This window comes from Rhineura floridana, chromosome 2 (genome assembly GCF_030035675.1).
Source record: "Rhineura floridana isolate rRhiFlo1 chromosome 2, rRhiFlo1.hap2, whole genome shotgun sequence".
In the NCBI taxonomy this organism is placed as follows: domain Eukaryota; kingdom Metazoa; phylum Chordata; class Lepidosauria; order Squamata; family Rhineuridae; genus Rhineura; species Rhineura floridana.
In genome coordinates, this window is record NC_084481.1 from 224,197,131 (window position 1) to 224,485,488 (window position 288,358).

Sequence of the window (288,358 nt, forward strand, 5' to 3'; positions counted from 1 at the left end):
TGGTTCCAGGCCCAGTTTAAAGAGGTCTTAATTTTTAAAGCCCTAAACTGCTTCGGGACAGAATGATCACACGAAAGACCCCCTTCTCTTCATTCATAGCTCCCCAAACTTTTAAGATTCTCTTCAGAGGCCCTTCTCTGGATGCCCCCGCCAAATGAAGTGAAGGATGTTATCACCAAGGAGAAGGCACCCCAGTTATGGAATAGTCTTCCAAGGCCGGTTTGCTTGGTACCATCTTTGTGGCCTGTTCAATACCAGTGAAGAGCCCCGCTGGATCAGCCAAAAGGCCCATCTAGTCCAGCATCCTGTTTACAGTGACCACCCAAATGCCTATGGAAGCCTCCAAGTGTATGAGGAATACATTTGCTGTATGGAGATCCAATAATGCCAATCCTGCTGGAGAGCAAGAGCACTCTCCCCCTCCTGCGGTTTCCAGCAACTGGTATTCAGAAGCACACTGTCTCCAACCATGGAGGCAGAGTGCAGCCATCATGGCTCGTAGCTAGTAGACCTTTTAAACAATGTATGTAGTCTGAGTCTCTTTTAATCTATGTTTTTGCTTTTAGGATGCAGTAAGGCTTGTTTTTGTTATATTTATGTAGCTTTTGTTTTATGGTATTAATTTTTCATTTAGATTGCTTTTTAAAATGTGTTTTTAAATTTGTATATTTCTTTTTAATGTTTTTAATTGTTGTAAACCGCCCAGACAGCTTCGGCTATGGGGCGGTATATAAATGCAATTTATACAACAACAACAACAATAATAAAATTTGGGCAGCCTTCAAATTCAGCAAATTAATTCTAAATATCTTATTGTTTTATTGGCTTTTCTGGGCAGAAAAATACTATTGTCAGTGCAGTCCTATTCATGTACCTACAGTAGTAAGCCCCACCGAGTTCAACAGGATTCATTTCCACATAAGTGTGTAGAGAATTGTAGCCTGACTTGGCTATACTCTTCCTTGGGGCTGAGTGAACAGCAGGTAAAATCCAAACGCTACTCAGCTGAAGTTTCAAAGACATTTATTAAACAAACAGAAGAACACTTAACCTTAATGCTAGCGTATTATGCTACTGGAGATTCTCCACATAGTCTCCTTCAGTGGTAGCCCTCGAAGGTGCCACAGAAGGGTAGCTTGCACTGCCCAGAGCACCCCTCAGGGAGCCAGTCAGTTCCCGGGAAAGAACTGAAGAGGCGCTCGTCCTTGATCTTACGCTTTCATCTTCTTCTTTCTCACCGTCCTGGGTCCCGACAGGCTGAAGCGTATGGGGAATAAATTTGCTGCGTGGACATCCAATAATGCCAATCCTGCTGGAGAAGAAGAGACCTTGGTGTAAGCTGGGGCCGAACAATATGGCCAGGTTGAGTGGAACACCTGGACGGGCACATATCACACCCAGATGCTATTGGAGGTCACTGATTCATGAGATGGAAATGGACTGCCTTCAAGTCGATCCTGACTCAAGGCGACCCTATGAATAGGGCTTTCATGGTAAGCGGTATTCAGAGGGGGTTTACCATTGCATTCCTCTGAGGCTGAGAGACAGTGACTGGCCCAAGCATGTAATTTCCCCAAAAGGATCATGGGAACTGTAGTTTCTGAAGGGTGCTGGAAATTTGTAGCTCTGTGAGGGGAAAACCACAGTTCCCAGGATTCCTTGGGGAACAGTGTCCTTTAAATGCATGGTGTGTACACAGCCTAGGACTGCAGAGACCCAAGTTCAAATACCCACTCAGGCCATGAAGCTCAAAGGATCAGTCACAGCCTCTAGTTTACCTCACAGAGTTGTTGTGAGGGTAAAATGGAGGAGGAAGAACCAAGTATACCACCTTGAACTCCTTGGAGGAAAGGTGAGTTATAACATGTAATTAAATAAAGACAGAAATGCCTGCTAAGGCTGCAGGCAATCATTTTTGAGGTTGGAGGTGGTACAACAGAGGCATCGTTTGCCTCTGGAATGTGCAGCCACCCCACTTTTGGCCTGTAGTGACATGGAAAGGGCCGCCCGTAGCTCAGTGGCAGAGCAGTCCCTAGGATCTCCAGGTAAGGCTGGGAAAAGGCTCCCTGTCTGAAAGCCTGGAGAGCCACTGCCAGTCAGTGTGGACAATACTGAGCTAGATGGACCATTCCATCTTCCTCTGTTCCTATGACTTGCAAACTGACAAAAACCTGTAGAATCTGTTGGACCACAGATGACAATGGGGCAGGGAGGGAGGGAGGGAGGGTGAGAGAGAGAGAGAGAGAGAGAGAGAGAGAACATATGGCTTACGCTCTGCCACTTGACACTGTGGTGAAGTGGTCAGAGCGCTGGACTAAGACTGGGGAGACCCAGGTGCAAATCCTTCGCTCAGTCACAAAGCTCACCAGACAGGATAACAAAGAAATAAAAAAATGAGAGCTAAATATCTGGAGTCCCCTTTCCCTGCTTTTTTGGGTAAAGCTGACAGAACTCCTTTACAGGTGGAAGAAATGGGCCAACGGGAGGTGTGTGTCACCTAGTCAATTGGCCCCGAAGAACATTTCTCACTGAAACTCAACAGTGAGGCCCTCAGTGGGTTCTGTTCTGTTCTGTTCTGATCCTCACCCACCCCAATTAGGCACTAGACTGAAGCTTGCCTCTCTTTTGCTGATCCAGCAGGCTCTCCTTACGTTCTTCCGCTTTCCCCACGGGCATCACGGGTTCATGCAGACGTGAAAATACGGGGAAAGTTTCTGGGCATTCCAGAAAAACATGAAGAAGGGTAAGAGCCAGTCTCCAGAAACTAAGGGCCTCTTCGCACGTTACGCTCTTAAGATGCATGCCTACAAGCATAATGTGTGAACGGGACAAACGTGCTTGAAAACAGCACATCGTACAGATATATTTGCTAGAGAAGCCACCACTGCCTCTTAAGTCTTGTTGCCCTGTAATGTGTGGAGTGTCCTGTACTCCTTACTTGGATTCCAACACAACAGAAGAAAAGTCTGGCAGCTCTTCAGGACTGTAGCCTGGGTCAGTTTTTCCGGGATGGAGGTAGTGGTCCTGGAAAAGGTACTGAGCGCTGTCTTTAGGCATAGGCAGCAAAGTGCTAAGCACCGGGGATCGCTGGTCCATGACGCTTCTGATAGCTGGCTGCCTCACATCTGTACTCCTTGAAGAAAAATTGGTGGGTTTTATTTTTAATTCACTAAGGAGCAGTAAAGGAGAGATGTCCAAGTAAGGGTGAAGACATATAAGGTACTTCCAGACTGCCAGCATTTTGCAGGGTGGGGATTCAAGCACACACTGGAAATTTAGGTGTGCACAATTAAAGCAGATGAAAGTGCTCTGTTGCCCTAGTGGAAATAATCTCTTTTTAAAAAAAAATGGACTTTTTGCATTCAGGAAAGTGACAGGGGGGTGCAATGAAAAGTAAGGGATGAATGAATGGCTAACAGGAAAATGTATAAATACCCCACAAGCAAATGAGGATGCAGAATGAGGATGCAGAATGCGTGAGAACGAGAGACAGAGAGCGTGCGTGTGAGAGAGTATGCGCATGAGAGAGCGTGCGTGAGACCATGCGCGTGAGAGCGAGAGCGTGCAGGTGAGAGAGCATGCGTGAGAGAGAGAGAGCGTGTGCGTGAGAGAGAGAGCGTGTGCGTGAGAGAGAGAGCGCAAGAGAGAGAGAGAGCGCAAAAGAGAGAGAGAGAGAGAATTCGGCCATACTTGCGATAGGAGAAAGTGACTTTCTTCACCTCCTTGGTCACGTCTGTTTTCAGTCCCTCAGTGGGTGTGGTTCTCTCTCTCAGAGCAGGGTTGAATATGTCTGAGCGGAGCAGCCGGCCAACCTCCCGCTGGATTTCCTTGAGATTCTTCTGTCGGAATGTCACAAACGCCACATAGGAGGAGAAGTTGTACAAGCACTAAAATGCAATCCAAAAGAGGAGGCATCACCTGTTTGCCCAGTTGGTCACTTTTACCAACAGAGCCAAGGTCTGTACTTGTATTTCCTGCATTTGTAAAATGGAAGGAAAAAGAGCCCCAGACAGAGCCTTGAGTTTTGAAATATTCTACAGGCTACAGGAAAGGCAATTTACTTATTCATTTTTTAAAAAAAACACCCTTCTAAAATCACTAAATGCGAACTGGTGTGAAGAGGTTCTTCTCGATGTCAAAATATGTCAATAAACAAATGGGAAAGGTTCATAACTCAGTGGCAGAGTATGTGCTTTACATGCAAAAGGTCTCTGCTTCAATCCTTAGTGTCTCCAGGAACGGCTGAGAAAGTCTCCTATCTGAAACCCCAGACAGCTGCTGCCATTCAGTGCCAACAGTACTGAGCCAGATGGACCAATGGTCGGACTTGGCATAAAGCAGCTTCCTATGTCACTGTGCAATCCCATACACCTCTAGTTGGAAGCAAGCCCTACCCCCGACCCCCATTGTGTTTTTCTGACCTTGCTGGGCAGACTGTTGTTTTTACGTGCTGGTTAATTTTAAGGGTTTTTGTTGTTTTAAAGTTCAGCATGAGGTTATCATACTTTGGACACATCATGAGAAGACAGGATTCACTAGAAAAGCCAATAATGCTGGGGAAAACAGAAGGGAGTAGAAAAAGAGGAAGGCCAAACAAGAGATGGATTGATTCCATAAAGGAAGCCACAGACCTGAACTTACAAGATCTGAACAGGGTGGTTCATGACAGATGCTCTTGGAGGTCACTGATTCATAGGGTCGCCATAAGTCGTAGTCGACTTGTAGGCACATAACAACAACAACAAAGTTCAACATTTCAAACTGTGCTTTCCATTGCTGCCATATATGCTATGTTTGTTGCTTTGTCAAGAGATTCTTCTAAAATGCAGGATTAAAAATTATTAAATAAATAAGAGGGACTTGCTCCCAGGAAGGTGTGCACTGCAGCCTTCACCAACCTGGTGCCCTCCATACATTTCAGACTGCAACTCAGCTGGCTGGGGCTGATGAGAATTGCAGTCCAAAACATTTGGAGTGCACCAGCTTGGCAAAGGCTGGTGTATATCTGAACTGCATTTCCGATGCAGTACTTTGGCCATCCTGTTCCCTGGAGACTGTTAATAATATGGGTGACCCCAATAACACCATCAGTGCAGTGGACTGCAAACATTTGAGCTGCCTTAAAAGTACTTTCTGAAGAAAGCAGTCAATGATGCAAGGAAGAAGCGGAGCCAGAAACTGACCCCAAAGCTCTATATTAGGGTGGACCAGATGGCTCCCCCAATGAATGAAGCTGGGTAATACTGAGTCAGTGACACCATTTGGGACACCTACCAGAAGTGATCAAGCATCTCTAAGGCCTGGGCTACAGCAGCATACCCGGTCCCCAACTACAACTCACATCAGCCCCAGCCAGCATGGCCAATGACTGGACATCTTGAGGGCACCAGGTTGGGAAAGGATGATAGACTCCAGCACCACAATTTCAGCTTATCTTAAGATGGAGGCAAACCTTAGCTGCTCTGTTCCTCCAGGCACCCTCTCTTACCTCAAAGAATTCCCTGTCTTTCTGTGTCATTGAGATTTTCTTCCTAAAATGAGGAAGAAGAGAATAAATGGACGGAGGGCAACAGAGAAAGCACTCCAAGCATCTTTCTGAATGAAAGGCAGTTGGCTCAACATACTGCCATCCTCTTGCATGAAACAGAACTTGGATTCTCAACGGCAGGTGTACGGCTGGGGGCGACAGTCAGGCATCATCAGGGTAAGGCTGAAGTTGCATCTCTGTTCTCTACTGTGTGGCTGGAGCTGGTGACATCATGAACCACTATTACCCCACCCCTGTTCCGGAGCAGTTTTAATCTGTTTTAAAAATGTATTTGGGTTTAAAATAAACAAATAAACAAAAAATATAAGGGGTTGAATGTACATTTAATTGAATAAATATACATGTGGAAAGTTACCATTTTTAAAAGAAGACACCCTGGGCATTTCTGCACAGTCACTATTTTGCCAATAGTCATTCAATCACATACCAGCAAATTTAAATTTTGCTATTATTATTATTATTATTATTATTATTGTAGTGGTAGTAGCAGCAGCAGCAGCAGCAGCAGCAGCAGCAGCAGTATTACCCGCCCTTTAACATGAGGTCCAAGGGCATCCTGAATCCTGCAAGGCAACTACCAGAGTGCCACATCTGATCATCTGCTGCCTCCCCACCTCCTGCTGTTGTCCAGTCGATTTGATCCTCTTGCGCAACAAACCCACCTGCTTCCCCACCTCCACCAGACTTTTGCAATAAGTAAGGGAGAAATGCACTAGGAAGTATGGGATAACAATGGCTTCAAGCAACATCATATATCCTACCTGCAAACAAACTGAAATGAGTGCTCAGTAAATAGGTCAGCTGGAACTGACCCCTGTCTGAAACACGTTGGGGATAGAAGGGTATAGGACAGACTACTGAATCAGCATTCAATTTGCTGGCCAGTATGTTTGTCATGTGCATTGCAAGGGCAGAAAGAAGCTGGATCCACCCTGCAGAAGGGAGAAGTGCACCAAATCCTGTTTTGCTTGTACATTTGTACAGGAATACCCCGCATTAACGTACACAATGGGTCCAGAGTGAGTATGTAAACCGAAAATGTATTTAAAGTGAATCACTACCTTTTTTCACTTATCGATGCATATACACTACTGCACTGCAATCGTCATAACTGATGTAAATAACACATTTATAACTAAAATAAACACAGTAGGCCTTATTTTAAGAAAAGGTTTGTAGTTGGAAACTGATTGGGCGGTGGCGTCATGCCGTTAAGTGTCCGTTCTTGCAAAGCGAGCATACGTAAACAGGGGAATGGTGCTACTGTAAATATGTCCATACTCACGAGTGTCTGTAAAGTGAAAGTCCGTAAAGCGGGGTATTCCTGTATGTACTTTTGAGTATTTTGGGATGCTGCCCCTAGGCTCCTTCTGGGAGGAAGGGCGGGATGTAACATAAAGTTTCAACATGAACAGATTTCTGAGTAATCAGTGACCTGTCCACAAACCACACATTCAGAAGGTCAGTCTCCTTTCCAGTGCTTAGTTGGGCCATTGAAAGGTGACCTCCAATGTTAATAATAGAACAGGGCCATTAAAGTCAATGGATTTAAGGAAATCCATTGATTTCAATAGGTCTATTGTGAGTATGACTTAGGCTGGTTATTGTCTGTTGGCTACAATACTGCCAGGGTTAAGTATTTAAAGGAAACATGCAGTACAATCCTATGCTTAGCCAGTAATCCTGCACCCACGTACCAGGCAGCAAGCCCCAAGCATTTGAACAGGATTGTACTGTTCAAAGTGTTTTAACTACAGCCAGATTGTACTTAGTTCTGTTTTTCACCCAGTGCAGTGGGGGCAATGTGGCTGGTAACACTTTCAGCCAAAGCTCTCTGCAAAACTCTCTGTGGAACGGGAAGTTATTCTCTCTCCAAGCCCAAAAGATTTTTAAAGAGGCTTTGCACAATACCTATTGTGCAAATAGTTCCTGGATTATGGATCTATCTGTGGGCTCGTTGTTCCATCTCCCCAAATTCCTTAATGATTTTGTAATCAAGATATAGTGCTGGAAGGTAAAAATCTTCCCAGTGCCCAAATTAAACTACAAAGTTTCTGGTTTTGGAAGTGGTGGCTCCCAGTGTGTATTTTCCCCTTGGTAACAAAACAGATGGCACACAAATGGCTTTCAGACAACCTGTTGATTGAGTATGCATCCTGATTTGTTTGCAGGGAGGTTAGATGACATTGCATCAAAGCAAGTGTTATTATCCCCCACTTTGCAGTGCATTTTCCTCGTCACTTTCCTTACAGCAAGAAGTCTGATCGTTTGGAGGAACATGACATTGTTGCACAAGACCTCTCAACCAACTATAATTGTGCAGCCTGCATTTGCCAGTATGTGACTGAATTTCACCCCAAAATAGCGATGATTTGGAAGCACCCAGAGACAAGCCAATCCAGAAAATGCCAGAGGGGAACTGAAGGGTAATGATGACTTCACATGAGAGTTTACAGAACTGCCAAGCTACCAAGAAGAATAAAATGTTCAGACTTGAATCATTGTGGCCTTACTTGCACTTAAGGAGAAGATAGTTTATTTCAAAAAGGTTGCATGACTAGTAAAAAACTCACAAAAACTTAATGAATGCATTAATGGATTACATCTGCATATATTTACATATGAGGGGAGTGGAATAGTTTTGACACATTTTTTAAAAAAATTAAAGAGCATTCTGTGGTGCAGCTTGGAAGTTGAAACAAGGCTGTAGCTACAGGAGAAGGGACTGTAAATTTACAAATTTTGCACTTTCATTTTAATATCTCTAGCTCATTGACGTGGAAATAAAAGGAAAAGCACTGAGGCAGTATTCTACTTCACTGCTCACTTATACATATTTCATTTCAAATGTTTCTATATTGTCCTTCAATTAAAATTTTGAGAGCTATTTACAATAACTGCTAAAATCACAGCAAAATCCTAAGCAGTGACACAACTACATTTAAAGCAGTCACTTTAAATTGTCATGACTTCTCCCAAAGAATCCCGGGAACTGTAGTTTGTTAAGGGTGCTGTTAGGTGACTCCTGTTACTCACAGAGCTACAATTCTCACGAGTTCCAAGGGGATTGATTGTTAAACCACTCTGAGAACTGTAGGAACAGGGGTCTCCTAGTACAGTACTAACAACACCCTTAAGCTACAGTTCCCAGGATTCCATGGGGGAAGCCATGGGTATAAGTGTACTTTAAATGTATAGTGCAAATGATTGGCATTTTATTATACTTACCTGAGAGAGTAAGTCCTATTGAACTCAGAGAGACTTGCTTCTGAGTAGACAGGTATAGGCTTGAACTGCACATAATTTTAACCTATTAGGTTTATTTCTGTTTCTGTCCTGGTCATTTGGCAATGATGCCCTTTCTCTATTAAGACCCTCACCACAACATTTCTGTTTACAGGCCTATACTAAATGCAAGCCCAAATCTAAAAAGTTTGAAAATGATGGCTTTACAGCAATGACAGAAAAAAATTCTAGTTTTTAACAGCAGCTTAGCCTTGTAGTAGGTGACTGTGCTTTAGCTCCATGTGAGGAAAAGTTTCAGCTGTAGATCAAACAGCGGTCAAAGGCCTAGGAGCAGGCCGAAGTGTTTTTTTTCTGGTCAATTGGCATTCCTAAATCCCTTCCCCTATTTTAGCCGCTCTCCCAATCTCAAATGAGAACGTCCTGGCCTAAACGCAGTAGTGAGAACATGATGCAGATTTTCCTCCTTATGCAAAAATGCTCAAAAGGAAACTGGCAACAATAAACATTATACAATCCTGTCCCTAAACCAGATACGCCAGGTTATTTCTTTGGTGTGTGAGGCACAAACAAACCAAAAGGGAAAATCTACCAAAAAAAACTTTTGAAAATTGCAAGATCCTTCTGCAAATATTGTCTAAGGGCCCCTCCACAAGATCACCCCCCCTTTGTTCTAGATTTTCTTACCAAACTTTGGCTCTACACCCCACCACCGAAGATTGGAATTCACATAAATTTGCAGTGGAATAAAGGGAAACTCCAAAGAAGTAGAGCGTGTTTGTACACATTTTTCTCTCTGGGGCTGCTGGAGCTGTTTCTCTCCCAGCCTGGGTCTGAGAGTCCTAGGAGAGAAAATTTGCCTTCTTGAAATGGCTGTTTTTGGGCCACGCCTACTGTGGCAGCCATTTTGTGACAGCCCCTATGGATCACTCTGAAGATTCCAAATGTGTGTGATGGACCCCACTGGCTTAGCAATTGTCCAAGGTCTCAGGGAGAGGTCCTGCCCAGCCTTACTAATCGGAAATCCTTTAACACAGCTTTCCCATCCTGCTGCCCACCAGCTGTTTTGGACTACAACTCCCATCAGCCCCAATCAGCACACTGGCTGGAGCCAGTGGGAGTTGCAGTCCTAAACACCCGGAGGGCACCAGGTTGCAGCAGGCTTAAATTATTTATCATGCAAGTACTTCCAAGACGGTACCTCCTTTGATGTATACATGCAACGTCTAAAAGCAAAGAAAGGTAGGCTTTTTAAAAATGCAAAGCTATAGTAATATGTAAATGTGTGTAGGAGTAATAGATTCACTAATAGGCAAAAAAGCTCGCAGCTTAAGAACGTACCTATAGCCAACAGATATTTCTATCAAACTTTAAAAAGCAGGGAAATTGGGCAGCTATAGTGAATGCACCAGGGGAGCAGGAGACCTGATCTCTCTGAGATATTGTACTGCCCTACAAATTTGTCAAAATGCAAACACCATTTGGGTTGGTCTTTCACAGTCCAATACTGTGTAGCCTGGAAGAATTTGGTAACGTGCCTCCCAGCATATGGTGAGATGGGAAGGAATGGGGGAGGAAGAGGGAGGGGCAAAGGAAGGGGGAGGGAAGGGGCAAGAGGGAGGGGATAGGAAGGAGGAGGAGGGGAGGGCAGGTTTGATAATTTCAATGGGATTTACTCCTGTGCAATCATGCTTAGGATAGGTGAAACTGACTTGGGGGAGGGGCAGGGAGGGAGGAAGGGGGAGGGGGAAAGGGGAGGAGGAGGAGAGGAGCAGATTGGGTGGGCACTGGGCAGAGGGGAAGCCCCTTTCCTTTCCAAAAGGAAAACATTGTGAACAATATAATTGTTCTTCAGAGTTTCCCCCAACTTTTTATTCTACAGCTGGCACATGTAACCTCCCACCCAAATTTAAACCACATCTGGCACTGGCCACATCCACTCAGACCTTCATTTCACTTGGACAGTCATGGCTTCTCTCAAAGAATCCTGGGAGGTAGTTAGTGAAGGGTGCTGAGAGTTGCTAGGAGATGCCCTGTTCCCCTCACAGAGGTTCAATCAGAGTGGCTGACTGTTAAACCACTCTGGCCACTGGAGCTCTCTCAGGAAAATAGGCATCTCCTAGCAACTCTCAGCACCCTTCACAAACTACACTTCCCAGGATTCTTTGGGGGAAGCCATGACTGTTTCAAGTGAAATAAATGTCTGAGGTGGGTGTGGCCCCATTATTAGTCGAGCCAAGCAGCTGTGAGACTGGCTTTTAAAACACTGACAGCTGGTTCTTACTGAGCATGCCCGGGCTTATCTTTGACTCCAATGCTAAATTTCTTAAATTAATTAAAAACCAGCCAGGCATTTTTTTTTACTTTTAAGCTGCAGAAGATGAAGGTCAGAGTATGGGGCAAGGCCAGTAATAGGATTACAGGTACTCTGTGAACATGGCTGATTTTTAATTAATTTCAACACATTAAGAGAACACTGACAGAAAAAAGTCCAAAGGGGGTCTGTTTCCCCCCCCCTCTTTTTACACTTTGAATTCTTGATTCTCTCTGACTGTTTTGTGTATCACCATGAAAATTCAGAGGGTTGTTAAGCAAGTATTTCTGAGTTCGGGACTGTAAGTTTTTTAAGATTTTGTTTCACAATGAGCTTATGGGAAACATCAAAATGGCATGGGGGAATGTTTTCAATTTAACATTGCAGAATGCGAAAAATCCATGCTGGCTATAGTATACAGCCACTCTCGTGCTAAGATTTCTTGACTAAGATTTCTTTCATCAGATGACAACCTTAGTAAAAACTGAAAAACCTAAGAATATGTACTTGCGAGCCCTGTGCTCCAACAAGAAGCAGGTATGGCCCTTCTCCTGGCGCAGAGGTGGGGAACCTGTAGTCCTACAGATGTTGCTAGACTATAGCTCCCATAATCCCTAACCATTGCTTATGCTCACCAGAGCTGATAGGACTTGAAGTCCGCAATGTCTGGAGGGCTAGAAGTTCCCCACCCCTGTCCTAGCAATGCTAGGCTAGCATATAGAGTTCCTGATATTTCACATTTCCATGTGTGCGCTGAAACTCTACACCACAGATTCCAAAACTGATCTGCAAGCTCCTTTCAGATGGGCAGCAGAATGCTTGTGGAATAGTCTATCTATACTTGGCTCTGCACTCAATTTATTATTATTATTATTATTGTGACAATAGAAACCAAGGCTGTTTTGACCAGGATAGATTATCTAACAGATGAACAAGGCCCTGGCCTAGGGAGCCATGATTTTCATAATATGGTACTGATGCCATCTACTAACTTCCTCTACAAATTTACCAAGTAAGTGGCCCTTCTTAGCAGTCTGGCCACCCTCAAATATAAATACGGAAGCAGGAAAAATGCCAAACCTCACCTGAGGCTTGCAAGATGGCAAACATTTATACTCAACTTCACAGAACTTTTTTTTAAAGGCACATCCATTACTTTAGAAAGGCAAGACTAAGGTTATGCATATGTTTGATTTGTAGAACAAAAGAGAGGCTTATTAAGAGGTCCGTTCTGTTCACCTTTGGAAATTTAAGTGGTCAATGAGAGAAAATGTTTGAGAATTGTAGCTCAGTGACAGAGCGTCTCCTTTGCATGCAAAAGGTGCCAGGCTTAATCCCCAGGTTCTCTAGGGAGGACCGGGCGAGATCCCTGTCTGAAATCCTGGAGGTGCTGCCAGTCAGTGTAGACAATACTGAACTAGATCATCTAATATAAGGCAGCTTCCCATGTTCCTGACTGTTGTTCTAAACCAAAGACTGTTCCCTTGATGTACGGTGCTGGGAGAGCACTACTTTCCTCTTAACCGTTCTGAGAACGTGACTTTCGTCAGATCTCACTGCAGATACTGTATTTTATTTCCTTCGATACTCTTTGCTTTTCAGCTGGGCTTTCTGCAAAAGCACCAACCCCTTTCTTTTCGCACACCATAAGAAGCATCAAACACGCTTTCATCACAAGAGGGCTGCCAGCTCAGCTTCCCTGCCTCTGGTTGCTATAAAACAGGCAGAGGTCCAAGCACTTTGGCTTTTCCTGGCATGGAAAATGCAATGCTGGAGAAAGCTGAAGCGCTGAATTTCTGCCCAACATGCAGCTGTCCAGGCACAAAACCCAAAGGTGGCAACCTGTATTTATTTTGACTCTATTGCTGAGAGGTGTGCGTGTGAGAGGGTGTGTGTGTAATACTTCGAAATTGCACCATCAAAAGCTGGCTTCCTGGTTGGATCACTGAACAATCTTGTCATGCTGACTCTTGCATGCACAGCAGTTTGGGCTGGGCTATAGGGACTGCGCTCAACCTAGAATTAACCACTGAGTTGGCACGTCTCTCCCTGACTAATGAACAAGAAAAGGAAAATAACTCCCCATCCACAAGTTATGACAATGGATGACAAGAAGCTGCTGAACCTGCAGCTGCACAGCACCTGCGGCTGCCAATAATAATAATAATAATAATAATAAAATTTTATTTCTAGGCCGCCTATCTGGCCGAATTAACGGCCACTCTAGGCGGCGTACATAGACTAAAATATAACAGAGTAAAATATAACATAATACAAAACAAAACCCCAGTAGTCTATAGACATCCCGAGCAGCAGGTTCACACACACACGGTCTCTGGCTCCTTCAGCAGTTGCTGCTTTTGTAGCTGGAGAGAGAGACAGGGCCCCGCCCTTCCAGGCCAGGTGGAAATCAGCCAGAAATGCAGGGAGCAGGTCTTGCAGAAACTCACACAGGTAGATGGTCTCTGGCCCCTTCAGCAGTTGCTGCTTTTGTGGCTGGAGAAAGACAGGGCCCTGCCCTTCCAGGCCAGGTGGAAATCAGCCAGAAATGCAGGGAGCACGTCTTGCAGAAACTCACACAGGTAGATGGTCTCTGGCCCCTTCAGCAGTTGCTGCTTTTGTAGCTGGAGAGAGACAGGGCTCCACCCTTCCAGGCCAGGTGGAAATCAGCCAGAAATGCAGGGAGCAGGTCTTGCAGAAACTCACACAGGTAGGTGGTCTCTGGCCCCTTCAGCAGTTGCTGCTTTTGTAGCTGGAGAAAGACAGGGCCCCGCCCTTCCAGGCCAGGTGGAAATCAGCCAGAAATGCAGGGAGCAGGTCTTGCAGAAACTCACACAGGTAGATGGTCTCTGGCCCCTTCAGCAGTTGCTGCTTTTGTGGCTGGAGAAAGACAGGGCCCCGCCCTTCCAGGCCAGGTGGAAATCAGCCAGAAATGCAGGGAGCAGGTCTTGCAGAAACTCACACAGGTAGATGGTCTCTGGCCCCTTCAGCAGTTGCTGCTTTTGTAGCTGGAGAAAGACAGGGCCCCGCCCTTCCAGGCCAGGTGGAAATCAGCCAGAAATGCAGGGAGCAGGTCTTGCAGAAACTCACACAGGTAGATGGTCTCTGGCCCCTTCAGCAGTTGCTGCTTTTGTGGCTGGAGAAAGACAGGGCCCCGCCCTTCCAGGCCAGGTGGAAATCAGCCAGAAATGCAGGGAGCAGGTCTTGCAGAAACTCACACAGGTAGATGGTCTCTGGCCCCTTCAGCAGTTGCTGCTTTTGTAGCTGGAGAAAGACAGGTCCCCGCCCTTCCAGGCCAGGTGGAAATCAGCCAGAAATGCAGGGAGCAGGTCTTGCAGAAACTCACACAGGTAGATGGTCTCTGGCCCCTTCAGCAGTTGCTGCTTTTGTAGCTGGAGAAAGACAGGGCCCCGCCCTTCCAGGCCAGGTGGAAATCAGCCAGAAATGCAGGGAGCAGGTCTTGCAGAAACTCACACAGGTAGATGGTCTGTGGCCCCTTCAGCAGTTGCTGCTTTTGTGGCTGGAGAGAGACAGGGCCCCGCCCTTCCAGGCCAGGTGGAAATCAGCCAGAAATGCAGGGAGCAGGTCTTGCAGAAACTCACACAGGTAGATGGTCTCTGGCCCCTTCAGCAGTTGCTGCTTTTGTAGCTGGAGAAAGACAGGGCCCCACCCTTCCAGGCCAGGTGGAAATCAGCCAGAAATGCAGGGAGCAGGTCTTGCAGAAACTCACACAGGTAGATGGTCTCTGGCCCCTTCAGCAGTTGCTGCTTTTGTAGCTAGAGAAAGACAGGGCCCTGCCCTTCCAGGCCAGGTGGAAATCAGCCAGAAATGCAGGGAGCAGGTCTTGCAGAAACTCACACAGGTAGATGGTCTCTGGCCCCTTCAGCAGTTGCTGCTTTTGTAGCTGGAGAGAGACAGGGCCCCGCCCTTCCAGGCCAGGTGGAAATCAGCCAGAAATGCAGGGAGCAGGTCTTGCAGAAACTCACACAGGTAGACCACCCAAGATTGCACTGATTTTACTGCTTCAGAAGCAGAAGGCAAGCGAGGGCTCTGCCTCAACCCATCTTGGGCCACTATGCAAGAAGCTGCCTTTTCCTCTATTGCACAGCCCGAAGGGGTGAAGCAGGGTGCCTTCCAGGGCTTTGTGTAGAGGAAGGGCCACGGCTCAGTGGCAGAGAATCTGCTTTGCATGCAAAACCTCCCAGGTTCAACCCCTGGCATCTCCAAGTAGGGCTGGGAGAGACTCCATGCTTGAAACCCTGAAGAGCTGCTGCCAGTCAGTGTAGACAATACTGAGCTAGGTGGACCAATGGTCTGATACAGCGTAAGGACGTTCCCTGTGTATGTGTGTATGTGAAGTTCCCTTACATTGTACCAGACCACTGGGGGTCCAGCAGCATTGCCCACTCTGGCTGGTAGTGGCTCTCTCGCATCTCTGGTGTGTTTTCAGCCCACTACCTCATATCCTTGGACTGGAGATGCCAGGAACTAAATCTGGGGCCTTACACATTTCTGTGCATGGGTTTTAACACTGAACTACCCACCCCCCCAAAAGAAAACTACTTTAAATTGCTCCCATGGATAAATGACACCAGCTGCAATTCCTTTTTCTATCCAACAGTTCTTCATCTTCCTCTGCCCATCGCACTTTTTGCAATAAGGAAAGTGACACAGAACTGCACTGTAGAGTAAGGGTGGCTTGATGTAACATCATCTAACCTCCCTACAAGCAAAGCATTGTCTATATAGCAGGCATCGCAGAACTTCCCTCCAAACTTCGTGCAAACAAATCAGGATGAATGCTCAATAAACGTGTCATCTGGAAGCAACCAAAGTTCAAGAAGCCAGCCCTCCTTTGCAGTTTGGGCCATCTCTTTCCTTTTTATGTTGCCCTGAATCTTGTCATTCTGCCTCTACTTTCTGTTCTTTTTACCACTTTGCTTCTTTCTCTCCTTTGCCGCACCCTACAATGCTTCCCTGTCCTTTTAAGCACCCAACCAAAACGCCCTTTCTCACTGTCCTTGAGACCTCTCACAAGCCAGATGCAAAGGGATGTTTCCTGCTTAGCTGGTCTCCTTGTGGGAAAGCGAGCAGCAAAAGTGCGTTTGTGTGCAGGGCAAGGAAGCTCAAAGACAGGGCGTGTCTCTTTGTTTCTGGTTTGGCGCTTCAACACAAAACCAAAAAAACAAAAGTGGGAAGAAAAAAAAGAAAGGATTTTGTGTTACATAAGATTGTGAGCATCCATTCCCCCAAAAGGGGAGTCCACTGATGAGCTACGTGGCCTAACAGGAATGAGCAGAAATTATATACTAGGGGGCCGTGCTGTTTTTATGGATGTGGCACAGGCACAGTTAAAAATCATGGTTGGTGCCAGATGTTGGCAGGGTTGAGCAGCTGCTGGGATCTGTAGCTCTATCGTCCCCCTGATCAAACTGCTCAGGGAGGCCTTGAGATGAGATATGAAATTGAGGAAGCATCCAAACTAGGAAAGGTGGTAGTAATGGGTGACTTCAACTACCCGGACATAGACTGGCTGCATATGTGTTCCAGTCATGACAAAGAAGCAAAGTTTCCAGATATTCTAAATGACTATTCCCTAGATCAGTTGGTCATGGAACCGACCAGAGGGACGGCAACCCTGGACTTAATCCTCAGTGGGGACCGGGACCTGGTGCGAGATGAAAGTGTTGTTGAACCGATTGGGAGCAGTGACCACAGTGCTATTAAATTAAACATACATGTAACTGGCCAATTGCCAAGAAAATCCAACATGGTCACATTTGACTTCAAAAGAGGAAACTTCACAAAAATGAGGGGATTGGTAAAAAGAAAGCTGAAAAACAAAGTCCAGAGGGTCACATCACTCGAAAATGCTTGGAAGTTGTTTAAAAACACTATATTAGAAGCTCAACTGGAGTGCATACCGCAGATCAGAAAAGGTACCGCCAGGGCCAAGAAGATGCCAGCATGGTTAACAAGCAAAGTCAAGGAAGCTCTTAGAGGCAAAAAGTCTTCCTTCAGAAAATGGAAGTCTTGTCCGAATGAAGAAAATAAAAAAGAACACAAACTCTGGCAAAAGAAATGCAAGAAGACAATAAGGGATGCTAAAAAAGAATTTGAGGAGCACATTGCTAAGAACATAAAAACCAACGACAAAAAATTCTATAAATACATTCAAAGCAGGAGACCATCTAGGGAGACAATTGGACCCTTGGATGATAAGGGAGTCAAAGGTGTACTAAAGAACGATAAGGAGATTGCAGAGAAGCTAAATGAATTCTTTGCATCTGTCTTCACAGTGGAAGATATAGGGCAGATCCCTGAACCTGAACTAACATTTGCAGGAAGGGATTCTGAGGAACTAAGACAAATAATGGTAACGAGAGAGGAAGTTCTAAGCTTAATGGACAATATAAAAACTGACAAATCACCGGGCCCGGATGGCATCCACCGGAGAGTTCTCAAAGAACTGAAAGGTGAAATTGCTGATCTGCTAACTAAAATATGTAACTTGTCCCTCGGTCCTCCTCCGTGCCTGAGGACTGGAAAGTGGCAAATGTAACACCAATCTTCAAAAAGGGATCCAGAGGGGATCCCAGAAATTACAGGCCAGTTAGCTTAACTTCTGTCCCTGGAAAACTGGTAGAAAGTATGATTAAAGCTAGATTAACTAAGCACATAGAAGAACAAGCCTTGCTGAAGCAGAGCCAGCATGGCTTCTGCAAGGGAAAGTCCTGTCTCAGTAACCTATTAGAATTCTTTGAGAGTGTCAACAAGCATATAGATAGAGGTGATCCAGTGGACATAGTGTACTTAGACTTTCAAAAAGCGTTTGACAAGGTACCTCACCAAAGGCTTCTGAGGAAGCTTAGCAGTCATGGAATAAGAGGAGAGGTCCTCTTGTGGATAAGGAATTGGTTAAGAAGCAGAAAGCAGAGAGTAGGAATAAACGGACAGTTCTCCCAATGGAGGGCTGTAGAAAGTGGAGTCCCTCAAGGATCGGTATTGGGACCTGTACTTTTCAACTTGTTCATTAATGACCTAGAATTAGGAGTGAGCAGTGAAGTGGCCAAGTTTGCTGACGACACTAAATTGTTCAGGGTTGTTAAAACAAAAAGGGATTGCGAAGAGCTCCAAAAAGACCTCTCCAAACTGAGTGAATGGGCGGAAAAATGGCAAATGCAATTCAATATAAACAAGTGTAAAATTATGCATATTGGAGCAAAAAATCTTAATTTCACATATACGCTCATGGGGTCTGAACTGGCGGTGACCGACCAGGAGAGAGACCTCGGGGTTGTAGTGGACAGCACGATGAAAATGTCGACCCAGTGTGCGGCAGCTGTGAAAAAGGCAAATTCCATGCTAGCAATAATTAGGAAAGGTATTGAAAATAAAACAGCCGATATCATCATGCCGTTGTATAAATCTATGGTGTGGCCGCATTTGGAATACTGTGTACAGTTCTGGTCGCCTCATCTCAAAAAGGATATTATAGAGTTGGAAAAGGTTCAGAAGAGGGCAACCAGAATGATCAAGGGGATGGAGCGACTCCCTTACGAGGAAAGGTTGCAGCATTTGGGGCTTTTTAGTTTAGAGAAAAGGCGGGTCAGAGGAGACATAATAGAAGTGTATAAAATTATGCATGGCATTGAGAAAGTGGATAGAGAAAAGTTCTTCTCCCTCTCTCATAATACTAGAACTCGTGGACATTCAAAGAAGCTGAATGTTGGAAGATTCAGGACAGACAAAAGGAAGTACTTCTTTACTCAGCGCATAGTTAAACTATGGAATTTGCTCCCACAAGATGCAGTAATGGCCACCAGCTTGAATGGCTTTAAAAGAAGATTAGACAAATTCATGGAGGACAGGGCTATCAATGGCTACTAGCCATGATGGCTGTGCTCTGCCACCCTAGTCAGAGGCAGCATGCTTCTGAAAACCAGTTGCCGGAAGCTTCAGGAGGGGAGAGTGTTCTTGCACTCGGGTCCTGCTTGTGGGCTTCCCCCAGGCACCTGGTTGGCCACTGTGAGAACAGGATGCTGGACTAGATGGGCCACTGGCCTGATCCAGCAGGCTCTTCTTATGTTCTTATGACAGAGCACATGCTTTGCATGTTGGGATATGTGGTTCAACTCGAACTGGTGGATTGAGGCTGCATGGGGTTAAAAAGGCTAGCTAGAGAGGAGACCTCCTGGTTGCTAGGCTAATACCTATCCTTTGATCTGCTGCTGACTCTCCCAGCTAGACTGATATGCATAGGATGTTGACCACATCTCCTTCCTCCTTCCTTCTTCTTCTTTCTCTTGAGAGGGAGAGCAGACATCTTCTCTTTGTCTCTCCCTCTCCTCCAAGCATGAGGGCAAACACTAGGCTTAGTGTTTGCATCTCCAACTTAGCTAGCTAGCTAGATGTAGAACTCTTTCCTATCAAGTATGTACTTCCAGAATAAAGTAGTTATTTTCTTATTTTAAAGCTTAAAGTCTCAGTCTGACTAATTCCAGGGAAGGTGTAATCTTTAGCAAAGATTCAAATACACAAAGCTCACTCAGACACTCAAATATCTAATTTCGCTACTCTGCAACACTGCATGCCAAAGACCCCAGGTTCAGTCCCTGGTATATCCAGATAAAAGAGATCCAGTAGTAGCAGGTTAGGTGAAAAGATCCTCTGCGTGAGATTCCAAGACAGCCACTGCCAGTCACAGCAGGTAATGACTGGGCTTGATAAGTCAAATGGACCTAGTTTAAGGCAGCTTCCCGTGGTCTGGAAGCCAGCACTGCCCACTTGGTTTTCACACGGTGCAGAGTCCAGGGAGCTCCTAGACCTGTCGTCTGAAACCCTACCAGACCTTGCATAAATCAAGTGTGCTGCTAGCCAGATACCTCAGTGATAGTGTTGTGAGCTCTGGGGCATTCTCTTACTTCACGTACTCCATACCCCTCAACAGATGTACCTCTGGCTGCTCCACCCATAGCGCTCTCCAAGGTTCAAGCATCCAAGCCTCACTCCTCCCCGCCAAGAAAAGCTACAGCTGGCCTAGCTTCTAAGCCAGCCGTTGCCAACCTGGTTCCGTCCAGATGTTTTCGACTACAACTCCCATCTGCCCAAATCTACACATCCATGCTGGCTGGGGCTGATGGGAGCCGTAGTCCTTTAAAACATCTGGAGGGAACCAGGTTGGAGAGTCCTCATGTTATCTGCCCTTGGACTTTATGGGCAGTATTCAGCTAAATAATTACACAAGCAGAACAACTTCAGCTTGTGCAGTGGGACTTGCCTCTCTCTCCTCCACCTCTCAATCTGTTCTGGGGTTTCCCCAGGGCTGGCACCAGCTTGCCCTGGGCCCCAGTGCATGCACATGCACACGTACACCCCACCTACCTGTCTCTCCTGTCTTTTGCGGCTGTGCACACTGGGCTGCCATTAACCAAGATGGCAGCTGAGGTTTCCCTAAGGGGCTGAAGCCTCCGCCGCCATCTTGGTTGATGGAACGCATGGGTGCTATGTGTGCGCACCCCTGCCATCAACCAAGATGGCGGCGGGGCATCAGCATCTTAGGGAAATCTCAGCTGCCATCTTGGTTAATGGCAGCCCGTTCAGCTGCAAAAGACAGAAGAGACAGGTAAGTGGAGCCAGCGAACAGGTGGGCAGCTGAGAAGCTCTCTCCCTGTGATCCGCGGCAGTACTCTGCTGCAGATTGCGGAAGGGGAGCGCTACTCTTCACCCACCCTATCGAGGGGCCTCTCAGGGGCCCCCAGCCAAGGCCCTTTAGCACCAGTCCTGGGTTTCCCCCAACCCCCAGAGCAAATCTGTGGATGGCGTAGGGTGTATGCAAGGGGAGATGAAGTCCAATTGCACAAGTAGAAGTTCTACTTGCACAATACTGTCCTATTTTTCCAAAATATTGTACTTTGACCACGGAGATAATTCACTGTATTTTTGAGGCAGATGTTATTTAAGTACTCCCTCTGCAAGATCAGATCCGTAGTCTGGGGGTTCTCCTGGATCCCTCTTAGTCACTAGAGGCCCAGGTGTCCTCAGTGGCTAGGAGTGCCTTTTACCAGCTTTGGCTGGTGAGACAGCTGCGGCCATTCTGGACCAGAATAGTCTGACCACTGCTGTTCACACACTGGTAATCTCCAGGCTGGATTCCTGTAATGCGCTCTATGTGGAGCTATCCTTGAGGTTGGTCCAGAAGCTGCAGCTGGTGCAAAATGTGGCAGCGTGTATTGCCAACATGTCACCCTGCTGCTGAAAGAATTACACTGGCTACCTATTAGCTGTCGGGCTAAGTTGAAGGTTCTGGGTTTGGTGTACAAAGCCCTATGTAACTTGGGACCAGGATACATGAAAGATCATCTTACCCCTTATAATATACCCAGTTGATCACTGCTCTCTGCAGGTGAAGGCCTCCTGCAGATCCCATCTTATTACGAGGTCCATTCTGCACAACACAGGATATGGACCTTTAGTGTGGTGGCACCTACCCTTTGGAATTCCCTCCCACTAAATATTAGACAGGCACAATTTCTGTTATCATTTTGGCGCCTACTGAAGACCTTCCTCTTTCAACAAGCCTTTTCAGTAGAGACCTTATCCAAGTCTGCGTCTGTGTTGGAATTGCTTTTCAATATGTTTTTAAAACTTTTTTTTTTAAAGATGTTTTTAAAGATGCTTTTAATATGTTTTTAAGGATGTTTTGTTCTAATATATTTTAAAGTTTGTTTTTAATATGTTTTGGACTGTTTTTAGTGTTTATGTTTGCTGCCATGGGCTCCTGCTGAGAGGAAGGACGGGATATAATAAATAAATAAAACTTTTTAAAAGAGAGTTTTCTAATACCTACAGGTTTGTGAACTGTACCATTTTGGGAGGTAGGCCACTTCCACAAGAGGATAGTTTCTCTTCCTATTTTTAGATCACAGCACCTCTGTCTTTTCCCCCTTGCTTAGCTACGTCTAACGCACTGACTTCAAGTTGTCTTGTTTCAAACACACCACAGTAAACATCGACCACAGTTTGTCAGTTTGGATGAAATGGCAAGCCACAGTTAAGCAAACCTGGAAACTTCCAAATTCCTCCTTGCAGTTGCACTGGAGGAGAGGGCGAACTCAATGCTTGCCTATCACTCATAGAATGCTAAACTATGGTTAAGTAGTGTTACATCCAAAGGCAGCCATTCAACTCCTCTCCTGGGTCAAACTCATGGAGACCTGTTGTTTTCGTTTGCAGCAGGAGCTGCAGTATATAGTGCTGATTGGCCTTGGAGAATAAGGCAGGAGAGAATTTTTTTTTAAAAAAAACCCAAACTGGTATGCTCACCAGTCCACTTCCCAGCCTCCTGCAGTTTTTCAACTTTTAAAAGATTGATTTCTGCTTTCCCTAGCTCTTCACCGCTCCCTCCACCCACGATGCATGGCACCTCCAGAAGCATGTTTGCTACCAGGCCTGAGAAGCCTGGTCTGCTTCATCTCCCAATTTGGCAGCACCTGTAAAAAGTACAGGGACAGTTTCCAGGTGGTGATCTGATGGCCCTTCTGATATATCCATGTACACCCTTGCCATGGAAAATAGCAAAGCTCTCGATTCCACAGATACAAACTGATACAGAAGAGACTGTAAAACACGGTACTCGGGGATGGTTCTCTGTGATCCTGCCAAGACCGCTAACCTCCACTGAAGCCTCACTGAAATTCTTCCTACCAGTTAAAAGGGTGAGCCCTGACACTTCATTGGAATCGTATCAGCAAAAGCCCATTACTGGGCATTGTGTTCCAGAACAGCTTTCATTTCCTGGCTGGCAACCTCCTTTAAGGGCATTACAGCTTCTCTCCTAAAGCTGCCAACACGGCCAAGCCAACTTTTCCTTTCTCCATGCAGTCTCCCTACAGTCTCGTGGTCTTTCTGAAAATGTACAGGCCATCATACCCTTGCAGCAGTTCGTGTCCAGCTAAGTAGGAAGGCCTTTGCCCTGAACAAATACAACTCTGAGAGTCAGCTTCCTGCCAGCAACAAAGCACCCATGCAAGCTTTTGCAAGCATAGCCCATCTGAAATAAAGTTGTTAACAAGATGGCTTTTACTCTTGTCCTCTGCACCAGGACAAAGATCAAAGGAAAGATGTCCAAACCGCAGAGGGAGAATTAAATTTGACTCATAAACACTTCAAGGAAATGACCCTTTCAATGATGAACTTGACTTTGCATGTGTAGATATCAAGAGAGGGGCTCTTATTTCCTGCTTCTCCTCCCCTTTCAAGCCACATACTGGAAGGAGGCCATAGAGCAAAACGGGGCCAGGCTGAAGTCTGCCATCTCTTCTCCGCAGTGCCTGGCTCTCCAGGGCTGCTCCCACCTTCATCGTTGTTAGCAGCAACTGGCTGGGGAGAACCAGCCTGCTGCTGCACCTTCAGTAGCAAAAACCAGCAGATGAAGCTTTTCGCAGGAAAGAAGCACCACCTGGCAAGACCTACTGATCAAGCTACTGTCAACAACAGCTACAGAGGCCAGCTGAAGAGATGGCAACCTGATGCCTGACAGATTGCAGCCTGGGCTGGGCGGGATGGAAGAGAGGGATGCAGGAAGTGGGGCTCCCTACAGCAGGCGTGAGCACAATTGGTTGGTGATTTGCAGCACAGCAAGACTTGCAATTGTAGAGCAATAGCAACAGCAAGACTACTTTTTCAACCTAAATTAAGTTGGTGAAATGAAGAAACCTAAGCAGGAGTGGACTGTTGTGTGAAAGGATTGAGCTCAATTCAGTTCTGGTACCAAATGGCAGATTCCTATGCTCAGAACCTGCTCACCCTTCCATTCTAACTGTATGTTTTTTGTGCCTGGCTCTGGCTGGTAGACAGTAGGCTTCTAATTAAAAAAAGATGGAGCAGCTCCAGCAAGCCTGAAGTGTGCCCAACCTGCTCTAGAGATCAACTGGTGAAATCGGCAGTCTTTGGTTTGTGAGCAGCGTTATCACAGTCAGAATAGAGTTCTGTTGTGGTGCCTTTAACAGATACTTGATCTTCAGCAACCAAAAGCAGGGCTGTGGAGTTGGTACGCCAAACCTTCGACTCCGACTCCTCTATTTTTCTACTGTCTGACTCCGACTCCACCCAAAATTGCTTCTGACTCCACAGCCCTGGAAAGCGCTGTAAATGTCTTTTTAAATTGGAAGCTCTCATAGGAGCATTTTTATCGCTGCTTGAATATGCGCTGATCTTGGCATCACAGCATTTGTCTTCATCTGGGTCCTGTGTCATACACTGACACACAAAATGTTTTCCATCCTGAGTTATGGTGAAATGCTCAACTACAGCTGACTTCATGGGAAGCTTCTTTGACATTTTGAATTTATATTTTTAAAATTTTGTCAATCAAAATTTATTTTGAAGCCGGAGTCGGTACATTTCTACTGACTCCGACTCCACCCAAAATTGCTTCCAACTCCATGACTCCGACTCCACAGCCCTGACCAAAAGGAGACAGTCTTTAAGCTTATCCACATGGGAGCATTACTTTGTACTAAAGACACTGTTTTTACCTCCATTTTCTATCTGCACTGTCCACAGTAAGGGCTCAATGCCAGCTGCAAACACAGTGTTTTCTATTCACGCTGGAGGGGAAGGATCAATCACACAGTTTCCTAATGACCATGCCCTCTAATTTAACATTTCCACTCCCTCTGGTTACCTGGCAACCAAGCACGCACAGTTTGTTCTACCAGTTAGCTTCATTAAAAAACAACAACCAGAAGTGCAATTATTTGTATTTTCACTGGTACAAGACAGCTGCAACACAAAGCTTTGTCTGAGCTGTGTTATGCTTTTCCACATAAGTTAGGGGGAAAAGAAAAATAACGCACCGTTTGCAGCAACATAAAAATGCTAGCAGAATGGGAGAGTGCGGCTGGAAGTTGTCTGTAAGCCCACAGGAAACAAAATGAAAGAATGGAGGAGGGGGGAATGGGCGTGGAGAGGGGAGCGACTGACACACCCACCTAAAAGTATTGGAGCAAAGCGTCTGCAAGCACTAGAGATACAGAGTGAATATATTTTTCTTTCACTTTTCATATTATCGAGGATTGGGTTAGTATGGATTTTCAGGGGAGAAACTGTGAGATAGCTTCTGCTTGCCAGTAACATCGTGTGAACCATGAGAAATGAAAGGAGGTGTGAGTAACACCAAACACACACTAAACCACCGTGTAGATGAGCCCTTTATCTCCATCCCATGAAACGCTGTGCTTGCTGATTTCTGCATAGAAAATCTCTGTTAAAGGCACAAGAACTATTTTTTCCCTTGGAAATTGCAACCTTAACGGGGTTGGAAGCAACACTGGAGAACCAGGCATTGGGGAAAGGAGATGGCGGGGGTTGCTATGCTACTTGACTCAAGGATTTTTGCAAGCAATTGTTACAGCTTTGGCTGGAACTCGGGCAGCCACAGTATTTCCATTGGTTCCCCCAAGTGGCAGTCAGCCCAAGGCTCCCTGAAAAACCTGTTGGATCAACAACCTCCATGCCCCCCCCAGCCGAGACCTCCTCATACTGTTGCAGTCACCACACTTCAAGTGGTATGTTCCAGAGGCACAGAGCTTACCGAAGTTTAGTTTCCTTTGGAAGGAGTTGCTGACACTTCAGTTTTGCAATATTTGCCCTTCTTTCCAAATATATAGGTTGAGCAAAGATGGAGACAACTTACAAAATGCTGCAACAGTCAGCCAAAGTCCACTGCTCCCATATCGTATCTCCAGAGGAGATAGCCAGCACCCTAAGTGCTAGAAATGTAGGTCACTCTGAAATGACTCATACTGCAGCATCTACTGTAATTCTTCATACTGAGACTGCTAGATTATATCATCCTTAGCTATAAATGTGGGGCAAAAGGCATGCCATGCCCCCTTTCAGGTATTTCCTCGCTATTCAGAAGCTTTAAGAAAGATTGTCTAAAAATTAGCTACTGCGGAAACGCATCTCCAGAATAGTGCAGGCTTTTAACACTCCTTTGCCAAGTCCACGACTCTGGCAAGATACTGCCTCAAGGCAACTCAGAGTGATGGTTCTAATCATAGGAATCTTACAGCAAATATTGTAATGAGTTTTGTAAAGTTACAATAGCTATTTGCATGCTAGGTGCCACCAGATTCTGAACTCATTCACCCAGAGGTTATGCCCCACTGATTTTAGCGACTTCCAAAGAAGAATGATGACAATTTTAGGCTACGTCCTGTGATCCTAAGTGATTTTAATTTGAAGCGAGTCTCACTGAGTTCACTGGGACCTTATGCCCTAATAATTTTGCTTAAGATTGCAGCCTTACAGAGATTCCTTCAGTGCACGTTTACCTGAAAGTTATACATATTTACTTGAAAGCAAGCCAAACTCCCTTAAAAACAAAGGAAGCTGTCAGACAGTGGGTTCATCTAGATCAGTACTGCCTACATTAACTGGCAGCTATTCTCTAGGATTTCACAGGAGGCTTTCCCAGCTCTACCTGAAGCTGGGGATTGAACCAGTGGCCTTCTGCATGCAAAGCAGGTGCTCTGCCACTGAACTGCAACCCTTCCCTGCTGAACTCTGTGGGACTTGCTTCCGAGTAAAGATGCAAAGGATCAGGCTGCATGTCTCCCTTCAGTTTCAGTGAACGATTCTCAAACAGCATTGGTTTTGACAACCCACTCAGAAATCACCGTTTGACTCCTTTAGCTTTATTCCGAGCCTTTTGGTACAAAGAGCAGACACCGTTACAGAAAACATATCCCAGGCATAACCATTTCCTTACTTTCCACAAGCCATGTGATGCTGATCAGACATTCCCAGTCCAAGGATAAGGATGCAGTACATCTCGGCAAGGTGCTTTTTGGTCACTGCTAGCTTTATTTGGTTCTCCTTCATTTCTTTCCTTTCCAGGACGCTGGGCTTTCTGTTTCAACGAGTAAGTACATTATAAAAAGGCAAAGGAAGCTGGAATGTACCGCACTTTCAATCATGGTTAGAAGATCAGGAAAACTATGTCAGGTGCACTGGGGATTTCTGGCTCAAATAAAAGAAGGCCACAGGAAGATTAGATCATAACATCATAGGGCTGGAATGGCACACCCTGATTGCCTAGTAAGACTCCAAGCGAACAAGCAGGATCCACTGTACCTGGAGGATGATTAGTAGATGCGGTGATGCAACAGAACAGTGTCGCACTCACGAACAAGGAGGAGGAGGGACCAAAGTAGGTCATGGTCCTACCTTGAACACCTCCAGGTAGGTCATGGATGGCTAACTGGTGGCCCTCCAGATGTTGCTGGTCTTCAGCTCCCATCAGCCCCAGCAAACATGGCCAATGGTCAGGGCTGATAGGAGTTGTAGTCCAACAACATCCAGAAAGCCACACAAGAAAAAGGAAGGAAAAGCTGGTGATGTTTCTAAAAGATCTGGTTTAAATTCCCATCTGGGTCAGGTGGAAGCTGGGGCCATTCATGGCATAAGGCGCCTGCCAATTCTAATTAAAAAAATATGTCATTTGTTGGATCCACACTGCTTTAGAAAGATATTTATATTTTGAAAGGGGCCTAGAAGTATATCAAATAAAACAAAACAAACAGAATTAAGACTGAATTCAGCGTGCAAAATGTTGGAAGTGGGGCAAGAGCAACTCCTGCTTGGGTTCTTTTGTGTGTCTTCCAGAAGGAAGATAAAGTTAGGGTCCTCCAGCTGGCTAGGCTTGCCTACCTTTACCTGTGCTCTTCTCTACCTAACTTCCTTCCATTGTAAACGGATATGCTCAGGGAAGCTGACCTGCCCCTCCTTCCTTTGTCTTCTTTGACTGTCCAAGAAGAGAGGAGACATCTTTGTCTTTGCTGTCTCTCCTGATCCATGAGGGCAATACCAAGGTCTGGGCATTGCACCTCCAACTTAGTTAGCTAGTTAGAATTAGGTATGCCTTTCCTATCTACTATGTATTTCTATAAATAAAGTAGCTTTTCTTATTTTACTAAGTCTTAAGTCTCACTGATCTAACTACAAGGTAAAAGCCTGCTGCTTAGGTAAATACACACACTGGCACACACGCAGCTCAGACACTGAGTATCTCTACATATTTCCATAACACAAAGAGCTTTCACCTTTTATGGTCTCTCCTTAATATCTCTGAGAAGCAGGCTGGTCAAGTGTTCTTTGCATATGAGGGACAACAGAACAGATGCCCAGGCCAAGGCACTGGATGAGATGGCTTTGAAAGATGATGTACTTTCATGGAGGAGGGAGAGTTCTATCCATTTTTTTAAAGGGTGCAGGCAACTCCCTCCTATTTATGTGAAGAATAGAAGAGGCAGGGCTGATCTGAAAACCACTAAGAGGCATTGACTCAAGCCTCCTTACTGGGATGGGGGGAGGGGGAAAGTGAGTCAGAAATGCCTGAGGAAAGAATGAGGTCAGGATGGAATGGGAGGATGCCAAATGCCAGGGGTGGAGAGTTGCAGGCAGCTGTGTGGGACTTCAAAGGTTCACAGCAGCGTCAGCAAGCAATGAGGTCACCAGTCAGGGGAGACTGAATAGCCCCTAGGATTTGATTACTGACCCCACAAAATCACATGAAATGGTCTTGGACTACTTCAGGCTATTCATCCATCTACTCCAGTAATACCCACTCTGACTGTGATCTTTCTAACCGGCACCAACCGGCCTTCTACAGACCCCCTCTGGACTGCAGCTCTGCCTAAGCATGACAGGGCATTATAAAAAAAAAAATTAAGCTATGGACCAAGAAATTCTAAATTCTGCAACCTATGAGGACTATGCTCATTTAGAAAAGGTACACGAGTTTATCCTCCTATATAATATGTTTGTGTCATGTTACCACTCTTCTGCACAGGTGGAACAGGTGAGCAAGGGAGTGGGGTGATTGGCAGCAGCTGGGCCTAACGAGGCCTGGCCCTTGGTAGGTCAGTGGGGGGGGGAGACCCCATGGTGAGAGGTAAGGAGACCCATGGGGGGAGTGGGTAGGGAGTGGGATGGAATACCTGTGGGTAGGGAGAGAGGGCTGGTGACCCATGGAACGGAAGGGAGGGAAAGCTGGTGACCTCTGGAGGAGCGGAGGCGCTGGTGACCTGTGGGGGGAGGGGGACCCATGGAAGGAAAGGGCTGGTGATGGGGGGGAAGGGGAGGGCTGGTGATGGGGGGGAAGGGGGGAAGGGGGGAAGGGGGGGCAGGTGATCTATGAGAGGAAGGAGTGCTGGTGACCTGGGGGGGGAGGAAGGGGGTTGGCGAGCGAAATGAGCAGGGTGCCCCTAGTTTTACATACTTTTAAAATCTGCATTTACTAGCCATGGTGAGGGAAGGGAATTAAGCAGCACAATTACCACCACTGGAAGTTCAGTTTAGCCTTTTCTCTGGCTTTTGAGACTTCGGAAGACATTTCCCATACATGTGAGTTTCAAGCCTATCCTTCCAGTCACAAGGACTAGAAACTTGTTTTTAAATTAATGTTGAGATTCTCAGGGAAGGATTTAACTAACTTTTGTTTCCAGATGAAATGCATCCTGTTCTGGATGGGGCTGTACTCCCCTTGAAGGAGCAGGTGCACAACTTGAGGGTACTCTTGTATTTTCATTAGAAGCACAAGTAGCCTCCATGGCACAGAACATCTTCAAGCAGCTTCAGCTGGCAGCCCAATGACGACTCTACCAGGACAGGGATACACTGGCTTCAGCTGCCTATGCTCTGATAATCTCCAGGTTAGACTACTATAATGCATTTTACATGGGATTCCCTTTGAAGATGGTTCAGGAAATATAGCTAGTGCAGAAAGCAGTTGCTAGATTGTTAACTGGGACAAGAAGGCATGAATATATAACACTGGTTCTGGCCCAACTATACTGGCTGCCAATTTTGTTTCCAGGCCCAATTCAAAGTGCAGGTTTTGACCTTTAAAGCTTTATGTGGCTCAGAATCCTATGTGAACTTGCCTAGACCCCAAGATAGTCATCTGAGTTCCTTTTTTCTGTGCCACCTCCAAGGGAGGTATGGATGGTGGCAATGAGAGAATGGGCCTTTCCTGTAGTAGCCTTTCCGCCCGAATGCCCTCCCCAGGGAGGGCCACTGGGCACCAACTTTGCCATCGTTTCAGCACCACACAAAGTTTTTTTTTGTTTACCCAGGCATTTGGGCAGCACCAATGGTAGATGCTGTTACTCTGTTTTTAATTATGTATTTTTATTTCTTATTGGAAAACGCTTTAGCACTTTTTGCTGCAAGAAGCAATTCATAAATCTAATAAGCTAACTAATAATAAGTTAATGAGGTTTAATAAGCAAATGTGATTTAATTTAAACTCATTAGACCCTGGTTCCACAGCCACGGTTTGCTCACCATAAATTTCAGTTGGGTTAGAGATTCCCGTTTAGAAATTCCTAGCCCTTTCATAGGACTACAACAGGTGCAGGGAACTTTGGTCCTCCAGATGTTGCTGAACTACAGCTCCCTGGCCACTGGCCATGTTTGCTGGGGCTGATGGGACCTGTAGTTCAGCAACATCTGGGAAGCCAAAGATTCCCCACAACCTAGACTAGACCAAAGCCTAGTTGCAAACTCAGTCTTGTCTATTTTACAGCTCCGTTAATTTGTATGCATCTATAGCCCTATATGCTACCAGTTTTCCTGACTGGTCATTTGGAGAAGTGAGAGGTATGCAACCATCACCTCAATCCCCACCCACTAAGGACCGCCAGAAAATTCTGTTGTCACATCATGCAAACTTCTTCTGCATCTAGACTGGTAACTAGGAGGACCGGTTGGCATTCTTTGGGAGCGGGGCAAATTTGGCCCAGAGACTTCCAGTTGCTGAGCCCTAAAACTACAGGATGTATCTGCACTCAGAAAGTAGATCAGACAGGGTGGAAGACATACCCTCTAAACAGGATATGAACAGGTTGACATTTGCCCTCTGGATGCTGTGGCACGTCTAACAGTGGTGCCCTCCTGGTGGTGGGCGCGGAGCTCTCACTGGGCCAGGGCGGAGCAGCACCAAGACCAGGAGAGCTCCAGGTCAGCAGGAGCAGCATCCTGCAGGACAACACCAACCAAGAGCTCCCCTGACCTCATCACACCCCCATCCCAGTGACCCCCACCCCCTTCACGCACTGCTGCTGCTGCTCTGCCCTCCCTTCCTGTGCCACTGCTACTTGCCAAATCCAAAACCAACTTTTACACTTGTTTGTCATTGTGGAATGTGCACAGGCTTGCAAGATGGTGCTATGGTAGTAGATTTCAGGGCAGAATGATGGCCTCAGAAACGTATGGAAGCAGCTATCCCCAGCATCACTTTGACTGAGGAAGTCCCTGGCACAGACAGTCTGAGGGAGAAGATGTACCTGTGCTAGGATTTTACCACCTGGTCTTCTGGACTTAGCTATGGGACTCCGCTTAAGGCACACATCAAAGCAATTTTACTTACCCCATAAAAGATTTGGGCTTCATCTCCAAGGCTAACTTTTCCAAATAAAAACATATATAGTACAGCAGAGCCATGAGGAAATCATCTAGCTGCTTACACCTACAGCCAAGTTTAAAAACAGAACAAAACACCATGTCACTAGGGTTGCCAGGTTCTTGGCCTGAGACTGATCCTGTATCTTTAGGAGAAGAGAAAGTCAGCCAAGTGCAGGTGTTCTTGCAACACTGTAATGGGAAAAACCACAAGGTAGAATTCTCCCTTCTCCCTGCACAACTTTTAAAGGTACAGAAGTCCTCTTGGTTGCCAGGCCTAGCCTCCAAGAAGTCTTTAAAGGTTGTGCAGGGGGGAGGGAGAATTCCACCTTGTGGTTTTTCCCATTACACTGTTTTAAGAACACCTGCACTTGGCAGACTTCCTCTTCTCCTAAAGATACAGGATCAGTCTGAGGCCCTGAGCCTGGCAACCGTACATGTCACACATGTAAACATCACAACACAGCATTATCACAGTTCAAGGAGACACTGCAGCCAGGGCCAAACGGCACAGCATAGGGCTGATGAGGAGCATCATTTTGGGAGAGGGGGTGTGGCCCATGGACCAGGCGGGGCCTAGGGACAGTCCTGAGCAGAGTGTCTAGGTGCAACTTTTAAGAGAAGAGGAAATTTCAGCATATGAAGCTTACATGACAAACTACACCTGCTAAAATTCCATGTTTTACTAAGCTATTAAAGGTGCAGGAGTGCTACTCACTCTTGCATCTGGCCACCCTAGTCCTGAGGACCAGGCCAAGAGATAAGAGCATTTTTATTTTGTTCTCTGCATATATCCTCAATCTGTCAAGAGGTTAGATCCAGGTTGTCATCCCCCCATTCTATAGATTGCTTCTAGCAGTAGTTAGCAAGCTACCTTTCCTAGCATATTTTGCTTTTGGAAGAGCATTCATTTAAAAATACATATATTAACTGAGAAGATGCTGAAACAAGACAGCCCAACAAGTCAGTCACACTGATGAGCCCTTAGCCTGAAACTTGCCTGGTGGATTTACTATGATGCTAGAAAAGACTGCACAGTAGAAAACAGACTACGCATCTTGTATGCTAAGTGGTTATGTGCTCCTCCTTCCATATGAAACTTCACAAGTTCCCTTTTTAAATGAAATAGTCCAGCAGGCTGAAATTCCAGACTGGATTCAGGACTGCAACGATTTAATATTGCATGGTTTCAACAAACTGCCTTCTAATGGTGAAAAGAACTAAAATTTCAATTTGATCTTATATCCTGACACATCCCTGCTTGTGACATGTTCCTCCAGTTCTACCACCATCCAAAGGCCTCCTGCTCTCTCAAAAGACTGCCCTTTCTCACTTGCTGCCCCACATGCCTGTGTAGCAGGATGAGATGACAGAATGGACAGTACCACACCACGCTGCAGCTGTGTGTGAGGTGAGGTGGAAATGCCATTTTTGAATGCTCCCCTATGTAATAGACTTCCTGCAAGCAAAAACCTAGCATAGCAGGGACAATGGTCCAGCCCACTCCCTGTTGTGCTAGCTTTCTACTTGCAGAGAAGTTTGTTGGCTGTTGTTTTTTAAGAAAAAAATGGAGGGGAGCATTCAAAATGGCACCTCCCAGCTACAGTGGTGCAGTCTGCTCTGCCTCTTCAAGAGTCTACAACCTCATTCCGCTGCAAAGGAAGACCAAGATCATAGCAGCAAACAGGGTGGACTGATGGGCGGGTGACTAGCGTGGCCTTTCAATGTTCCACACGCCAAATGTGTTAGATTCCCCAGCCCTGCTATACAATGTTAAAAGCACTACAAATATACTAACCGAGTCACCGTCATATCAACCCTATAAGGCAGATCAGCACGATTATCCTCACCTTGCAGATGGGGAGCTGTCTGAGATAATCACTTGCCTGAGGCCAGCTAACAAGCTCATATGTCTGATTAACTTAAGATTTATTTTAAGAGCCTCGCTATTAGAAACCCTTTCATGCTGAAAATGGAAGTGAAGTGAGAAACAGCCACATGTAGCTCACAAGGGCACTTGCTTGAGGTTATGACGGACAGGATTTCTGCCACTTTCCCTGCCAGGGAATTGTATATGCCAAAGATGCCTTTCAGAATGCAGGTCTTGATGACAGTGAAAAGACAGCATTTTAGCAACCCTTACACTAATTTCTGACTTGGTTTTATAAAGCGCTGTGAAGGATTTATTTTTTTTAAGGAAGACACTAAGACACCTAAGTGAAAAACAGAAATACCAAATGGTATACCTCATAACTAAAGAGAAAGAATGGATGTGAAAGGAGTCGTCTTCATGAGCCAAAAACAGAGCAGCATCTGCAAACATCCAAAACAAATATTAAAGATCTGTAGTATTGGCATGTCTGTCCAGCCCCACAAAGTGTCTGTTAACAGTCTCAGAGACTGTTTTAGACAGATCAGGTTTTATTTTCCTTTATTTTTAGCCCAGCCTTCCTCCATGGAGGTCAGGGTGGTCCAGCCATTTTGATTTTTGATTTTAATATTTCTACCCCACCTTCTGGCCAAAAGGCCCTCAAGGAGGCTTACAAAAGAGCACCAATATAAAAATACACCAATAAAACATCAATAAAACATCAATAAAACAATAAACAATAAAAACAATACAATTTGTAATACATTTTCTCTCCACTCCAGTCCTGTGAGCTAGGCTGAGAAGAACATAAAGGCCCCAGATCACCCAGTGACCTTTACAGATGGGAGGATTTGAACCCAAGACTCTCCAGTCCAAGTGTGACATTCTTGTCTATTATGTTGGGGTATTAAAAAGAAGTTCTGTGTACAGACCATGCATTTAAAGCACATGCTGTCTCCCAAAGAATCCTGTGAACTGTAGTATGTTTAAAGGTGCTGGGAATTGTAGCTCTGTGAGCAGTAAACTACAGTTCCCAGGATCCCTTGGTAGAAGCCATGTGCTTTAAATATATGGTGTGTACAAATCCCCCCCTCTAAATTCCAAAGGATGAGAGAAAAAAGAAAAAGGCTATAACCTTAAAACACTTTCAATAGGAACAAATCTGACTTAATTCAGTTGCACTTATCTCCAAGAAGACATGTTTAGGACCACCTTATAAGGTGTTAATGTAAACTGAGAGCCCTTTAAACTGAGGTGGGTTTTGTTAATTTGTTTCATTTCACCTTAAGGCAACAGCATGCCTTTTTCTTGGGAGTCCAGAGGTGGATGTAGTTAGGGTATAAGACTTGGGAGATGCCCAGGAATTGAAGGGGGGACCTTCTGCATGTAAAATGTGTGCTCTGCCACTGTGCTATGCAATGTGTGGGGTGATGGATACACAACACAAATTGGGCAGGCTCAGAGTGTATCAGAGGCACATCTGTCTTGCGTACTTGCGCAAGTACAGGTGTGACCAAGAGGAATAGGAATAAGCAAATCAAGCAAGTCACATATGCCTAGTTTTCATGGAGATGATAACATTGTGCACTTCTGCAACAGGACGTCCCCCCTAGATCTGTTCTAGGGATTCCCCCAACCCTCCAGAGTAGATCAGGAAAGGGTGTGATGCACACACAGGGGGAGGAGCAGGGGAAAGCCCCGTTGCACAAGCAGAAATCCTTGTGCTGATGAGAGGTGTCATTTGGATACTGCACCCAGTTTCAAATCCTCATTCAGCCAGGAAGCTCCCTGAGTGATGTTAGGCCAGTCATTCTCCCACAGCCTAGCCTATCTCACAGGGCTATTGTTGTGGTGTACCACCTGGAGCTCCTTGGAAGAGAAATGGCATGTAAATGCTATAACAACAGATGCCTCCAGCCCACTACCCATCACCACCCTGCCGCCTCAGCTGCTTCCAGTATGGCTAACCTCACTGCTCTTTATCTGATTCTCCCAAGATTCAGACACACTGTCCGCCTTTCCCATTAGGTGTGATTAGGGTTGCCAGGTTCTTGGCCTGAGACTGATCCTGTATCTTTAGGAGAAGAGAAAGTCAGCCAAGTGCAGGTGTTCTTGCAACTCTGTAATGGGAAAAACCACAAGGTGGAATTCTCCCTTCCCTCTGCACAACTTTTAAAGATACAGAAGACCTCTTTGTTAACAGGCCCGGCCTCCAAGAGGTCTTCTGTATCTTTAAAAGTTGTGCAGGGGGGAGGGAGAATTCCACCTTGTGGTTTTTCCCATTACAGAGTTGCAAGAACACCTGCACTTGGCTGATCTTCTCTTCTCCTAAAGATACAGGATCAGTCTCAGGCCATGGACCTGGCAACCCTAGGTGTGATTCATATCACATCCCAAAGGGTAGGAGACAGACAGAGAGATGTCAAGATTACTAAGGAAAATATTGTCAGTCCATTGAGAGATGTTTGTCAAGCCCTTGGTTGCCCATAAGTCTTGTCAGGTGAAAACCATAATGAAACTCATTGGTGCAAACCAAGACAATAAAACTTCATGACAATATCACAAAGACGCTGACATCATGATGCGACACAGAAGAAACAGCTGCCTTGCCTTCCCCTGGTCCATATGGCTTGGCAATGTTGCATGACTCAAGTATAGTAATTTCCATGGTGGGGACCTTGCCGAACGCCCACTCCTGTTTTGGTCTGCACTCCACAAGGGCTTGTGCTGTTGTTGTGGTACAGGTCTGTTGGGTGGACAACGGTCCTGCTTTCCACAGCTGGATGGGACCAAGAGACTACTTCTATGCTGTCCTTTTATGATTCTTAGGTATGTCAGACACAAGCCATGTAGGCCATGTAAACAAGAGTTGTTGACTCAGACAACAATGAATCAGCAACCCGTGAAACAATCCAAGGTGTGGTAGAGGAGATCAATAGGCCATAAACTACTCTATAATTCAGTGCAAACACCCACACTTACACTTAACATCTTCTAGAGTAATCAATTCATTCTGTCCTCGCTTCAGCGGTCTGGGTGATTTGTCTTCTCGAATGGAAGTCCGTACAGCAAGTATATCTCGGAAGAAACTAGGATCCGGTCTGCAGATAAAATTGGGGGGAAAGAGCTTACATTGCATTTCTTTAGAGAAGCACAATGAGGCAATTCTAGGGCTAAAATCTGAGATGTTCTCTTTCTGGGTAACCCTGTTCAAAAGCCCTTGTTCAGGCAATCTCACACCATCCCTCTTTGAGTAAAATCTCATGAGGGAGAGGGCAGATGCACTGGGAAGCACCACCCTCTCCAGTGCCTCGTCCCCCCCTTGTTTACAGCCCTCCATGGACTGCACACAGAAAGCTGTTTTATATGAAATCGGGCCACAAGTCCATCTAACTCAATGCTGTCTACACTGACTGACAGCAGCAATCCAGAGTTTCAGACCAAAAGTCTTTCCCAGCCCCACCTGGAGCTGCCGGGGATTGAACCTGGGACCTTCTGCATGCAAAGCAGATGCTCTGCCACTGAGCTATGGCCCTTTGCCAGAAACAGGGAGTCTTCTGTACCCATGGGAGGATCTCCCTGAAATACAGGACCCCAAATATGGTTGCGCATAACATGGACCGCGAAAAAACAAATAATTGGGTGTTAGAACAAATTAAACCAGAACTATCACTATTTATTTTATTTTATTTTATTTATTTATTATTTGATTTATATCCCGCCCTTCCTCCCAGCAGAAGCCCAGGGCAGCAAACAAAAGCACTAAAAACACTTCAAAACATCATAAAAACAGACTTTAAAATACATTAAAACAAAATGACTTTAAAAACATTTTTTAAAAGCTTTGAAGACATCTAAAAAAGGGTTAATAATATATTGTTTTAAAAAAAGGTTTAAAAACATATTAAAAAGCAATTCCAAAACAGAAGCAGACTGGGATAAGGTCTCAACATAAAAGGCTTGTTGAAAGAGGAAGGTAAAATGAAGTCACTAGAAGCTAAAATGATGAAACTGAGGTTATCATACTTTGGACACATCCTGAGAAGACACAATTCACTAGAAAAGACAAGAATGCTGGGAAAAACAGAAGGGAGTAGAAAAAGAAGAAGGCCAAACAAGAGATGGATTGATTTCATAAAGGAAGCCATAGACCTGAACTTACAAGATCTGAACAGGGTGGTTCATGGCAGATGCTATTGGAGGTAGCTGATTCATAGGGTCGCCATTAGTCGTAATCGACTTGAAGGCATATAACAACAACAAAATCAGGTTCACAGTGGAGGGGAGGGAGACAGAATCAGGATAACACTGAATCAGCAACCCCTAAACTCTTGTGGGGAGGGGGAACTCCTTGCCAAAGGCAATGAAGGGAATGGAAGAATTTGGGCAACTGTCTTCCCACCCTATCTATTCAGATCCTGCTTCTCCTGTGCAACCAACTGAGGGCCAGTTCTCTCTCATCCTGTAAGGGCGTGGATCCTTCTAACAGGACACATGACAAATTGTGGCTAAGGCATTACTGGTTGTGAATGCAAAAAAGGGATATGGAGAAAACTGTAAGTTTAAGATAACAAATCAAAGAAACAATAACTGATCCCACACAGAGAATTATTAGTTCCTCCAATCACAGGTATATGGAAGAAGCAGTAGTGGCAACTCTCAGCTAATTTAGGAGCAAAAATATAAGGTGGTGGTCTCTTCCTTTCCACATTCTCTTTCACAGGGCCACTGAAATTCTACAGCCACAGTGATAGTAGCAAGGGTGACTGACAGCCCAATGAGCCAGCAGCAAATCTGTAGATCAGAGGTTGCAGCTCAGAGGCCAGGCACGTGCTCTTCATTTAGAAGATCCTTCCCTAAAGGTATGTCCAGTCTTTCTCTCCCCCACTCTTCCCCATATTCAGGGCTTGTCTGGGATTTGAATCCAGGAGCTCTTGCACCCTTGCCAAGACCACAAGCCACAGTAGTATAGTTCAAGCTCTGTTGAAACTGAATCACCTGTCCTGAGTTTTTGATCCAGGCTCCTGGAAGTGTATGGATTTGGCTTTCTTAGCCTTCTCCTTAGGTTCCTTAATTTCCTTAAGTTCCTCCTTAAGTTGGGCACTGCAGTAAAAAAAGGAGAGGATTTTGCAGTAATAGCAATGCATACAACCACATAGTAAATCAAAGTAAATTTCTAAGTAATTGAACTTTTGCTGTTTCGCAAGAATAATTGCTTGGGCACATTATTTAGTGAGAATGACTGCTTGGACAATCAAGAGTGGTCTGAATCACAGCTTTTCATTTTTCCAACCCAGAAAGCAGCTTCTGGGGGTCAAGGCAGATGCAGGCTATGTACCCAATCCAGTTTACTTTGCATCCAGTGCTTGGCACCCACCACTAGTATGCAACGCTAACCACAATCCATACCTATCCTGTCGTTTCTTATGGAATACTGTGTTTTGATGCATTTTCACCCATATTGGCTTCAATCCAAATTCAGAAAAAAGAACTACTTCACTGTGTTTCAAGCCACCAAGTGTACACAGCTGTAGATGGCAAGAGAGCTCACAGTGTATCAGAGGGGGAGCCGAACAGACATGCATACTCAGCAAATCCAATGCCACCTTAACAGTCAATCTTGTGCCCTCCCCACTATATTTTAGCTGGATTATTTGCTTTCATCAACATTCCTGAGTTTATCTGTCATCCAACCAAAACTGCTTCAGAGATTGAAGGAGGGTTCTTGGTGACATCACTGAAGTGGGTCAACCAATCAGCACTGTGTATAGCCATCTCGTGCTTCAAAATTGCAGAACCATTTTTATTTTTTGCAGAGATTGAAGGAATGGGTATGTTTGGACTGAGTGCAATGAGGAAAGGTTGAGGCGTACTATTAGTCACTTTCACAGCTAGAAAGATTAGCGTCCACCCATCACCTTCCCTGTACTGGGGAATGCTTCTCCTCACCACAACCACAACCACCTCCACCAAGAGCTCTGCTTGGCCTGATGTTTGCCTCTTTTTGGAGGCAAGGAAAAACATTCTTGTACCTCTTTGCTTTTTGAAAACAAGGATCCTGTTTACAAAGATTTATTGAAAATTCACTCTCCTGCTGCTGATCCACCGGCTGTTGGATTTCATTGGTGTTATTAATTTTAACAGAATGTAAATTTAAAAAACAATGTTGCGAGGGCAGGTACTTTCTAAAGTGATATAAAATCATGATAAACATATAAAGTCAGACAGGCAGGCCGACTAAATCCTTACCATGCAAATTCAAGAGTCCGAGTCTCATCTTTCCAGTACCACAAGCCTGGGTTAGCTTTCGTGTACTGTAAACATTTTAGAATATACAAGTATTAAGACATGAATTTAAACCTACACTTTTCATCTTAGGTTTGCAGCTGCACCAGCCAGTCCAGAAGCCTTCTGTGGTGAGCAATAAGACCAATGCTAAGTGCTTCTCAAGATGGAGAGTCCAATGCTTAATTATGTACACACAAAGGCAGGGCTGGCACAACTACTGGGGTAGATTAGATGACCTCCTGGGGTACCAAAGCTGCAAGGGGACCTGCCTTGGCTATGTAGGTGTCTTGAAGAGAGAAAGACTGCCTGTACTTCTGGAGGAAGCTTGAAAAATGAAATGGACTGCCTTAGTTTGATCAAATATCTCCTGAATTCCAGAGACTGATCTCCACTCCATCAGCTGTTTAATAATAATAACAACAGCAGCAAATTTAACAAAAAAGGGGGGAAAACAAAACAAGAAAGAAAAAAGTGAAGTGGGAGGACAACCACCAAAAAAACACTTGTCAGCTCACATTGATACAATAAGCATCAATAGTTCCATCTTAAATTTAACATGTAAATTGATGTACGCCATCCAGATACTGGGGTAGTGGTTAAAGCACCTCACTGGGACCTGGGGAACATGGGTTCAAGTCCCCACTCAGCAATGAAACACTGGGTACACATTGGGCCAGTCTGGGTCTCTCAGCCTAGTCTACCTCACAGGGTTGTTGTAAGGATAAAATGGGGAGGGCAGGGAGACTGCAATACCCCATCTTCAACTCCTTGGAGGAAAGCGGCATGTAAATGTAATAACATAGGACACTCTTATAATTAGTCAGACCATTGGTCCATGTAGCTCAGTATTGTCTACAATGACTAGCAGCAGCTGTCCTGCATTTCAGACTGGTGACAATTCCCACCTCTACCTAGAGATTGAGCCTGGAGCCTTCTGCATGCAAAGCAACTGCTCTACTACCAGTAGTGTAGTGGCAAATTCAGAAGTGCAGGGTCCCTTCATGACAGTCACACCATGCCCGCTCACAGCCACACCCATGTCCCACTTTCCCTCAGCTTCCTTGCCCTCACTGTAGTCTCTGAATCTTCACTCCACCACAACAGACATCCCTAGCATCCAATTAGCATGAAAGGGGAGGCTGTGTGTTAGCCACTGAGAAGGCTCTTCTCAGTAGCTGACTTACCTCCTTTCATTCTGATTGGCTCCAATCAGCAGGAAAGGGCAAGAACTCTTCTCAGTGGCTAACATGCTCTCTTTTAAGTTGATTGGCTTGTCCATGGGGACCCTGCTCACAAAAATGTAAGGGGTCTAACAACCCCCGCCCCCATAAGTATAGAAAACATTGGCAGCTACCAAACTCAAGACTGCTCCTATCCAAAGCCTTTGCTTAGGAGGGCAATTCCCAAGTAGGGTGGCCAGGTGCAAGAATGGGCAGGGCTCCTTCACCTTGAACAGCAGAGGGAATTTCAGCAGGTGGAGCTCACATGACCAACTACACCTGCTGAAATTCCCTCTTCCATCCAGCTATTAAAGGTGCAGGTGCCCTACCACCACTCTTGCATCTGGCCACCCTAATCGCATCCTACGTTTGGCCAAAACCTCAGTAATATCTACTCCCCCTCCCCCTATAAAGTTCAACAGCAGCTAGCCAAGAACCACATCCAGGAATGAAAACTTACGGGTAATATAGCTCCCTTAGGCAGCTCCAGAAACTGTAACTGTGACATGGTGCCACTTTGTTTACTGGGGGTATGTATCCCAGCAACAGCCCTCGAATGGAACAGCCGGGTCCCTGACTAGAGACTACAAGTCCCATCATGCAATGCAGCAGGGCCTCCCTTTGTTAGTGTGTGTGGGCGAGGTAGAGATAGAGCTCTTTTTTGTCCCAAACACAGCAATAGCGCTAATGCACGGCACAACTCAGAAGTAACTCTCACTGATTTCAGTGCGGCGTACTCCCAGAGGGTGTAATAGGACTGTAGCATTTAGCGTAGGCTGCTTTTTTGCTGTAAAATAGCCCTCTCTGCACAGTGGTTTCAAAGATAGGTGCTCGTTAGCTCCACCCCAACTGAACGATGTTGAAAAGGTAAGGCTGCAATCCTATATTCACTTCCCTTGGGGTAAGAACCATTGAAGGACAGCTGGACAGCCATCTGTTGGGAATGCTTTGATTTGGATTCCTGCATTGAGCAGGGGGTTGGACTTGATGGCCTTATAGGGCCCTTCCAACTCTACTATTCTATGATTCTATAAGGCAATGAGACTGACTGCTGCCCAGTAAGCGTGCATCAGATTGCTGGCTCTGAGTGGAGCTGCCTCTGCTCATTTACCCCCCCACCACCAAAAATATATATTCTGATTTATTTGTTTATTTGTTAAATTTCTATTCTTTCCCCATCCCCTTTCTGGCAAACAACAAAGCAGTAAAAACAGCACAAACTGAAAGTAAAACAAGTAAAAACTTTTAAAATAATTTTAAAATTTTAAAATAAGTAATTTTTTTTAAAATAATCACATAGCCTCCTGGCTAACAGTCTCAAGCCAGGAACAAGTTTCTTTCAGCCATCAAATGCCTGGGTAAGCAGGAATGTTTTAAAAAAGTCTTTGAATGTTAATAATGAGGGAGACAGACGGCCCCTCACCAGGGAGGGCATTCCACGCAGGAGGGGCCACTGCCAAGAAGGCCCTGTCATGGGTCAGCGCCAACTGGGCCATACCTGGAAGTAGCATCACATATTCCTTAATGTTTTATAAAATTAGTTTTTATTAGTATTTAATACATATTTAACTTTAAATATATTAAGGTATCTGTATTTACGTTTTGGCTATTATGCATTGATACCCACATAGTGGGGTTGTATCCAGTGCTGTGATAACCAGGGTCCACTGGCACAATGAGACTTGCGTTTCCTTCCCCCCCACTCCGCTCCTGTTCACCCCCAACCCTGTGAAGCTGATTATGAGGGCATGTGTGGGGCTGGAGAGGAAGCTGTGTTGCACACATGGAAGCTCCTGCACAGCTGTATCACTGGCATGGCCCAAAGTAACCATAGGCCACCACCACAAACTTTCTGGCTGAAGTCCTGACTGCAAATACAGCATCAGAACAACTTTGCTCTTGCCTCATCCACAATAAAAGGGTGTGACCTCACATTTCCACCCATTTGCACACCTAAGTCCACCCCAAGCCCTCTCCTTAAATCTTGCATCCCTGGTGGTTTGGATCTCTCTACAAAGCTGCCTCTGAGCTGTGCTCGCTTTTCTGCTTTGCTGTGTGACTTTTTTTTTTAACAATAGCACAGTGTATGTTATGCTTGCAGTTGCTATTGTGAGCTGCCAAGGATATTCTGGAGGTTTGGCAACAATACTGCATATTTATCAAGAACAAGAAGAGAATCAGATTTGGAAACAAAGGCTCTGCAGCGGCACTGGAGGCAACGCTTCAAAAGCAAGATCGAAAATAGGATAAAAAGGAAGGGGCACAAAAGCATACAAAAGCATGTTTACTAAGACATCTATGTTCTGTTGGTTATTCTGTTATCAGTAGTCTTCAACATTTTCAGACCCAGGATGCTTTAACCCAAGCATGTGTTTGGGGAGCCACTGCTTAATTCTTTACCATATCTAGTTGTATAGTGGCAGTGCTGCTGTTGCAACTCACTTAGATCAGGTCATTACCCAGTAGTGGGTCCCAACCCAGCGGTTGAAGACCAATGAGGTAGATCAATGGTTTCCAAAAGAACATTTCCCCACGGACCACTTGAAAATTGCCGATGGTCTTCTTGGCAGACCACTTAATTATTTTAGTGCAATTTCTATTGCTTCTTTCATTTCTTATATTGTATTTTATAGTATTAACAGATATAAGAAAAATCAACTCATTTGAAATGTGGTGGTGGAGGAGAGCTTTGCAGATACCATGGACCGCAAAAAAGACAAATAGAGTATTTAGAACAAATTAAACCAGAACTATTATTAGAAGCTAAAATGATGAAACTGAGGTTATCATACTTTGGACACATCATGAGAAGACATGATTCACTAGGAAAGACAATAATGCTGGGAAAAACAGAAAGGAGTAGAAAAAGAGGAAGGCCAAACAAGAGATGGATTGACTTCATAAAGGAAGCCACAGACCTGAACTTACAGGATCTGAATAGGGTGGTTTATAACAGATGCTATTGGAGGTCACTGATTCATAGGGTTGCCATAAGTCATAACCGACTTGAAGGCACATAACATAGTATTACAATTTGCATTCCATAGAATTCAGATTGTAATACAATAAAATGCAATATAAGAAATAAAGCGATAAAAATACAATTAAAATATGATTATTTAATATGGACATGCTGTGGACACTCTCCCTGCAAACAACGGCAACGTGTCTGGGAAGACTTTGTACCCTGCCTTGAGCTCCATCAACGAATGGCAGAAATTAATGAGAAGGCCTCCTGGTCCTGGCTCTTGGTTTAGATATTTGTTTGAAAGGCGTCAGCTCTGGTTTCCTAGAGAATATTAATGTGCAGCTACCTTTGCACTCTACTATGCAGTGCTGAATTAATTCCCTGTATAGCAGCTGCAGTTTGTTTATTTCTGTATTAGCCGCTTACCTGCCAAAAATGCTCCCTTCTCTACAAGCATTTCCTTGCCTCAGGAATAGAAACTAAGAACGTGAAACACATCTTGATCTACTCTCCTGTACTTTTCCATTTCACCCAAATTATCCTCTGGGGTTTTTTTTGGGTGTGTGTGTGTGAAGGCTGGAGGGGTGCTTTTTTTGGCAGGAAGAATACAGAAAAACTGTAGGTAGAGAAATAGACAAGATTATATTAAAACACACAAGAGTCCCTGTTACTGAAGTGTTTCTGGGGCTGCCTGACCCTTATATATCATTCTCTTTTCTTCTGCCTGCAATGCATTCACACACTGTGAAGCAGCACATGATTTCCCATGTCCACATAGTACAGGAGAAGGAAACAGTTTCCAGCCTGAGAACTACATTCTTTTCTGGTCAACTTTCCAAGGGGGCCAAGTGCTAGTGGTAGGCAGGGCCAGAGATAAAAGGAGGTGAAACGTAGGAAGCTGCCTTATACCAAGTCAGGCCACTGGTTCATCTACCTCAGTCTGGTCTCCACTGACTAGCAGCGGCTCTCCAGGGACTCAGGCAGGGGTCTCTCCCTGCCCTACCTGGAGATTCTGGGGATTGAATCATACAGTTGGAAGGGGCCTATAAGGCCATCGAGTCCAACCCTCTGCTCAATACAGGAATCCAAGCTAAAGCATACCTGACAGGTGGCTGTCCAGCTGCCTCTTGAAGGCCTCCAGTGTTGGAGAGCTTACCACATCCCTGAGTAATTGGTTCCATTGTCACACCACCCTAACAGTTTTTCCTGATGTTCAGTCAAAATCTGGCTTCCTGTAACTTGAGCCCATTATTCCGTGTCCCGCACTCTGGGATCATCGAGAAGAGATCCTGGCCCTCCTCTGTGTGGCAACCTTCCAAGTACTCGAAGAGTGCTATCATATCTTCCCTCATTTCTTCCCACCATTTCTTTTCTCTGTCTTTTACTACGGATGTACCTGAAGAAAGCTTTTTTGATGCTTTTGGCATCTCTCGCTAACCTCAGCTCATTCTCAGCTTTAGCCTTCTTGATGCCACCCCTGCAATTCCATGCTACTAATGGGGAATTTTTAGATACAAACAGTAAGCAATATGTATTGTTTTAGAAAACTGTAGGGTTTATAATATTATATTAGTATAGCAGGCCAGCTAAAAATCCTTGGCGCTGTGCCCCTTGCCTGTTACGCCAATGGATCCATGGTAAACTGGTATGCATGGTATGCTAGGTACAGCCTGGCTCAAGAAGATAAGGGGAACAGAACACTGGTACTGGAAGTCTCTGTCCTCCCCAAATCATGAGAGGAATTAGTACTGGAATGTATTAGCTCATAGTAGAAATGTGTTGGTATTAGAATTGTTTAACATTACCTGATTGGCTAGAAAATAACGTAGACAGTGTAACCTCTATGTAATGCCTATGTGTAACTCAATGACTGGGAAATGCTAATATATTTGTCCTGGAATATATAAAAACCCCAGGCAAACAGTGCCATGTTGCAGCGCTCTACCAAGCTCAAGGGAGACTGATTGTGCACACATAACCAATAAAGGCCTACCTTTGCCCCAAGCCTGTATCTTAATTTTCCTTTACTCTGGGCATTAGTATGCAGACTTCGAAGACCATGTGATTTATGGTCTGGCTTCCTTCTTACATTTTTGTGAAGCCTATTACTGGGCCCCATTAGAGCCGTTATCTCAGTTCCTCTTACAGTGCATAAGCATTTGTTTGTTGTTACCACCAATTTTACGTCTCCCTCTCCCATGGAATTCAGTTTAAAGTTCTCTTTATGGATTTCTCCATGCTGTGGCCCTCTCTCCCATAGTCACCTGATACACCTCATTTGGTGGGGGCACCCTGAAAAGAGCCTAAGAAGAAAATCTCTGCATCTGGGGAAATTAACATGGAGAGAGGGGGCTCGTTCAGGTACCTGGTCCCAAGCTGTGAAGAGCCTTAAAAGGTCAAAACACAGCATGGGGTCTGAAAATGGACTGGGAGTTAATGAAGATGATGAAGAACTGGTATAATGTGCTCATATCACCTAGTCCCAGCAAGGAGCCTGGTAGCCATTTTCTGAATTAACTGAAGTTTCTTGGCCATTTTCAAAGGCAAGCCCCATGTGCAGTTCATCGCAGTAGTCCCAACAGGAGGTTAACAGGGCATGGCTAACTGTAGGAAGGGCAACCCTGCCCAGGCAGGGTCGGAGCTGATATACCCGCTTAATCTGGAAAAAGGCCCTCCAGGCCACAGAGGCCATGTGTTATTAGAACAGTTGCTCAATTAAAGAAAACCAATTAACTTTATGAGTTTCAGTTTATTATATCAGCTAATTTGCATAAGGGCGCACACTAGTTCTGAAGCAAGAAGCATATTCTCTTTGCTATTAGATGGTGGTGGGGAAACTGTGACCCTCCACAAAAGCTCCTGGACTCCAACTCCCATCAACTCCAGCCAGCATGGCCAATAGTCAGGGATGATGGAAGCTGGAGTCCAGGAACATCTATAGAAGGCCCAGGTTCCCCACCTGCTTTAGATGATTCTATGTATTGTAGCATACATCAGCTTAAAAGAGCTATTTCTTCTTATATGAGTGAATGCCTCTTCTAAAGAGGAATACCCGGCAGTGTAGTGGCAAATTCAGAAGTGCAGGGTGTTTTCATGTTAGTCACAGCCATGCCCCCTCCCCTCTTTTTTTGCTGCAGGGTTGAGAATGAGATCCTTGTTAGTGCCTTCTTCTACAACAGCAGATATCCCTAGCAACCAAAAAGCATGAAAGAGGAGAGTGTTGGCTACTGAGAAGAGTCTTCTCAGTGGCTGACTCACCTCCTTTCACACTGATTGGCTCCAGTCAGCAGGAAAGGACCAGGAAGCACGTTAGAAGGCCCTTCTCAGTGCTAACACACTTCCCTTTCATGCTGATTGGCTTGTAGGATGCCGGAGACATGCTGGGACCCTGCTCCCAAAAAAGTAAGGGGTCTAAGATCCTCTGAGCCCCTGGATGACTACACCCCTAGGAATGCCTCTTCTACATTAGCATTTGCTAACTGCAATTTTCAAAAGTACTTGTATTAAAAATACTATGTTTTTAATTGCTGACTGGTTAATTGGAGATGCATTTTTTAGTCAGAACTTTTGCAAAATTAGTGTAATTGATTAAACAAAGAGACAGTGAAGTTATTGGATCACTTGGGGACCTACTCTATAAGCATATCTAGTGTACTGGTTAAACCAGTGCAGGTTGATGTATTTACTCACCCTATAATGTATAATCTTTTCATGCAGATCTGAACATTTGGCTGTGAACACACTAGTCGCCTACAGCAAAGTGTTTTCATTAGCCCCACCTGGAAGGGGAATGGGTTGATTTGCCAATCAGCTGTGAAATCTCTTTGGAGCTGAATTTTAAAAAAGCACACTCAAGTGGCTCCCACCCGGTCTTACAGTAAAAAGGGATGTGGTTTGACTAGCATCGTGTGCCCCCATTTTTAAAAGAGAGACGTGGAGATGTGCTGGAACCGGCAGAACAGTGAATATGTTGCTGCCCTAAATGCTGGGTAAATGGATTCCCAAAGCCTCTGCCTCAGGGGTGCAGAACCTGTGGCCCTCCAGATGTTGTTGGCTTCCAACTCCCATCAGCCCCAGCCAGCATGGCCAATGGTAAGGGATGATGGGAGTTGTTTCCCACATCTGCTCTGCAGTTGGCTGCTTTCCTGAACTCCTTATAAGGCACTAGCAGTCGTTTCACTCATTATATAGCTGCAAACCGACATTTGCCACACAGGTATACCATGCTTGGAAAACACAGCCAATCCTGGTTCCCTGCAAAGTGTACCTGTCTGATAAATACGTTTGTAAATGTTTGTGCAAGGGCCAATTTATACTTTGAGCAGCAAATGCAAAACGTCTGAATAAAGTTCCCAGCTGCTGCTTCTCCTTTGCAAAGTGGGAAGGGGAGGGTTATGCAGGAAAGAAACAGTAAGCAGTGAGTGCTTAACCCTTCCCTGGCCTGTTCCCTTGCCCCCCTCCCCTAAAACTCCACTACTACCCCCTTGCTGGACTTCCCTAATGCTTATACAGCATTGTGAGGAAAAACAGATGGGAGGGAAAGGGATAAGCACCTTCCACTCATGCTGCTTCTTCCATGCAAATCACACCCCACAGTTGTTTTGCAGCAGAGAACAGGTGGCAACAACTTCCAGGTCCGTGTCTGCTGCTGAACACTCAAGTCAGCCCTTAAGTGTGCTTGTAAAAGTATTGTTGTGCGCCACCCCAATCTCCGAGCGGTGAGAGATCTCCAGGGGTCCCTTCGCTTACCCAGGGTTTGGTTCCCTTGGAAAGGGCAGCGGAGACTTTGGTGTCTTTATGAAATATAGTTTATTTATTTACACACATTCCAACCTGAGCTTAGCATGGAGGGGTTCAAGGCATCAGCAGTCCAATACCTTGCTTTTCCATCAGGGTTACAGGAGGCACCCTAAAGCCATCGTGCAGGGAGCCAGCCTCTCTGCCTGCTTCCAATTCCCTCCTCTGACTCAACCAAAAACACAAGCCTCTCCTTGGCCTCAGGAAGGGGTGGGGGCTCTCCTGAAGAGTTTCAATAATAGGATCTCCCTGGCCCAGGTAATGGGCACTTGATAGGCCTATTAACTCACCTGGCCACTCAGACTAACAAAGGGAACTCATCTGACCAGCAGAGCGGGTTTCTCACCCCCAGGTGCAGGGTTCCACATCAGAGGCTGGAAAGGGACTCATAGAAATCATCCATCTCAACCCCAAACCCATAACACTATAATGTAAGTGGCCTTAATACACTACCTCTGCTATGCCAAGGCCACAGCTAGGGCTTTACAGAGTTCTCCCAGTTAAAGTTGATGGCCAGTGGCTACATTGGCTTTACATTAAAGCCTTCAGAGCGAGAACATCAGAGTGTTTCAATTAGCTCATGGTGCACTTTATGGGACGAGAGCTTAAATTTACAAAATCTGAATAGCCAGCTGCTGACACTAATGAATGCCTCCGTTCCTCTCTGCTGCACCATTGTTTTTATTTGCTAATTTAAGGCGATGCCAACTATTTTGATGTTGCTGGGAATTTGTTCTGCAGTTCTTCTCATAACTAACCTTTGATTATTAACATGCCACAAGGAAAAAACATATCTGGTGCAGATGAAATAGCTAGCACTGTAGCCACAATTTGGCTTTTTGCTTTGAACTTATAAATGCTTTGCAGAATCATCTCCATTTATCTTTTATACAGTGCTTTGGATCGTTTGGGATCCTCATTCATCCCCTTTGATGGCCCTGTGCATTATTAAAAAGGCCCATTTAGCAGATGGAAGAGCTGAGGCCAAGAAAAAGCAAATTGCTCAAGAGACCACAGAGAGAACATAGCTCAGCTGGGATTTGATTCTGGCACTCCCAGCGTTGCATGCAAAACTCTACCCACAGGATCCACCCCCACTTTTTCCCCAAAGACAAAAGAAATGAGGCATCTTCCTGACGAGATGTGCCTGGAGCCAACACTGTTATCTTTTCAGTGCCAGGTCAAGACTTTCCTCTTCTCCCAGGCATTTTAGCATGCATTTTTAAATTGTTTTTACATTTTTTTAAGTTGTGTTTTTAAATTGTTTTTGTGTTTTAAAATTTGCATATTTGTTTTTAATGTTTTTAATTGCTGTAAACCGCCCAGAGAGCTTCGGCTATGGGGCGGTATATAAATGCAATAAATAAATAAATCTAAAATCTATGCAGCTCTGGTTTCCTACCTTTAAGGAAACATAGGAAGCGGCTTTATATTGTCAGACCATCGGTGCATCTAGTTCAGTATTGGCTATGCTAACTAGCAGTAGCTCTCTAGCGTTCCAGGCAGGGGTCACTTCCAGTCATATTAGGAGATGCTAGCAATTGAACCTGGGACCTTCTGCATGCAAAGCTGATGCTCTACCTCTGAACTGTGGCGCTTCCTTAAGGGACCCAACATTAATTGCTTTTCCATTTATATCAGCCTTGTGTTTGACAATTCACTAGGTATTAGCTATAGGTGCTCAGGAATTCTATGCAGGCAAGTGAGCAGGTTGGGGGAGGGAGGGACTGGTCTCTGTCTGTCTGTCTGTCTGTCTGTCTGTCTCTCTCTCTCTTCCTTTCTGGGCTAGCCATGGAAGGAGAAAAGTCTCTTTTTCCATGACTATCTTAGAAATGCAACAGGGTTTTCAGGAAGGAACAAATTGCTCCATTCCTCCTTCTCCAGTTTGCTTTGCAAACAGCATTTAAAAAAAAAATCTGCTGAGAAGCTAGTAGTCTGTTTCTCCATGCTGTCCGTGGAAGACAGCTAGCAAGTAACTTCTGAGGGCTTATTTACAAGACTGCTTCATATTGCTGTAAACCAGGGATGGGTAGTCTGGAGCCCCAGGGTTGAATGTGGTCCTTTGCATCTTTCTGTCTAGCCCTATTCCTAGGCCACACCTCCTCACGAGCCCTCAGTGTTTTTGCTGAGCTGGCAAGGGTGTAGTCCAGTGTTGCAGGGGGTCATAGACTCATAACTTTTTGGGGAGTAGGGTCCCTATGTATAAGCCAATCTGTATAAAAGGGGAGCATGTTAGCCACTGAGAAGAGTCTTCTCACTTGGCTAACAACATACTTCCTCATCCCCAGGGCCGGCTCCAGGAATGCGGGGGCCCTTGGGCATTAGCCTGCCCCAGGCCCCTCTGCTTCCCTTCCGCGATCCCGTGGATCACAAGACGAGCTTCTGAACCGCCCGCCATCCCCCATGCTTCACCTACCTTTCTCTGCTGTTCGCACAGGGTTGCCATCAATAAAGATGGCAGCTGAGGTTTCCGTAAGGGACTGAAGCCTTTGCCGCCATCTTGGGTGATGGCATGCAGCGCGTGCATTGCTGCCATCAACCAAGATGGCGGCAGAGGCTTCTTTATTGATGGCAATCCTGCGCGAACAGCAGAGAAAGGTAGGTGAAGCGCAGGGGATGGCGGGCAGCTCGGAAGCTCGTCTTGCGATCCATGGGATCGCGGAAAGGGAGTGGAGGGCCCCTCAGAGGGCCCCCAGGGGCTCCTAGAGCTGTGGGGCCCTCGGGCCAGTGCCCAACCTGGCCGCCCTTTGGAACCGGCCCTGCTCGTCCCCTCACGCTGACTGGAGCCAATCAGAATGAAAGGAAAGGAGTCAGTCACTGGGAAGACTCTTCTCAGTAGCTAGCATATGCCTCCCCTTTCATACTGATTGACTTCTAGGGTGAGAAGTGAGTTTAATGGCAAAGTACCTCCTAGTCCCACACTTGGCTTTATTTCAGAATTCTTAAAATGTTTCTGGCAACATTTAGTCCCCAGACAGAGAGAGATTGAGCAGGGGAAAGCCCATGCACACAGCAGTTTTATTCTGGTTCTATAATTCTGTAATTGCAGAAAAGACAGCAAATCCTGGGGGTGTGGCTGTGAGGGTGTGTGGCCTGTGGTGTGACTATCATGAAGGGATACTGCACTTCTCAATTTGCCACTACGCTACTGCTGGCTTGAATGTTACCCTTGAGCTTTGATAACACCTCTTGCTTATCTGGGTGGAGGTTAGAGGGGGTGTGTGCAAGTGTGTGTAAAAAATAGCCTACTGTAGAAAGGTAAACATTTGCCTTCATTGCTGCACCTACTTTTGCCTCTGGCTCTGCCCATCACGGGGATGAGAACCCTCGAAGGTTGCTCAGAAGGGAACATGGCCCTCAGACTGAACCAGGTTCCCCATCCCTGCTGAAGCCGAATGAACTGTTAAATGGGGAAGGGGTACTGTAGCTCAGTAGCAGAGCATCTGGTTAGCATGCAGAAGGTCCCCAGGTTCAATCTCCACGTAGAGCTGAGAGATAATTGTGAAAGCTACTGCCAATCAGTGTGGGCAATACTGAGTTTAGATGGATCAATAGTCTCGCTCAGTAAAAGGCAGCTTCCTGTGTTTCTAATTAATGGGCAGCTCACCAGTATTATTCTGCCTGTTTGGGGGAATCCTCCTCCTGAGCTAGACACTCGGCCCTTCTCCCTTCTTTATGTGCTACTCCGGTCTCAAAAATCCACTTTGCAGACTGTCAAAAGTAGTGATGAAGGTACTACTAACAACCAATTTCTTTCTGACCCAAGGGCACAATTTCAACAGGACTGTATGCTACAGAAGCTCCACTGAAACGTCCATGAGAATTGCTCAAAGGCCCAGAACAATTGCTGCAAAAGATATCTCTAGTAGATTGCACTCCTTAATTCCAGAGTATTTTCAAGCTCCTTTTAAGGTTTTATTTCATAAAGCACATCAAAGAGAGAGTAAATATTATCTGGTCTCCATTGCGCCCACATCCCCTAACTTGCAGTTGCCCACTGGGCTAAATAGAAACATCATCTGCAGCATGACAAGCACACCCAGACACTCCCATTATCCTCTAGGTTCTGTTTACATTTTGCAAATTGAGGTCCAGAAGAATGTAAAGTTATTCCGATCAAGCCAACAGACTGTAGATTCTTAAAATCTAGATTCAGGAGAGGTTCATGGTCTGCCCCTTTAGTCCCCGATCAGTCCTGACAAGGACTGTCCCTATCCACTTATCCGCCATAGATCAACCAACACAATCCCGACTGCGTTATGGCATAAGCAGAGCAGGTACATTAGGAAAAGGAACTTTGTACTAAACCCAATGACACAAGAATTGGTTGAGATGCTTCTTGTTGGTTCCTTTAATAAAATAAGGTATTTGCAGGGCCGGCCCAACCATTAGGCAGAATGAAATTCAGGAAGCTACTGCTGTGGAGCCTGGAACAAAGAGAGCTTTGCATGCCCTGCAATCAGTCCTAGAGCACCCAAGCTAGCCTTCTGTCCTCAGGCATGGCAGAGAATGCAATTCCATTGCCGGTGTTGAGGTTGCATTCACACCATTTAAACCATGTGGCTTCCCTGAAATGGGAACTGTTAAGGGTGCTGGGGACCCACCTCTATCTCTTTGTTGCATCTGAATTGGGACTGTTGAAGTGTTAGGGCAGATCCACACAACACATTTAAAGCACATCCAATTCATATTTAAAGCACATGACTTCTCCCAAAGAATCCTGGGAACTTTGGTTTTCCTCTCATAGAGCCAAAAATTCTCAGCACCCTGACAAACTAGAGTTCTCATGATTCTTTCAGGGAAGTCGTGTGCTTTAAATGTACATCAGAGGAGGTGATGGGCTGGATGGGGGCCAATAAACTGAAGCTGAATCCTGAAAAAGACAAGAGGGATTACGTGTCCTGAATTCTTCAGTCCCAGATGCGAGGAGATGGCATGTCCGAGATGGAGCTGCACTTCCCTGGCAGAAGCAGTTCCATAATTTGGGTTTGCTCGGGATCCAGCCTTGTCACTAGAGGCTCAGGTGGCCTCCATGGCTAGGAGTGCCTTTTCCCAGGGCTGTCTGGTTCACCAGCTACAGCCCCTTTCAGACGTATATGACTTGGCCGTGGTACTCCGTGCCCTGGTATTTTCCAGACTGGTTATTGCTATGTGTGCTACATGGGGCTGCCCTTGAAGATAACTTGGAAAAAATCAACTTGTCCAAAACACAGAAACCAGATTGCTAGCTGGGCTTCTATTTAGACCCGTTTTAAAAACAGCTGTATTGGTTGCCAGTTCATTTCCAGGCCCAATTCAAGGTGCTCACATTAATATTTAAAACTCCAAACAACTTAGGCCCCAACTATTTGAAAGACCACCTCCTTCTCTACAGACCATCTCAAGTGTTAATATCGGCATAGCAGGCCCTCTTGATGGTTTCACTGTCCTTAGAAGTTTGGGGATGACAGCCCCTAAATTGTGGAATCCCCTCCTCATAGAAGTTAATCTGGCATCTTCATTATACAGCTTCCATTGCATGCTGAAGATGCACCTCTTTACCCTGGTCTTTGACACTTAAGGTATATATTTTTGGGACCCACTCTAGTTGTGACCATAAATTGTTTAAACTGTTTTTTATTGTTGTATTTTACATTGCTGTGACCTGCTCTAGGACCTTCTAGTGAAGGATGGGTAATACATATAACAACAACTGTAGCTCTGTGAGGGGTAGACTACAGTTCCCAGGAGCCTTTGGAGGAAGCCATGTGCTCTAAATGTATACTGGGGAAGAGATCCAACTGCCAGTCCAGTTGGCTTCTGTTGGTGGGAAGGGTGGATGGGTGCAATCTTGTCCTTTCCCCTCAGGCACCAAAATGTCTCCTTGTTTGCTCAGAATAAATAGTTTTAAGAAGGGCAGAACAATTTCATTTTATGTGGCTTAGATTTCCTGTACCCCTACCAGAGACAAACACGACTACTTAATAGTTCTGTTTTCTTTTTAAGTATTAGGAAAAAATAGATTCATGTTACAAAGAGGACATGGAGATCTAATCTTTATTTTATTTTGCTGAATAACGGTCCTTATTGCATTAAGATCAGGGGTGTAGTTGTCCAGGGTCTTGGGGGGGGGATCCTAGACCCTTTACTTTTTTGGGAGCATGGTCCCAGCAGGGTCCCTATGTTTCCAGCATCCTGTGAGCCAATCAACCTGAAAAAGGAGTGTGTTAGCCACTGAGAAGAATCTTCTAACATGCTTCCTTGACCTTTCCTGCTGATTGGAGCAAATCAGAATGAAAAGAGGTGAGTCAGCCACTGAGAAGAGTCTTCTCAGTAGCTAATACTCTCCCCTTTCATGCCTATTGGCTCTGAGGGATGTCTATCATGGAAGAAAGTATTAACAAGGATCTCATTCTCAACCCTGCAGCAAAGAAGGGGGAGGGGGCAATTATGCCTAATATGAAGGGACCCTCACTTCTGAATTTGCCATTATACTACTGATTAAGATTAAGAGCCACTTGCGCTCACACACAAACAAATCTGCAATTCTTAAGGATTTTCTTAGCAGCAAATAAAATAGCCACTACACATAAAGTAAGTGCTAAAACTATTCCTGTTGCTCAACACACGCTCAGACCTCCTTTTCACCCCAAAGAATTGTCAGTACATGCATGCATACCATTTATATCTTGCCTTTCCCCACAAATGGACAGAGGGTAGCTTTTGGCAAGCAATATAAACAATACACAATATCAAAACTAATGATCAAAATGTAAAAATAAAAGCAGCCAAACCAGTTCAAAAAAAACTGGCAAAAAACAAAAGACTTTCACATGCCGACAAAATCATGAGAATAGGGAAGGTTTCACCTGGTCCCTAAACAATGGCATCAGGTGAACATGTATAGGGAGATAACTCCATAATTCCGGTGCTACCACAGAAAAGACTCTGGCCACATCTGCACCATACATTTAAAGCAGTATCAGGTTACATAACAGAGAGCTGCCTTCTACAGTCAGACCATTGCTCCATATAGCTCAGTATTGTCAACACTGACTGGCAGCGGCTCTCCAGGATTTCAGACAGGAGACATTTCCAGCCCTATCTGAAGACCAAACCCGAGACCGACTGAAGTATGGGCTCTAGGACTGAGTTACACAGCCCCCATCCCCAAGCTGTTACCGAATTACAACTGCCATCAGCCCTGAACACCAGCCATCCTGGAGTTGTAGTTGAACATCTGTGATAGGGGCCACAGGTTAGCCACTAACAACACTTTGAACTGAGTCCAGAAAAAAAAGCCACAAAGGTAGTGAGGATCTTTTAGCAGTGCTGTAATACATTCCTCGCTCTTCTAAAAGGGCTCTACTATCCTCAACTCCAAATATGAAAGATTTCTGGCAACTGAAATTGAATCCCTTCTCTTTTTTCTCTCCCCGCTTTCATAGGTGTTTCTTAATGCCTTTGTTCCATCTTGCAAGCAAACAAAAACTCCTTTCACAACAGCAGTTGCCACCTTGGACTCCTACTGGAAGGGTGGGATAGAAATAAATAAATAACGAACAAACACTTGAAAAGGGCAGGCACCATCAGCTCATTTGTTCTCATACCGTTGGGTGTGTCAGCTTGGTGTCAAGCATTTCTGTTCTAGTAGCTGCACTAAATCTTTTACCACCATAACAGGCTGGACAGCTAAACATACTTATTATTATTATTATTATTATTAACAATAACAATAATTAATTAATTAATTAAATTTATGTCCCGCCCTTCCCCCCAGTAGAAGCCCAGGGCGGCAAATAAAAACACTATAAAACATCATAAAAACATATATTAACATATATTAAAACATATTTAAAAACACTTAAGTGGAATAAACCCCACTGCAATCAGTAAGACCTCCATGCAAAACATGGTTAGATTTGGGCTAGCAGTAATACTTACCTCAGCCCACCCTCATCATCTGTAATATGGAGTAGTAACGACCTATCTTACAGGGTTCTTGTAAGACACGCTGAGATAATACACATGAGCAGCTTCTTCTTCTTCTCCTGCTCTCTGGAGAGAAAAGTCTAGAATCTGGACTGCTTCACTAAATGCCCGTCTCTTTTCCTCCCCATATCAACATAGCCCCAATTACATTGTTGTTTTCTAAAGATTTTAAATTGTAAGCTGCTTTGGGAGCCACTCCTGGTTGAAAAATGGGGTATAATTATGAACAGGCATAGAAGACTTCTGATATATGTACAAGACTCTGCAGTCTCATACTCATTTGGAGAGCGTCAGATTCTTCTGATAAAGCAGCCATTTTGCTAATCCGATCTAGCATTAGTCAGGCTCAGAGGTGGGATGGGACTGGACAGCCTTTCCCAACCTGGTGACCTCTGAATGCCTTGACCTACAGTACCCATCAAGCCAGCTGGGGGCTGCTGGGAGTTGTAGTCCAACAAAACCACAGGGCCCTAGGTTGGGAAAGTTGGACAGGAGACTGCCTCTCTGCTTCATGTAGGCTGCCAGGAGATATAAGCATACTAATCAATAAAACAAAGTTGTACTTCTGCATGCAAATATACACGCTTTCAGTCTTTCACACTGCAGCAGCCATTTTGGTACAACTGTTTTTGGCAAGGCAATAAGGTAATCAACACCATATATTTAAAGCTTATGGCTTCCCCCCAAAGAATCCTGGAAAATGTACTTTACCCCTCACAGTGCTGCAATTCCCATCACCCTTAACAAACTACAGTTCCAAGCATTCTTTGGGAGAAATCGTGTGGTTTAAATGTATGGTATGTGTATATGCAGCGTCAGTGCTGCAAAAGCAGAAACAAAAGTCATGAAAATCTGCTGAAGAGGCGGCAGGTTTTTTCTTCTCTAGTAAAGTTGTTGCCCCACACAGTTGTTGGGTGTTTTTTTTGGGGGGGGGAGGAGTTGCTCTGTATTTTCCTACAGCAAGGATGTGGAAATTGTTGCAGCCCAAGGGCCATATTCCTTTCAGGGCAACCTTCCAGGGCGCCACATGCCAGTGGTGGGCGAGACTAGATGCAAAAGTGAGCAGACCAACAGAGCTACTTTTACCTTTAGACAATAGGCCAGTTTCTACACACACTCACCTCTCTCTCTCTCTCCTTCATCCAGGTAATCAAAAGCCTTTATCTGCCTTCAATATTCTAGCCAGGCAAACCCAGTCATGAAGATTGCAAAGGAGGGCCGGTGAGGGTCATGGCCTGGTCAGAGACACCTGAGGGCCAGACTGAGAGGTTTGGAGGGCCACACTTGGCTCCTGAGCCATCTCTGGCCTACAGCAACAGAAAATGGAGGAGAGGGGAGAGTTTGTGAGCCACTTCTTGCAGTGCTGTGGAGGAAAAGGACTGGAAAAAGGCTTTGGGGAGAAGCAAAGGTGGGGGACCCTCTTCTAATTAGGTTAGGAACAGTGGTGTAGTGGCAAATTCAGAAGTGCAGGGTCCCTTCATGTTGATCACAGCCATGCCCCCTCCCTGCTTTTTTGTTGTTGTGGGTTTGAGAATGAGATCCTTGTTAGAGGAGAGTGTTAGCACTAAGAAGACCTCTCAGTGGCTGACTAGCCACCTTTTATCTCAGATTGGCTGCAATCAGGAAAGGACAAGGAAGCATGTTAGAAGACTCTTCTCAATGGCTAACACACTCCCTTTCATGCTGATTGGCTTGTAGGATGCTGGGGACATAGGAATCCTGCTCCCAAAAGAGTCAAAGACCCTCTGAGACCCTGCAGGACTACACACCTGGTTAGGAAGGAAGTAAAAGGGTAATTTTCTATCTGGTAATAAAAAGGAAAGTTTCTTACATTTCGGTTTGACCTTCACACATAGACACACAAATGAAAGAGTGCCAGAAGGGAATGCAACAACCTTCCATTGAACTTCATTGGTTATTTCATAGGGACATGTGATGATCTGTTTAAGGTTCCAAAATCTCTCAGTAGGGGAGTGCCTAGATTTATCTGCAACATCCTCAAAACATATCTGCACAGTTTTACGACTGAACTATCTGGACCCCTTTGGATTTCTGAGGGCCACAAAGGATCATGGATGGCCATCTGAATTCTCCTGCCTGAAATCCTGGAAAGCTGCTCCCAGTCAGTGTAGACAATACTGAGCTCAATGGACCAATGGTTTGGTGCAGTATAAGGCAGTTTCCTATGTTCCTATGCCTAGAAAAAACCAACATTGGTATGTGTGCCACTTGCAATGCAAAGCACAGAAAAGCTGCTCCTGCCAAAATTCTCTCAACAGTCATATTAAAAATGTAGAGGAATCCCATCCATTATTTTGTTTCTGGTAACTCTATAAGGATAAAAGACAGTGAAAACAAGGTCTTTGCATACACTACAAAAATGTTCTCTTTAGCTCAGACTTCATTATTAAACATTAACTAGGCTGTAGATATACCTCTGATAGGGGAACTAGGAAAAATAGTTGTGTACTAATCTGCATTTAAGTTTTAGCTGTGCTGTAATTAGAAGCTGCTAGATTTGAGATCTGAAGTTATACCTTCCTACCCACCTACACTGCACTGGTTCAAATGCCAGGTCACTCACACCAAGGCTGGGACTGACAATATCCATAATCATGATTCTTGAGAAATGGCTAGTTCTTCCACTCAGTTATACAAACTAGGCTCACCCACATAGACTTTCATTAAATAATTGTCTAGTTAAACCATCCCAGCAGGACCTCGTCAATTTTACTCTAATACCTGAGAATTTGTTAGATATAGAGCAGCACAAGTGAACAGCACTTGATTTCACCGCATGCTGACAAACAAGACCAGCTCAAATCAATGCATCAGTTCTTATAAACGCTTCCTTGGGAGAAATTCCTGTGAAACTCGGGACTCGGGATGGTGTTGGAAATACACACAAAAGCTACAGTAAAGCAGGTTTAGAAGCTATTGACATTAGGTATTTTACAAGGGTTACCACAACCTTGAATTTATTAATTCATGATCTCCCCAAATTAATTCTCAACATTAATATTACCCAGCTTGGTTTTCTTCTTGCTGCTCTTACCCCATTTGTTCCATCAGATAAGATACCAAAACCAGTTTACTCAAACACCTGCATCAATCCACTCCACCCTGTTAGCAAAGTGCTTTTATGCTGTTGTCAGCTGTTGAGCTGGTTTTGATTACACAGCAAAGCTAATTAGAAAGGAAAGCTCTCCCATTAAGTATTATTTGTAATTGGGCTGTTCAGTTTCCCTGATGTTTGAAACCAATACATTTGGACTAAAGCAAGTAAAATTTAGGCCTTTAATGGGATCTTGTGTTTTATGACACTAGTTCAGATGGCAAATTTGTGAAATCTTTAACCCAGTAGAGTGCTTAGTTTCAAAGATAAACCTACTAAAGCAAGACTTAATTCCAGTTAACTGGACTGCCACTTTTTCTGACAGAGCTCCTATACATTTAACAATGGCATAACTGATAGCAGACTTGCAAATTCTCCCACAATATACAAATACAGTGACTAAAAGCTTTGCCTGTTGAATTATGCCTGGTAGCAATCTAGATTAAAAGTTGAATACAATTCCAGTCACCCCTTTTCCCACCCACCCATTTTTTTAAAGATGGGGCCGATGTCAATAGGTAACAGCCTAAGGCTGCAATCTAATACATGTCTACTCAGAAGTAAGTACCATTGGGTTCAATGGGAGTTATGCCCAGGGAAGTGTGTACTGGATTGCTGCCTAACCCAGACCAAGATACTCTTGCTGTAGTCCAACAATAATTGCAGAAGTGCAAGTGCTTGACCCCATTTTCCCACTTGAGCTCTTAAGAGTCAAGTTAAACCCTCATGTACCATCTTCCATCCCATGAACAGTACATGTTTAAAGGAGAGCAAAAAAGAGAGGGCATTGTTATGCTTCAAATAACTTTTATTACCAAAATTTCAAAATAACCAGACCAAAAAGTAACAAGAAAGCTTTTTTGTGTGTGTGTTTTAATGTTTTCCATGCCCTCTTGAAATGTTTCTCTCTCGATTGTAACGCTCAAGTAGGTACTTCAAGAACAGTGAACATAAACAGAAATCCACCAACTAGCATGGGTATCTGAACACAAAGACAAACATTATATGCAACAAACTTTTAAGCTGACTTTTCTTTCCCTGGTAAAAGTAGAGAACAAGTTAATACCTCCTGCCAGACCACAGCTTGGAAAAGTTACTTTTTTGGACTACAACTCCCATCAGCCCACTTCAGTGGCCATGCTGGCTGGGGCTGATGGGAATTGTAGTTTTTAAAAAAGTAACTTTTCCAAGCTCTGTGCCAGACACACCCACAGGGGAAAAAAAACCAGCAATGGCAGGGACTGAATGAAGAAAAACAAAGAGCAGATGGCAATTGCTCTTACAGTCCAGTCCAGTCTAGTCTACTTCTTCAATGGTGGGTCCACCACCTGGAGTGCCCCCAGCACCTGCAGCTCCAGCGCCCTGGTACAGTTTAGCAATGATGGGGTTGCAAAGCTTCTCCAGCTCCTTCTGCTTGTGCTCAAACTCCTCCTTCTCAGCCATCTGGTTGCGATCGAGCCAGCCGATCACCTCTTGGCACTTCTCAAGCACCCTCTGCTTGTCCTGCTCACTAATCTTGCCTTTCAGCTTGTCATCATCCACAGTCTGCTTGATGTTGTATGCATAAGACTCCAGGGCGTTCTTGGAAACCACACGTTCCCGGTTGGTCTCATCCTCTGCCTTGTAATGCTCTGCTTCCTGGACCATGCGGTCAATGTCATCCTTGCTGAGGCGGCCCTTGTCATTGGTAATTGTGATCTTGTTCTCTTTGCCTGTGCTCTTGTCCACGGCTGTGACATTGAGGATGCCGTTTGCATCAATGTCAAAAGTGACTTCGATTTGAGGCACACCACGGGGGGCTGGTGGGATACCTGTCAGGTCAAACTTGCCCAACAGATTATTGTCCTTAGTCATGGCTCGCTCGCCCTCATACACCTGCACCAGGACGCTGCTCTGGTTGTCTGAATAAGTGGTGAAGGTCTGTGTCTGCTTGGTGGGAATAGTTGTGTTGCGTTTGATCAAGGCAGTCATCACACCACCAGCTGTCTCGATACCCAGTGACAGTGGTGCTACATCAAGGAGCAGCAGGTCCTGCACATTCTCCGACTTGTCACCCATCAGGATAGCAGCCTGCACTGCAGCACCATAGGCCACAGCTTCATCAGGATTGATGCTTTTGTTGAGCTCTTTGCCATTAAAGAAGTCCTGTAACAGCTTCTGGATCTTGGGGATACGAGTGGAACCACCAACTAGCACAATCTCATTGATTTGCCCTTTGTCCAGCTTCGCATCACGCAGGGCCTTCTCCACTGGCTCAAGAGTGCCACGGAAGAGATCAGCATTGAGTTCCTCAAAGCGGGCACGGGTGATGGATGTGTAAAAGTCAATCCCATCAAACAATGAGTCGATCTCAATAGAGGCCTGGGTGGAGGAGCTCAGGGTGCGTTTTGCCCTCTCACAGGCTGTGCGGAGCCGCCGGACGGCTCGCTTGTTGCCAGCGATGTCCCGCTTGTGTTTGCGCTTAAATTCTTCCACAAAGTGGCTCACCATGCGGCTATCAAAGTCTTCACCACCCAGGTGAGTGTCACCTGCAGTAGATTTTACCTCAAAGATGCCATCTTCAATGGTCAAGATGGATACATCAAAGGTGCCACCGCCAAGGTCAAAGATCAGCACATTCTTCTCCCCGCCCCCACTGCCTTTTTTATCCAAGCCGTAGGCAATAGCAGCCGCTGTGGGCTCATTAATGATCCGCAGAACGTTGAGGCCTGTGATGGTGCCAGCATCCTTGGTGGCTTGGCGCTGGGAGTCATTGAAGTACGCAGGCACGGTGATAACAGCGCTCTGGACTTTGCGGCCCAAGTAAGCCTCGGCTATTTCCTTCATCTTGGTCAGCACCATGGAGGAGATCTCCTCAGGGAAGAAGGTCTTGACCTCCGCCTTGTACTCCACCTGCACCTTTGGCTTCCCAGCTTCGCTCACCACACAGAAAGGCCAGTGCTTCATATCGGACTGCACAGTGTGGTCCTCAAATTTGCGGCCAATGAGGCGCTTGGCGTCAAAGATGGTGTTGTTGGGATTCATGGCCACCTGGTTCTTGGCAGCATCCCCGATGAGGCGCTCGGTGTCGGTGAAGGCCACGTAGCTGGGCGTCGTGCGGTTGCCTTGATCGTTCGCAATGATCTCCACCTTCCCATGCTGAAACACCCCCACGCAGGAGTACGTGGTGCCCAAGTCAATGCCTATGGCAGGCGCTTTGCCGGACATGATGACAGCCACGCGATCCGGATACCTCTCAGAAGCTCCGCTAGTACAAGAGTCGCTCACTAGGCCGCGCGTCTGTCGCTCAGCTTCAGAAACAGCCACTCCCAACTGAAAACCGAGTCGCGATCTACCGTTGCCGCAGCCTTCAGCCAGCTTTTATACTCTCTCCGCGCCCGCTTCTGGAACCTGCCAGAACGCGGCAGACCAATCCTGACGCTCTTTGCTGGCCTCTGGCCAATCGCTTCGCTTTGTCTCCGCCCCGTCTCTCCGTCCCAGCCAGCAACTTCCAAAAGAGGCGTGCTCCGTCTAGAAGGATTGATGTCGCCAACAGCCAGTTGAGACTCGGAGAGCTGAAGAGATTGAGGTCTCAAGGCGCCCGTTATGCAAAATCGCTCCTTCTCCTTTGGTCACGCGGCCTTTGGCAGTTTCTCGACTGACTTGCGAGCTCGAGCGCCTTCTGCTTGCCTCCAACAGCGCCCGCAAGATTCGAAGAGCGACTCGTAACTTTCGTCTTTCTCAAAAGTGGTTGGGTGGTGAAAGGAAGGGTGAGGGAAGAGAGATGGATCATAGGTCTAGGAGAGGAGAAAGGGGCAGATGACTGAGGGAGAACTAATATTTGAAAGAAAAGCACTATTTGGGGAGGAGATAGTGTAAGCAGAGCTGCAACACTGTATGTCAGGGTCACATATCAGGCCTGGCGGCTACGTGAACTAGTTATGAAAGACTACCTTTGGGCATGGCCAGAGTGCCTTTATCCTTCTTCCCCAGCCGCTAAACGTTATCGTTATCTGTCACTTGAAAAAAGACCCTCTTTTCATGTGCTGGTTGAGGCTGGTGGGAGTAGTAGTCCAAAACATCGGGAGGGCACCAGGTTGGCAAAGACTGTAATATACCGTGACTTAATAAAGGTTTTTCCTTATTATTATTTCCAAAATACAGAAACTATGCAAAGTGTGGAGAAAATGGATAGAGACTTTTTTTTCTTCTGCCCCTCAGATTATTAGATAACTCAAGGCCATCCAGTGACATGTGATGGATAGACAAAAATAAGGTACTTCTTTACATAATGTATAATGAAATGTTTGAATTTTGCTGCCACAAGATGTAATGGCCAAGTTGGCTTTAAAAGGTAAAATAGTGGTGACATGAAACTTCCATGTTCAGAGGCAGTATATCTGTGAATGATACAATGCAGGATATGTAAGAGGGCTACTTCATTCAAGTCAGAGGCAGTATGCTTTTGAATGCCAGTTTCTGGAAACTACAGGAGGAGAGAGTGCTCTTGTGCATGTGGGCTTCCCATGGGCATCAGGTTGGCCACTCCAAAAATGGGTGCTGGATCTAGTGGCCCATGGGTCTGATCCAGTAGGGCTCTTCTTATGTTCTTGAGTCATGTAGAGGTCTTCCTGATCACTGATAGAGAAAGGATTTTGGACCCTGCCTTTTATTCCAAGAGTTAATTTATGTAATTGAAAATTAATGAATTTTTAAACATTCAGTCATTATTTAATGATTTGTAAAACCTAAAGGTTGGTGTGTGTATGTGTGTTAAAATGGCTCTTACTCATTAAAACGCACCGTTCTTTAAACACAACTATCCTACTTGCACTGAGAAATAGGGTGCCTCAACACTCATTGTTTTGCAGAAGGGATTCAAGCACATGACAAGAACTTTAATCCACTTTAATTGTGCAAACCTAAAGTGCTCTGTTGTCACCCTGTTGCAACAAATGCACTTTAAAAAACCCACTTTTTTAAAGCAGACTTTTTGCAGTTAGGAAAGTGATGGGGAAACATAAAAGTGAGGGATGAACAAATGATTTATGGGAAGATGCATAAACACCATACAAGCTCATTGTCAGATAACCACTCCCCCCCCCCTTTAACAAATTGGAATGAATGCTAGGTAGACTGGATATAGTCTAACCACAGCATCAAGCAAATCAGGATGAATGCTGAACAAAAAGGCAATCTAGAAGAGCCTTACAAACTGGTTTCCCAGACCATATACTGTTGCTTCAAGGCAGGCAAGACCCCACTTTAGCACTGACATCTGTTAACCCCTGTTACTGCTGCCATTGTTCAGTCATGGGATGTGTGACAAGCTCAGGGATACCCCAAGTTTTGCAGAAAGGAAAAAAGTCTTTAGGGGGGGAAATCTGAAAGGGAGAGGGATCCCAAAAAACCAGCAATAAGGACTAAGCATATTCAGGGGCCAAGAAATGCTGCCTGTTATTTGGAGGCGGAGGGTTGGAATATTCTGGAAAAGAGTAGGGCTGGCTGGCCACATCCTGAACAGCAGTTCTCTACACTGCAACACTGCTGCAAGTCCTACCTTGTGTAAATTAATATGTAAAAGTTGCCTTCCCTCGCATGATTACCTCCCTGGCATCCTTCCTGCCCTACCATCCATAAGAGTGCTTCTTGGCAAATATGTTTGGTGGCACACGGCAATCTGGGGCAATGAGTGGTATTCAATGCTAGTCTTACTCTTACTTTAGAGCCACTAAAGTTAATAGGCATGACTAACTTAGGTTCATTAAATTCCATGGCTCTTCTCTGAGTAGGACTTAGTTCAATACAATCTAATGAATTTGGAGAGCTTGATGTAGGAATAAAGAAGCTGAATCTGCTGCAATGAGCGAAAGTTAAAATGGACATCAGGAAAATATCAGGCAGCAACCACAAATGAAGACAAAGCTGAAGAGGAAAAGGAGACATGCAGTAGCTTTGAAATACTGATTTTATAGTGTGGGGCTCATATTTCTAGCCTGGATGTCATTGTTTTTAATTCATATAAATTCAGCTAAATGTCAAATACCATATTTGAGCAAACAAAGAGCTTGAGAGGAATTTAACCTTTTTTGGTTGCGGTGCAAGAATTCCACCACACCTCTTAGTTAGAAACCAGAAAATAAATTTAGTCAGCTGCGTGTGTGTGCGCGCCTCCAGCTTGTTGGGACTGGATGCATAAGAAAGAAACTGCACATGTCTCCCTGAAAAGGCATTCAGACAGTATATCTTGCAGACTCTTTAAAATCTTTCCTCTTTCAACAGCAGACTCCTTTCTACTTGACACTTACAATGGTAGGTTGAACTGCGTTCATTTACACATTTTATACCCACAAGTTCTCCATATAGTTATTTCACAGGAAACTGCCACAATTTCATTATTAGTATGACCTTTCTGTTTGTACACACACACACCCTTGAGATTATGGAGCATAAGGGGAGCAGATCTGGAGACAGAGAATGAACTGGGTTTTAGAGATTTGGAATAAGGGCTACAGAAAGTGGGAAATTACGTGGGACTGGGGGATTGTCATAATCTTGAGCCACTGATAGGAAGAAAATAACCATGGGGACAGTGGGGGAGTGAAAACAAAGGTAGGTGGATTTTTGATGCCAGGTCTCATCAAATTTAGAAGCCAGGGAAGAGTATATTTTAACATGTTTTATTGGTGGCAAAGTGATCTAGCTGATATGCTTTGTAGCAGGCCATTTTTAAGTCAGCATTGCATATGGAAATAAATGGCTTGGATCTGAGTGTGTATTTTTACACACTGACTGTGCTTGAAACTGCTCCAAATTTTTGCCCGTTGTGCTAATATTAAAATTCAACACTGTCATGTTTAGTTAGAGCAGATACCACGAAATGTCTAACCCAGAGCTTAAAAAAAAAAAGCTTCAACAGAAAAATCAGTATCAGCTTGCGAAAACTAGGTGTTAATTCACGTATTTACCATGATCAAAATATTCAGTCTCTTCAAAGCAGGAAATCAGTCTCAGTCTTCAGAGTACAATCTTTCACTGATACTTCTTAATGGCTGCTAAAGCTTTTCATTAGGGTTTATAAGTCTGCACTTATTTTCACAATTCTATATTGTTGTTTTCCTCAGATTATCCTTAGTGTCAAGTGAAAGCAATTCCAAATATGTCTAGCAGCCATATATTTTTGATTAATTTAGATCAGGGTTTTTTCCCTAACAGCACAATCCTAGCCATGTCTACTCAGAAGTAAACCCCACTGAATGTGCATAGGATTGTATCCTAGATACACCTACATAGTTCATCTATGGAAAAATTACACTCACTGAAATCACTTTACAAAACCTATCTTTTGAAAGTTGTTTGTTTGCTATGCATTTGGACACCTCTTAAGATATTGTAGCCAAATATTTGCATGTTGGTTCCCTATGAAAGAGCAGAGTTTTTTGTCTGTGTTTAGTTACAATTGGATGTCGTTTGAATCAAGAGATAAATACAAACTCATACCAGTTAGAAGAGAAAAATACAGATTTGTGGAAAATTCCATATCCACAATCTCCTGTTCATCTACACATTAAAAAATGGAAAATGGACTGCCTTCAAGTCAATCCCGACTTATGGTGGCCCTATGAATAGGGTTTTCATGGTAAGCGGTATTCGGACGGGGTTTACCATTGCCTCCGTCTGAGGCTGAGAGACAGTGACTGGCCCGAAGTCGCCCAGTAAACTTCATAGCTGTGTGGGGATTCGAACCCTGGTCTCCCAGGTCGTAGTCCAGCAGCTTAACCACTACACCACACTGGCTGTCTCTACACATAAAAGTGAATGCTAAAATAATTGGTTTAAGAGTTCACTGGTCTGCTGTGCTTACAGAGACATCTGTTGTTACCATAGGGTTATTTGGAAGTGGGAGATGAGGAAAGTGGACATAATCCCTAACCCCACTGTGGCTTCCAGTATCATTTTAATGAAATGCCAGTGGATCCAATACTACTGATTGTCTATATGTACATTCAGTAGCACCACTGGGCCCATGTAAAAGAAAGCACCTGCTACCATAGTGTTTCCTAAAATTTTGGTAGCCGAGGTACACTTAGGTTGGAATCCTATAACACTTACCTGAGAGTAAGCCCCACTGAACTCAATGGGTCTACTTCACTGAGCAGACATGTATAGGATTGCACTCTTTTCTGATTTCAAATTGGGAGGCACACACTAGCATCTCAAAAGGGTTGTTTTGCTCTCGGCTTCCTTCGCTTGGATTGCCTGCTGCTCAACTTTCCTGCTGTTGCTGCTGGGGGGTGTTACATTTTCACATCTCTACGCCGCAACCTCTCTCCTCCCCCAATCCCGCATGCTTTTGTTTTCTGTGGCTGAAGAGAGAGAAAGCGAGAGACTGCGTGGCGCTTCCAAGAGGGAGCCCCAGCTGACGAAGCGTCAAGGCCCCAGCTGACAAAGCGTCAAGGCCCCAGCTGACAAAGCGTCAAGGCCCCAGCTGACAAAGCGTCAAGGCCCCAGCTGACAAAGCGTCAAGGCCCCAGCTGACAAAGCGTCAAGGCCCCAGCTGACAAAGCGTCAAGGCCCCAGCTGACAAAGCGTCAAGGCCCCAGCTGACAAAGCGTCAAGGCCCCAGCTGACAAAGCGTCAAGGCCCCAGCTGACAAAGCGTCAAGGCCCCAGCTGACAAAGCGTCAAGGCCCCAGCTGACAAAGCGTCAAGGCCCCAGCTGACAAAGCGTCAAGGCCCCAGCTGACAAAGCGTCAAGGCCCCAGCTGACAAAGCGTCAAGGCGAGTTAAGCAGCAGAGCGAAAAGAGGGTAAGTAGCTCCCATTTATTCCATTATTTAATTGAAGTAAAACAGCTCAGAGCAATAAGTAATAAGGGCAGCCCAAGGTCACCCTGAGCTAGGAGCCAAATCCTGAAAGAACCTATATCTTAGGAGACAGATCCTAGGAGAAGGAAGCCTATAGAAAGCTAGTTTTCAACACCACCCTAGCAGGAAAGCTTCAGGAGACACTGTAAACAAGGCTAAATTCCAGTCGGAGAGAAGGGGAAAAAGGAAACTCCACCAATACATACAGGGAGAGAGTCAGCTCAGTCCTTGCTAAAAAGGGCAGCTTCAGCCTTCCTGAAACACAACCACAAGCTCTGTTTCCCTAGGTTAAAGAAAGGTCAGGCTATTCTAGGTGGGAAAAAAACAAACAAAAAACACTTGCCTGGAAGGCACAGCCCCTTGCTTAGATTAAAAGCAGCCAAAAGCTTAAACAGCCCCGCCCCTCGCTCAGGAAGGAAGGAAGCCTGCCTTCCTGCCTTCAAAGGAAGGAAGCCTGAGAGAATACTAAAGAGTTAAGCCCCAGCTGATAGCCATCAGCCTCAAGTAACACATCATTGGCTGGCAGCAATAGCTGGGAGGAACCAGCCACACATACAAAGTCAGAGCACCCTAGCGAGGGAGCCTGCTCCACGAGCTAGAGAGAGCCCCAGCTGACGAAGCGTCAAGGCGAGTTAAGCAGCAGAGCGAGTTCGGCAGCAGGGCGAGGAGGCCAGGGCCCCCCACTCTGCCCGTCTGTTCCCTGACCTCAACTAAACCGCAGTCTCCAACCCATTGACGTAATAAACCTTAAACAAAACTATGCAGGTAAGAAGCCAGCAGGGGTGTGGGGGTTTTCCAGTGTTTTGCACCGCCTGCAGCATGTACGACTATCTGCCTGTTGGACAGAAGTCGTGGGTGTGCTCTCGGTGCAATGAGCTCCTGGCTCTCCGGGAACAACTTCATTTCCTTGAGGCCAAGGTGGCGGACCTGGAAAAGCTGAGAGAGGCAGAGAGGTGTGTGGAGGAGGCCTTCAGGGACGTTATAGCTGTGTCCCACTCCAACGATGATAGCTCTCCTGCTATCATGGAGAACGATGGTCTCGGCGAAGGAGAGCATCCAGCTGAGGAAGAGGGAAACGATCCCTTAGAAGGGACCCATTCCTTGGGGGATGAGCAGCTATCCTCTCGTGCCGAGGATATATCTCCAGGGGGTGGAGGGATCCTTGTAGTGGGTGATTTGATCATTAGGAACATAGACAGTGGGGTGTGTGATGGGCGTGTAGACCGCAAGGTGTTTTGCCTGCCTGGTGCGAAGGTTGTGGATATCGCCCGTCGTTTAGATAGTTTGGTAGACAGTGCTGGGAAGGAGTCAGTGGTCGTGGTGCACATTGGCACCAATGACATGGGGAAATGCAGCCGTGAGGTCCTGGAAGCAAAATTTAGGTTGCTAGGTAGGATGCTGAAAGCCAGGACCTCCAAGGTGCCTTTCTCTGAAATGCTACCGGTTCCACGCGCAGGACCAGCCAGACAGGCCCAGCTTCGCAGTCTCAATGCGTGGATGAGACGATGGTGTCGGGTGGAAGGGTTTGGATTTGTTAGGCACTGGGGAACATTTTGGGACAAGCCGGGCCTGTACAAAAGGGACGGGCTCCACTTGAACCAGAATGGAACCAGACTGCTGGCACTTAAAATTAAAAAGGTAGCAGAGCAGCTTTTAAACTGACTGAGGGGGGAAACCCGACAGGAGCTGAGAAAGGTCCGGTTCGGAATAAACCTCCCCCCTGGGATAAAAACCAAAGAAATGATGAAATTTTAAAAGGGGTAGGCCTAGAAGTAGGCATTGTGAGAGCAGGGGCACAGGATATAAATTCAGAAGAGCAAAATTACCACAGGCCTAACCACAAGTGCCAAAGACACTTGAAGAGAGACACTGCTTACAAGTGCCTGTACGCTAATGCTAGGAGCCTGCGAACCAAGATGGGAGAACTGGAGTGCTTGGTCTTGGAGGAGAGCATTGATATAGTGAGCATAACGGAGACCTGGTGGAATGGAGAAAACCAGTGGGATACGGTTATCCCTGGATATAAACTATATCGGAAGGACAGGGCAGGACGTATTGGTGGCGGAGTCGCTCTATACGTGAAAGAAGGCATTGAATCCAGCAAGCTCGAAACCCCAGAAGAGGCAGACTCCTCCACAGAATCGTTGTGGGTGGTGATACCGTGCCCCAGGAGGGACTTAATACTGGGAACGATCTATCGTCCCCCTGATCAAAATGCTCAGGGAGACCTTGAGATGAGATATGAAATTGAGGAAGCATCCAAACTAGGAAATGTGGTAGTAATGGGTGACTTCAACTACCCGGACATAGACTGGCTGCATATGTGTTCCAGTCATGACAAAGAAGCAAAGTTTCTAGATATTCTAAATGACTATTCCCTAGACCAGTTGGTCATGGAACCGACCAGAGGGACGGCAACCCTGGACTTAATCCTCAGTGGGGACCGGGTCCTGGTGCGAGATGTAAGTGTTGTTGAACCAATTGGCAGCAGTGACCACAGTGCTATTAAATTAAACATACATGTAAATGGCCAATTGCCAAGAAAATCCAACACGGTCACATTTGACTTCAAAAGAGGAAACTTCACAAAAATGAGGGGATTGGTAAAAAGAAAGCTGAAAAACAAAGTCCAGAGGGTCACATCACTCGAAAATGCTTGGAAGTTGTTTAAAAACACTATATTAGAAGCTCAACTGGAGTGCATACCGCAGATCAGAAAAGGTACCGCCAGGGCCAAGAAGATGCCAGCATGGTTAACGAGCAAAGTCAAGGAAGCTCTTAGAGGCAAAAAGTCTTCCTTCAGAAAATGGAAGTCTTGTCCGAATGAAGAAAATAAAAAAGAACACAAACTCTGGCAAAAGAAATGCAAGAAGACAATAAGGGATGCTAAAAAAGAATTTGAGGAGCACATTGCTAAGAACATAAAAACCAACAACAAAAAATTCTATAAATACATTCAAAGCAGGAGACCATCTAGGGAGACAATTGGACCCTTGGATGATAAGGGAGTCAAAGGTGTACTAAAGAACGATAAGGAGATTGCAGAGAAGCTAAATGAATTCTTTGCATCTGTCTTCACAGTGGAAGATATAGGGCAGATCCCTGAACCTGAACTAACATTTGCAGGAAGGGATTCTGAGGAACTGAGACAAATAGTGGTAACGAGAGAGGAAGTTCTAAGCTTAATGGACAATATAAAAACTGACAAATCACCAGGCCCGGATGGCATCCACCCGAGAGTTCTCAAAGAACTCAAAGGTGAAATTGCTGATCTGCTAACTAAAATATGTAACTTGTCCCTTGGGTCCTCCTCCGTGCCTGAGGACTGGAAAGTGGCAAATGTAACGCCAATCTTCAAAAAGGGATCCAGAGGGGATCCCGGAAATTACAGGCCAGTTAGCTTAACTTCTGTCCCTGGAAAACTGGTAGAAAGTATTATTAAAGCTAGATTAACTAAGCACATAGAAGAACAAGCCTTGCTGAAGCAGAGCCAGCATGGCTTCTGCAAGGGAAAGTCCTGTCTCAGTAACCTATTAGAATTCTTTGAGAGTGTCAACAAGCATATAGATAGAGGTGATCCAGTGGACATAGTGTACTTAGACTTTCAAAAAGCGTTTGACAAGGTACCTCACCAAAGGCTTCTGAGGAAGCTTAGCAGTCATGGAATAAGAGGAGAGGTCCTCTTGTGGATAAGGAATTGGTTAAGAAGCAGAAAGCAGAGAGTAGGAATCAACGGACAGTTCTCCCAATGGAGGGCTGTAGAAAGTGGAGTCCCTCAAGGATCGGTATTGGGACCTGTACTTTTCAACTTGTTCATTAATGGCCTAGAATTAGGAGTGAGCAGTGAAGTGGCCAAGTTTGCTGATGACACTAAATTGTTCAGGGTTGTTAAAACAAAAAGGGATTGCGAAGAGCTCCAAAAAGACCTTTCCAAACTGAGTGAATGGGCAGAAAAATGGCAAATGCAATTCAATATAAACAAGTGTAAAATTATGCATATTGGAGCAAAAAATCTGAATTTCACATATACGCTCATGGGGTCTGAACTGGTGGTGACCGACCAGGAGAGAGACCTCGGGGTTGTAGTGGACAGCACGATGAAAATGTCGACCCAGTGTGCGGCAGCTGTGAAAAAGGCAAATTCCATGCTAGCAATAATTAGGAAAGGTATTGAAAATAAAACAGCCGATATCATAATGCCGTTGTATAAATCTATGGTGCGGCCGCATTTGGAATACTGTGTACAGTTCTGGTCGCCTCATCTCAAAAAGGATATTATAGAGTTGGAAAAGGTTCAGAAGAGGGCAACCAGAATGATCAAGGGGATGGAGCGACTCCCTTACGAGGAAAGGTTGCAGCATTTGGGGCTTTTTAGTTTAGAGAAAAGGCGGGGCAGAGGAGACATGATAGAAGTGTATAAAATTATGCATGGCACTGAGAAAGTGGATAGAGAAAAGTTCTTCTCCCTCTCTCATAATACTAGAACTCGTGGACATTCAAAGAAGCTGAATGTTGGAAGATTCAGGATAGACAAAAGGAAGTACTTCTTTACTCAGCGCATAGTTAAACTATGGAATTTGCTCCCACAAGATGCAGTAACGGGCACCAGCTTGGATGGCTTTAGAAGAAGATTAGACAAATTCATGGAGGACAGGGCTATCAATGGCTACTAGCCATGATGGCTGTGCTCTGCCACCCTAGTCAGAGGCAGCATGCTTCTGAAAACCAGTTGCCGGAAGCCTCAGGAGGGGAGAGTGTTCTTGCACTCGGGTCCTGCTTGCGGGCTTCCCCCAGGCACCTGGTTGGCCACTGTGAGAACAGGATGCTGGACTAGATGGGCCACTGGCCTGATCCAGCAGGCTCTTCTTATGTTCTTATGTTCTTAAGTATGTAAAACTAAAGACATCCCAGCCTTAGAGGAACCCACTGCTTATGTTCTGGTGTGCTTCTGACTCTATGTTAAGTAATTGCTATTTGCTATGATAACTAAGCAGAACCTCCACGTACAGCAATAGTATATATCTGAATAGCAAATGCTGGAGAGAGACATGGGAAGGCCAAGCTTACAAGTGCCCACACGTCTCTGACTAGCCCCTTTGGGAACAGAATGCTGAACTAGATGGACCTTGGTCTGCTTCAGCAAGGCAGTTATCACGCTTGTAAATGTTTTTCAAAGTTCTCACTGGACTTTTTAACACTTGTCATTGCTGAACAGTCTTAATATTCAGCTTGTTTCTAAAAGCCTGCTAGGCTTTTCATTTCAAATAATGTACTATGGATTTCCCCCTTTAATAGGCTCATTGTGAATTGTCTGAAGAAGAAAATAAATCCCTCCTACACAATTTCCTTTGTATGTCATCATAATATGCAACTGAATTGAAAATATGATAAATCAGAGATGCATTTTTGTAATTTTACGTCCACTTCCCCTTATATATTTTCATTGTTACCATGCTATTGATGGAATCACAAGGCAAATGCTGGCTTAATGAATGCCAAGGTTCCTTAAAAACTGTTGAATTTTTTATCTTATTGACAGGAGACCAACCAAGCTTCAGTGCAGAAGTCAATGCAGGAACTCATAGCTTATAGCAAGACTACCAACAGCTGTTCTAGTAGAATGCAATGCAGGAAGCTAATGGGCTCTCTCAACAACAAATGGGTAGGTTGTAATCAGAGGCATCATTACATTCATGTATTTGAAAACCAGCGTGTTTCCATGTCAGCATCTTGTAAGCATTAATGCAGTGGGCACATGCAACTATTATGCATACAAATCCTTCTCACATACAGAAAAAGATGGCCTTGATTCTGCTGTCTTTGGGTAGAGGCTTGAAAGTAGAGGAGAGCAGCTGTGCCTGGGCAACACACCATAGAATACTAGAGGTGGAAGGGCCTATAAAGCCATTGAGACCAACCGCCTGCTCAGTGCAGGAATCCAAGTTAAAGCATACCCAAGAGATGGCTGTCCTCTTGAATGGCTCCAGTGTTGGAGAGCCCCCCACCTCCCTAGGTAGTCACTTTCATGTGTTGTGTAATTGAAATAAAATTAAAAATAAAGGCAACAACACACACACCAGGCCCGCTAAAGGTATAAGGAAGCTCATCAATTGCAGTCTTTATGTATATAATGCTTATGGAATAACTAGAATAAGGCAGCGTAAGGGGAAGCTAGCCATACCATATACAACATATACATCATAATCAGGAAAAATATAAGTCCCTGTACCTGGTTAGAATTTGATCAAAACTTGAAGGGCTTCCACATAGTTACGCGAAAGGGTTCATTACAGTCCCAGGGTACTGTCACTTAAGCAAATAATAAGAATAGAGAAGATGGAACAGCAAGGCTATATATAGTATGCAGCTGCTACATCTTCACATTGACGAACATTAACAATGTCTACTCCAGTGGTCTTCAGTTTCCCCTCCTGGAACAGCCCCATCTTCTCTTTGTTGCCATTGCTTCTACCCATTCACTTGCCCTGTTTCTTTGGATCCAATCTACCTACTGCATAGACAGAAAGGTCAAGGCAGGCAGAAGCTGCTGTTCCTTCCCTCTGCTACTGTCCCTGCTAACTCACTTGGAGAGGGGAGGTGAACAGGCAGCAAAAGCAAGGAGGATGGCTAGTAGGGTCAGATCTGGGAGTTGGCATTGGCCCCTTGCTGCCGCTTGGGCCTTGGTAGGTTCCCAACCATGCCGACCCCTGAGCTTGAACAAAAACTTCAGTGGCATCAGGACATGCTGGTTGCTACAGCCCTCTGTGCGTGCACACCCTCACTCTCTCATTCTCTTGCATTATCCACACTAGGTGACCTGTACTTGTCAAGTGGCATCCAGCAATTTAAGCTATACTCATAAGGGTCTGCCTCCACATAAGTAGTTTCCTCTAGAGTAGGAAGAGAGAACAGTTGTCATTGGAAGAGTCTTGGACTGCCACTATGCACTGATGGAAAGATCTGTTAATTTCAGTTCTCTCAGTTACTCATTCTTCCAATCTTGAATTCAGTTCTTCACATTTCTACAGCATTTTTTTAAGTAAAGTCCTTATGAAAATTCTTCAGCATTTTAGTGCAAATTTCTCCTAATAAAGACATTTTGTTTGCAGTTTTGACAAATCTTTGCAGGCAATTTCTGCTAATTTAATGCGTATTTGTATGTTATTTTCACCAATATATTCATTTTTATGCACATTTCCCCCTAATACATGCTTATTTGTAAACATGTTTTGGTTGAGAACTCCATCGTAAAATTTTAATAAGTGCGAATTTTGAAGGATAGCTGCGAATTTTATAGATTCGTCTTTAAATGCGAATTGAATGTAATTTCTCTCCCATCCCCAGTCCTGGTGCACTGTGATGTGAAACTCTTTGTGTGACTGTGGCAGAGGGAGGCTTCAAATGTGTGCACCTTTTCAAGGCTGGATAGTTACGGGAGCAGGGGATGGCAACTGTGTATATCCAGTCCCTGACATGCTTGTGTGCACTTGGAGCCTTTGTGTCACACTGATGTGGGTTATGATTATGGCATTTGTTAAGCATTACTCTTTTTGTATACGTTGAACAAACACGATGGGCTGAAAATTGCCAACTTAGTGAGTTTTTTCCCCGTTTATATGAGCAGGGATGACACCATGTGGTAGTAATGAGTAAATGACAGGCACTTCTTGTTCCTTTAAAGATTAAATTGATGTTGCTTCCCGATGACTTTACAGAGCACTCAGACTGATTTTTTTGTGGGAGAGGTTAGATGATGCATCAAAGCAAGCTTTTTCTCACACTTTCCAATGCATTTTCCCATCACTTTCCTTACAGCAAAAAGTCCAATCTTTTGGGGAAGCGGGTGTGTTGCACAATACCTCCCAATCAATATTTGTTGTTAGGAGACCCCTATTCCCTTCACAGAGCTACAGTTCCCAGACTGGTTTAACAATCAATCCCTCCTCCTAGGGGGTTTCTAACGCCATCCTTAACAAACTACAGTTCGCAGGATTCTTTAGAGGAAGCCATGAGTGTTTAAAGTGGTATAATGCTGCTTTAAATGAATAGTGGAGATGGGGCTGTAGTTGATAGCTGTTAAATGTACAGAACCATTTTCTGTAAATAAATTGCCAACCATATCTCTGGCCCATAGACTACCATCCATGAGCAAAAGCGCCATCTGTTAGGTCTGCACACCTAGTTCTCAGAAATTACCAGAAGCACAGATGTTATCTGAATAATACACCATATAAACTGTTGTTTTCAAATTACTTTCCTTGGGGTTTTTACAAGTTTATCAGCAATTCCAACACTACAGTACTTGGCATGAGTGAATTAAAATGGACGGGAATGGGACATTTTCAATCAGGCAACTACAAAATATTTTATGCAGGAAATGAGAAATTAAGAAAAAGCAGGGTTGCTTTAATAGCGAGAAGTGATGTAGGAAAAGCAATTAGGAGCTATAACCCACGGTCTAAGTGAGTTATATCAATGAGATTTAACGGGAAACCTATTAACATAACCATCATCTAAGTCTATGCTTCAACGGCAAATGCAGAGGAAAAGGAATTGGAAAGATTTTACACAGAAGTACAGGAAGAAATTGATCACACACCAAAATAAGATGTGCTGATAATCATGGGGGATTGGAATGCAAAAGTAGGGAAGAGAGAAGAACTAGAAGTTGTGGGAAAATGGGGTTTAGGAATAGAAATGAAGCAGGAGAAACTTATTGACTTCTATGAAGCCAATAATTTGTTTCTTGCAAACGCATTTTTTGAGCAACCAAAAAGACAACTGTACACGTGGACATCAAATAGTCAATATAGGGATCAAATTGATTATATAATTGGTAGCAGAAGATGGAGAAGTTCCATACTTTCTGCGAAAACGACCAGGAGCAGATTGCTGTACAGATTATGAACTGGTAATATAAAAAATCAGAGTAAAGCTAAAGAAGAACAGCAAAGTAATCATAATGCCACAGTACAATTTAAATAACATCCCAGAAGAATATAAAGATCAAATAAGGAACAGGTTTGAGGCTTTAAACTTAGTTGACAGAGAACCAGAAGAACTATGGATTGAAGTCAGAGACATTATCAGGGAAGAATGCAAAAAGACAATATCTCTAGTTAAAAAGAGAGAAAGACCCCAATGGATGACTGAAGAAACTCTTAAAATGGTTAAAGAGAGAATGGAAGCAAGAGCAAACAATACAGTGACTAGTACATAGGGACAAAGAGAACTATTACAATAGTTATTGTATAGAAATAGGACAACAAAAAACAAGAGCCCTATTCCAAAAGATTAGAGAAATGAAAGGGAAATTTAAACCAAGAGTAGAGATGTTGAATAACCAACGGGGGAACACACTGACTGACCTCAATAAAATAAAATAAAATATGAAAGTAATACACTGAAGAACTTTATAGAAGAGATGCAAGGATGACAGATTCACTCATGGAGGAACTGTGTGATGAACCAGAAATTTTAGAATGTGAGGTGAAAGCCGCTCTTAAAATACTTGGAAGAAACAACAACAAGCTTCCCAGAAAGTTGTCCACCACGACTGATTTTATCTGTAGTACGTCATTGCAAGGGAATGATGTAGGGTGCACACTCCATTCATATTGAATGACTGTGGGGCCCAAAAACTTAGGCCAGCTCCTGCTGTGAACTTGTATTTGCTCTGAAAATGCTCACAAAGAATCCCCTGCAATGTGCAGGGCTTCTGTGGCAGGACCCCAACAGCAGCCAAGCCAATTTGGAAAGTGTTCACTATAGTGGCCCAGCCATACCCTGAATGGATCACCTCAAGGAACAAAGAGATATGTGTCCAGTGAAGCTCTTGCTGTTTGTAATGGCATAGTCCCCTGATGAAAGCAGTATGAATTAGCAAATCAGTGTGGTTGCCCATTCCATGAGGGGAGAAGAGCCAGCCAGGCTGCTCCTGCACCTTTAACAACAACCAGATCTGATAAAAACATTCATATCACAGGAATAGACATGATCTCGTTCTAATATCTGCAGTCAAGTTGCTGTTAAAGGCACAGCTACAAATATCTACAACCCCCACAGGTTTACCTATGGCTTGCTACCAAGTCTCTTTACAAGAACACCCTCCTACACCTCCTGGGTTAGCAACTGGAGCAGAGGGGGATTTGGCCCAGGTTCTCTAATTGCTGATCCCTACTAGATAGCAGAACAGCACAACTTGCAACATACCAAGTAAAATGCAGCCTACAAGCCACATACTCTGGCCTACCACATGCTGAAGAGCCCCCACTTTTTGCAGCAGCAAACATGAGATCTTTGAAATCCCTGATGGGCCCAGTTTGGCTTGATGCATCACACAGTCTGCAGATATGACCCATGAGCATCAATAAATACTGTTGGACCTTGCAGAATGAGTCACAGGCCCTATTCACTCACATACTTGGCTGGCCAATTCATACGGCAGAAGAGCAGTTACATCCCCTCTCTCCTGCACCACTTAGATAACATCATGTACAGTGCAGGCACAGCATGTTGTGTTGTCTGTTGCAGACATTTGGCTCCACACAGGTGTTGGCAGCTAAACAAGCTTATTAACATGGGTTCAATACAGCTCCCTGCAGCAGGCTTCCTCCTAATCCAATGCAAGCAAGGGAGGGGGTGATCTGGAGACTGGATTGTGTTTAAGGGGACAGTGCACCATTCATTAATTTTATCTCCATCCAGGCTGTACCTGATTTTGAACTGGGGTCAGGAAGGTTTAGAATCACAAAAAAAAACCCTAAAAATAAAAATATTTGTTTAAAAAAGAATCTGGAACAACCAGGATATTGCAGCCTGCAAACATTGGATTTTACATGAAGGTCCTCAGCAAATCCAGTGTATAGTTTTCTGCTGGGACAGGCTTTTCTGGGTGGGGTATGCAGGCAGGATGTAATCTATACTCTGGTACTACACATAGCATCTGAACCCTCCCCTGCAGCATCCTACTTTTTGTAAAAGCATTTTAAATTTGCCCAAGTGTTTTATGACCTCACAACCATGAGTGTGGGTCTGCGTCAATCACCTATAAAGTGGGTCAGACTGGAATAACAAAAAAGGCATGAGATAAATGAGAGTGCTGGAGGAGAGCTTTGTGCATACCATGGACTGCGAAAAAGACAAATAATTGGGTGTTAGAACAAATCAAACTAGAACTGTCCCTAGAAGCTAAAATGATGAAACTGAGGTTATCATACTTTGGACACATCATGAGAAGACATGATTCACTAGAAAAGACAACAGTGCTGGGAAAAACAGCAGGGAGTAGAAAAAGAGGAAGGCCAAACAAGAGATGGATTGATTCCGTAAAGGAAGCCACAGACCTGAACTTACAAGATCTGAACAGGGTGGCTCATGACAGATGCTTTTGGAGGTCACTGATTCATAGGGTCGCCATAAGTCATAATTGACTTGAAGGCACGTAACAACAAGGTCTGTCCATTGATGGCGGAAAGGCCTAGCTTTCCATTCAGAGCCCTTGGGCAGTTATATGGCATAGTCCTTTGGTAAGGACTTTTCCCGCCTTTTTATGGTACCTCAGTTGTCACTTGATCCTAGTGTGTCTTGTGACTGTGGAAAGGGCCTAGCTTTACGTTCAGAACTGTTGGGCAGAGATATGTCATAGTTGTCGGCTGGAAAGCTTTTCTGCCTTTCTTTATGAGAGGCACTGGAACAGCAGGTTCAATATTTCTAAGACCTGATTCCCTTTTTCCCTAGGCCTGAACACCAGCAGGCCATTTCCAGGGCAACAGTAGAACAATGTGACTCCTCTAGGGGGCCTCAGTGTAGTGAAGGCATTTGGGTTGCCTCATGAGCCTCAGTGCAAAGCTCCAGTTCTCCCAAGGCCTCAATGTAGCAGGCCATCTTCAGAGGCAATAGTAGAATAATCTGGTGCCTCAGTATAGTGAAGGTATATGAATTGCCTCATGGGCTGCAGATGGAAGCCCCAGTCTGTTCCTGTGGATAGTGGTAGCCCTTCAAAACTGTAATTTTTGCAACCCTTCATAGCTATCTGTGAACTTTTTGAATTTATCCAGTTACTTCATTATGGAGGAGGTTCTTACTGTCATTCCTGTGGACAAACATAAATAAGCAAGATAAATAAAATGTGTACTGCCTTCAAGTCGATTCTGACTTATGGCAACCCTATGAATAGGGTTTTCATGAGGCTGAGAGGCACTGACTGGCCCAAGGTCACCCAGTGCGCTTCATGGCTGTGTGGGGATTAAAACCCTGGTCTCCCAGGTCGTAGTCCAACACCTTAACCCAGCCTTTCCCAAACGGTGTGCCTCCAGATGTTGTTGGACCACAACTCCCATCAGCCTCAGCCAGCATTGCCAATGGCTGAGGCTGATGGGAGTTGTGGTCCAGTATCTGGAGGCACACCGAAGGCTGCCTTAACCACTACACCACACTGGCTCTCGTAAGTAAATTAAGGTGGATATAGCTTGTCAATTACTTGAGGTTTTCTACCCCATCTATTTCTAGGGCATCAATACAAGGCTCCAGTTTGTTTCTTTGAATAGTTGCAGCCCTTTGTAACTGTCTGAGTAAATATTTGGATTTATCCAGTGACTTCCTTGGAAGCGCTAAGGGTTCCCTTGTTACCATCCTAGGTAAATGTAAATTAAGCTGACTGCTTGGTTAAGTCTTCCCTTCACTACCAGGTGCCTGGATGACTTAAGACAGTTTAAATTCCATTTAACATTTGCTAAGGCTTACTTCACAGTTGCACTTTGTATAACTAGTCTCAAAGTTACACACATTGGCATATTTGTATGGATATTCGGCTTCACTAATGATGTCTGGTGACCACTGCTGGCCTTATCTTCCATGTATTTGCCTATTGAACCCAGACAAGCTGCTGGCTTTCTCCCTGCATAACTACAGTGTAGCTGTAAGACATAGTAAGGCTATCCAAGCTGTTGGCTATCTCTCTGTGTAACCACAGGGTGGCCTTAAGACAATGGTAAGGTTATGCCACCCTGGGCTCCTGCTGGGAGGAAGGCCGGGATACGAATTAAATAATAAATAAATAAATAATAAAATGAAGAAACTCGTGTATTCCATGGGGGCGCAAGGTTCTTTTTCTGCCAAAAAACTCCTTAAGGAATTCTGATTGGTTTCTGGGGACAATAGTCTCTGAGATCTTTCTTTCATTTTGAAATTAATCAGGTTGTTTAATATTGCAACTGTTTTCCTCTTCAGATAGGAATTTCAATTCTACTAGATGACTATATGAGGTAATGCTAGTCGAACATCTTGACCTGTCAGCCAGGTTTGCTTGGAAACGATAAGTTGGAGTTTACTCCATCATGGCATCTCCAGTGCATCCAGCCATGATGTTTTCATGGTCCCTTTGTCCCAATTCATTTCATTCCAATCCAGCTCATCCTGTGGAGAAGGCTGGGCATTTATTTGTTGTGCAAAGGGCTCTCTAGGTTTACCTCGGCCATACGTGAGACATTTGCTGGCCTGAGTTCCCATACGTCTCTCTGGCATAAGAGTTACCAGGGCCTCCTTACCTCCTTTCCACAACGCAGGAAAGCAGGAGATGAATGTCAGATCTGGCCCTCAAATGTTATCATGATGCTGATGCTAACCTCCTTTGAATCTTTGGGGTCAGTCCCTGTAAGAATTCTTTCCTTCAAAACAGTTCTTCTCGTGGCTATAATGATAGCACGTAGGGTGTCTGAACTCCAGGCTCTATCTGTCAAAAAGCACCTATGTATTTTCCACAAAGACAAGGTGGTGCTACGCACTAACCCAACCTTTGCCACCAAAGTAAACACGGCCTTCCACAGGCATCAGGAACTAATTCTTCTTTCTGCCCTAACCCCTCCTACGCCAAAGAGAAGGCGTGGCACCCATTAGACATTAGAAGGTGTATATTAATAGAACCAAACCGTTTAGGCGATCCAAGTCCCTATTTGTGTCCTTCCATCCTGCACACTATGGGGGGGGAAAGTATCAAGTTCAGCCCTAGCTCGTTGGGTCAGACTTTGCATTTCTTTAGCATATGAGTCCCTACACTTGCATTCACCACTGCACATTACAGCACATTCCACTAGGTCTGCTGCTACATCAGCGGTTCTTTCACAAATGTTCCGATACTAGAAATCTGTAAAGCAGTGACGTGGCCGCTCCCAGTACCTTCACCAGGCACTCCAAAATTGATCTACACACTTTGGTGGTGGTGTCATTTGGCCAGAATTCTGCAACAGGTCTTATCCTCCTCTGGGCCTACCATTGTCCCACCCTAGGTCTGCAGCTTTAGTACGTCCCGCTTGGAGACCTCTGTCATCCATGAGAGAAGGAACGGTTTGTTCTTACCGTAAACGGTGTTTCTTCATGGATGACAAGAGGTCTCCAAGGCCCACCCTTACAGTATTTCTGAGTCTCTGGATTGATTGATTTTCCGGTGGCTGGGACTGAATCAGAGTGTCATGACTCCTTTCTACTCTGTCGATGGTCAGTTGACCTTATTCCTAACACGTTTTGTTCCTAACACGTTTGTTGTAGGGATGAGTGTTCTCTTTTTCATGTACTGTGTTTGATCCTTGAGTTTTCTGTTAAGGCTGATCTCTAAAGCTTTTCCAAGAAACGAACTGAGCCTCAACAAGAGGGGAGGAGCAAAAGTATTTGCTGAAGCATTTCCTGTCTCTGAGCTGTAGGGGGAGCTACACTGCCCGCTTGGAGACCTCTTGTCATCCAGGAAGAAACACCGTTTATAAGAAGAAACTGTTCCTTCCCACCCCTCCTGTACACATTTTTCTCCCAGCCCAGCTCATTTCTGGTATCAGAACCTGAGTTTACGTATCAAACATATGGGTTAAACTGTGGCAGATTAGCTACTGCTTCCACAGTAGCTACTATAAAAGATTAAAGGTGTGCCTATTTAGCATATATTTAAGCTCTAATTATCACTGACGGCAAAGTTTGCATCTCACTGCCATTCAACTAGCACCGTACAGTTTTCTCCTTTATATATCTGCCAACTAAGATTTCACTTCTGCATCTGATAAGGTGGACTTGACCTGTGAAATAATAATTTCGCCATAATAATTTGGTGTGGCTTTAAGATGCCACAAGACATTTTGATTGTTTCTGGTTGCAAGAGCCTAACACGGCTACCTCTCTGGAAATACATTGCTACAGTTCTTTTTAAATGTGCAAAGTGCTTCATAATCATTATTTTATTCAACCAAACTACAATATAGCTTCTTAATATTAGTCTTGTCAGATGAGGAGAACTGAGGCTGTGAGGTGGCAGAGGTGTGACTTGAATCCAAGATCCTAGGATTATAGATTATAAGGATGAATAAGCAAAGTAAATGGCAATGTCTTCCCTCAGCCTGGGAGGAGAATGTTATTAATCAAAATTAATTTTAAAAATTCAGAAAAAGGATAACGCAATCATATTCATACTTAGTTGAAGCTGCATTTTACTTAGAATGAAACCCCTATTCCCCTCAAAGAGCTACAATTTCCAGACATCCTTGGAAAGAGGGATTGATTGTTACACCACTTTGAGAATTGTATCTGTAAGGGGAAGAGGGGTCCCCTAACAAGTCAGTACCTTTAAAAAAAATCACAGTTTCCAGGATTCTTTGGGGGAAATCATGACTAAATATTCATGGCTTCCCCCAAAGAATCCTGGGAACTATAGTTTGTTAAGAGTACTGTGAGTGGTATAATGCTATAAATGAATGGTGTAGATGTGGCCTGAGGCTCCACAACCTATACAAATAAATGGGATGTGATTAAGACTGCAGTCCTGTACACACTTACCTAGGAATAAGCCCCACTGAACTCAGTGGGGCTTACTTCTGAGTAGACATAGGCTTGGCTTGTACTGTGAATGTGTGCCAAAGTTCCTTTGATTGCAAAGTTACTTAAGTTCTCCCCCTTTATTTAGACCAGCCTTTCCCAACCTGGTGCACCCCAGATATTGTTAGACTGCAAATGTCCACCATCCCTAACCATTTGCTATGCAATCTGCAGAGTGGTGGGAGTTGTAGCCTAAAGCATCTAGTGGTACTAGGTTGGGAAAGACTGCTTTAGATTATACTCTATGTATCTTACAATGTGCTTGTGCTGCAACATCACAATTTTTCAGTTGCAGAATATCTCAATATCAGGTTATTAATAACAACAACTAGAAAATGGCTGGGTCGCAGGGAATTCCCTTAGATGTGCAGTGTTCTCTGTCATTTCATCCCAAAACAGCATTACAAAATTAATTAAATTCACCAAAGTGCTATACATCATGAGATTCAAACAGCAAACAAGATGTCAGTGATGGCCAATAGGTAGAATAAAAGTCATAAACCCAGTGGCTACAATCCACACAGCCCATTGATTTCAATAGGCCTAAGCATGCCTAAGCTCTGTGTTGGGGTGCGGCCAGTGATTATTTCTTGCCATTATCCAATGCCTGCACATACAATTTGGCATTTCCCTGCACTATGCAAACTAGATGTTGATATGAAGGGGGGAAACATGGAAATATAAATGCAGACATCCTATGTTGATGGAACCGAGAAGCTGTTTAATAGAAGACAGTAATTCAGGTAATACTACAGTGTGCTTTTAAAATCTAGAGTTTAAGAATAAGATTTGATTCATCTACTTAAGAAAGCAGGAAGGAAAAAATTAGAAACAGAAACTAACATGAGGCAAGAGTAGAAATGCAATCATTTGGTGCTTTTTATGAACGTTAATACCCTAACAGTGCAATCCCATAACTCTCAGAAGAAAGTCCCATTAAATTCACTGGGACTTACTTCCAGGTAAGTGGGTACAGGACTGCAGCCTAAATGAAGAAGCATGTGATTTAAAGATTCTTTAAAAAAAAATAAAATTTAAACCAGGTCATTTAATTTCTTTTATGCACGATTGTTTCCTTTGCTTTGGTGTTCCTTTTGTTTTTAGTTTTTGTCAACAAGCATAGGTATTCATGTTCTTTTCAAATGTTTGGCATTATAGTGAGACCTCATATCTTTCCTCAGATTAAATTTGGCACCACAGACACCGCATGTGTACAGGTGAACATCCATGTGCTGCTCAAGTTGTTCATTATTTGGGAAAATCTGAAAGCAGACCTGGCATATTGTCTCTCCAGCTGATAGGTGGGATATCATGTGCCGGACATGATCATGTTTTCGGAAGTTTCCTTGGTCACAAATGGAGCAGACATACCTGGCCATGCCTTTGTGCATGTCATTGTGAAGACGCAGCTGACGTTCTCTTAGGAACTGCTTCCCACATGTCTGACAAACAAACTGTTTTTCCTTGGTGTGCACTGTATAGTGTTCCCGTAAGTGACAACGCTGATAAAAGCCTTTCCCACAAAGATTGCAGAAATGCTTGCGTCGATGATCCTTTTCATTTTCTTCAATAATGGCATTCTTGAACAGATCTTGGTCCAGGCAGCTGGACATGTGTTCAACCACCAAATTTTCTGTTTCAAAACGCAGGCCACAGTTAGGGCAGCGGAAAGGACAAGCTGAATCCCTGTAGAGTTGTTTTTTCGGAAGACTGTTCATCTGAAAATGGCTGTCCCCAAACTCATCTAGCATCTCCACATACATCATCTCTTGGATTTCAGACTGTTCCTCAGGGCTCTCTTCCAAGTCATTTTTTTCCTCCACATTCCTTAAGCTGTTGGTAGTTAGGTCTTGGGGCTCTCCACAGGTCTGTGCATGATCCTGCAACTGACGCCCTTTGACCAATATCTGACCACATTTCCCGCATGCGCATATATTTTCTATGTGCTTGGACAAGTAATGAGAAGAGAGGTCTTCTTCGGTGATTGTCAACCCGCACAGTTCACAGGATGCGTTTTCTGTGCCCTCCTCAATGGCACTGACTTTGTTGTTAAGGGTCCTGGCACTTCTAAAATATTTCCTAGCCTCATTATCAGTAGGTATATGGGGTTTTAAGAAAGCTTTTCGAACACTCCTGTTTTCATTGACCTCTTCCTCAATGTAGTACCTGTAAACCGGGTCATCGTCGTCCAGCTCATCGTTGTCGGTGGAATCGTTGCCATCAGTCACCTTGATAATGTTAAACTCTTTCATGTCGTCAGCAGGGTGATCATCCGGCTCCATCTTCACAATTATCCTTTTCCTCTTGGTGGCTCGACTTCGCTCTTTGCCCAATGGTTCTGATGAGACAGTGCCACCTTTTCCACTTGTTACATTCAGTGCTGGGGATGAAGACCCATCTGTCATTTGGCTAGCCTCTCTTTTGTATCTGTCCAACTGGGGAGATGACATCTTAATACTGGAGTCACTCTCACCACCCTCTTTCTTTTCAGTCCCGTAATACCTAGCATTCTGATATGAATGCCTATTAGTGCATGAAATGATGTGCTCATCTAATAGCCGCTCACAACTGAAACTGAAACCGCAGCCGTCACAGGTGAAACTCCTCCCAAAGCGCCGTGAGTTAGACACTCGGTCTTTGGTGCTAGAGAGCTTGGGCATGGCACTCCTTTTGCAGCTCTCCAGAGGTTGCTCAGACACGCTGTTGAGCGGCAAAGCTTCATCGTTGATCTCTCTACTCTGGGATGTGCTTACCGTTGAACTTGGCGGCTCTGTGCCACACCTGTTTGCTTCACTCCTGCTTCGAGCCAGTGTCTCTTCATACATCCGCACGCCAAAGACCATTTTGCTATTTTGGGTGCTGGAAGCGGAAGAGGAACACTGTAGACCTGAGTAGTTTGTATCTTGTATGTCTTCTAGACATTCTGGCACATTATAGAGCTGCAGAGAGTTCATGGCCACTTTAAACTGCTCAAAATTGGCTGGGGCTGTCATGATTTTCCCTAAATACATAAACTGCAAAATGAGATCAAAGCACTCGGCTGTAATCTTCATGTTGCTGAGGTTCAGCTGTGCAGTGCTGTGCTGCTGGCTCATGAAAAACATCCTAAAGTAAGAGCTGCAGGCAGCCAGGACTGCTTTGTGTGCCTGGAAGTAGATGTCGTCAATTGCAATACAGCAATCGCAGAGAAATCCCCACTCTCTTTGGTTGTTGAGCTGCTGAAGGACATAATTACTGTGGCTGGTCCTGGCCATCTTGTGCTTGAATCACAGCCCTGTGTAAACAGAAAGAAAAGGGAGGTAGGGAGAGAAAGACAAAATACAGCTATCAGCTTTGTTTTGAGAATTGAAATATGCAGGGCCCCACTACCACATGATCTAACCCAGGGCTGGCCAACATGGTGGACTCCATCTCCCATCAGCCTCAGCCAGCATGGCAAATGGTCTAGAGTGATTGGAGTTTTGGTCCAGCAACATCTAGAGGACACCATGTTGGCTATCCCTGCACAAACCAATTACCACGCTTGCCAGGGGTGAGTGCTACCACCTTTTTAACACATATGCTTCTTGAGCCATATGAGAGGTACAGGAGACCTCAGAGAATCAGGGGTGGACGTGGGCGGACTCACTGGCACTGCTGTCTCTATCCAGGGTATAGTTGCAGGGTATCATCTGAAGGTACGAAGCTGCAGCACGCCTGGATCTGCACGGGAACCAGTTGTATGCTGCCTTGGGTTCCATGACAGGAAGGTGGGAGATAAATGTCAGATAAATAGATAAAAATACCCCAGGATGATGAGGGCGGGGACTAAAATATTACAACTGCAATCTTAGGATGCCTAGACAGAAATAAACTTCAGTGAAATCAGTGTGATTTAAGATGTTGCAGGCACCCATGCTAAAAATAAATAAAGTGAAAAGTATCCATGCACTGCCAAGCTCTGCCTGTTGAGATTTGTTCCGATTGTTATTGTTAGGATGCCCCTATTCCCCTCATAGAACTACCATTCCCAGAGTTCCCTGGTAAGAGGGACTGATTGTTGAACCATTTTGGGAACTCTGGCTCTGTGAGAGGAATAGGGGTCTCCTATCAACTCTAAACACTCTTAGCAAACTAAGGATTCCAGGCTTCTTTGGGGGAATCCATGGCTGTTTAAAGTGGTATGATGCTGCTTTAAGTGTATAGAACAGATAGATCCACTCAGAAGCAGGAGTATGTATTCAGGCTCATAGGGAAGCAGGTGCTGCTGGCCACCTTTCCCTCTCAATTGTTTCTCATGATTCAACAGCTGACCTTTGTTTTTATTGTATTTTGAATGTTTTTATTCTGTAGTTATTGTTTGTTTTAACATGTTGTAAACCTCTTTGATGTTTTTAACTAAATAACGGTACACAAGTATTTTTATAAATAAATAAGTAAACAAACCTTCCCAATGAGTTGGGAGAGGGAAATCTGGCACATTATAACACAACAAAAATGTCCAGGGGCTCCTGCTTTCTTGCAGGTTTCAGGGCCGGTGCCAGGTATGTCTGTGCCCTTGGTCAACGGCCCACCCTGGGCCTGCACCACTGTACACCCCAATACCACCTCTCAGTACAGGTGGCGTGGAGTTTAAATAGGCATGTGTGCCACACCTACCTCCAGTGTCAGTGTGCATGCCTCGCACACTGTGTGCACATGCCCACCATCCAAGATGGCAGTGGGGCATCAACCCCTTAGGAACACTGCCACTAACAGGTAGGTAAGATGCGGTCCTGGGGGAGATGCCTGGGAACTCCCACTCCACGATCCGCTCCATCCTCCCATCGCAAGGAGGGACCTGCAGGGGCCCTCAGCCTAGACCCAACCTGGCCCCCCACTGGTACTGGGCCTGACAAGTTTACCTACAATCTCACATTTTCTCTGGCTGTCTCCTTAAGAAGTCTCAACAGACAAGATTTGGCTACACGTATAGTTACACATAGGTCTGGAATCTTTTTGGACCTGGGGGCATATTTTGAAACCTGAGAAAATGTCATGGGCACCACCACAAAATGGCTCAGCCTGAAATCAGTCCTTTTTCTTGTTGATTTAAGGCCACATTCCCACTATACATTTATTCCACTACTGTCCCTTGTTTGGGGCTATAGTGAAAATGAATCTGTGTCTCATTTATGGTTATTAAATTTTCTGTGCCTGTTTGACCATACAGAAATTATTTTAAAGCATAATGTCTGTGTTTAGGCATATTAGAAACAGTTTGCTAAAGACAGCATGAGACCGGCAGTTACAGGGAGCCATTTTGAAGTCTGTTTGGAGGAACCAGATTAAATCCAGCCGGGCTTGCTGGTCAGTGCTGATCAGCTGATCAGTGGTGACAGCGAGCCTTGCTTGCAATCTGGGAGCTTATTTAAAACTCATTCAGATTTTCACCAGAGGCCTTTCCCTGGAAGCCCCCATTTTTGGAAGTTAGGTGGGTGGCACCTCATTTGTGGCTCCCCATTGATGCAATCATTTCCCCAGGGAAGCCTGCCTGGCACCTACTCTGATGTCTCTTTGGCAGCAGGCAAAGACCTTTTAATTTTTCCAGGCCTTTTAAAATGCCAGCTGTGTTATTTTTAACCTGCCCTTGTTGATGCCGCTCTGCTTTATTCTTCCTCTGCTGTTTTATTTTTATTGTGATTGCTGTTTTATTGCTTGATGCAGGAGAGGGAAGGCACCAGACATCCGGTGGCATATCTAAGTCGTAAGCTGACATCACGGGAGAAGAACTATTCATCAGTACAGAAGGAATGCCTAGCAGTCGTGTGGGGGCTGAGCAAGTTGCGCCCATACGTGTGGGGATGAAGATTCACAGTTGTAACGGATCATCGCGCATTGCTGTGGTTAGAGACAATGAGGAACAATAACACCACGTTGCAGAGGTGGTCCTGGGCATTACAGGAATACCAGGTGGCCTTCGTTTTTATAAAAGGTAAGGACAATGTATTGGCTGATGGACTTTTAAGCCAGGTAGCCGGGACAGCAGTCACGTGACCCAGACGTGGGTATGAAAGGACACTTTACCCCTGAGGGACTCATTAATAATTAACGCAGCGTATTAGTCCTGGATCAGGAGTAATACTTTGCTGTTATTTTAAGGGGGGAGGGGAAATGTGATGTTCCTGATTTGTAATGTAAATATGGTAAGTGCTGGTATAATATAAGAGATATGGTAAGTGGAGTGAATGAGGAGGGGGAGTACATGGGCTGTAGAATGCTGGATGATTGGCTGAGCATTGGAATGGCTGGAAGTATAAATGAGAGGATGACAGCTGAATCGTGGTGGTGGTGTTGTGGTGGTGGTGTTGTGGTGGTGGTGTTGTGGTGGTGTGTTGGAGAGGTTGATGTGGAGAGTATAAGGTGGCTGTTGAGAGAGTGAAATAGGAGTTCTGAGGCAATTATTAAGAAGTAAAGTACATAAGAGAACATATATGAAACCATATGTTTGTCAACAAAGTCTTAAGTAATCTTATTTCTAATGCTTAATAAATATTTCTTGGTTTACTAAAATCCTGATTCTTCAGCTGGGATACACAATCCAGGGGGGATGGCAGAGTAACCAAGGCTGAACAGTAATTGTACTGAATGGTGGCAGTGGTGGAGGAAAAGATATTGTATCCAGTACCACAGAGAAACCCAGAGCTGTAAGCTTCAGAGGCAAGAGGCTGCAGGGGGGTTTGGGAATTACCTATACCCATAGACACAAGGTATTGAGATAGCCAGGCAGAGACTAAGGCACATTCTATAGGCTATAAGGGATACAGAGTGTTGGGTAGTGTGGCCTAGCAGGGGGATCTTTTGAGATCGGTGTTAGTGTGGTGAAAGGTAAAAATAAACCTGACATTCCTGACTGGGGGTGACCAGAGGTGGGCTGCACATCATAAGGTGGGCCTGACAGTGGTAAGACATCACTAGTGGTCACAGGCGGGGAAGGATGTCACACCCCCACTTTTGGAAGTTAGGTGGGTGGCACCTCATCTGTGGCTCCCCATTGATGCAATCATTTCCCCAGGGAAGCCTGCCTGGCACCTACTCTGATGTCTCTTTGGCAGCAGGGAAAGACCTTTTAATTTTTCCAGGCCTTTTAAAATGCCAGCTGTGTTATTTTTAACCTGCCCTTGTTGATGCTGCCCTGCTTTATTCTTCCTCTGCTGTTTTATTTTTATTGTGATTACTGTTTTATTGCTTAAATTCACTGTTATTGTAATGCCACCCTGAGAGTACTTTTCTACTAAAGGATGGGATTTTTAAATATAAATAAAGTAATAACACCTTGGGAGTCAATTGTCTCCAGGGCTAATTGTCAAATGTTAGCCATGTGAACTTGTTCAGCTAGGCTCCCTGATTGATTGCTACCTGGAAACAGGTATCTTTTCACTTGGTGGAAACACAGGTTTTAACTACTAGATAATGACCCCAGTACAGACATAGGGTTGTATTGAACAGTCCTACTCAGAATAGAGCCACTGAAATTAATGAACCTAAGTTAGTCGTGTTTATTAACTTCACTGGGTTTACTCTGAATAGGACCAGCACTGAATACCACCCATAACATTTCCCAATCCCTAACCATAGCAAATAAATCAGGAGTGCCCAAGAAGCTTGCTCCCCCACCCCATGTTCTCAGGACCATGTTCTGCTCCCCTCTCCTTTTCCTCCCTGTCTTCCCCTTTCAGAGCTAATTGTGGTTAGCCAGTCACAACACTAATCATGGTTATCTAAACACACATTTGTAGCCATAAGCAGAACTGGGTTTGAGTTGCTGAGAGTTAAGATCAGGGCACTTGTAATATTAACTCCGATTACCTCTGAAACGGAAGAAAAAAGTGAATTTGCTGGGGGGAGGGAAAGGGAAAGAGAATAAGCCTGGTGGAGTGTTCCTAATCTTGTAATCATGATTGGGAGAATGGGCAGCTTTACTTCTGTATCGTGGTCCTTGGCCTGCCTCTTTGCTATGGAGATCATTTGCCAACTTTCACATTTCCTTAACCCAAGCTCTGTGCAACAAACATGCAAGGAGTTCGTTATTGAAAGACTGAAGCTCTGCGGTACCATGATGTGATGTCTTCACAGTATCCAAAAATAGCCAGGCTTGCTGCCAAACATGGGACAGAGTTACAGCAAATATGCTGTATTTCTAATCATGAAAGAGAAGTTGTTTGTTGCAAAACAGCGCTGAGCAGAGAGCCTTATATGATGCCTGAGAATAGATCCACAGAGCTTAATAGCTTGTCTATGTTAGTCATGTTTTATTATCATCATTGTTATTTATTTGTCACCTAATGCAAAAACAGTATCCAGGTGATTTACAAAAGGAATTAAAGTACAGAGTTTAAAAAATACACTAGCAAAACAACCTCAAGATGCCAGCAATAACTAATACTAACAAGGGGAATGAAAAGATAGGGACAGGAATTGCAAAGGTGTAATGAATGGGTTGTGCTAAAGAGATTGTTCCATCAGCACACACATTTCTCCTTGCTGGACAGAATGATCTGCCCCTCCTCCTGTGTGCTGTTCTGGGTGCTTTCCCAATGCTCCGGGGAGGAGAGAAGTCCCATTGCGCTAGCTGGAATCCTTGCGCTGGCTTCTGCTAGTGCAACAAGTTAATTAAAAACAGCCCAATGTTTCCAACATAGAATATGGTGGACCAGTCATCGTGCCACTATGGGTGCTTCTAGACGGGGCTTTATGTCGCAAATGTTTTTATGACACATTGATGGCCTGAAACAAAGAGGAAGAGCCGTAGCTCAGTGGTAGAGCATCTGCTTTGCATGCAGAAGGTCCCTGGTTCAATTCCCAATGAGATCTCTAGGAGGGGCTGGGAAAGACCCCTGCTTGAAACTCTGGAGAGCTGCTGCCAGTCAGCGTACACAATAATGAGCTAGATGGACCAATGGTCTGACTCAGTGTAAGGCAGCTTTCTAAAGAAACAAATGCATACCCCAGCATTCATCCAGTTTATAAAAGCTTTCCTCTCAAGGAAACTAGGCAAGTGGTTCTTTAGGAGCTTGCTTACATGTCAATAATAGCTCAGCATATGGAAGAACTTGTCACCATCCTATTGAATACAGAAGTGTACCATTGGTGTTCAATTTTATAAAATATGATGGAGATCTTTAAACCTAACTTGCTTCTAGTGGGTAGCAAATACTGTTTGGGTTGTAGTTGTGTGTGTGTATGTGTTTGCAAATATTCATAATCCAATCTTCCCCCAAAGAGGTCAAGGAGGCTTTCATGGACGTTGTCCCATTTTATTTTCACAAGCGTTGCCTAAGACCACTCAAGGGAGCTTCACGGCTGAGTGGGAATTTGAATGGGGCTTACTTACATGTTCAGCTGTCTCCTCACACCTCTTTTATCTCTAGCCTGAGTTAACTGCAGTCAAAGATTACTGACCTCACTTGTGTCTTTCTAGCAATACCAGTGGTTTCCAATCTGTACTTTGGAAAATTCTGAGCTGTAATTGTTCACAGGAGTATTCTCCATGAGATGCATAAATATTTTGTCCCACGCTGTCCCTCATCTAAGAAACACTGCCATGAGCTTTAAAATTTATGCATCGTATTTGTATCCTGTCCTGTTCAGTACAGTATACCACCAGGTGGTGGTGGTATTTATTTTTATGCTCACAACAACCCTGTCAGGTAGGTTAGGCCAAGCAAGATTGAATGTTAAATCAGAGCAGGGCTTTCAGTATTGTTGCCCCTGTTCTGTGCAACAGCATTCCTTTTGAGATATGACAGATGCCCACCATCTGTACTTTCTGGAAACAACTGAAGACATTTTCGTTTTGATCAAGTTTTTCCAGCTGGATGACAAGTTCTGCCATAGATCTTCAATCTTCAGTTGTTTCTGGAACTGTTTTTAAAACGATTTCAGCAGTTTTTATGCTATGTCTGTAAATTGCCTTGAGACATATGTAAAAGGTGAACCATTAATTAAATAATAGTATTTATAGTAAATGGCTGGGAACACCCAGAAAGCTTTATGGCTGAACGGAGAAACAAACCCAGGTCTCTGTGGATCACAACTACTACATCACACTCTACTTTAGCTGTGCATTGCTTTGGGGGTGGGGGACACACATTCCCTCTAGTCTGTCCCCACATTAGATCTCCCCCTTATGTCTAAGGATCAGAATAACACAGAATTCATATAGTGCAAAGATGTGTTGCTGTGCTGAAATCTTTAAAATAACCCTGTAAGGTACTGTGGATATCTCCATACTTGGAGATCCAGGAAGGAAGATGGCAGGGGAGGGGGAGGACAATTTGAGGCTGATGTTGAGAGAGACTAGCTTGTTAAAGGCCACGTAATGAGTTCATGGCAGAGGACAGAGTTAAATCACAGATGTTCTGATTTGTAACACAGCCCTTGAGATCCAAAGGTGACACAGAAGATCTAAGGTCATATTTCCTGACAGTTTAAAAGTAGCTGCCGAGGATGAGGAGGGACTGAACCGAATCAGGGCATTAGGGAGCACATGTCTTTAACTCTTCCCTTACACACAGTTGTCCTGATCTAAATTATTCCTCCAAAGTGCTATTGGCCCTGCAATGTGGAAGAGGGGAAGAGAATACATACATACATACATACATACATACATATATATATATATATATATACACACAGTATATGGGGTGGTGTTCTGTGCCAGTCCTACTCAGAGTAGACCCATTTAAATTAATAGATATGACTAACTTAGGACCATTACTTCAATGGGTCTACTCTGAGTAGGGTTTATTTATTTATTTATTTCAATTTATATACCGCCCTTAGCGAAATAGCTCTCAGGGCGGTGAACAAACAAAATAAAATACAATATATCATAATAAAAATACAAAAACATATACAAACAAACAACGAAAAGCACAGCAAAAAATTTAGCTGAATACAACCCACAGGTTCCTGTATTGTGTCTGTCTTGTCCCCACAACAGACCTAAAAGCAGGTGGGGATGGTGAGGCATTTTGACGAGGAATATGACAGAAAAGAAAGGGGTTAAATACCCTTTCAGCCTCCCCTCAGTGCTGCTGCCCTATTCCAATTCCACTTTATTTTCCCTCATGGCTGATTTTACATTCTTTTTTTTAAAAAAAACAATCTCCTGCATCATGCCTCTTCTGCCCCACCACACCTCAGACCCCCTGAAGGGCAACCTCCCACCTCTCGAGTGTGTCACAAGGAGAGAAAGGGAAGGGCTGAGGGCAAAATGCCAACATGTCTTAGGCCAGAGGTGCCGTTGTGATTCCCAGAATCACTTAGCACACAGCAACATGGGAAGCTGCCTTATACCGACTCAGACCACAGGTCCATGTAGCTCAGTATTGCCTACCCTGACTGGCAGCAGCTCTCCAGAGTCTCAAGACGGGAAATTCCCAGCCCTACCTGGAGATGCCAGGGATTGAACCTGGGACCTTCTACATGCCAAGCAGGTGCTCTTCCACTGATCTACGCCCCTTCCCCAATCTGAGCAAGCAACGTACCCAGTTCCCGCAGCTTTCCTTCATCTGACTCGCTTCCTAAACTTTGTTGTCATCCTTGCAGGTCTCTTCTGCATCCTTTCCAATCTGTCAACATCCTACTAATAACTGAGCTGGGCAGAGCTGCGGTATTTCTTCCCAAACCTTGGATGCGAGGCTTCTGCTAATGCATTAAAAACACACACAAAAACCCCAACAACCCGAAATTAAACAACAAACGAGAGAAGGACCATAATGGTGGAATGCTGCAACGAACAGAGACATCTGAAAGCCAAAGAAGATTCCCAGCTTCTCCTGTTCTCTCTTCCGCAGTGGTTGCCTAAGCAGCGGCAGCTTCAGTTCACATGCTGCTCATGACATCACTGGCTATATCGGTTTGCAACAGTTCAACAGAGCAGCAACAGACTAAGGCACCATCTCTCTCACAAACCCAAAATGTGGTGAGAAAGTATTCAGGGGAAATGAATTCTTCCTCTGAGAAACTTGTCAGGGAGACAGAAAGTGATCTTCACACGAGTTATTTATCAACAGTGCTGGCTTGCGCTCTCTTCCTGCTTCTGCAACTCGTCCTCCATTCCCATCCACCCACTTATGCAAGAAGACAATTTTTTATTTAAAAAATGGACTTCTGCCATGGTATTTGCACAATTCCCTAAGCATTAAGGCTTCGGTTGGACAAATGCTCTAAGACATCACTGGAGAGATTTCCCAGGCTTGCATTGCCCCAAAAGACTAAAAAATAAATAAAATAAATACTGGTTAGAGGCCAACTAACAACCTTTTGAGCAAATGAAGCCACGAGTAATTCTGCAAAAAAAGGAGGGAGGGATTCAATTGCTTCAAGATGAATGCAGTCAGTTCCCAAACTGCTGATAGCTAAGCTCCACCTGTCTCTGGATTAAAAGGGACAGTTATTTCATTTTTGCAGACAAAAAAGGTTTACCTTTAGGCATAGATGGCATCAGAGGGAATCTGCTGAGGCTCACACCTCAACAGGGCCCCAAGTGCAGACCCCTGGAGAGCTCTGGCTTCACTCCTCAACCTTGCTGTTACTCCCCGATTACCTGCCCTCTCCACAAGCATCATAGCTCAGTGGCAGAACATCTGCTTTGCATGCAGAAGGTGACAATTCAATTTCCAGTAAGGGCTGGGAATGATCCAGTCTGAAAACTTAGAAAGCTGCTGCTAGTCATTGTTTCGGCAATACAGAGCTAGATGGGCTAATGGTCTGGCTCAATTTAAGACCATTTTCTATGTTCCTAAACATGCAAACAGCATCCTTCACCTCCCTCGCACTCTGGGCAGACGGGGCCAAGAAAAATGAGCACGTGATGACAGTAGTGAGGAGGGGGACCCGTTTAGGGCATCTTGACCAAAGCCTCCACCCTGTCCGTGTCCCCTCTGGAACCAACAGCATTTTTAGGCATGTCAAAGAGTGAGGACTGCCTGCCCTTGGAGGGACCTGTGCTTTGGCGCAAGGCCCTATTCAGGGCCAGCCTCCTCTGACGGGAGAAAAGTCTGCTGCACCTTTTGCACTGAGAGTAACTGAATGATCCAACCACATGCAATGACCCCATTTCACAATCACCATTTTTATTATTTACTTTACATTTGTATCCCACCTTTCCACACAAACAGTGATCAAGGCCGCATTTCTGCTAACTGTGAGATAACTCACTATTTAATAAGCAAACCGCAGCTCATGGATTGTCAAAGGAAAGGTCATCTTTTCATCTCTCTCGTCAATTGAAGACTCTTGAAATCTAAATTCAAGGTCCTGAGAACCAGGATTTATTACTGGAGTTTTTTGCGTGTTTTTTAACTGAGTTCTCACAAGTAATTTGTGTAGGTTCCTAGGTTGCTGGAATATAGTGAAGGCTGTAAGGTAGTGATGGGCACAGGCTTGGATAACTTTGAAAGGGGATTAAAGAAATGTATGGAGAAGTCTATCAATGACTGAGTCAAGGGGACTGCGGAACCTCCATGTTCAGAGGCAGTATATCACTGAATGCCAGTTGCTACACAAGTAGGCAACTATAGGAGACTTGCTTTCATGCCCTCTTTAAGAGTTACCTGGAGGCACCTGGTAAGCCACTGTAGGGTAAATGATTCCAGATTAGATGGACCTTTATTCTGATCCGGCAAGGGAAAGGACCATAGCCCAGTGGTAGAGTATCTGCTTTGCATGCAGAAGGACCCAGGTTCAATCCCTGGTGTCTCCAGGTAGGGCTGGGAGAGACCCGTGCTTGAAACGCTGAACAGCCTCTGCTCTTCAGATAATACTGAAGCGATAGATAACACTGAGCTGGATGGACTCACTGTGAGGCAGCTTCCTGTGTTCCTAGCCCAGCATCACACTCACCTTGCCAAAGGCATTTTAAAGTGTTGAGAATTGGCTACCAAACTGAGGGATCAGCCGCTACAAATGCTGCGACAAAGACATATGCCAGCACAACCTGAAACCTACATAGCACCAAGAACAGCTAACCCAATTAACAGGGCAAACTGATGCATGCATATCTACTGGGTCTGCAATCCTGTTAGACATGGGCATAGGAACCACAGAACTGAATGGGATGCACCCTGAAAGGATTGCACTGCAAGTCTGCTATCTTCTCCTACAATACACTCAAGATGGAGGATAGTGGAGTGCGGCTAAATGCAGATTTTTAAATGCAGAATTTTCAAACCAGCTTTTCTCTCTCGATCCTGCCTGCTATAGTTAACATCCAGCCTGACAAAGAGTTCTGGAGAATTCAAGAGCTGATCCTTTGTTTTGTCACATGGATGGTCCGATAAAAAATAATGATTAAAATGTTTTTATTTTCTTTTTAATTGTAGGGGGGGTTATTACAGAAGCGTTTGCCACCCTGGGTTGAGAGGAAGGACAGGAAATAGAAATTTAATAAATAAATAAATAAAAATTGTAGCCCAACTGTGGCTTTTGAAATGGATCAATATGGCTTTCCTTTGCTTTGTGCGTACCAAGGATTAGTTCTCCCGATAGTGAGGTGACTGGAAAAAATCCACCTGAAAGGGGATACACTTTTCTTTGTTAGCATCATGTTTTATTTTACCATTCATCTGCACATGGGAGTCTAATAATATTGGGGAAGGGCCACTGCTCAGTGACAGAGCAGCTGCCTTGCATGAAAAAGGTCCCAGGTTCAATCTCTGGCATCTCCTCATAGAGCTGGGGAAAGACTTCTGCCTCAAACCATAGAAAGCCTCTGCCAGTCAGTGTACACAACACTGAGCCAGATGAACCCATGGTCTGACTCGGTAGAAGGCAGCGTGGTTCTAATATTTCTCACAACACCTGATTCCACTTCTGTTGAGAAATAGGGCCAGGCACAGCAAATGGGCGGGAGAAGGGCAATTTGTATTCAACAAGAGCGTGTTTCCTTGTTGCTCAATTAGTGAGCACATTTGGCCTGGAGCCTTTATAGAGGACTGGAGGCATCACCAGGTTTGATGGCTCCCTAAGGGTCCCCTGGCTTTGGTAAAAGCCCATGTTGAATTCTTGTCTGACATCCTTCAGTTCTTTGCTCTTGGTTTGGAGTCCTAATACTATTTGGCAGGATGATTCAGACAACCAAGATACCCCAAGGTGAAATAGTGAGCCTTGACGTACTTTGGTCATCTATATGGGCTCAGGGTTTTGTTGATAACATGTTTCTCTAGACAAGGGGTGTAGTCGTCCAGGGTCTCGGGGGGGGGGGTCTTAGACCCATTATTTTTGGGGAGCAGGGTCCCCCTGCCTCCAGCATCCTACAAGCCAATTAGCATGAAAAAGGAGTGTGTTAGCCACTGTGAAGACTCTTCTCAGTAGCTAACACTCTCCCCTTTCATGCTGATTGGCTTCTAGGGACGTCTCTGTGGGAGAAAACATAACGATCATATTCTCAGCCGAGCAGCAAAAAAGGAGGGAGGGGGCATGGCTGTGACTATCATGGACCCTGCACTTCTGAATTTGCTACTACATTACTGCTCTAAACAGAATGGGTGGACAGTGAATACTACAAGCAAACACACAAGTTGGATAATTTTGGTAGAAACGGTTCTCCACAAAGCAGCAGCGGGGGACCTCTGGCCCTTGGGCCTAATTAGGCTTTCCCCATTTGACCTGCCAGGTTGTTTTGGTCAAGCCAAGCCATGCTCACACTGCCGTACACCCGAGGTAAAGACATGGCTCCCTGCTGAAAGCAGGGTTTGCAGGTGCCACTAATCAGCAATGCCTGCAAAGTCCAGCTTGCAGAGGTGCTGGGATGCAGAAGCCCCAACAATCAGCTGATTGTCAGCCCCCCTGCAAAGCGCTGGGCTTTTGGCTGCACCGTATGATTTCAAACTGCATGAGCAAAGAAAAGCAGGTCACTTGACAACATTGTGATGCCAGGTGATTGCCCCCCTTTGCCAAAGCTGGCTAAGGATCCAACCCACCAGCTGAATCATGTTCCCGCTCTCTACCATAGAGAAACGCACTGACAGACAAAGCCTCTGAACAAACAAAATATCACCACCAAAGGATTGTACGTTATACGATAAAATCATCTCAAACCCCAAGCAATATCCTGAAAGCCTACAGATCTTTGTTTTAGAAACAAAAGGAGAAATCCAAACCCAAGATCCACTGAGATGAGCAAGTCAGGATCTGGCAGCTCTCCAGCTCAGCCAGGGCTATGCCGGTGTGTCCCAAACCCTGGCTCAGCCAAAGACATGCTCGCTGGCTCAGCTCTCAGTTCGGCTGGCTTAGCTAAGGCCAGCGGAAATTTTAAAAAAGGGGCATTCTGGGGGTGGGACCAGGCAGGAGGATACTTATATTGGATCCTAACTCTGTCCAGTGCAGTCCCATGACCTGGCAACATGGCGGAACTTACACCGGCAGGAAGGGTGGTGTAAGTCACACTCTATTTTAAATGTTTATTTTCCATTTGCCAGGTTTGGATGCACTGAGTTGGCAACAGCCTTGCTCCTGAACAGTGTTAGGATCTGGCATACTTTATGCCAGCTTAATTTATCCTAGTCTGCATCTGTGTGGGAATTGCTTTTAAATATATTTTTAGCTTTAAAAAAAACTTTTTAAGAAGTTTTCTTTTAATATGTTTTAAAGTCTTTTGATTTTAGGATGTTTTAAAGTGCTTTTGGTGTTTTAGTTTGCCCACCCTGGGCTCCTTCCAGCTCCTTCTGGAAAGAATGGTGTGATTTAAATTTAATGGATAAATAAATAATAATAAATTAAACCTGAGCAAATTACGCTGCCCTCCCATAGTTAGTATTGCTCCCTAGGTCAGACAAGTTGTTCTTTTAGCCCAGCACTGTTGACTCTGACTGGCAGCAGCTTTCCAGAGTCTCCAGTAGACAGAAGTCTTTACCATCACCAGCTATTCATGCTTTAGAGATGCCAGAGATTGAACCTGGATGCATGCAGGACACGGGTTCTATCACTCAGCTATGATTCTTCCCTAAGCAGTCAATGGTCTGCTTTAATGTAAAGTAGTTTTGTGAGTCTGATCAGGATATGTCTTCTGTATGGAAGAACTCAAGCTCAGGGCAGCAATTCATACAGAGACATAAAAAGAGCCTCCTCCAAGAGAGAAGTTATGGAATGGTCCAATCAGGACTGACACAAAATAATTACCTGCTTCCAGCAATTACTAATTCAACGGAAGCAAGGTCATTGCAATAAATCAAGCAGACACCAGAAGTAGCCTTTTCTCTTGATGGGTTCTTTAGGCCAAAAATAATATTTCAGTTTATTGCTCATTTCCCACTACTGTACCCTAGACAGCAGTGTAGTGACAAATTCAGAAGAGCAGAATCCCTTCATGATAGTCATGCCATGCCCCCTCATAGCCACGTCCCCTCACTCCCTTGCTTGCTCTCGTCGTCATTTCCACACTCTTTTGCCCTTCCCATGTACACCTTCTCTCAGAACAATAAATGTCCCTAGGAGCCAATCAGCATGCAAGAGGAGTGTGTTAGAATTTGTTAGTTACTGAGAAGAGTCTTCTCAGTGGCTGGCTCACCTTCTTTCACTCTGATTGGCTCCTATCAACAGGAAAGACAAGGAACCATGTAGAAAGATTCTTCTCAGTGGTTAACACACTCCTCTTTCATGCTGATTGGCTCATAGGAGGCTGGAGACATAGCTACCCTGCTGGAACCCTGCTCCCAAAAAAGTAAGAGGTCTAAGACTCCCTAGAGACCCTGGACTACTACACCCCTGACCCGAGCACATCATGTTGGGAATTGGTGGGCTAGAGCATGCGTGTTTAATCGAAAACACAACATCCAGAGAAGAATCCCACACCCTTTGTTCAGCCCAGATCACTAAGGGCAAACTGCATGAATACCTGTTTACTCATGTTTCAGGATCAAAAGCTCCCTTGTCTGGTCACCTGAAGGAAATTCTTGCTCACCACAGAGGACCAAGTGAGTGCAATACAATTCTGAACTAGGGGCCTAGGAAAAAATATATGGATGGGCTGCCAGATTGCAGACCAAGCACAGGAAGCCGCCTAACGGCGGATCAGACTATTTATCCATCTAGCTGAGTATTGTTTACTCTGACTGGCAGCAACTCACCAGGATTTCAGGCAGAGGTCTTCCCCTTCCCCCAATTCTTTTTTAACTGGAGATGCCAGGGACTGATTGAACCTGAGCCCTTCTGCATTCAGAGCATGTACTCTGCCACTAAACTATGATCCTTTAGTATAAGAGCAAGCCTGGATGAAGAGCTGCCCTTTCCAGAATGCCCACAACGGATGCAAACGCACTCTCACAAATGCCACTGAAAACACCTTTGCCTCCCCCCAGTAACATGCATGTCTGAAATGGAGAAATGCAGCCTTAACTGCCCTTGTCTCGGGTTTTCAAAATGGTCGTGCAGAAAAGTGGACTGGCAATCACATTTCCTGCAGTTTCCGTGTGGCTAGAATGAAGCACATTTTTTCAGTCCTCCACAAACACAACTTCTTCAAAGGCTGCAGACATTTGAAAACAGATATTAATTTTATACACTTTAACTTTGCCTCCCTGTACAAAAGCATGCACGTGGGGAGCATGGAAGCATGTCGGTTTTACCAATGCCCTTTCTCATCACCCCTCTCAGCTGGGGTGTGCAGATGCCCAATGCTTGAAGGGAAACCTCATCACATTCAAGAACTGGGAAAACTTCTCTCACTCACTCACTCTTTTCCTGGGGCTACTGCTTGTTGCTGGTCCAAGGAACAAAGGGACTGGTTTTCTCCTTGCCCTGTTGCCATAGCAACATTTCAATTTCCACACCAAAACCAACCCTAAATAAGTATCATTGAAACTGGCAAGGCTTAGCAAGCCCTGACCGTGTCGGTTTCGCGGGAGAGAAGGGCATTTTGAAGAAAATGAGAGCGGGATGGCATTGAAAGGTACCTATAAAGATACAACATCAAATCACAGGGCGGTTTCGGGCAGCATGAGAGTTAGGTAGTTCAAGGAGTGCTTTCCCCCTCCCTCCAGCTGAGTATCCCAAACCGAGGGACTTGCGGAGAGCGCCAATGCATATTCCCCGGAGTGGGGAAGATTCTGGATGAGAGTTACAGCGCTTTACAAAACGCCCGTGTCCTTTCTTCCTTAAAAGAGCTTTTTTGGCCCACCCACAGGCACTGGCCGTGGCCACACTCCAAAGCAAAGGCACTGCCTGGATTCGTTGGACTCGCCACTCCCGATCTCCAGACGCAACTTCAGCCAACGCGGTGCGCACAGAAGGGAGGTGTGCCACAAGGGGCGCTCTGCCGCCTTGGCTTTCTGTCCCTTCCTCTCCCGCCAGAGAGCCGATGGCGGCACAGGGCGCGAGCCACATGGCTCCAAGCAGCCCGCGAGGCCTCCACCGGGAAGCCCCACCACCAGGCCGCGCGGACTGGCTTCCCAGCAAGCGCCGCCGTTCCCTCCGCTGCGCACAGAGTGGGGCAAGCTCCCCAGTGCTCAACCTCCCCAAACGCCGCAGGGCTGAGCGCCCAAGCACATTTTTCCTCCGAAGCCGCAGAAACTGCGGCGGTCGGGCCCTGCCCTTCCGTGATCCTACCCGGGGAGCTTCGCCCCCATCCCTTTCGCCCAGCCTCCCCACGGCAGAAGGCCTCGGGATCGTGGCAGCGCCCAGCTCTCCTCTCCGGTGCCGCGCAACAGAAGCTCTCCCCTTGGTCCTATCCAGCCGCTGCCCGGGGAAGCGTGCCGCCACCGCCGGGCCCCGCACCCCCACTTACCCTAGGCCGGTGAGTTGGGGAGATCGAAGAGCGCCGCGCAGGGGCTTGAAGGGCCCCTCCGCTGTTCTCCCGGCGCGGCGGCCGCCTCTTCCCGCTGCTGCAGCAACAAAGGACTTCCGCCCCCGGCCGCGCCTGCTGCTGTCTTGCAGCAGAAAGCAGCTCCGGCTCCGCCGCGACCGCACTGAGCCGGACCCCTCCCCCCGGCTGGCGGCCAGCGAGCGGCGCCTGGCCCTGCTGCCTGCGGCGGATGCGGCCGTGGCCAGGACTCAAGCTGGGCACGGCGGGCGCCTTTCCCCAGCTCATCTTCCTTCTCTGCTGCTGCCATCAGCCCCCAAGCCCACACCCCGTTTCCTTCCCTGTCTTTGGGGGTTCGGGTCTTCAGCCAGAGTCCCAACCGGGTCCCCGAGACGAGAGGCGTTAGCCGCTTCCCAGGCTGCGGACGGACAGGCCTCCAGCCGGGCGTTTTCCTAGTCGCAAATATTACAGACGTGCGAGCACACATGCGTTTATGAGTGTTTTTATGTGAACTACGGGTACTTATGCATAAAGTGCGTCAAGAGCCCCTGGGAACTCCGTGTAACCTGCCTCAGAAACAGGGGAGACCGCCTTATGTCGAGTCAGATCACTGGTGCATCTAGCTCAGTATTGTTCACACTGACTGGCAGCGGCTCTCCAGAGTTTCCGGCAGGAGTCTCTCCCAGCCCTATTTAAAGATGTCAGAGATTGAACCAGTGACCCTCTGCAAGCAAGGCAGCTGCTCTACTGCTGAGCTATAGCTGTGATGTTCCATGGAGGAAGTGAAAATGAAATGGACTGCCTTCAAGTCATTCTGACTTATGGTGAGCCTATAAATAGGGTTTTCATAGTAAGCAATATTCAGAGGTGGTTTACAAATGCCTTCCTCTGAGGCTGGGAGGCAGTGACTGGCCCAAAGTCACCCAGTCAGCTTCACAGCTGTGTGAGGATTTGAATTCTGGTCTCCCAGATCGTAGTCTAACACTAACCACTACACAGGAAGTAAAGTGGAATTCCCTCTTCTTAAATATTAGGCAGGCGCCATCTCTGCTATCTTTTTGGCACTTTTGAAGACTTTCCTCTTTCAACAAGCCTTTTAAGTTCAGACCTATCCCAGTCTGTGTCTGTGTTAGAATTGCTCTTAATATGTTTTCTTAAATAATATGTTTTTAACCTTTTTTTTAAAGATGTTTTTAAAGCTTTTTAAAAAATGTTTTTAACGTTTTGTTTTAATGTATTTTAAGGTCTTTTTATGATGTTTTAAAGTGTTTTTAGCATTTCTGTTTGCCGCCGTGGGCTCCTGCTGGGAGGAAGGGCGGGATATAAATAAAATAATAAATTAAATAAATAAATTAAATTAAATACAACTATATAATGAGAGAACAAAAATGTTTGTAAACTTTCCACTAGAAGTAATAATACTTTCCATCTGATGTTTTGTGTATCACAGAAATGACATCGTACTGTATACACAATCTTGTCTGATCTCGGAAGCTAAGCAAGGTCAGGCCTGGTTAGTACTTAGATGGGAGACTGCTGGGAATACCGGGTGCCGTAGTTAGAGGAAGGCAATGGTAAACCACCTCTGAATACCTCTTTCCATGAAAACCCTATGAATATATCCAAAAGATTCATAAGGTCGCCACAAGTCATAATCAGCTTGAAGGCATATATAACAACAAACATACTAAAAAGGAGTTCATGCTCCAAATGTGGATCCTTATGTAGTCCAAACAACTGCACCTACGCACAAGGGGGATGTGTCAGCAGGTTCAGGAAGCCCACAAGGTTTGCAGAAACACTGAAATTCTTTAGGGAGGAAAATCTGGAAAGGGAGGAGCGCACAAAAAAGCAGCCCAGTGAAGACAGCGTGCTTTTTGGAATGATGGATGACTGTTGCAGGAGAAGCGATGGGGAATGACATGGAGTGACTGGGACCCTGAACAGGAGTATTGTGAACTCCACACTTGTACCTCCAGCTTCTGAGCTTTCTCCTGTGATATCCTAACAAAACAGCCGACCCTTTTGTGAGCTGGCTGAAGGCATGTAGCTGCCATCACATTAATATCACTTTCTGAATCCTTGTGGGCATGTGCATATGCTACGTTCTGAGAATACTTCACTCATTTAGTAAAGTATTTTCATCTCACCCTTTCTCCAAGCTCAGTGTGTTTATATTTTGTTGTAATTGGATTTATACTTGTAAACTGCTTAGAAGCCACAATTAAGTGGTATATATACATAAATAATTAAATATATATATATATACATGTTCTCCCTGCTGCCATTTAGCCTTAGAAAACAACCCTGCGAGGTAGGTTAGGCTGAGAGTATACCAAATCCTTTCAGTAAGCTTGATGGCTAAGCAAAAAGATGAGCCTGGTTCCCTCAAGACCTAATCCAACATTCAAACCTACCAGCTCTCTGGATATCTCCAATTAACTAGAGTACACTATGTTGAGAGTCTATGTAACAAGTAACCTGAAGCAGTGGGGGGGAGGCAACCTATTCTTCCCTCGCTGATTCCTTCTTTAGTAACTACTTGTTTGTTTATTCTCAGGCTTTACTTCCTCCCTTTTCTTTTCTAGTCAGAGATAGTGGCTGTTGAGTACAAGCCTCATGGCTCTACAATGACCACACATATACCTGTTGTCAGAATGTTATTTCCCAGTAGTAATAAACCTTAAGTTTCTTTATTCTTTCAACTACCAGTCTTATTCGACTGTTCATTTCTGCACTCTGCTGCAATACATACCAAACTCCAATACACCAGTTGGAACTTGGCAGCATCAAGGTCATATTTTCAGCTCTTTTGATCCCTGCAAGGCCTGACATGGAGGGTCTTGTCATCCTGTGCTGGTCTCCAGTTCATATGCAGAGCACCAGGACTGTGTGTGCCGCACAATCTCAGAAGGCTTTCTGAATTTAGCAAGAGGGTGCTCCAGATAAAAGATACCTTGTCTTCTCTCCAGATGTTTCCTGCAATGTTGGTTGTGTCTCAAGTGCACGACACCTTGTGGTTTAGGTGTGTGTTTGTTTTTTTGAGCTCCCCCTAGCGCTAACCAGACTGACTTCTCCACACTAGTTGCTTAACGTTACCCATTTCCCCCTCACTTGCAGTTGGTGGATTTGGGCCTAGTTTCTACAATTAATTTTATTTATTTATTTGATTTATATCCTGCCCTTCCTCCCGGCAGGAGCCCAGGGCAGCAAACAAAAGCACCAAAAACTTTACATCATAAAAACAAACCTCAAAACACATTAAAACAAAACATCTCTAAAAACGTTTCTTTAAAAAAGCTCTAAAAACATTGTCTAAGGTTAAAAACAATTGGCAAAATCAAATGGTAAAGCTTCCTCTGGTCTGTACCATTACGTGTGAAAGGTTGCATATCTGAATGCTCCCCTACCCTGACACACTGCATTCAGGTAGAAAGCAACCCTGTCAAGGAGAAGACTGGGGATCTTTGATGCACTAGTTTTCTATACGAGGGGAGGTTTATTTTGTTTTTCTTCATGAGGAATATTCAAACATTCAACATCCTACCTGCAGCCTGAAGTGGTACAGTCCAGGATAAGTGGCTTGCTGATTGTATAAAATGCCCATCATGGTAATAGATGGGAAGTGCATTACACCAAGTCAGACCACTGGTCCATCTAGGTCAGTATGGTCTACAGTGCTGGCAGTGGCTGTCCACAGTTTCAGATGCGACATTCCCTACCTGGAGACTGCAACTGGGACCTTCGGCATGCAAGAAGATGCTCTACCACAGAGCTGCAACCCTTCCCAAAGGCCTGCATCATGTTTCAAGTTATAACCTGTGCCAAAATGGACAACTGTATAAAACCCCAAACCTATCCAGCAGGTTGCCAGAAGGACAAATGCTGCCCCCCCTCACATCTGGCAAGAGCCGCATATTTTCATACCATGGATTGCTACCTCTCCTTCCTCTTTCCCACAATTATACATTGCCAAAGGCTTTACTCCACCTGCTGCAGGCTGTACTTATTTTCTGCAGTTGCCCGTTCTCTGCCAATCATCTATTACCTATTCTTCATCCAAAAGTCCCAGGGCAGTTACAACAATTTTAAAATATGAAATTAAAAAATATTTTTTTTTTCAATAATTTTTATTCAGATTTTCATAAAACATACAAGACGAAATCTTAAAACATTCAAAGACAAAAAACAAAATCAAAAATAGTTAAACAAAAAAAAAAAAAAAGAAAGAAAAAAAAAAGAAACAAAAATAAAAAATAAAGAGTAAAATATTGACTTCCCATTTGTCAAAGATCAAATCAGTTATAAGTCTATAATATATAACAATCCTGTCTCTTAAGTCATATTATAAAATCACTTTCCTCCAGTAGTTATCTTACTTAATCATCAAATCTCATAAACATTACTTTATTCTTTCCACAAAAAGTCAAAGAGAGGTTTCAATTCTTTAAGAAATATATCTATCAATTTTTTTTCCAGATAAGCATATCGATTAATCCATCTCATTACTAATTATGATAATCTTATTGTCATAACCATAGTCAAAATAAACATTTCAATTAATCCATCACATCAGAATCTGTTAGGTTCAGTAATTTCAGTAGCCATTGTTCTATTATCCCTATTAGTTCCATTTTCCATCTTCCATCTTCAGTAGTCTTGTTAAGTCCAGTAATTTCAGTATCCAATCTTCCATTATCAGTATTCCATAATAATCTTGCTGTCAAAGCCATAGTCATATAGTAAGAGTCTGATGGGAATTACCTCTATCCCAAATATTTTCTTGCCATCCATTCTGAATAGGTTGCTGAAATACTGCTGTAAAATCATATCTCTGTTCTTTTTTTCAAAATACACTGGGTCATCTCTTGAAAGTTTTTCCATTGTCACATGGCTGCAGTTAATTCCATAGATTTTCTCTATATTGGGCTCCATCACATCATTCCAGTCCAGAAGATTATCCATGCCATTGATAACTTTATCTCTAGAATCTTCATTAATTTCTTCAGAGATAACATTGAGTTCCAAACAATAAATTTTATTTCTAAAGTCCATAGACTCCAAATCTTGTTCCTGTTCCACGTTTGTTCCAATCTCCGGGATCTCCTCTCTCACAGGGACCCCTGTTCCAGTCTCCAGGGTCTCCTCTCTCACAGGGACCCCTGTTCCAGTCTCCAGGGTCTCCTCTCTCACAAGGACCCCTATGTCTTTAATCTCCTGTGTCTCCAAACAATAGATTTTGTTTCTAAAGTCCATAGACTCCAAATCTTTTTCCTGTTCCACGTTTGTTCCAATCTCTGGGGTCTCCTCTCTCACAGGGACCCCTTCCAGGGTCACCTCTCTCACAGGGACCCCTATATCTTTAATCTCCTGCTTCATTTTACTCAATTCAATTTTCAGCTCCTTACAACCCTGTCGCAGGTTTTGTTTCGTTATCTCAATCTCATCCATTATTTTCTGAAACATAGTTATTTCCAGATTCTCAGCCACTTTCTTAATTGCCATTTTAAAAGAAAAATATAGGAAAACCACTTCTTATTTCAGCAACAATTGGGTTAATACTCCAAACTTGGTGACATCACAGTATAAACAGAGCAGACAGCCTTATCTCTCCATGCTTAAGTAAACAAAATGCAGTTCCCAGGATCGAAACAATTAATGGCGGTCGTCAGGAAACAGATTCGTCAAAATAAAATAGACCAAAAAGAGAGTAGTCTCAGACAATATAATATTCTTCAAAATAAAAATCTGGAATAGAAATCCCTCTTCTGTGTATATCTTTAGAATGCAAATCCAGGACAGCTTTTTGCAACAAAAACAGAGATAAGCTATTAATTAGTGAGTAGCAGAGAGAAGTTATGGCTCCCCAGTGAGATGTCAAAAACCGATCAATCTGGCAAATCTCTTTTAAACAGCAACAATTTAAGTCAAGTAAAAGAAAAATATAGAAAGAAGGGTGCTTGCCTGTTAGTGCGTTCTCTCTTAGAAGATAAGATGAACGTTCGCTTTATCAGATAGAGCTTGTTGTTGAAAATCCGTCCCACCTTCGTCGGCTGGACCTCGTCCCATAAATTAATGAGATCTGGTCGTCCCAACAAAAATAGGCTTTGAGGTTAATCTCTTCGTTTCTCCCTACCCGGGAGAAGTTTAATCAGTCAAAAAAAAAAAAAATCTGACTGATATATCTGAATAAGCTTCTTTTGAGGCAGGAGCCCGTCTCAAAAGCAGGCACAGGCTAAGTCACCCTTCCCGGAAGTCAAATTAAAATATTTAAAAACAACCTGAAATCGCAAAATAGGGTGGGTCCTAAAAGTATGTGTCTCGGGTGTCAAAGGCTAGGTGGTAAAGAGGTGCATCTTCGGCATTTGCCTAAAACTACAGCAAAGTTGCCAGATACACTTTGGTGGGGAGGGAGTTTTGCATCTTAGCGGCTACCACAGAGAATGCCGTCTCCCGAGCCACACCTGAAAACTTGCGAGGGTGGCAGAACCACCGAAAAAGGCCCCCTCTGCTGATCTCAACATCAGAGACAGCTTGCAGGGAAGGAGGTGGTCTTTCAGATATTTGGGACCTAAATCATTGAGACTTTAAACACTAGAGTGAGCACCTTGATTCTAGAAATAAACTGGCAACCAATGCAGCTTTTTTTTTTTTAAATGGTTATATGAAATCTAAACGGAACACCCACCAGTAATCTGGTGCTGCATTTTGGACCAGTTGAAGTTTTCTGTCATCTTCAAGGGCAACCCCATGTAGAGTGTATTGCAGTAATCCAACGTGGAAGTTACTAGAGCGTGGAGCACCGTGGCCAACTCATCTCTGTCCAAAAGGGGCTGGCGAACCAACTTTATACTAACATTGTACTGTTTCCCCAAAACATCAAAACACAATGGTTTACTAGAGATATGGAGCACGAAACGGGCTGCCCCCTGGTATATAGCTGTAATACAGAGACCTTGGGTGGGCATTAATTAGAATCTAATTATTAGATGGAAACAATGGATATAAATGGGCTTAAATAAATAAAATATGCATTGGGGGGCATATCTGAGGCCCTTCTCTGTGGGCAACCTCTGAGCGGTCCTGAGGGTAGCAATGAGAGAACAAGCCTTTTCCACAGTAACTCCTACTTCCTTTATGCAATGCCCTCCCCAGAGTGGCCCGCCTGGCACCAACATTGTCATCATTTCAGCACCAGACCAAGTCATTTTTGTTTTTCCAGGCACTTGGGCAGCCCCAATAATTTGATGTTATTACTCTGTGTTTTTATTACATTTATGGTTTTGTTTTGATTGTATCACTGCATTTTATTCTTGCAAATTGTTTTCTTGGTCACATCCATACCATACATTTAAAGCATATTTATACCACTTTAAATGGATTCTTTGGGGGAAGCCATGACTGTTAAAGTGGTATAAGTGTGCTTTAAATGTATGGTGTTCAGATGACATTGTAAATTGTTTTGGTTCATTCTGTTGTGGAAAGGAATTTAAACATTGAATAAACTAACTATATTCTCCCAATCTTTTAAGGCACAAATTGTTTATTTCCTGCCCTCCTTGTCTTGTCTTGTTTTTGCTTCATAGCTTTTCCTGTGGTGCTTGATGCCGGCTTGCACTATCAACAATCTGATACAGTATATACACTCTGCCAAACAATTTACAAACATATTACAAACACACTCTTTCACCAGAAAAATAAATTTAAAACATCATGGAAGTACCATAGGTCAAAACACTGGCATTTCCTGGATTAAGTAATTGTCCAGAGATCGTCGTGATGTACTCCTCACTAGGGCCATGTCGAGTGCTGATGACTGCTGGACAGATCACAGATTAATTTGATCCACTATAGCCATTAATATTGTTCCTCAATGTAGGCTCCAAGGAAGAAAAGCAAGGCATAAAATGAACATCCATGCTCTTCTAGATCCGATTAAGCGAGCCTGCTTTCAAACAGCTCTCAAGAAACATCTACCGATGAAACTCCCTGAAAATGTCGAGGAACACTGGATTAAATTGAAGACATCCATTATTGCAGCATGTGAACAAACTATTGGGATACCAAATTAAGAAACATCAGGATTGGTTTGATGAGAATGACAGTGAGATTGAATATATCATTGACAAGAAAAGAAAAGCCTTCCAAATATGGCAGAAAGACATTAACTGTGCTAAGAAAAAAATCTATGCCAGTGCAAATGCTGAAGTGCAAAGAAGAACTAGAGAAGTTAAGAACGCCTGGTGGACAAAGAAAGCTCAAGAAATCCAGCACTTTGCAGATGCTCACAATGCACAGGGCTTTTTTTAATGCCACAAAGGCCATCTATGGACCAACAAATTATGGTACAAATCCCTTAAGTTCAATGGATGGTACCAAACTTCTTAAGGATAAAGAGTCTATTGTACTGCGCTGGAAAGAGCATGACCACGACCTTTTTAATTGTAACTCTATTGTGGCTGGTGAGGTCTTCTTGCAAATTCCACAAAAACAAACTAGAGACGAGCTTGCAGTATCCCCTAATTTGGATGAAGTCAGTAAAGCCATCAATCAAATGAAGAACAACAAAGCTAGTGGACCTGATGGGATTCCTGCTGAAGTCTTTATAGAAGGTGGGCCTGAAGTTACAGAACAACTTCATAAACTCATCGAAAAAATCTGGATGAGGGAGGAGATTCCAGAAGACTTTAGGGATGCCATAATTACCACCCCTTTTAAGAAGGGTGATAGAACAGATTGTGGGAACTATCGAGGTATCTTTTTTCTTCCTACCGCAGGTAAAATCCTTGCAAGGATCATCGCAAATCACCTCCTACCGATCTCAGAGGATGTCCTCTCCAAATCTCAAAATGGTTTCCGCCCTTCCAGGGGGACAGTGGACATGATCTTCACTGCCCGACAGCTTCAAGAAAAATGCCGGGAGCAGAGCCTTTATATATGGCATTTTTATTGATCTGACTAAGGCCTTTGAACTTACTTACTGACTGAACTTACAAGATCTGAACAGGGTGGTTCATGACAGATGCTCTTGGAGGTCACTGATTCATATGGTCGCCATAAGTCGTAGTTGACTTGGAGGCACATAACAACAAGGCCTTTGATACTGTGAATTGAACCGCTCTCTGGACCATCCTTCTGAAAACTGGATGCCCTGATAAATTTGTGAATATTTTACAACTCCTTCATGACAACGTGACAGTGACAATTTTGAATAACAATGGCTTTCAGAGCGATCCATTCAGAGTCAGATCAGGTGTAACACAGAGATGTGTCATTGCTCCTACCTTATTTGCTATCTTCATTGCTATGATTCTACACCTTATTGAGGGGAAGCTTCCTACTGGTGTGGACATCATGTATTGAACAGATGGAAAGCTTTTTAATCTCAGTAAGCTGAAAGGAAAAATTAAAGTAATGTCAACCTCTGTCATAGAACTTCAATATGCCGATGATCATGTAGCCTCTGCACATTCAGAGAAAGATCTTCAAACTCTCCTAAATGTCTTTGCAGAAGCATATGGAAAGCTTGGGCTCTCACTTAATATTAAAAAACCCAAAGTGCTTCATCAACTGGTGCGAACTAGTCCCTCTGTAGCACCATCAATCCAGTTTAATGGTGTGATGCTGGAGAATGTTGATCACTTCCCCTATTTTGGCAGCCATATAAAAGCTGACATCGATGCTCAAATTCAACATCGTCTGAGCTCTGTGAGTGCCGCATTCTCCCAAATGAAGCGTAGAGCGTTCGAGGATCGGGATATTCACAGGGAGACCAAAATGCTTATTTACAAAGCCACTGTACTACCAACCTTACTGTACGCCTGTGAAACATGGACCATTTATAAACGCCACTCCCAACTTCTTGAATGTTTCCTCCAATGCTGCCTCTGGAAAATTCTGCAAATTACTTGGGAACACAGACAGACTAATGTTAGCGTTTTGGAAGAAGCAAAGACTACCAGTGTTGAAACAATGATCCTTCAACATCAGCTTTGCTGGACTGGCCATGTTGTTCGAATGCCTAATCATCGTCTTCCAAAGCAGCTACATTACTCCCAACTTAAGGATGGAAAAAGGAATATCGGTGGACAGCAAAAGAGGTTTAAAGATGTTCTCAAAGCTAATCTAAAAAAATGTAACATGAGCATTGAGAACTGGGAAGTCTTGGCCCATGAACATCCCAAATGGAGGTTGGCTGTTATCAAAGGTGCTATGGACTTTGAAGAAGCATGAATACAGGGCGAACGGGACAAACGAGCTAAGCAGAAGGCAAGTCAAACAAATCCGTATCGCGACCATCTTCCATCTGGAAACCTATGTCCTCAGTGTGGGAGGCTGTGTGGATCCAGAACTGGTCTCCACAGTCACTTACAGACCCACTGCTAAAGACCTTATCTTGAAAGACAAACTTACTCAGCCACAAGTGATCACCAGTGATACACTCAGCTGGGAGTAAGTCCCATTGAACTCACCTGAATAGACATGCGTAGGAGACAGGGGTGTATTTTATCACCTTATTTGTTTAATTTATATGCAGAACATATCATATGGAAAGCAGGTTTGGATAAGATGAAGGTGTGAAAATTGGAGGGAGAAATATCAGTAATTTAAGGTATTGCAGACAATACCATACTACTAGCAGAAACCAGTAATGATTTGAAACGAATGCTGATGAAAGTTAAAGAGGAAAGCACAAAAACAGAACTTCAGCTGAACGTCAACAAGACTAAAGTAATGACAATAGAAGATTTATGTAACTTTAAAGTTGAAAATGAGGACATTGAACGTGTCAAGGATTATCAATACCTTGGCACAGTCATTAACCAAAAGGAAGACAATAGTCAAGAAATCAGCAGAAGGCTAGGACTGAGGAGGGCAGCTATGAGAGAGCTAGAAAAGGTCCTCAAATGCAAAGATGTATCACTGAACACTAAGGATCATTCAGACCATGGTATTCCCAATCTCTATGTATGGATGTGAAAGTTGGACAGTGAAAAAAGTGGGTAAGAGAAAAATCAACTCATTTGAAATATACTGTTGGAGGAGAGCTTTGCGAATACCATGGGCTGCGAAAAAGACAAATAACTGGGTGTTAGAACAAATTAAACTAGAACTGTCACTAGAAGCTAAAATGATGAAACTGAGGTTATCATATTTTGGACATATCATGAGAAGACATGATTCACTAGAAAAGACAATAATGCTGGGAAAAACAGCAGGGAGTAAAAAAAAAGAGGAAGGCCAAACAAGAGATGGGTTGATTCCATAAAGGTAGCCACAGACCTGAACTTACAAGCTGTGGACAGGTTAGTTCATGACAGATGCTACTGGAGGTCAATGATTCATAGGGTCGCCATAAGTCGTAATCGACTTGAAGGCACATAACAACAAAGAACAAATTAAACCAGAACTATTGTTAGAAGCTAAAATGATGAAACTGAGGTTATCATACTTTGGACACATCATGAGAAGACATTCACTAGAAAAGACAATAATGCTAGGAAAAACAGAAGGGAGTAGACAAAGAGGAAGACCAAATAAGACATACATCGATTCCATAAAGGAAGCCACAGACCTGAACTTGCAAGATCTGAACAGGGCGGTCCACGACAGATGCTATTGGAGGTCATTGATTCATAGGGTTGCCATAAGTCGTACTCAACACACACAACACACACAGGATTGCGCTGTTATTATTGTTATGTTAATTGACTGGGTTTTAAGATCTCATTGGAAGGCAGGCAATGCATTTTGATAACAACAACAAAACCCCACACTAATGAACCAAAGGGCCATAACTCAGAGCATCTGCTTTCCAGGCACAAGGTCCCAGGTTCAATCCCCTGAATCTCCAGGTAGGGCTGAGAGAGACTCCTGCCTGGAACCCTAGAGAGCTGCTGCCGGTCAGTGTGGACAATACTGAGCTAGATGGACCAATGGTCTGACTCAGCATAAGGCAGCTTTGTCTGGTGCGAAGGCAACCAGGCTTTGGAGCCTGCTGCCCCCCCAATGTCTTGTGACGTCACCGCCCTTCCCCCCCTTTTTCTCCCTTCTTCGGGCTGGGGGAATCGGGCGCGCGGCCGTGAAAGCAGCGTGAGCGCGCGCACACACTTCTTCCAGTTGCCGCTGTCGCCTGCCACTTCCAGGCGCTGAAGGCCGGCTTGCCTGCTGCCTGCCTGGGTAAGGGGTCTCCCAGGGCGCTGTTGTACCTTTCCGGGGAGGGGGGAGCGACGCGAGCTGCATCTAGCCTGGCTGCATGTATGTTACTTGGGGCACCCCCCCCTTAGCTGCCAGTGGGGCTTTCCAGCCGGCCAGGAGAGCCGCAGAGGGCCCAGTCGCTGCCGCGTCTGCAAAAGTTGCTCAGCAGGTATTGCTCGCCCGGCTTGGCTGCCATTGCATGAGAAATGCTTGTGTGCGTGTTTGCATCTCCGTGGCTTCTTGTGGGCATGCGTGGAGTGCGGCGGCAAAGGGCCGTGGAAGCCGAGAGGGGAGGCCCAGGTCCACAGCCTCCTCTTGAGCGAGAAGCGCTCAGATGTTGGAGCTGCATTTTGCATTCACAGTTGAAGCGCTGGAGAAGCACCCCCACCCCTATCTGCGATAAAAGGACATAGGAAGCGCTGCCTTACACCTAGTCGGGTATAGCGTAGTATTGGCTGCTCCGACTGGCAACGGCTGTCCTGGCTATCAGAGTGTCTCCCAATCCTAACGGCAAATGCCGGGGATTGAACCTGGGACCTTCTGCATGCAAAGCACATGCTCCACAGTCCCAAGTAGAGGATGCAAGGGCAAGTGCGCTTACTGGCCAATTCAGGCCCATTGTGGCTGCTAGGGCATGAGTGACTGTGGCCTAAGATTGCACCCTCCATTGTTAAGGGGCAGCCAACGTGGTGCGCTCCCGGCTCCCATCTGCCCCAGCCAGCATGGCCAGTTGTCAGGGATGATGGGAGTTGTAGTCCAACAGTTCAAAGCTGCAGATCTGGCAGGGGACTGTCCTTTCGCTCCAGGGTGCTGCTCAGCCTCCGTAGCTTCCCTCAGTTCCAGCAAAAGAAGGATGAGATGCTACACCATTATTCCTAGAGCAGGAGTGGGGAACCTCCTGCCCTCCAGATACTGGTGGACTACAGCTTCCATCACCCCTGCTCATTGGCCAAGCTGGAGTCCAGCAGCTTCTGGGCGACCGCAGGTTCCTCAGTCACCCCTGCTCTAGAAGAAGGACCTATGGTTCAGTCACTTCTTGCTAGAGTGGTAAACTTGTGTCTGGCCTGTACCACTACAGGCGAACGGTGGTGGGGGTGGAATTTGCATGACCGAATATTCTGAAGAGACAAAACCTCTCCGCGCTGAAAACTAGAATAGCAGGGGAAATTGGCATAATGCAGCCTTTTTCCTGACATTTGGTTTGCTATGTGAGGGAAACATTTTGCATGGAGGAGCAGGCCTGGCGCCAGCGGGCGGCTGGGTTGGACACTGGCCGAGGGCCGCTGGGGCTGGGAGGGTGGAACTCCTGCTCTGTGATCCCTGCCAGCATCAAGTTGTGGGAAAGGATTGCAAATTGTGACTGGACAGTGGCATTGACTGTGGAGAGGCACCACCCGCACACGTGTCTGCAGCTGGCATGCACTTAAATATGCCTGGTTGCGCCACCTCTTGCATCACTGCATCAGTGCACTGTGGGTGCATTCCTGCCATCACCCAGGATGGCAGCGAGGGCAGCCCCACCACCATCTTGGGTGATGGCAGGCATGCATGCTGTTGTGCTGATGCGGTCTGGTGCCCAAGGGCCTGCTGTGGTCTAGTGCCGGCCCTGTGGAGGAGTATTCATATATGAGTATCCTTTCTGCGGTCTCAAGTGATACAGACCAGACAACGCTTTACCACCTCAATGAAAATGGGGCCTATATGTTATGCTGTGTTTACACATGTTTAATGGATAATACAAGAGGTCTGCATTCACACATTCCTTGCCCCGCCCTTCATTCAGTGAAAGTGTGTTCGGGGGAAACAGTTCTCCTCAGAGTAGACCCATTGAAATTATTGGACCTCATTATTGGTCCTGTTATTTCAACAGGTCTACGCAGAGTATGACTACTAACATTGAATAAAACCCTAAGTATGCTTTATTTTCCTGAGCATTTAATGGGGAAGGGGGCATAGATCAGTGGTGGAGCACTTGCTTTGCATGCAGAAGGTCCCAGGTTCAGTCCCCGGCATCTCCAGGAAGAGCTGGGAGAGAATCCTGTCTGAAATCCTGAGGAGTCTCTGCCGGTCAGTGATTACAGTAATGAGCTAGGCCCCATCTGCGCTAGACAGTTAAATCAGTATCATACCACTTTAAACAGGCAGGACCCCAAAGAATCCTGGGAACTGTAGTTTGTGAAGCCTGCTGAGAGGCTTCTCTTTCCCTCAGAACTACAATTTCCAGAGTTTCCTGGAAAGAGAGATTGATTGTGAACCGCTCTGCGAATTGTAGCTCTGTGAGGAGAATAAGGGACTCCTAACAACTGACAGTTCCCAGGATTCTTTGTTGGGGGGGGGAGGGTAGCCGTTACTGTTTAAAGTGGTATGATGCTGCTTTAAATGTATAGTACAGGTGGGGCCCTAGATGGACCAATTCTGACTCTGTATAAGGCAGCTTCCTGTGTTCCTTCCTAATGATTGACGGTTTTATTGGTCTCCTGTGGCTGCTTCTCTTTCAATATTGATTTTGTTGTTTGTTTATGTGTTTATTACATTTATTTATATCCTGCCTTTAGGATACAGATCTGATGCAGCTTACAAGAAACGTGTAAGCTATGCTTCTGAAAAAACCACAATAAATGAGATCAACGTATATAAAAAAATAATCAGAATCCTTCCCACAGGGCAATTGGTGATAGATGGTGGGCCCTTGGGGAGGAAAGGTGTCACTAAGTTTAGTTTCTGAATTTCTGTTTTGTGTTTTTTAAAGTTGTTAATTAGATTTTAAGTATTGATAAGCCACCGGGGATGCTGAAAAGTGGAAAGGTAGGGTTGAAAATTTGACTTTTAAAGGCCTCCACAGCTTGGGACCTAAATACCTTATTTATTTTATTTGTTAAGAGGATTCTGTACCACCCTTCACCAAAAAATGGTCACAAGGCAGTTTATAAAGATGAGGCAATATAAAAAATACAATATGGACCATGAGCTCCCATATCAACAAGTCTGAACATTGAGATATTTTTTCCATCTTAACTGGGCTGCTGAAATGAAAGATTGGGATAATCAGGAGTGGACCTTTGTGTGAAAGGACTGTGACCTCAGTTCAGTCCTTATGTTGAAAACAAATTCCTATGCTCAGAACATGCTTCTTAAATTTAGCCATGTCTTTTGCACCTGGCTCTGGTTGGTAGATCTTCGGGTTCTAGTAAAAAAAACCACAAAATAGATCATCTGACAAGCCTGAGGTGTGCCTACCTCAGGAGTCCCTATTTTGTCCCATAGAAACATAATGGATACAGCAAGCCACAGCCTGATGCTTCTGCAGCAGCTGAACATGCAACGGGAGTTTGGCTTTCTCTGTGACTGCACAGTTGCGATTGGAGATGTCTACTTCAAAGCTCACCGAGCTGTCCTGGCTGCCTTCTCAAACTATTTTAAGATGATATTCATTCATCAGACAAGGTAAGGCAATGCAGAACTTTTGCGGCATTAAGGCTGCAATCCCAAACTTGCTTCCTAGTAACAGTGGGCCATCAGAAGTTCCAGAATAACCCCTGACTTCCAAGCATTAGACTAGCTGGAATGATTGTGTGTCGCACAAATTGCAATGCTGAGAGGTGAAGAAGCTGATTTACATTACATCCGAGAGAAAAAGAAGGAAAAAGAGGAAAATCTGTTACACCGTTTCCAAAAATGTCACATCTTAAATTTATATTCAACTTGTTATTATTCCAAAACTGGCTAAAAACAATCATTTTTACATGAATAATAAATTCACATGAATAATATTAAATAATAAACAGTTTATCATAACTGCTGTATAATTCCCTTTCTGTAAATTTCTGCATGCCATCAATTTATTCAAAAACACAGTATGTCATGACGAATGCAGCTATTCCTCAAAGATCGGAGTCTGATTTAATTCTGCGTCCTGACTCATGTCCTTGGGGGCTTCCCATTATGGCATCTGGTTGGCCACTGTGAGAACTACGTAATGGACTAGATGGGCCTTTGGCCTGATCCAGCAGGCTCTCTTTATGTTCTTATGTTCCAGTATTAGTTTACCAATACCTGACTGTTCAGGGAAGAGCCATAACTCAATGGTAGAGCATCTGCCTTGCAGCTAGAAGGCCCCACGTTCAGTCCCCAGCATCTCAAGATAGAGCTGAGAGAGACTCTCTGCCTGAAACCATGGAGAGCCGCTGCAAGTCAGTGTGGACACTACTGAGCTAGATGGACCAATGGTCTGACTCGGTATATGACAGCTTCCTGTGTGTTATCATCAACGACGAGTTGTGAATGGTCACTGTACCTACTTTACATGCATTCCCAGCTTTAATATAATTGACACAATTTGTATTATTTTTGCATTTAATTCCCTTCTGATCTCATTGCTCACATTTTTTTCTTTGCACTCACATGTATATATAAATGCCAACATTACTTACTTACTTACTTACTTATTTATATTACCCGCCCTTCACCCAGAGGTCTCAGGGCGGGTTACAACAATTTTAAAAGACATAATTAAAACTGTTAAAAACAACCTAAACAACATAATATTAGCACCTCATGCTTTCATTGTAGTGGACCCTAATCCACAAAAGCTTATGTCATTATAAACATATTTGTCTTTAAGGTTCTGCATGACTTCTTGTTGCTTTTGCTGCAAATGCCTAACGGTTGCACTGTGATGTACTTCCTTATCTTTCCTCTTTGTTTCAAGCAGCGAATGCATAAAGATTCAGCCAACAGATATCCAACCCGACATATTCAGCTACTTGCTACATATAATGTACACTGGGAAAGGACCGAAACAAACAGTCAATCACACCCGGCTGGAGGAAGGCATCCGTTTCCTGCACGCTGACTACCTTTCCCACATGGCAATTGAAATGAATCAGATGCTTTCTGCAGAGTCTGTGCAGTCTTCAAACCTGTATGGGATTCAGATCTCCACCACGCACAAGTCTGTCAAGGAAAGCCTGCAGACAAAAGAAAGTTTAACAAGTCTTGGGAACAGAGCTGCCAGCCAGAGCGACCATCCCCACCTTCAGCTCTCTCTAGCTATTGGGCTCGACGACAGCTCTTTGGACCAGCAGATTTCTCATCCTTCTGCCCAGGCAGCTGTGAAGCCGGCAGAGGAGCTTGCCAACCCTCCCATGACTGTAAAACAGGAGAAGGCTGACCCAGAACCAGTGGTGTCTCAGAGCCACACCTCATCCTCCCCAGATGTCAGTAGTCCAGCCTTTTCTAAAACGAATCTCAAGGTCCATTTATGTCAGTACTGCGGGGAGCACTTTGAATCCCGAAACAATTTGCGTGAACACCTGTTTACACATGTATCGGGATCACTGCCGTTTGGAGTCCCGGCCTCGATCCTGGAAAGCAACAACCTTTGCCAGCTGCAACCCCTTAATGAAAACCGCAAAGCTGTTGAAAGTCGCCGGCTTGGTTCCTTCGTTCGGGAAGAGGACGAGCGCCATTCGGAACATCCCACGCACAGCAACTTGGAGCCTTTGCCGATTGGCCAGCTGTCTCTGGTTTCCAAGGACTCTGAGCCTGTAGAGTTAAACTGCAACTTTTCTTTTTCGCGGAAAAGAAAGATTAGCTGCACAGTCTGCGGTCACAAGTTTCTCCGAAAGAGCCAGCTGCTTGAACATATGTACACACACAAAAGCAAACACTTCAAATTTGGCCGATGCCAGAGGTTTGGCAACCCTGTGGCCTCTACATTTCAGCCACATGGCAACAGTTGGACTCAGGGGAAAAGTGACACCCTCTCGCAAGTTCATGTGGATTCACAAAATCTCTTGGATCCTGACCTCTCACAAGAGAATATTGGCACCATACTGGTTGAATAGCTTTTTGAATATTGACACCATACTGGTTGAATAACCTTTCCCCGCTGTATTGTGTGTTTTAGCTTGTGAATACATGTGTTCATCAGTATGTCTCTTTCATTACTGCTGACGGTGGGTTGTCTTTTTCTTCTGAAATATGAAAAGTCCTGTTCTAGGTTACCTCATGGGCTTGGTTGCATGGCTGCTTCTCACGCTATGCAATGAGGGAGACCATATGGGAGGGGCATACGGCCCACCCATACATCAGCTACAGGAAGCATTGCTGTGAAATGCAAACTAAACAACAAAGTGCATGGGGAGGGGCCATAGCTTTGCATGCAGAAGGCAGTAGGTCAGGAGTGGAAAACCTCTGGCCTATGGGCTTAATTAGGCCTGGCATGGGTCCCAATTTTCTCCTCAAGGCAATTTCCCCCAAACTGCATCCTAGTCCCCAACACACACATGACATCAGGTGTGGGGCAGATAAGGATGCTGCTCCAGGGGCACCGTTAGGACAGTGAGCTGTCGAGCTTTCTTTGCAAGCAGGGCTTATTGCCAGTGCCAATCAGACACTGGTATTGTTAGCAAGCCCTGCTTTGTCCATTTGCAGGTGCGGCTTGGATCCAAACTGCACCTGCAAATGGACTTCAAAGGGGTTCGTTGTAACCAATCAGCTGATCAGTGGTTATAGCAAGTCCCTTTGAAGGTGCACTCTTGGTGCCAATCAGCTGATAGACACTGACAGAGTGCCTTCAAGGGGGGCCCTTTGGAACTTGTCACGGATGTCATAATGGCATAAGGTGATTGACAGGTGAATGGCCCCACCCATCTATCAAAGTTGGCCCATGCAGGAGGAAACGACCCAGCTTGCCCTGGTCTAGCCTCGGACCCTGGCATCTCCAGGTAGGAAGCCTGGGTAGCAGAACTGGGAAAGATCGCTGTGTGAAACCAGGGCTGCCAGTCAAAATGAGCAATACTTGCTAGATGGGCCACTGATACTGTTCACTATAATATAGCTTCATATGTTCCCATCACATGTTTTGTGCTCACCCAGGTGCTCCTGAAGATGGCATATTCCCAGGTGTTTTCAGCCATGGAGTTTAGGGGTACACCAGTGGAGCATTTTGGTGCCCTTCTAATCCAGCCCTCAGTTAAGTCTTACAAGTATGTAAGTACCCGGCTAGAAAGATGACAGAAAAAATCCTCTATTTTAGCTGTCTGAGTGCTTGGAAAAAAGAGGAAGGATGTTCTGAGGCTCCCAAAGTGGATTCCATAATTAAAATTAGATACAGTTAAAAAATATGATTCCTACTGTTTTAAGTATGGTACAGTGTTCAGCCAGTTAACTGGCTGGGTCAACTGAGTAATAACTTACTGATCAATTAAAAATACCTCCTTTAATCAGGCAGTAACTTGTTTCCAATAAAAGAACTTGTAAAAAATCACACTTTTACAAGTGCCATATAATACCTGTTCTGCATCTGTGAGAAGTTAATCTTTTAGTATGGCAGAACCTGTGCTTCGGAACTCCCTGCCTGTTGATGTCTTGCAAGCACCTTTATACTGTTTTAGGAACCTGTTAAAAACTTTTGCATTTGAGCAAGCCTATCCAGACTTTTAATTCCTTCATGTACATTTGTCTTTATATTCAGTTGATGTTTATCTGTATTTTATTCATAATTATTGTACTGTTTTATGTGTACCACTTATTTTTTTCTTGATCAAGTGGTTTATAAAATAAATACAATAAAAAAAATTAAAACCCTGAGCGTGAAGCTCCATCTTAGAAAAGGCAATCTCCTTTCTCTGAAGAAGCCTGCTGTAAATTCATGCAGCACCTAAAAACAGTTTTTCTGCAGATTTTTATTAATATGCAAATGCATGCATTTAATAAGAGTAAATTGATTACAACTGATGTGCAATCAATGAGTTATGGTTTACATAAACCAGATGACAGCTCTAGTTTCAAGAGCCCTACTCCCATAGGAAACTGCCTTATACCAGGTCTAGTTATTTATCCAGCTGGTCCAGTGTTGGTTGAGGGCAGTTTTCCAGGGTCTCAGATAGAGGCTTTTCCCTCACTTGCTATTTGGGGCTTTTAATGTGTGAAGTATGCGCTCTACCACTAAACTATGGCCCCTCCCTGTGGCTTGTATCTATTGCAGCCTTTGTCATAATGAAAAGGTTGCCAATGTAATGCCCGTGGGCACACGTGTAAACACCAGTACCTGCTATGGTGCCCATGAAGGAAGGAAGTGGACTGCCTTCAAGTCGATTCTGACTTATGGCAACCCTATGAATAGGGTTTTCATGGTAAGCGGTATTCAGAGGGGGTTTACCATTGCCTTTTTCTGAGGCTGAGAGGCAGTGACTGGCCCAAGATCACCCAGTGAGCTACATGGCTTTGTGGGGATTTGAACCCTGGTCTCCCAGGTTGTAAAGGTCTTATTAAATATCCCCTCAGAAATCCACAAAACAGGAGAGACTGCTCTTCCTGCTCATTTCTTGTTTGTACTGGCTCAACCTCTCAAACACTGAAGGCGTCCCCTTAAACATGCCCACATTTCACTGGATGTCCGGATTGGACACTCACCTTCACTTTCAGAACAGTAGTCAACTAAGTCCTACTCAGAGTAGAGCCATTTAAATTAATGAAATTCAATGATTTAGTCATGTCTGTTAACTTCAGTGGGTTTACTCGTGAGTAGGACCAGCACTGAACACCACCTAGAATTCTTGCTTCTACCTTAGTCCTTCAGGTCTGATGCGTCCCACAGAAGTAGAAGGCAGGATGCTCTGTGAGGGTCCCCCATGATTACCTTCCCCTCTCCTGGCCACGCCTCCTCTCTCTAAACCAGCCACTGGGGTATGAGTGTAGCATCTGATGGCCCAATTATTTATTTACTACATTTATATCCCACCTGTCCTCCAAGGAGCTCAAGGTGGCATATAAACACGGTTCTCTCCTGATTTTATCCTCATAACAACCTGTGAGGTAGGTTAGGCTGAGAGACAGTGACTGACCCAAGGTCATCCAGTGAGCTTCATGGCCAAGTGGGGATTTGAACCCTGGTCTCCCGGGTCCCAGTCTGGCACTCTAACCACTGCACCACTCCAGGTCATTTTGCTGCTGGGGAAGAAGCATCAAATGATGCACCACCACCGCTGCCGCTGCCACTCCCTGAGTCAAAGTACATGGTACCCAAGGCCAGCTGGTTTATATTGGCATCTGAATAAAAAAATCCCACAAGTGCCTCTTACTTTTCCTGACAAAAAACCCAAAAAAGTAAATTGCTAACAATTTGCCACCCTTTTGTGACACCCCACCCACCCCAAATCAGCTGCCAGAGGTGTCTGCCTCACTCTGCTTAATGGTAGCCCACACACACACTGAAAGAAGAAGGCCTGTGACCGGTAGTGTAGTGGCAAATTCAGAAGTGCAGGGTCTCTTCATGATAGTCACACCAACCCCCAGGAGTCACTGTCTTTTCTGCAATAACAGAATTATAGATCCAGAATAAAACTACTGTGTGTATGGACTCACCAGCCGCACCTCAGATCTCAATCTCTATCTCTAGGCTCCCAGAAACCTTTTGATTTTAAGAATTCTGACATGAAGCCAAGTGTGGGACTTGGATTTGGGAGACCAAGGTACTTTGCCATGAAACACACTCCTCACTTACCCTAGAAGTCAATCAGCATGAAAGGGGAAGCGTGTGTTAGCTGCTGAGAAATCTCAGTGACTGACTCACCTCCTTTCACTCTGATTGGCTCCAATCAGTAGAAAGGGCATGCTGTCAGCCAAGTGAGAAGACTCTTCTCAGTGGCTAACATTCCCCTTTCATACTGATTGGCTTGTACATAGGGACTCTCCTCTCAAAAATGTAATTGGTCTATGATCCCCCACAACCCTGAATGACTACACCCCTACCTATGACTCTGGATGCAGCCCATGTTTCCACATAGGTGCGACTGGTAGAACTAGGTGTATGTCTGCAGCATTCTAATGTGTTATACATTTATTGGCCAGAAGGTGGCAGCAAGGTGCAAATGGAGAACTTTCTTTTCTCAAGTAAAAATGAGAACTTGTAAACTTCACCGAGGGTCATTATTATACACATGCACACACGCCTCCCACATTCCTCCTGCAATGTTTTCTTACACACAAGATGAGTCACCAACATTTATGAGGGAATTTTAAACACACGTCAGAGGAGCATGAAGAGGGGGCGAGAAAGAGAAAATGTGTTTGAGTGAAGGTGGAAAACATTTAAGCATTTCTTTTTGACCGTAACGGCAAAGAAATATGGTCAAGAGAGTTCTGACCATTCTCTCTATGCTGGATTCTTTGGCTCTCTCCAACACCAAAGGCGTCCAAAAGGCAGCTGGACAGCCGCCTGTCAGGTATGCTTTAACTTGGATCCTGCACTGAGCAGTGGGTTGAACTAGATGGTCTTATAGCACCTTCCAACTCTACTATTCTATGATTCTATGATTGTCCTGTTCTCAGCATTTAGAGAATATTTTCTGGCCACTGTATTGTTGAGGTTGACTTGTTGACGGAATTTTAATTCTTGTTTTTATTATATACATACATACATATTTATTTACTACATTTATATCCCACCTGTCCTCCAAGGAGCTCAAGGTGGCATATAAACACATTTGTATGTTAGCAGCTGATGAAGGCGGAAGCTGAAACGTTTTGTTAATATAATAAAAACCTCTGTTTGGATAATCACAATTACGTTCATATATATTTTTAGGTGATTAACGGAATCCTTATAGGGATCCAGAGCAAGCTTGATTGAAGTTCTGTTTGTTGCTTTCAAAACTGTCTTTATATATATATATATATATATATATATATATATTTAAAGATTGTTGTTAGTTGCCCAGCCCTCCATTAGCAGGAAGGGAGGGGTATAAATACAGTTAATAAATACTAAATTAATGCTGACCTGACAATGCAACACATCCCTAAAAGCTGGCTGTGAAAAGAAGATCCAAAATGGAAAGGCACTCTCTGACCTTTCATATGCAGAGCTGGTGCGAGGGGTCAGCAGCACTCATAGGCACTTGTTGAGGCCTACGTAAGAAGCTGCCTTATACTGAATTAGGCCATTGGTCCATCTAGCTTGTTATATTATATTAATGTTTATTTATACCCCTCCTTTAGGCCAAACTGCCCTCAAGGCGGCTTACAGAAAAAGTTATTGTCTACACTGGCTGGCAGCAGGTCTCTAGGGTTTCAGACAGGAGCCCCTCTATGCCCTACCTAGAGATGCCTCGGATTGAACCAGATGCAAAGCAGATGCTCTAAACCTGAGTTACAGCTTTTCTGCAGAGGCCCCAGTCCCCCAGAGCCTCTTGGTCCTGCTGTTGCCAAGATCTTATCAATAGCATTGCTGGATCAAGCTAATGGCCTATCTAGATCTGGTTTAGTCTCTTGTTTCCTAACCTCAGGGATTGTTCCAATTTATTCAGTCTGCAACTCTATTCACACTTACCTGGGCGTAACTGTCTTGCTTGCTGGCTTCCAGTAGGCATCTGGTTGGACACTGTGAAAACCAGGGGAGGGAGGGGCAGCTGGGCTAGAGAGCCTCTGGCCTGATCCTGCAGGGCTATTATTAAAAAATGTAAGCTTGCAGGGAGGGGGCTGACTTGTTTTTATCGATCTGATGTAAGCCATTCTGGGAGCCTTTTCTGCAGAAGAGCGGGGTAAACAAGCTTTAAAACAAATAAGGATGTTGTGCATATATAAGTACAAACCTACTTTCGAGTTATTACAAGTTGGGGATTCTTACAGTGTAATTGAGAGAGAGGGTGGGAGAGAGAAAAGAATGAACCTTTTTGTTGTTGTTGCTATGGTTAAGAACTGGGAGTCAGAAATCCATGCTGATCTGCTGTGAATTGCCCAGTGGATCCCTGTTTACTTTCTGCCCTCCCCTGCACTCTAGAACACATTTCTTTTGTTATTTTGTAGGATACTTTTTGGGCAGAAACAAAACACACACACTCAGAGAGGCCATACAATGACACTCAAGTGGAAAACAACATTAACAAAAATAACAAGGTAGCGTCACAGAGGAATTAAAAAACAGCATACAGCAATGAAGGCACCGCTGGCAAAATTAACATAAATAGATTAATGGCAGGGGAGAATGGTTGTAGCTCAGTAATAGAGAATCTGTCTTGCATGCAGAAGGTCCCAGGTTCAGTCACTGCCATCTTTGGATAGGGCTAGCAGTCAATCCTGCCTGTAACCCTGGAGAGCAGCTGCCTGTCAGTGTAGGCAGTATTGAGCTAGTTGGACCAACGGTCTGATTCAATACAAGGCAGCTTCCTATTAAGTTAGAATGGCATGTAACTCAGATGTGGGGAACCTTTGGCCCTCCAGATATCATAGAATAGTAGAGTTGGAAGGGGCCTATTAGGCCATAAAGTAGGAAATCAACTTTGCTTTGGCCCCCAGCAAGGTTAGCTTGATCAGAAGTTCTAAGAATACTCTTGGAATAACACCTCTTTCAACCTTTTTACAATGGTTCAAAACATTCCATTTTAGACCTTCAGAATTTGATCTCAGTATCTTGTTTTCAATGCTAAGGTTTAGCCTTGGAAAATATGATGCAGTGAAGAGCTTGCGTCTAGACATAAGGACATAAAAAGAGCCCTGCTAAATCAGATCAAAGCCTCATCTAGTCCAGCATGCTGTTCTCACAGATGCCTATGAGAAGCCCGTGAGCAGGACTTGAGTGCAACAGCACAGTGTGCAGAGTGCTTTTCCCCACACCAAAGAGTAACCACAATCCATTCTCACACATCTCAGCTTCAGGAAAAGGCTGCTAAGGTACTAGTCACAAACCTTACATATTAAGAATAGAGGAATAATGAAATGCAAATGGCTGATAACAGGTGTAATCACTTCTGTGGTGTTAGTTGTACAAGCACAGACATGAGCCAGTACGTGACACTGGGCAAGGCAGTGGAGACTGGTAGGGAGGAGAGCACAAGAGTAGGTGCAGTCAGAGCCAATGGCAGGCACAGCCAACTAATGCTAGATTTGTTCCCCTCCTCACAGGGCCAGCGCCAGAGGGCGGCCAGGTTGGGCCCTGCCCAAGGGCCCCTCCTTAGGGTAGGAGGGTGGTGCTCTCCTTCTGTGATCCGCAGCAGGGTTGGGTCCTGCAACCTGACCCTGCCATGGATTGCAGAGAGGGAGGTCCTAGGCACCCCCTCAATACAGACAGTGCAGGCTTCAGTAAGCCCACCTACCTCTCCCATCAGTGTGAATGCTCTCCACACTGTGTGCTCATGCCTGCCATCACCCAAGTGGTGCTGACAGTGGGTGGGTGTTAGTTGATGGCAGTCATGCATGCTATGCACGAGTCATTCACACATGCTCGGTGCCGGCAGGGGACACAGGCTGAGCCTGCCCCACGCCCCACCTACCCCTTGTATGAATGACTCATGCATAGCGTGCATGCCTGCCATCATCTAACATGGCGGCAGGGGCATGAGCCCCTTAGGGAAGCCCTCTGCAATCCGTGGCATAAAGACACACCTTATTGTTGTCTCTTCGTGTTTCCAAATAGAACATATAATTCATTTGCTGTTTTTATTCACGTGGGGCCTTTATAAAGCTTGAAAATACAGAAGTTAAACATAAGAACACCCTTGCTGGATCTGACTGAAGGTCCACATTTTCACCAGTACTGCCAGTCTGGTTGCTTCCAGACAACCCATTTATTGAACCCGATTTGTTTCCAGGGAGATTAGACAACACTATTTACTGAACTTTTATTTTGATTTTGCAGGGAGTTTACACAACGTTGCGTCAAATCAAGTGTCAAACTTTCCATTGCATTTCCCTGTCATGTTCCTTATTAAAAAGGCTAGTCTTTGGAGGTGGGGGCGAATGGGTTTATTGTGCAAAAGCTTCAAATCACTATTAATGGTGCGACTTGAATTTGCCATTATGCGATTGAATCCCATCTGAAAACAGTGACAATCTGGAAGCGCCCTCTGTAACATGATCAAATGTCTTTTCCACCTCACTCCTTCCTTCTTGAAACTATAAAGTCTGCAATTAAGGGGCGAAAAGAGAAAATGTGATGCCTTGGCACAGCATCGATTATTATTTCCTCTTGAAACGCCCAGCCCAAAGAAGAGCCCTGTGTGATAAGGAAGTTTGCATCCATCACCTCAATCACTAAAGGATGATGTACCATCATGAGCCACGCTCCTGTGCTCTGTGAAGGCCCTTTGTTTAGACTTGGCATAGCCCAGCCATTGTTGGGGGATGATGAAGACCAATAATTTGGTTGCTGTTGGCTTAAAATTCCAGGGTCCATTGGGATGCATTTTGCGTAGTTTTGCCTAGCAAGGGAAGCTGAAAAGCAGTTGCATGAACTGGGCTGGCAGAGAGACGCGTTGAATTTTGAGGGAGACCGGTGATGTTCTCAAGCAACTAGCAGGCGTTGCCTGCGTGCCTGCTCTCGCACCCCTGTAATGCCTGCTCAACCTGTACATTTGTAAATAAACAGTGGTGCTTTCTCCCCCATGGGAGACTAACCCTGTAAAGGCTGCCCTCCGTTTCCTGCAAGTGAGCGAAGGGAGAATGCCTAACAAGATAGTCCCACTCGCTCTGCGGGACCAGCACAACTGCTTAACACCTTGCACACGTCTGCTCTGTCTTGGGTTTTGTGTGAAGAAAAGGGGATTTTGCTTCACAACTGATGTCTTATGGATGGAACACTTCTTGGCGTGTTATGATTGTTTTTAATTGCATTACTATGCATTTTATTGTTGTAAGTCACTTTGAGACTTTCCCCTATATATATATATGAGAACGTAATTGTGATTAACAAAACGGAGGTATTGTGTGTGTGTATATATATATACACACACAATACCTCCTTTTTGTTAATCACAATTACATTCTCATATATATATATATATATATCCCTTTTAGTCAATGCTGCTGCATCTGTTGGTATCTCTATAGCTGTTATACGTAACTCCAACAGTGTTAAAATGTTTTGCAACTGATTGCCCCATTTTTTTTGTCAAGATTACTCTCTGGACACTTTGGCACCACATGGCCTGAACCTGGAAGACAGTACAAACTTTACCTGTCTTGTCCAAATGAAGCCCCTCTCAGCATTCCATCCTCAAAGCTCTCTAAATGCAACTTGGGTAACAGCATTTGTATGTTAGCAGCTGAGGAAGGTGGAAGCCGAAACGTTTTGCTAGTAAAATAAAAACTTCTTTGTTAATCACAATTACGCATATATACATTTTAGGTGATTAACAGAATCCTTATAGGGATCCAGAGCAAGCTTGGGTGAAGTTCTGTTTGTTGCTTTCAAGACTGTCTTATTGATCTATCTACACACCACTCTCTCTGCTGGGCTTTCTGTTGTCCAGTTTGGTGGAGGGGCAGCTGCATCACCTTCCCCGTTGAAAGCCCAAGCCAAGCGCCGCCTGCCCGTCTTCATCACCATGTCTTTTTTTGCTGCCGCCATCCCCACTGGGCCTCTTGTCCAACCCAGCCGTGATGGTGGACCTGTACCAACTGTCCGAAGATATGAGCTCCAGCACCTGGGCTTCCCCTGCAGGCAGATCCATCTACGCTGAGCAGGCCTCCACCCCCTTCCTCTCAGAGCCCGTTGTTTCCATCTCTCCCGTGGGCAGACCCACCCACGCCAAGCAGGCTTCTACTTCGTTCCTTTCTTCCCAAGCCTGTGGTTTCACCTTTGCAACGACCTACAACGGCTGGAATGTCGACCACTTCATCCCATGATTAATTGAAGTACTGCTTACCATGGACACCGTCTATGTTGGCAAAAAGCTGGACTGGTCCTGTTCCTTTTCCTGTATTAGGACTGGCCAATGCAGTACTAGCAGGACACCCCAGTGGTAGCATGTTTTGATGTCAACATACTGATGTAAGAACTAGTAGACATTGTCTCATTGTTAGGAACTTATTTGGAAAGTGCGATTTGTTATTGTGTTTTCACTGAAAGTTATTGTTGCTTGTTAATAATGTTATTACCTTATTTAATTTTTGTAAATTGTACTGTTTTTCTAGATCTGCATTTCTGTATTTGTGTTAATTTTTTGTAAGCCGCCTTGAGGGCCTTTTGGCCAAAAGGCAGGATAGAAGTAAACCATCATCATCATCTACATAGGTACATGGGTACGTTCACAGAGCATAGACACTTTGAAGAAATTTCTGTTGCCGCAATTTGTGCCTTTGGGCCCCTCTCACAGGGCCGAAACTAGTACAGCTCCCAATTTCACACCCATTCCTAGAACATGGACCTGTACAAATCTTTATTATGGGGAAGGGCCATAGCTCAGTGGTAGAGCATCCACCTTACATGCAGAATGCCCTTGGTTCAAGACCCGGCATCTCCAGGGAGGACTGGGAATTGTCCTGACTGAAGCCCTGAAGAGCTGCTGCCAGTTAGTGTAGGCAGTACTAAGCTAGATGGAACAATGGTCTGACTTGGTTTAAGGCAGCTTCCCTTGTTCCTATATATAATTGGGATATTATACCTATCAGGTAGATAAAATTTTAAAAGCAAAGCCCAAGAGTTACCCATGGATTGCCCTTTGTGGGGGAGTGACTGGTAAACGTATGATTGCATTTAACCCGGCTATTTCTACCCCCCTCGTCTAAGCAACAAATGCTGGAAAGGGGGGGCATAATCAGTATTGGGACCGTGAGAGGGAGAGGTGTAACCCTTCCCGTGCCACAGTCCTGGTTAAAATGCTTCCCCCTGCACAGTTGCTGCTAGGCCCGGGAGGAAGCCTTCCGCTGTGTTAAGGGCACTGCCACTAACATTCTCTTCCGCCGCAAGCAATATTCAGTGGCTGAATTGCTTTAGGCTAAAGACACAGGGCCACACAGGTGCTGCAAAGCTGCCCCTCTTGTCTAGTCAGCTGCCCTCACTAACAGTAGCGTAGTGGCAAATTTAGAAGTGCAGGGGCCCTTCGTGAGTCATGCCACGCTCCCTTGCAGCCTTTTTCTCACACACACGCTACTTGAGCAACCCCAATTCAGTAAGGAAGCAGACCTACACTAGTGATGGGATCTGCAGTCGCTGCACATTCACCACCACCTCGGAGAAAGAGGCAGAAGAGGAGCCCACCCCCTGCAGTGGAATTAAGTAATGTGTATCCCACCCCAGTCTGCTGTTGTGACCCAAGTTGGGAGAGGAGGCATTGATGAGCGTGACACCGACTCTGAGGACTGGGCTGAAGAGCTGGGGGAAGCGACAAGCAGCGAGGAGAGCCCACACCCATCCCTGTCAATTCAACCCCGCTAGAGACTGCTCCATTAGACACGCCCCTTCCCCGCGCCAGAGGCACTGCCTTGTCAACCTGACATTCCCCAGCCGAGTGCCCCACAGCTTCCCACGCTGAAGCAGACAGATAGCCCCCACTATCAGGGGGAAGCTGAGATCCAACCTCCATTGCCTCACACTCGGAGGCTTCACAGGTGGGAAGTTCAACAGATGGAGTTGAGGAGGAGCCGTCGTTTATGCGCGAAAGCCAAGCTGTCTTAAGTGGACTCAGGGGAGGGGATAGTTGCTGAGTCAACGTCTGAGAACTGCGAAGAGATGCTTAGTCAGTGTTCGTTCAGGGCAAACGTTCCTAGAAAGCATAGGGAGGTTAATGAACCACAAAGCTTTTCATGTATCTATAACTTTAATAAAGAGAGAAAATCACAGACTCGACTGCGACTGAGTCTTTTGACTTTGGGCAGGGCACCTGCAGCCTGTCTTGCCCTGCAGTGCGGCACCTCCTCTTCCTGTTCCTCCTCTGTAGTCTAGCCCTGCTGGGGAGGCTATTGCTGAGGCCTCCACTCTATTGTTTGGCCCTCTCCTGCCTTCTGATTAGAGGGGGTGGGAGGGTGCCGCCTGCAAAAAAAAGTAACGGGGTGGCATCCTGACAAGTTCTGACAGAACTACACACCTGCTCACTAAGCCGCTGAACGAGCCAATGTTTGGATTTTCAACTGCCAACTTCAACCCACATCTTGCGATTACAAACTGGAAAGATAACACGATGTAATTTGACACTATTTTAATAGCTGTCAATATATTACATGACCTCTGCATCAGGGGGAGTGTCCCTGTTGCCACCCCAGGTCACAGAAAAACAGGGTACAAGAAGAGACTCATCCCTTTTCCATCTCATGAGCAGCAGATCAGTGCCAGGCAGAACCACAGGTGGAATCTTAAGCATATACACGCAAACACTCACCCCATTCCTAAGGACTTTTGCTGGTTTGTGTGGCTAGAATGCGAGTATCTCTCTGCAACACTCTAGGGTGCATTCAACTAAAGCTAAGCACATCGAATGACTTCTCCTTGCTCAGCAGAACCTTCTCCCCCTCTTGCGTGCTCCCTAAATCTGTTCTGGGGGTTCCATCTGGAGCAATTTGGGGATGGTGTGTGAGTCGGGGAGGGGTGAGGAAGTCCCGTTGTGCTAGCGCAATTATTTACTTGAATGCTGCTGTCTGTTATCTGGGTGTCAGGGAGTCTCCATCTTTCCTGATGCTTTTGGGGGCAGGCCATTAAGTCCATCAACCTCACACCAACATCCAGGGGACTCTTCCTAAATGCACTGGTCCTGATCCAGCTGTAGTTGTGCACTGATGGCTCAAACCATGGGAGGGCCTCACCCATTTGCATCAAGAGCTCCATCTCGTTCACTAGGGCTTAAATGAATCCTCAGGCTACAGAAGATGGAGAATGAAAAACTCAGATGCGTGTTGATCCTGGCAACACACACAGAAGGCTGCTTTCATGTGCATATCCCTCCTGTGGCTTGGGGCACTTGTTTTTAATATAATGTGTGTGTAAACCACCACCGTTACCCCCACTCGTCAGTATTTCTACCCCCAGGGCAACAAACGAATATTTTCCAAAGGGAAAACTCTTAAGGAGCAGGGTCGTTTCAGTGGTGTTGGCAACCCTACAGAACGTCCTCTCAAGGAAACTCACCTTCCCTCTTTACTGTAGGTCTTCCAATGCCTGTTGAGACCTGGTTGTTCTACAAAGCTTATGGGGTTATAAATGTTGCTGCAAAGAGAGTTTCTCCTGCTGCTGAATTGGGCTGCTTGTAACTGTTTCCCCCTCTTTTTTTATCGCTATCATTTTACACATGTATTATTGTTGTGCGATCATTGTTTTAAGAACATGGGAAGAGCCCAGATGGATCAGGTCAGAAAGCACATCTAGTCCATAGGAATCCCACAAGCACGTACTGAGCGCAATGGCTGCTGCTGTTCCCCAGCAAGTGACAAATTGCCTCTAATCCTGGAGATAATACACTCCCATCCTGACTATGAGACACTGTTAGCCTTATTTTCCATCATTTTTTTTAATTCCCTTTTAATGCTGTCGAGGTTGGTGGCCCTCAACATATAATGTGGGAGTGAATTCCATCGTTGTAACTATGCGCTCTGTGAAGAGGTTCTTTCTTTCCTCTGTCCTGAATCGACCACCATTCAGCTTCAATGGATGACCCCAAGTTCTAGGGTTATGAGAGACAGAGAAAAACTTCTCTCTGTCCACTTTCTCCATGCCATGCATAATATTATACACTTCTATCATGTCATCTCTTACCCACCTTGTTTCTCTAGACTAAAAAGCCCCAAATGCTGCTAACTTTTCTCATGGGGTAGTCGCTCCATCATTTTGGTTGCCCTTTTCTGCACCTTTTCCAAACTGACAATATCCTTTTAGAGGTAAAGAGACCAGAACTTGTACACAGTATTCAAAGTGTGGTCACACCATGTATTTGTATAACGGCATTATGATATTGACAGTCTTATTTTTGATCCCTTTTCTAATGATCCCAAACATGACCTGATATTTGATGGTCTGGTATGTTTAATCTGTTCTCAATGAGGTTTGTTGCTTTGGTTTCCCTTTTGGAAATAAAGTGGGATCCAAGTCTTTGAAAACAAAACAAAACAATTATGTTGAGCCAAAACAGTGCTGAAAGGCTCTAGAAATTTATAGTTTTCTGCATTAGACTGGAGTTCTGCTCATATGGCTACCTGGGTTTGGCTTATGAGTCTTCCATTTTCTAAGGCCTCTGCAAGACTTTTGACATAAATTGTTTGCTTACGAATTACCTTGTGTGTTTTTCATTCATTGCTTTATAATTTGATTCCCTATTTAGGATGGCCTTGCCACCTTTTCCTGACACTTCTGCTGCGACTTGCCTCTAACAGCAACTTAACTAAGCAATTTAGCAGGTGTTAAGTTAATTAATGCAGCAATTACTCAGGCATTTGACAATAATGACTTTGGACAACTTGGGTTCTAGCAAGAGAAATAAACAGAGAAGGGAAGGAAGAGTTTGCCTTTGCCTTTCCTAGATCTACCACACAGAACAAGCCATTAACACATCACCATGCAGCGAAAGTCCCCCGTTCTAGCATCCTGTTTTTACATACAAGATACTTTCATTTCACCAACATGCAAAATTAAGCAAATCACAGGTACTGTGAATATCCCAGGGTTTCATTCCAAGCCTTTCATGCCAAGTTAAAATAAAGCAGGCCCTTCATAACACTTCCTATGGCATTAATACTGAATTAACCGGCAAGGTTGGAACAGGCAATTTTGGCACCTGAGGCAGAAAATCCGACACCCTCTCCCGGTAACAATCTAATACATTTAAAGAACAGATCATTTGCACCTTTTATTGGCACTCAAAATCTGGGGCCGGTGGCAGCTGATGTCAGCTTGTCTGATTGCAAGGCCTGGCCAAGGATCATCAGGGAGCTCCTGCGGTTATATCATAGAAAGCTGTTTTGCTTATTTTGTTCCAAAGCCATTTCGTTCACAAGCTGTTCGACGGACGACTGAATGGCTGCCTTAACAAGCGACGCAGCTGTTTCTATCAGAAGCATTTCATATTGCTCTGAAGTCCGGTGCTCCTGGCCATTGGCACCCAAGGGCGGCAGGACCTTAGAACACGTCTTACCTTCCCTCGTGTAACCAGAACCCCCTGCCCCAGAATCAAGGCCTTTGCTTGGTTTTTTCTTCACTTTCTGTTTGTTGGCTTGTGGAAATGAAAATGGTTCACAGCTGTGGCTGAGCTCTTCGTCCGGGCATTCCTCTGCTTCCGTGATCATTATGACAATGCCTGCTCCAAGCATGGTCGGCTTGTTTTCCTCAGACCCCACTTCTTCACTGGAACACTGTGGCTCACTTGAAGCCTCGCTTTCAAACGCAGATGGGCTGCAGTGCAGCATCACTTCAACAGAGTTGCTGTCCTTGGTACCATTGGCATTCTCCAAAACATCCACATCCTTCCCAAATTGTTCCAGCTCATCCTCGTTGGCCAGCGTGTGCTCGGCTCCTTCTGCTTCTATGGCTCTGGGTTCGCTTTCTGGCAGGTCCTGAGGAAGGAGGAGGCCCATCTCATCTTCAAAATCAAATGTTTCATTTCTTGCTTCTTGGGGGTCACCGTAAAGGCTTCCATGATGCAACTGGAAGAATTGCTTCTCCTGTTCTGTTTCAAGGACTGTTTCTGAGTGGATGATTTCTGACTGAGCTGTACAGTCTGTGTATTGATTGGGGCCCGGCCTCATCTCTACTGCAAATGTGTCCTCTCTCTTGGAGAGAACCAGTTCTTCTGCGTTGTTTACAACCCTGCTGTCACTCTCCTTCTCCCCAGGGGCTCTGCTGGGGGAGTGTTCAGTGTTCAGTGGACCTTCCACAGCCACAACCTCTGGTTCACTATTCCTTTTGTTATTCAAAATGCTTATCATTTCCTTTGCTTTCTCACCGTGATCTACCTCCTCGGTTATTTCAGGCTGGCTGGACTTCTTCCTTCTAGAGAACCTCAGGCAGGGAATTTTAAGGTTGGAGCTGGTGTGTTCCTTTGGAAAATGCAGCGCACCAGAATCTTCTACACTTGTCTCCAGTTGCACGCGGGAGCCGAACTGTGTTTGCTTCTTCAAAGTAGATTTGGGCCGTCTTCTCAGTGTCACGAGCCGTTTAAAGGCCAACCAGGCCCCTCCTGAGGTCCACAATGGATCTGGAACTTCCATTTCACTTTGCTTGGTGCTGGAGTTCTGACTTGTAGGCTTCTGGGCAAGCGAATTGGATTCATGGTCCTCGCTTTTCTCTGTTACGCAGGACTTCTTCCTTTTCTTAAAGCAAAAGACAGAGGCCTTTTGGGCAGGGCTTTCATTTGGAAGGAAGGGTTTCTCCACACTGGAGTCTTCCAGCTCTTGCTTATTCTCTGCCTGAATTTCTTTAGTGACATCCTCCATAGTTTGGGCTTGGATTCTAGCTTCTGAACATTAAAACTCGGCTAATGTCTCAGATGGAAGACATCCTTACAGCAGATCTACACCATAAATGTTAACAGTTTTATGCCAGTCCAACTGTTGCTGCTCCCCTCCAGTGAATACTGGGGATTGTAGTTTGGGGAAGGTACTGACAAAAATCCTTAGAACCACAGTCCCCTAGGGAGAGGAGATCGCTGTTAAACCAGTTTACATCTGCAGTGTCAATATGCTGTTATCAAACTCAACAAGCTATCCCTTGAGAGATGTCTTCTCACAACCTCAAAAGGGCCTAAATTTCCTGCAAAAACATCTTCTGAGGGCCGTCTTAAAACAGGCTTCTCTTCTTCTTAGTTTAAAAAACAAAAGAGTTAGATTTTTAACAGCAGGGTGCTTTTATCCCCCCTCTGTGCATCTTACTGAAGAAGTTTCAGCCTGATATCTCTGAGCATCAATTTTAATCATCTCTTGATGCGGCAGGCGATAATCTTTCATCAGAAGCTTGGCACTTTAATTGTTTTAAATAGATTTCAGATCATTACAGAAACTGACCTTGTTCCATTGACGACAGTCCCAGGTGAAGATCACTTGCAAATATATGCATGGTTTCCCAATCAAGGATTTTGTTTGAAAGCAGATACAAAAGACCATCTTTGTCAACTGGTATGGGGAGAAGCTTCCCTATGTCTTTTCAAGTTTGCTTTTTAATGCCTTTCAGTCCATTTTCCAATTAGCATTCCTTTGGTTATAAAACACAGCAACTTTCTTCATTGATGGGATTGCTTTGAGGGCATCTGCAGGAAGGAGAGAAAAAGGGGGAGGGAAGGTATAGCAGTGTGCCAAATATGCCCCCACAATTAATGTCCTAAATAATTCAATTTCTTTTTGTGTTTTTAAAGGAGAAATTTTTTACTTTGCATTTAATTATCAGTGGGTATTGGGTTTGACTGTGGGAGTCCCAAGCTTACAACCCTACTGAAAGCCGCTTCTTGTGTTAAAGCAGGTGTAGGGAACCTTTCGTCCTCCAGATGTTGCTGGACTACAACTCCCATCATCCCCGGCCATTGGCCATGCTCACTGGGGCTGATGGGAATTGTAGTTCAGCAACATCTGGGCCAAAGGTTTCCCACACCTGTGTTACAAGATTCTCACAAGGAAAATATTTCCAACTAGGAATTAAAGTGAAGCCAATAATGGTGGGAAAAACAGAAGGGAGTAGAAAAAGAGGAAGGCCGAACAAGAGATGGATTGATTCCATAAAGGAAGCCACAGACCTGAACTTACAAGATCTGAACAGGGCGGTTTATAACAGATGCTACTGGAGGTTGCTGATTCATAGGGTCACCATAAGTTGTGGTCAACTTGAAGGCACATAACAACAACAACAAACACCCATTGGAATGATTCAGGCTAATTGGGGCTTTCTGGTGCATGTCCAGGCAGGAAAAACACATAATTTTGACGACTTAGAAACTACACACAGGTTTCAATTTAATTCCTACAGGGAAATGGCCATACAATGCTGCCTTAATACCAGGTCAGGCTGTTTGCCCATCTAGCCCAGTACTGTCTGCTCTGACTGGCATCAGCTCTCCTGGGTCTCAGGTAGAGGGTCTTTTCCCATCACCTAACTGATCTTTTAAACTGGAGATGTCAAACTACGGTCCCTCCTCTAGAGGAGTCTACCCCTTTTGCGCACATGAGTTGTTCTTCTGGGTGTGCTTCCTCATTGAAAAGAAATCCCGTAGCAGTGACTCAGGCAGAGAGATAACATGCAGCCTCCAACGAGGGCAGGGAATTTGGCTGCAGTTCTTGCACTGCAAGTCACTGGATCATTCAGCTCACATTTGATACAGAGACGTGGAAAAAGGATCACCCCGCAGTGAGCAGAGGCTGCCTGGAAGCAGGCAAAGGCAGAACAATAAATCATGGAGGCAGGCAGCCTCCTTGAGGGCTGGATGCCATCAGGGGTGTATAATTTTTCTCTACAGTTGATGACAAGGGAAGGGCCACAGCAGGGTAGCAAAGCATCTGCTTTACTCGCAGAAGGTCCCAGGTTCAGTCCCCAACATCTCCGTGAAGGGCTGGAGACAAACTCCTGTCTGGAACCCTGGACAGCTGCTGCCAGGGTTGACAATGCTGAACTTGATGGACCAATGGTCTGACTCAGTTTATGGCGCCTGTGCTAACAGGCAGCTGCTTTATATCAGGCCAGACTATTCGTCTATTTAGCTCAGTATCGCCTACACCGTCTGGCAGGGGCTCTCCAGGATCACAGGCACTGAGTCAGTATTGTCTACACTGACTGGCAGCGGTTGCCCAGGGAATCGGGTGGCAGTCTCTCCCCGCCCTACCTGGAGATGCCAGGGATTGGACCTGGGACACTCTGCCATGGAGCGACGTCCCTTCCCTTTGTCGCCTGTTTCTTTAGGTACTTGCCCTTGGCAGCTTCTGCCTCTGCCCTACCAAGCGACACTCCCAAATCTGCCAGGCACCACCCCCTGCCTCAGGACCTGAACCCTTAGAAGACTGGACAAACCTACCAGTAATGTACAGTGGTCCCCAAGGGCCTAAAAATCAATCTTTGTTTTGCTGCATGCTGCCTTGGACTGCAAAAACAGCAGAGGATGAGGTCAAACCCCTGGCATGGCTGACAGGTCATCTTTGGCTTGGTAGTTTGCAAGTGATGCAGGCCTGGTTGTCCTGGCCTTGGGGGGGGGGGAGGCGGGCTCTGCACAGGGAGTTCCCACGTTCCTGGTCCTGTGCTGTTGCACTCCATCAGAGACATGGAAAAGCATTCCTTAAAGAAACAGGCATGAAGTAGCACAGATGTGCTGGGCGAGGGTGTTCATTATACACATTTTCCACTCGAAGCCACTTTCCCTTCTGGGCAAACATTCTGGGTTCCACGCGGCAGTGTTGGGCGGGGCCAGAGGCGAAAGTTGAATTAAGTTTAGTTTAATTTATGTATTTCGTTTATTTATTTACTTATTTGTAAACCACCCTTTTGGGGGAAAACAACAACAACCCCAAATTGCATACAAAATTACAGCAGTAATTCACCTTTGTACGGTAGGGTAGTTCTACCCCACTCCTTCTTTCTCCTCCACTCAGGCAAGCAAGAGACAGCATTGGGCTTCAAGGACACATTGCAGCCAGGAGAAAACACTCAAGGCGGCTGCAAAGCAAGGCTGGGGGGGGGGGCTGTGGAGAGGCTGGAGGGGAAGGCCCGAAGGGCTACATCTGGATCTGGGACAGGAGGTTCCCCAGCCTTTATTTTACAGCAAAGCTTTGTTTAGGCATTTGTTCTTCCACATGACATTAATCACGCAAAAGGAGAAAGCCGAGACGAGCACGCCTTCTGCTGTATTCTCAGACGCCCCCAACAAGTCAAGGGAGCCTGCGCTACTCATATACAGGAATACCCCGCTATACGGACCTTCACTTTACGGACACTCGCGAGTATGGACATATTTACAGTAGCACCATTCCCCTGTTTACGTACGCTCGCTTTGGAAGAACGGACACTTAACGGCATGGCGCCACCGCCCGATCAGTTTCCAACTACAAACTTTTTCTTAAAATTAGGCCTACTGTGTTTATTTTAGTTATAAATGCGTTATTTACATGCCCGTATATGACGACTGCAGTGCAGTATATGCATCGATAAGTGAAAAAAGGTAGTGCTTCACTTTAAGCACATTTTTGGTTTACATACTTGCTCTGGACTCACTGTGTACGTTAATGCGGGGTATTCCTGTACGCTCTCAGCGCATTTCAGGACCAGTGGTGGCTACACGTCAGTAGGGCAGTGGAATCCACCCCGTGTTTTTGTCCAAACTTTCCTTGAAAGCTTGGACTAAAACCAGGAGTGGATTGCGCAGCCCCACTGACATGGAGCCACCAGCTGCCACGGTTTAGAACCTTGATTTTCTGAGGTTCCAAAACACATGGGGAAAGCCAACGTAAGTGGAGAAGGCACTCTGCTGCCTAATGAGGGCTCACATTCTGTGCAAACCTGGCTTTCTAGTGAGGCCAGCGTGGCCAGGAAGGGCTGAACTGGATGCTTATCCACACCCTGCTTACAGCAAAACATTATTTAGACACACTCTTGTAACATTTAACCCTCTTTGCTTGAAAAAGACAAACTGAGCGGCAAGAGAGATGCTTTATTTACAGACTCGCCTTGCCTTTCCATAGCAACTGCGGTATAAATCATTAAGCACATGCAATGCATCTATTCAGTTTAACCTTGGGCGATACCTACGGAGGGAGCCCTTCAACCCCAAGTGCCATTTCAAGGCTTCAAAAATGGTGTGTGTGCGGCGGGGAGAGATTTGAGTGCAGGGCCAAGATTTACAGCAAATTCTCAAGAGATAGCCAAAGCAGCCAATTACTTCAAGAGTATTTGCTGCAGTTAATATGCTTTTGCAAGTACTTCATGGTAAGTACAGCATTGCTATCAGGATAGGTCACTCTTTTTAAAAAAATAAAAGGATTCATGCCTTTGGCACACACAGCTCAAATACTGCTTTGCCAAAGCCATTGTAATAGCTGTCTAACAGCCAGGGGGTCCTTGCCTCAGTGGTAGAGCATATGTTTGGCAAGCAGAAGGTCCTGGGCTCATTCCCAAGCATCTCTAGTGAAAAGGATCTCAAGGAGCCATTTTGGGAAGAACCTCTGCTTCAGCCCTTAGGAGACCAATCACTGGGCCAGATGGGCCAATGCTCTGATATGGTATAAGGCGGCTTCACATGAAACCAGTAACACAGCCATCCCCAGTCTGGTACCCTCCAGGTGCTGTTAGACTACAACAGTACATTTTTGTTGAGTGGAAGGAGTGACTGGTGATAGTGGTTGGTGACTGAGTGGGAGATAACTGGAGTGATTGGGTAGTGGTGGGAGCAAAGCACCAACGCATGTTACAAGTGACCTGAACCAATGGGGGGCTATTCTTCCCTCTGCCAACTCCTCCTCTAAAGTGTTTTTTGTTTTTGCAGGCTTTGCTCCTCCCCTTCCCCTCTTCTCTTCCTGACTTTGTTCTCAGTTAGTTAGTAATGGCTTCCTGAGTGGAAGCCGCATGTATAACTTTACCTCTTCATAGTAGCACACCTTTATTCTTTCAACTACCAGTCTCTACACACCTCTGTGCAATATAGAGCTACCAAAACAGGTAGAGTGTCTGTGTGTATTGGTGGATGTGTGTGAGACGTGGGAGTGCAACAAGATGAGTGATACTGAATGAGCAGCAGGTGTTGTACGATTTGTGTAGATCTAAGGCAGAATGTGGGTATGATGTGTAGTATTTTGTGAGTAGGCTATGCCTTGGCAAGAGGGACGCTGAAGAAGGAATGTATCTTCAACTCTAAAGATGATTCCAAATCTGCTGCTGTGTTTTTGTTGTTTGGGAGGGATCGTATTGCATTGTATTATATTGTAATTTCTCCGTTTGTTATATATACATATTATACATTACTTTGTAAAGTGCTTGTAGACTGTGATAAGTATTAAGCAGTATATGTTAAAAAAATAAAACAAAAACTATCATCCCTCTCCATTGGACATGCTAGCTGGGGCTGATGGGAGCTGGAAGCCAAAACACCTGAAAAGCACCAGGTTGGGAAAAGCTGTAGCAAACCAAATGGGCCCCACTTAAATAGTTTCCCTGCCTGCAGACAATGCGAGATTGGGCCAGGCTAGCTAAGTCACACGCAGCAATAGTTACTGGTACCACACACACATTCACTAGCAACGATTTGGAGAAGTCTCGCCACTGCTTTGGCAAAGTGTCTTGCACCAGCACAGAACATCCTCAAAGCGGAGGGATGAGGGAGGACCCTGGAGCCGGCGGGGGCAGGAAGGGAACAGATGGTATGCAAGGCCCTTAGTCACAGAAGAGGACTCATCTCAATACAAATGTGCAAACATGATTCTGGATTAATACAGCAGAAAGATGGAAAACGACCACCCAATTTTGACAGCTCCATTTTGAACAGTGAAGATTTCCTGCAACAATAGTTCTTCCATCCAAGACTTCTGTTCTGTAAAACCCAAGTCTGTTTGGAAGATCTGCACTGAAATATACTAGTGTGATACATTTGAGAAAGATTTCAGTTCTGTAACCGTGAAAATTAGTTTGTGGATAATCACCAAGGGCTTGAAGTTGCAGTAGCAAGGATACTGTACTGCACACATTTAAATATTATTATTATTATATGTGTGTCCTGTTCATCCCCCAAGGAGGTCAAGGTGGCACACATGGTTCTCCCCTCCCCTGTTCATTCTCACAATAGCCCTGCAAGGTAGGCTGGTGATTAGCTCAAGGTCACCCAGCGAGTTTCATGGTTAAGTGAGGGTTTGAACTTTTCTCTGCAGTCCGACATTCTAATCACCATGCCTTACTGTCTCTAAAGAGGCACAGTATAAAAATAGCTGCTTATTATATATTGTAATGGCTGCCGTGGTGCCAGATCGCCAAATGTATTTGAGCAAGCAGCTTCAGACTGGCCCTGAGGAAGGAACTTGTGTTCTGGAACAGGTTGGTCAAGCCGAGACGGCAGCTCCCAACATGGTTGGATATGAACTCTTTTAAGATCAGAAACTTGAGAAGCAATACCTCGCAAAGAAAAGGAAAAGATGCAAGGCGCATGCACATGCGTTCAATACTTGATGACTTCCGTTGGTAACCCACATGTGTGAATGGACTGTCACAGTTCTAAGACCACAGATGGAACCTCCGTAGTGCTCGAGGCACCATGGTTTGGGGTCATGACATATTAACAAACCATGGCTTGTAAACTGCCACCAAATCAGAACTGGAAACCGTGGTTTGAAGTGGGTTTGCACCAAGTATGGCAAGCCGTAATACCCAAGTAGACAAACCATAGTTGCACCCATTGCTCCACCTTGAGAAGCTGCCCCACCATCAAGACATAAACAAGCTTATGAAGCTGAGTACCGGGTAGGGTTGCCAGGCTCAGGGCCTGATCCTGATCCTGTATCTTTAGGAGAAGAGAAAGTCAGCCAAGTGCAGGTGTTCTTGCAACACTGTAATGGGGAAAACCACAAGGTGGAATTCTCCCCCCTCCCTGCACAATTTTTAAAGATACAGAAGACCTCTTGGTTGCCAGGCCCAGCCTCCAAGAGGTCTTCTGTATCTTTAAAAGTTGTGCAGTGGGAAGGAAGAATTTCACCTTGTGGTTTTTCCTGTTAGAGGATTGAAACACCTGCACTTGGCTGACTTTCTCTTCTCCTAAAGATACAGGATCAGTCTCAGGCCCTGAACCTGGCAACCCTAGTACCGGGAGGAAGGAAAGCAAACAGCTTTAAAATATGGATTGTCTGTTGTATGTTTGGAAGCTCAAAATTATGTTTGAATTACGGCATGCTCTCTTTAGATATATGCAGCTCCTATGGTTAGGGTTTAAATCCTCATTCAGTCATGAAACTCACCAGCTGAACTTGGGCCAGTCAGTTTCTCAGTCTAACCTACCTCACAGGGTTGTTGTGAGAATAAAACAGAGACAAGAACCTTGCATACCACCCTGAGCACCTTGGAACAAAGATGGGATACAATAACAATAAATAATAAATAATAAACAACAACAATAATAATAATACCCTGAAGGCTCTTTTCTGCTGCTGTGCTTTATGTGTGCACAAGTTGAGGCTGCAACAGTTAACTGATTAATCAATTTAAAATTTTATTTATTTATTTATTTGATCCCCCTCTAGGATGCACACCTTAACGTGGTGAGGGGGTTTGAGAGTGTTGAAGAAGCTAAGAGCAATGCCGTCAGGAGTCTAGACCAAGAAGCCAGACTCCTAGCAGGGGCACCCAAGGCGGAATGGTCAAAGCTGAGACACCAGACTAAGATGCATCCAAACTCAGAGGAAGGCAGTGGTAAACCACCTCTAAATATATTTTACAACGAAAACCCTATGAACAGAGTATCCAAAACGCAACACGAAATAGTGCTGGCAGATGAGACCCCCAGGTCAGAAGGCACTCACCGAGCTACTGGGGAAGAACAAAGGACAAGTATGAGTAGCGCTGTGACTAATGACGCAGCTGGGTCAAAGCTGAAAGGAAGCCAAGAGGCTGATGCGCACAGATGCGAAAGGAGAGTCCGGAGTTGTAGGACCATGGAATGTGAGAAGCGTGAACCAGGGAAAGTTAGAAATTGTCAAGCAAGAAATGGAACGCATCAACATTACAATACTTGGTGTGAGCAAACTAAAATGGACGGGAATGGGACATTTTCAATCAGGCAACTACAAAATATTTTATGCAGGAAATGAGAAATTAAGACGAAATGAGGTTGCTTTAATAGTGAGAAGTGATGTAGCAAGAGCAATTAGGAGCTACAATGCAAGGTCTGAGTGAGTTATATCAATGAGATTTAACGGGAAACCTATTAACATAACCAACATCCAAGTCTATGCTCCTACGGCAAATGCAGAAGAAGAGGAATTGGAGAGATTTTACGCAGAAGTACAGGAAGAAATTGATCACACACCAAAACAAGATGTGCTGATAATCATGGAGGATTGGAATGCAAAAGTAGGGAACAGAAGAATTAGAAATTGTGGGGAAATGGGGCCTAAGAGACAGAAATAAGCAGGAGACTTTACTGAATTCTGTGAAGCCAGTAATTTGTTTCTTGCAAACACATTTTTTGAGCAACCAAAAAGACGACTGTACATGTGGCCATCACCAAATGGTCAATATAGGAATCAAATTGATTATATAATTCGTAGCAGAAGATGGAGAAGTCCCATACTTTCTGCGAAAACAAGACCAGGAGCAGATTGCTGTACAGATCATGAACTGGTCGTATTGAAAATCAGAGTAAAGCTAAAGAACAACAAAGCAATTATAATGCCAAAATACAATTTAAATAACATCCCAGAAGCATATAAAGATCAAATAAGGAACAGGTTTGAGGCTTTAAACATAGTTGACAAAGAACCAGAAGAACTATGGAATGAAGTCAGAGACGTTATCAGGGAAGAATGCAAAAAGACAACACCTCTAGTTAAAAAGAGAGAAAGACCTCAATGGATGACTGAAAAAACTCTTCAAATGGTTAGAGAGAGAAGGTAAGCAAAAGCAAAAGGAGATAGAAACACGGTCAGAACCTTAAATGCAACAATACAGCGACTAGTAGGTAGGGACAAAGAGAACCATTACAATAGTTACTGTATAGAAATAGAAGAGGACAACAAAAAGGGTAGAACAAGAGCCCTGTTCCAAAAGATTAGAGAAATCAAAGGGAAATTTAAACCAAGAGTAGGGATGTTGAATAATCAACAGAGGAACACACTGACTGACCGAGATGAAATAAAAGGAAGATGGAAGGAATACACTGAAGAACTCTATAAAAGAGATGCAAGGATGAAAGATTCATTCATGGAGGAACTGTATGATGAAGAACCAGAAATTTTAGAATGCGAGGTGAAAGCAGCTCTTAAAATACTTGGAAGAAACAAATCACCAGGAATAGATGGCATACCAATAGAGTTGCTACAAGCTACTGAGACTGAATCTGTCCAAATTCTGACAAAAATCTGTCAAGAAATATGGAAAACTAAACAATGACCCACAGACTGGAAGTGTTCCATATAATAATAATAATAATAATAATAATAAATTTAATTTCTTCGTCGCCTATCTGGCCAATGGCCACTCTAGGCGACTTACAAAATTATTAAAATACAATTAATAAAATACAGTAATACAATAAAAACAATAGATCTACAACAACAATATTAAAACTGGGTAGGAGGCATTACAATTATATCGATTAACCCTCCCCGGATACCCCGAAGGCCTGCTGAAAAAGCCAGGTCTTTAAGGCTTTCCGAAATACATTTAGGGAAGAGGCATGCCGGAGATCTTGCGGGAGGGAGTTCCAAAGAGTGGGGGCCGCCAAGGGAATGCAGTAATTATCCAACTATTGCCTTAATATCCCATGCAAGTAAAGTAATGCTCAAGATTCTATAACAAAGGCTCCTGCCATATATGGAACCAGAAATGCCAGATGTCCAAGCTGGATTTAGAAAGGGAAGAGGCACCAGAGATCATATTGCAAACATACGTTGGATAATGGAATGGACCAAGGAATTTCAGAAGAAAATCACCCTGTGCTTTATAGATTACAGCAAAGCCTTTCACTGTGTAGATCATGAAAAACTATGGAATGCTTTAAAAGAAATGGGGGTGCCACAGCATCTGATTGTCCTGATGCACAACCTATACTATGCACAAGAGACTACTGTAAGGACAGAATATGGAGAAACTGATTGGTTCCCCATCAGAAAGGGTGTGAGACAAGGGGTGTATTTCATCACCCTATTTATTTAATCTATACGCAGAACATATCATACAGAAAGCGGGATTGGACCAAGATGAAGGAGGTGTGAAAATTGGAGGGAGAAATATCAGTAATTTAAGATATGCAGACGATACCATACTACTAGCAGAAACCAGTAATGATTTGAAACGAACGCTGATGAAAGTTAAAGAGGAAAGCACAAAAGCAGGACTACAGCTGAACGTCAAAAAGACTAAAGTAATAACAACAGAAGATTTATGTAACTTTAAAGTTGACAATGAGGACAGTGAACCTGTCAAGGAGTATCAATACCTTGGCACAGTCATTAACCAAAATGGAGACAATAGTCAAGAAATCAGAACAGGGCTAAGACTGGGGAGGGCAGTTATGAGAGAACTAGAGAAGGTCCTCAAATGCGAAGATGTATCACTGAACACTAAAGTCAGGATCATTCAGACCACGGTATTCCTGATCTCTATGTATGGATGTGAAAGTTGGACAGTGAAAAAAGCGGATAAGAGAAAAATAAACTCATTTGAAATGTGGTGTTGGAGAGAGCTTTGCGGATACCATGGACTGCGAAAAAGACAAATAACTGGGTGTTAGAACAAATTAAACCAGAACTGTCACTAGAAGCTAAAATGATGAAACTTAGGTTATCATACTTCGGACCCATGAGAAGACCTGATTCACTAGAAAAGACAATAATGCTGGGAAAAACAGAAAGGAGTAGAAAAAGAGGAAGGCCAAACAAGAGATGGATTGATTCCATAAAGGAAGCCACAGACCTGAACTTACAAGATCTGAACAGGGTGGTTCATGACAGGTGCTCTTGAAAGTCGCTGATTCATAGGGTCGCCATAAGTCCTAGTCGACTTGGAGGCACATAACAACAACATTTATTTGATATTTACATTTATATTCCTCCTTTCCTCCAAAGAGCCGAAGGTGGCATACATGGCTTTCCCCCTCCTCATTTTATCCTGAAAACAACCCTGTAAGGTAGGTTGGCCACTGTGAGAGCAGAATTCTGGACTACCTGGGTCATTGGCCTGATCCAGCAGGCTCAAGGTCACTCACTGAACTTCATGGTGAAGTGGCTGTTTGAACCCTAATTTTCCAGGTCCTAATCTGACACTGTAACCGGATAATAACTCTGAAAAGGTGTCCCAGTAAATATGGCAAGTATCAAAATTGTAGGTACTTCCACCAAGTATCAGAGGAGTCAGAAGTTCTTTGCATCTCCTGAGCAGGACTTGGAGTGTGAAATTGGCCACAAAACAGCAGCCACGCCATGAAATGAAGATATTTGCAAGGGCAGCCACAGGATGAAAGAAATCTTAGCCAATTAATCATATGACTTACAGCCCATTAACTGATCAGATCTGCATAAATTTGCATATGAATGAACAACAGCTTTGAAGGACTATTTTTTTCCTCTTAAAAATTATTTCCATTTTAGGCATCCCTCCTCTATAGAAAAGGGAAATGCTCTCTCTAAACTGCTACCTGCCAGCCACAGTACAGATATCTTACACATATCTATTAATCAATAAATCTGACGCCTGACTAAGTGGTAGAACCTTTTAAATCAGTTAATCTAATCTAATCTAATCAATCAATATGCTAAACACTGCAGAACACAAGCTGTATTATATGCTTCTCTGTATATTATCATGCATATAATACGTTTTTAAAGCTTTTTAAAAAAATATGTTTTTTAAAGTTTTTTTTTTTTTAAAGATGTTTTTAAAGATTTTTTGTTTTGGACTACCTTCAAGTCAATCCCGATTTATGATGATCCTATGAATAGGCTTTCATGATAAGCGGTATTCAGAGGTGGTTTTACCATTGCCTTCCTCTGGGGCTGAGAGGCAGTGACTGGCCCAAGGTCACCCAGTGAGCTTCATGGTTGTGTGGGGATTCGAACCCTGGTCTCCCAGGTCATAGTCCAGCACCTTAACCACTTCACCACTGTTTTTATGATGATTTTTTTATGTTTTTATGATGTTTTAGAGTGTTTTTAGTGTTTTTGTTTGCGGCCCTGGGCTCCTATTGGGAGACAGGGTGGGATATAAATCTAAAGAATAGTAAGTGCATGTAAATATGATCTGTAATTCTTACATCACTCACAGTAAGAGCCACTGCGGTGTAGTGCTGAGTGTTGGCCTGGGACCTGGGAAACCAGGGTTCAAATCCCTGCTCAGCCAAGAAGCTCATTGGGTGACCTACGGCCGTCACTGTCTCACAGCCTAACCTACCTCACAGGGTTGTTGTGAGGACAGAATTGGGAGAGGGAGAACTATGTTTGTATGCCACCTTGAGCTCCTCTGAGTAAAGGTGAGGTAGAAATGTCATAATAAATATAAATATACAATTAAAATATACACGGGTGGAGCAACACGGCAGGTTCTGGCTGCAAACCCGGCACTTTTGCATCAATCCAGAAGCAGGATAAAAAAAAAAAAAGCTACCTTGTAAAAGTAGCCCGATACCTGTAGGCAGAACATCGGACTCTTGCTTCACAGAAAGTGTCCTCGTCCTACAACTGTTGGCACCTGTCCTTCCATGGCACATCTGGAATGCGCTCATGCCTTCGACTTTAACCACTTTGCCTGGCTGGCTACCAGCCCCCCCCCCTTTCAAAGCCACTGGGCAGGAGATTCCTAACGCTCCCAAATTGCAGACTGAGGCTGAAGGGTGGCGTCGTGGTTCGTCCCAAGAAGCCATGTTCTCGGTGGGCTGCGCGATGATCTGCTGATCATTTCTTTACAAAATTGTTCCTGTTTTAAACATTTGTATGCCGCTTAATGGTTGAAACCTCTCAGCGGTTTCCGTAGCTCAACGGGGAGCTCCGGCACCAGCCACCACATCCCTGGGCTCCCCTCACCAGGACCCTCCTCCGTCGCCCTCCTTCAGCACTTCCCCCCGCTCACCCTCAGGCAAGGCGCCAGTCTGCTTGCGCGATCCTTACGGGCCCTGGGAGAAGGGCGTCCTTCCGAATGAACGGAGCCGAAGACGGTCCCTTTCGAGACGCAGCGCGCAACCCGCCCATGGAGGCACCGCTCTGTGCGCTGCAGGCGTTCGCTCCGTCCTTGTGCAGCAGCAGCAGCAGCAGCGGGGCGGGCGGCTGCACAGCGAATCCAGCACACCAGAGGCGCCTTACCTCGCTCGCTCGGTGTCGCCGCACTCGCCCAGTCCCCTTTCTCTGTAACACACACACACACACACATGCTCGCTGCACGCTTTGGCGGCTCCCGGCGCTTGCCTTTCACAAGCCCCCTTATTGCACCGGCCTCCCTGGCGCGGTGGGTGCACTCGCCGGCCGCTCAGCCATCCCCCCCCCTCCATTTCTCGTCCCCGCACGGCGCTGTGCAAGCTCTGCACGCCGGTGCGATCCTCCCCATCCGCGGGCATTGGCTTCCTCCGGGCTGCTGCAACTGCTCAGCGCCCCGATTCTCCCCTCGCTCCTCCCGCGCAAGATTTAGCAGAGGGATCGCCTGCGCCGCCCCTCTTCCAGATCGACACCCCCCCTCCTTTTGCCATCTGCAACCGATTCCCTGGGGCAATTGCCGATCCCGCGCTCACCTTGCGCTCCAGCCGCCGCCGCCGTACCCCTCTGCCGAGCCCGCCAGAGCCCGCGCGGCCGCCGGTCCGTCCGTCCTGCCTGCCTGCCGCTCTCACGCCTCGCCTGCCGCGGCGCTGCGATCCGCCCACTTGACTACCGCGGGGAGGGAGTGGAAAGGCGGGGAGCAGCCATCCTGCGGGCGCTCTCTCGCCAAGCCACAGCGAGGGAGGAAGGGAGGGACGGAGGGCAGCCCGGGCGGAGCCGATGGACGCCGTCTCGTCCCCGCGTGCATCAGTCCGGATTAACAGCTAGCGTTTGGCGCCATCTTTCCCTTTAGCATGTATGGGGATCCAGATTGATAGGTGCCCTAGGAACGCGTATGGCGCTGCACCCTGGATATACGGCGTTTTCCGTACACGCCAGCATGTAATCCATAACACGCAGGCATCCCTTTCTCTCTCTGTGTGTGTAGCCCGTGGCCCTCCAGGGGTTAGGGATGATGGGCATTGTAGTCTTCAATATATTTTAAAGCCTGCTTTTAAGATGTTTCAAGAGTGTTTTTAGTGTTTTGTTTGCCGCCCTGGGGTCCTTTTGGGAAGAAGGGCCAGATATATAAATAAAAGAAATAGTCCAGCAACTTCTGGAAGACCAAAAGTGCCCCACCCTGCTCTGTACCTTGCTGCTGCCGCCGGTGGGGTTTACACATTCACGCACACATCACTTGTTTTCCCCGCAGTTGCTCATGGGAAGCTCCGTTACACTAGGTTGGTCGATTTCTCCATTTCTAGTGGCGTAGTAGTTAGTTAGAGTGTTGGATTAGTACTTGGGAGACCAGGGTTTGAATCCCCACACAACCATGAAGCTCACTGGGTGACCTTGGTCCAGTCACTGCCTCTCAGCCTCATGAAAACCCTATTCTTAGGGTCACCATAAATTGGAATTGACTTGAAGGCAGTACATTTACATTTTTAATGAAGATGAATGTGTGAATCAGCCTATATAGGGCAAGTTACTAGGATATCCACTGGATCAGTTGGAGACAAATCTGAGTACTTCCCCGCTGCAGTTTCCCACCCCAAAGTTCTTTTGCTTTACTACACCTGCAATGCAAAAGTAAAGTCTATAATAGCTTTCCTCAATCTGGTGCCCTCCTGGAATGCCAACCCCCATCATCCCTGGCCATTGGGAAAGCTGGCTGGGCTAATGTAGTCCAAAACATCTAGACAGCATCAGGTTAGGGGAGGCTGGTCTAGATCTAAAGATCAGGGCTGGAGAGCCTGTGGCCCTACAGATGTTGTTGGAATCCAACTCCCATTAGCTCCAGCTAGCATGCTCAATGGTTGGGGTTGATGGGAGCCATCTTAAAGCACACCTTTTTATCCAAGCTTTTGGGAATTCTGATTGTCTAGCTTCCTACTTACTAATTTTATATTCTCTGGTTTTAGTTATTTTGATTGTCTTGATGCTGTTGTTTAAAAATTATGTCATTCCTTTTTTTCTATTTTGTAATCCACCTTGGGACCTTTGGGTGAAGGGCAGATAATAAATATATTTAGTTCAGTGGCAAATAAGCAAGTATTGAGTCATTACGTGATGCACAGACATGGCAGTATAATTGGCAGTATAAAGGGATCTTTTTTGATTTCATCTCTGCTAACAGTTTTTTTAAAACTTTCTATTTTTTACAGAAAAAGAAAGATCTACGTTGACTCCAGAAAAATATACAGCAATCGCAACAGCAAAAGAAGAAATTTCACAGGATATACTGCTTACAGGTAATGAAGTATACGAAATCCTTTTACAGTTATTGCTGTCGATAATCGGACTCCCTCTCTATTCCTCTCATATATTAACAAGAAATTGAACAACTAAACCAATTAACTGATTAACTGAACCCTGCAAAGGAAGCCATACAGGTAAGTATTTAAAGAGGTACTAAAGTTGTCAAATGTTATGTATCCAGTAATTTGCCTACATGCTTGGAGTTAGATCATCTTGTGGCTCGAACTGCTGAACAGGACATAACATTATAAAATTCCATTCATTTATTAACGCGTATCGGCACCAAGCAAAGATTGATACCATAATATAGTACAGGTGATCAAGCGTTCCATATCTGCACATATTGTGCTGGAGGGATCATATTAGCTTCATCATTAACAAAACAAATGAAACTGTACCATTCTCCTATAAAATAATCAGTTTTTCCTTGCCCCCTCAATACTTTTAATTTAGCAGTGATGTTTTCCGCCGCAGCCAGTTGCCAGATTTTTTTTAATGCCAATAATCAGCTGTGGCCTCGATAAGGTCCCTAGAGAGCCTGGCTAGGGTTAATCAAGCAGCTGTCAGCAGATGCTTGACTAATTCTTTGCATTTTAAGTCTGCATTATTTCCATCAAACAGATTAAGTAATGCCAGTCATATCCAATGGCGATTTAACTAGAGCTTTAATCTGGGTAAAAACCACTTTCCAAAATTCCATCGCCCTGGGGCATGGCCACCACATGTGATAATACGTACCCTTCATTGGGCATCCTCTCCAACAAACACTAACAGTTTTGATGTCATAAGAAGAACCTGGCTGCTGGATCAGGCCAAACAACCATCTAGTCCAGCATCCTGTGCTCACGGTAGCCAACCAGATGCCCAATGCAACCCACAGGGAATACATTCAGATTAAACCATTGAATGTAAATACCAAATTTGTTAAGCTGAATACCAAATTTAGTCATTCAACAGCAGGATCCTAAACTGGAGGATCTGTATACCACCTGAAGATGGGTTGTTATTCTCTGAGGCAGAGATGAGGAGCCTGTGGCCCTCCACCAAATGCGGTGGGTCTCCATCTCCCATCAGCCTGAGTCAATATGGCCAATGACCAGGGAAGGTGCGAGTTGCAGTCCAGCATCATCTAGATGGCCACAGTTTCCCAATCCCTGCAGGAGCTTTGTCCTCCGCTACTGTCGGGAGGATGAGCTGGGCTCCTGGGGGGTTGTCAGAAGAGGATTCAAATGGCTGGCAGAGGGAGGAGGGAGGAACTTACCCTCTGTGGAGCGAAGCCGAAACAGAGGACATGCCAGAGATAGGGTCGCCTAGCAACGGGGAGCCTGAGAGCCTTGAAGTTTTAGAATCCCCCCCAGACATTCCCAGGCCCTCCCTTCTCCGCAGCTCAGAGCAAGAGGGAGGGCTGATCACAGCAGAAAGGCGGAGAGATGGTTTACCCTTAACTCCTCCTTTATCACCCATAGGGGAATCGGACACTTCAGAAGAGGAGGAGGTGATGCCTCCCCCCTCACCACGCACACGCAGACGGTTGAAAAGACAGGAGAGAAGGGGGGGAAGGCGGGCAGTACCTGAGGGGGAGTTAAGGAGGAGCGAAAGGTTGCGCGCCCGTTTAGCCCCTTCTTAAAGAACAGGCGGGAAGCAGCCCCTTGCTCTGTCAACTTTCTCCCAATGTCGCAGGACCTGTATCCCTGTATTGCTTCATGAGAAAGCGCAGTCTTTGTTGGACATTACTCTAATAAAACACGAATTAACTACAACCTCTGGTCTGGTTCCTGAGTCGCATCCTGGGCCTGACAGCTTGACAGAGCCACCTAAATCACCCTCAACGCTCTCTTCACTTGACTGGGACAAGATATCAAAGGGAGCAGCGGGGGGGACGAACCCCACTTCTCAGACGGAAGAAGTGAAACTCTTGAGGACTAAGGTAGCTGAATTGCAGACGGATGTCCAAGCCCTGCTAGCAGCAGTCAAGGCGCTGAAGACGGATAATCAAACCTTGAAGGCCACGATAGACCAGATGCAAACAGCCCCTCCAGCTGCCGCAGTAAAGGTTCCCATTGGATTGCCCCCAAAATACGCGGGACAAAGTGATCAGTTGGCAACTTTCGTGGCTCAATGTGAGTTATATCTGGAGGTCAGGCACATGGAGTTTCCAGACGATGGGGCTAAAGTGGCCTTCGTGATTAGCCTCCTGGAGGGAGAAGCTGCAAAATGGGTGACTCCGTATCTCGTGAGAAAAGATACTGTCTTAAGAAGGTACAGAGGATTTATACAGGAGATGACCGAGATGTTCCAAGACCCGCAAAGAGCTGAAGCAGTAGCGCGGCAACTAGGCGCTCTGAAGCAAGCTAAAGGGACTGTTTCCGAGTACACTAACACTTTTAAAATTCTGTCCCAGGAAACTGGTTACAATGACGCCACCCTGATGTTTATGTACCGGAGTGGATTAAATGCTGAAATCCTGGATGAGTTGGCCAGGACCTCCCCCCCCCGCTGACCTACCACGGCTCATCCGGCTATGCCTACAGATAGATCACCGGATGGAAGGAAGGCGCCTGGAAAGGAAGCAGGAGGTCCCGAGATACTCAGCCTCAGCATCTCGCAGCAAGACCCTTCCCTCTGCAGGAATGGCAGGTAATGCAGCTGAGGGACAGGGAGGGGCTAGGCCAAGACTGTCGGAAGAAGAAAAGGAAAGACGCCGCCGAGAACGTTTATGCTTTTATTGTTCAAAGCCGGGCCACGTGGCCAGAGACTGTGGACTAAAAGGGGGGAAAGCTGAGCCGTCGGGAAACTAGAACACCCAGTCCACGTGCAGGCCGGTGGACTGGGGGCAGCGTTGTATAAAGGCCCCCCAACGATCCAACCTCCCTCAAAGGGGGTGTTGGTCTTGCCTATTCGGATTACAACTTCCAGAGGAGTGGTGTTTAATTCCACTGCCTTAATTGACAGTGGAGCCTCCACAAATTTTATTGATGTAAAGTTAGTCAAGCGTCATGGAATTTCCCGGTGGAAACTGGACGCTCCCCTAGCTGTGGAGACTATCGATGGGAGACCCCTGAAGTCAGGAGGGGTGACACAAGCCACGGAGGAAGTGAAACTTCAAATCCCCGGGCACGAAGAGTTCATTTCGCTATACATGTCGGATCTCTCGAACTTTGAGGTGATTCTGGGAATGCCCTGGCTAGCAAAGCATGAACCCACAATAAGTTGGAAGGAGGCGGTGGTGTGGTTCACCTCACAGTATTGCCAGGAGAACTGTCAACCTGAAGGAATCAAGAACACCTTAGCAGGGGCAGTGCAAGAGATCGAGCAAGTGACCCTGCCGCCAAAGTATGAAGAATTCAAAGATGTGTTTGATGAAAAGGAGGCAGAGACTTTATCCCCCCACCGCCCTTACGACTGTGCGATTGATCTAGTGCCAGGAGCCAGCATTCCATCAGGGAGAATCTACTCTCTCACAGAGATTGAGAGGGAGGCCCTGAAGGAATTCCTGGATAAAAACCTGAGACGAGGATTCATACGCCCCTCACAATCCCCTGCTGGAGCGCCACTATTGTTTGTGAAAAAGAAGGGGGGGGAACTCAGATCCTGTAACAACTATCGCGCATTGAACCAGATCACCATCCCCAACAGCTACCTGCTGCCCCTGATCTCAGAGTTGTTGGACCGACTGCGCTCTGCAAAAATCTTCATGAAGTTGGATTTGAGAGGAGCGTACAATCTGATCAGGATGAAGCAGGGAGATGAATGGAAAACAGGGTTCTTGACCGCTTACGGACAGTATGAATACCTGGTCATGCCGTTCGGACTTTGTGGAAGTCCAGGAATTTTTCAAAAATTCATGAACAACGTGTTTAGAGACTTGTTGGACACATATGTAATCTGTTACTTAGATGATATCCTGGTGTTCTCAAAGAACCAGGAAGACCACGACCAGCATGTGAAGACGGTGTTGCAGAGACTGAGAGAAAATCACCTGTATGCTAAATTAGAGAAATGTGGATTTGACCTCAAGTCTCTAGACTTCCTTGGATATCGAATCTCAGCGGAAGGCGTGGAGATGGACCCAGGGAAAGTAAGCTGTATATTGGACTGGGGCCAACCTGTCACCAAAAAGGATGTACAACGGTTTTTGGGGTTTGCCAATTATTACAGAAAGTTCATTCCAGGGTTTTCCAAATTGACAGCTCCTCTGACTGACTGTTTAAGGGGAAAGAAGAAGTTTCAATGGACAGAGAATGCCACCCAGGCCTTTGAGGAGCTGAAGAGAAGGTTCGCTTCCGAGCCCATTCTGCACTTTGCTGACCCGACCCGCCCTTTCATCGTGGAAGCAGATGCTTCAGATTTTGCTATCGGGGGGGTCCTTCTGCAATTAGACCAAGAAGGAAAGGAGCTGCACCCCTGTGCGTACTTCTCTCGGAAGTTAAAGCCTGCAGAGAAGAATTACACAGTTTGGGAGAAGGAGCTGCTGGCCATCAAGGACTCTTTTGAAAACTGGAGACAATACCTAGAGGGGGCCCCTCATCAGATCGAAGTGCGCTCCGACCACAAGAACCTGGAAAGCCTCCAAACTGCCAGAAAGCTGAACCAGAGACAAATAAGATGGTCCCAGTTCTTCACCAGGTTTAACTTCAAGATCACTTACCAAGCCCAAGCCAAAAACCAGAGAGCTGATGCCTTATCCAGACAGCCACAGTACAAAGAAAGTGAATCCAAGGACCAGCCTCAGTACGTGGTCCCGCCAGAGAAATTAATGTTGGGATCATGCCAGTCTTCGTGGGAAGAGGAACTCAAAAAGGCACAACAAGAAGATGCAGACGTACTAAAATATGGGCAGGAGACGGGACAAAGTCAAGACTCAGAAGTAACCTTTCACTGGAGGAATGGACTATTATGGTTCAAAACAGCCAGATATGTGCCAGAAGGAGAATTAAGGCTCAGAATCCTACGCCAGTGCCATGATTCCATCACAGCGGGACACTTTGGGATTTACAAGACCATTCAGAACATGGCCAAGGACTTCTGGTGGCCTAAAATGCGTAGGGATATTGAAAGCTATGTAAAGTCCTGTTCTGTCTGTCTGCGGACAAAAACACAAACAGGAAAACCAGCAGGACTGTTACAACCACTACCTGTCCCACATGAACCCTGGAAGGATCTCTCCATGGATTTTATAACTGATCTACCCAAATCCCAAGGAATGACAGCCGTTTTAGTCGTGGTAGATCTACTCACCAAAATGGCGCATTTCCTCCCTTGTGCAGGGGCCTTAGAGGCTAAGGAAAGGGCCAAGTTATTCATCAAAGAAGTCTACCGACTGCATGGGTTGCCAAACAGTGTAGTCTCAGACCGAGGAACTCAGTTCACAGCCAAATTTTGGAGAGCAATGTGGAAACAGTTGCAGACGGAATTAAAACTCTCCTCCGCCCATCACCCCCAGACAGATGGGCAAACAGAACGCTTGAACGCCGTTTTGGAAAGATATTTAAGAAGTTATGTGTCCTATCAACAGACTGACTGGGTATCATATTTGCATTTTGCAGAGTTCGCCTACAACAATTCTCTACACTCCAGCACTCAACAAACCCCATTCTTCGCGAATTATGGATTCCATCCTAATGTCTTTCCAAGCAGCTCAGAAGGAATGCTGGTACCGGCAGCTGAGGACTTCCTAAAAGAATTGCAAGCGGCGCAACAAACACTGAAACAGCAGTTAAACGAAGCCAAAACAGAGTACAAGCGAGTTGCTGACCTGCACAGGAAGGAGGGCCCCCCCCTTCAACCAGGAGACCAGATATGGCTGTCCACCCGTTTCCTCCAGATGCCGGGCAAATGTAGAAAATTACAAGACAAAAGGGTGGGTCCTTTTGAAATAGAAACTCAAATTAATACCGTGGCGTACCGGCTGAAGCTACCTGACACGTTTAAAATACATCCTGTGTTTCATCGATCCCTCTTGATGAAAGCTGCCCCTCCCAGTGAGCTGCGGCCAGAGGAGCCTCCTGGGTCCCCACTCCTGATAAATGAGCAGCTTGAGTTTGAAGTTGAGGAAATCTTGGATTCCAGGATCAGACGCCACAAGCTGCAGTATTTGATTCACTGGAAGGGCTATGGAGTGGCTGACAGATCATGGGAAAATGCAGATGATGTGCATGCTCCAGAGTTAGTAAAACTTTTCCATCAACGTTTTCCTCACCGCCCCAAGCCAGACAGGGGGAGGGGGGCACAGCTTGAGAAGGGGGATGGTGTCGGGAGGATGAGCTGGGCTCCTGGGGGGTTGTCAGAAGAGAATTCAAATGGCTGGCAGAGGGAGGAGGGAGGAACTTACCCTCTGTGGAGCGAAGCTGAAACAGAGGACATGCCAGAGATAGGGTCGCCTAGCAACGGGGAGCCTGAGAGCCTTGAAGTTTTAGAATCCCCCCCAGACATTCCCAGGCCCTCCCTTCTCCGCAGCTCAGAGCAAGAGGGAGGGCTGATCACAGCAGAAAGGCGGAGAGATGGTTTACCCTCAGCTCCTCCTTTATCACCCATAGGGGAATCAGACACTTCAGAAGAGGAGGAGGTGATGCCTCCCCCCTCACCACGCACACGCAGACGGTTGAAAAGACAGGAGAGAAGGGGGGGAAGGCGGGCAGTACCTGAGGGGGAGTTAAGGAGGAGCGAAAGGTTGCGCGCCCGTTTAGCCCCTTCTTAAAGAACAGGCGGGAAGCAGCCCCTTGCTCTGTCAACTTTCTCCCAATGTCGCAGGACCTGTATCCCTGTATTGCTTCATGAGAAAGCGCAGTCTTTGTTGGACATTACTCTAATAAAACACGAATTAACTACAACCTCTGGTCTGGTTCCTGAGTCGCATCCTGGGCCTGACAGCTACTAAATAAAGCTACCCAATTTGGCTTCTGTTGGTTTTTCTGCCTAGCACACCACCTAAAATTAATCCCCATCTTTGCACAGTTTCTCTGTTATGAAGCACCCCCAATATCCAGCTTTTGGTAGGGTAGTCTGCCCGAGAAGGAAGCTCTGTTTTGGCCTGGAGAGAGACTGAGTTCCGTCTCCAGTGGTGGAGGCAGTGTGGTTCTGAATACCAGTTGCTGGAAACCATAGGATGGGAAGTGTTCTTGCACTCAGCTATTGCTTGAGGGCTTCCCATTGGGTGCATCTGCTTGGCTAGATGTGCCATTGGCATGTTCCAGCAGGGCTCTTATATTCAACTGCTGAGAGTTGGACGGATGGGCTCTAAGCAAGCTGATTTGCAACACCTTCTGGTAAATCCATAGATTGTCTCATTTACTGTAAATCACTGCCATCGTTCCTTTTGTTGTTGTTATGTGCAAGTCGATTACAACTTATGGCAACCCTATGAATCAGTGACCTCCAAGAGCATCTGTCATGAACCACCCTGTTCAGATCTTGTAAGTTCAGGTCTGTGGCTTCCTTTATGGAATCAACCCATCTCTTGTTTGGCCTTCCTCTTTTTCTAGACATTATTGTCTTTTCTAGTGAATCCTGTCTTCTCATGATGTGTCCAAAGTATGATAACCTCAGTTTCATCATTTTAGCTTCTAGTGACAATTCTGGTTTAATTTGTTCTAACACCCAATTATTTGTCTTTTTTGCAGTCCATGGAATGCGCAAAGCTATCCTCCAGCACCACATTTCAAATGAGTTGATTTTTCTCTTATCCACCTTTTTCACTGTCCAACTTTCACATCCATACATAGAGATCGGGAATACCATGGTCTGAATGATCCTGACTTTGGTGTTCAGTGATACATCTTTGCATTTGAGGACCTTTTCTAGTTCTCTCACAGCTGCCCTACCCACTCCTAGCCTTCTGATTTCTTGACTATTGTCTCCATTTTGGTTAATGACTGTGCCGAGGTATTGATACTCCTTGACAGGTTCACTGTCCTCATTGTCAACTGTAAAGTTACATAAATCTGTTGTCATTACTTTAGTCTTTTTGACGTTCAGCTGTAGTCCTGCTTTTGTGCTTTCCTCTTGAACTTTCATCAGCATTCGTTTCACATAATTACTGGTTTCTGCTAAGAGTATGGTATCATCTGCATATCTTAAATTATTGATGTTTCTCCCACCAATGTTCACACCTCCTTCATCTTGGTCCAATCCTGCTTTCCGTATGATATGTTCTGCGTATGGATTAAACAAATACAGTAGGGCCCCGCTTTCTGGCGTTCCTCTTTCTGGCATTCCGCTGATGCAGAGGCTTTCAGTTAGGGGAAATTCCCCATTTTAAAGCCGATTTTGCATTTTTTTGGCATTTTGTGGCATTTTTGCGCGACGCGACCCATTATAGTCAATGGGTTCCGCTTTACGGCGATTTCCGCTTTATGGTGGGGGCCTGGTCCCTAACTCGCCGTATAAGCAGGGCCCTACTGTAGGGTGATAAAATACAACCCTGTCTCACACCCTTTCTGATGCGAAACCAATCCGTTTCTCCATATTCTTACAGTAGCCTCTTGTGCAGAGTACAGGTTGCGCATCAGGACAATCAGATGCTGTGGCACCCCCATTTCTTTTAAAGCATTCCATAGTTTTTCATGATCTACACAGTGAAAGGCTTTGCTGTAATCTATAAAGCACAGGGTGATTTTCTTCTGAAATTCCTTGGTCCGTTCCATTATTCAGCATAAGTTTGTGATATGATCTCTGGTGCCTCTTCCCTTTCTAAATCCAGCTTGGCTGTCTGGCATTTCTTGCTCCATATATGGTAAGAGCCTTTGTTGTAGAATCTTGAGCATTACTTTACTTGCATGGCATATCATACTTTGGACACATAATGAGAAGACAGGATTCACTAGAAAAGACCTTAATGCCGGGAAAAACAGAAGGGAGTAGAAAAAGAGGAAGGCCAAACAAGAGATGGATTGATTCCATAAAGGAAGCCACAGACCTGAACTTACAAGATCTGAACAGGGTGGTTAATAGCAAATGCTATTGGAGGTTGCTGATTCATAGGGTCGCCATAAGTTGAAATCGAATTGAAGGCACATAACAACAATAAAAGATATGCTGATCTGTCCCCCTCCCCCCAGCTCCCTGAAAAGCAGAATGAAGATGCATTTCTAGTAGTCATTTGTTAAACATTTTAGACAAACTCTCCCTGGCACCATTCAAATTTTTTTAACCCTCATTCAGTGCCAGGGAGACAGGATTTGTAGCCTTTGTTTCTATGTTAATGATCAGCTCAATTTAAGCATAAAAGCTCTTGCTTTTCATCTTGCTCACTAAGAATCTCTGCAACCCCTACAGAGAACACATTTTTTATTTTTCTCTTTTCTGCCTTTTATTTTCTCTCAGCTGTGAAAAAGGCAAATTCCATGCTAGGGATCATTAGCACAGGTATTGGAAGTAAAACTGCCAATACCATAATGCTGTTATACAAATCTATGCTGCGGCCACATTTGGACTACCTGTGTACAGTTCTGATTGTCTCACCACAAAAAGGATATTGTAGAGCTGGAAAAGGTTCAGAAAAGGGCAGCCAGAATGATCCAGGGTATGAGCAACTCCCCTATGAGGAAAGGTTGCAGCATTTGGAGCTTTTTAGTATAGAGACAAGGCTCGTAAGAGGTGACAAGGTAGGAGTGTATAAAATTATGCATGGCATGGAGAGAGTGAATAGAGAGTTTCCCCCCCTCTCTCATAACACTAGAACTCATTCAATGAAGCTCAATGTTGGATGCTTTAGAACAGACAAAAGACGTTTCTTCTTTTCACAGCCCATAGTTAAACTGCGGAATTCACTCCCACAGGAGGCAGCAATGGCCACCAACTCAGATGGTTTTAAAAGAGGATTAGGCAAATACATGTTGGATAAGGCTATCAGTGGCTACTAGCCACGATGGCTCTGCTCTGCTTCCACAGTTGGAGGTAGTACTCTTCTGAATACCAGTTGCCTGAAACATCCGAAGGAGAGTGTGCTCTGGTGCTCAAGTCTTGCTTGCAAGCTTCCCATGGGCATCTGTTTGGCCACTGTAAGAACAGAATTCTGGACTAAATGGGCCATTGGCCTGATCCAGGAGGCTCTTCACTCTGGTGCTGAAAAGGTCTCAAGACCGCCATAATCACCCCCAATGAATCCCAGCGTCGCAGCATAAGAACAAGCATTCCAGTCTCTCTTCACTGTCCAGCAGCTAGCCAGACCCTTCACATCCCCCCACCATTCCTCCTGTACAACACAGCAGCCATCAACCTTCTCCCCTGGCTCCTGTTTTTAAGCAAATTAAGCCTCTCAGGTCTAAGAAGAGCCCTGCTGAATCAGGCCAATGGCCCATCTATACCAGCATCTTGTTCTCACAGTGGCCAACCGGAGCTGCCCTTTTCTTCTTTTTGCTGTGAGCCCAAAAATGTAGGTTCTTCTTTTCTCACCACTCGGAGCCCCCCGTTTCAGCCACCCCACGTTTTATTTATTTATTTAAATTATATCCCGCCCTTCCTCCCAGAAGGAGCCCAGGGCGGCAAACAAAAACACTAAAAGCACTTTTAAAACATCTTAAAAACAAAATATCTTTAAAAACGTATTAAAACAAAACATGTTTAAAAAAAAATTAAAAAAACAATTCCCGCATAGATGCAGACTGGGATAAGGCCTCTACTTAAAAGGCTTGTTGAAAGGGGAAAGTCTTCAATAGCCGCTGAAAAGGTAACAGAGATGGTGCCTGTTTAATATTTAAGGGGAGGGGATTCCAGAGTCCCAGTTCTGCTTCCTATGTTGTGTGGAGCGGACTTCCTGATAAGAGGCCCTCACCTGCAGTGCAGTGATCAGCTAGGTATATAAGGTGTAAGATGATCTTTCAGGTATCCTGATCCCAAACTGTGTAGAGCTTTGTACACCAAAACTAGAACCTTGAACTTGACCCGGTAGCTAATGGGCAGCCAGTGCAATTCTGTCAGCAGCAGAGTGACATGTTGGTGATACACTGCCCCAGTAAGCAGTCATGCCGCCACATTTTGCACCAACTGCAGCTTCCAGACCAACTTCAAGGGCACCCCCACATAGAGTGCATTACAGTAAACCAGCTTGGAGGTTACCAGTGCATGGATAACAGTGATCAGGCTATCCTGATCTAGAAACGGCCACAGCTGTCTTACCAGCCAAAGCTGTAAAAGGCACTTCTAGCCACTGAGGTCACCTGGGCCTCTATTGACAAAGATGGATCCAGGATCACCCCTAGTCAGTCAGTCAATGTATTTATATACCGCATTTTCAACAAATACAAAGTGGTTCACGTAAACAACAGACAGCCTAAATACAGTAGTATGGTAACAATATATAATAAAAAGTACAATATCGCTACAACACTTAAAAATTTAGTATACCTCAAAATGTAAATGAGCATAAGGCTCACCAATGAGGCTCAAGTAAAAATATCCAGTAACTTCATATCCAAATGAGCCAGTGTGGTGTAGTGGTTAAGGTGTTGCACTACAACCTGGGAGACCAGGGTTCGAATCCCCACACAGCCATGAAGCTCACTGGGTGACCTTGGGTCAGTCACTGCCTCTCAGCCTCAGAGGGAGGCAATGGTAAACCACCTCTGAATACCACTTACCATGACAACCCTATTCCTAGTGTTGCCTTAAGTTGGATCAACTTGAAGGCAGTCCATTTCCATTTTCATATCCAAAAGGAATCCCAAAGCTGATTATGTTAGCAGCTAGCAATCTCTTCTACCCACCCCCCAGAAAATAGCCACACCCCTGTTGACAAAAGTCTCTCTCTCCCCTCAGTTATTCCTCCAGATTACAAACCTGCTCTTTCAGAGGGAGTATGACCCCATCCAAAGCAGGCAACTGACCAATTATCTGAATTTGGGAACCACCAACTCACAGCACCTCCGTCTTGCTAGGCGTCAGACTCAGTTTATTGGCCCTCATCCAGCCCGGTCCAGGGCTTGCACGGCCTCTCTGGATTCAGATGTTACAGATAAATAGAGCTGGATATCATCAGTGCAGTGCTGACACCGCACCCCAAAATCGCCTGCTGACCACTTTCCAGTTGCACCTTTTTGATTCTTGCCATAAACTTTCCCAAAGTCCCACAAATCACTACCCAAACTCCTTCCTGCTTCTGGAAACTTTCCCTTCCTGTCCTAAAGCAAGTCACACCTTCATCACCCTTCAGCCAGATTCTGCCTCCTTCCCACCTCTTTCCCTGACTAACTGCGTTGCGTCCCAGTTCACTTTCTTCTCGAACTCTTTGTTCGTTCAAAACTTTTATTGACTCTGTTCCGCTTCTCTAGAAAATGCAACAGTCACCTTTTTAATATAATAAATGTACTCTTGCTCTGTCAAGTTGTCCAGGTCCCAACATCAAAAGATCCCTAGAATTGAGTGTCAGGATTGCATGTGAGAATTGCAGGCTTCATAATATCTCCTTATTCCCATTTTCCTCCTCTCAAGGAAACTGTGTGTGTCCCCTAAGGATGGAGGCAGACCTGGGTGACAAACCTATTTGGAGAGAGGCAACATGCAGAGAGACAACATGCAGCCTTCTGTAAGGAGAGGGGATTCTGTCACATGATTGGCCCATTCAAATCATTTCTGGCGCAGGGATATGGAAGGTGGACTAGCCCCACTGCTGTGAGCTCAGGCCAACTGGAAGCAGGCAAAGGCAGACCAATAAATCATACAGACATAAAATGATCAGCCTCCTCAGTGTCTGGGTGCAGTAGTCTGTCATGATTTATTTTTCATTGCCCACTACTAGCCATTCTCTCCTGGTTCAGTGTACGACATGAAGAATTACTGCCTTTAGAGGACACCCCAACAGCTGGTTCTTTTACCTTTCAGAACCAGCTGCCCTTATTTGAACAAAATGCTTTTTAAAAGAAAGGATTCCAAAGGCATGTGCAAACGCCAAAGCTCTTTACAGTTAAGACAATAAGCTAATTGTTGCACGAATTTCCTTCTCCCCAATTACTAGCTATATATAGCAAGCCTGTTGCCTACACAAGGACTCCTCCCTTGTGAAAGCAACTCCGGAAACTTTCACATTGTTTTTTTCATCCTTACCCAACTTAAGAAACTGTCTCATGCCCAGTCGGACCATTGGTCTATCTAGCTCAGTATCGTCCGCAATGACTGGCAGCAACTCTCCAGGGTTCAGGCAGGAGTCTCCCCGCCCTACCTGGAGATGTCAGGGATTGAACCTGGGACCTTCTGTGTGCAGAGCAGATGCTCTATCCACTGAGCTACGGCCCTGTGCTTTATGATACGCTATACCACACACTACATAGGAGCAGGCCTGGGTGTGCAAATGGCGTGAATTTGCAGCTCCAATCCCATCTCTTCAGTGTTGTTCTAGAATATACATTTCCAAACACGTTTCATTCACATATTATTACGTGTAGGGCTGTAATGTGCAAAGAGGCTCATAAGCCTGATTCTTCAAACAGATGCGTTGCTTACTTAATAACATGTAATTTTATTTATTTATTTATTTATTATTTTATTTATACCCCTCCCTCCCAGCAGGAGCCCAGGGCGGCAAACAGAAACACCAAAAACACTTTAAAACATCATAAAAAGACCTTAAAATACATTAAAACAAAACGTTAAAAACATCTTAAAAAAAACTTTAAAAACATCTTTTTAAAAAAAGGGTTAAAGATATTAAAAGACATATTAAAAGCAATTGTAACACAGATGCAGACTGGGATAGGTCTCTACTTAAAAGGCTTGTTGAAATAGGAAGGTAGGTGCAGAAAAGATAACAGAGACCTTGCACTAATATTTAAGGGGAGGGCATTCCAAAGGTGCCACTACGTTAAAGGTCCACTTCCTATGTTGTCTGGAACCGACCTCCTGATAAGATGGGATCTACTGGAGGCCCTCACCTGCAGTGCAGTGATCGACTGGGTATATAAGGGGTAAGATGGTCTTTCATGTATCCTGGTCCCAAGCTGTATAGGGCTTTGTACACCAGAACTAGAACCTTGAACTTGGCCTGGTAGCAAATGGGCAGCAAATGGCATGACTGCTGACCCACAGGGCAGTCTAAGTTATGCCATAGGGTGGTTCGTGGATAATACGGTATAACCTCATTATTTATACAGCCCCATCAACGTGCATGGGTGATGTAACAATACCAAAACCAGACAGGACTACAAGAAGCTTGCAATCTAAAATGTGATAATAGGTAGAGGCAAAGAGGGAGAGGAGGAACGTGGAAGATAAATGGGAAAGCAAATGCTTTCAGTAGAGCAGGGACGGGGAAGCTGTGGCCCTCCAGATGTTGCTGGACTCCATCAGCCTCAGCCAGCATGGCCAATGGTCAGGGATGATGGGAACTGCAGTCTAACATCTGGAGGGCTGCAGGTCTGTCACCCCTGATGTACAGCAGAGGACATTGCTTTACGCCAGGTCATTGGATTGCCCACATAGCTCAGTATTGTCTACTCTGATTGGCCACAGCTTTCTAGTGTCTCAGGCAGAGGTCTTGCCCTTGACTCCAAACAGACCCTTTTTAGGCTTATTTTCAGTAAAGGCTATACAGAGAAGACGAATTTCAAGGAGAGAGAGGGAGGGAAGCAGTATGCCACACTGATGACCTCTTTTGGACAAAGGGTGATGGCACGACTGCAATGAAAATTCCTCATCCATGCATATATCAAAATCCAGTTGACTTATTTCAGGTCTTTGATTTTCCTTCCAAATGTAAACGTTCCCTTTTCCCTTCCCAGAGATACAGGGCCCAATTGTAAACCAAACCACGCTGGTGCATTGCAGATGCAAATATTGCTGCATCCATAACGCTCTTTCAGTAGCCAGAACTTCTACCCAAAACTGTTCTGGAACTTAGTTTCTCTACATTAATCACAGAACATCAAGCACTCAAGAGCTTTTGAAAGATGCAGCAGTTTATTTGTGTTAATTACAAGTCTGGCAACAATTTCATTTTCACATTAGGAAGTGATACATCTTTTGGGGAGTAGGGAGTGGAAAAAGGAAGATGTGTGACAAACTTTATTTGACACAGTATTCCTATCTTGTTTGATCATTTGGACAAAGATTTTTTTTTTACACTGGTCAAAATCTAAGTTTGGCTTTGAACATCAGGCACCTACTAAAGAGGCACAGCAGGAGGAAACTTCCCATCCTTTAGGTATTGGGCAGGGGACCCAGTCTCCCCACAAAGTAGAAATAGGTGCCCTCCAAGGGCCATTGAAGGCAAAGACTTTGATTGATTTCAGATTAAAAAAATAATAATCAGGATTGCACTCAGAGTTCTGTATGTGATGCTGATGAAGATACCAAGAGTTCTGGCCACTTTGGGAGGTCAGGATATGGACTTCAAAGAGGAGTAATTCCCACCACAAACACAACAGGAACATAGGAAGCCATGTTATACTCTATCAAATCATTGGCCCATCTGGCACAGTACTGTCTACACTGAACTGGAGGTGGGTCACCAGGACTTTTAAACTGAGGTCTCACCCAGCCCTCTCTGGAGATGGTGGGGATCGAATCTTACTGTGCAAAGGAGATGCTCTACTATTGAGCTGTCCATGAAATAAAAGAAGCAAAGAGTAAGGACTGTTTCTCCATCATCTCTTAATTTCTCCCGTCGAACCTGCAAAAGGATTCTAAGGATAGGTATTCAGATATTTTGTACATTTGGGGAAGGACCGTAGCTCAGGGGCTGAGCATCTGTCTTGAGCGCAGAAGGTCCCAGGTTCAATACCAGCAATCCCAGGTGAGGCTGGGAGTGACTCCTTGCCTGAAACCCTGGAGAGCCACCGCCAGTCAGTGTAGACAATACTGAGCTAGATAGATCAATAGCGTGACTCGGTATAAGGCAGCTTCCTATGTCCCCAGAGTGGAAGAGCATCCCAGGCAAACAAAGAACCCTTTTGCAGCGGATGCCACTGCGATCTCCCTGGAAAGCCATCCACATCCACTGTACAAGTCCACATAGCTCCCAGCCATCCTTGTTGTCTGACAATGATTAGCGTGGCCTGAAATAAACACTCCAGATCTGGGTTGAAGCCAGGTGCCCAACAAATCCCACAGCAAGCAGTCTTGGGAGCAAGCCAAAATTAAGTCCAGCAGGACTTTTAAAAAGGTGCGGTTGTGTGGATAATCAAGGCACACTGAACATCCATAGTGAAAAGTATACAACAACGAATAGTGGTGGGCAGCGTATGGATCCCAGCAGATCTGGACAGTTTGCTACAGCGGCTGGCTGGCAGCCAAGCTGCACAATTCATTGGCCTATATGGTTGTGGCCTGCGTTGAATATGTGCCAGGTATCATGCCTGTTGGGAAAGCCAAGATGCTTGTTAAAAAGAAAGATGAATTTTAAAGCAGTGTAAACGGGGGGGGGAGGGGAGGGAGAGTTTGGCTTTGAAAGCATAAGCAGAAAACATATTCCTTATTCCAGTTACAATGAGGAAGATCCACAAAAAGGAAGAGACTACCATAATTAGAATAATGGGTGCATAAACATGAGCATGCACTCAGACGGGGGTGTGCATGTGTGCCCACGCATGTGCAAGTGTATCAGACAGCTACCCACATAAGCATTGCACAGGTGATAGGCAACTCTGCCCCATTGTGTGGGCAGTCGTCACTGAAGAAAAGTTCTTCTCCCTCTCTCATAATACTAGAACTCGTGGACATTCAAAGAAGCTGAATGTTGGAAGATTCAGGACAGACAAAAGGAAGTACTTCTTTACTCAGCGCATAGTTAAACTATGGAATTTGCTCCCACAAGATGCAGTAATGGCCACCAGCTTGGATGGCTTTAAAAGAAGATTAGACAAATTCATGGAGGACAGGGCTATCAATGGCTACTAGCCGTGATGGCTGTGCTCTGCCACCCTAGTCAGAGGCAGCATGCTTCTGAAGACCAGTTGCCGGAAGCCTCAGGAGGGGAGAGTGTTCTTGCACTCGGGTCCTGCTTGCGGGCTTCCCCCAGGCATCTGGTTGGCCACTGTGAGAACACGATGCTAGACTAGATGGGCCACTGGCCTGATCCAGCGGGCTCTTCTTATGTTCTTATGTTAAGCATCCACCCACTTGCCTGCATCATTTTAACTGGTTACGTAAGTCAGAAGAAGGCTGCACCACTTGTGACCTACTGCGCCAAATGCAATGCCACCAACCTGCTTGCCAGCTATCCTTTTTCCCCCCTGCCTTCCTAGGAGTACAAAAGTGGAACTAAAATTAAAAATGGAGGTTTATCCTCTTGGCGGATCCCCATCTGTCTGTGCATTCAGATTGGTTTGAAGAGCTGACTGCTGCCAAATAGGAGATGAAGACTATGTAAACATATGTGAGTGTACGAAGCACCCTTATGGCAAATCAGACCATAGGTCCATCTAGGCCAGTACTGCCAGAAGTGCAGCCCAGCCGGGTCAGACCAAAGGCCTATCTCATTCAGAACCATATTTTCCAGAGTGGCCAACCAGCAGGACTCGAGGGCAACAATCCTATCCAGCATCTGGTATTCAGAATTATACTGTCTTTGATCCTGGAGGTAGTATATGACCACCATGACTAGCAGCCATTGTCTGCTAAGGAGTTAGCCAATATGGTGCCTTCCAGATGTTGTTGGACTCCAATTCCCACAAGCCCCAACCAGCAGGGCCTATGGTAGGGGATTATGGGAGCTGTAATCCAGCAACATTTGGAAGGGACCACAGTGGATAACCGTGGTCTATGATGAGTAGCAAAAACTCTTAACGTCTCAGGCCTGCTACCAGAGATCCTTTTAACCAAAGGTATGAGGGATTGAACTTGGGACCTTTGGTATGCAAAGTATGTGCTTCTACCATTGAGCTATGGCCCCTCCCAACTGCATTGCTTCAGTGAATGCAGCCCTGTCCTGGCTTTTAGAACTGACTGTGCATCTTGGGATACTTAGAGCAGCCTACGCCATTCCACAGGAATGCGATACATTCATTATTAGAGCAAAGATTTAAGACACAAACAAACTCCTTTTGTATATTAGGAGCAAAGAGAGGATGTCACAACTACGGCTGCAATGATTAAATCGATTTTGTCAGTTACACTAACTGATAAACAATATATTTTTAACCAGAGCTTGGAAAAGTTACTTTTTTGAACTACAACTCCCATCAGCCCAATCCAGTGGCCATACTGGCTGGGGCTGATGGGAGTTGTAGTTCAAAAAAGTAACTTTTCCAAGCTCTGTTTTTAACCAACTAAAAAAAAGGTCCCACCAGTTAATTGGGCAGATTTTTAACAAAGTATTACGAATATAAAAACAGTGGATGGCAAGCACCATTTTAAAAGAGACCTACTCCCAGTATCTTTCTCAAAAAGAATACCTCTTCTGACTTGTTGCACATATAAAATAAAAAAGGAAATATGCCTTTTGCCTAGAAATATTCTGTTTACCCATATGCATATTTAATAGATAGACTAATACAATTTGTTAAAAATGTCTTTAATCGGGTTGCAACCCTAGTTAAAACCACATCTTGCTTTTTGTTCACCATCGTAAGATCACGTTGGGAACCCATTTTAAAAAGGCTTCTAGGTGATATCCTACATTAGGCGAATGCCTAAAGGAGACTCACTGACATCAATGGATATAAATCCATTGATTTCCATGGCTGTACTCTTGAATATGACTACTGTTGGTGATCGCTCTCTGTGTTTTACATAATGCAGATTTTCATCTGCAGTAACTAAAAAGTAGGTCACCTAATTAAAAAATACAGTATTAACACTTTTTAAAAAAAACGACACACAGGAGATTAATTTGTTTCCGAAGGCTTCTAGTGTCCACTTGAGGTACCTTGTTTGGGTTTTGTCAAACTGACATTGCTTGAATATCTGAAAGAAAGAAAGAAAGAAAGAAAGAAAGAAAGAAAGAAAGAAAGAAAGAAAGAAATTATATTACTAGTCCACAAGACTGCAAGTCATGATGTAGGCTGCAGGAATTAAATAGGCTAACTGCAGATCGCTGGTGCTTTGTTGGTCAAACATTGACGTAGTTCTTCCATATACATGTTGCTAGAGCAGCACAGGGATTTGTGACAGAAAAAGGCTCCCAAAGTATTACAGGGAAGTGTGAATTACTGGGATCACAGACTGAGGGAGAAGTTACCATACCACAGAACGGGTAGCCTACATGGTGTCCACCAGATGTTAGGGACTACAGTTCCCATCATTCCTGTGATGCGTCCTATCATTGGCCATGCTGGCTGGGGCAGATGGGAGTTGTAGTCCAAAACATCTGGACAGCACCATGTTGGCTATCTTTGTCGTACAAGTTAGCCACTACAAGGGGTGCTGCAATTTGTGTATGGTGCAAAGCAGAGTATTGCATTAGTTGTTAGCAGAGCCACTTAAATAATACAGATAGTGTTTAAAGAAAAGATCCTGATAACACCTTACTGAGTAAACTGAACAAAAAGTGTATAATTAGGGGAGAAATGAACATATGAGTTTTTTATTTCTTAGTTTACTATTTATTTATTTATTTATATCCCACACTTCCTCCCAGTAGGAGCCTAGGGCAGCATTGTTTAGCACTGTACAGAGCAAGGAGACATTCAGCCAAACAAAAGTAGGAAAACTCCCTCAGAACCACACAGCCAATCAGAGCACATGCTCCCTCAGCAAAGATCATTCCACTCTGTCTGATTGCTAAGTAACACCTCCACTCCACCCCACCCTGTTGGTTGGATGACTTACTGATAACAGAATTGACTCTTAAGTTAACTAATGATCCCTGCTGTTGCACTTCCGACAGTAGTTTGAGAAGCACTTAAATACTTACTTTTGATTGTCAGTTCATTTTAGAACAGGCCGGTCACTGCTCCGGTCGCTGGATCCAGGTCAATGTCATAGAAACAAGGCCTAGTGGGAAGTCCTGGCATTGTGCTCATCTGGAAGGAATGAAAAATTGCATTGAAAGGAACTTGCAGCTTGGAAACAAGAGTAATGAACACAAAGAGCTTCCTTGCTGGATCAGACTTAGGTCAGTGGACCAACAGCTGCTTGAAGCTCATGTCCTATTCCCAGCAGGAAGACCAATAGCAATGCAAAGACAATTTAACTCTGCCTGCTGGCCGGAGGGCTGAAAAGCCACTGGCAATTTTATGCCTCCCCTCCTAGGAATAATTTCATCAGCACAACTAGGGATGGTGTAAAATATTCACAAAATTGGATTTGGCATTGAATTCTAGGACAGTCTGCAAGTTTGTCTCATTGAATAGGCTTCCACTCTCTGTGTCTGTTGGAGACACCGTAATTTTTTTAAAAAAATCTGCGCCGAGAACTACGTAAGTATTTTTGTAATCAGCTATTGCTGTATACATTATATAAATTATACAGCAGCATAAGGAATAATGAAAAAGTACATCATTTTTCAGAAAAAATAACAAGGGAGAACAGGGAATCGCGATAACTAGTAGAACACAATTTATGGCGAATCATAACTGGCAGCCCATTTGACTAATTGAAAAATGAAACGTAATCAGGTAGCGAACCCCATTCCTAAGCACAACTAACATTTGCTCAGGGACTTCACAAGGAGGAAGGTGCGGGACTTCCTTGTGTTATCCATCAACAGGTGGGCAAAGCTAGACTTCTTCTGAGCAAAGAGCCCACCAGAAATGGGGAATGAAACGAAAGAGAGAGTGTGGCTCTGTCTGCTCACTAGTCCAGTATTCCCACAAAAGCTCCCATCAAAATTGCCACCTGCCCTCTTGGTTGCTGCAAACAGGCTCCAGCTGTTTGAGAGCTCTCTGGAAAACTACGAGAGGAAAGCTCTTCAGCAGATTAATGCCTCCCAGCCTCAGTTCCTCATCTATAAAGACTAGGGCCAGGATGGGAAATCCGTGGCCTTCCAAATTCTGCTGGACTCCAACTCGCAACAGCCCAAGCCAAGACGGCCAATGGTCAGGGATGATGGGAGCTGGAGGCCAGCGACATTCAAAGGGCACCAGGTTCCTTGACCCCTGGGCTAGAGGAAGTGTTAGTGAGCTCAAGATAAAAGACTGCAAGACACTCTGAGCAGCCATGATGGAGGGAGTATGCCTCTGAATGCCAGCTACTGGGAATCGCAAGTGGGGAGAATGCTATTGTGCTCAGGTCGTGCTTGCAGGCTTCCCATTGGGGCATCTGGTTGGCCTCTGTGAGAACAGGGTGCTGGACTAGATGGGCCACTGGCCTGATCCAGCAGAGATATTCTTACGTTCACCACAAACGTGATTTAAGATGAGCCCTACAGAACACCAAAGGCCTATGGTTATATCCAACGTAGTGCTAAGTCTCTTGTCCCATGCTTATGCAACACTCTCTTCCCCCCACCCCCATCTGATCTAGAGGTTCCCCCAACCCTCTGGAGCAGATTTGAGGAGGGTATAGCGCACACACCGGGGAGGAGAGGGAGCAAAAGACCGGTTGCGCTAGTGACAATCCTTGCACTGACGAGACAGGTTAATTGAATGCTGCCCTTATCAATCCCAGCCTCCTATCTCCCAAAGCGGCCATCAAAGTGTCTCCAGTCAATCTGGGCCCTGCTAAGCCAGAGGAACCATCAACGTTAGTAAATAGCAGAGCAGCCATGACTGGGCAAAATGGATGACAAAGATTGAAAAGTACAAATCTGGGCAAGCTGCTTGGAACTTTGCAGTGGTAGTCGCAGGAGACACTGGCACCTTGGGTGATTAATAAGAACCTGATAAGGCTGGTGTTTTTGTTATTATTATAATTATTTATTAGATTTTTTAGTAGCTTGATACTCAAAGGTCCCCAAGAAGCTTACACAATGTTAAAACAAAACAAATAAAACACACTATAAAAACATAACAATCAACAGCAGCAAAACAATAGCAATAGCACCCCCCATGCAGCCACAGGAAGGTTTAGCTGCGTATTAAAAACAAAGCATCATCTCAATCTATCAAATGCCTGGGAGAAAAGGTACGTCTTTACCTGGTGCCAAAAAGATGTCAATGACGGGGATGGAGATGGAGAGCCACAAGTGAAAAGGCTCTCTCCCTTGTCACCACCCTCCTAGCCTCCCCTCAGAGGGGGACCTGGAGAAGGGCCTCAGAGGGAGATCTAAGGGTCTGGGTAGGTTCATATCAAGGAGAGGCGTTCCAGAAGATATTGGGGTCCTGAGCCGTAAAGAGCTTTATAGGTCAAAACCAGCACTTTGAATTGGGCTTGGAAGCTTACAGGTAGCCAATGTAATTGGGAAGAGGATAGGTGTATGCATTCTGCACTAACTGAAGCTTCCAATCATTTTCAAAGGCAGCCCCACGTAAAGCACATAGCAGTAATCCAACCTTGAGGTTACTAGAGCATAGATAGGTTAAAGAAAACATCATGCCCAATAAGGTGCTGAACAGATAAACAACAGAATCACAACAGACATGGAATTATAAATGTTGTTGGACTGTTTTAAAGACAATCCTGGAAGATGTCAAAGTGATCTGAGTGAAGGACTGCCGAGAAAACAGAGGTCCCAGGGGTACTTTCCCATCTTACATGGGTTTGTCTGCGCAAATAATGAAACTGATGGTAAATTCTCTTCTAGTACCTGACCGCTATAAATTCTGTTCAGGGAATCATTTCTCTTTCTCTTTTCTTTCCTTGCTGCTGCCTGTCCAACTCTTCTTCCTGCTCTGGTTGAGTAACTTTATTCCAAAATGCTGGGAAACTTCAAAATTAGGGTACATGATGGAACTTAGGCTGTGTACACACCATACATTTAAAGCACATTCCCTCCCACCTACCAAGAATCCTGGGAACTGTAGTTTGTTAAGGATGCTGGGAGCTGTAGCTCTGTGAGGGATAAACTACAGTTCCCAAGATCCTTTGGTGGCGAGGGGGATGTGCTTTAAATCTATGGTGTGCATGCAGCCTTAGTAATTCTGTTTGGTACTAGGTAGGCTGGATAGGAGATAGGAGGCCAAACCTTCAGTTGGAAACAGCAAGCCTAAAGACCTCATTCAAATGACTCTGACTGATTGCTCTGTTAATGCCATTCTTAATCCATATTATGTGCCAAGTACTGGATTCCTCTCTTACACTGCTTTACATTGCTGTGTTTTGCTTCCAAGTTCAGAATATCATTATCTTCCACATGAAGAAAATAATACACTGTGAATGAAGCACTGTACGACCAATAAACCTATTGATTCGTTTCAGTTACAGATGCTAACTTCCCAGCTGGTGCATTCCTGCCACTTACCAGGAAGGAGAAGGGCGAGGTGGGCGGGGAGTTGGGCATGGTGTGAATGCACCACTGGAGCCACTCCAGTGGTCCCACCACCCCAACTCTCCCTTCTCCTGGCCCATCCCATCTCCCACATGGTAAGCAGCAGTGACACACTTGCCAGCAGGCTAGCACTGCATCTCCACGCCACCAGGCAAGCCGTTTCTGATCCATACTTACATCTTGTAGAAGTGAATTCATAGAAACATAGAATAGTAGAGTTGGAAGGATCCTATAAGGCTATCTAGTCTAACCCCCTACTCAGTGCGGGAATCCAACTTAAAGTATACCCGACAGATGGCTGTCCAGCTGCCTCTTGAATGCCTCCAGTGGTGGAGGACCCACCACCTTCCTGGGTCACTGGTTCCATTGTCGTACTGCTCTAACAGTTAGGAAGTTTTTCGTGATGTTCACTCAAAATCTGGTTTCCTTCAAGTTGAGCCCATTATTCCATGTCCTGCACTCTGGGACAATCAAGAAGAGATCGTGGCCCTCCTCTGTGTGACAACCTTTCAAGTACTTGAAGAATGCTATAATATCTCCCCTCAGTCTTCTGAAGGCTAAACATGCCCAGTCCACTATTAAACTATACACTGTGTGAAGAAGACTAGCCGTTGTCTGCTTTAAGCTCCCACCCTGCAGTTTCCTGGAATGACCCCAGGTTCTTGTATTTTGAGAGACAGAGAAAGAAAAAAAACACTATCCACTTAGGTGGTCAGAGAATTACCTGTTCAGGACCATGAAATAAAGCTCTAAGCTTTGCTGAGATACGAGTCCCTGCTCCTAGGATCTTAATCCTTGCTGCCTGTATGATTCAGCAGCTGAGTCTCAAAGCAAGACAAAGCTGCAAATCAGTTGGTATATGCACTGGTTTTTTTTGTTTTTTTGGCTAGGATACGTCTGAAGCAACATCACATTTTTATGCAGTACTTAAAAAGACTTGCTTCACATATAAGAGATCATAACCCTTAATCAGTTTTATTCTTTCTGCAGGTGTACGAGGCTCTCAAGAGATATTTTAAAAAGATTAACACAAGCACTAAAAAAAAAAGTGAAGGTTTCCAATGAGTGGCATTACAGATTTAAAAAACAACATACACACACAAAACAACCCACAAAGTAGATCTCTTATACCCTGAAAATGGCTCCCATCTGTCCCAAAACATTACAGGAATTAATTCTGAACCGTATATGCTTTTTGTAAGACTGGTTCTTCTTAACCTCCTCTGATTGCAAACTGATGCTGTGTGTGTGTAGGAACAGTGAGTGGTTATGTATGGATTCACCCAAGAACTGTGAGACCTTAGTGACTAATAAATCTATTATGGCATGACTTTTCGAGCAACTCGTTCTTCCCACCAGAATAAGCGTGCATTGTCTAGAACTCCATTTAGAGGGCCCTAACATTTGCCTTCGCAGCTGGGATTTCAGCTTCAGTACTGAAAGGGTACTTCTGCAGGCAAACGACACAACAGGTTAATAGAGGTTAGAATAATCACACAGCTGCAGATGGAAGCAGCGTGCATTATAGAAAGGGCTCTAAAACTGTCAAAAGAAGTCGACCGTAACAAGCTCACCGACCAGCCAAGCTGTCTAATGGCTGGCTTAACCATTCGCCCTAGAAAATAAGCAAGTACAACAAGGAAGAAGCAAATCCTCAGTGCAAGAGACGTCCTATTATCTTTTTTGGATTTGTAACTCTCTAGCACTATTCAATCAGAACAGGCAGGGAAGGGTTACTTAATCTTGTGAGTAGGAGAAACAGGATTTTTCGCTTAATCTTCAAGCTGCCCTTGCCTTATACCAAACAGTTTACAGAACTCTGCTCACTGGGTTTGACTTAAGCCTGCAATCCGACACACACTTACCTGGGAGTAAGCCCCACTGAACACAGTGGGATTTACTTCTGAGTAAACATGTCATTGAAAGATTTGGGCAGCTCCCAAAAATGGCCATCAGGATACCTCTCTTGCACAGAAGCTCCATTTGCAACGTAAGACTTTTTTTTAACTGTGTCTTCTGATCTTTCTTCTCTTAAAAAAACCTTATAACCCTAAAAAAGGAGGGGGGGTAAGTGACACTGGTACCGCCCACCATATATACAGTCCATGTCCACAGATCAATGATCAATGATAGATGGTGAAGGTAAAGATTATAAGACAAGCTTAGACAAGCTTTGCAGCTGCCACTCCCAAATTTCTTCATTTAAAGCCAGTATTCCTCCATCCCTTCCCTAAGTTTGGCTCTGACAGCATGAAGATTTTAACAAACAGAAAGCAAGAGTCGTTCATAATCCAGTCACATTTACACCTATATTGCACAAGAGGGCTGCATCACCCCTCCAATAACAACAGAAATTAGTAATAATGAGCGAATTGGCCTTAAGGGGGTCTCAGACAAGGGCCACACATGGAATACTGTTTATAGTTCTGGCTGCTACACCTGAGAAAGGACATTGCAGAGCTGGAAAAGGGTAAGGAAATAGATCATCGGACAGGAGCAATTCCTCTACCAGGAAAGGTTACAACTTTTAGGACTTTTTAGTTTCAGAAGAACAGCAAGTTAAGGGGAGACATGATAGAGGTGCATAACCTTATGCATGCAACAGAGAAAGTGGACAGGGGGAAGTATTTCCTCCTCTCTCTTAATTCTAGTACCCAGGATCATTCCATAAAGTTGCACAGTAAAGGGACAGTCCGGACAGGCAAAGAGGAAGCACTTCTTCACACAATGCCAACTAAACTACTGAATTCGCTACCACAAGATGGGGTGATGCTCACCAACTTAAGATGGCTTTAGAAGGGAATTAGACACATTCATGGAGGATAAGGCTATCAGTAGCTACTCATCGGGATGGCTATTTGCTTCCTCCAGGATCAGAAGCACTGTGCTTCTGGATTCCAGCTGCTAGTGAAGAGCGGCAAGAGGGGCTTATTGCACTCAGGTCCTGCTTGTGGGCTTCCCATTGCTTGGGACCAGGATACCTGAAACAGCCTTACCCCTTATATACCCAGTTGATCACTGCGCTCTGCAGGTGAGGGCCTCCTGCAGATACCATCTTATCAGGAGATCCATTCTGCACAACATAGGAAACAGACCTTTAGTGTGGCAGCACCTACCCTGTGGAATTCCCTCCCCTTGAATATTAGGCAGGCGCCATCTCTGCTATCTTTTCAGCACCTATTGAAGACCTTCCTCTTTCAACAATCCTTTTGAGACCTATCCCAGTCTGCATCTGTGTTGGAATTGCTTTTTAATATGTTTTTAAATCTTTTTTTAAACAATATGTTTTTAACCTTTTTTTAAGATGTCTTGAAAGCTTTTAAAAATGTTTTTAAAGATGTTTTAATGTATTTTAAAGTCTATTTTTATGATGTTTTAAAGTGTTTTTGTTCGCTGCCCTGGGCTCCTGCTGGGAGGAAAGGCGGGCTATCAATCAATCAATCAATGGCAGGAAACAGGATGCTGGATTTGGCAGACCCTTTTGGCCCAATCCAGCAGCGTTCTTCTTGTGTTGTTAAGCTGTGCAGGGTGGTTGCAACAAAGCAGAAACACAAGCGCCACCTTCACTCTGTGCACCTCCAAACTGAGAGGGGAACAGAACGCCGGCGTTCTCTCAGTTCCACCCCTGCAGTCAGCAGGGCTGCAGAGGGGCATGGATATTCTCACAGTGGTGAGAAAGCACCACAACAAACAGGTGCCTGGAACTCTCTCAGGAGGTTGCAAACACTCAGGCAGGGGGCTGCAATCTTGTGTTATGCAGGTCGAATGCAAGGCTTCCTCAACAAGCCCAACTACACAGACACACAGGGCTCCTCATAATCGTAGCGTTGTGAAGGTGTATTAACAAGAGCACCGACACTGTGCTGAGTGAGTGGGTTTTAATAATGCAAAGTATAACAAGGAAAGAAAAAGATTGTGTTAATGGCCTCATGACTGATGTGTGCTTGTTCTGTTACACTGTGGGCTTACAGTTTGAAAGAGAAGGAGTGTCAGTTGAGCTGAAGACAACATTCACTTCCACTATGCTCCTAAGATGTAGCTGCAGCCACCTGAAGAAGTCTTTGGCTTTCAAAAGGCTTGTTCACCTTGCTAGGAGTAATTACACCTGCAGCTCAAAGGTAAATGGTACTTGTCCCAGGGACTCCTGGGCAATTGCATCGAGGCAGCACTCCGGCATGGCTGACTTCCATGCTATAATAACAGTCTGCTTCTGTGTTGGAATTGCTTTTTAATATGTTTTTAAACCTTTTTTTTTAAACCAATGTTTTTAGCCTTTTTTAAAAAAAAAGTCTTGAAAGCTTTAAAAAAATGTTTTTAAAGACGTTTTGTTTTAATGTATTTTAAAGTCTGTTTCTATGATGTTTAAAGTGTTTTTAGTGCTTTTGTTTGCCGCCCTGGGCTCCTGCTGGGAGGAAGGGTGGGATATAAATCAAATAAGAAATAATTCCACACGAATATGCGACCCATTTCCATGGTCTCAACCTCACTTTAAAAAAGGGGCATTATGATTGCAGAAAAACTGTTTGCAGAATACAGTTAATTGTTTGGGGGCTGTCACAGCACCAAATCAAGGGGCGTTCCACAGCTCCAAAGCACAGGGACACAGGATGATGCCTTGCAATGAATCTGAGTCTTGGTCAGACTAGCTCAGTATCGTCGACAAGGGCCGGTGGCGTCTCTCCAGGATTTCAGACAAGGAATCTTTCCCAGCCATACTTGGAGGTGGCAGGGACTGAACCTGGGACTTTTTGAACACCAAGCAAGTGTTCTACCACTGAGCCATGCCCTTCCTGTACAAGAGGCACAGCCAGGAGCTAAACTGCTGCTGGCTGTGTGAACTGGCCCAGATTTCTGTCAACAGATGAAGCTGCTTTATACTAAAAACCATGGGCCTGCCTAGCCCAGCACATTCCACTCTGACTGGCAACTCTCCAAGGTCTCGGACCTGCCTCTGACTGGAGACAACGGCAAGGACCAAACCTAGGGCCTTTTGCATGCATTCTTCATCTGAGGCCCTTCCCCTCTGAGGGAGGTGCAGGGGGTGACGAGACAAGAACGGGGCTTTTCAGTGGTGGCTCCCCGCTTGTGGAATGCTCTCCCCAGGGAGAGACGCCTAACATCATCATCATCTATTTTTATGTGCCAGGCAAAAACCTTCCTTTTTACGTGGGCTTTTGGCCTTTAATTTGAAGGGCTTTACATATCAGCGGCCTCTGTTAATGTAACAGGTCTCACAAGACCCATCTTTATTTGTACAGGCCTGTTTTTAGGTTGTGTTGTGTTTGTCGTTTTAATGGGCTTGTTTGTTATAATTGGTTTTAATTTTAACCTTATTGTGTAAGTTGCTTTGGGTTGCTTTGCAAGGAAAGTGACTAATAAATCATCATCAGTAGCAGCAGCAGCAGCCCTTGCACCAAGTGACAGACTGTTTTGCTGCAAGCAAGAGGCAGCTAGGTCAAGATTGCCTGAAAACCATCTCATACTCTGGTGGTGTGCATGCGTGCACGCATGTGTATTGAGGTCACCCATCCCTGGTACGCAGCCCCAGAGGTATTGCAGAGGCATTCCAGCCCTCAGTCCAAAAAAGGCCAGCTGCCTATACAGTTCGTAGTCCCTGTCTGCTCTAACAATGATTCTCCAGAGGCTCAGGTATTCGGTCCAAGCCCTGCTGCGGAACCTGCGGACTGAACCTCGGACCTCAAGCATGGGACTTTCTACCAGTGGGCTGCGACCCTTCCTCCTGAACATAAGCATCATTATCTTCTCAATCACCTGCTCCTTAAGTCATCAACCTTTTCCCCCTTTTAATGCTATACAGGTTTATGGGAGGAGACCGGAGGTGGGTGGCCAATCAAGCTAGTGCTACAAACAGACTTATGTAACATGCGCTGGGGATTTCAATTAAAACCCAAGCAGTCCAAATTTGGAGATGCCAAAACAAGACAAAATGTTTTAGTCTGCCGAACATTCCTGCAACATGTTCTCTGGTATAAATAGAAACGCACATCACTTTCTTTTTTTTTGCTTTTGCTAAAAAGCATATCTTAGAAGAAAGGGTGCCTCTCTCTCAAGTCTACTCTCTTCATAACCATAAGTCAGCAATATTTGCCATAAAATAAGGCCCAATCTGGATATACAAACTGTGCAACTGGGCTGCAAATTTAATAAAATGTGCTAGAAATAATAATAATAATAATTTTTATTTGTTAGTCGCCTATCTGTCCGAATTAACGGACTCTAGGCGACTTACAACAACAACATAATAAAATACAATATACAATCTAAAAACACAATCATCCATTAATCTAACATCAAAAACATCAATTAATATATCAAAAAGCTAATCTACCCCAAAATTCTTGTAGTACTACCTGAATAGCCAGGTCTTTAGAGCTTGGCGGAAACCCATCAGGGAGGAGGCATGTCGAAGATGTATTGATTGCTTAAAATAAATGTGACTTAACATATGAAACATTGAGAGTAAAACTGTTTCATATGCCTAAGACCAGGGGCAGTGATCTTCCCACTGCAAAACAGGTCCCCCCCTCTCTCCCCTCACTCCCGAGTCATTCCGAATCCATAGCCCCTTACTCCTAAAACACAGGAAAGTTATACTGAATGAGGCCACCAGCCCATGTAGCCAAGTGTTGTTTACACTGACTGGCAGCAGCTCTCCAGGGTTTCAGGCAGGAGTCTTCCCCAGCCCTATCTGGAAATGCCAGAGGCTAAACCTGGGACCTTCTGCATGCAAAGCAGATGCTCTACCCCTAAGCCACTGTTCTGCTTCATGCTTATGAGCACACATTTACAAGTGTGTGGGATACACAGAGCCCCAGGCCAAATATGACATACTGAACTGTGCTTTCTGGAAGCCAATGCAAAATGCAATCAAGAGCCCCGCAGCACAATGCAACTCATGGTTACTCAGGCACGAATCCCATTAAGCTCCAAGCACGCAAGCGTACGGCTGATCTGCACAAGCTGCAATCTGGGGCAGAAATGAGAAGGGGCAGCGCTTGCATCCACTTTGGGGGAAGGGGCTGTAGCTCAGGGGCAGAGGATCTCCCTTCTACGCAGAAGGTCTCAAGTTCAGTCTCTGGCTTCTCCAGGCAGGGTCTGGAGAGACTCCTGCCTGAAACCCTGAAGAGCTGCTGCCAGGCAGTGTAGATAATACTGAGCAGGATGGACCAGTGGTCTGTCAAGATATTTGGGGCCAAAGTTGTTGAGGGGTTAGCCCTCCTCCAGCCCACGGAGGAGCCAAAGGTCAGTGCAGGGCACCTGCCTTACACACAGGAAGTGCCAGGCTCAACTCCTAGCACCTTCCGGCAAAAGGGTATAAGAAAATAGACAAGGGGAAGGCCCAAGAGCATGAAATGCTGTGCTCAACTAGGAGCAGGCAGCACAGGTCTCAATCAGGGGTGGGGAACAGGATCTGACCAGTGGGCCATCCTGAGTTCCCCACCCCAAGCGGGCTACTTGGACAGGTAGGCGAGACAGGATTTGGCAGGGAACTTACGATGTAAGGTGTGGGGCAGGTGGGCATGGCTTCGGGAAAAATACCCTTGTGGGCCGAATGAGGACCCCCGCTAGGTCTAATTGGCTCCATGGGCTGGTGGCTCCCCATGCCTTGGCTAGATGGGCTAAAGCTCTAAGGCAGCTTCATATCTTTGCTACCAACTTAAAGCTTCCAAGGTGTAGCACTTACTGTTCCTACTAACGGATACAAGAATCCTGCACCCACACTGGCTCTGATGTCTCTGATGGGCAAGACAAAACCTGTCGGCACTCCTTTCCGCTCTGGGTCGTGGGACAGCGACAGGTGGGTTTTTGCCATGCAGATGGGCAGGCTTCCAAATCCCTGGATGATGGACAGAGGATTGTCAAGGTCCACAAAAGAACAGGGTAATGTTTCAACAGCATGCCAGTAAAACGTTATGTAATTGATCCAATTAAAGTTTGTTTGGCTCTGACATTCCTTGATTTAAACAGATCAATTCTATCTCTAATTGGTTCATCCACAGCCTGCCAGATTCTCTCTGTCAATCACATCTACATTCATCTCTTTTTCCTTCTAGTTGCTAAAGGAAGCTTTTTAAAAAAAATAGTACCACCAGTGTCTGCTATTGTGAATGGGTTGTACCGTTCCCATGCTGTAAACACATGTAGGCCAAGAATGGGGCTCCTCTGGCCCTCCAGATGTTGCTGGTCTCTATGGTTAAGCTCTTTTCTCACTAACTGCAAACTGTTATCAAGAGCTAAGGAACTCCCTGCAATGAGCCGCGTCTCTACCTGCTGCACACCTGACATCACTTATGACATCAGGTGTGGGGCAGATGGACATGGTTTAAGGCAGTGGTCATCAGCTGGTGGGTCAGGACCCACTACTGCGCCGCAGCCTGATCTAACGTGGTTCACAACAGCAGCACTACCACCACACAAATAGATGACAAAAAATGGGCCCCCAAATACATGCTAGGGGTAAAGGTGGGCTGTGGGTCTGAAGGCTGAAGACTGCTGGTCTAGGGAAAACGGACTCACAGGTCAAACTGGGACCTGGGCTGGGCCAAATCTGAATCTGTATTGTAATGGTTTTTAAGATGTTTTAAAATATGTGTTTAGTGTCCTATCACTGTTGTTTGCTGCCCTGGACTCCCTTTGGGCAGAATATAAACGTAATACTAAACACATGTTGGCCTGTAGGCTGGAGGTTCCACACTCCGGTGAGCTCAGTGAGGTGCAGCAGTATAGTGGATTGAGGAGCAAAATGGGTACAAGCTCCTCTTTGGGAGCCCACACATTTGTGTTGTCTTGAAAGCCAAGGTTTGGATTAGCATGTTGTGCGAAACAGGCCAATGCATTTGTGGGAAACACAATATATAAATCAACTGACAATGGTAATGGGAACAAAGTTTGTTGCATTTATCCTTTGCTTCATAACACAAGTTCTCCAGACAAGAAGTTCCACTGTGTTAGGCTGCAAACCTAATTCTACTTAGCTGGGAGTAATCCAATGGGATTTACTTTTGAGTAAACACATGTAGGATTGCTCTGTTAGTTTGGCTCCAACCCTAAGTCTTCACATGTGTAATATTTGCTACAAAAGAGTAACACTGCTACCCCAAAGGGAAAGTAAGTGGCCACTAATGCTGCCATTTGCAGCTCAATAACCATTAATACTTAATACGAGAAACCAATATGCAAATTGGGCTTTTTTAAATAGCAACACCACACCAGTTTAATTCCAGCAATTTAGAAGTGATGTTTCAACTGAGATCTTTAACTGGAACTATGAATGCTGTAACTTTAGGTTCTGAAGCTGTAATGAGAATGCAGCAGAAAGTGAAATTTCCAAATGTATTTTAAATGGGAATGTATGGAATTAAGCGGAAGTAACTTTGCATACCACTGGCTCAGAGAATTTTAACAAGGAATACTTTTGCATGGCAAACCTTATCCTTAAAATATAGAAACACGTGCACAAATTACAAAAGGTTAACATTCTGAACTAAGGTAGCCCAAATTTAGTGTTCAAGAAAAGTGCAATAGCATCTCTCTGAAAAAAAGATGAACATTAAGTTTATAAGCTCAAGAAATGCAAGTAGGAACAAGCCCTAATTATCAGCATTACATCAGAGGCAGATAAAGCAAGAATTAAGTACAAGCAGAACAGCAAGGTGAAGAAGTATGTTTTTCCCAAAGAAGCGTTTCCTACAAGTTTCTTCTCGTAAGAATGAATTAAGATGGACTTGGTAACGGTTGGCCAACACAGGCAAAGTGTGTAGGCAAAATCAGAACTTGTATTAAAGGATCCCAGTCTTGCAAGGATATTTGCAAGCATACCTGCTTGGTGTACAAAATAATTTTCTGTTCTGCTTCTGGCAGCAGTTCAATGTCCTCTGCCCCGTAGATAGTCTGTGCAATAATTCTTATCTTATCTAGAACTGGCAGCTAGAAAAATGGGGAAGAAACAAAGAAAAAGTCAGGCACAGCTTCCAATCCCTTACCTACCTACCATCAAGGCTTTCCAAATCAAGAAGGAATGTATCATGGCAACCTGACAGCAACAAGAACACAGTAGGGAATTTTGAAGGTTTGCATCAAGGGTGAGGAACCTCAGATCCCGGGGACAAATATGGCCCTACAGGCCTCTCTGTCTGACCCTTGGGACTCTTCCCAAGCCATGCCCCTTTCCCCAGACCCCACCTCTCACTGGCTTGGCTTTGCACCCTCCTCGGATGTTTTCCCTGGCTGAAATGTGTCCTTGAACTCTGATAATGCTTCTTACTTGTCTGGGTGGCGGACAGAGAGGGATGTGCAAGTGCATGTAGAAACTAGCTTAAGGTACAAAGGTCAAAATGTTATGCATTGCTCCACCCACTTTTGTCTCTGGCCCCACCCACCACTGGCATGCGGCCCCCAGAAGGAATGCGGCCGGCCCTTGGGCTGAACAAGATTCTCACAGATCGTTCACATGTTATGTGCAGTTTATCTAGTCAGATGCACTGGCACAAAGCACAAATGGGAAACTGCTTTAGGAGTTCGGACTCCACTGGGAAAAAATTAGTTTTGAAGCTGGCATGTGAGAGCAGTGGGTGTTCCCCTCCCCCAAAGCAAAGATATAATATTAGAACAGAAACAAAGCACAGATGTGCCTAATATCAGTACATTAGAGCTTCTCTTTTAAAGACTGTGAAGCAGGTAGGTGCTGAATCCCATTGCATATTCACTACACTCACATTTGCAGAGGTTTGAGCTTTAATGACTGCTCAAGGGACTATGTGGTCACTCCTGAGCATGGGACACTGCCAGTTATTGGTGGAGACTGCTGGATTCAGCACCTTGGACAGCTTCTGGAAAGGTCAGCCTAAAACCCAGAGTGGATTCCCTGCCCTACTGACATTGGAGCCTCCAGTCTCCACAGACACCTACTGAGCCCTAGTAGTACTTTTCCACAGCTGCACACAGAGCAAGGATGGAAGTGTGCACAGTGGAGTCCTTCAGCTTCCTTTCTTCCTTTTAAACATCTTGGACAAGACAGAAGAGCCCTGGCTCAGTAGAAGAATGCAGGCTTTGTATGCAGAAGGTTCCAGGTTCAATCCCCAGCGTCTCTAGTTACAGGTCAGATGGCTCTCTGCCTGAAACCTTGGGGACCTGTTGTCAGTCACTGTAGACAACACTGGGCTAAAACCAGGGGTGATGAATGTTTTTAGCCCTCTGGGCAACCTTCTGAGGACCATATGTAGTGGTGGCGGGGCCAGAGGGGAAAGTGGGCAGAAAAATGCATATAAATGTTTATTATCATCATCATCATCATCATCATCATCTGTCTGTCTATACATACCCTGCCTTTCGGCCAAAGGCCCTCAAGGCAGCTTACAAAAGACAAATGTTAGTTGATACACACAGCCTCTCCTCTATCCAGGCAAGCCGGAGTCAATAACAGAGTGTTACGGACCAGGCCCCAAATTGGCTTTTTATATTCTTTGTATTTCCTGCATTTCTCACGCAAGGGCCTGCAATTTCGATTATGCTTAATGGAGCAAAGAGCAGTCACTCCCCCTCCCATGTAATTTGTTGTGAATCTTTCTTAGATTCAGCTGACGGTTTACCAAGTGCAAACGAGTACATATAGATAACATTTCTTGAAAGGACACCAGCACGTCTGCCTGAGTGGATGGAACTCCTTAAAAGGCAGCTGTCTGTTGTGAATCTTAAGGATTCTGAACAGTAGATTGAGGATCCCTCTACATATCTGAAAAGCAATTGAGACACCAGACTGAGAAACTAGATTGAGTCACCAGATTCACTAGAATGCACACCCTCCTGATAAGAAAACATATAAAAAGCCACACCACTTGCGGTACCATATCAGTCTCTTTGGAGACATTGTCAAAGAGCTGCAGGTGTTGTGTATTCCATCCATGTCTCAAAGGTAATATTACATGACTGTGTATTGTTAAACTTTGGAACTCTGGCTCTGTAGCAAGATTTTGAGTCTGGACTCCGTCCATTGAAAAGGTCGTAACCAAATAGGTTTTGTATCTTTAGGATTCTACACTTTGATATATATTGAATGTATGCAGCAATATACCTTACTCTGATTTTGTATTCTTACTTTCTGATTTTAATATAATGGCTAAAGCCATCTAGAGTGCATTTAATAAGAGTAGTAAGACACAAATAAATACAACATTAGAAGAATATTCCACTGTCTGACTTCCCATTTATTTTCCTGATACCTCCCAAGAATTCTTGGGTGGGTTCTCTAACCATTAAACCCACTTATTCAGACATCTGCTGTTGGAGGTTCTGTGAACACAACGCCTGACATACAGGCACACCCTGCTTAATGTCGCTTCACTTAACGTAGCCTCGCTATAACGTACATGCTCCATATGCCTGTATTTCTCCAGAAATGCAGCGCAGCAGCAGAGGCTTTAGAGCGCGGGGTGGAAATAGACGCGATCGCGCCACCGCAAATCAGCTGGGAGGCGCAATCGCAATCAGCTGAGAGGCACGGCAGCGCAGCAGCAGAGGCTTTAGCACGGGGCTTTCAGGCTCCGCATGAAGGAGAGGTAAATAAAGTTTTAAAAGTTAGTCCTTCACTTTAAGGACATTTTCAGTTTACGTACTCGCTCTGGTCCCATTGAGTACGTTAATGCGAGGTATTACTGTATAAGGAATCTGGATTGTTGTTGTTAAGTGCCTTCAAGTCAATTACGACTTATGGCGACCATATGAATCAATGATCGCAAGAGCATCTGTCATGATGGATACGGGTAAAGGGGAAGAAAGTAAGAACCCTCGATCCTGTGGATTCACTAGAAAGGGGCCCGTTCTTGCAGGTTTCAAGAGGTGAAGGACACATCTCAGCTAGGCAAAAGCACTCAAGGAGAGTGAAAAGCAGGGCCGGTAAGGGACATGGGATGGGGAGAGTCTAGCAGCGGTCAGTGCAGTGGCACAGGTGGAGCAGCATTGCTTATCTGTCTTCTGGACACTGAGCATTGATGCTGGTTCCTGAGAGGGGAGGAGTGAGGCGCAATGCAGACATGGCAGCAGAGCCAACCGGAAGCTTCAGCCGCCATGCCCACACTGCATCTCACCCTCTCAGGAATCAGCAGCAACGCTCGGGATTTGGGAAACAGGTGAACAGCATCGCCACCACCTGCACAAGTCCCAAAGGCCACATAGAGAGGCCCAGGTGGGTTTATTTGGGCCCTGGCCTTGAGGCTTCCCACCCTTAGGATAAATAAGCCGATGTTCTGATTTAGTAGAAGGCAGGCTCGTACGGCGATGTCTGGAGATGACACAGAAATGTTAAATACAAAAGTTTGGCAGTGGTATTTTGTATCCTCTCCCAAATAATTAAGCTTCTTTGCTAGCCGGCTTCTGCAACCAATTAAGAAAACCATTTTCAGTAACAGTCACCTAGTGACCTGTTTTAATTTCTGTGGGGCATTTATTGGATTATCGTTGTCATAAACCACTTTGATTTTTTTTTTTAATAAAACTGTGGTACACATTTATATATATATATATATATAAAACAATAAATGAATGAATGCCTCAAATAAATGAACGCAGAAGAGCAGCTGCAGTCCCGGAAAAGTTGAAGGGTACAAGATGAAAAAAGCACTAATCTAGATAAATTCAATACAATGCAAGGGCAGGGGGAAAACAGCAGAAGGAAACTGAGTGACACAAGAGCACTGTGATCCCTAACCAGCTTCAGTATTCCTTTTAAGTAATCCATCATCTAGTCATAGTTTTTAAAAACTGCATTATTTCTCAGTGCTTTGAACATACCAATCAGATCCCGGATATTTGGAACAAAAGAGTCCACGTTTTCCTGAGGACATTAGAAAGCAATTTGATTATGTTGCTGACTCAAGCGCAAGGAAGCTTGAATTAGATTTAGCCTGAGGGTGTATTTGTACCTGGCTCAGCTAGCAGTGAAAATAAAGCCTGGCAGAATATCTGTATATCCCAGAAGTGATCATTTTGAGTGCCTATCCCACTGACCCTTTTCAGCATGCCCAATTACTACATTCAATATCCAAAGTTCCTTTTCAAGCCTACTACAATCCTATGGATACCTCCATCCAGAGCAGGTGTGAGGAACCTGTGTCTCTCCAGATGTTGTTGAACTACAACTCCCATCAGCCCCAGCCAGCATGGCCAAATGACGAGGGCTGATGGGGAGTTGTAGTTCAGCAACATCTGCAGGGCCAAAGGTTCCCCACACCTGTTCCAGAGAGTAAAGAAAATATAAGCAAACATTCTATTAAAAAAAGCACAGCAAAAACAAAACCGGCTAATTCACATGCTAAACAGTCTAGCCAAATAATAAGATCTTTATCTGGTGCAAAAAAAGATGCCAGAATCGGTGCCAGGAGTGCCTGACTGGAAAGGGCTTTCCATGTGCAAGGGAACAGAAGGCCCCTTTTCACTATCCACCTAACTTTAGTCTAGGGGTTGCCAACATGATGCCCACAGGCACACATATGCCCACAGAGCCCTTCCCTGGTGCAGACTCCTGTTCCCCTACTGCTCCTCATGCTGAAATTTGGCTCGAAAGAAATATTCCATTGAAGCCAATAGAACAGACTGCAATGTGTGCTTGGCTACATGGTCCCTATGACAGTTTCTCCAGTTGGGCTCCTTCTGGGAGGAAAGGTAGAATATAAATTTAATACATAAAAACAGTAATACCTCAGTTAATGAATCCTCCAGGAACAAAGCTCTTTTTAAGGAAGACCTTTTTTAAAAGATGAAACTGACCAGCTTTGCTTTGCTATGCATAAATTTTCAAGCCTGTGCCTTTGCTTTAAGGCGAAACTGACCAGTAAGGTGAAACTGACCAGACTGTTTCTTTGCTTTGGTATCAATAAATAGATAAGCTTGTGCCTTTGCTTAGCTAGAGTGAAACTGATAAGCCTGTGTGTTTGCTTTGAAGTAAAGAGATCTCTTGCTTTCTCCCAGGGCTGGGGAGAGAAGGATCCAAAATGATTCAGAGGAGGAGGGGAGGGGGGGAGAAGTGGGTGGGTGCTGTGTAGGCACTCTTTAAAGCCCCTGTTGAAGCTGCCCCCACTATCCAAGAGAAGGTGTAGGAACCTATCCCTTTCTTTCCATGTTATTCCTACCTCTGGTACCAACGATTCTGTTAAAGAACTAAAGTCCAGGAACACATCTACTTTGTTAACTGAAGTATTCCTGTAAATCAGTGTTTCCCAAAGTGCGGTACGCGTACCCCTGGTGGTACGCGAAAGGGTTTCAAGGGGTATGCGGCCTAATGTGTTTTTTTGTACTTTATCATTGGGTTTTAGTGGCAAAAAACGTGTGCGTGTGTTCTTTTAAGGGAAAATACAGTTCTTGTGATTTCTCCAGTTTCTCACACAATCATGTGAGGGAAGATCAATATAATAACAGTGGTTTATCCCGATGTTATTCAACGCGTAGTCTCTTTCGCTCTCAATGCATTCTTTGTCTTTTCATGCACCCCTCCAGTTTCTCATAAGACTCGGACTCCCTTGCAATGACTTTGGCCACCAAAAAACGCTTCTACAGACAGATGGCGCCACAAAGATATTTATGCGTATGCTCGACTACAAAAATGTTCACACCGGGAAGCAGGGTTTTTCCCTCTATCTTCAGCCCTGCAGCGGCCATCTCGCCAGCCACTTCCCTCTTGGGGAATCTCCCGCTCTTCCTCTGCAGAGCGTTTTTTCCCCCCATTGTGCCTGGCCTGCCCACTCATCAGCTGTGAATTTTTGACGGGAGTTTGAATCCCCTGCCTGCTCTTGGGCTGCGTGCCTGAGTGGCTTCCCAGGCAGGATGGGGGAAAAACCGCTCTGCAGCTAAAGAGCAGGAGATTCAAACCTCCAGCCCAGGCAAGCGCTGCCTCTGTAAACCCGCTGCATGCTGCATGGTTTTCGGCTGGAGTTTCCAGTTTTGGGGGGCCCCCTCCGGGTCTCCAGCTAACTTACCTTAATCTCCGGACTCTCAGCTTCAATTTAAAAAACAACTAAGTTTCTAGGTCGTCTGGTTCCCGAGATAACCACCAAAACAACAGCCCCCCCCCCGCGACTGTTTAATCTGTTTTTTAACCGATCTGTATAGCAGCTTTTAGCCAAAGCTTGGAAAAGTTATTTTAAACTACAGCTCCCATCAGCCCCAGCCAGCATGGCCACTGGACTGGGCTGATGGGAGTTATAGTTCAAAAAAAATAACTTTTCCAAGCTCTGGCCTCTAATCCCGCCCTTTCAGGATTGTAGCCAATAAGGGGACCCAGGCAGTGCTGAGGCTTCATTACGACATCAAAATGGTGGTTTTGAAGTCTTTGGTTTGAGTAAGTAAGAATATAGTAATCTAAAGATTGTAGCAAATTATTGTTGAAAAGTAGTGTATTATATTAATATAAAGATTTATTCTTTTTGATTTTATTAAGCCTCTTTATAATGGATCGCTGGCTAAAAAAGGGAAGTTTGAAACGTAAAAATGAAAATTACGAAGAAAATGCGAGCCCTACTGAAAACTATAATAAAAAATGTAGTGATGTACCTCCATCAGATGACATTAGTAAACAATGTGAACCACAATTCATATAAAATTATAGGAATTACGAATGTGTTATAATACCTTATCCCTCTCCCAATTATTTTTGTGAAAGTTGGGTACGCCGGTAAAATCAATGTCTCAAAAGGGGTACGCGCATGTTGAAAGTTTGGGAAACACTGCAGTGTAAATAAATAAAAGTGCCCATCCGCCCTAAAAGATTGGCAACCCCAATTGGATTGATGCTGCTGGTGGTAAGGGGATCAGCAGTTTTCCTATCCACCGTACCTCCATCTTTTCTTGATACGTTTAAAAATGAAATTTAATTTTAATTTAGTTTTTCTTAAATAAAAAGGAAGAGGAGGAGGGAAGGGCCATAGTTCAGTAGAAGAGCACCTGCTTTGCATGCAGAAGGCTGCCGTTTCAATCCTTGGCATCTCCAGGTAGGGCTGGGAGAGACCCCTGTTTGAAAACCTGGAGGGCTGCAGCCTGTCAGCATAGACAACACTGAGCTAGATGTTCCAAGATCTGACCTGGCATAAAGCAGCTTCCTTTATCCCTGTGTGTTTCATCCATGCTCCAGAATTGTTTCTAACCTAGCCAAAGAGCTCCCTTCTCAATATATATAGCACTACAGCACAAACAAATCCCAACAGAGGCAGGAGTCACACAGGCTTCAGTGGGAATCCTCACCTCCACATTGTACAGAAGCTTGAAGTTGCTCGGGGCCTGCGATGCTCTCTGCACAGCTGCTGCCAATGCCACAGCTCCTTTCCCTCCTTCAGCCCAGTGGGTGCATTTCACGGCATCAAAAGCGCCTGCTTCCTTAGCCAACCGGGAGACCAGCTGTAGCTCTGCCTCAGTATCAGATCTGCAAAGATATACATTGGAAGGGAAAGTGGTGGATTTTCCTTGGGCCAAGGCATCCTAACAAACAGGAACAAAATCCGTTGCCTCTTCCTGCAGAAACCTCCCCCTCCCCCAGGTTAGTCCGTATCTTCATGGTATATCCTGCTGAGAATTCTTTCAGTGGAGGAGGATGTCTTTCAGCAAAAGCAAGGACTTGACAGTGGTTGCCCCAGAAGTATGGAACAATCTAATGGAGAAACTCCAAAGCACATCTTTTGGGGATGGCCTTTTGATTTTAGCGGTTGATAGCAATTAATATATTTATTTTGATATAGACTTTGTAACCGTGGTTATTTTTACTTTGGACGTTCCTGAAAAACAAGGGTTCCGTTTTTTTTTTAAAAAAACTATATATTTATCTTTTACTTTTAATTTTTCACAATAGTTTACCTTTGTTTTTATTGTATTTTTAAAGTTTTTATTCTATGGGTTTTTTTTAACATGTTGCAGATCACTTTGATGTTTTTAATGAAATAACGGTATACAAATATTTTGATAAATAAATAAATATCTTTTTTATTAACTAAGTTGCTTTGAGTGCACAGATTTGTACAGAAAAGCAACCAACACAATAAATAAATAATAAACAAACAAACAAATAAACAAACACTGTAGGGGCCTCAGCATGCACTTTGATTCCTCAGTGAACTGTTCCCTGCAACAAACAAATTTGCAGTGGGTTCTCTTAGCAATTCAGCTTCCTTTGGAGAGCCTTTTTCCATGTGCTTTTTGACTTATCCAAGATTGCAACCCAACACCTGTCATACCCGGCTGTGGAGGGTCTGGATTGAGCAGAGGCATCCCTTTGCTTGTGTCTCCCAGCTGAAGCACCCTCCCACCAACCTCCAAAAGGGCAGGCACCCCTGTTGGGGGAAGACCTCAGCAAAGACCCCAAAACAGGACATTCCAAGGGAGGGGTTGGGGCTGATCCAGCCCTGGATCCCAAGCTGTCACTAGCCAGCATCAGGACCAATGTGGACCTGATCACTGTGCCAGACATAGCTGGCACAGGGATGAGGCCCATTTGTCCTCTCCCCAACCCACCTTCCACTGCAGCCACTTTGTAAAGCTCCACCGGTGGGGAATGTAGGGGTTAGGATTGCACTCCAGATCACCTATTTGAGATTTTGTTAGTGTAATTTAATACCCGATTTATTTTCCATCTATGATGGGAAGATTGGCTATTACCAGTCATGCTCAGTTCACAAATGCACTCAGCTCTAAAAAGCCTCCCTTGTATTTCTCAAACCTGTATGCTTTGCATATAGAAAGGATAATATTCACTAAAAGGCAAAACCCATTGTGTTTTAAGAAAGTACCTATAGCCAACATATATTTCTATCAAACTTTAAAAAGCAGGGAAATTGGGCAGCTATAGTGAATGCACCAGGGGAGCAGGAGACCTGACCTCCTCTCTGAGATATTGTACTGCCCTACAAATTGGTCAAAATGCAAACACCATTTGGGTTGGTCTTTCACAGTCCAATCCACTTCCTGTGTAGCTTGGAAGAATTTGGTAACAATATGGTGAGTGGTGGCAACACCTGCAATCAGGACTGCATCTCCAAAGATGGAGAATTACTTTTTTGGGGGTTGGTGTTCTTCTTTCTTTGCTTCTTTCCTGTGTTACTATTGTTTCTACAGAGAAACTAACCTAAAAAATTACATTTCTCGTTTTAGTCATCCTAGATATCTGTGTCAAATTTATTTTTATTAATTTTAAAGCCTTTTTATTGCTCAATGTCATATGATGGTGAAGACAGCCTTTTGTGTTTCAAACTGGAGGTTATATTTTATTTCTATTTTGGGTGCATTAACAGTTGAATCTGAAACTGCAGTTTGATGTAAAATTAAACTGATTACAATATGTTGCTACTAAAGCAATGAATCTAGCTGTTGAAAAACCAAACTTGTTTGGCCCAAGATGAAAGTGTTCAAGCTGCTATGCTTAAACCACTCCACTTAAGGAAGGGTGGGCATGGTCAATTAAAAACATAGAGCACATCTAGAAATTTGCTAGAATATATTTCACCTCCCACTCCTCATGTCCAGTGGAGACTGTTCTGCAGAATAGTCAGTGCCATTATTCCAAAATTGGTTTTGGAGCTTTTTTTTAGTGTAAATTACGCAAAGCGTTGCTGTACTTCACATATTCACAGAAACAGAAAGTACAGAAAATAATTTACTATAGGAAACTTCACTAAAATTGCAAAGTAAATAAAACATATTTAAAGTGACCATCTGAACTGTATCAATTGTCTTAATATTGTTGCTTCCTCCCTGAGAAAACAAGATCAGCACAGCAATGTCTTGTTTCTTTTATTTGGGCTGATTACAGGTGTTGCCACCACTCACCATATGTTCGGAGGCACGTTACCAAATTCTTCCAAGTTACATAGGAAGTCCCTTGGACTGTGAAAGACCAACCCACATTGTGTTTGCATTTTTACAAATCTGTAGGGCAGTACAGTATCTCAGAGAGGTCAGGTCTCTTGCTCCCCTGGTATATTCACTATCGCTGCCCAGTTTCCCTGCTTTTTAAAGTTTGATAGAAATATCTGTTGGCGAGAGGTATGTTCTTAAACCGCAAGGGGTTTTTTTTGCCTATTAGTGAATTTCTTTGCTTTTTAATCCAGGAGGTAAGAAATGGGATCCTATGCAAGTTTGCTGAGAATGGACTGATCATTTGCAGGCTTATTAAGTTCAATGTGATTTACTCTCCTGTAATCATTCCTAGGATGGGTGAAACCGACCATGGGGGGAAGAGGAGGGAGGGGGAGGAAGAGCAGAGGGGTGGAGGGGGGGTGCAAGCAGGCAAGTAGGGGAGAGGAGAGAGTGGAGTGGGCAGGGGAGGAGGAAGAAGAAAGGGGGAGGAGAGGAAGAAAGGGGGAGGAGGAGAGGAAGGGTAAAGGCAGTTCTGATCATTTGCATGCTTATTGTGTTCAATGGGTTTTCCTCCCCTGCAATCATGCTTAGGACAGGTGAAACTGACTATGGGGGAGGAGGAGGAGGGGAGAGGAGGAAAGGAGAGGTGAGGGGGAAGTAAAGGGGAGGGGATAGGCAGGAGGGAAGGAATAGGAAATGGAGGGGATAGGAGGGAGGAGGAGGGTAAGGAAGGTTTGATCATTTGTATGCTTATTGAGTTCACTGGGATTTACTCCTGTGGAATCATGCTTAGGATAGGTGAAACTGACCTTGGGAGGGGCAGGGAGAGGGAAGGGGAGGGAGGAGATTGGGTTGGTGGGCACTGGGTAGAGGGAAAGCCCCTTTCCTTTCCAAAAGGAAAACATTGTTAACAGTATTATTATGTATCAGGGTTTTCCCCACCTTTTTATTCTACAGTGGACACATGTACTCTCCCACCCAAATTTAAACCAAAGCTGTCCCTGACCACATCCACACCAGATATTTATTCCACTTCAATCATGGCTTTAAAGTGGAAAAAAATATTTGTCGTGGATGTGGCCCCCCGATTAGCCAAACCAAGCACCGGTTAGTCTGGCTTTTAGAATTCTGACAGTTGGTTCTTACTGAGCATGCTTGCACTATCATAGACTCCAATGTTAAAATTTTAAATTAATTAAAAATTAATTAAAAATCAGCTATGCAATTTTTCAACTTTTAAACTACAGAAGATGAAGGTCAGAGTATGGGGCAAGGATTACAGGTACTATATGAAAATGGATGGCTTTTAATTTCAACAAATTATGAGACAGAAAAAAGTCCAACAGGGGTCTGGATTTTTTTTTCTGTTGTTTTTGACTTTGAACTCTAGATTCTCTCTCAGTGTTTTGTGTATCACCATGAAAACTTGGGAGGGTTGTTAAGCAAGCATTTCTGAACTCAGGACTATAAATTTTGTAAGATTTTGTTTTGAACTGAGCTTGTGGGAAGCAGCAGATGTGAAAAATCCATGCTGACTGTAGTATACGGTCACTCTTGTGGCTGTATAATATCACTTATCCATTACTACGAATTAGAGGATCTGTCAATTCTGGTTCTCTCAGTTTCTCATTTTTCCATTCTGAAATTCAGTTCTCCAGCAATATGTGATTCTTTAAAAAAATTCTCATGAAAATTCTTCAACAATTTGTGCAAATTTATCATAATAAACACATTTTTGTAAGCTGTTCTGACAAATGTACACATTTTTGCAAGCAATTTCTTCTAACATAATGCATGTTTGTTAACATTATTGGGTTGGAGAACTGAAATGGCAGAATTCGGGTATGTGTACATTTCTAAGGATGGCTTATTGTTTCAGAAGTGCAAATTTGATATATTTGACTTTAAATGCGAACTAAATCAAATTTCTCCCCCATCCCTAGGCACTTTTTTATGACTAAAAAGAAAGAGCATAATATACAAGAATGGATGGCATACAACATTGACCTGGTGCAGAAATAATGTTTTCCAGATATCTCTAACCATGGGTAACACTCTAGAAGAGCACCATGGGCCTACTACTCTCTCTTTGTCCCACTACAGCATTAAATATGATTTAGCACAGAGGTCAGTGCAAAGCATGGTTACCTTTATCCATAGCTTTGGAAGTTCTGAAACCATGATTAACTAGTGTTACCCATTTTTAGCTTTTTCAGTTCAGGCTTAAAACCTCATTATGGTTAACATCAAAAAAGGGAAGAGAATCTGCATCTGTGTTAGAATTGCTTAATATATATTTTTAATAATGTTTTTAACCCTTAAAAATTTTTTTAAAATGTTTTTAACACAGTTTTGTTTTAATGTATTTTAAGATTTGCTTTTATGATGTTTTAAAGCACTTTGTTTGCTGCCCTGGGCTCCTGCTGGGAGGAAGGGAGGGATACAAATTAAATAATAAATAAATAAATAATTTGTGCAGGTATGGAGGAAGTATGCAATCCCATGGGGCACTCCTGATTTCTTAACCATGGTTAACAGATTGGTAAGCACTTTGTTGGGTAAGGGATTGTATGGCTACTTTTAACCAACGATGATATAAATCGCAGAGGGAGATTTAATGCTGACACTATTAATGCTCAGTGAAAACCATTAAGCACTTCATCTTCTTGACATCGCACCATCACCTCCCTCAATTCAGCTGGCAAGCATGAAAAAGAACTGCCTGATTAACCAAGGCATTCTCTTTTATTCAAGGTTGAAAGCTAGATGAGAACAAGGAGCTGTCACAGCACTTTCATCACACGTAAATGGTGCAGTTCAGGGCATCACTATGTAGCTGCATATTACATTTAACAAAAACACAGACAGGAAGACTCACAGATGGCATGGCAGGAGAGGTGGGGAGGACAGGTTTTATCTACGCTCACAAACAGCATGTCATGTGGATGGCTTGCATGCTTCAAGCGGCTACCCACTCTCAGCTCCTTGCATATGTGAACTGGGCTTCTGTTGGTTTATAGATTTCTGCAGGGTACTTCAGCTCTGTTGTTTCTCTGCAAGCCATCATCATGGACTGTGCAAGGTTCAGCTGCTCAGCACAACTCACCTCAGTGGGCCTTGCTGCCTGGTGACACCAGGAGAGGCCAAGAACGAGGGCCTCAGTAAATCTGAATCCATGTCATTTCTAATTATATGAACAAATCGTTTTGAATGTGGTTGCATCATGCTGTTTTTTCTTGAAAAATGGAAACGGACTGCCTTCAAGTCGATCCCGACTTATGGCGACCCTATGAATAGGTTTTTCATGGTAAGCGGTATTCAGAGGGGGTTTACCATTGCTTTCCTCTGAGGCTGAGAGGCAGTGACTGGCCCAAGGTCACCCAGTGAGCTTCATGGCTGTGTGGGGATTCGAACCCTGGGCTACAAAGTTGGATATAAGTATTCTGAGTAAACAAATGCCCTAAGAATCACAGAGTTTGAGAAAGCCCAGATTTAATTTGGCAGATGGGAATCACTTAATGATAAAGCTTTGTTTATGCCCTTACAGGGAGAGGCCATGGCCAGAATTCCCTGTATGTACATTCCAGCCTTCGACAGACGCAGGCCCACATACGATGCATTGCAGTAATGTGCTATTTTAATTGCAAATCTTTAAAAAGCAAACAGGTGGGAGGAGTATAACGATGGCATCTCATGCAGTCTGAAGTGGCAGAGACCCCTCTACCATCTCATTCTCCTGCATGGGTAGGCAGGGACTCAGTCCTACTTACTTGAATGCGTTGACTGCTACTACGACTGGGACGCCAAAGGTCCTGGCATTCTGGATTTGCTTGCGCAAGTTACTGCAACCACTCTCCAAAAGCGGAAGGTTCTGTACAAAGACAGGCAAAAAAGGGAGGTAGTTTGGGGAGGAACAAAGGCTAAGTGTTTCTTTGCAACGCACCACATGCAAAACAGCTAATTCTCAACAACAATTTTGGCAGGAAAATGGAAAGGGTCATGTGTGTGTGTGGGGAGAAATGCATTGCCAAAGTAAATCTTTTCAGAAATGTCACTTTGTTGTTCACAGGAGGGAGAAATGATGAATAGCTACCTACAGGGAAAGAAACACTCAAAACCAGAAAAAACCCCCCATGAAAGAATTTTCACTTCTGAGCTGAAAAGTAGCTTTGCATTAAAGTGATAGGGAGACAAAGGAGTCAAGCTTCCAAATTCTTTTCAATAGGAGCAACTCGTCAAGGAGAAAGTTCCTCAACTAATTTTCTTCTTCACACATACTTGGAATTGTTAGACATTAACACCGAATTTTGCACAGCAGGAGTGAATCAGAAGTTTCTGAAAGGCTGTGGACATAATATACTGTATCTGGAATTCAGCAAAGCTTTTGACAAAGTGCCCCATGATATTCTGATTGGCAAACTAGCTAAATGTGGGCTGGATGGAACAACTATCAGGTGGATCCACAGTTGACTCCAGAATCGTGCTCAAAGAGTGCTTATCAACAATTCCTTGTCAAACTGGGGAAAGGTAACGAGCAGGGTACTGCAGGGCTCGGTCCTGGGTCCAATGCTCTTCAACGTTTTTATTAATGACTTGGATGAGGAGGTGCAGGGAATGCTTATCAAATTTGCAGATGATACAAAATTGGGAGGGACAGTTAATACTCTGGAAGACAGAAGCAAAATTCAAAGGGACCTTGATAGGCTGGAGCACTGGGCTGAAAACAACAGAATGAAATTTAATAGGGGTAAATGCAAAGTTCTACACCTAGGAAAAAGAAACCAAATGCACAGTTATAAGATGAGGAATACTTGGCTCAGCAGTACAACATGTGAGAAGGCTTATTTATCCCTTCCTCCCAGGAGAAGCCCAGGGCGGCTATGGATCCACAGTTGGCTACAGAATCATACTCAAAGAGTGCTCATCAATGGTGCTTATTAAAGTGTGCTTATCAGAGTGCTTATCAATCCCAGTGATCTTGGGATTGTTGTTGATCACAAGCTGAATATGAGCCAATAGTGCATGTGGCTGCAAAAAAGGCAAATGCTATTTTAGGCTGCATTAATAGAAGTATAGTTTCCAAATTGCATAGAGTATTGGTTCCCCTCTATTCAGCACTGGTTAGGCCTCATCTTGAGTACTCCATCCAGTTCTGGACATTGCACTTTAGAAAGGATGCAGATAAAATGGAACAGTTCAGAGGAGGGCAACAAGGATGATCATGGGACTGGAAACAAAGTCCTATGCGGAGAGTGTGAAAGAAATGGGTATGTTGAGCCCTAGAAGACTGAGGGGAGATATGGTAGCACTCTTCAAGTACTTGAAAGGTTGCCACACAGAGGAGGGCCAGGAACTCTTCTCGATTGTCCCAGAGTGCAGGACACAGAATAATGGGCTCAACTTGAAGGAAACCAGATTTCAACTGAAATCATGAAAAACTTCCTTACTGTTAGAGTGGTACAACAATGGAACCAATGACCTAGGAAAGTGGTGGGCTCTCCAACACTGCAGACATTCAAGAGGCAGCTGGACAGCAATCCGTCAGGTATGCTTTAATTTGGATTCCTGCATTGAGCAGGGGGTTGGACTTGATGGCCTTACAGGCCCCTTCCAACTCTACGATTCTATGATCCTATGAAAATTACAAGACTCATGAATGTATTGAAAACAACTGAAAAACCCTCTATCAGTGAAATACTTATATAATATATGAAAAACCCTTGCAAGTGTTTCATTTATTTCTCTAAAAGTTATTTTTATGCTTCCTTTCAATAAAAGACCCAAAAGAAAATACAAAAACTAATTACATTAAATTAAAAATACTAATTAAAATAGATCCAAAGAGTAAAATCCCTCTACAAGAACTAAGCATGCACTGAGACTGTAAAATGACAGATTAAAAAAAATTGTGTTTATAAGGTATATGAAAACAGAAACAATCTTTGCCTGATGCTGACAAAGTAGGCCTCAAGTGAACCCCTCTGGGGACAGCATTCCATAAATAGGGTCCAATTACTGAAACAGTTCTCTCTCCTTGGTAGCCACTCACACCTGCCAGGATGCTAATGGCCTAGTTCACATGTCATGCTAAACCAAGCCATGGCTTAATGTGCAGGCTCCTGGAACAGAGACTACAATTCCTTAGCTCCTCCTTGCTCATTTCACCGCTGCACTGTGAGGAGCTAGGCCCAATCCGGGCTCTTGGTTTAGCTCTCTTCAGACTAACCATGAGCAGTAACTAAGGTTTGTCCAATTGGTTTATGGCTCATGATTTGTCCAAGACAGCCCAACCATGAGCTTGGATAAAGATAACACATTAAGACAAACCATAGTTTAGTTCAGGAGCAAAATGACTAGGGAGGAGTGAAGCAGCTGCAGTCATTTCTCCCAGAGCCCATGTGTTCAAGCTAAGCAATAGTTTGGCTTAACATGACATGTAAACCAGGCCACTGAATCCTACAGAGCAACAGACTATTTACAATCATGCTGTAAACCTGAAAAAATAAGGAATTGCATGCCAGCCTCAGAGGCCAGGCTTGTGTGTTAATGCAACAACCCATTCAAGCTCCGTTCTATGGCTATGTGTGATATATGCACATATATATGGTTTAGACATCACATTCTCAAACCACTAAGCTATAGTTTACTGGCCCAAGAATGAGCCGTGTGCTGATGCACTCTCCCCGCCCCCTTGCACACTTAGCTTCAGCACTTTGACCTTGACTTACTAAACCACCGTTTCCCATGACATCTGAAATCTGGAGAACCTATGGTTTAATTGCTGGTTTCATACCCAATCAGTAATCAGTGATTAAACCGCAGTTTCCCTGTTTGGACATCACAAACAAATGTGATTTTTAAACAAACAAGGATAGAAGTGCTGAAGTCAGGTGCATGTGGGGCAGAGGAAGCATGTGGTTAAACAGATCATTTGAGGGCTGACAAACTGTGGTTCACTAGCCCAGGACTATGATTTAAGAATCGGGTCCATGAATCCTGGCCCAAAACATGCAGTGTTTAGTTCTCAAAATGGAGAAATGAGATGGCACTTTTAAGAGCGACTGTAAGAATGCATGCATGCACACTGCATTTAGATAACGCAGTGTATGTATGTATGGAGGTGAGGCTGATCTGAGTCTTCATCTGGCAGATGGATGGAAAAGTATTACTTTCTCCGGTCACAGAGCTGTAACAGGAAAAAAAAAGCGACACCTCAAGGCAAAAGAACCTCTGCCGGGCCAAGAACTGGCAATTCTTTTGGCCCAGCGAAGTGCTTGGCAATACCTTATGATTCTAAGATGAGTAAACATGGTCAGTAAATCACTGTTACCTCTTCAGTGTATTCCTTCGGTAAGGGGACTCCAGCTGTGACCTGCAAAGACCAGAAACAGGCATTTAAAGGTGGTGGCATTCCTTTTGTACTCCAATTTCATTTCCAAATCTGAAGTTTATTTGGGAGTCTCTTTAGCCCCATTCATAAATTCAAAAGAAGGTATGTAGTCATAAAGTGTGCAGGAAGTGAGTGCGCATGCACCAGCCCTGGCCCCGGGCCTCACAAGTGCATTCTCCTGGCTGTGCTTAGAAGGCTCCCCACAAGCAGGACGGAGGGATTGGAAGCAGAGTGGGCATACCCAGGGATATTGGGGGTAGGGCTGATGCACGCACAGTGGTTCTCGCTGCACATTTTATGCTCACACACATGAAGAGGGCTTTTATTAAAAGGAGTTTGAGAGAGAAGTGGATTTCCACTACACGGACACAGCAGCGGTTGTGCATTTTGGCTGTGTGCGTGTGTGTCCAGGAGCTCTGAACATTAACGCAATGAACCAAGCTGCAATTGTTTCCCTCTGATTTATTCACAAAAGAATAGTTTGTGGCCTCCAGTGAAATATCATTACCTTTTAATACAAGGTCCTGGGACCAAAAGAGAAGATACGCCAGACTATGAAAATGACAGCCAGCGGCATACAAAAGATCTCATTAGCAGAGAATCAGTGGGCTAGGCAGAGAGAATGAATGTTGTTTTCCGCTCCCCCAGCAGACACTACATTTTTTAAAACACACACACACACTCTCACTCTCTCTCTCTCTCTTAAAATAAGATCACTTTGAAACTCTAAACGTAAAAAGGAAAGAAGGCTAAAAAGCAAATATTCTTTGACATGTAAAGACAGACATCCTCTGACAAGGGAAAGCTAAACAGAAGCTTGGGAAATATTCACAATACTTAACAGAGATTAGGCTGCAGAAAGTAAAGTGTATGAGTGTATGTGCGTGTGAGAGAGAGAGAGCAAGTGACGGGAGACTGTCTCTTCCTTGTGGTGCAAAGCCTAAGGAATCTGTGTAATAAACAGAACAGCATAGCTTTGCTGACTACCCAAAATGGAGTTTTGCTTTACAACATGGAACTGGTCGCGCCAACTTGGCCAATATACGTCTAATCCAATATACGTCTAATCCAGAAGTCTCCACAAAGAGGCTTGCAAATATAAACAGTGAGACCAACACGAAAAGAGAAGGGAAAGCCAAAGGGGAATATCAGAATATGCAACGCAAATTATAGCTCATCGCCTTCATAAAATTGACCATCACTTATGTACCGATGAAAGCTGCTTGTTTTTATTTTAAGCCAGATATAAGCAGACAAATAGGGATGGGGGGGGACGGAGTGAAAATGTTTTTTGTTCTTCTTTTTTTAAAGGGGGAAAAGAGTAAGCAACTTAATAGAAGGCGATGGGTGGGGAGGAAATTAGAAACAGAAAAAAAATCTAGGGCTTAGAGAAGATTTGCAATGAATTAAGAGCATTGCCCAGCAACGGGACAGGCGGCCCAGGAAGCCTGTGGGCATCTTCATTCATCGAGGTCAGTTGGCAACAACACATCTCTCATAGGCAGGGGTTATCTAGTGGAGCCAGATTCCTCAACATTCTTTCACATTCTGGGAATGAGTGGGTCATAGACTCAGCCTGGTGCCCTACAGATGATTTGAGCTACAACTCCCACCAGCCCCAGCCAGCATCGGCCCTCGGACTCTCCTATTGCCAAAGCCAGCACTCACCGTGGGCCCTCCACCATGCATTTTCAGAGCTCGGACGGTGGCAACCAAGACCACCACATGGGGCTGCAGACCAGAATACCGGCACTTGATATCAAAGAACTTTTCCATGCCAATATCCGCTCCGAAGCCCCCTTCAGTCACTGCAGGCAAAATCAAAACAGAAATGCGTTATCATGCACAATCACCTTCCTTTATACTTAGCGGCATTAGTATTGCTCTGATTTTATCCCCTTCCTTCAGCTTTAAGACTCAAGAGAAATTCACACTGACGGACGGGAAAAAAGAACTTTAAAAAAATGCAAAATAATGGAACTGAACTGCTTGAAACACAATTTAACCAGAGATGCACAGCAACTAAGGGAACAAAAGGGGCTGCCTTTTGCTGATGGACCATTGGTCCATCTAGCTCAGTATTGTCCACACTGACAGGCAGCAGCTCCCCAGGGTTTCAGACAGGGGACATTCCCACCCTGAAGTCAACATGCTGGGGACTGAGCCTGGGACCTTCTGCATGCAAAGCAGGTGCTCTGCTGCTGAGCTGCAGTCCTTCCATCTTGTTCCTTCACTTATACACCACTAGCACAAGCTCTCCATAGATGGTACTAACAAGCAACAGCAGCAAACTAGGAGAGATAGGGCAGCCATGATACTGCAAAGGATAAGGCAGCAGAGAAGCCTGCAGTCCTCTGCATCTCTCTACTCCCAGTGCCCAGCAGCGCTTATCTAACCTCCCATTACCGGCGTCACTATGGTGTACCTGGAGGGAGAGGGCCAAGGTGGCAGTGAGATTGCTGATGTGCAAATATACTAGTAGAGGCAATTCGGTGCTCCAGCACTGCACCAACCTCACCCTCTTATGGTACACTGTGGTGACACCAAGTGCGGGAGGTCAGCTAATTGTCCCCCCCCCTCCCAAAACACTGCTGCTAATACCCTCATGAACTACGGCCACCTCTGGAGCCAGCAGCGTGGGCAGAATACGTCATTGGCATAACTCTTTCTTAGCCATCCAAAGTCCTTGCTCCAGCTGGAATAGTGTCAAAATGACTAGGCAAAACACCCTCTGGCTTGGGAACCCAGAGCTTGGAAAAGTTACTTTTTTGAACTACAACTCCCATCAACCCAATCCAGTGGCCATGCTTGCTGGGCCTGATGGGAGTTGTAGTTCAAAAAAGTAACTTTTCCAAGCTCTGTGGGAACCCCAAGGAGGCAGGTCAGCTCCCACGAAAAAGCCATTCCTTGTGGAAGGGTCTCCCCACTGGATACCCAGCAAGTGCCTACAGCAATCATACTTCATCGGCTAGTAAAACCTTACCTCTTCACTCAGGCCTTCCTGGGCCTTTAATACATCATACCAGTTTTTGTCACCGTTCCTTAGATTCGGCAGATGTCAATTTTTATACTCCAGTGGTGTACTATGTACTTTAATGCATTGTCTAAAGAAGGGGTTCCCAAAATGCGGTCTGTGGTCCACCAGTGGTCCACAAACTTCATTCAGGCGATCCACATTAAATATTCATTTTGATTTTTAATTATATTTTAATTGCTGCTTTTATTTCTTATATTGTCTTTTATTGTATTACAATTTGAATTCTGTGGAATACAAATTGTAATACAATATAAGAAACAAAAGCAGCAATAACATACGGTTAAAACTCTAACAGCATCTAGCACCGCACATTACAATTGCTACAACAGGCAGAAAAATCATTGTGGTCCACCAAGATCCTCAGCAATTTTCAGGTGGTCTGTGGGGAAAATGTTTGGAACCCCTGGTCTAAAGTTATTATGTTGCACACTGCCTTGGTAACACTTTTAAATAAATAAATAATAGTGGGGCTGAACTTTACCCACTTTAAAATTGGCTGTTTTGCTTCAACTATAATCCTGGGGGTAAAATGAAATTGTTTTGAGATGAAGAGAATCTGAGGAGGTGCCATTTTGTTTTCCCCAGAAAGCCCTGTTCTGAGGTACTCTTTGAATGTTGGGCAATTCAAAATGGCTGCTACTGTAAAACATGGCTGCTCCCTTTGCCACTCACTCGGGGCTACCAGCTTAGTAGACAGAAGTTGAATATATATGGGGCGGAGCAAGAGAATTGTTGCTAAAGCATCTCATTTTATTCATGAGGTGAAGTGTAAAATAGATCTCCAAAGAAAAGGCAGTGACTGAATCAGGCTTGTTAAAAATATGAAGTCATGGTGTGCCTTTTCATGTAACCCTATTTTTAAACCTGGTACGCAAGGGAAGATTTTTCCCCCACACATGGATTTCTTCTCTTTTTAAAAAAAATAACAATGCCTTGAAAAACCCCATAGAATTATGCTTTACAGGCATACCCCGCTTAAAGTAGCTTCACTTAAAGTAGCCTCGCTATTGTTGGGTTAAGAAAATGAAGGTTGATATAAACATGTTATCGGTTTATTTCCCCCTGACCTGACCCCACACTCCAGGTGGCTGGGTAAATAAAAGCCTGAATAAACTGGAGATGACTCCCTTCCTTCCTTATGCATTCAATATCAGTACCCTATAGATTGTATCATATTGCTGACCCTGAGCACAAAGAAAGCTAATGTTTCTTTTAACATGTCTATAGATTTCTACACGTATCTGTTCGTAAATGCAGAAACGTAACCTGAATGTATCCCCCACTGAAGGGCCTCTCTTGTTTCAATACTCCCCTTTGCTTATCTCAAGGTTGCACAAACTATGCAAGTGAATGTCTGCAAAAGAAGCAAGATGTTCCTAGCTTTGTTACTTTAAGCACCCCTCTTTACATATCTAAAAGTCACTTTGTCTACAGTTATTTTTCTTGTAGTTTATGACGTCTGCTCCCCATTTTTGTAACCACTGGGGAATCTATATAATCTACTGTATTTCAATAAACGGGGTTCCCACTTCTGAAAGGCAACTTGCTGGCAGGTTTTGGGACCCCTTTGCAAAGGTAATTTTGGCAACTTATTTCCTGATCTCCGGCAGTGGGTTATCGCTCTCAACTCCGCACCTTCCTGGGTGGATGTGACCTGAGTAGACAGTGACGGCTTGCGTGTTGGGTTTGGACCTAACACTATAAAGTACATGCTCCATACTCCACCATACCCCGCTCAAAGTACGGGCGCTTCACAACAACGGACACTTTATTGGCATGACGCCACTGCCATCTAGTGGTGATTGCGTGCAGTACAAGTGAAGATAATTGCTTCACTTTAAGTACATTTTCCCTTAAAGTACACTCTCCGGTCCCATTGCGTACGTTAAAGCGGGGTATGCCCGTATTTAGAAGCAGGCTCAAAAGGTTAAAAAGGCACTCCAGTGGGAGGGGGAAAGGGGAAATCAGAGATGAACAGTGCAGTCTTATACATACTTAATCAGAAATAAACCCACTGTGTTCAACTGGTCTAAGTAAAAGCGCTGATGAATTGATGAAATGATTTGGTGAAACAGCGTGCATGTGTGTGGGGACAAATTCACAAAACGATTTCTCCTTGAATTAATGGGCCAGCTTCACAATTTTTCAGTGATTTTTTCTCTCTACAGCATGGATGGGGAAACCTGTGGCGCTCCAGATGTTGGACTGTCCCATCAGCCCAAGTCAACACGGCTAATGGTCAGAGATGATGGGAGTAGTAGCCCAGCAACATCTGGAGAGCCACAAGCCCCTCATTCTACCTCTACAGCTCTAGCAAGCCCTAGGACACCTTACTTCTCACAGAAGCTTGTTTGCTAACCCATGACCTTTCTCTCCCCCCGCCATCTAAAAATACCCATTATACTTAATGGCCTTGGGACAAGAGGGCAATTTCCTGTTTCTTTCCTCAATCCAGTCTGTTTATATATCAAGTCCCATTACACATGTATACATGCATGCAACATATTGAATCTTCTATTTTCTAAAGAACAGGAAGTAAGAACATCAGAAGAGTCCTGCTGGATCAGGCCCATGGTCCAGTTACGCCAGCATCCCATTTCTCACAATGGCCAGCTGAAAACTTCTAGAAAGCCTTCTCTCGCTATTGCTCTCCCAAACAGCGCTGTCTCTGAACATGGAGGTTCCGCATGGGAATTATGGCTAAGGGCTGTCAACAGACTGATCCTTCAAATTTGGTTTTCCTCTGTTAAAGCCACTTAATCCAGCAGCCATCACTGCAGGGCTAGGGAGCCCATAGCCTCCCAAATGTTGCTTCAGTCCTGCCAACCCTAGCCAGCATGATCAATGGTCAGCGATGATGGGAGGTATACTCCAGCAGTATTTGGAGGACCACAGGTCCCCCATCCCCGTTTCACTGCACCTCATGGCAGTGAACTCCGGAAGTATATGATGCATGAAGCTCACACAGAAAGACTTACCCACAAATCCTTCCTTGCCAACAAGCTTCAGGGCAATCTTGTCTGCCAGGACGGATGAGTTGCCATGGGCGATGTTGGCAAATGGACCAGCATGTACAAACACCGGGTTGCCCTGACAGAGAAAGGCAGCAACAGGAAGAAGGAAATGCAAAGAGAGAAAAGTTGGTGCCTTGCCATCTGGAACATTGCAAGCCCTATGCACACTTACTTGGGAGCAAGTTTCACTGAACTCAATGGCACCTGTTTGTGAGCAAGCATGCAGAGGGTTCTAAAATCTTGCAGCATTTTTGGAAAAAGAAAAAAAATGCAACCCAACATCATGGGTATTAAAAGTGGAAATTTAGCAGGACTTGAAAATAAGCAGCAGCTAAATTTGCCCATCATAGTCTCTCCTGAGTTGCTCCAAGAAGAGTGAGACTATGCTTCTTTCTGCATCTGTCAAACCCCAACCTACAGGAGAGAGGGGTGGCCTTCTCAAGGCACAGCTCCACCCCTAGGGAACATTCTTCACAGACTTGGCAGAATCTATAGGTCTAGATTACCACCACCACCACCAATTAAAATTATCAAACTTTCTGGTCGATTCAGGAACGCAGAAGACAAACCTAGCTGCAGAAACAGAACAAAAAAAAACTTTACTAGTTTGGGGTGGGGGAAGATGATGTCATCTTGCTTGTTGGAAACTTGCTTCCCCCGCAGCTCATAGTTCTTCTTGGCCACCCCCACACCTTCTGGGAATCTGACAAATTCGCAAACCACATCCATTCTTATATTTCAATACTTAAATAGCAAGATACATGTTTGCCTTTGTCTTTGGATTAAGAGCCTGAACAGGTCTCCTAAGAATCTCTGCTGGATCCCCTAGTCTAGCATTCCAATTCCAGCAACTGCCAACCAATACCCATGGAAAGCTCACAAGGAAGGCGCAGAGGCAACAGGCTCCTCCTGGTTTTCTCCTAGTAACTGGTATTCAAAGTACAGTGCCTCTGAACTTGGGGATGTGAGCAGCAGTTGGTAAGGTGGTGAAGGGGGTCAAGATTGGTTATTACACCGTCATGGGAAAGGCAATTCATCAAAGGAAGGAGTGGACTACTTATCAGGAGTTCAGTGGATGGAACGAAAAAGGCCATTCCTTGTACAATAAACAGCACATTTGTGAAAGCTGCTTGAAAAGGAGTGAAGCAAAATCTTTCATTGAAAGAATGGTGTGTGTGCACATATCTCACTATATACAGTAATATTTTTGTAAGCCCTGACATGTCACACTGAAGTTTGCTTGATCACAGACAGGTGGCACTGTGAATTACAGTGTGAGCCAGTTGGGTTGGGCTCAAGTTGGGGAAAGGATGGCGAGTAAACAGGTGGTGATGGGCTGCAGCCCAGCTGTGCTGGGCTCAAAACGGGAAGGGGGAGGAAGGTGAACGAGCAGGTGGCAATTGAGTGGCAGCCCAGCTCTGCTGGGCTCAGGGTGGTGGTGGGGGAGGAAGGTGAGTCGGTGGCGGCAGCCAGCAGCCTGGGCAACCCACAGAGCTGCTTCATGGGAGGCTCCAGTGTCGCTACCATGAGGCATCTCTTTCCTACAGGCCATGGAGTGGGGGAGGAAGGAGGGCAAGTTAGACTGGACAGAGAACATGGGGAGGCGCCTTGGAGACCTGGGGTAAGGGGAGAGGGAAGGTGCATTGATGACCTAGCGGGGGGGTAGGGGCTTTGGTGACCAGGGGAAGGGGAGGTACCTTGGTGACCTGGAGGAAGAGGAGGGGTTGGTGCACAAAGTATGTAGGGGCAGAGCCCCTAGTATGTATACATGTGTGCTTGTGTGTGTATACATGTGTGTGCATGGACAAGCCTGTTTGGAGGGAGGGCAGCCTGAAAGCAAAACATATTTATTCATTTTATAAATTCATGTTCCACTGATTAACTGAATGCTTCCCAGGGAACGCAACATCAAAACAGACAAAAACAGACAGACAAGGAAGGTGGAGAGTGTGTAGAATGGAAGGGCATGCGTGTGAGTGGTTGATGGCAATTTTTTTTGTGGGCGGGAGGTGAGGGGAAGAAGGAAAGCAAAGAACTGAGCAGCTTATGGCATGAGATGTGAAAACAGTTCAAGGAAAAGGTAGTGTCCAGCAGCAAAACTATTTATTCATTCATTCATTTATTTATTATTTGATTTATATCCTGCCCTTCCTCCCAGCAGGAGCCCAAGATGCACAATTTTGCTTTGTGTCTGTTGTGCAAACAAAAATGAATATAGCTCATTCTCAGCTGATTACCAGCTAATAAACTGTTTTTTATATGGTAGAGGGCCTAAACGACAGAATAACCTCAAAAGCAGGAACGTGATGTATAAAAGGTTTTTGAGAAACACTGCTCCACAGGATACATGTATTTCCACAGGCTGACAAAGCAAGTTCTGGATAAAACACAATTGTGGAGGAGTAGATGCTCCGATTTCCAGTCAAAAGCATCAGGTTTGCACAGAATATGCACTTACCTCCAAAGTCTGCATGAGGTTTGGCTTAATAGCATCTTTCATCAAAACCGCCAGAGCACCACTGACTCCCTAAGAGGATACGTATGAAGAGTTACTGGAGTGGCAGTTCTTGCAAGTTTGTTTAGGTTTAGGACATTCCAAGAACAGTCAGCTAATGAACCATTCTACCTTGATGTATATATAGACATAGGATGGACAAAGGCATGCCTTACTCACCAAATGGTTTATTGCAAAACGCACTGCTAGAAATTAGTGGTAGGGTGATTTCAAGCATGCATGATCTACCTCTGTGGTTCCCAGTGCAGTGCCCATGAGTGCTCACAGATAAATCCCATGGTGCATGTGAGGCCCTTATCGCTCCTTATTTTTAATTTACTTGATGTCCAAAGCCAAGTGCAGGCCTCCAGCCACCATCTTCACTCTCCCAGAATGGGTTCCATGTGAGCCCTGAGGCATCTTCAGCAAATGGCAATGGCGGCTGGAGGCTGGCCAGCCTTGACTTTTATTTTTTCCAGGGAGGACAAAGCCCAAACAAATACAATATAAAATAAAATTTTAAAACGCAGTGCAACATATGCAATGGAGCCATATGGAAAATCAGAGCAGGAACTTCCATGCTCCAAAAAAGAAAAAAACCCTTGCCATTTTTCTGATCGCCAAAGTAGCCGCAGCAATCTTCTGTGTGGCCCTTAATTCGGATGTCAACTCACACACAAAAGCATGCAGAAAATTTACAAACCCCTCCCTCCCACCCAATAACCTTCTACAAACATATGAGCCAGCTCTCAGTCCCTACATAACTGGCAGAATAAAGCGTTTGAGAGAAATCCTTTTGAAAGTAAAATGCTTAAGACGGGTGGGAAATGTGTGGCCTTCCAGATGTTGGTGGATTTCCAACTCCCATCAGCCCCAGCCAGTGTGGCCAACTGTCAGGGACGAGTAGAGCTGCTGCCAACATCTGGAGGGTCACAGGTTCCCCAAACCTGGCCTAATGGAGGCAGGATATGAAAGCTTAGGTTTATGAGCTCTATACACAGATTCAAGAGATGTTTAACTGAATTAAGTCCTACAGATTTCAGGAGAACTTGCATGCCAGTCAGCTTCAGTCCACTTTTATCTAGGCTTTCTTCCAAGCAAGATGATGGTCAACATACCAGATCCTCTGTAGTAACTGGAACACCTTTCTTGCTGGAAGCAACCACCATTTTGGCCAGGCGCCGTCTCATGTCCTCCAGACTGACTGTGAGGGCCAAGACTGCCATGATCTCGCTGGCTACCGTGATGTCAAACTGGGCCTGCAGGAGGGAAAGAAAGGGCTGAAAACAGCTTCCTTTAAGCACAGGTGGGGATGCTTGGTTGTAAAGGAGAACACAAATATAGCGGGCATAACAAAAACCTGGTGCAATGGAAAGAACCAGTGGGATACAGTCATCTCTGGATAGCAGGGGTGGGGAATCTTCTGCCTCCCCAAGAGCCCCATTCCCTCAGAGGAAAGCGGTTGGGGGCCACATACCGGTGGTGTGTAAGGAGCCCAGATGCAAGAGTGAATAGGGCTCATGCACCTTCCAACAGGTATAACTTGTGCAAACGACACCTACTGACATTCCCTCTTCTACCTAACAATCAAAGGTGCAGGCATCCTGTCCTCTTTTGCATCTGGGCATCCTAGCGGTGGGCAGGGCCACAACCCAAAGTGGGCAAGGCCAGAGCATACACAACCACATGCATACCTGTTCATCCTCATACACTCCATTCAACCCGCACCCTGGCAAACACAGTCCACAGCATGGGTGGGGAACCTCAGACCCAAGGGCTCAACGTGGCCCTCCAAGCTTCTCTACCTGGCCCTCAGGACTCCCCAAGCCACCACCATCCCCGTGGGTGCTTTTGCCTGGCTGAAAAGAGCCCTTGAACTGTGATAAGGGAGACTAAAATGCTATTGTTCCGAGACCAGTCATATTTTTTTCTGAAAGGGCAAAGAATCCCAAGAGGAGAAAGAAAGGGTGCTTACTGTGCGAGTGAACCCCTTCTCGGTCAGAGACTGGCCAATAGTGATCTTCCGCAGAAACCTGTCGTTTGTGTCTATCACTGCACAAGAGAAAGCAAGGAGACAGTGGGAAAGAGGCAAGTTAAAAAGGGACCTGTGACATTTTATGCATGTCCATTTTAAGCATTTGATGCTTAGCTCAGAAAGGCTGCTAAATGGCAAAATCTGACAAATTTTTAACACACTTTTAACATATATGCAGCTTTAAAGCAGAGGTAGCTATTTTTCCCCCTTTTGGCTCAATGGCTGCATTGCTTCATTCCAATCCTTCTGCCCATGGTGAGTGCAGGCACCCTGCATTCTCACAAATACATATGCACACACATAAAAACACAGACAAGGTACATACAGGCCCAGAGACGGCTCCCTCATACAGACTCCCTTGCAGATCTGCGCATCTAGATGAAGAAGTTTAAACCTCTCTGCCCAGCTCAATGCCACTATGCTACTTGCAGCGTTACCCGCTGCAGATTCTGCCACTGCAGTGAAAACTGGTGGGTATATGGGGGACAAAAATAATTGCTTGATGGGCTGATGGTTTGCCACTCTACTTTTAAGGAATGGAGGCTGGCAGCAAACTTGCTGAACTGCCAACATCATAATGCATTTGTCCATATCCATGGTGTGTACAGTTCTGGATGCCTCAACTCAGGAAGGATACTCTAGAGTTGGAAAAGGTTCAAAATAGGTACTGTAAACCGCCCAGAGAGCTTCAGCTATGGGGTGGTATATAAATACAATAAATAAATAAAAAAGAACGACCAAAATGATCAAGGGAATGGAGAGACTCCTCTAGGAGGAAAGGTTGCAGCACATGGAGCTTTTTAGTTTAGAGAAAAGGTGAGCCAGAGGAGGTGTATAACGTTATGCATGGCATGGTGAAAACGGATAGAGAAATTTTTTTCTCCCTCTCTCGTAACACTAGAACTCATGGACATGCTATGAAACTGAATGTTGGAAGATTCAGGACAGACAAAAGAAAGTACTTCTCCATGGTTAAACTACGGAATTTACTCCGACAAGAAGCAGTGATGGCCACCAACTTGGATGGCTTTAAGAAAAGATTATAGCAATTCACGGAGGATAAAGCTATCCATGGCTACTAGCCACAATGTCTATATTCTGCCTCCACTGTGAGAGGCAGTATGTATCTGAATATCAGCTGCTGGGAATCACAAGGAGGGGAGTGCTACTACACTTGGGTCCTGCTTGCAGGCTTCCCAAAGGCAGCTGGCTGGCTCCTGTGAGAAAAGGATGCTGGACTAGATGAGTCTTTCACCTGATCCAGCAAAGCTCCTCTTATGTTGTTTTCAAAGGGCTCAAGAGATTTGGTCTTTCACATCACCCAGGCACACCAGATAATCTCATTTAGTTTGCAGAGCTGAGCAAGGTAAAAAGAGAAGCACCATTGTGCAGTGTTTAGAGTTGCTTCCCGTACATCAAGGAGACTCGGGTTCAAGCCCCCGCCAAGTCACGAAGCTCCAAGGATGTCTCTCTCTTGTGTACCCCTGCCTTAAATGCTTTATCAACCAAACATGAAAGGGAAGAGCAAATAATGTCGAATGGATTGTGATTTAAAAGGGGACGTTTTCCTTTCTCGTAACACCAGAATCTGGGGTCATGCAATAAAAAGAGTTTTTAGATTCAAGAGAATCAGGCAAGACAAAAGAAAGCCCTCCTTTACACCATGCATATTTAATTTGTGGAATTAACTGCTACAAGATTTGTTGGTGGCTCCTAGCTTGGATGATTTTAAAAGGGAATTGGACAGATCCTTGGGACACTAGGCTATCAGTGGCCATGTAGGATCTCTAGGATCAGAGGCAGTGTGTGCCTCCCAAGTACCAGTTGCTGGAGGACAACAGAGGGCCATTTCTCTCACAACCTTTTTGTGGGCTTTCTGGAGACATCTGACTGGCCACTGTTGTTTAGGTTGTTTTCAGCTGTTTTAATTATGTGTTTTAAAATTGTTGTGTCCTGCCCTGGGACCTCTGGGTGAAGGGTGGGTAATGAATCCAAACCCTAATTCTAATAATAATAATAATAATGGGAATAAATGTGAACAAGATGAGCCTTCGGTCGGATCCAGCAGGGCTCTTTTTATTTATTTATTTATTTAATTGCTTGCTTAATTAATTAAATTGATTAAATATATACACCACCTTTTTGTCCAAGGAGCTCAAGGTGGTGTACATGGTTCTCCCCATTTTATCCTCACAACAATCCTGTGAGGTAGGTTAGGCTGAGAGGCAGTGACTGGCCCAAGGACAGCCAGTGAGCTTTATGGCTGACTGGGGATTTAAACCCTGATCTCCCAACACTCTAACCATTATACCACCCTGGCTGTTATGCTTTGAGCAGGCTCTGAAGATGCTTCAGAGGAAGTCCCAAAGAGTCAAGACTCTTACTGTTTGCTTCCTTATGCCAGCAGTCAAGAGATTTGGAGTTCACTGACCATTTTATTCAATTGTAGGAAATCCTCCGAGACAGAGAAACAGAGATCCACCTGCTACACCTGAATAAGTAAATTTAATGCAAATGCAAAATAATGTACATCTGAGTGTGTGTATGCAAGTAAATTCAGTAAATGGAATGCAAAAAAAAAGGAGATCCATGAAAGTGAGTGTGTACATGGACACAAATTAATTAAATTTAATGCCAAAATTGTATATCTATATAAGTGTGTGCAAGCACGCACAGACATACACCCTTTAAAAAGCTGGCTGAACTTACGTTTCTACAGGATATCGATCATGGAATAAAATTAACTGAGTCTTGTTAGTGGGCCAAGGCTTTCGAGAATACATCTCATATAGAATTCCCTCTCAAAAGGGAACAGAAATAAGATCTCTTTTTGCTTTATGGATAATCTCAGTCACCTTGCGAAACAGCAGAAAGAGGCAAGACAAGGCAGCATGCGCGGGGGGGAAAATGACTGGCTTTTCTCAGCATGATGCTGGTTAGCAGGCAATATTTGCAAAATGCAGTTTACTCTGAACTGCCAATGGGACATCTTTCGGTGGTCACATTACCACTGCAAGGGCTGGCCTATTTTCTTACAACATCATCTACCATTGGTAGCTTACTTTCACACTGATCAGTTCAATGATTTTTTCTTCAGCTATTGCTAAACCTAGACAATATTAATGGCAATGAGAATAAGCAAGATGATGAGCACAGCATGAGCTGAATTACAAGCTAAAATAAGAGGGCAAGATTTGGCAACAACACGTGGCATCCTTCGTCAGCTGTTGGGGCCCCAGCAGCGCCTGCTGCTAACACCCGCCTTCAGGCCAAGACTGGGGGAACTCTTGCCACTCCCTCTGCAGATGCTGCTGGACTACAACTCCCATCATCCCTGAACACTGGCCATGCTGGCTGAGGCTGATGGGAGTTGGAATCCAACAATCTTTGTAGGCCAACAGGCACCCGACCTTGCTTTAATCTATTTTTTAAGATGTTTTTACACATTTTTTTAAAAAAATGTTTTTAAGATGTTTTATAGATGTTTTTAATGTTTTATCACCTGTTTGCCACCTTGTGCTCCTTTTGAAAGGAATGGTGGGATATAAATTTAATAAATAAATAAAACAAATAAATTGTAAGAAGTGCCTTTTACCAGTTCCGGTAGGCAAGATAGCTGGGGCCATAGTTTGACCACTGTCGTCCATGCGCTCTATGTGAGGCTGCCCTTGAGACTGACCTGGAAGGTGCAGCTGGTGCAAAATGCAATCGCTCAACTGCTCACTGGCATATTACACCACTGCTGAAAGAATTGCAATGGATGCCAGTTAGCTGCTGGGTTGGGTTCAAGGTGCTGGTATTGCTGTACAAAGTCCCATACAGCTTGGGACCAGAATACCGAAAAGATTGCTTCATTCCCTACATAGCAACTGATCACTGGGTTTTGCAGAAGAGGCCATCCTGCAAAACACCATCCTATCAGGAGGTCCGTTCCATGCAATGTCAGAAGTGGGCCTTTAGCGTAGTGGCACCTATTTTTTGGAATTCCCTCCCATCGCTTATCAGACAGGCACCTTTTCTATAGCTTTTCTGGTTCTGCTAAAGATGTTTCTCTTTCAACAAGCTTTCTAAAATCTTTATCCCAGTTGGTATTTGTCTTGGAATTGAATTGATTTTGTGCATGTGGTATTGTTATTTTTACACTGTTTTTATATTTGTAATTCTTTTTTTTTAAAAAGTATATATATGTAATTGTTTTATCTGTAATTATTACAGTTAACTTTTATATATGTTAATATATTGTAAATCACTTCAGGATGCCTCATGAGAAGCAATTCATCATTATAATCATCATCATCACCATCAATAATAATAATAATAATAATAATAATAATAGGCCAAAACTTTCTATAATCTTCACGCAATCAGATTGCGGCTACCACTGGAGCCTGCAGCATAGGGGTGGGGCATCAGAGGGAGCTAAGTAGGGATCTATTAGTCTGAATCTTAAAACTATCTTCTCCTTCACATGCAAGCACAAAACCTCTTTCAACCCACCCCCACCTCCTTCTAAACATTTTTTTCTCATTTCACTCTCTGCAGGTTATTTTTGCGCCAATACCTCTTTGCCATGTTATGCAGTCTGGATCAATATCCAATCTCACAAATTTGTTTATCTCATCATCTGTCAAAGCCTCTGGGTCCGTTTTCTCGATATGTAATCTCTGAGGAGGAAGGGAAGGAGGAAGAAGAAAACAAACGATGGGCAGTTACAGGAAATGAGCATTTGAGCAAGTTTGTTAGAAAAAAGTTGTTCCAGAAGTAAAATAAAGGGAGCGAAGAATCTAAAAGCCTAGGCTGAAACTTGGAGCCTGTCAAGAAGGGTCTTAAGGTGAGAACTTGAAAAAGCATGGTTCGCACATAACACTAAGCCATGGTTTGTTTAAGCTGTGGTTTGAACCATAGTTTGTTTAACAAACCACAAGTTGCCCCACAGATGATAAAACAAACCATGGTACATTTCTCCAGAGTTTGGTGTGTTTTCCAGCTATCTCATGCCTTTGTAGCTTGATGAGTGGCTGGGATGGGGTTGTTAAACAAACTATGTGCTCCTTCTGGAAGGAAGGGTGGGATATATATATATATATATATAAAATAAAGGAGGATGCTGGGTATGCACCAAGTCTTAGTTAAAACACCAATGTTCATAAGCCAGCAACGAACCATGGTTTTAGATCATTGTTTGTTGGCAGTAAACAAACCACAGTTCAGCTGCTGGGCAGTGTTTACACACAATGCTAACTCATGGTTTAGTAAGCTATGGTTTAGTGTTATGTGCAAACCAGGGGTGAAGTGGTAGAATTTTAACAAAGCCAGAATTTCAACTTCATTGTGTCAGCTACAGAAGGGTACCTAATTGTTTTTCCTGGCCCTGCTCCTTTAACAACAGCCTAATCTGAAACAAAAACCAAAACCAAAAGTGTATAAGCAGGTGCCATTTCCCCTACTACTTATCTCCAGCCAGGAAAGGTTTTACCTTTCCATGAAGGATAATTATACAAATCTTGTGGCTGTCAATGGCACAGGAGCAGGCCAGAAAAACAAAGGAGGCAATCCTAGGAGCAGGTGGATAAGCCCAATTCTTAGTGTGTGTAACAAGGAAGAGATTTGCTGGTGCACTCATTCCTTCAGCGCAAGGCTGGGACAAGAGAAACTGCAACAGCTTAATCGTCAGAAGCTGGTAATTCCCAGTCTAGGCCTCGTTCATATCCCTGCACGCACTCATGATCCCATTTGGGTTAGATCACGTCGCAGTCCCAGGCTCAGCATCAGCAGCTTCACGGCCTACCAGGGTCCACTGGCACTGATGCCTGTCCTGGGCCCACTATGCCAGCTGATTGGATCTGCAAGGCCATTATTTTAAATTTCCCACAATGCCCCAGACCAACGCTATGTTGGGCATTCCAAGGCATTGTGGGAAATTTAAAATGGTGGCTTCCAGGCTTCCTCTTTCTCCTGCTGCTGCTGCTGGTCAACACAGGAAGAGGCCTATCAGACAGCAGTACCTGGGGGAGGGGGAATATCCTTCCTTGTTTCCCCACTACAAAGGACCCGAAGTTAGAATAGGGACAAGAAAGATGGTTCTCAGGCAGCCCCTCCTCTAAATTTTGCAGCCTGAGTCCTGGAGTTCCTTAGGAACAAAATTTGGATTTGTTTTACCAAAACATAATCCGCTTTTACTGTTATCACCCTAACAATAAATAACACATACAAACTCCTTTTCAGTAGCCCATCTCCTTGGCCAGCTGTACCTTATTTTATACATTTGCATTTGGTTCTGTTTCTATGTCTAGATCTAAAGGTGTGATCATCCAGTTCTGAACACTGGAAGTGAGTATGTACATTATACATCCCCTTCTCCATGAAATGTGCCACAAAATGAGAAAGCCTTATCATTCTTCAGTGGTTACTACTAGTACTACCACTATTTATTTAGTTAAGCTTCCTTAACCGTGGTTTGGCATAATACTGAACTTCAGCCTTTGCCTTTTCCCTTGTTTTGTAACTCCATTGCGCCACCCATTGGAACTGCAGAGATTTTTCACTTTGTAGTCAGATTTTCCTGAAGAAATAAAAAAAAGACTATTTTGGATTAGAACTCCCCAGGCTGATGAGAGTTCTAGTCCAAAAAGCTGGAGGGCTCCACATTGAAGAAAGCTGGTATAAAGCCATCCTTCATCATATTTTGCCGAGATTCATATCTCATATACTATAGAGTCAGGATTCTGGGTGTGGCACTGTGGAGGAATTCACTCAGAGCCAAATTTGAGCTGAAGCAGATTCCAAGTTTATTCAAAGCATACAACACTGGAGAGCCAAGCAGAAAACTGCATCTCACTCTGACTCTCTACAAAATGGCACAGGCCTTTATAGTTCTTCAAAGAACAAAGACTTCGGCAGATGAAACTCTCACATTTTGAGCATGCATAATGCACATGAAATTCGTTTAGTTCAAAGCATTCTGATTATCTATAAATTGCTAGGACAGGTTGTTAGGGAGTACCGGGCCATGTTGCTAAGGGAGTATTTGCTAACTAGAGTTGTAACACTTTGAACACTGTCGCTTCAAGGGCATACAAAAAAACACAGACATATATGCTCAGCCATCTGGTTTATCAGTTGTTTTCCCACACTCAGCAGTTTTTTACACTTTCCAGACACAGGCAGAAGCAGTATTTGCAGATACCCAGAATCCTCTACATCCTGGTTTTTTTACTTCCACAGCACCATGCTTGGGAATATTTGAGATAGTCACATCTCCCAGTATAGATCATGAAATATACACAAGGAGGGGGCTGCAAACTCACCTGCAATCTCTGAATCTGGATATCGGAGAACTTCCTAATGCCATCAACCGAAGGGACCAAGCGGGAATAGAGAGCCTTAAAGAACAAGGCAAGTCATTAGCAGCTGCAGCGCACCCAATAAGTCTCAGCTAAATTGAGAGTGTACATACACACCCCACAGGGGAAAAGATAAATTGCACCATGTTACCTGATCAGACTGCGTGGCCTCATGGAAGATACGGGCATCAACAGCAGCAGCAACCAGGTTATTGGCTGCAGTAATGGCATGGATGTCGCCAGTGAGATGGAGATTAAACTGCAGAGGGAAAAGGAAAGGGGAAATAACCACGGGATGTGGGTGGAGAATATCTCAACAATTATCTGAAACCCTCTGCCAAATCTCATTAAGGCCCAAAACATGACTATGAGCTAGAGAGAGAAATATTAACAGCAATGTTTCTGGAGGCGAGGCAGAAAATTACTCTGCAGTGAGTAAGAGACAAGAGTCTTTTTTAATGGGGGGGGGAGCCTTCCTCCACACTGATGTCATTCTGTAAAACTTCCTGAAGTTCAGGACAGTATGTTTCAGAGATGTTCCTTCAGCCATGACTAGTTCCTCCATGTTTGGCTCAGGACCCCACCTTCAGCATGTTACTAAATGCTTGAGGAGTTTGAGAAAGTAAATATTCTCCAAAAAAGCCCTGCTAAATCAGATCAAAAGGTCCATCTGATCCAGTCTTCCTCAACCAATCTGGTGTCTTCCAAAAGGTTTGGACTACAACACCCGTAAATGGTATAATGTTGTTGTTATAGATATTATTACATAAACACCTACAATTCATGCACACACCCCTTAACAGCCACAGGAATTTATGTTTTTAAATGTACTGCATGTCACTTGGAGACCTTCGGTAACAAGCGACTAACAAGTCTAAATTATCATCACCAGGAAAGGCACCAGGTTTGAAAAGGATGATCTTATCAACAAGCGACTAACAAGTCTAAATTATCATCACCAGGAAAGGCACCAGGTTTGAAAAGGATGATCTTATCCAAGCATTCAGAAGTGGCCAGACAGATGCATCTATGAGCTCACAAGTACAACATGAAAACTACAGCCCTTCTGTTGTTGCTTGTCCGATCCTCTGATATTCAGAGCTAAACTGCCTCTGAACAAAAGGTTACATGCACTTATGGGTGGAGGATATGGATAAGGAGTTTTTTTCTCCCCCTCTCACAATATTAGAACTCAGAGTCATCCAATGAGGCTGCATGATATTAGACAAGTTCATGGAGAATAAGGATATCAATGGCTACTAGCCACAATGACTACCTCCGCTGTTGGGGACGGTAAGCCTCTGAATACCAGTTGCTGGGGGGAATCACAAGTGGGGAGAGGGCTGTTGCACTCAGGTCCTGCTTCTGGGCTTCCCATTGGGGCATCTGGTTGGCAAAGTCTGCCCTACTGTATATATTTATTAATACTGGGAACTACAGTGGAGGGGGAAGTCATATCGGCCCTTCCTCCTCAATTGTTGCTTTCTGCGTGGCGAGATGCCATCCAAAAAGTGGTATGCATAGGAATACAACAACAAATACGTCCCTATTTGAGTAAAGAGGACCTTACATCAGTGGTACATGCTCTGGTAACCTCACGTTTGGATTACTGTAATGCGCTTTACCTAGGGCTACCTTTGAAGACAGTTCGGAAGCTACAACTAGTGCAAAATGCGGCGGCCAGATTGCTGACAAGGACCAAGCGGTCCGAGCATATAACACCTGTTCTGGCCAGCTTGCACTGGTTGCCAATATGTTTCCGGGCTAGATTCAAAGTGTTGGTATTAACCTATAAAGCCTTATACGGTGCGGGACCACGATACCTTGCGGAACGCCTCTTCCGATATGAACCGGCCCGTGCACTACGTTCTGCTACGAAGGCCCTCCTCCGGGTTCCAACTCACAGGGAGGCCCGGAGGGTGATGACAAGATCTAGGGCCTTCTCAGTGGTGGCCCCCGAACTATGGAACAGTCTCCCTGAGGAAGTACGCCTGGCGCCGACTCTGCTCTCCTTCCGGCGCCAGGTCAAAACCTTCCTATTCTCTGAAGCATTTTAAGTTACACTGATTTACTTTTAAAAATGTTTACTGTGTTGGATTGTTGCTTGTATTTTAGTATTGTTTTGTTATTTATTGTATTTTTATGCTGTTTTATGTTCACCGCCCAGAGAGCTATTGCTAGTCGGGCGGTATATAAATTTAATAAATAAATAAATAAATAAACCATGTGAGCAAGCCAAGTAAAGTAGAGCGTTCCCACCCAACTGCCCCTGGGGGACGGAGAGGATCTACATTATTTGCCTTGCCCACACGGCTAACACTCCATTGTATACCATTTGATGGATGGCATCGCGCCAGGGGGAAACTGCTCCCACACCGCTTGAATTCTATGCAAGTTCATTCTGGTACTACAGAACCACAAGGCACTGCACCCAAGCCTTAAAGCAGGGATGGGGAAACTGTGGGCATCCAGATGTTCGTTTGTTTATATTTGTATACCACTATTCATTTAAAAACATCAAAGCAGTTTACAGCAAGGAACGAACGTACAGCAGAAAACAATAAAAATACAATAAAAACAAAGGTCAGCTACTGCGAAAAGACATCTTCTGAATTGCCTTCATAAGCCTGGTGGAACAGAAAGGTTTTCAGCAAGCATTTAAATGTTAAAACAGAAGGCACTTGCTGAATCATTGTTGGACTCCTTCTCCCATCAGGCCTAGTCGACATGGCCAATGGTCAGGGATGTCCAACAAGATCAGGAGGGCCACAGCTTCTCCATCCCTGCCTTAAACATTCAGAGTCAATATTAAATACAGGAATACATGAAGGTTTAAAGTTACCTCCTCCATAGGAATAACCTGAGAATAACCACCTCCTGCAGCGCCGCCTGTGTAAAAGCAAGGAGACACGCCATTACCTAGATTGTGAATACTAAGAACATGAGCATCTTTTGTCTGGAAAGAAGACATTTCTAAAAGCAATAAAACTTTCTTTAGCAAGGATTAGTGTCAAACAAGAGCTTACCCTCTTGCATCCTATTACTGGTGATGAAAAGAGATTACGCATTCATCTGTAAATTGCCTCATGTTAATTTTAAGCTTAAATTACGGCTATGGATGAAACAGTCTTCCTCAAACTCCACAATGTCCCGGGAAGGGATGTAGCTTAGTGGCATAGCATCTGCTGTACATGCAGGTCCCAGGCTCAATCCCCAGATATAGCTGGGACTACCACTTGTAAGAAACCCTTGCCGGTCAGCATGGACAATAGTATGCTTGGTAGACCGATGGTCTGACTCAGTATCAAGCAGCTTCCTGAGGTTTCTATGTCACGCTGAGACTGGTACACTATGCCTGGAATCATAGAGTTGGAGGGAACATCAAAGCTCATCTAGTCCAACCCCCTGCTGAGGCAGGAAACCCACTGCTACAGCAACCCTGAGATGTGGCCATCCAGCCTTTGTCAGTCTGTTCCACTGTCATCAACAGCTTGTACCATCAGAGGTTCTTTCTAATGTTACTCTAAATCTGTTTTCTTGTCATTTGAACCCACTGGTTTGGATCTACCCTCTGCAGCTAACAGAAAACAAATTTGCTCCATCATTTATGCAAGAGCCCTTCAAATATTTCAAGGTGGCTATCATATTGCCCCTTAATCATCTCTTCTCCAGGCTGTGTGGTCTTGCCAACTTTCACTACTTCTTTTGTAAGAATCAGCTGATACAGTCACGTACCTTTAATTCCAAACGTGGGCCCTTGGGAAGGCTGCCGGACACAGGCAAATGCATTCTGACCAAGGTGTGCTCCTAGGGCTTGAACTAGCCCTATCGTTGTCGTGCTTTTCCCTTCTCCCAGTGGTGTGGGTGTTATACTGAAATACAAAAAGAACAAAACAACTCCCATGACGTGTAATTGGTGGGAAACTGCATCCATCTCCTTAAAACACAGCAGCTAGGCTATGAACAAGACATCTTCTGACATGCACCCTAAGCACTGATATTTCAGGGATAAGACAAGCTCTGTGGGGTCCAGCAGCTACAAAAGGCAGCTTCAAGATAGAATGTAAACTTTCAGGTTTTCTGATGAATCAGGTGGCCTTAAGCCGGGTGTGGGGAACCTTTGGTCCTCCAGATGTTGCCAAAGTACAGCTCCCATCATCCTCAGCCGTGCTTGCTAGGGCTGATGGTAGTTGTAGTTCAGAAACATCTGGGGGGGGGCAGAATTTCCCCACATCTCCCTTAAGCCAATACACAATGCGAAACAACAAGGTGGTTACTGTAAAGTAGCCTGTGTGCTGCCTGGCTAGCACTAACCCATGATAAGGTCTTCTTCGTGGTGGTTCCTCACTCGTGGAATGCCTTCCCTGGTGAGATGTGTCTGCCTCACTCGCTATTAACATTCAGAAGGAATTTAAGAACATTCCTGTTCACCCAAACATTTGATGGCTGAAAGATATAGCTCCTGGTAGCCTTGAAATTATTAGTTGTGAGGGCTTGGGACTGTTTTGCAATGTTTTTATATGTTCATAATGTTTTAAATATTTTATTTTATTTGTATTGCTGTGTTTGCCACGCAGAGCATCTTTGGGAGGAAGGGCTGGATAGAATAAATAAACAGTAAACAAGGGACTAACAAAGTAGGTTGTATAAATAGCGTGCATAACTTTTACAGACACCACGACATCCAGACTCCCCTCCCTGCATGTAAGTGAGAAGAAAAATGGCCCTCTTGACTCTAATTCCATTTAGCCTTCCAGGATACTGAGAAGCGACAGAAGAACAAGCAGAGCCGTTGCAAGGCAATGAACTCATGCAACGTTTTTCTCCCCTTTGTCAGCTAGCTGTGGGAGAGGAGGAAAAACCCAGAGAGTTGCCTTAGACCCACCAATCTTAGCACTGTTGACAATGACTGGGGTTCAGACGGGAGTCTTGCCCCGCCCTGCCTTGCAGATACAGGGGACTGAACCTGAGGCATTTTGCACATAACGCTGGTGCTCTATCACTGAGCTATATGGCCCTTCTATGAAAGTTTCTCCTTCAAGTACTGACAACGTCAGAAGGCAGCTTCACTGTAACCCAGAGCAGGGGCTCCAAAGAGGCTGCCCGTTCTGTGGAACAGCATCCCATCGGTATTTTGCAGAAACAACAGAAGACGTTTCTCTTTCAGCAAGTTTTTCCAGGCAGACAGAAAGGGTTTTTTTTACCTCTGTTCATGGTATGTCTTTAAATCGCCTTGAGAGATAGAAAAAGAGATCCGTAAATTAATGATATCGTAATGTAATACATGGCAAAGGGCCACGAGGGTGCAGGTCTCCATCGGGCTTTATCAGTAGCTGAGGCAAGACAGGTTGGGCCTGCAAAAAAGCCTTCATTGTGCCCAAGCTTTGGAGCATCCTGCCTAGGGGCTTCTCCTGCCCCGTCCCTTCTCTGCTGACTTTCCACTGCCTGGTGAAAATACAGGCATACCCCGCTTTAACGTTCGCAATGGGACCGGAGAGTATACTTCAAGTGAAGATCTACTTTAAGTGAAGCAATTGTCTTCACTTGTACTGCACGCAATCACCACTAGATGGCAGTGGCGTCATGCCAATAAAATGTATGTTATTGCAAAGCGCGCGAACGTTAAGCGGGATATGGGGACATACGTTATAGCGAGGCAACGTTAAGTGAAGCAACTTTAAACGGGTTATGCCTGTACCTCCTTTCCGGTAGGCTTTTGGCCTTAACATGTTAGAAGTCTATGGAGAATTAAATTTTTCTTAGCATGGCTTTAATCAGCTGTACTTCTTTTTCGCCTCGACGTTTTCCTCTGTGGTTTTTTTTTTACAAAACTTTTATTGGTATACTGTGTATTTGTTAGTACTATGTTTTGATAAGCATTAATAGCTCGTGTTAGCCAGCTTGGGCTTTTTCATTTAAAACATAGAGCAAGGACAAAAATGCTTCCATTTAAGCAAACAAAGATTTCCTGGCACAGAAGCAGATTGGCGAGGAGGGGCGGAGCTGCCATGTCACCTTCCCGATAGGTGGGTCACCGTTGCTTACTGAGAGGAAGGTGGCAGGGAGGCCAGCACCAGATCAGCTCCGCCAGTGTGTTTGCACCTCACTGGCCATCACGCCCCTCCTGGTAAGCGACAGCGACCCACCTGCTGGGAATCTAGTGTAACCATCTCACCTGGCAAGCAGCTTCTGACTGTCGGGATGCTTCTCACTTCCAGATCACTGCAGCAAAAAAAAAACACCCCAAGCCACTACCACACCAGGGTGGTTGAAACCATACAGGCAAACCTACCCTGTCACCACAACGTATTTGCCATCTGGCTGGTCTTTCAGGCGCCTCAGGGCTGACAGCGAAATTTTGGCCTTGAGTTGACCGTAGAACTCCACCTCATTTGAGAGCAAGCCGATCTCTCTGGCCAGCTGGCCAACGGGCTTAGGAACACAGGATCGGGATACTTCAATGTCACTGAAAATGAAGAAAGTGGTGGCGGTGAAGAAAACAGCTCTATGGAGGAATGATACATGGGAAGGTAGGAAGCAGCCTTATACTGAGTCAGACCATTGGTCCATCTAGCTCAGTACTGTCTACCCAGACTGGCAGCGCTCTCCAGGGACTCAGGCTGGGGTGTCTCCCAACCCTACCTGGAGATACCAGGGGTTGAAACGGGGACCTTCTGCATGCAAAGGAAATGCTCTAACATCCAGTCACAGCCCCTTCCCCATTTGTTTTCAGTGGCTTGGTGAAGACACCCTGCATTCAACCACACTGAGCACTGGGAAACTTAATTCTCAAAGTATAAAGTCTGTGGTCTGGTCTACACATGCAGCTGTAGTATTTTGAGGTGGTTGTGGACTGGACTGCTATTTTATTTACAGCAGGGCCCTGCTTTACAGTGCTTCGCTTTACAGCGATTCACTAATGCGGCGGTCTCAATTAGACGCAATTAGTCTAAAGCCCCACTCATACGGCGCTTGTTCCGCTTTTACGGCGGTTTGGGGGCATCGCGCGCCATTCTATTCAATGGGTTCTGCTTTACAGCAGTTTTCACTTTACAGCAGGGGTCCGGAACGTAACCCGCCATATGAGTGGGGCCCTACTGTATTATTACATTTATGTTCCAGCTTTCCTCCAAGGAGGTCAAGGTAGCATACATTATTCTCCCCTTCCCCATTTCATCCTCACAACAGCCCTATGAAGTAGGTTAGGCTGAGACACACTAACTGGCCCAAGGTCACCCAGGGAGCTTCATGGATGAGGGAGGATTTGAACCCAGGTCTCCCAGGCTCAAGTCTGACACTCTAGCCATTACACCACACTGGCTTTCCACATTTCTGGTGTGTGTGTGTGTGGAGGGGGGAACCAAAGTTTGAGTGCTCCCCTAAATGAAAGGCTCCCAGTACCACAACCAGAAGAGGGACAGGCTAGGACAGCTTCCCCCAACATGGTGCCCTCCAGCTGTTTTGGACTATAACTCACGTCAGCACCAGCCAAAACATCTGGAGAGCACCAGGTTGGGGAAGGCTGGGCTGGTCCGTTTAAAGAAAGAAATAAAAGCAAAAAGCTTGCAAGAAGGTTTTTTAAAAAAATCTTCCCTGCATCACCCATCTGCAGCCCCCTTGGCAATACAGTCTATCAGCTCAAGATTCCACCATCACATTCTGCCGTGTAAGATTGAGAGAACATGACGTACCTCTAAAGAGGCTTTAAAAAGCCCCACACACCCACATAGGCATCCTGATACAATCAAGCAAAACCTCAAACAAAATAATTTATTTAAATAACCTTCTGGCCACAATCTTCCCAGCTCAGTTACCTTACCTTGGAACAGGAGTTCTAGGGCTCAGCTGGTTATATTGAATATTCCACTTGCCAGGCTGATATTTCTCTAGAAAACGCTGGGCACTTTCTACCGTGCTCTAAAGTGGTATTTAAAAACAAAGAAACAAAATAAAGCAAAGGTCCATCACACAAACTGTTCCAGCAGGTTAGTCTCCTATACAACACAGTATGGGAGCCCGACACATCCCCAGCAAGGAATGAGACACACTCATGGAGGAGAAGGCTATCAATGGCTACTAGCCACAAAGGCTATGCTCAGCCTCCACTTTTGGAGGCAGGATGCCTCTGAATGCCAGTTGGTGGGAATCACAGGTAGGGAGAGGGCTGTTGAGCTCAGGTCCTGCTTGCAGACTTCCCATTGGGGCATCTGGATTTTTTTTTTATTCGATTAAATTTCTATCCTGCCCTTCCTCCCAGAAGGAGATCAGGGCAGCAAACAAGGGTCAAAACTCTAAAAACGTTAAAAACATCTTTAAAAAAACTAAAACATCTTTAAAAGCAATTCCAACATACACCACTGTGAGAACAGAATGCTAGACTAGATGGGCCTTTGTTCTGATCCAGCTGGGCTCTTCTTATGCCTGCTGAAACCAAAGTAAAGATATGGAGTATAAACTTCCAAAGGGCAGTGAATAGCTCTCAGCCTCTTTCCAGACACAGAGACATGCAAATTCTGCATTTCTGGTGCAGAATGTAGGTCACTGTTTATCCCCTGCGTACCTGAAGGACTGTCTTTATCCATATATGCCTCCCTGAACACTTGAATCAGCACCTGAGGCCCTGAACCAAATTCCTCTATCACTCAAAGTTTGGAAGATAAGTACAAGAAGCAGGGCCTTTTTGGTTGTGGCACTGATGTTGTGGAATACCATCTCTAGGGAAGCTCACCTCATCGCCTCCTTTTGTCCTTTCAATATCTTGCTGTTTGAGCAGACTTTGGGGGAAGGTCAATTATTATTTTTGCTGCCTCTGCAGTGCTTAGATCTTACTCTGCTGGTCACTTCATTGTTGTATTATTGGCTATCTTTTTAAATTTTGTTTTGTTAATTTTGAACAAAATATTGGCATTGTTATGTTTACCTGTCTTTTTTTTCTTTTTTTGAGCCGGTGCAATGTAGTAGCTAAAGCATTAGACTCAGACCAGGTAGGTCTGAATTCAGATCCCCACTTAGCCATGAATCTTACTGGGTGACCTTGGCCCAGCCACTCTCTATTTTTTAGGTAAGCGGCGGTAACGCAGCCGAAGCTCTGCTCACGGCCGGAGTTCGATTCCAACGGAAGGAGGAAGTCGAATCTCCGGTAAAAGGGGTCGAGGTCCACTCAGCCTTCCATCCATCCGTGGTCGGTAAAATGAGTACCCGGCATATGCTGGGGGGTAAAGAAAGGCCGGGGAAGAAACTGGCAATCCCACCCCACATATACGGTCTGCCCAGTAAACGTCGCAAGGCGTCACCCTAAGAGTCGGAAACGACTCGCACTACAAGTGCAGGGACACCTTTACCTTTTACCTCACAGGACTATTATGAGGATAAATTCAGCAGTGAGAAGGGACGAGGACCAAGTATACTACCTTGACTAAACCTCTTGGGAGGAAAGACAAGATGTAAGTGTAATACATAATGATAATAAAAAAAATACTTTTACAAGCCAATTTTAGATGATTTCCCCCAAAAAGCAGGATGTAAACTGCAGCTGTATACATTATTAATTGCTCTTTGGTACTGTGTTTTAGCATTATTGCTTCTGATTTCTATTGTTAGCTACTCTTACTACATCAGCAGAAAAGCAGGACGCAAACAATAAATTCTCATCATCGTTTACTTTTACAGCAGGGGTGGGTATCCAGTGGCCCTCCAAATGCTATTGGACTCCAACTCCCATCATCCCTAGCTAGCGTGACCTATAGCCAAGGAGGCTAGAAGATGGAGTCCCTAAGATACCCTGGACTGAAGTTTTTCAGGGCTTTGTGAATTAATACAAGAACCTTGACGCTGGCTTGGCAGCAGATGGGCATTACACACTCCCTTGTCCCTAGAGCTCCCTGCCCTCACTAGGGAGCACCCACAAGCATTCCCTCTCTCCCCACCCAATACATACTGCACAGGTGCACCTGGGAAAAGTAGGGCTGGAGGGCAGGATGGAGGCCCAGCCAGCAGAGAGTGGGAAGGGGAGAAATGCTCTCTCTCCATAAACCAAGTACATACCTGCATCAGCATGGCAACGGTCATTGGTCCGACACCGCCAGGCACTGGGGTGATGTAAGCGGCTCTCTCCTTGGCCGAACTGTAAGCCACATCTCCCACGACCCTTTTCCCGCTGGACTTTGTGGTGTCTGTGTGTGTGAGACAGAGAGAGAGAAGGAGAGGATGAAGAAAACATCAGTCACACAGCACATTAGAGCTGTACAAAGAAGGAGTAGGGAAGAGCCCAGACTAAGATTATACCTTTGCAATGGCAAAAACACAGACATAATATCTTGGCAACTCTAAGGCAACACATCAGATCACTCAGTTTTTCCTCCTCTTTCAGAGTTTATTATCATCATCATCATCATCAACAACAACAATAAAAATGTTAAACTGGTGAATAAACACTATTTACCCAGACTTGGAAGCAGAAGGAATCTCCTTCTTGAGGATTTTGACCTAGTTCTTTTTTTAAGAACATAAGAAGAACCTGCTGGATCTGGCCAATGGCCCATTAATATGGGATCCTGTTTTCACAGTGGCCAAGCAGTAGCCCCAATGGGAAAGCCCACAAGCAGGACCTGAGTGCACTCTCCCCTCCTGCGATTCCAGTGACTGGTGGTTGGAAGCATACTGCCTCCCACCTATGGAGGCAGAGCATAGTCATCATGGCTAGTAGTAGCTGATAACTTTTTCTTCCATTAATTTGTTCTAATCCAAGCTGGTGGCCATCACTGCCTCTTGTGGGGGCAAATTCAACGATGTGCTGTGCGAAGCAGTACTTTCTTTCATCTTTGCTGAACGTTCACCTTCAATGGATGTTCACGAGTTCTAGTGTTATGAGAGAGGGAGAAAAACTTTTCTCCATCCACTTTCTCTACACCGCGCATAGTTTTATACACTTCTATCATGTCTCCTCTTGCTCACCTTTTCTCTAAACTAAAAAGCCTCAAATGCTGCAGCCTTTCTTCGTAGGGGAGTCGCTCCATCACCTTGATCATTCTGGCTGCCCTCTTCTGAACCTTTTCCAGCTCTAGCTAGAAGATTTATTCATGCTAATGTTGTTTTACATGGCTTTATGCTGGTTTGATATTCAGTTTTGTGCTAGTGCAGCTGCTGTACCAATTGTTTTCACGGATGGGATTTGTATTTTGCCGATTTTAATTTGTGAGCCGCTCAGAGGGCGTCAATAATCGGCTGAGAATATACAAAAATGTTGAAAATATATTAAAAAATAAATGTATCAAAAAAACAAGGCCTGATCTTTTCTTAAGCCTTTTCAAGGCAGCAAGAACTCTTGGGATTTGCAAGGCGAGGGGAGACAGAAAGCAGAAAGTGAAGAATAATCCTATATTAAAGCTATGGAGCCAGGGTTGCCTTATCAAGTCATTTGAAAAACCTTATTCCACCAAACTGCAGGCATCTGTACCCTGTTAAGATGGTGCTCTTCAATATCTATGACCTAAACGGGAAAGTTGAGTGTTTTCAAAGTTGTCCGCTATGCAACGCTGCCAACTGCTTTTGAGACCCAGTATGGTGCAGTGGTTAGGGTGTCAGAATAGGACCTGGGTTCAATCCCGCCTCAGCCATGAAGCTCAAGGGTGACCTCCATCTCTCAGCCTAACCTACCTCACAGGGTTGTTGCGAGCATAATAAAGAGAGGAGGAGAGCCATGAACACCACCTTGAGCTTCTTAGAGGAAAGGCAGGATGTAAATACAATAATAAATAAATACGAGGAAGGAACAGGGGGAGGTTTTTTTTTTGAGGGGGAAACATTTTTGCAGCAGCAAGAGATAGACTGCAAGAGGAGACTGGTTATGGATGAAACACCCCCATTTGTATGGTCTCCCTGTGTAAACTGAGGTGCATAAAATTATGCATGGTGTAGACAAAATGGATAGAGAAACGTTTTGCTCCTTCTCTCATAACACTTGGAACTTGGAGCCATCCAATGAAGCTGAATGTTGGAAAATTCAGAACATACAAAATAAGTACACACAGCGCATCTCTAAACTATGGAATTCCCTCCTATGGGATGCCATTACGGCCACTAAATTGGACGGCTCCAAAAGAAGACTCGACAAATTCATGGAGGAGAAGGCTACCAATGGCTACTGGCCACGATGGCTCTTTTCTACCGCTACTGTCGGCGGCAGTGTACCTCTGAATATCAGTTGCCAGAAGTTGCAAGTAGGTAGAGTGCTGTGTCCTGCTTGTGGGCTTCCCAGAGGCATCTGGTTGTGTGCACTGTAAGAACAGGATGCTGAACTATGAAGGGCCTTTGGCCTGATCCAACTGGGCTCTTCTTATGTACAGTATAGAACTTTTTTTTTTAAGTGTTACCTTAGTCCTGCATGTATCAAAGCCACCCTTATCCTAAGCAAATCCAGGCAATCGCTTGGAAGAAAACAATCTTCGTTGTTGTTGTTGTTATGTGCCTTCAAGTCAATTACAACTTATGGCGACCCTATGAATCAGTGACCTCCAAGAGCACATGTTATAAACCACCCTGTTCAGATCTTGTAAATTCAGGTTTGTGACTTCTTTTATGGAATCAGTCCATCTCTTGTTTGGCCTTCCTCTTTTTCTACTCCCTTCTGTTTTTCCCAGCATTGTTGGCTTTTCTAGTGAATCCTGTCTTCTCATTATATGTCCAAAGTATGATAACCTCAGTTTCATCATTTTAGCTTCTAGTGTATAAAGGTGGGAAGCAACCTTTCAAGCACTTAGCTTAATGTGTGTGTGTACCTCTTCAGGAACAACAGCCAGTGAAGGTAGGTAAGTGGTGAATGCCACTGAGAAGGGAACTAACTTGCATTAGTTCACTGCACACTGCAGTGACATACCATGAAATATCCCTGGCCTCCACAGGCTTCTCAATTTTCATTTAAATACACACAGCCCCATGCAAAGTCTCTAGCCCTCATGACAGGGGAGGTAAACTTAAAATACTGCAGAAAAACTTAACACTTGTCACCCACACTTAGTGTTACCAATAGGTTCTTGGGGAAGCAGGGGGAATCATCAGTGCTTTTCACACATTCTCTCATTCCAGAGCAGCCTTTGCCAACCTGGCATCCCCCAGATGTTTCCAACTACACCTCCCATCAGCCCCAGCCAGCTGTGATGCGAGATGTAGCCCAAAACATCTGGAGGCTGCTAGGTTGGTGAAGGCTGCTTTAGACCAGAACATATCCAGCAGAGATCTTTAGAGCACCTTATCCTTTATGTAAATATACCCACATTTTAAACATAACAATTTTAAGCATAATGAATAATTTGATACCAGTGCCATGTAACCCATTCATCAAATAAAACTCTGTTTCATGATACGTATTTCTGTTAAAAAGCCTTTGATCCTGACATTGGTCTGTTTGATGTCCCTACCTCAATAACCCACAGAACAAGACCAGTTGTTCTCAAGATCATTAAACTATTGCCTCCCTTTATGAAGCTTCACGTAAGCAGTCCATGTCTCCTTAGCAGCAATCATCAAACTCATGTTCAGGACCACGCCAGTGCCTCCATCTGACAACTCCCAAGCTTGTAACTGCTTCCAACCTCTCTAAGAATTATACCCCAGATGTCTGTGCATGCACAAACCTGCTTCTCTACATGCACACGTTTGCCTTCTGCCTTCTGAATCACTTCTACATTAAAGGGGAGTTCTGGGCTTGGATCCAAAGGAATTAAGGAAGTTCACAGAAGGAAACTTTCCAACTGCACCCCTGAAACCACCTGTCCTGCCCCCAAACCTCTCCAGACAGTCAGGAGGGCTACCTCCTGAACAGTGTGTATGTGTGTGTATTTTCCCAAATCACTGAGCATGCCAAACGTTATCATTGAGTTTAATGTAAAATTTCTTAAATTAATTAAACATCAGCCAGGCATTCTTTTACCTTTTAAACTGCAGAAGATGAAGGCCAGAGTATGGGGCAAGGTCAGTAATAGGACTACAGCTACTCTGTGAACATGGTTGATTTTTAATGAATTTCAAGAGATTATGAGAACTCTCACACAAAAAAAGTCCAAAAGAGGTCTGAGTTTTCTCTCTCTCTTTTTTTAGACTTTGAACTCTCGATTCTCTCAGACTGTTTTGTATATCGCGATGAAAATTTACAGGGTTGTTAAGTAAGTGTTTCTGAGTTCAGGACTATAAGTTATGTACGGTTTTGTTTTGAATTGAGCTTATGGGAAGCATCAGAATGGCATGGGGGTATTTTCAATGTAACATTGTGGAATGTGAAAAATCCACGCTGGCTATAGTATACAGCCACTATGGTGGCTGTATAATGATCCTGCTTTAAATGTATAGTGCAGATGGGACCAGAGTCTGGGAAGAGTCCAAAGGGCAGCACACGTTCCAGGGCAGGGGTTGGGCAGGGTCTGGCAACGAGAAATCTGGAAATGGCTACCAAAGCCAGAAATGATGCACCCTTTCCCACCCCTTCCCCAATAAAGCAGTTTCTTACTTCACTGTGTTGACAAGCTTCTTCAGTAAGCCATGACTGTCACCAAATTAAATAAAACAGTGGAGTCATAGGAGTACTTTTCTTTTTCTTTTAAACTCTTCCATTAGATAATTGCAATAAATCACTTATAAAAACAGGCCTCATGGAAGCACAGATAAGTGGGAGGATGGCAACAGCTTGACAGGTGTGACTAATCCTCTTATTTAAGAACCTGAGAGTTGGATTCTTAAATCAAGGTGCAGGAGCGAGGGGGAACTATTTCTAAAGAGGCAACATACACAAGCCAGTCTCTGGTTCATTAATTCAGTTCCTAGGTGGTAGGTTTCATCCAACACTTGGGCAAACGACAACAAACAGGGCACAAAATTCTGGGTCTGTGCATGCAACAAAAAACCCCACAGTCCTAATACCTGAATACAGCTAGCCAAAGCAATGCATCTATATAAGGGGAAAGTTTTACCTCTGCCATTTTGGATAATTTTACTGGCCAAGTATCTACCAAAAAAAGAAGACGCCACCTTGCAAATTGGATGAGGTACCTTTAAATCAGGGGCGGGGACCCCTTACCAGGCTGTGTTTGTACTGTGCTGACTTTGCCCCTCCCCCCTCCAACTTGGTAGGCTGAAGCAACCTGAACAAAGGGAGATTAGGTGAGCAGTGCAGTCCAGTGAAATCCACCCCAGGTTTTAGCCCAACTTTCACAGAGCTGTCCAAGGTGCTGAAAGCTCCTTGAAATTTTGGACTGAAACCCAGAGCAGACTCCACTGCCCCACTGACATTCCCAAAGGGGTAACAAATACATCACATGTTGCCATTTCTCAGTGCAGTTGCTGCGCGACAGGGAGGCTTCGATCTATAGTTAAAAATTAGTGGACAGCTGACCTGGAACCTTAGCACCTTGGACAGCTCCTGGAAAGTTTAGACTAAAATCCAGGCCAGATTTACTGGGGCCACCAGTCTCCATTGCACCACATTGTCCACTATGGGCTCAAACCCATTGCATCAGCAGGGAGTTGAACTAGGTCAGGGCAGACCCACACACACAAACTAGGCAGCACACACTCATCAAGCATTCTCTTAAAAAATCACTTTCTATTATTACCTGGTATGTAGTTGATTCCACAGTCGATGACTACTGCACCGGGTTTAACCCATTCACCTTTCACCATCTCAGCCTTGCCAGCTGCAACCACCAGGATATCTGCTTTGCTTACCTGCAAACACAGCATGCATCAGTAGTCCAGAGCCCCACAATCAAGCTGTATCACCCTTCGCTCTTGCTCCATCCCTCCTCTCCCCCATTTTCAAGCAATCCCTCTATTTAAAAAGAAATGACTAAAGGCAGGGAGAAGAGAAGAACCAAATAGCAGCTAGTGTCCTTTGGGACTGGTGGGGCGTAAATCTGGAGCCCAACAGTAGGTGGAGCCAGAGCCAATCACAGGCAGAGCCAACTCATTCTCATATTGTCCCCTTCCTCCTCCCTGCTGAGTTCAACAAGGGGCAACATGGAGACGTGGGAGGAGGAAGCCAACAGCCAGTGCCACTCTCTGGCCTGCTTGGAAGTAAGAAGGCAGGCAGGTGGGGGCTGGCTGATGGCAGGCTGAGGTTGGTGGGGCAGGGTCTAACTCGCCCTAACGTACCATCCTCCGCTGCAAGAGTCCATGAAAGGAACAGGATCATCTTAGGTCAATAAATAAGAACTTAAGTCAGCCTTCACAAACCTGGTACCCTCCAGACGTTTTAGACAACCACCTGTTGATGGCTTCAAGAGCACCCATCAGCAACAAAATACTTGTACTTAAAAGCACCGCAAGGTGTTGACGCGTGCTGAAGATGTACCTCTTTACCCCTGGCCTTTGACACCTGAGTTGTGTGTTTTCAGGAGCCACCCTAGTCCTGGGACTATGAATTTAAACTGTCCCGGGACCTGCTAGTGAAGGGTGGGCAATAAATTTAACAACATCATCATCATCACAAGAGGGTGTATGGCGTAGTGGTTAAGAGTGCTGGACTGGGACCTGGGAGACCAGGGTTCAAATCCCTGCTCAGCCATGAAAGTCGCTGAGTGACCTTGGGCCAGGCACAATCTCTCAACCTAAGCTACCTCACAGGGTTGTTGTGAGGATAAAAGTGGGAGGGGGAGAACCATGTTGGCATGCCACCTTGAGCTCCTTGGAGGAAAGGTGGGATATGACTACAATAATATATATAAACAAACAAACAGTCTTCCAGCCTTACCTCCTCAGCTAGGGATGCGGTCTTGGAATGGCATGTCGTTACAGTTGCATGGTTCCAGAGCAGGAGGTCATGCATTGGAGCGCCAACTATCTTACTACGCCCAATCACCACAGCTCTTTTGCCTGCCACTTGAACCCCTGAAAAATAGAGATCAGATTTAGCATCGAAGCCCCAGAAAACCTGGGCATGGCATTTACATATTCCACTATATCTGAGCCCTGTGGGATTCCAGTGCTCCCTATCTTTAGACCGTAACTCAGTGGCAAAGCTATGGGACCCTGGAGTGCTGCTGCCAGCCAGAGTAAACAATATTGAGCAAGATAGACAAATGGTGGGACCTAACCCTAAGGTCATTTCCTATGCTCTGTCAGCAACCTGGCAGCCCATCCATGAGTTTTTCCACAGGTCCCTAGTTCAGAATTGTATTGCACTCACTCGGTCACCTGTGGCAAGTAGAAATTTCCTATAGGGGACCACACAAGGAAGCTTATATAAGGCTTATGTTCCTACTCCCCACAGTGCCCCATGAGATCTCTCAAGAGCACATCTGTCAAGAATAGTTAACTTTGGTCAAGCTAAAATGGTTCAACCAGAAGGAATTCTGGGAGCTTTGGGGATCCCTGGGACACTCGGCTGCGGAAGTCCAAGGCTCAGTGCCAGACAGGCAATTTACAAATGTCAGGAAGATGCAACTGAACCTTATCTGTTATCTCTTATCTGCTTCCGGAGATCAAAGTCAGGAAAAGTGGGCATTGCAGATCAGGACCCCTGGGGGAGGACTGTCTAGCCCCCCTTATCTTCAAAGAACGTGCTCACGGAAGGGGCGCCAAGGATGGCTAATTGGCCCCCCTTCCTATTGCCAGCAAAACTCCATAAAAATGAAGGGTGATCCTTCAGTTGTTTGTTCCCATTCTTGTTCCCATCTCCATTTCCTAATTCCAACTTCTGGACCTGACTGACTTACTGTTATGCTGCTGGGAACCAAGCGTTGCAGAAGTGAGCAGGGATAGATTGTAAGTCTGTTATTTGCTATTGTCTGTTTGAATCTCTCACTATTGTTATGCCTAAGTGTCTCTTATAGCCCAGCTGAGGGCAATTGGCTTTTAAGAAAACAAATTCTACTCTTTTTGTATGTACTTTTCTTTTCTTTTAAATAAAATTATCCTTTTCTTAATGGTGTGCATTGCTTGGAGCTAAGGACTCTAAAATCCAGTCCTTGAGTACTGACTATGGTTGATTAGTGTGAGTTAATGGCTAAGTGTAACAATAGGTTTGCTCTAGCATCTCAGCACTCTGAAGTCCTCTTCCTCAGAGTAAGAAGCTAAAAAAAGGGGTGGTGGCAGTTTCTACCGTAATCCTAATCTGGAAAGAGAGAGAGTTTGCCTGGGAAGCAGCGACCGTTCTCAGAAGCAAGTGTTGAGGCCAAGGAATCTCAGGGGGGCAATCTCTGACAACATCTTTATGGCAGCTTCTGGTAATACTAATTTAGCATTACGGCGTGGCACTCAAGTACCTAAAACAGCACTTCCTTCAATTATCAACCATCTTGGGCCCCACAACTGGTAGAGGAGTCCCTGTTGCTAGTGCTGTCCAATTGGCACTGAACTACGACAGGGCCTTTTTAGTGGTAGTTCTCCATTTGCGGAATGCCCTGCCTGGGGAGATGTGCCTGTCTCCCTCATTACTGACATTCAGGAGGAATTTAAAAACATTCCTGTTTACCTAGGCATTTAATGGCTGCAAGATAATTTCAAGGCAGGAAGAGTATGTGAGGATATATGACTGACTTTTTAAAATGTTTTCTAATTTTTATTTTATTTAATGAATTGTATTTTTTTACTGTTTTGTTGTGTGCTGCTCTGGGCTCCTTTGAGAGGAAGCGCGAGATGGAAATTTAGGAAATTATAATAATGATGTGCAGAGATCAACCAGTTTTGGCTGGCCTTGCTAGCCAGCCCCGTATTTGTGGTTTCCAGGCCCTCACTGAACTCCTGCTACCACCACAGGAGCATAGGAAACTTCTTTATACTAAGCCAGACCCACTGGGCCATTGTAGCTCTACACTGACTGGCTGCCCACTGTCGGAGACTGTGTACTGAAGCAGACAGATGCCTTTTCTGTTCCAGCAAAGCCAAGCAGAAGACACTGGGGTCACATCTGCTTTTGTGCTTCAGACTGTACGACTCAGAAGAAAGACTCGTGTGACAGCGACAGTGCTTCAGCCAAATATGCATTTAAAGATTCTGGAAGTTCACCAAAATGGTGTTTCAGAACACTTTTAGAATCCTTGCCCAGATATTGACCCACATAAAGATGCTCCTCAACTGTTTCTCTCCCTGCCAGTCTTTGTAAGCCCAGTCAGCAGCAGCTGGCCAAGGCTGAACCCAATCCTTTCGCACCTCCTCTCCAGGTGGTTAAAGGAAGGGGGAACCACAGGCCCAGGGCTGAATGTGGCCCTCCAGGCCTCTCTATCTGGCCCTCAGGACTCTCCCAGGCCACACCCCTCCTGGGCCCTTGCTTGGCACCCTCCTTGAGTGTTCATGCCCTGGGTGGAATGTGCCCTTGAGCTCTGAGGATAGAGTGGGGTGTGTGAGCGTGTGCAGAAACTATCCTACCGTACACAGGTACCATTTGCATTAGTTGCTCCACCCACTTTTGCCTCTGGTCCTGCCTGCTGCTGGCTTGTGGCCCCCGGAAGGTTGCCCAGAAGGGAATGCGGCCCTTGGGCCGAGAAAGGTTCTCCACACCTGGGTTAAGGCAGCTAATAGCTGGCTTGGTCCCCGCACAGCACACACCCCAAGCCACCAGGACTGTAATAGGTTTGTTTTCACAGTAGCACCCACATCTATACTAAAGCAGTTATCCCCCACATCCTTCCCTGGCTCACCTGTTTGCCTGATCAGCTCCATGCACCCTTTAGGCGTACAGGGAATGAAGCAGTCGCCAAGGTCACCACGCGAGAGCTTCCCTGCGTTAACGCTGCTCAAGCTGAAAAGGGTGAAGCAGAAGAGCAGGCGGTCAGCAGTCTCCGAAGAAGCTTAAGCCAGCCGGAATTCTACCATCTCACCCTAACTCTGGGGCAAGCTGGGGCTCCACATCCTCCAGAAAGGAACATAAAAGGATCTTGTACCTGTTCTAGAAGGAATATGGAGCTGTACTGAAATCCCTTTGCCTTACATTCATGTGATGTTGACGGTTTGTGACTTTCTCACATCTAAAGCCAGGAGTTGCTAGTCTTGCTTGCCGAAAGGCTTATGACAGCAGAGTTGGGGACACTGTGGCCCTCCAGATAATGCTGGACTCCAGCTCCTATCAGCCCCAGCGAATACGGCCAGCGGTCAGGGTTGACAGGAACTGCAGTCCAACAACACCGGAAGAGCCACCGATTCTCCATCCCTGCCTACGACCATAAGAGAACATACAATTGCACTTTTCCAAAAGAATGCACTCAGGCTCAGCATTTGCTAGCTGTCTGGTAGTGCATCGAACAGTACGAGCCATACACAGAGAAGGAAGCAAGAGGAAGATACAAATCCCCAGAAGACTCACTTGTGACAAGCAAACTCAAGAAGGCCTCTGTGCCACTGAATCGGTAGAGTGATATGTTGTTGTTATGCGCCTCCAAGTCGATTACGACTTATGGCGACCCTGTGAATCAGCGACTTCCAGCAGCATCTGTCATGGACCACCCTGTTCAGATCTTGTAAGTTCAGGTCTGTGGCTTCCTTTACGGAATCAATCCATCTCTTGTTTGGCCTTCCTCTTTTTCTACTCCCTGCTGTTTTTCCCAGCATTATTGTCTTTTCTAGTGAATCATGTCTTCTCATGATGTGTCCAAAGTGTGATAACCTCAGTTTCATCATTTTAGCTTCTAGTGACAGTTCTGGTTTAATTTGTTCTAACACCCAATTATTTGTCTTTTTCGCAGTCCATGGTATGCGCAAAGCTCTCCTCCAACACCACATTTCAAATGAGTTGATTTTTCTCTTATCCGCTTTTTTCACTGTCCAACTTTCACATCCATACATAGAGATCGGGAATACCATGGTCTGAATGATCCTGACGTTAGTGTTCAGTGATACATCTTTGCATTTGAGGACCTTTTCTAGTTCTCTCACTGCTGTCCTCCCCAGTCCTAGCCTTCTTCTGATTTCTTGACTATTGTTTCCATTTTGGTTAAGGACTGTGCCAAGGTATTGATAATCCTTGACAAGTTCAATGTCCTCATTGTCAACTTTAAAGTCTCTAGATGGGGCTGCCTAAACTCCTGGACAGCTGCTGCAAGTCATGTGGCCAATACTGAGCTAGTGAGATCAATGGTCTGACTCAGCATAAGGAAGATTTTATATATATATATATATATATTATATATATATTTATATATATATATCATGTATATATGAAAGATTCCTCACTGCAAACAAACTACACGCTCACTGTGAAAATACAGAAAGCTGCTTTATACAAAGTCAGACCACCGGTCCACCTAGTTCAGTACTGTCTTCACTGACTGCAGCAGTTCTCCAAGAATTTAGACAAGACATTCCCAAGCTTACCCATCCACATCCTTCTCAGGTGCCACAGCATTGGTTATCTTCTCAGTGTTGATGGGCTTTTTGGAATCCAAAGGCAATTGCACTATAAATCCATGAACAGCAGAGTCGTCATTCAGACAGTTGATGCACCTCAGCACCTGAATGTTTCAAAGGAGGAACAGAGCAAGGGGGGGGGAAGACACATTAGGAATAAACCAGTGTTTAGGGTTCCAGCCATTCTGTTCCATTCCTACACCCTTTTATTCTCCCTCCCCTCAGTTAGTCAGCAATCTGTGTCTATTGATCATGCTAGTCCTCATGGTTTCAGAGTTTCTCCTTCCATTTTGGGGTTGTGTTATTTGGAAGGGGGGACACTTTTGTGCCCAATCCCAGCTACGCTGAAATACCTCCACTGATGTCTGGCGGCAGATTTCACTTTCATCCTTGAGGCATTTAAAAGTAACTCCTCCATAAGAACAGGAAATTACCTATCCAGACAATGGGATGGTTCTTTCTACACTTTTTTTTTGGTATCTGTGCACCTTTCTCTCCACTTCTTTCCCAGCCACTCCATTCCATTCCCCCTCCCACCTGGCTCTCAGTTTTTCTCTCTCTCAGCCAGTCAAGTTTCTGTGCCACTGAGCCCTTATAAGGCTCAAATATTTTGAGCACCTGCAAACATTGGGGTTAGCCTAAGTCCAATTCCTCCCTCTTGTGTGGGGTTGCGATTTTTGTTTTTTTGCCGTTTTGGCTAAACCTTCAGTAAGCACAGGAAGACTTAAATTGGAAACAGAGGGAATGATACACTGCAAACCTAGTGATAAAAAGTTTACAGGTACCCTTTAATTAATGGTTACCAGCAATTCTGCAACTGTGAATGTGTTTCCAAGAACAGAGAATCTCCCTTGTAGGTGAGGGTAGGGAGGGTAAACGCCAGGGCTGCGGAGTCGTGGAGTCGGAAGCAATTTTGGGTGGAGTCGGAGTCGGTAGAAATGTACCAACTCCAACTCCGGCTTCAAAATAAATTTCGATTGAAAATTTTAAAAAAATATAAATTCACAATGTCAAAGAAGCTTCCCATGAAGTCAGCTGTACTTGAGCATTTCACCATAACTCAGGATGGAAAACATTTTGTGTGTCAGCGTATGACACAGGACCCAGATGAAGACAAATGCTGTGATGTCAAGATCAGCGCATATTCAGGCAGCGATAAAAATGCTCCTATGAGAGCTTCCAATTTAAAAAGACATTTACAGCGCTTTCCAGGGCTGTGGAGTTGGAGTTGGAGTCGTGGAGTCGGAAGCAATTTTGGGTGGAGTCGGAGTCGGACAGTAGAAAAATAGAGGAGTTGGAGTCGGAGTTGAAGGTTTGGCGCACCGACTCCACAGCCCTGGTAAATGCTATGAGAAGAGTCCTGCTGGACCAGGACAGTATTCTCTTTTCACAGTGACCAACCAGATGCCAATGGGAAACCCACAAGCAAAACCTGAGCACAAAGTACTCTCCACTCCTGCAGTTTCCATCAACTGGTATTCAGAAGTATACTGTCTCCCACTGTGGAAGCAGAGCCATCATAGGGCCTTTTCGGTGGCTGCCCCTAGGCTCTGGAACTCCCTCCCTAGGGAGGCAAGATTGGCTGTGCAGTCCTTCCGCCGACAGCTAAAGACTTTTTTCTTCCGGCAGGCCTTTGGAACTGAAGGTTCTAAGGGTAGTGACTGAAGAGGATGCTGTATGTTATTGTTTTGCCTGTATGCCCCTAAACTGGGTTGCAGTATTTTAAGTGTATATCTAATTGGTTTTAACATCTTAATAGTTTAATCTTGTTTTAATGTTGATTTTATATGTTTATATGTTTTATATTTTTATAGGTTCTTAATGATATGTACTTATTTTTATCTGGAAGCCGCCTTGAGTTCCAGTTTGGAAAAAGGGCGGGGTATAAATAAAGATAATAATAATAATAGCCATTGAGAGCTTTACCCTCCATGAATTTGCCTAATTCTCTTCTAAAGCCGTCCAAGTTGGTGGCTGTCGCTGCGTCTTGTGGGAGCAAATTCCATAGTTTATCTATGGGCTGTGAGAAGAAGTGCTTTCTTTTGTCTGCCCTGAAAATCCAGCATTCCGTTTCATTGGATCACACCTGGGTTAATTCATTTTCTATATGAAGCTTTTGAATACTGACTAGCGTGCACGCGCAGGCGCTTGCACTTGTGCCTCTTCTTACTTTTGGTGAGTGAAGAGAACTCCCTTGCACTTAGGGTCTTTCAACCAGACTGATTGGCAGGAGGTTCCAGACAGGCAAAATAACGGACTTCTTCATACAGTGCGTTATTAATTTAAGGAATTTGCAGCCACAAGGTGTGGTGATGGGCACCCAGGACTGGACACAAGACTTCGTCCGGTGCATTCAATTTGTTGCATGTAGTCTGTCAATAAAATGCAAGGTGGGAAGATGCAAGGTTCCCCTTACGGCTGAGAAACACACTGTGCTTTCTTGTTAAGTTTTATATCTGCCTTCACTCTTAGTTTTACATTTTATTTTACCCTTAAAGCATAGATGGATGCTGGCAACTGCTTTCAGGTAGGTTAAGCAAACGTGCTTACAAGATCTGGGTTGGCTGTGCAAATTTTTCATCCATCAGCATAATGTTCAGAGATTTTAACTATGCACTGTGTGAAGAAGTACTTTCTTTTGTCTGTCCTGAATCTTCCATCATTCAGCTTCATAGCACAATGACAGATCTCAAGCATCACAGGAAGGTCCTAGGTTCAATTCCAGGCACCTCCAACTGAAAAAGATCTCAGGCAGCAGAAGGCTGGGGACTGTGGTTCAAGGTCCCTGATGCACCTTCAGAAGAAAACATATCCAAGGGAAAGCAACAGGATCTCCCTGTCAAACTATAAAGCCCACCCAAAGAGATCTGTAAAGCAAACAGGATTACCTCAGCTTCTGTTGCAGTGTTTGGCAGTTTGATGTGATTGGCATTGATCCCAATCTGGAAAAGCAAGAGAACCATAAAAAAAATTAGATTTCATGAGTTGTAACATGATTGGATGAAACATAGCAAGGTGATGCTCTCATTTTGTAAGATCGTCATATGTAGAGCCGAGCTGAACCCTTTTCCTCTTCTCTCCCCAACACACACCCAAAAGGGACCCTCTTTTTGAAATGGAAATAGAAGCGCTTTTCACCAGCTGCACCTGGTACTACAGCTATGACCGTTCTTCGACGAGCCTGACCACAGTAGTGCAGGCATTGGTGACCTCAAGGGCTGGACCACTGTAATGCACTCTGTACGGGGTGTCCCTCGCACTTGACCCAGAAACAACAGTTAGTGCAAATTGCTGCAGCACAGTTGCTGACCAGAGTGAGACAGTAATCCAGCCTGGAGGTTACCAGTGCATGGGCAACAGTAGTCAGGCTATCCCAGTCCAGAAGCGGCCGCAGCTCTCTTACCAGCCAAAGCCAGTAAAAGGCACTCCTAACCTCTGAGGTCACCTGGAGATAGGGTGGGAACCACCAAGTCAGCCCAGAAGGATACTGTGGTCAATGGTATCAAAAGCCACTTTGCCTGGGAACTTTGCCCGGTAACACATAGTCAACCAGTGCAGATCTCTGAGCAGAGGTGTCCTATGCTGGCACAGGGTCTCACTTATTATTATCCCCCACTCATCACCACAAGATCCCAGGGCGGGTCACAACAATGTAAAATACATTTTAAAAAGTTTAAAACAAATTCTCTTGGTCACCACAATGCTCCTCCCAGAGTGCTGATGTGCCACCCTTCCACCCTAGGAAGGGAAAGAGTAGTGTAGAGCTACCACTCCTACACATGCTGTTGAAACTGCAACCAGGTCCTCTCCTTGAGTCACAGGGAGAGTGTGCCAGTGGTATTCCCTGGGCTGCAACATGGCTGTGCCTCTCAGCCTTTCTATTCAAAGCCAAGAAGGAGGGGGGGATGAAACTCTCCAGAGAATCCTATGCTATTGGGGGTGGGTGGGAAGACTTACCTCAGCAGCAGCCTTCAGTTTCATGCTAATGTAGAGGTTTGAATCATCCCGATCACCAACCTTTTAGGGGAGAAAAAAGGGGGGCAATAAGAGAGAGCAATTTATTTCACTTGTATTTGACTTGGTTCTGAAGATAACGTAGCTTAAGGAACTTTACAGAACAAGAGTTTCCCATCCCCACTTTTCATCCACCTCCCCCCCCAAAAAAAACCCTCCTCCGGAGGATCAGGGCACCCTCCTTCACTGTGCAGGATGGGGTGGGGTGGAGGAGTCACACAAAACCAGCAGCACTCCTGATTTGGGGCAATTCCGCCTTCTCCCAGTAGGGCCCCGCTCCACATCCCACATGACTCAGGAGGGGCCCCTCAACTCCCCAGAGAGGCTTTGTGGAAGGGGGAAAGAATAAGAAACTCTCCTTCAACAAACTTCCAGACATTCACTGATCTCTCGGACCTCAGGCATTTGAGTCTTTCTTTCAGGAAGCTTTGGGTGGTTTAGTTGGGCTCCTGTACAGCTGCAGGGACCATGGCAAACCCCTGCTAAGGCTCCATCTGCACTATACATTTAAAGTACTATGGTACCACTTTAAACTGTCATGGCTTCCCCCAAGGAACCCTGGGAATTGTAGTTTTTTTAGGCTGCTGAGAGTTGTTTGGAGACCCCTATTCCCCTTGCAGCACTAGTTCCCAGAGTTGCCCTGGGAAGAGGGATGGATTGTTAAACCACTCATCAGCATTTTAGTGCAAATAAGATGAACATTTTTGTATGCGTTTTTGCCTGATCTACCCATTTTTGCAGAACAGTTTTCTCTAACATATTGCATTTTTGCATGTTTATTTTCACGAATATATGCATTGTTATGGACACTTTGCTATAGTATATGCATTTCTGTGGACGTTAACTTGACCGGGCCATTATTTGGCCTAAGAGCCTGTAAAGAAGTCTTCCCCAAACTGACGTCCTCCATGTGTTTTGGATTACAACTCACATCCCATGTGCAGGCTGGGGCTGATGGGAGTTGTAGTACAAAACATATGGAGGGCGCCAAGTTGGCGAAGGCTGCTGTAATGCCTGTTTTTTGTTGTTATGTGCCTTCAAGTTGATTATGACTTATGGCGACCCTATGAATCAGTGACCTCCAGTAGCATCTGTCATGGACCACCCTGCTAAGATCTTGTAAGTTCAGGTCTGTGGCTTCCTTTATGGAATCAACCTATCTCTTGTTTGGCCTTCCTCTTTTTCTACTCCCTTCTGTTTTTCCCATCATTATTGTCTTTTCCAGTGAATCATGTCTTCTCATGATGTGTCCAAACTATGATAACCCCAGTTTCATCATTTTAGCTTCTAGTGATAGTTCTGGTTTAATTTGTTCTAACAAATACACACACAGCTACTACCTGTAGAATTGCAAGGCCTGGTCTGAAACCTGGGACTTTCTCCTTCATTTCTGCCACTCTGTCCTTCAGTCTCTGCCTTACTTGCCTAGGAGGAGAGATTAAGGAGTCATTCAACAGACGTCTAGAAGCAGGGAAAGAAGGAAGGAAAAGCCAAGTTTCTAAGGGAATAAAACCCTGCATAGAACTTGCACAATTTGTTCTGCAAGACCAAATCCCAGAACCCACATTTGCATGTTATTCAGAGCTGAAGGGGAAAAGGCTGTGGATATGCTCAGAGATACTCTCGACTACTACTTTGCTCCGTCTACCCCTAAAGCAAACGTCCCCTACCTGGTGCCCTCCAGATGTTTAGGAGTGCAATTCCCATCAGCTCCAGCCAGCATGACCAATGGTCAAGGCGACAGGAGCTGTAGTCCACAACATGTGGTTGGCACCAGATTAGGTAAGACTGAGCAGGTAGCAAAGCAGTGTGACAAAGCAAAACTGGACAAAACTGTGCAGGCCACAGGAAGCTGCTTCACACCGAATCAGATCCTTGGTCCATCTAGCTCAGTACTGTCTACACTGACTGGCAGCCGCTCTCCAGAGTTCCAGACAGGGGACATTGCCAGTGTTACCTGGAGATGCCTGGGATTGCACCTGGGACCTTCTGCGTGCAAGGCAGATACTCAGCTCTAGCTCAGGGGTAGAGCAACAAGGAATGGGATACTAGTTGAAGGCCTTTCAACCCCTGGCCTACTTTCATGGACAGTTGCCCAACACACATACCAGGCCAAGATTTCTTATAATGGATAAAAGCCCCCAAATTGAGCTAGAAATGCAGACTCTAAGATGCTGAGGTCTGATCACAGCTAGAATAGTTTTCAAGAAACCTTGGAAAAGGCGTAAGGAAATGCACGCAGTTTCACAGGAAACATCCAAGTAAACGCACATGTCGAATTTAGGCGTAGAAAAGCAAAATCAACGAAATATGCCAAAATAGAGAGAATTCATTCTTATTTATATCATATGCACAATTGCATAAATAAATAGCTGCATCTTGTTTATGGCATACTTGATCTTCAAATATTTTTCAGACACAAGGCAGAAAGATTAAGTCGGGCACATTCATTTAAAAGTAGTAAGATTTAAACAGAGCAACCGAAGTGAAAACAAAAAGAAATTGATCAGACAGCTCCTATTACAGTCATTCTTGAGATGCAACCTCTCCTCCCTGCCATGCCCACCCTCACTTGCAAAAAGAATGGTCGCATTTCAGTGCCATCTAGTGATCACAGGACACAACTGCACATAACAAAAATGTGTTTTTGTAAATAAAGAACGGTTTTAAATAAAGAGCACATAACCCATTTTCAGTCTGTAGATCCTGACAATGTTTGATGAAGTACTTGTGCCTTAATCTATTGACCTCTATTTAAAAGTGGATTTAATGCAGAGTCATGTTTTAACAGACAGAAAGCCAGTTATGTTTTTCCTCTTAAAGCTGCCTTTTTTCCAGAAAGGTCAAATTTGTGATCCAACAGGTTCTTGGCAGCCAGGACCATACTACAGCTGAAACAACTACTAGCTCCGTTCACGTGAGATATCCAGGGATCTTAACCAAAAGAGATGCGTGGAAAGAACAGAATTGTGCCAGTGTCTGCCTAAGGATTGCTCTTATGCTGTGAACAGAGCATAGTCACATACAAGCCATACATGCAATCCGTACATTGCAACAGAATACAGATTGCATAGACAGAGCGTATGCATTATTTATTTATCTATTCATTTATTATTAATTAATATTTCTTACCTGCCCTTCACCATGGGGTCTTAGGGCGGGTTATAATATTTAAAGCAGTTAAAACAGACTATTGTTGTTGTTGTTATGTGCCTTCAAGTTGATTACGACTTATGGCAACCCTATGAATCAGTGACCTCCGAGATCATCTGTCATGAACCACCCTGTTCAGATCTTGTAAGTTCAGGCCTGTGGCTTCCTTTATGGAATCAATCCATCTCGTTTGGCCTTCCTCTTTTTCTACTCCCTGCAGTTTTTCCCAGCATTATTGTCTTTTCTAGTGAATCATGTCTTCTCCTGATGTGTCCAAAGTATGTATATATAATGTCAAAGGCCAGACTCTGCTCACAGCTTTGAATCAATCTGTGGACGTGGGAGTGGGTCCAGGGGAGGCAATCTTGCTCCTCTCTATCCACAGGTCTCTAGCCCCAGACAGGTCACATGAACAAGCTACAGAGTGATGCACTGTAAAGCTTTAAACAGCATCACGTTTCTGACCCTTGTGTTCTGATTCCAAGGAATTGGGCTTGAGGCTATACAAGATGTGCTTTCAAAAGAAGATTTGTAGAAGAGCTGCCTGGGAGCCCAAACTTACATCAGAGCCTTACAAAAGGACACTAGTTTTGAATTGGTAAATTTAGATGTTTATTAATTTGTAGTACATAATCTTCTGATAGTGCTAATTTGAATTGCTATTTTTTTTTTAAAAAAAATTGGCTGCTTTTAATCTGAAGAGAAAAAAGAGCCTTGCACTGGAATCAACTTTCCTTATTTTAACAATAGGATGCTGAGAACTGGTACCTTTTTACTTAAGAAAGTTCTGTGTAATAATTGATAGCACTCTTGATAGCTCTGCGATTGATAGCACTATGATAGCACTCCTCAAATACTGTTGTTACACAGAGGAGGGAACTGTGTGGTGTCACAACACATGCATCAAAGTTGAGAATGAATTGTTACACAGAGTTGTAGATGCACCAGAGGTGAGTCCTGCAACATACAATATGTACATGTGTGGAAAGGCTTCCTTGTAAAGGTACAATGTTCTAGTAAGCTCGTGGACTGCGAGTTCAATTCTCTTCAGGCAGCTGCTTCCTGGAACAAACTACCCTGGTCTCCTTTGCCATGCCAAGAAAGCAATTAAGAGAAGTTTAACTTTAAAATTAAATAAATACCTATAAACATCACTTTTCATAAGGAAATGCTTGAGAGCATGTTACATAGGAACTATACATCTCTCTGAACTACAGGTGCTAGAATCAACTGCCCAAGCACACCATCTCTGTTCTATGGAAAGGCCTTGGGCCAGCCAGCGAACACAGCTTCTGATGCCTTTACCAGCAAATCTCACAGACCCTATTTTGGCAGTACATCAGTTCACATGAGAAAAGTTAAATAAGGTGCATTATTTATAATAACGCACAGTTGGGTGGAGATCTAAAGCTATTGCAACTAAGGTTCTAGCCATATTATACTCTTCAAAACCATTCTGAAATGGAACCAGATTGAAAGGATTTTTCAACTCTCTCTCTCTCTCTCGTGTGTGTGTGTTCCAACTCCCCAGTGCCTGAGCTACGTTAGTGAGGTCTCATTAGGCTTCCTGGGCCTTGGAGAGACAGCTCACTCACCTCTCTGCTTCTTCTCAGGTTCAGCCCTGGACTGGGCTAGGCTGCTGCACCATCTAGGCCCCAAAGCCTAGGCAAATCCAGCAGATGCACTAGTTCCACCTACAGAGGCTGGTTGAGCATTATATGGGAGGGGGAGATGCTTTGTGGTGCATAATAATACTGTCCTTCCTGCCCTTTCTTCCTCCACTTGCAAACCCTTAGGTTTGCCAACTTCCTCCCTCATCCATCAAGACTTGTGTTCACTTCAATCGCACTTTTAATTCTTATATTTGCTGTGTTCGCATTCCCTTGGTAACTTGTCCTACCCCTCTCTTTAGATGCCTAAACTGCATTTCTAAAAGCTCACCTGAAGTTTTAAGGTACTGTAATGCTAGAAATTTGGGGACTGAAGGAAAATTTCATTGGGGGGGGCAGAATTATCATTGGGGGCCAATGCCCTCATTTGCCTCCCCCCCCCATTGCTACATCCCTGGGCGCACAACACTAAATAAAGGTCCATTTCCTCTGTTGTGCGGAAAGGACCTCCTGATAAACTGGTGTCTCCAGAAGGCCCTCACCTGCAGAGCGGGCAAGACGATCTCGGATTTGCAACAGCTACAACCTCACACACACACGCACACGCAGAGGCCAGATTTCAACCTATAAAGAAATCCATTACTGCAACAAGAACCAAGCAGGCCAAGAAGAGGAACCTGAACCTTACAGCTTCCTGGTTGCCTGATCATGTTGAAGCACCATTTAATCAACTGCACGTGAGATTTAGGAAGCCTAAACTCATGACTCTTCTGAAGAAACTTGGGGGTGGGGATAGCTAAGTCTGGTACCCCTCATTTCCCAACATTATTGTTATTATTGTTTTTATTATTTTATTGCATTTACATCCCACCGTTTCTCCAAGCAGCTCAAGGTGGCGTACAAACATGGTTCTCTCTCTCCTCATTTAATCCCCACAACCCTGTGAGGTAGGTTAGGCTGAGAGGCAGTGACTGGCCCAAGGGCACCCAGTGGAGCTTCACGGCTGCATGTGGCTTCGAACCCTGGTTTCCCAGGTCCTAGTCTGACACTCTAACCATTACACCACATCATACCACCAGGCATATGAATAGATCATCCCCCCCTTGACCCGCACAACTCCCCAGCCAAAAGCAAAACCATCTCTTTCCTTGCTTTCACTTTTTTTGCATCCAAGCCCTGTTTATTGTCCCACCAAGAATGTTCAACTCGAGCTTGGCATCTCCCAGCTCAGCTCTCTTCTCTTCTCCAACTCCAAACGCCGGGGAGGAAAAATCTCTCCTCCTCCTGACTTCCGTTTCAGCCTCAACCCAAGCCTCACTATTAAACCAATCTGGGTAAGTCGCTTTCAGGCAGTTTACTTGTAAGCACTGCCACAAGGACCACAGCTCAGTGGTTGATCGTCTGCTTTGCAGACAAAAGGTCCCAGCTTGAATCCCAGGTAGGGCTGGGAATATCACCTGCCTAGAAACCGTGGAGAGCCACTGCCAGTGTAGGCAAAATTAGATGGACTAACAGCCTGTCTCAGTATAAGGCTATGGTCCCAGGCTATGGTCTGAAGGCACATGAGGCCAGCACCCTGCTGCAGGGTCAGGACTGGTCAATGCCTGGATGGGAGACCGCCTGGAAACCATATGTAAGCCACCTTGGGTTTCTAGCATGGAGAAAAAGGTGGCGTATAAATGTAATAAAGAAATAAATAAGGCAGGTTCCTGTATATTTATTATTCATTTAATACATGGATATCCCACCTTTTCTCCCAGAGGCTCAAGATGGCATACATGGTTCTCCCTCTTTCTATTTATCATCACAACAACCCTGTGAGGTAGGTTAAAAAGATGGCTTTAAAAGAGGATTAGACAGATTCAAGGAGGATAACGCTATCAGTGACTACTAACCCTGATGGCTATGCTCTACCTCTACTGCTGGAAGGCAAAATGCTTCTGAATACCACTTGTTGGAAACCACAGGAGGGGAGAGTGCTATGGAGCTCAGGTCCTGCTTAAGGACTTCCCACAGGTATCTGGCTGGCCGGTGCAAAAATAGCATGCTGGACCGGATGGGCTCCTGGCTTGACCCAGCAGGCTCTTCTTGTGTTAGGCTGAGAGACTGTGACTGGCCCAAGGTCACCCCCTGAGCTTCATGGCTGCATGGGGATTTGAACCCTGGCCTCCCAGTGTCCTAGTCCAACCACTCTAACCACTACGCCACCCTAGCATAGGAAAAGGCATATGACAGTCATAGAGTTTTGGAGTCGGAAGGAACCTCGGAGAGGGGGCACCTCAGCTCATCACCTGCTCAACACAAGATACAGCTCCAGCATACCTGAAGGATGGTACCCAGCCTTTCCGTAAACACCTCCAGCAAAGTCGAGCCCGCCACCAACTCAGGCAGTCTGTGCCACTGTGAAACAGCTCCTAAGTTTCTCCCAATGTCTCTGCTTCCCTGCAATCTTCACCCATCAGTTCTAGCCCTGCCCTCTGGAGCAACACATATTGCCCTTGCGTAGGCATGTACACTGGGCAAGAGTGGCTGGCACGGTGTTGCATTGCTCCCCTCCCCCCAACAGCAGCATCGGTGCTGCTTACTGGAGCAGGGCGGTGGTGAGGTTGGGGCTCTGCAGGCACACCAGTGGAAGGACTGGCACTCCCACTGCATTCTCCAGCTCTGACCTCGCCACCCCCTTGCTCCCACACTCTCTCGCTAAGCAGCAGCAGCGACACTGCCTCACCTTCTGACACTAAGAAGCCAGCACCTTCTGCAACTTAACATGGATCAGGCCAACATCCCATCTAGTCCGGCATTCTGTTCTCAGTGGCCAACCAGATGCCTCTGGGAAGCCCACAAGCAGGATCAGAGAGCAACAGCAATCTCTCCTCTTGCAATTCTTAGCAACTGGTTAAAAAAAGAGAGAGACATACTGTCTATGACATAATCATCATGGCTGGTAGCCAATGACAGCCTTATCCTCCACTGGCTTGTCTCTTCTTTTAAAGCCACCTAAGTTGGCGGCCCTCATGACCTTTTGTGGGAGCAAAGTACTTTTTTTTTTGTCTGTCCTGAATCTTCTCAGCACAATACACAGACGTGAAATCACGTACAGCAGAATGTGTGTACATGTGGATAGACTGATTTATCTGAAAAAATAACTTTGTGACAACTTTAAAAGACCCACAGATTTATTGCGGCACAATGAACCTAGCAAAAAAAAAAAAAAAAATTGCTACAACACTGGTTTCACTATTCTATTTTTATTTATTTATTTATTTATTAAATTTATATACCGCCCGACTAGCGATAGCTCTCTGGGCGGTGAACATAAAATAGTATAAAAATACAATGAATAACAAAATAATATTAAAATACAATCAACAATACAATAAACATTTTTAAAATTAAATTCTACTTCTACAGCGATGGGATTCCTGCACAGGAAAAATATAATGTGAAATGTGGCCCTTCAGTAACACCCCACCCCCCGCAAAAACACAAAAGAAATGGCTTCTTCTGTCTCTCTCTGCAAAGTTGGCAAATGAAAGCCATCGCCAATAGATTCAAGGATGCATCAGCAGCCCAAACACATCATTCACACACTGCTCAGCTCTGGCTGTGTACACACCATGCATTTCAAGCAGATGGCTTCCCCCAAAGAATGGTGGGAACTACAGTTTACCCCTCACACGAGTTACAATTCTCAGCACCCTTAACAAACTACAGTTCCTGGGATTCTTTAGGGGAAGCCGTGTGCTTCAAATGTATGGTGCACATGCAGCCCCTAATGGTGGCAGCAAACAGATATGGGCATAGTGATAGACAACCTACGCGTATGACTGTAAGCAGGGAAGGGAGCTCATCTTCTTTGATCAGCCTTGGAAACAGACAAGCCAAAGGAAGATCGCATCCCTACCAGCTGCAGACTGACGAGCCTGGGCAGAAGCTGGAGATTTAGAGACACCTGGGGCCTGTTGGGCACTCTCCCAACCATGGACTTATTAACCAATGCAGATCAGTGCCACCCCCTTGTTTTTGTCTTTATGGGTATGAGGGGGGAGAGGGAGGAATGACTGTGAATGCTCCATGGGGTGATCTGGTGGGTGGAGTTGATTGCCTCTGTTGCCATTTTCATATTTTAGACCTGCTAGTAGTAATCATTGCCCCCAGGGGTTAGTTGTTTCACTTTATGTTGATGCTCTCAAACGTGGAATTTTTTACTGTACTTTTTTAAAAAAAAATTGGCTTATTTGTGATATTTTAAGGATGTTGTAAACCATGTAGAAATATGAAAAGGTCTAAAAATTACTTAAATGAATAAATAAGACACTTAGTGGAAGACTTCCTGATTCAATCACTCATACGTGTAATGGGAACATCACAAGGGCCGCATGCATGAGCAAAAGGCTTGTTTGTATCTAAACTTGTCATGACAGGCCATTGAGAGTGCGTATCAACTTGCTTGCAGATACATTTTAGCTCCCATATACCTTGTTAAGTGGGGGTACTTAAGAATGGATGTTGAGGGTTAATGACACTGCAAGGAAGTCTAGGAAGTGCTACAGAGGCATAGCCACTGTTTTTGAAGCATGTCTGAGGCACAGACAGAAATTCAGCAGGTGAAGCTTTTGCAGCATGCAAATACACTGACAGGCAAGCTTCACATTTCTCCAAGTGATGCTTATTTTAAAATAAAATCAAAGCAGCATCTCTGTCCAGGCACCCACAGAGAAATGAACTTTAAAAGCCATGCACAGATTTCAAAAGAGAACAAATATATTGTGACGCATATATAATTCCAGGATCAAGATATCAAATGTTAATCAGTCTTGGACCAACTGGTTAATATTAAGCCAGGAGAGCAATAAAGGGAGATAGCTGACAAGAATTTGAAATAGCGGGACACTCTCCCTAGAAAAGGTCACTTCAGAAAAGCACTATTATAAAAATCACCAGGCTTGTCAAAAATAAATTAATTCCTTTCCTTAGTTTTAGGCAGGAGCAGGGAACCCCAGGCACAGGGCCAGAGGTGGCCCTCCAGACCTCTCCGCCTGGCCCTCAGAACCCTCCACAATCCACATCCCCTCCCACTCACTAGCCCTCCTGGAGTCTTTTTGCTTGGCTCGAATGTGCCCTTGACCTCTAATAATGCTTCTTGCTTGCCTGGGTGGAGGCTAGAGAGGGGTGTGTAGAAAGTAGCCTAAAGCACAAAGGTAAAATTTGCATTCAATGCTCCACCCACTTTTGCCTCTGCTTACCCTTTTCAGCCCAAGGGCCACACGGCCTCATGGACAACCTTTGAGGGGCCACATGGCAGCGGTGGGCGGGACCAGAGGCAGATGTGGTTGGAGCAACAGATGAGATGCAAACTTGGGAAGCTGCCTAACACTGAGTCAGACCACTGGTCCATCTTGCAGCTATTCTCCCTGCCCTACCTGGAGATGTCGGGGACCAGACCAGGGACCTTTTGCATGTAGAGCAGATGCTCCACTGAGCTACAGATATGCAAAATCCCATCCAGGCAGGTAAGCAACATTATCACAGATCAAGCAAAAAGCATGAGGAGGGTGTGGGATAGGGCCTAGGAGGAGGTACTGCCTGGGGAGGGTCTCAAGGGCTGGAAAGAGAAGCCTGGAGGGTCACATTTGGCCCCGATGCTTACGGTCTACACCTCTGACTTATAGAACCCCCCCTCTGAAAGTAGCAGCTAATCCAATATCCTGCAGCAAGGAGTTCCGCTGGCTAGGTACTACATGAAGTAGTATTTTCTTTGGCTTTGAATTTGCTGCCTGAGTGTTTTACTCAGCCTGTAAATACTGAGAGAGAAAGAGTTTTATTCCCTTTCTTCAGAACATTTGCAATACTGCAAACTTTGTTGTGAGATGGCACCACAAGGCATTTGCTGACATCCCAAAATGAACTAGCTGGGAGAGGAGATTTCATCATTATCAATTGCAGCTGATGACATCCATCATTTTGGCAACCTATTTTTTTTTAAAGTGCAACATGTTCCAGCATTCCCATCAGAGATGTCCCAAGATCTCAACACAAGCAAAGACCCAATGTATTACCTTGTCTTCCGATTTGCATCTGAGCTAGCAAGTACTGAATGCAATTTATTCATACATTTCTCCCTCCACTGTCAGAGGCAGTACGCTTCTGAATACCTTTTGCTGGATATCACAAGTGGGGAGAGTGCAGTTGCTCTCAGATCCTGCTTGCGAGCTGCCCACTGGGGCATCAGGTCGGCCACTGTGAGAACAGGATGCTGAACTAGATGGACCACTGGCTTGATCCAGCAGGATTTTTCATTATAGTCTTAATGTTTATCTTCCTCCCTCACAAAGGTTCTGAGCCACTTATATTGTGCAATAAAACCTGGGATTCGTAGAGCAGCAAAGAAAAGGGTGCCTCTGAGCTTGTGCAGGGTGCTTCTCACACTCTTCCTCACTGACTAACCAAGTTGGTCCACAAACCTAGATGACAAGTGGCCAGAAGCATACCAAGGCTGAAAATGAGTCTCTGCATAGGCCATCTCTTGGTTAATTGAGGAGGCAAAGAGCACGAAGCACCCTGGATGGGAAAAAAACTGGGTTCAAATTGAACCCCTGCCATAGAGTTACCGGTACATCCTTGGCTTACTTTTTCTCTCTTCAAGAACATAGTCGAATGAGTAATACTGAAGTTGGAAGAGTAGACATTTCAGGCTACAGGTGGAGGCACAGTTAGGAATATTCCTTCCCCAAGTGCAGAAACAGTCTGCAAGTAGAAAGTGAACCCGCAAGGGAGAGAAGTTCTAGCTCAGCTCATTTCCAGGGTGTGCGTGTGAAGGTTGTAGGTCCCCAAACATTGCACACCCCTCACCTGAAGTCTGAAAGGAGCACAGTGCATTTTATCCCCTCGTAAAACCACCACCTCAGCCTGGAGAGAGACTTTAGCTCAGTGGCAGCTCACATGCTTAATTTTATTCATTTACTTCCTACGTGGATATCCCACTTTTCCACCATGGAGCTCAAGGCAATGCACACAGTTCTCTTCCCTCCCCTAGCCCCTGCCAAACTGGGGTTCAAGGCAGCTTAAAGAAAAAATTAAATACAGTTAAAAACATATAAATAAAACATACAGAAGTCATAATCAAAATGTAATTAAACTATAAAATTAAAACCATTTAATACACAGGGATTAAGAAACCCACAAAATACAAATCAGTAAGGACAGCACCCTACTTAATATCCCTTGCAGTCAGTTCCCAAAAGCCCATCGGAACAGAAAAATCTTCACCTGCCCGCAGAAGGGCAGCAGGGAGCGCAATCTAACCTCCCTAGGAAGGGAGTTCCAGAGCCTGGGGGCAGCCACTGAGAAGGCTCTTTCCCTTGTCCCTACCAGACATGCCCGTGAAGGTGGCGGGACCAAGAGAAGGGCCTCCCCCAATGGTCTCTATGGGGCCTTGGGGGAAGACCACACACCTTCCCATGGCACAACCCTCCTCATCAGATGTGCCTTGCACTCTACTTGAGTGCTGGAACTCTGAGAATGCTTCTTGTTTGGCTGCAGGGGGGAACAGAGGGCCTGTAGAAGCCAGCCTCCTGTACAAAGGTAAAATCCACATTCCTTGCTCTGCCTGCTTTTGCCTCTGGCATGTGGATCTCGGAAAGCTGCCCAAAATGAATGGGGTCTTCAGGCCAAAAAAGGCTCCCTGCTCCTGATGTATGCTGCCTTGAGCTACCTGCAGCAGGGGTAGCCAACATGGTGCCCTCTCCAGCTGTCCCTGGATGACAGCTTCCATCTTCCCCAGCCCTTGGCCATGCTGGCTGGGCCGACGGGAGTTGGAATCTTGCAAAAGCTGGAGGGCACCACACTGGCTAACCCTGTCCTGCAGGAAAAGTGCCCCCCCTAGGCTATAGACCGGAGGCACAGGAGCCCATCCGCTTGGCTGAGCCTGGCCAGTAGCAGACCACTGGGGAACCTCGTGCATGGGTTCCACGACGGAAGAAAAGTGGGTCATAAATGCAAGAACATTTCTTAAAATGAACACAAACAACAAATGAATGCAGTGGTAGTCACTGGTGAAATGAAAGGGAACTGGCACGTGATTTAGGGGGGGAAAGGTGCTTCTCCCGGCAGGCCTGACTCTCCAAATCAGCCTTTTTTGCATCTGGTGAAATTGGGGCTCTAGTTCAGTAACTGGGAGGAAAGTTTGCAGAGGCAGCAAAGCCCCATTGAGCTCAATGGGGCTGACTCCTGAAGAGACCCGCACAGAAGCGCGCTGCAAATCCGGCAGCCTTTCTAAGAGGTCACTTTTTGGGGGGGAAAGAGCAAACCACCTTCCTCCACTACAGCACCCCCCAACGCCCCCAGACGGGATTCCTGCCCAGGTGTGCCCTAACAGGCCCCGCGGCTGTCGCCTCCCTGCAGCAAGCGGCTCGTTCCTTCTTTCCCCCTCTCCTACTTAAGCCAAGGAAGCGAGCCAATCCGAACCCTTCCCAAGCCCAGGCACCGAAGGGGCGACCTACGCGGAAACGGTCTTGCCGCTGATGATCTCCGCGGGGGGCATGGCGACTTCTCGGACGGCGGCAGCTCCAGCGCTCAGTGAAGCTCCAATGGCGTCTGGAGCAGGGGTTAAAAAAAAAACCCCGGCCCACCCTCCACACGGACTGATCGATCCCCCTCCACGAGCCACCCACGTGGCTGCAAAACTTTTGTTTTACGCCACGCCCGGCTCGCAAGCCCCGGGTGGTTAACCCCGGACGATCCCCGCGCCCTCCCCGTCCGAGAGGGGCGGAGAAAGAGGGAGAAGGAGAGTTCCAACAAATCCGTCGCGGACGCGGCTGATGCTTCTCGCCGATTCTGCGCGCACGCCCCTAAAGGCCCCGGTCCGCCCCTTTGTGCGCGTTCCGAGGTGCGTCGGGAGCAGCCGCTCCTTCCTGAGTAGGTGGGGTTGGTCGATCCGCTCCTTGAAAGACGAGCTGGGGAAACCGAGGCAAGGCAAGATCGGGCGGTGGGTGCCTAAAGGACCTTCCGGCTCCTATAGGCTCGCCCAGGCCGCTCCTGTGAACATGACTGAGAAGTCAAGCCTGCTGAGGTCAGGGTACCTCCAGGCTTTCCTCTGACTTCTTGAACTCGGTCCTCTTCAAAACTTAGGCGCAGGAGAAAGGCAAAAAACAACTGAGTCAGCTTGTTGTTTTTTAAATACACTGTTACAGCTTAAAGGCATGGAAGAGTTTAAAATAATAAAAAAGCTATCCTAAAACTCAGAAGAAAGTTAGGAGGCTAATCCTACCTCTTCAAAGAACAAAATTTCCAACCTGGGTGCTGTTACTGAAAAGGCCCTGCGCCATTATCCCCACCAAGTGCACCTTCAAAGAGGACTGGACACAGAACAGGGCACCAGATACTGAACACAGCTTCCTGCAGGAGAAAGCAGGCCTTCAGAGTACCTGGGCCCATGTAGTCCGAAAGAATGCTGGACATTGACCATAATAAATGATTGATTGAGCAGTCCGAAAGGTACTGCTGAGAAATGGGCTTAAGTTCCAGTTGTTGTTGTTATGTGCTTTCAAGTTGATTTCGACTTAGGCGACCCTATGAATCAGCAACCTCCAACAGCATCTGTCATGAACCACCCTGTTCAGATCTTCTAAGTTCAGGTCTGTGGCTTCCTTTATGGAATCAATCCATCTCTTGTTTGGCCTTCCTCTTTTCCTACTCCCTTCTGTTTTTCCCAGCATTATTGACTTTTCTAGTGAATCATGTCTTCTCATGATGTGTCCAAAGTATGATAACCTCAGTTTCATCATTATGAAACTATGAACAGAGTAAGTTCCAGTAGGCCCTCTGTTATGGATCTCTGACAGGCCTCAAGTGTAGGTTTAGGCCACATTAACAACCAGGGCTGTGGAGTCGGAGTCGGAAGCAATTTTAGGTGGAGTCGGAGTCGGTAGAAATGTACCAACTCCAACTTCAAAATAAATTTTGATTGACAAATTTTTTAAAATATAAATTCAAAATGTCAAAGAACCTTCCCATGAAGTCAGCTGTAGTTGAGCATTTCACCATAACTCAAGATGGAAAACATTTTGTGTGTCAGTGTATGACACAGGACCCAAATGAAGACAAATGCTGTGATGCCAAGATCAGTGCATATTCAGGCAGCGATAAAAATGTTCCTATGAGAGCTTCCAATTTAAAAAGACATTTACAGCCCTTCCCAGGGCTGTGGAGTTGGAAGCAATTTTGGGTAGAGTCGGAGTCGGACAGTAGAAAAATAGAGGAGTCGGAGTCGAAGGTTTGGCGTCCCTACTCCACAGCCCTGTTAACAACATACATTTATTCCGCTGTTATTCCACTTAAAACAGTTATGGCTTCCCCCAAAGAATCCTGGGAAGGGGATTTTGTGAAAGGTGCTGAGAGTTGTCGTGAGACCACCATTCCTGTCACAGAGGTACAATTCCCAGAGTGGATTAACAGTCCCTCTTCCCAGAAAAGTCTGGAAATTGTAGGTTTGTAAGAGGAATAGGGGGCTCCTAACAATTCTCCCAACAAAACCCTTCACAAACTACTTATTTATTTATTACATCTATGACCCACCTTTCTTTTCATGATAGAAACCCAAGGTGGCTTGCATATTGTTATGGGTTTGGGGGTTGAGATGGATAATTTCTATGAGTCCCCTTCCAGCCTCTGATCTGGAGACTTACACCTCAGGGTGAGAAACCCACTCTGCTGGTCAGATGAGTTTCTTTTGTTAATCTAATAGAGTGGCCAGGTGGGTTAATGGGTCTATCAGGTGCCCATCAACTGGTGAATGGGCCAGGAAGACCCTTTTGTCATTGAAACTCTTCAGGAGAGCCTCCCCCCTCCTGGGGCCAAGGAGAGGCTTGTGTTTTGAGTGTGTCTGCAAAAGGCTAGGAACTGGAGGCAGGCAGAGACTGGCTCTCTGCACCATTGCTTTGGGGTGCCTCGGGTGGCATACAACAATATGGTTCCCAGGCAGTCTCCCATCTACGCATTGACCAGACCTGACCCTGCTTAGCTTCAGCAGGGAACTGGCCTCGTGCCTTCAGACCATAGCCATTACTGTTTAAAGTGGAATAAATGTATGATGTGAATGTGGTCTTAATCTCGTTGAAATTAATGGGGCATAAATCTGCTTAATAATGGCTGGATGGTCCCCACAGTAAATACACTTAAACATGTCAAAGATAAGGATCAGGGATAAATATTCCTTCAATAATAATAATTATTCACTAATAGGCAAAAAAACCCTTGCAGTTTAAGAACATTCCTATAGCCAAAAGATATTTCTATCCAACGTTAAAAAGCAGGGAAATTGGGCAGCTATAGTGAATGCACCAGGGGAGCAGGAGACCTGAACTCCTCTCTGAGATATTGTACTGCCCTACAAATTGGTAAAAATGCAAACACAATTTGGGTTGGTCTTTCACAGTCCGATCCACTTCCTGTGTAGCTTGGAAGGATGTGGTAAAAAGTGCCTCTATTTATTTATGTTATTTATTATTTGATTAATATCCCGCCCTGCCTCCCAGCAGGAGCCCAGGGAGGAGATCCCTCCCGCTGAGGGGAGGAGGGAAAAAGCAGGTTTGATCATTTGCATGTTTATTGAGTTCAGTGGGATTTACTCCTGTGCAATCATGCTTAGGATAGGTGAAACTTCCCTGGGGGAGGGGAGGGAGAGGAGGAGATTGGGTGGGCACTGGGCAAAGGGAAAGCCCCTTTTCTTTCCAAAATAATTTTTTTCATAGTATAATTTTTATGGGTTTCCCCCACCTTTTTATTCTACAGCAGGCACATGTAGTCTCCCAGCCAAATTTAAACGAAAGCTGTCCCTGGCCACATCCACACCAGACATTTATTCCACTTTAAACAATCATGGCTTCCCCCAAAGAATCCTGGGAAGTGTAATTAGTGAAGGGTGCTGAGAGTAACTAGGAGAGGCCCTACTGACCTCATAGAGGTCCAATCCCCAGAAGAGGGACTGACTCTTAAACCACTCTGGCCACTGGAGCTCTGTCAGGGTAATAGAGTCTTCTAACAACTCTCAGCACCCTTCACAAACTACACTTCCCAGGACTCTTTGGGGGAAGCCATGACTGTTTAAAGTGGAATAAGTGTCTGTCATCAGTGTGGCCTCCTGATTAGCCAAGTCAAACACCTGTTAGTCTGGCTTTTAGAACAGCTGGGTCTTACTGAGCATGCCTGTGCTTATCATAGACTCAAATGTTAATTTTCATAAATTAATTAAAAATAAGGCAGACATTTTTTTAACTTTTAAACTGCAGAAGATGAAGCTCAGATTATGGGGCAAGGTCAGTATTAGGATTACAGGTACTCTCTGAACATGGCTGATTTTTAATGAATTTCAACAGATTATGAGAACTCTGATAGAAAAAAGTCCAAAAGGGATCTTTTTAGACTTTGAACTCTCTCTTCTTTCTGACTGTTTTGTGTATAACCATGAAAATCTAGTGGGTTGTTAAGCAAGCGTTTCTGAGCTCAGGACTATATGTTTTGTGGGATTCTGTTTTGAAATGAGCTTATGGGAAGCAGCAGAATGGCATGGGGTATCTTCAATTTAACCTGATGGAATGTGAAAAATCCATGCTGGCTATAGTATACAGCCACTCTTGTGGCTGTATAATAATTATATAGAGGTCTTGCCTACAGTTAGGGCTGACAACTTACCAAAGTGACAGGGAAATAGCAGGACAAAAGACTCCTTGGTCTGAGGATTTCTATTAGGCTTGCTAGCTTCCTCTTTCACACTGAATTCCTAAATGTAGCTTATAAAGCTTATGGCTGGCAGGGTGGTGGTGGGAACAAATGAATGAGGTAGATATTGTTGCAAAAATGCTAATTTGTTGTGTGAAATGCTTCCTCTGGATCTTGGCATTTGATAGGTGACAGTAGTGTTCTGATTAATAGCTTTTGATGGATGGTGGCTACTGCAACATATGTGTCTGCTGCTTCAAAGAAAACATTTTCAAATTTGGATGTTAAAAGTAGTTTGGGTTTCACAGAAAGGTTGTTAAGAGAAGTTTGTGGCCGGACAAGGCAGGTTATTTATTTATTTATTGTATTTATATACCGCTCCATAGCTGAGGCTCTCTGGGAGGTTTACAGTAACTAAAAACATTAAAAACAAATATACAAATTTAACACATCTTTTAACACAATTTAAAACACAATTTAAAACAATTTAAAAACACATGCTAAAATGCCTGGGAGAAGAGGAAAGCCTTGACCTGGCGCCGAAAAGATAACAGTGTTGGCGCCAGGTGCACCTCATCAGGAAGATAATTCCATAATTTGGGGGCCACCAAATATTAGGTTCTAGGCCCTAATATTGCTTTTGGATCAGTGCTGCATCCTTGTGTGCTTGCTTTCCATCTGCTTAACTTGTATATTCTAAATAAGCAACGTGATACACAAAGTACTAGATGAATCTATTTTATCTGTTATTGCATTGATATCCCACCTTTCCTCCAAGGAGTTCAAGGTAGCATACGTGGTTCTCCTTCCTCTCCATTTTATCCTCACAACAATCGTGTGAGGTAGTTTAGGCTGAGAAATCGTGACTGGCCCAAGGTCACTCAGTGAGCTTCATGGCCGAACGGAGACTCGAACCCAGGTCTCCCAGGTCCCCGTCCAACACTCTAACCACTTCACCACCATGGCTAGCATTCTGTGTTCACAAGAAAACTAACCCAGTAACCTTTTTCCTGTGACTTCCTCCCTCTCAAAGATCATGATATGCATAAACACAGTGGGTGGGGGTGGCACTGCAGTTGCTATTAACACCTGCGGGAGACTCTATTCACAGATTGTGTGTAGTCTAGCCCTCAGTGGGTAGCCCTTCAGTAGGCAATGCTCTCACTCTCAACCATATTCAGATAGGTAATGAGAGTTGGCCTACCTGATAGGGATGCTGTAAGAATTGTTGATCATTTGAAATGTGGTGAACAGGGTGGTTCACAACAGATGCTCTTGGAGGTCACAAATTCATAGAGTCGCCATAAGTCGTGATCGACTTGAAGGCACATAACAACAGCCACAACAAGGATTGTTGAGATAATGTACATTGTTTGAGCACTTTGGAAAAGTTCTGTATAAATACTAAGTAGTGCTATTCATGATTGATGCCGATGAAATATTTTGCCAGAACTCCATGCCTTCCTTTTTCTTCCTACCTCCACTCTTAGCCTCAAATTATCTTTACAACAACCACAGGTGGCAGATAAGTATAATTATTTTACTGATGAGAACCTGAGGGCAAGAGAATAAAAAGATCTATTAATATCAAATGCATTTTACCTGGAGAAGATTCAGAACAATCCCAGACACCTTCAATAGGCACCTAGTTTGAGGTTATCTTGACTTTTTTTCAGGGCGAGGAATGATTCAGAAGGAGCAGATGAGCTTACAAATTGACATTTCACACCGAAACAATAGCAATACTTCTTTAGCCGGCTGGATGTGTCCGTAGCATTTTGCAAGCTCATTAACCATGAGGGTGATTGGGTGGGCTAAGTGAGGCACTTAGAGTCCAATCTCATTTTTCTGAAGGACTGAAGGGGCAGTCACAATATTTGAGTAATCAGATGTTTTCAGATCAAACGGGCTTGGGTGGAAGATGGACTTACAAGGAAACAGTCATAATGAATATGTAGAAAGTAAGTAGCAGCAGGTGAAGTACATTAGGGGTCAAAAGGGGCAGGTAGGAGGAATAACAGGGTGGGGGAATACAGGCAACCATTTACCAAGGACTAATCAGTGAGCCAGTTTGGATGGAACACCAGACCATAGGTTAGTGTTATGAGAATGAGCCCAGGTGAGCCCCAGGTTCATGTGCTCCCCTCTGGTACAGCTGCAAGGAGGGAAATGTGGAAGTTTTTTGCTTCCATTTTTGCTTAAACACAGCTTGTCGTATCGTCCAAACCATGACAAAGCTTACAAACTAGCTTCAAACCATCGTTTTAAGAAACTGTCCTGTTGAAACAAACCATAGTTAAGATCAGCCACAGTTTAGGATTCAGATGATATGCTAAATCAGGGGAAATCGATAAAATCCCTTGGGTGGGGGGTTAGTCTGTAGACTATCAACAACACATTTACATTTCATGGAGACAGCTGCTAGCCTTGATACATTTTACTTTTATTGTTTCTGGGTCTGAAGTATTGCTTGTCAGTATGTAACGTTTTGCTGATTTCATCATCCTGGTAGCAAACCAAGTAGGACTTGCAACAAAATGTTGCAGTGCGGACTGCTTCTGTTCCCTGTTCCAGAGTGAGCCGTGTTGTGCGTTCCATTCTACCTCCCACTTGGTTTTCCATCTCCCTTGCCCCCCAAGAATCAGCTAGTGTACAATGGCAACGCCTTCTTGCTCAGTCTTTATTGGGTTATTTTGGGGGTCACTTCCAAGGGTTGTTACTAAAGATTTGGGATGGGGTACTTTTGCAAATCTTGGGAGTTTCCCCAACCGTACTGATACATCAATTCTTTTTGTAAATTGTGCATCACCTTCACCCAGTCAGGAGGGAAGAGGTCAAGCCCCCGGTTGTATCCAAAGGCTTGTGAATCCCTGAGGGGCCATCTTAGGGCCCATCAGCTGGGATGGCCTGCCTTCAAGTCGATCCCGACTTATGGCAACCCTATGCATGGGGTTTTCATGGTAAGCGGTATTCAGAGGGGATTTACCATTGCCTCCCTCTGAGGCTAGTCCTCTCCAGCTGGCTAGGGCTTGCTCAGCTTGCCCCATCTGCACAAGCCAGCCCCTTCCTTGTCCACAACTGCCAGCTGGGGGGCAACTGGACTCCTTGGGACTATGCAGCTTGCCCACGGCTGCACAGGTGGCAGGGCATGTCACCCCTGAGCCACTCACTGTGGGGATGATCTTTAGCTGGCCCTTGACACCCAGGAGACACAAGCGGGGATTTGAATTCACAGACTCTGGACTCCCAGCCAGGCTCTCCTCCCCACTGTGCTATACCAGCTATGCCAGCTTGGAAATGGTGTGGTCCCCACCTGGGTGATGTGAGCCAGTAAGAGTGGAGGTGGGGTGGTGGATTCATCACTTCACTCTTCTTCCTATCTCCCTGTGCCCAGTTAGGATTGCTGTGTTTAACCTCGCAAAGGGTCATGGCTGCCAGTTGCACAGAAGATCTCCATGGGAATATTGTAAAGATGTTCACTCTATGAGGTTCTTCCCCCCCCCCCCGGAACATGCAAAATTTAATCACATCATGACTTCCAGGATGTTTTAGGGCTTCTCGATATTGCTCAGAGGTGCTGTCGCTGTGCTGCCTGTGTCTAAAATCCAGACATATGATGTGCTTCAGCCTGTGTTCTTTGCTGGTGCAGCCCCCTATCAGGAATCAAAGCAAGGCCACAGTGCCTTGTGTGCTGCCTGGTTTCTCATGCTAGCTATAGAGACATTCCAAAGAAAAGTACCTACTTACATAGGAAGCTGCTTTATATTGTGTCACACCCTTGGTTTATCTAACACAGTTTAGTCTACTCTGACTGGCAGCAGCTGTCTAGGGTTTCAGACAAATCATCTTTCACAGCTCTACGTGGAGCTGCTGGAGATTGAACCTGGGACCTTCCGCATGCAAGGCAGATGCTCTGCCACTGAGCTACAGCCCTTCCCCTACTGTCTTGCATACACCCTTTGTTACAACATACGAAGTTGCCTTGCACAGAGTCAGACCATTGGTCCATCTAACTCAGTATTGTCTACACTGACCAGCAGTGGCTCTCCAGGGTTCCCGGCAGGATTTTCTCCCAGCCCTACCTGGAGACAGGGCCGACTTCAGGCCTGCGGGGGCCCTTGGGCATCAGCTTGCCCTGGCACCCTGGTGCGTGGGTGTGCGTGCACACGCATATGCGCACGCGTGCCCCCCATGGCCACCCACGGCCCCCCTACCTTTCTAGTCTTTACCATTGCCCTTAATGAAGATGGCGGCTGTGGTTTCCCTAAGGGGAATGAAGCCTCTGCCGCCATCTTTGTTGATGGCACATGTGCGTGCTACGTGTGCACATCTCTGCCATCAACTAAGATGGCGGCAGCGGCTTCAGTACCTTAGGGAAGCTGCGGCCACCATCTTCATTAAGGGCAATGCTAAAAAGCCGGCTGACAGGTAAGTGGGGAGTGTGGGGGATCGCGGATCACGGAAGGGGAGCGGAGGGCCCCTTAGGGGCTCCTGTAGCTCCGGGGCCCTTGGGCAAGTGCCCAACCTGGCCACCCTTTAGAACCAACCCTGCCTGGCGATGTCGGGGATTGAACTTGGGACCTTCTGCATGCAAGGCAGGTGCTCTACTACTCAGCTATGGCCCTCTCTCCAAGATCCCTTCCTTGCTTCTGATAGGGCTCTACGCCACTCATTTAAGAGTACTGGAAGCTACTGTCTGAAATAGCCCTTAGATCCATAAAGCCAACTTGTGTTTCTTCTGTGTTGAATTGCACACTGGTATATTGATTTGCGAGAAGTCACGCTACTTCCTTTCCTTCCTCAATTTAGCATCCCTGATTACGAGAAGTCACAAGACATGGGGACTTCCTAGGATCCAGGGAAAGCAGGCTGGGTGCAGACCCTCAGAGGGAAGAACATAAGAAGACCCCTGCTGGATCAGACTTAGGGTCTATTTATGCCAAAATCCCATTTCCAGTAGTGGCTAGATGGAGGTCTGCCCGGAGCCCATAGCCATTTCTCACTACTTTGTCAGAGATAAACTGCTTCTTCAGATGGAGGTTCTGTCATAGCCTATAGCAGTTGATAGATGTTTCCCTTTGAAGCCATCTGGCAGAGCAACACAAACCCCAACTGGGCAGCCATAGGTCATGATGGAGCAGCATAGACATTGTTGCATGTGCAGCCCCGTTGCTCATGGTGGCCAGGGTGGAAGGTGGGGGGGGCAGGCATAAGTCTGCTCTGGGCTGCACCAGCCTGAAGCTGGCACAGTGATCAGGGTTGGATCAAACTCAATGCCACCAAGTGAGGGCAGTCCCTCCCCACCTCCAGAATACCCCGGTTCAGGGTTTTCTGCCAGCGGGGAGCCCATATGTCCATATTTTCAACCTGCGGGAGCTAGTGCCACTCTGCAGGTGGGGGCTGGCAGAGCTGTCCTAGGCTGGGAGGAGAGAGGCCTCCACCCCATCCATCCCCTCCCAACGTGGTAGATTGGAGATTTAGATTGTGCCCTAAGCTAACAGCCATCCCTATTACCAGGGAACTGCCTTCTGTAGCTTTGATTGACAGCCAGGGAGGGGAGTGTCAACAGGGCAGCATGCTAGCATCCCCAGGAAGGACTGGGAGTATCCACAGGAGAGCTGCTGCCAGCCAGTGTAGACAATACTGAGCTAGACGGACCAATGATCTGACTCAGGCCACATTCACGCTATATGTTTATTCCACTCTAAACAGTCATGGCTTCCCCCAAAGTATCATGGGAAGTGTAGCACGTGAAGGGTGCTGAGAGTTGTTAGACCCCTATTCCCCCTCAGAGAGCTACAATTCCCAGAGTGGGTTACCAGTCAGTCCCTCTTCCCAGAGAACTGTGGGGATTGTAGCTGTGTGAGGGGAATAGAGGTCTCCTAACAACTCTTGTGATTGTTTAAAGGGGAATAAGGGCTCATTCATACAGGAGCTGAACTTCACAGTAAAGACGCAGCTTTTGCCATTGCGATAGATTTACAAGGTTCACACTTCCTACCTTCAAATCCGCTGTTTTCCTTTCACACAAGATGGTGTTCCTCTGGAAAGGTTTAGTATTGCTGTTTCCTTGTGGTGTAGTATGGTGTAGTGGTTAGAGTGTTGGACTATGACCTGGGAGACCAGGGTTCGAACCCCCACACAGCCATGAAGCTCACTGGGTGACCTTGGGCCAGTCACTGCCTCTCAGCCTCAGAGGAAGGCAATGGTAAACCCCCTCTGAATACTGCTTACCATGAAAACCCTATTCATAAGGTCACCCATAAGTCGGAATCGACTTGAAGGCAGTCCATTTTATTGTGGCCCCACCCTTAATTTTACATGTTGAGTGAAAGGCAAAGTAGGCAGCAGCTGCTGCAGCTTTTGCAGGCAGCAAAGAGAGAGGGAGCTGGCAATGGGGCATAAGAGAGCCTGCGCACTAAAAAAACATTGAGGCAAAGCACCTACATGGAGCAGCGCAGCGAAGCTGAGACGGTTTTTCCTTTTCGTTGCGCATTAGAATTGGATTGGGTTGATACAGGAAAACTGTGTGATAGCTGCCGATTGCCTGCAACGTCATGTGAACCATGCAAATTACATAGGGATGCAAGCAGCACCAATCTCACAATAAGTCGCAGTGTGAACGAGCCCTAAGAGTGGAATAAACGTATGGTGTGAATGTAGTCATAGTAAATGGCAGCTTCCTACATTCCAAACACTAATGAAATGACTCTAGCCGGTCTCTCTCATGGTCAGCTAGAACAAGCCAAGAATTGCAAGGTTCCGGCTCATCATTTAAACAGCTGCAGGAGCCTTCTCTGTATCCTCAAAGTGCAACCGTTGAAACTCAGCTGCGACAGAGGTAGAGGACAACCCTGATAAAGAACTGGTCAGCAAAGAGGAGTCAAGGTTGGCATGAACTGGAGAGATTTCTATCTGCAAAGTGCTTGGCAACCATGTCACAGCAGGTTACTGAGTAACCTATGTTTCTAGAAGGGTGCCCAGAAGCAATTACACCACTCCCTGCTATGGATGGATGAATGTTATCAATTTCAGATCTATCCGTTTCTCATCTTTCCAAACTTAAGTTCAGTTCTCCACATTCCTGCGTCAGTTTGCTCATGAAAATTCATCAGTATTTTTGTGCAATTTCCCCCCTATTATAAGCAATTTTCCCAATATACACACTTTTGAAAGGCCATTTTCCCTAAAATGAATTTGTACATGTTAATTTCAGTAATAGATGCATTTATATGCATGTATTACCCTAATATATGCACTTTTGTACACACCACTTGGCTGGAGAAAACACAAATTTCAAACGATGTGTGTTTCAGTTATGTCTTGTTTTGGAAAGTGCCGATTAGGTAAGTTCACCTTTAAATGCAAACTGAATCCAATTTCTGCTATTCCCTGTCCAGACAAGCTATGAGGGGTGACACTGTGCCAGTGCAGCGGTGACAGAAAGCATGTCCTGTCAGCATCACTAGCATTAAGTGAACATGAAATTGCTTCTGGCCTGAACAGAAGGTGGTAACTGGAGGACCACATTAAAATCCTCAATTACAGACCTGTGTCCCATGTTTCATTAGTCCCCATGGGTACCAAAGGGCCATGTCATTGTGTCACAAAATAATGTCCTGATGCAACGTTATTTCATCTCGATGCTGGGAGCTCTGTACTACCAACGCACAATTTTGTGTCAATAACCAGCTTTATCAACAGATTGCTGCAACCTGCTGGTTTGAGTATGCAAACTTTGCAGTACTCTATAGGACAAATAAAACAACCCCCCATAGTAACCGGAAGGAACAGCCAAGAAAAATAAGACATTTGGCAGGCATCGTTGTGGGGTAGAGCTCACTGTCCTTTGAAGCATTGCACTGATGGATATTTTGCCATTTTGCTTTAAAATGAGGGCATATAGATTAAACAAATAGGGTGATAAAATACACCCCTGTCTCACCCCCTTTCCAATGGGGAACCAATCAGTTTCTCCATATTCTGTCTTTACAATAGCCTCTTGTCCAGAGTATAGGTTGTGCATCAGGACAATCAGATGCTGTGGCACCCCCATTTCTTTTAAAGCATTCCATAGTTTTTTGTGATCTACACAATCAAAGGCTTTGCTGTAATCTATAAAACACAGGGTGATTTTCTTCTGAAATTCCTTGGTCCATTCCATTATCCAATGTATATTTGCAATATGATCTCTGGTGCCTCTTCCCTTTCTAAATCCAGCTTGGATGTTGGGTATTTCTCGCTCCATATATGGTAAGGGCCTTTGTTGTAGAATCTTGAGCATTACTTTACTTGCATGGGATATTAAGGCAATAGTATCATAGAATCTTAGAATAGTAGAGTTGGAAGGGGCCTACAAGGCCATCGAGTCCAACCCACTGCTCAATGCAGGAATCCAAATCAAAACATTCCCGACAGATGTCCAGCTGCCTCTTGAATGCCTCCAGTGTCGGAGAGCCCACTACCTCTCTAGGTAATTGGTTCCATTGTCGTATGGCTCTCACAGTTAGGAAGTTTTTCCTGATGTCCAGTCAAAATCTGGCTTCCTGCAACTTGAGCCCATTATTGCGTGTCCTGCACTCTGGGACAATCGAGAAGAGATCCTGGCCCTCCTCTATGTGACAACCTTTCATGTACTTGAAGAGTGCTATCATATCTCCCCTCAGTCTTTTCTTCTCCAGACTAAACATGCCCAGTTCTTTCAGTCTCCCCTCATAGGGCTTGGTTTCCAGTCCCCTGATTATCTTTGTTGCCCTCCTCTGAACCCGTTCCAGTTTGTCTGCATCCTTCTTGAAGTGCGGAGACCAGAACTGGACGCAGTATTCAAGATGAGGCCTAACCAGTGCTGAATAGAGGGGAACTAGTACTTCATGCGATTTGGAAACTATACTTCTGTTAATGCAGCCTAATATAGCATTTGCCTTTTTTGCAGCCACATCACACTGTTGGCTCATATTCAGCTTGTGATCAACGACAATTCCAAGATCCTTCTCACATGTCGTACTGCTGAGCCAAGTATCCCCCACCTTATAACTGTGCATTTGGTTTCTTTTTCCTAAGTGTAGAACTTTGCATTTATCCCTGTTGAATTTCATTCTGTTGTTTTCAGCCCAATGCTCCAGCCTATCAAGGTCCCTTTGAATTTTGTTTCTGTCTTCCACGGTATTAGCTGTGCCCCCCAATTTTGTATCATCTGCAAATCTGATAAGCATGCTTTATACCTCCTCATCCAAGTCATTAATAAAAATGTTAAAGAGCACTGGGCCCAGGACTGAGCCCTGTGGTACCCCACTCGTTACTTCTGCCCAGTTTGAGAAGGAACCATTGATAAGCACTCTTTGAGTACGATTCTGGAGCCCACTGTGGATCCATCTAATAGTTGTTCCATCCAGCCCACATTTAGCTAGCTTGCTAATCAGAATATCATGCGGCACTTTGTCAAAAGCTTTGCTGAAGTCAAGATATATTATGTCCACAGCATTCCCACAGTCTACAAGGGAGGTTACCCGATCAAAAAAGGAGATGAGATTAGTTTGGCAGGATTTGTCCTTCATAAATCCATATTGGCTCCTAGTAATCACTGCATTGCTTTCAAGGTGCTTACAGATTGACTGATTTATAATCTGGTCCAGAATTTTTCCAGGGATTGATGTGAGGCTGACTGGTCTGTAGTTCCCCAGTTCCTCCTTCTTGCCCTTTTTGAAGATAGGGACAACATTAGCTCTCCTCCAGTCATCCGGCACTTCACCAGTCCTCCATGATTTCGCAAAGATAATAGAGAGCGGTTCTGAGAGTTCTTCAGCCAGTTCCTTCAGTACTCTAGGATGCAGTTTATCGGGCCCTGCCAATTTGAACTCATTCAAAGTGATTAGGTATTCCTTGACCATCTGTCTATCAATCTCAAGGTCAAATCCTGACCCTTCTGCTTTATGTTTCCCAGGAGGGTCATAGGCCCTTTTTTGGGGGGGAAAAGACTGAGCCAAAAGATAACTACTGCATTCCCTGGGATCTCCTTTCTTTGGAATTGGGATGTATATTGAATGGGCTGGGAGCGCAGCAGGGGCCGGGAGCGCAGCGGCAGCAGCTGGACGCTGCGGCCTCGACCTGCCGCAGCCCCCGCGGCCTCGGGCCCAGCCCAGCCCCGCTCCCCGCCACTTTGCCCTGGGGATGCGGGAGATGAGCCCGCCAGCGCCTCGCGCCAGGAAGCCTCGGTGGCGGACTAGCACTCTTCTCCCGGGCACCCCACGGACAGATGGCCGGGGGAAGCCTCGCCCAGGTGCCTGTGGCCTTTGAGGACGTGGCAGTCTACTTCTCACCCGAGGAGTGGGTGGAGCTAGCAGAATGGCAGAAGGAGCATTATCAAGACGTAATGGCTGAGAACTATGAGCTGGTCTCTTCGCTGGAATGCCTGCTCGCCATCCCTGAAGTGCAGTCCCGGCTGGCTAGAGGGGAGGCACCACCCACCGCTGCAGTCCCCCCACCCCCTGCAGGAAACACTGACTCCCCAGTCGATGGAGCTGTGAGCGAGGAGCGGGATGAAAGGAAGTCTGATATATATTGAATGCTTCCAGTCTGTGGGCCATTGTTTTCTTTTCCATATTTGTTCACAAAGTTTTGTCAAACTTTGGACAGATTCTGTCTCAGTAACTTGTTGCAGTTCAATTGGTATGCGATCTATGCCTGGTGATTTGTTTCTTCTAAGTATTTTAAGAGCAGCTTCCACCTCACATTCTAAAATTTCTGGTTCTTCATCATACGGTTCCTCCATGAATGAATCTGTCATCCTGGCATCTCTTTTATAGAGTTCTTCACTGTATTGCTTCCATCTTCCTTTTATTTTATCTCTGTCAGTCAGTGTGTTCCCCTGTTGATTATTCAACATCCCTACTCTTGGTTTAAATTTCCCTTTAATTTGTCTAATCTTATGGAATAGGGCTCTTGTCCTACCTTTTTTATTGTCCTCTTCTACTTTGTTGTAGAATCTTGAGCATTACTTTACTTGCATGGGATATTAAGGCAATAGTTCGATAATTGCTGCATTCCCTGGGATCCCCTTTGGAATTGGGATGTATATTTACAGCCAGCTTAAGCCTCAAATTAGCATCTATTCTGTTTCATACACAACTATGTTAAATATTCACTCCATAATGGCAGGGGAGAGGTCCCTTTATGTCACAATTACATGTTGAGATTCGGTGTCATCTTACACTCAAATATACCATTTCCTCCTTTCCTGAAAACTTTAAACCAATACTAAGAATTCTGGTGAGCCATATGGCAAGGCCAGGGCAGGGGCCTGTGGTACACACAGGAACTGAGGTAGAGGGGCCCTTGCTTTGTAGAGGCCTAGGGCGAATGGCTCCAGTTGCCTCCCTCACCCTCTGAGTGGCCCTGAAGCTTTGCAATGTTACCAAGTGGTATGGCTTTTGCAGGATTGCAAAACATGGCAGTGTAACAGACCCTGCTACTCCCAGGCTTTTCCCCAGCAATGCCTACAAAAAAGGCCCAGAGTGAGCTACCTCTGCTTGTTCCTGCTTTCAATGCACTCCTGCTCCATTTCTAGGTTCTCAATGAAGTCTCTGTCAGGTTGTGTGGATGGCTCCCAAAGGATGCCTCTCATGGAGTAGTAGGCCCATATTCTTTATTATATTCAGCACACCCATAAAATGGCTCCTGCTGCAAGCTCTCCTCCCTGAGCTCCAACACGTCATCCTCAGCTAGCACAGGTTTTACTGTGTTATATACATGTAGCAGTTCCTTTTGGTAAGCATCTTTTGGTAACCAGTCTTTATTTTAGAATATCCATTCTTTTTATCTTTAAAACCAATAAAGAAAAGTTATAGAAGGTATCCAGATGACCTCTTACAGCTTACGGCGTTATTTTATTATTTATTTATATTGTGTTTATAGTATTTGAAGTGCTAAGTGCTCAGTAACGTTGTCTTAAGTAAAGGTGTGTTCCACTGATTTTTACCTAGCACGAATGACGTCAAAGTGGAAACTGAAAAAGAAACTTACTTTAAAGCTAATTGAAGGAAGATCATGTTTTGTAGCTTGTACCCAAACAACCTGTAGAACCTTGAAAAAAGGTTACAGACACTTGTTTTTTGCCATCCTGGGTCACCGCATACAGTATATGCAAAAAACACCCACTGAGCTCAGGTTGGTGCCCCCTTAATCTCATCTTGATATCCCCTTCAGCTCAGCTTGGCACCCCCTCAGCTCGGTGCTGCTTCAGCTCAGAGCTCGCCCACCCCTAAGGCCAGTCCTGGTAGCACCTACTCTTTGGAACGCCCTCCTGTTACATATCAGACAGGCACCATCTGCCTATTAACTTTTTGGCGCCTATTGAAGATCTTCCTTTTCCAACAAGCCTTTCAAGTGGATATTTTTTATCCCACTTCAACTTTCAATTGGACTTGAAATTGCTTTGAAATGTGTTTTTATTGTTAAGTCACTTCAGGATGCCTTGTGGGAAGTGATTCATAAACACAATAAATGAAATAATACTTCTAGAGTTGGAATAAGAAAGACTGTGCAGATCCTGCCCTTGATGAAGAAGAGCGTCTGCTCACAGGATACTCTGAGCTCAATCAGGTCTACTCAGAAGTAAGTCTCACCAGCTTTAGTTGAGGTTACTCCTAGATAAATGGGTACAGGATTGCAGCCTTCATTCCCTAATGAATTATTGGGAATATCTGTGGCTGTTGTTTCATTGGGGATAGTCCTTTTGATTTAGGGTTGCCATATTCCAGTACCACAAATCTGGGCAGGCTATTTTGCATATTCTGCATATTATGCAGAATATTTGCATATTAATATTTGGATTGTCCAGTTTTTTTGTTTTTGCGCCTAGATATTACCACCAAAAACTGGGGAAAGGTGTGAGAAATCTTTTTTTAAAAAGCAACATTTTCAGCCTTAAATGCCTACACTCTAGTTTCCAACACTATGGAATATTTATTGATTAAGAGGATTTATATCCTGCCCTTCTGCTGTTAAAAACAGAGCTCAGCACAGCTTACAAATATAATAAAAACAATAAAAATCAATATAAAAACATAATAAAAACACAAAATGGCAACAAACATGAAGTCAGGGCAGCAGTACGGTTAACCATATATGATATATTTCAGAGATGTGGTGGGTGGAGAAAAACAAGAAGCCAAAATGTTAGGAAAAGGAGTCTTTCACACCATATGCTCAGTTCTAAATACTGTTGCAGCAAGTTTTACAAGTTCCTCCAGTATTCCACTGGTGCAGGCACTCAGACATTCAAAGTATCTGTATGTTTCTTAGGTTTCATAAAAGCAGAGCTTTGCTTAACTCAAAATTTATTCTCCCTTTGATCAACCACATCTACACAGGTTCCACCTCCATACTCAAAATGAAACTGGGCCTGGAAGTGTGCAACAACCCCACACATACCTTGCTAATTAGATTACCAATGCCAGGATGTCTGTCTTATCGACTACTCTCCTGCTCCCCCCCCCCGGCATCATGAAAGACCCAGTCCTGGGCTCAGAAAGAAAATAAATATATGGTCCTCTTCAAAGTACTGATAAACCTCTTGTTTTAATTAAAATAATAATTATAAATTCTTGCTCTTATCACTAATGGGAGTTAATTATCTTGCATATGCCGCTGTTGCTTCTATGGCTGTAACCGAGTGAGGTTAAAGATAAGTGAAATGCAAATAGGAAAAAAAAACACAAAAGGCAGTAACACTTTCCTAAATGTAATATAATACCATACCAACCACAACAAGATTCCTATGAGTAAGGCAGAAAACTAAGCATCTCACAACCAGTCAGGATTCCTAACCAAAAACCAAAAATATGATAAATGAAGAAATATTTATATAAGCACGACTATCAAATTGTGTAAATTATTATTTACACAAACTATAAAGATATTTATAGTGCAATCCTAGGTTTATTTATTCAGAAGCAAGTCCCAGTGTATTCAGTGGGGCTTACTCAAACAGGGACAGAAATGCAACCTCAAGTGATAAGCAACTTCATTCACACAACCCAAAATTCCAAACCATAAGACTCCATACACGCACACGCACACACTGCAGATGTATAAATACATACAGCCCATATAACAGTTTATTGTCAAACCAGTTGGTCATTGCAGAAAAATCAGTATTAGTTTTAAAGAAATCAGTATTAGTTTCCTACAGAATAAAAACTGTAATACCTAAGTAAGCCCTGCTTACTTGCTTTAAAATAGGATTGAAGGGGTGGGGGACAGAAAGAGTTAGAACACAAACACAGTTCTTTTTACATTCACTCCAAAGTCCCATTGATTTTCAGCACATTCATAACCATGTTTACTCAAAAGTAAGTCCTATTGAATTCTATGGGATTTACTCTGGGCATATGGGATTAGCATTGCTTTTACAAAAGCAAGTATTGGGAAGGTTTTCAAAACACTGCCCAGGATCTGACTCCTGCACACAAGAGGAAAAAAATGAAATGCGGGGGAACCACCATTTTCTGGCATTGCAATGAGGTTTTCTAGACACTGCCTCAGGTCAATGAAACTGAAACACAACCCTGGCTTCACTGGTTGGCTGCAATCCTGAACGGGTGGGGTTAAAGCTACGAAGTGCTGTACAGTACTGTTTAAAGAAAGATTTAACAGTCGGGGGCAGCTGACATTTTTATGTATATCTCGAGAACCGGACTGCCTAGAAACTTAATTTTTTTTTTAATTAAAGCTGAGAGTCCGGGCCACCTAAGGGGCTAAACGGGCGCCAGGTGGCATGCAAAGATTCCAGGTAAAACCCGGTTAACCGGGCAATATGGCAACCCTATTTTGATTTGACCTGCTGGACATTTGATTTATTTTATTCTGTTTTATTGTTTCCATTTTCCATATCTCTCTAGACCAGGGAAGCCATCATGGTGACCTTCAAATGTAATTAGACTACACTTGCCATAATCCTGGCATAACACTGCCTGGAGTGGATAGGCATTGTAATCCAACAACATCTGCTGGGCACCATATTGGTTACGTCTAGTCTAGACAGTCACCTCCTCCTAAATTGTCCCATCCACACTTGATATGAGCCAATCCAAAGATACGGGATTTGGCATAAAAAGTTGGGTATGTCGAGTATGCTTTAACTTGGATTCCTGCATTGGGCAGGGGGTTGGACTCAACGACCTTACAGGCCCTTTCCAACTCTACGGTTCTATGACTCTAAATAGGCTGTTGCACATGCACACACCAAGACCATAATGTCCACACTTATGAAACTAAACAGTCAGTAGAATAGTTTTCCTTCCAACTCTGATGTTGATTTGGTTCGGAGTAGCTGAAGCTGACTAGTACGTGATACTTTTAAGTGTGTTTTAGCCTTTTAAATACAGAAGTAAAATTGTGCACCCTCAAGACTTTGAACAGGATGAAGTGAAGATTTGAGAAATGGGAAAAGAAATGAATTGGAGCTTCCCTTAGTTGATAGCAAACACTGGTGGGGGTGGAAATACGAAGGCCAAGATATAAACGTTTGGATGTTCAGTTTGTTCTTCTGTTACAGGGGTTGATAGGAACGAAGATCTAGCATGACAGTGGTGGCCTCTGCTCCCTGGCATCTATCGGTATGTTAATATAGCAGTGTATGTGATAAAAAGGCCCTTAGGAAATGCAATTTCCCCAGGCACCAAAGTTCTTTGTATGGAAGCCCCTGCCATACGTAATTTCTAGGTATCATCATATCTAGACAAAGGTGCTCTGGGGAGATTACATTTCTCAGGGTCTCTGGCACTTAGGATGCTACAGAAGCAGCATTCCTTCAGATGCCAGGAAAGAAGTTTTGACTGCTGCCATTGTTGATGCCTGGGCAGATAGTATATTCTACAGATCAACTTCGCTGGACCGGCCATGTTGTTCGAATGCCTAATTACAGTCTTCCAAAGCAGCTATGTTACTCCCAACTTAAGGATGGAAAACGGAATATCGGTGGACACCAAAAGAGGTTTAAAGATGTTCTTAATGCGAATCTAAAGAAATGTAACATGAACATCAACAACTGGGAAGCCTTGGCCCATGAACGTCCCAAATGGAGGTTGGCTATTATCAAAGGTGCTGTGAACTTTGAAGAAGCACAAATACAGGGCGAATGGGACAAACGAGCTAAGCGGAAGGCACGTCAAACAAATCCTCATCATGGCCATCTTCCATCTGGAAACCTATGTCCTCACTGTGGGAGGCTGTGTGGATCCGGAATTGGCCTCCACAGTCACTTACAGACCCACTGTTAAAGACCTTATCTTGGAAGATAATCTTACTCGGCCACGAGTGATCGCCAATGAATGAATGAATGATATTCTATAGCATAGAGTCTTCCCTCTTCAAGATTCCAGCCACTCCATTCCATCTCTGCTCCCCACATCCAGTCAGTCAGCATTCCATGGCCACTGATCACATAGTCCCCATGGGGCTATTTTGGGTGTTCCCTCCCTTGTTTTTCCCCCCTCTAAAGTTTTTTTTTGTATTTGTGCAAACTTTGGGGTTCTCCCAAGCCTGCTGATGCTTTTTTCTTGTGTGTGGATGGTGCCATTTTGGTTAAATAATCATTGGCTGTTATAGTCTCAGCATCAAAAACAGAGGGAATGCTTTGATCTAGATCAACAAATACTGCTATGGATATTAATCTTACTTACATCAGCTCTCTCATTTCATTACACATCTCTTACATTATTAATACCACATTTCACTCAGGAATGTATTGCTTAGCCAAGCAGTGTTAAAAGCAAAAAGCAGACATTTCATATCATATGAACCGAAAGCCAATGCAACTCTTTTTGTTCAATCTATGGACATGTTGGAGGGCATGTTGGAGGGTAAGCATCATCATTTCCACCTAACAAGGAGCCTTGTCTCCCAGACAGATGGGAGTATCTTTTTCTATGACAGTCGTTCCTTTATCTCACTTGAGGTTATTGGGCATTGCTCTGGATTCCTTCTCTGTCTGAGGTTAGGCTGGAAATCTTAAGGGCCTGGGCTGGTTCCTGTATTTTGGAAATTCTCCCAAGAGATGTTGGCTGGGCCCACACCGTTGTCTGTTTTAGGAGCATAGCAAAGACCCCTTTTATTCCGTCTGGCTGGATTGAAATTTTAAAAATTGAAATAAAATAAAGAACAAAGATACCTGTTTCTTGCAGCTATTTGTTTTAATCTACACTCTGTTTAAGAAGTCCAGTAGAGGAAAATAATGTGGGAGAAAGCATGGGCCAATCCATATAATGAAAGATGCATCCCAACATCTAAAACCCATCGTACTTTGAACCATTTCACAAGACAAGGATGTTAAAAGCCACCATGGGAAAGCCAGCTAGATATGGTTGTGAGGGACATACCTAAAATTCTGAGACATTTTGGTTGCACTAATAAAGGCATTGGAAATTTACCTAAAATTTAGAATTATTGACATCACACTAGTCTCACAATTTAACAGCAGGGGGAGCTCTTGTAACGACAAACACTAACACTCATTGGTAATATGGGGTGGTTTTTGAAATGCTACAATGTCAAGCAAAAGAAGCCCCGTGACATACAAGTTAGGAAGCAGCTTGTGAGGTTTTGGCTCTTGATCTGCAGAGCACAAGTTTGCCTGATTAATCTGCCTTAAGAAAGAATGCTTCTAGACCAGCCCTTCATAAGCCGGAGCATCCACAGCATATTGTTGTTGTGTGTCTTCAAGTCGATTACGACTTATGGCAACCCTATGAATCAGTGACTAAGTAGGGGAAATATGAACCTTTGATGGACCTTCTGTCCCATAGCATGAAGGCAAGACACAAAGCGGTGCAGGGTAGAAGAAAACTGCATTCACTCATGGCAAATTCACCCACCAGATTTAAAAAATCACTTATTTTGTTATATTTATATCCCATCTTTTCTCCAAGGAGCTCAAGGTGGCACACATGGCTTCCCCCTTCCCCATTTTTGACTTTACAGCAACCCTGTGAGGTAGGCTGGCTTAGAGGCAGTGCCTGGCCCAAGGAGGTCACCTGGTGAGCATGATGGCTGAGTGGGGATTTGAATCCCAGTCTCCTAAGTCCTAGCCCAACACTAGCCACTAACCCACACATTTGAGTCATCTAAGTGCTTCACGGATACCTCTCAGTGATCATAGGACATTGCTTTGTATGTGGTCAGATTATTTGTCCATCTGGGCTTGTCTGTTCTGCTCTAGCTGTTGCTCCCCAGGTTGTCAGGTAGGGTCCTTCCTATGACCTATAATAACAGAATCATAGAATCATAGGGTTGGAAGGGACCTATAAGGCCATCACGTCCAACCCCCTGCTCAATGCAGGAATGCAGATTAAAGCATACCCGACAGTTGGCTATCCAGCTGCCTCTTGAATCTGGCAGTTGCAGGAGCCTAACCTACCTCACAGGGTTGTTGTGAGGATAAAATGGAGAGGGAGGAGAAGCACGTACGCCACCTTGAGCTCCTTGGAGGAAAGGTGGGGTAGAAATGTAATAATGAGCAACCAAACAAACATCTGAGGAACTCAAGGTTGAAGAACACTGGGCTCCAAGACTGAGGCTTCATCCAGACCAGGAGCTCCCACACTTATTTTCCCATGAACCACTTGAAAATTCCTGAGGCTCTTGGCGAGCCACTTCATTATTTTTCTGCCTGTTGTTGCTGTCGTAATGTGATATGCTGGATGATTTTTAATCTTTTTTTTACTGTTGCTTCTATTTCTTCTTTTGCATCTTAGTGCATTGCAGTTTGCATTCTGTTGAATTCAAATTGCAATACGATAAAACGCAACATAAGAAACAAAAGCAGCAATAACACTACAATTAAAATCAAGAGGAACGTTTAATGCTGGCTTGTCGTGGACTACCTGAAGTTTGCAGACCACTGGCACTCCACGGACCACTGTTTGGGAACCCCTGGTGGAGGCAGTATTTTGTTCCAAGTCCTACATGTTGTGTTTTGATTGCTGCCCCTTTCCCTCTGCAGGTGGGCAGTGTGGTGAGCCCTGCTGGGAGGGGGAGGACAGACAAGAACGAAGCAGAGGAGGAGGAGCCGGTGAGGGGCCAAGCGGGAAGTTGGACTCAGACGGCAGCCCAGCTCTGGACTTGGACAGTTCAGCCCCTGGATCTCTTGACCCAAATAATTGCTATGTTGTTTTACTGTGTATTTTAATTATGGATGTTTATACCTGAATGTCTGTGGAATGCATTTTTATATGTTGTAAACTCCTTAGAAGCCTATTTTGGCACGAAGCTGTATATAAATTAACAAATAACAGGTTGTACTCAATGTTAGTCATACTCACTGCAGATCCACTAACATTAATGGATATATCTAACGTCGGTAAATTCATTTCAATGGGTCTCCTTTGAGTAGGACAGTTGAATACAACCCAATAATATTAATAATGAACAATAATAACCAATAATAATAATCAATAACCAATAATAATTATAGGTCAATAAGCCATAATAACAATATGTGGCAATAATGATGATGGCGATGTGCTGCAGAGTGCAAAACATGGATCAACCAAGAAAATCAGTGCAGTTTTAACTTTTATTTTAATGTTTTAAATGTCACCATCAAAAGTAGTTATTCTGTACAGGGCAACGTCAAAACCTTTTGGGCAAAGGAGGAAACACTCATCAGTTAGAAAAACCAGGATGTCTCCGGCCGAGCTAGTCAAGTGGATATCCAAGGTGACTTTTAGGGCCTGAAACGACCAATGTTAATGAGATTAAGGCAGGCTCAAATTCAATCCCCTTTCAAGCAAAGCACTGGAAGCAGTTTCCCTTTTCACTCTCACCCATCCACTCACAAGTCTTCCTCGGGTGTAAACACCAAAGGGGAGGGCCACGCTTTGCCACCCAAGTTGGGGATTGTGAATGTTCTGCACTTCCTCCACAGGGTAAAAATACCCAACAGCAGCCTGGCAACCTCAGCTGTGGCTGCAATTGTCATCTGCAGTTGTTTATTATTATTATTATTATTATTATTATTATTATTATTATTATTATTATTATTATTATTATTTAATGTATATCCTGCCCTTCCTCCCAGCAGGAGCCCAGGGCGGCAAACAATGCGCTAAAAACACTTTAAAACATCATAAAAACTGATCTAAAAATACATTAAAACAAAACAGCATTAAAAACTGTTCTTCAAAAAACAACTTTTAAAAAGGGTTTAAAAACATTATTAATAACATATTAAGCAATTCCGACACAGACGCAGACTGGGATAGGTCTCAAAAGGCTTGTTGAAAGAGGAAAGTCTCCAAAAGATGCCGAAAAGATAGCAGAGATGGTGCCTGCCTAATATTCAAAGGGAAGGAATTCCACAGGGTAGGTGCCACCACACTAAAGGTCTGTTTCCTATGTTGTGCAGAACGGACCTCCTGATAAGATGGTATCTGCAGGAGGCCCTCACCTGCAGAGTGCAGTGATCGACTGGGTATACATTACATTAGATCTAATGGATTACATTAGATCAGTGTTTCTCAGTGGCCCGGGAATCACTGGGAGGCCTTTGGCCACTTTCAGGTAGGCCTCAGTGCCACAGCCTGCCCAGCAGCTGTGCAATCATCCAGAATCGCAGGGGGACGCAGACCCGTTACTTTTTTCGGAGCAAGATCACAGCCAGGCCCCTATGTATGAGCCAATCATCATGAAAAGGGAGCATGTTAGCCACTGAGAAGAGTCCTTGTCCTCTCATGCAGATTGGAGCCAATCACAGTGGAAGGAGGCGAGTCAGCCACCAAGAAGACTGTTCTCAGTAGGTAACACACATCCTCCCCTTTCCTGCTGATTGGCTCCTGGGGGACGTCTGTTGAAGGGGAGTGTGGACTCTCAAGACAAAATGGAGAGCAAAGGATATGAGGAAAAGTGGGAAAGGGGGCATGGTTGTGGGGGGCGCAATTATCATGAAGAGAGCTTGCACTTCTGAATTTGCAACTACACTACTGCTGCCCAGTGCTTACTCCCAGAGCTTGGAAGTAACTCGTTATTTTTAACGAGTTACTTTTAATTTGTTATAATTTTAAATAACGAATGGGTAATTCCATTACATTTGGCAAGTAACGGAACAAATAGTAATTTTCCTACTTTTCAGCTTCAACTTTAACGTTTCCACGTTAGGTTGGACGTTACTTGGGGGTGGGAACAAGGGGAAGTCAGCTCCTGGCTGTGATTGGTTAACACAAGACATGTGCCTCACACTGATTGGACCTCTACGCAGACTGTCTCTTCCCTCATGATCTGTGTTAGGAGGCACGAGGGAAGAGATGAATAGGCAGGGGGAGCCTGCTAGCGTCTGACTCTGAGAGGAAAAAATGGACGCCAGAGGAAAAAGCCAGGGCAAGGACAACAACGGAGGAGAAGGCTGCAGCAGAATGGCGAAGAGCTGTGGAGGTGAGTGACGATGATTTGTGTGTGTGTGTGCCCCGGTGTGTGTGTTTTCGGCTGGAGTCTCTGGTTTGGGGGGGGGGGGCTCCGGCTCTCTGGCTAGCACCCCTTACTCTCTGGACTCTCCGCTTCAATTTTAAAAAAAATTAAGTTTCTAGGTGGTCTAATTCCCGAGATATACACCAAAACGTAAACTCCCCCGCACAACTTTTTTTTAAACAGATCATGCTCTAGCTACAACTCCCATCAGCCCAATCCAGTGGCCATGCTGGCTGGGGCTGATGGGAGTTGTAGTTTAAAGTAACTTTTCAAAGCTCTGGCTGCAACCCCGCCTTTTCATGATTGTGAGTAAAGTGCAGACTTGTGTTTGTGTTGTAAATCTCTCTCCCTCCAACCCTATTTTTAAAGAAATTAGGCAGGGTTTATCACAGTTTTTATTATGTAGGAAACTAATACTCATTTTTTTAAAAAATGAATGAAGTTTATTTATTTATTTTTATTATTTTATTTATATCCCACCCTTCCTCCCAGTAGGAGCCCAGGGCAGCAAACAAAAGCACTAAAAACACTTTAAAAATCATAAAAACAGACTTTAAAATATATTAAAACAAAACATCTTTAAAAACATTTTTAAAAGCTTTAAAAACATTTTTTTAAGAAAAAGTTTAAAAACATATTAAAAAGCAATTTCAACACAGATGCAGACTGGGATAAGCTCTCAACTTAAAGGACTTGTTAAAAGAACAAGTTCCTTATCACGAGACAGCAGTTTTCCCTGGTTGAGTAAGCCCCATTGAATACATTGGGACTTGCTTCTGAGTAAACAAACATAGGATTGCACTATAAATATCTTTACAGGTTATATAAATAAACATATTTGATAGTCATGCTTATATAAATATTTTCATAGAATCATAGAATAGTAGAGTTGGAAGGGGCCTATAAGGCCATCAAGTCCAACCCCCTGCTCAATGCAGGAATCCAAATCAAAGCATTCCCGACAGATGGCTGTCCAGCTGCCTCTTGAATGCCTCCAGTGTCGGAGATCCCACTACCTCTCTAGTAATTAGTTCCATTGTTGTATGGCTCTAACAGTTAGGAAGCTTTTCCTGATGTCCAGTCGAAATCTGGCTTCTTGCAACTTGAGCCCATTATTCTGTGTCCTGCACTCTGGGATCATTGAGAAGAGATCCCGGCCCTCCTCTGTGTGGCAACCTTTCAAGTACTTGAAGAGTGCTATCATATCTCCCCTCAGTCTTCTCTTCTCCAGGTTAAATATGCTCAGTTCCTTCAGTCTCTCCTCATAGGGCGTTGTTTCCAGTCCCCTGATCATCCTTGTTGCCCTCTTTTGAACCTGTTCCAGTTTGTCTGCATCCTTCTTGAAGTGCAGAGACCAGAACTGGACACAGCACTCAAGATGAGGCCTAA

The 288,358-nt window shown here is 44.8% G+C and overlaps 6 protein-coding genes and 2 long non-coding RNA genes across 21 annotated transcripts; 3 read left to right on the forward strand and 5 right to left on the reverse strand.

Annotated features, from left to right (window-relative positions):
- Window positions 1-1,039: 1,039 nt before the first annotated feature.
- Window positions 1,040-79,213, reverse strand: PPP1R36 (protein phosphatase 1 regulatory subunit 36). 5 transcript variants are annotated; one of them, XM_061612359.1, is made up of 11 exons: window positions 79,070-79,213; window positions 39,697-39,761; window positions 38,446-38,550; window positions 36,430-36,548; window positions 33,824-33,890; window positions 31,546-31,644; window positions 26,884-27,024; window positions 5,489-5,531; window positions 3,691-3,887; window positions 2,939-3,133; window positions 1,040-1,312 (listed from the first exon to the last, which is right to left on the reverse strand). In XM_061612359.1, exons 1-11 carry the CDS (start codon window positions 79,088-79,090, stop codon window positions 1,072-1,074), a joined length of 1,293 nt encoding a protein of 430 aa, XP_061468343.1. In that variant the 5' UTR covers window positions 79,091-79,213; the 3' UTR covers window positions 1,040-1,071. The 5 variants fall into 5 exon arrangements, with proteins under 5 accessions (XP_061468343.1, XP_061468342.1, XP_061468341.1 ...); XM_061612358.1 differs by lacking the exon at window positions 79,070-79,213 and adding an exon at window positions 57,813-57,998; XM_061612357.1 differs by lacking the exon at window positions 79,070-79,213 and adding an exon at window positions 41,416-41,638 and having other exon boundaries at window positions 1,040-1,309.
- On the forward strand, window positions 28,606-41,217 carry LOC133377747 (uncharacterized). Its single transcript, XR_009760789.1, has 4 exons — window positions 28,606-28,905; window positions 29,707-29,827; window positions 38,171-38,309; window positions 39,826-41,217. It is a non-coding gene; the product is annotated as an uncharacterized LOC133377747 (long non-coding RNA).
- On the reverse strand, window positions 60,618-63,127 carry HSPA2 (heat shock protein family A (Hsp70) member 2). The gene has a single exon (XM_061612354.1). It carries the CDS (start codon window positions 63,011-63,013, stop codon window positions 61,103-61,105), a length of 1,911 nt encoding a protein of 636 aa, XP_061468338.1. The 5' UTR covers window positions 63,014-63,127; the 3' UTR covers window positions 60,618-61,102.
- Window positions 63,209-98,933, forward strand: LOC133377746 (uncharacterized). 4 transcript variants are annotated; one of them, XR_009760788.1, is made up of 5 exons: window positions 63,209-63,555; window positions 63,950-64,061; window positions 74,190-74,312; window positions 90,188-90,455; window positions 96,074-98,933. It is a non-coding gene; the product is annotated as an uncharacterized LOC133377746 (long non-coding RNA). The 4 variants fall into 4 exon arrangements; XR_009760787.1 differs by having other exon boundaries at window positions 63,209-63,510; XR_009760786.1 differs by having other exon boundaries at window positions 63,214-64,061.
- Window positions 84,100-104,720, reverse strand: ZBTB1 (zinc finger and BTB domain containing 1). 3 transcript variants are annotated; one of them, XM_061612352.1, is made up of 3 exons: window positions 104,250-104,720; window positions 96,013-96,169; window positions 84,100-87,776 (listed from the first exon to the last, which is right to left on the reverse strand). In XM_061612352.1, exon 3 carries the CDS (start codon window positions 87,754-87,756, stop codon window positions 85,630-85,632), a length of 2,127 nt encoding a protein of 708 aa, XP_061468336.1. In that variant the 5' UTR covers window positions 87,757-87,776; window positions 96,013-96,169; window positions 104,250-104,720; the 3' UTR covers window positions 84,100-85,629. The 3 variants fall into 3 exon arrangements, with proteins under 3 accessions (XP_061468336.1, XP_061468337.1, XP_061468335.1); XM_061612353.1 differs by having other exon boundaries at window positions 96,013-96,172; XM_061612351.1 differs by lacking the exon at window positions 96,013-96,169.
- An 11,655-nt stretch (window positions 104,721-116,375) lies between these two features.
- Window positions 116,376-123,984, forward strand: ZBTB25 (zinc finger and BTB domain containing 25). Of its 4 annotated transcripts, none has more exons than XM_061612364.1 (3): window positions 116,376-116,444; window positions 119,727-119,906; window positions 121,171-123,984. In XM_061612364.1, the coding sequence occupies exons 2-3, from the start codon at window positions 119,734-119,736 to the stop codon at window positions 122,306-122,308; spliced, it is 1,311 nt and encodes a 436-aa protein (XP_061468348.1). In that variant the 5' UTR covers window positions 116,376-116,444; window positions 119,727-119,733; the 3' UTR covers window positions 122,309-123,984. The 4 variants fall into 4 exon arrangements, with proteins under 4 accessions (XP_061468348.1, XP_061468347.1, XP_061468345.1 ...); XM_061612363.1 differs by lacking the exon at window positions 116,376-116,444 and adding an exon at window positions 116,453-116,631; XM_061612361.1 differs by lacking the exon at window positions 116,376-116,444 and adding an exon at window positions 118,891-119,049.
- An 11,198-nt stretch (window positions 123,985-135,182) lies between these two features.
- On the reverse strand, window positions 135,183-139,370 carry AKAP5 (A-kinase anchoring protein 5). Its single transcript, XM_061613285.1, has one exon. It carries the CDS (start codon window positions 138,594-138,596, stop codon window positions 137,112-137,114), a length of 1,485 nt encoding a protein of 494 aa, XP_061469269.1. The 5' UTR covers window positions 138,597-139,370; the 3' UTR covers window positions 135,183-137,111.
- A 29,795-nt stretch (window positions 139,371-169,165) lies between these two features.
- On the reverse strand, window positions 169,166-261,573 carry MTHFD1 (methylenetetrahydrofolate dehydrogenase, cyclohydrolase and formyltetrahydrofolate synthetase 1). Of its 2 annotated transcripts, none has more exons than XM_061612365.1 (28): window positions 261,298-261,573; window positions 249,374-249,458; window positions 247,977-248,036; window positions 246,908-246,961; window positions 243,987-244,123; window positions 242,318-242,418; window positions 239,431-239,567; window positions 238,295-238,406; window positions 232,737-232,864; window positions 230,512-230,609; window positions 228,985-229,158; window positions 226,428-226,564; window positions 225,535-225,581; window positions 222,844-222,951; window positions 222,657-222,731; window positions 219,911-220,013; window positions 215,290-215,366; window positions 214,433-214,573; window positions 213,279-213,347; window positions 210,785-210,896; window positions 206,438-206,577; window positions 204,710-204,751; window positions 201,150-201,250; window positions 194,779-194,956; window positions 187,372-187,479; window positions 185,237-185,389; window positions 174,079-174,187; window positions 169,166-173,129 (listed from the first exon to the last, which is right to left on the reverse strand). In XM_061612365.1, the coding sequence occupies exons 1-27, from the start codon at window positions 261,336-261,338 to the stop codon at window positions 174,098-174,100; spliced, it is 2,808 nt and encodes a 935-aa protein (XP_061468349.1). In that variant the 5' UTR covers window positions 261,339-261,573; the 3' UTR covers window positions 169,166-173,129; window positions 174,079-174,097. The 2 variants fall into 2 exon arrangements, with proteins under 2 accessions (XP_061468349.1, XP_061468350.1); XM_061612366.1 differs by lacking the exon at window positions 261,298-261,573 and adding an exon at window positions 255,525-255,626.
- Window positions 261,574-288,358: the final 26,785 nt, after the last annotated feature.

What these genes read in the sequence shown, in the direction of transcription:
- ZBTB25 (XM_061612361.1), top strand. Translation starts at nt 119,030, where the DNA reads ATGCAGCTTACAAGAAACGT. An exon ending in ATGCAGCTTACAAGAAACGT is followed by an intron (nt 119,050 to 119,726) that starts GTAAGCTATGCT and finishes TTTGTCCCATAG; the next exon opens with AAACATAATGGATACAGCAA. An exon ending in ATATTCATTCATCAGACAAG is followed by an intron (nt 119,907 to 121,170) that starts GTAAGGCAATGC and finishes CTTTGTTTCAAG; the next exon opens with CAGCGAATGCATAAAGATTC.
- ZBTB1 (XM_061612351.1), bottom strand. Translation starts at nt 87,756, where the DNA reads ATGGCCAGGACCAGCCACAGTAATTATGTCCTTCAGCAGCTCAACAAC.
- MTHFD1 (XM_061612365.1), bottom strand. Translation starts at nt 261,338, where the DNA reads ATGCCCCCCGCGGAGATCATCAGCGGCAAGACCGTTTCCGC. An exon ending in GGAGCTGATCAGGCAAACAG is followed by an intron (nt 239,568 to 242,317) that starts GTGAGCCAGGGA and finishes TCTATTTTTCAG; the next exon opens with GGGTTCAAGTGGCAGGCAAA. An exon ending in ACCTCATGCAGACTTTGGAG is followed by an intron (nt 210,897 to 213,278) that starts GTAAGTGCATAT and finishes TTTCTCTGTCAG; the next exon opens with GGCAACCCGGTGTTTGTACA.
- HSPA2 (XM_061612354.1), bottom strand. Translation starts at nt 63,013, where the DNA reads ATGTCCGGCAAAGCGCCTGCCATAGGCATTGACTTGGGCACCACGTAC.
- AKAP5 (XM_061613285.1), bottom strand. Translation starts at nt 138,596, where the DNA reads ATGGAGGATGTCACTAAAGAAATTCAGGCAGAGAATAAGCAAGAGCTG.
- PPP1R36 (XM_061612356.1), bottom strand. Translation starts at nt 41,463, where the DNA reads ATGTCACAGTTACAGTTTCTGGAGCTGCCTAAGGGAGCTATATTACCC. An exon ending in CGGACTCTTGAATTTGCATG is followed by an intron (nt 38,551 to 39,696) that starts GTAAGGATTTAG and finishes TTTTTACTGCAG; the next exon opens with TGCCCAACTTAAGGAGGAAC. An exon ending in AAGACAGGGAATTCTTTGAG is followed by an intron (nt 3,888 to 5,488) that starts GTAAGAGAGGGT and finishes ATTGCATTTTAG; the next exon opens with TGCTTGTACAACTTCTCCTC.